The sequence below is a fragment of the Aquarana catesbeiana genome, linkage group LG02, assembly GCF_042186555.1.
Source record: "Aquarana catesbeiana isolate 2022-GZ linkage group LG02, ASM4218655v1, whole genome shotgun sequence".
NCBI classification, from domain to species: Eukaryota; Metazoa; Chordata; class Amphibia; order Anura; family Ranidae; genus Aquarana; species Aquarana catesbeiana.
The window spans coordinates 23424188-23676687 of record NC_133325.1 but is presented as its reverse complement, the minus strand read 5'-3'; the positions used below and the strand labels follow the sequence as shown (position 1 = coordinate 23676687).

The 252500-nt window shown below is 45.7% G+C and overlaps 1 long non-coding RNA gene and 1 pseudogene across 1 annotated transcript; one reads left to right on the top strand and one right to left on the bottom strand.

The window, feature by feature from the left end:
- Positions 1–113406: 113406 nt before the first annotated feature.
- Positions 113407–220482, top strand: LOC141126700 (uncharacterized). Its single transcript, XR_012241438.1, has 3 exons — positions 113407–113584; positions 147139–148322; positions 219163–220482. It is a non-coding gene; the product is annotated as an uncharacterized lncRNA (long non-coding RNA).
- A 188-nt stretch (positions 220483–220670) lies between these two features.
- LOC141126441 (large ribosomal subunit protein eL15-like) lies at positions 220671–221208 on the bottom strand (annotated as a pseudogene).
- Positions 221209–252500: the final 31292 nt, after the last annotated feature.

The window sequence follows — 252500 nt, the reverse complement described above, 5'->3', positions numbered from 1 at the left end:
TTGCTGTCATACAGAACAATGTTATGGTGGTTATATATGGACAATGAAGATTGTGTTCAGGAAACATTCTACTTTCTATGGATCTGATGCAGTGTGTGATGTAGAAGTGGAATCAAGAGGCCCCACCAATGTTCCAGAATAAAGAGACATTTGCAGATATTAACATTGTTGCATTTTGTGAGCCGGACCGCTGATATGGCAGTACAGCCGGCCCTCCTGTACCTGGCCCAGACCCCACCAGTTTAAATGGGGGACCCAGGCCCCTGCTGAGCAAGAGGACCAGCTGTACTGCCTTATTGCAGATATTGATTCTCTAGTTTCTCCCCCTGCAGTGCAGCCAGATGAGGGGAGGAGGGGAAGAGGATGATTGGAGAAGAGGACCAGTGTCTGCAATAAGGCAGTACAGCCAGCCCTCCTGCTTAGCAGGTACCCGGGTCCCCCTTTTGAATTGATGGCATATTTACTGGCCCCTTCTCCTGCTCTTCAACCTGAAACCTTCTTCTGTGTACCTGCAGCACACTAGGGGATATTTACCAGCCCTTTCCTTTCCTGAATGAACACAGTGAGTGATCAGAACTGATCGCCACCCACCCCTATATTCATATAATTTTTACTCTGTGAAAGAAGGTGCTCTGATCTGATCAATTTGTTCTGATCAAATTGAATTTTTTGGCCTAAAAGCCAACCGCTATGTGTGTCGGAAAACTAACACTGCACATCACCCTGAACACACCATCCCCACCGTGAAATATGGTGGTGGCGGATCATGTTATGGGGATGTTTTTCTTCAGAAGGGACAGGGAAGCTGGTCAGAGTTGATGGGAAGATGGATGAAGCCAAATACAACGGAATCTTAGAAGAAAACCTGAGGCTTGGGCAGAGGTTCACCTTCCAGCAGGACAATGATCCTAAACCAGGCATGTCCAAAGTCCAGCCCGCGGGCCAATTGCAGCCCGCGTTTCAGTTCTGAATGGCCCGCCTGGTTATTTGGACATATATCTTATGTGGCCCCCGACGATCTCCCAGTGCCGGGGCCACAAAAGATGTATATGCCTAGGAGGGGACAGGGAGGAGGCGGGATGAGCGCCGTACACACACACAGGAGAATTTCCTGTTTATGGGAGGCCTCTGTAATAGGAAGTCCCATCTCCGGCGCCGTCATTGGACAACTGTTCTGTCCATCAAAGGAGGCAGGACTTTCTATTAAAGAGGCCGCCGCATAAGCAGGAGATTCTCCAGTAGGTAATCTTTGGCGCTCGTGAGTGCATTCCTGGCAATTATACTGCATTCCTGGCAATGGTGCTGCATTCCTGGCAATGGTGCTGCATTCCTGGCAATAATGAGTGCATTCCTGGCAATGATGAGTGCATTCCTGGCAATGGTGAGTGCTTTCCTGGCAATGGTGCTGCATTCATGGCAATGGTGCTGCATTCCTGGCAATGGTGGGGCTGTCAGTCTTCCACGTACCTGACTGACGAGCCCGATACAGCAGGGGAAGGTCTCCCTTACATATCTGGTTCCTGGCCCCTGGTAGTATGAACAGGAGACACGGAAGCTCAGAATGGTATGAGAGCATGGCGGGTGACTTGCGGAAGTAAGGCCCAGGATCCTGGTGCAAGTGGACTGGAGATCCTTGGTAAGCTGGAGCACAGGCAGCAGGTGCAGAGCAGGAGCAGGGTAGGCAGGTCCAGTCACAGGCAGAGTTGGCAACAGGCGGGCAGCACAGTACAAGGGAGCAGGCAGGTTCAGAGTCCAGGTGACAGCAGGGTTGGCAACAGCCGGGCAGCGTAGTACAAAGGAGTAGGCAGATTCAAGGTCAAAGGCAGGCAGAGAGTAATCCAATAGACAAGCCGGGTATCAAGGAGATCAAACGTTCAGACAGGTAAACAGGAAGCACGGATACTGGGAGCTGCAGATCGGACAGCACCGAGCAAAGTGCACCAACAGTTTAAATAGGGCGATTGGCGCCAAACGCTGTGTGCCGACACGCACACCCGCGTGTGCCCATACAGTGGCGCGCACCGGCGCACCCCAGGGCACCTGATACTGAGTCTGTTGCGGGAGCTTCTCTGACAGTGCCCCCTCCTTAAGGGCAACCTCCGGATGCCCATCTGGGCCAGTCTATTGGCTTGCCAGGTTCTAGGATGAGTTCTCCTCGCTTCTTCCTGTCAAACATCCTCTTATTGTATTCCTGGGTTTTAGCCATGGTCTCCTGTAGTAACTTATTGTTGGTGATGAAGAAGTCCATTGTTTCGGAGACTGCGGGAATCACACACTCGGGTAAAGAACCGGGCAGGAAGGATGGATGGAAGCCATAGTTGGCAAAGAATGGCGTTTGCTTAATGGCAGAGTGCAAAGAGTTGTTGTAGGCAAACTCAGCAATAGGCAGTAGAGAGACCCAATCGTCCTGTGAGAAGGCAGAGAAGCAGCGGAGATATTGCTCCAAAGATTGATTGGTTGCCTCCGTCTGCCCCTTCGTCTGGGGATGGTAGGCGGCCGAGAATGCCAATTCAATTTCGAGAGACCCACAGAGAGCCTTCCAAAACCTGGAAGTGAACTGAACACCTTGATCAGATACTATACTTGATGGGACTCCATGCAGTCTCACTATTTCCTTAATGAAAACTTTTGCTGTTTCCAGTGCTGAAGGTGTGCCTTTCATGGGTAGAAAGTGAGCCATTTTAGACAATCTATCCACAATGACAAAGATGGTAGAAAAACCTTCTGCCTGAGGGAGCTCTACGATGAAATCCATCAAAATAATTTTCCAGGGTCTTTCTGGAACAGGTAAGGGTCTTAGTAGGCCCCAGGCTTTCGTTCGGCTATTCTTATTCCGAGCACAGGTGGTGCATGATTCCACGTAGCTCTTGCAGTCATTTGCCAGCTGAGGCCCCCAGAATGTGCGTTGTAGCAGCTCTGTCGTTTTCAGAACACCAAAATGTCCGGCCAACTTATGGTCGTGGCAGAGTTCCAGTACTGCCACCCTCAGATTCTCTGGGACCATAATTTTGTCCTTGTGCCAGAACAAACCATCTTGCATGCTTACATTATCTTCAGCAGATGGGGACCAACCCATAGAAGCTTGTCTTATTTGGGATAGGAGATCCCCTTGAAGTAACAAGAAATGTCCAGCAGGAAGGATGGTGTCTGGGGGTAAGGATTCCCTGAAATCATGGAACATGCGGGATAATGCCCCCGGCTTGATATGTTTAGAGCCAGGTCTGTACGTGATGTGGAACTGTAATCTGGAGAAAAACAGACCCCACCTTGCCTGCCGTGGTTTTAATCTCTTGGCCGTTTTCAAGTACTCCATGTTTTTGTGGTCGGTATAGACCAGAATGGGATGAGCAGCACCCTCCAGTAGGTAGCGCCACTCCTCCAGGGCGCCCTTGATGGCCAGAAGCTCCCGATCTCCTACATCATGATTTCTCTCCGCAGTGGAGAGCTTACGTGAGAAAAAGGCTACTGGATAGAGGAGGGCCTTGGCACCTTGCCGCTGAGAAAGGACAAATGGTAAGGCAGGATCTGGATGTTTCAGGTTGGAAGCAGAGGTAAATAGCTCCTTCAGTTTTTCAAAGGTGGATTGCGCCTTAGGGGACCAACAGAATCGATTCCCTTGCTTGGTCAATTCAGTGATGGGGGCAATTATTGCAGAAAACCCCCTTATGAACTTCCGGTAAAAATTGGCGAAGCCAATGAAGCGTTGAACTCCTTTCTTATCGGAGGGAGCGGGCCAGTCCAGGGTGGCTGCCACTTTTTGGGGATCCATCTTAATGCCGTTGACAGAAATGATTATGCTGAGGAACTGATGCACTGGAGTTCAAACTCGCATTTTTACAACTTGGCGTAAAGTCCACGCTGCCTGAGCCGGGTTAATACATTTCGAACATGTCTGCGATGCTCGCTGACTGAAGAGGAAAAGATTAGGATGTCATCTAAATACACTATAACATACAAGTCCAGAAGATCATGGAAAATATCATTAACAAAGTGTTGAAATGTCGCTGGTGCGTTGCACAGGCCAAAGGGTATAACAAGATACTCTAAGTGCCCGAACCGGGTACGGAAGGCTGTTTTCCATTCATCTCCTTCTCTAATGCAGATTAAGTTGTAGGCACCATGGAGATCTAGTTTGGTGAAGATTATTGCAGAACCCAGTCTTTGGAAAAGTTTGGGCACGAGAGGTAGAGGATAACGGTTCTTGATGGTTATTTTATTCAGTTCCCAGTAGTCGATACAAGGCCGTAGGGAGTGATCCTTCTTCTCGACGAAGAAGATGCCGGCCCCGGCCAGTGAGGTGGATGGAGGGATAAAACCTTTTTTTAGATTCTCACCAATATAGATCTTAAGGGTATCCAGCTCCTGCTGTTAGTGGAAAAATTCTTCCAAAAGGGACTTCAGTTCCTGGCAGAAGTTCTATCGGGCAATCATAAGGTCTGAAGGGAGGAAGAGTCTCTGCCCCCTTCTTGCTAAACACATCAAGAAAGTCCCGATAAGGAGTGGGAATTGCCTGGTGCGATTCAGTGTCAATGTCCAGACAGAGGAGTTGAGTGGGTTTTACAGAGGTACTGTGCAAACAGTGCTGTTGGCAATATCTGGAGAGGAACTTAATTTCCCCAGTGACCCAGTCAATGCTAGGATTGTGGGCCTGCAACCAAGGCATTCCCAGGATAATGGGAAAAAATGGTGAAGAGATGGCATCCAATCAAAGAAGTTCCCGATGGTGAGTGCCCATGATGGCCAGCAAAGGGATAGTCTCCTGGGTGACAGGACCGGAACTAAGGGTGGAGCCATCAGCAAGGTGTACAGCGAGTCCCTGAGTCTTCGATTGGAGAGGAATGCGGTGGTTAGCAGCAAAAGTTAGGTCAATGAAGCAGCTGCATGCTCCGGAGTCAATTATGACTGAGACTGGAAGATCCTGTCCTGGAAGCTGTAGAATAATGGAGAGAGCAAGGTGATTAGCAGGATTAGGCAAAGCAGGTGCATACTTAGGAGAGGTTGAAAGGGACTTACATGTCTTGTTAGGGCAAGATCTCACGTAGTGACCCGACTCTCCGCAATACATGCACAGATTGTTGACACGTCGGCGCTGCCGCTCTTCTGGAGTGAGAGACGGGCGGAGAAGACCGAGCTGCATAGGTTCGAGGGTATTGAGGACCAGGGTAGATGGTGCACGAGGACATTGGCCGAAAGAGCTGGTAGCACTAAGGACCTTGGGGAGGACCCAGGTAGGGCGGAATTGGTTGGTGGATCTCTCAGAGTGGCGCTCCCTTAGACGCCGGTCTATTTGAACGGACAGGTTGATAAGGTCATCCAAGGATTGGGGTATTCCAACCCATGCCAACTCATCTTTAAGTGAATCAGATAAGCCCATGCGAAATTGATAACGCAGGGCAGTGTCATTCCAGTCCGTATCAGAACTCCAACGCCTGAATTCCAGCACATAATGCTCTGCAGATCTACACCCTTGTTGTAGGGCGTACAAGGCAGATTCAGCGGTGGTTTTTAATTGAGGGTCCTCATATACCTGAGACATAGCTGCAAAGAAGGCATCCAGGCTATCAAGAGATGCTGACTTTTGCTCCAGAAGGCGGTGGGCCCAGGTCTGTGGTTCACTGGACAAAAGAGAAATCACAAAGCCCACCTTAGTCGCCTCCAAAGAAAAGGTGCGTGGTTGCAGAGCAAAATAAAGTTCGCAGGCGTTGCGGAAGGACCGGTATTTACTGCGCTCTCCAGCAAATCTTTTGGGTGTAGGGACCCTAGGCTCAAGGGGTAGCATTACCACTGAGGGTGCAGATGAGAGTCTGGCAGCAGAAGCAACTTGAGGGTTGGCAGGTGAAGACAAAACCTGGACTCGTTCTTCCAGTCTATTATAGCCTTCCTGAAGGCTCTTCACAGCTTGTGTGAGACCCGCCAGGCATCTACACAGTTCCTACATGGGAGAGGTTCCCTGCTCTGGCTCAGACATGGCTGTCCGATACTGTCAGACTTCCACGTACCTGACTGATGAGCCCGATACAGCAGGGGAAGGTCTCCCTTACGTATCTGGTTCCTGGCCCCTGGTAGTATGAACAGGAGGCACGGGAGCTCAGAATGGTATGAGAGCCTAGCGGGTGACTTGCGGAAGTAAGGCCCAGGATCCTGGTGCAAGTGGACTGGAGATCCTTGGTAAGCTGGAGCACAGGCAGCAGGTGCAGAGCAGGAGCAGGGTAGGCAGATCCAGTCACAGGCAGAGTTGGCAACAGGTGGGCAGCACAGTACAAGGGAGCAGGCAGGTTCAGAGTCCAGGTGACAGGCAGGGTTGGCAACAGACGGGCAGAGTAATACAAAGGAGCAGGCAGATTCAAGGTCAAAGGCAGGCCGGGGTCAGATGCAGGCAGACAGCAGAGAGTAATCCAATAGACAAGTCGGGTATCAAGGAGATCAAACGTTCAGACAGGTAAACAGGAAGCACGGATACTGGGAGCTGCAGATCGGACAGCACCGAGCAAAGTGCACCAACAGTTTAAATAGGGCAATTGGCGCCAAACACCGTGCGCCCGTACAGTGGTGCGCACTGGCACACCCCAGGGCGCCCGATACTGAGTCTGTTCCGGGAGCTTCTCTGACAGGGGCATTCCTGGCAATGGTGGGGCATTCCTGGCAATGGTGAGTGCATTCCTGGCAATGGTGGGTGCATTCCTGGCAATGGTGGTGCATTCCTGGCAATGGTGAGTGTGCATTCCTGGCAATGGTGTGCCACTTTGTGTTGGTCTATGTGACAGACCTAGCCAGGACAGAGGCTTTTGGAGAGGACTGAATGCTAGCCTCTTGATTATGGGCCCTGGATTTTAAGCGAACAATACAAGGTGTATGCCTGGGGACCTTGAAGTAATGTTACTTTGGAGTCAAGTCCAGGTCCCCCCAAAACACACAGACTCTGGGAACCCTGTATATGCCATATTATAAATAGTGACTGCTTCATATCGTTGGGACTCAAGAAGATGCTGATGTCAACTCCAGCCACCTGTCTGTTTGTTGTCTGTTATAACAGGATTTTTGAATACAGCTTACCTGTAAAATCCTTTTCTTGAGAGTACATCACGGGACACAAAGCCTTCATTACATAGTGGGTTAGATAGGCACCTTTGGTGATTGGACACCAATTAAGGAGAATTCATCCCCTATATAACCCCTCCCACACAGGGAGCACCTCAGTTTTGTAGCAAAGCAATAGGTAACCACGTAAAACCCATAGAAGGGCGGGAGCTGCGTGTCCCGTGATGTACTCTCAAGAATAAGGAAAATTATTATCCATACTTACCGTAATTTTCCTTTCCTGGATCATCCCCATGTCAGCCTACTATGGGTCAGCTCCGCCCCCTCTGACCCCTCCAGGACCACCTCTTTTCTAACCCATAAAAGGTCGGCTGTCTGCCCACACCAGTGTTAAAAAAAAACCCCGCCTCGCGACGGATAAACTGGGTGGGAATCCTCTGGCTGACATGGGGAGGATCCAGGAAAGGAAAATTACGGTAAGTATGGATAACAATTTTCCTTATTCCTGGACCTCCCCATGTCAGCCTACTATGGGATGTACCAAGCAATATTAAGAAGGGAGGGAAGACAAAAAATAAAAAAAATAAGCCAAACCCTCAATGCAATGCTACTCAAAATTTTTAAGGGGCAACAGCTGCCGTAATACTGTAAAGCTAAATGTTTCCTCAGGTGGACAAGCCATATTAAGCTTGTAATGCCTAATAAAAAGGTGTTGGGCATGCTCCAGCTTGCTTCTCTGCAAACTACCTCAGGGGCGACCTTCGCGTATGTCCAGGATGCTGCCATACCCCTCGTCGAATGTGCTTTGATCTCTGAAGGAGGATGAAGGCCCAGCGTTTTGTATGCAATATGCATGGTCTTGACAAACCAGGAAGACACAACTCTGGATGTTGCTGGCATACCCTTTTTAGGCCCCACTGGGAAAACCTACAGCTGATCTTGTTTGCCAAAGCTTTTAGTCCATTTCAGGTAGGTTGAAACCGCTGAGACCAGGTCTAACTTACTCCACTCATCAGCTGTATCCGCCGGAAAGGCTGAGAGAATGATCTCCCAGTTCATACGAAATTATGTGGCCCCCTTAGATAGAAAGCTCGGTATTGGCCTAAGGACTATCTTGTCTGGGAGCACCAAACAATATGGTTCTTTAGATGAGAAGGCGCACAACTCAAAGTCTCTTCTGGCCGAGGCCACGGCTAGTAAAAAACAAAACTGTTAAAAGAAATAATGAACAAGAGAAAGCTTGATCAAATGGAGGAACCAGCAATGTTTCCAAGACTAGTGTTATGTCCTCTTTTGGAAAAAACAATTTCAATGGAGGTCTGATTTCTATGGCTGCCCCTAAAAAAATCAGATCACCAACGGATGTAGAGCATATCTTGTACACAACATAGCCGACAAGGCAGGGATTTGACGCTTCAGGGAATTATTAGCTAACCATTGGAGACTACTCTGCAGAAACTCCAAAATGTTAGATACTGAAAGAGATCCAAGGTCCCAACCCCTTTCTGTAGTATTCCAGATCCGGTGATAGGTTACATTCGTTCCGACGATCCTATAATAATGTCATTAACTTAATCCTCCTGCGGTTCGGGTGTCAGGCCCCAATCTGCAGAAGGAGATTTTGCCAGGGAGGCAGAGGGATTGGTGAGCCCAACTTTATCCTCCAAGCCAGAGGGAACCACAGCTCCCTGAGCCAGTAAGGTAGGACTACTATTGCTGTGACCTTTTTCTCGCTGAATCTTCAGCAGGATTTTGAGAACCAATGGAAGCGGCGGGAATACAAACACCAAGGGGAAGTTCCAAGACCTGGACAGAGCACCCTGACCCAATGCCTGTGGATGCTAGGTCCGGGAGAAGAAGCAAGGCAGTTGACAATTCTCCAATGCCATAAGATCTATCAAAGGCGTCCCCCAGACCCTGAAGATCTTGCGTAGGTACTTGGGGTTGAGGCCCCATTTGTTGTGATCCCCTAAGCCTCGACTCAAGCGATCTGCTAAAACATTGCCAGGCCCAGGGAGTTAAGATGCTGTAAGAGAGCCGAGATTCTTCTCTGTGCAGAGGAAGATTGACATGCCACCCGAAGGAGAGGGTGACTTCTTGTGCTCCCTTGATGAGACACATAAGCCACCGTAGTTTTGTTGTCCAAAAGAATCTTGACAGCTCGACCTCGCAACATAGGTTGGAACACTAAGAGCGAGCCTGACAGCATCCAATCTCAGGAAATTTGAACTCTTCGCCCCACAAAGGTACCATTGGCCTTGAACCTGCTGTCCCAGGCAGTGTGCCCTGCAGCCTGCCAGACTGGCATTGGTCGACACCACTATTGGTTCTGAGGCCTTCAATGGAACTCCGTGGGAAAGATTGTGAGCTACTGACCACCAACCAGGGACCAGATTATCGGAATTGGCAGATGATCCCACGGAAGAAGAAAGTTGCATTGAAACCTCCTTCTGCGCCACCTGACCCATGGACCTACTGGAACTGTGGCTGATAAAACCCCCAGATACTGCATGGATTCCTTCAGCATCATAGAAGGCCTGGCCATCACTGCTTTGTCTGAGACTGGATCCCCTGGACCTTCCTCTGAGGAAGAGAAACATGACCCCGATCTGTGTTGAATTGTACTCCTAAATACTCCAACATTTTGGTCAGATGCATCTGGCTCTTTCGAAAGTTGATCAACCAACCAAAACGAGTTAGTGTTTTGCAAGTGAATTCACATGAACTAGAAGGAGCTCATTTGATGGACCCAGAAGTAGCATGTCATCTAGATAATGAAATATTTGCACTCCCTTGACCCTGAGAGTCGCAACGACAGCAGACAGTAGCTTTAAAAAACATTCTCGGAGTCATGCAGAGACTGAATGGGAGAGATTAAAAATGAAAATGAAAGTCTTCCACATAAGGCCTGAGAAAGCGATGGTGAGATGCGTCTATGAAGACATGAAGATACGCATCCGCCAGATCGATGGAAAACATCCAATCTCCTGACTCCACAACCAAAACGATCATTTCCAATGACTCCATTTTGAATGGTGGAACCTTCATGTAAGAATTCAGGACTTTGAGGTCAAAAACTGGTCCGAAACCCCCTGAAGCCTCTGGGACCAAAAACAGAGGGGAACATACTCTTTGCCTTGAAACCAGAAGGATGGCCCTTGCTGCCAACAGCTCCCCTATATATCCTTGCAAACATTGCCTCCTTTCCAAATCCTTAGGAAGTCCAGTTTCTATGAACAAGGTCTGAGGGGGCCTTGTTCTGAACTTGAGACAATAACGTGATCGAATGACGGCTACAATCCAGGCATCATGTAATTTGTCCGCCCAAACCCCCCCTGAATTGGGCTAGTCTTGCTCCTACTTGAGAGGGTTAAGCAGAGACAGCTTCAGAAGGACTTATTTGAAGCCTAATGCCGCGTACACACGGTCGGACTTTCCGGCATACTTGGTCCGGCGGACCAGAGTGTGCCGGACAATCCGCCCGTGTGTAGGCACCGGCGGACTTTTCCGGCGGACTTTTTCCCAAAAGCCCGCAGGACCTAGATTTGAAGAAAGTTCTAAATCTTTCCGCCGGACTCAGTTTCGGGCGGAAAGTCCGCTCGTGTGTGTGCTGGTCCGACGGAAAGCCCGCTCGTGTGTAGGCTGGTCCGACGGACCAGATACAACACGAAGGCAGGGTATTGCATCTCACGCTCGCTGCAATAGGAAAAACACATTTTCCTATTGCGGCGAGCGCGGGGCATACCAGGCCCTTAGGTCTGGTATGGATTATAAAGGGAAGCCCCTACGCCGAAAAAGACGGCGTGGGGTCCCCCCTAAAATCCATACCAGACCTAAGGGCCTGGTATGCCCCGCGACGGGGCTAGTAAGGTGTCAATCTCGCCGATAAAAGCGGCAAGATTGACATCCTTTTCTAGTCCCGTCGCACCTGAGTCACGTTCAAAATGAACGGACTTGTCCGTGTGTGGGCAAGTCCGTTCATTCTGAAAGTCCGCCGGAACTCCGGCGAAAGTCCGTCGGAAAGACGGGCGGACTTAGCCCGCCGGAAAGTCCCGGCGTGTGTGGGCAAGTCCGTCCGTTTTAAAGTTCGGCGCACCTGGCGGACAAAGTCCGTCGGAAAGTGTGCCGGACCAAGTAGGATAGAAAGTCCGCTCGTGTGTACGCGGCATTAGGCTCTGTCTATACTACTGCGAGTTGTTGTGTGACCTGACACATGCGAAGTCGCATGACAAGTCAAAACCCATGTATTTCATTGGTCCCCGTTCTAATTGGTGCAACTTAAGTTGCAGTGACTCTAAAAAAGGTTTTTGCACTACTTTGTTCCGACATCTGTGCGATTTGTTCTCAAACGGTTTTCACAGGTCAAATAACATCGCATCACAAATCGCACAGCAAAGTCGCAGTGTGAATTGCGCGACTCTGGGGACGCAGCAGTGGAAACAGCCCCAGGAGCTTTGTTGGCCCTGGGCTTGGAAGGTTTCTGGAAGGTTGAACCAGCTCCCCTCCACTGTCTGAAAAACTGTCTGTAAGACCTGGCCTCTCTGAATCCTTCTTTGGATCTCTTGTTAAACCAAAAGGGCTGCTGTGTCTTAAAGAGCCATCATCTTTGCTGTCATCTTGACCTGGTTGACAGCCACTTCAGCCACAACTCTACAGCAGTCTGCAAAGCAGAAGAACTGCCACTTCCCAGACTTTCATCCAAACATCCATCCACTAGCTCAGCTACCCACACTCTAAGGCTGGATTCACACCCATGCACTCCCAGCGCATTCCGCAGAACCGCACCACAGAACATGTTCCATAGGAGACCATGATAAACGGATGGTAGTACAAATCCGCAAAACGCAAAAAGCACCAAAAAACGCACAGGTGTGAACCCAGCCCAAGTGCTGCTGCCACCGGAGTGAGTGCTACCGCCGGTCTGCAGGCTGCTGTCCAAACTATACAACCTTTTTAGGTCTGCATTTATTTTGCACTCCATAGGATCCCTAAAAGAGACCGAATACTCCAGCGGAAGTGTAATGTGGCGGGCGAATATACGTAATGAAGCATCCACCTTAGGCATAGTGTCCCAAGGGGTACAGCTTCGATACTCCATTGTGCACATTGAGCTTCTTCTCAGGCCCCCCCCACTCATCGTCAACTACTTTTTTAATTTCAGAAATGAAATGGGAAGAAAGGTAACGATTTCTTTAAATACAGGTAGTATCTTTGCTGTTTCTTTGGAGGCGACGATCCTTTCCTTAACAGACTCCACCAAGAGGGGAACCAGTGCAAAAATCAAACTTATGCGATTCTGAGACCATCTTAGCCTCAGATGGATCCGAATTGCTATCGACTTCAGAGTTAAAACGCACTGAAAACACATGATCTGAATCTGCAGATGGTGAAGATACAGCAGAATGAGCAGGATTCCTTGAAACACTCTTTAACCCTTTCTTGACTGCGTGCTTAATGTAGGATTTAACCTGGTGTCCGTTCGCAGCATTGTCCATAGTTGCCAACATTGTAAAAAAAAATTTCGGGACACTTTTTGGCTGTAGGTGGAGTCAGCCTATAATTAGGGGGCGGGGCATGCGTCAGTAGGCGTGGCATAGAAAAAAAGGAAAAATGGGTGTGGCTAAAATGGGTTGTGGTTAGAGTCTGAGATGAATCAGGGATGCAGAGGGAAAGGGGGAAAGGGGGGTAGAGGGATGGAGGGACAGCAGACCCAGATCCTACACCACAATAGCAATGTGTATTCCAGAGTTTAACCATCAGCAGATAAAGATACTCCAAACACCTGGTGTTGGCGCTTCAATCATCCCAGCACCATGGTTGTTATGGTGTTGTCAGGATGATTGAAGAGCATTATTTCTATTATTACATTGTAATATAAAATGAAATCATTCAACTCACCATAATGCAGAATCAGTGGGACCACTGAGCGTGTCACCTGCTATGTCGCCTGCCACCAGATGCCATCGGGTTCCCCCAGCAGAGTCTGTCCTTACATCAGGTGCCCCCAGCAGAGTTCATCCTTACATCAGGTGCCCCCAGCAGAGTTCATCCTTACATCAGGTGCCCCCAGCAGAGTCTGTCCTTGCATCAGGTGCCCTGCGGAGTGCCTCCTTCCATCAGGCATTCCCAGTACAGTACCTCTTACGGAAGGTGTCTCCAGCGGAGTGTTGGCTGCAGATGGAGTGTTGGCTACAGTCTAGCTACATCTCCTCAAGAGTGGTGACAAGGGGAGAGAGGTGTGTGGGTGGAGGCATGGTGACTTGGGGTGTTACAGGCTGACTTGGGGAAGGGTGGAGACAGGGTGGTGATTTGGGGGTGCAGGCATGATGGTGACCTGGTGGGTGCAGGCATGGTGGTGACTAGGCTGGAGGGGGTGCAGGCATGGGGGGAGGGGGATGCAGGCATGGAGTTGTCATGGGGGGAGGCGGGTGCAGGCATGGTGGTGATATGGGGGGAGGGGTGCAGGTATAGTGGCGACATGGGGGGAACAGGTATGGTGATGACATGGGAGAGGGGGGCAGGTATGGTGGTGATATGGGGGAGGGGCCCAGGGCTGGACTGGGACAAAAATGTGGCCCTGGACTTCATCCAGACCGGCCCAGGGCACAACACATCAAGGTACGGTACATCAGGCCACATCAGGGCACAAGCCACATCAGGATACAAGGCACATCAGGACACAGCACATCAGGGCACAGGACATCAGGGCACAGGACATCAGGGCACAGCACATCAGGGCACAGGACATCAAGGCACAGGACATCAGGGCACACGACATTGAGGCACAGGACATCGGGGCACATCAGGGCACGGGGCACCGGGCCACAAGGCACATCAGGTCACGGGGCACATCAGGGCATAGGAGATCGGGGCACAGCACATCAGGGCATATAGCACATCAGGGCACGGGGCACATAGCACATCAGGGCACGGGGCACATCAGGGTACATAGCACATCAGGGCACATTATGGCACATCAGGGCACATGGCACATTATGGGGCACATCAGGGCACATAGCACATCAGGGCACATCAGGGCACATGGCACATTATGGGGCACATGGCACATGCACATAGCACATCAGGGCACGGGGCACATCAGGGCATATAGTGGAAAAATCAGGCCACATGGCACATTATGGGGCACATCAGGGCACATGGCACATCAGGGCATGGGGCACATCAGGGCACATGGCACATTATGGGGCACATCAGGGCACATAGCACATCAAGGCACGGGGCACATCAGGGCACATAGCACATCAGGGCACGGGGCACATCAGGGCACATGGCACATCAGGGCACGGGGCACATCAGGGCACATGGCACATCAGGGCATGAGGCACATCAGGGCACATGGCACATCAGGGCACGGGGCACATCAGGGCACATAATGGAAAAATCAGGGCACATGGCACATTATGGGGCACATCAGTGCACATGGCACATCAGGGCACGGGGCACATCAGGGCACATTATGGCACATCAGGGCACATGGCACATTATGGGGCACATCAGGGCACGTAGCACATCAGGGCACGGGGCACATTAGGGCACATCAGGGCACATGGCACATCAGGGCACGGGGCACATCAGGGCACATTATGGAAAAATCAGGGCACATGGCACATTATGGGGCACATCAGGGCACATGGCACATCAGGGCACGGGGCACATCAGAGCACATTATGGCACATCAGGGCACATTATGGCACATCAGGGGGCACATCAGGGCACATAGCACATCAGGGCACGGGGCACATTAGGGCACATCAGGGCACATCAGGGCACATGGCACATTATGGGGCACTTGGCACATCAGGGCACGGGGCACATCAGGGCACATGGCACATCAGGGCACGGGGCACATCAAGGCACATAGCACATCAGGGCATGGGGCACATCAGGGCACATAGTGGAAAAATCAGGCCACATGGCACATTATGGGGCACATCAGGGCACATGGCACATCAGGGCATGGGGCACATCAGGGCACATGGCACATTATGGGGCACATCAAGGCACATAGCACATCAGGGCACGGGGCACATCAGGGCACATAGCACATCAGGGCACGGGGCACATCAGGGCACATTAGGGCACGGGGCACATCAGGGCACATAGCACATCAGGGCACGGGGCACATCAGGGCACATTATGGAAAAATTAGGGCACATGGCACATTATGGGGCACATCAGGGCACATGGCACATCAAGGCACGGGGCACATCAGGGCACATTATGGCACATCAGGGCACATTATGGCACATCAGGGCACATGGCACATTATGGGGCACATCAGGGCACATGGCACGTCAGGGCACGTGGCACGTCAGGGCATGGGACACGATAGGGCACGGGGCACGTCAGGGTACATGGCACATTATGGGGCACATCAGGGCACATTATGGGGCACATCAGGGCACGGGGCACGTCAGGGCACATGGCACGTCAGGGCTCGGGGCACGCCAGGGTACATGGCACATTATGGGGCACATCAGGGCACATTATGGGGCACATAGCACATCAGGGCACATTATGGCACATTATGGGGCTCATCGGGGTATATAGCACATTGCACATGGCACAGGACACATAGCACATCAGGGCACAGGGCACATAGCACATCAGGGCACATGGCACATTAGGGCATCGGGCACCTCAGGGGGCACATTATAGGGCACATCACCAACTAGCCAGTATGCAGAGTAGCGCAGGAAGCGTGTCTGTAGTAAATTCTCTCTCTCTAGTCACACTCACGAGCGGCTGCTCCTCGGCGTCCCCCCTCTTCTCGTCTATCCCAGATGACGAGACACTGTCACACACGGGGCAGAGCGGAGGGAGGATTTCTTTGTGTTCAGTGGAGAGGGGGGAGGGGTCGCCAATCCCTGTAGCCAATAGGCTTCAGTGTACAATAGAATTTTCTATTTGTACACTGAAGAGAGAAGCCGATTGGCTGCCCCTCTCCCCTGCACTGAACACAAGGGGAAACAACTGATTGACTGACACGTGGAGGCAACGGCGGCCATTTTTGTGGAGCCTTTTTTTGAGAAAAACACTCACGATTTTCTCAGGACAAACCCAAAAATTCAGGAAAACACTCGGGACAAGATTAAATCGGGACGAGGGTCCCAAAATTGGGATTGTCCCGGGAAAATCAGGACTGTTGGCAACTATGCATTGTCCTGAGCCGTCTGATGTCTTGACCTCTATCCAGCTGCATGCGACTGTGCGATTTGTCATGTCTAGTCCCTTCTTTACTCTTTTAAGGCTGGAATGCTGATTTGGAACCTCTTTGCGGTGAGCATTCTGGTGTTTGTTAGACAACCCAAAGAGGAAGCTACCTCTGACCTCACCTGCACAACTCTGAGTTTCCTGAAAGGAGTACATGTGGAGGCGGTGAACTGCAAGACCCAGTGAGCCAAACCATGAACACACAAAAACATGGAAGGAGAGAGTGCCAGCACCTGCCTAACGAAGGTATATACAGTCATTTATACTGCCAGTGACCTTTGCCAGTAATACACAGTCATTTATACTGTACCATACAATCCCAGCACTACGGGAACCCACCTCCTCAGGAGATTTGCAGCCTATATGGGGGGGTCTTCTGAATCGGGAGAGGCTGAACCCAACAGGATGGATGGATGGAGAAGAGAAAAAATAGATAAATAAATAAAATAAATAAAAATAAACTTTAAAAGGCGTCCGGAGCGAGGGAAAAAAAAAAGAACACTGGTGTGGGCAGACAGCCTCCCTTTTATGGGCTAGAAAAGAGGTGGTCCTGGAGGGGTCAGAGGGGGAGGAGCTGACCCATAGTAGGCTGACATGGGGAGGTCCAGGAAAAGGATTTTAAAGGTAAGCTGTATTCAAAAATCCTGTTTTCTTGATCATACATCATGGGACACAGAGCCTTCATTACATAGTGGGATGTCCCAAAATTCTCATTTGAAGGGAGGGAGACACAGATCAGAAACATAGACCGCAAACAGACCAGAGGAACTAAACTGCAGCCTGCAGCACACTGCGCCCAAAGGCAGCATTCTCTTGCCCTCTTACATCCACCTGATAGAATCTGGTGAATGTATGGACTGAAGACCAAGTTGCAGCCTTACAGATCTGAGCCATGGAGGCCTGGTGATGCACTGCCCGAGAAGCACTAACAACCCTAATTGAGTGCGCTTTCACATGAAAAGGAGGAGTCTTCCTCTTTATACCATAAGCCTTAAAAATAACATCTAGAAAGAGTGGATTTCAAAGCTGCCGGGCCCTCTGGCAGGATGAACAAACAATCAGTTTTCCATATCTGAGCGGTTGCCTGCAGATAGATGTTGATTGCTCTTACCACATCAAGAGTGTGTAAAGATTCTTCTTCCGTGGACTGCGGATCTGGAAAAAAGGATGGTAGGATCACATCTTGATTAAAATGGAATCCGGAAACCACCTTGGGTAGGAAGGACTGATGAGGACGCATAACTACTCTGTCTTTGTGAATAATCAAATACGGCTGTTTGCAAGAAAGAGCTGCCAACTCTGATACTCTTCTAGCAGAGGATATGGCTATCAAGAAGACTAATTTTTTAGTCAAAAGTGCTAAAGGAGCATGGTGCAATGGTTCAAAGGATTGTCCCTGTATTGCAGACAACACCAAATTCAGATCCCATGGGCATACTGGAGGTTTGACTGGCAGATTCAATCGCAGTGCCCCCTAAACAAAGGTCCGGACAAGGGAATGTGAAGCTTCTGGCTTCTGAAAAAATACAGACAAAGCCGAAATTTGGACTTTGATAGTTCTCAAGGCCAATTTCATCTCTAGGCCTGACTGAAGAAAGGTCAAGATCCTGCTAATGACATACCTTCTAGGATGCCATCCCCTGGGTTCGCAGCAGGAAACATATGCCTTCCAGATTTTGTAGTAAATAAGCCTGGAGGCCGGCTTTCTGGCATTGACCAGGGTGGAAAGGACTGACTCCGAGAGCCCACGGTCTTTTAAAATATGGGTTTCAGCATCCAAACCGTCAAATTTAGATTTCGTAAAGCAGGGTGGTAAATCGGACCCTGTGAGAGTAGATCTGGCCAGAGTGGGAGGACCCAAGGCCTGCCCACTGCCATCTTTACGATCTCTGCATACCAAGGTCGTCTGGGCCAAGCCGGGGCTACTAAAAGGACCGACTTTGCTTCCCTTTTGACTCTCCCCAGGAACCGCGGAAGAAGCGGATTTGGAGGGAAGGCATGGGTTAGATTGTACTGATCCCATGGAATTGTCAGAGTATCTGAACCCTGAGCAAGTACATCCTTTGTTCTTGACACAAATTTGTCCAGTTTCTTGTTGAATCTGGACGCGAACAGATCTACATCTGGGGTACCCCACTTGTCACATATGATCTGAAATATGTCGGGGTGTAGAGATCATTCTTCTGGGCATAGTTGTTGGTGGCTTAAAAAATCCGCTTGCCAATTTTCCACCCTGGGATGAATACCGCAGACAGGCAGGGAACATGGCTTTCTGCCCATGCAAGAATGCGATTCACCTCATTTTGGGCATCCAGACTTCTGGTGCCACCTGGTGATTGATGTAAGCCACTGCCGTGCCATTGTCGGACTGTATCCAAATAGGATGACCTTGTAGCCTGTAAGACCAGTCCATGAGGGCCAAGTAAATTGCCTGAATTTCTAGAATATTGATGGGCAAGCGCCTTTCGGTCGTGGACCATCTTCCCTGCGTGCATGCTTCTTCCAGAACTGCTCCCCAGCCTGTCAGCCTGGCATCTGTGGTTACGATTTTCCATGGTAGTGGAAGACAGGCTTTGCCTTTTTAAAAGATCTCTGGTTCGTAACCACCAATTGAGGCTTTTGCGTATCCTTGGGGATTGGCACATAGGAAGATCCAAGGCATGAGGCTTCTTGTTCCAAGCTGCGTGGATGCTTCTCTGCAGAGGCCTTGAGTGAAAATGGGCAAATGGAACAGCCTCGAAAGAGGCGACCATCTTTCCTAACAGTCTCATACATAGCTGAATGGATGGACTCCTTTTGCTTAACACTAGGCGGACTAGAGCTTTTATGGCCTTGACCTTTGGCTCTGGTAGAAACACTCTGCCTTGAGCAGTGTCTATGATCATGCCCAGATATTCCAACCTTGTTGAAGGTTGCAAGGAAGACTTTTCTAGGTTGATTATCCAACCTAGGCTTTCCAAATGTGTTACTGTCTTGAAGACAGCGTGGTTCAGGTGCGCCACTGATTGCTCTATGAGTTGCAAATCATCTAGATAAGCTACCACGGTTATGCCCTGAGCTCTTAGATTTGCTAAGAGAGGGTCTAGAATCTTTGTAAAAACTCAAGGAGCTGTAGCGAGACTGAAAGGAAGGGCCATAAATTGAAAATGGCACTTGTTTACCGCGAACCTTACATATTTTTGGTGAGCGGGAAATATCGGCACATGAAGATATGCATCCCTGATATCTATTGATGCCATAAATTCTCCCCCTTGAAGGGTGGAGACCACCGAACAGATTGACTGCATTCGGAAGGAACGAATGTGCAGAAACGGATTCAGATCTTTTAGATCTAGGATGGGTCTGACATCCCCATTTGGTTTTGGAACGGTGAAGAGATTTGAATAGAACCCTGAACCCTGATCTTTTGGGTCCACTTCTACTATCACCCCCTGGGATAGTAAGCGATCTAAGGCCAGAAGTAGCGGTTTTCACTTTACTGGATCTTTGGAAACTCTTGACCTTAGTTAAACGAGCTGGTGGATGCTCCTGGAACTCTATCTTGTAGCCCAGAGATACTGAAGAGACTACCCACTTGTCTTGAACCTCTTCCCGCCAGGCTCCTGAAAACAGTAGGAGCCTTCCCCCCACTTGGCTGAGTGGGGGCACTCCTTCATAGGGATGCTTTGGTGCCCTGCTTGGCAGACTTTCGTCCCCAAGTCTTTTTCTGCCCTTGGGCATGACCTTGGGCCTTTCCTCTAAAAGTAGATTGGGAAGGCCGTCGCCACTGCTTAGAGCCTGATGCTCCGGGGAAGGAGAAAGAGAAAGCATGAATGATGGATGTTTACTCTTTTTGATTGGTAGGAGTGTAGATTTACCACCTGTAATTTTTTGAATGGATTTATCTAGGTCATCCCCAAATAGGCATTCCCCTTTGAATGGGAAGCCAGTTAAGTATTTTTTGCATGAAAGCTCCGCTGCCCAATTTTAAGCCAAAGGGACCTGCGCATGTGTACCAACAGGAGAGACAAACGAGATGCTCGCTGGGCAGAACCCAGAATGGCATCAATCATAAAACACAGCACCTGTGGAAGGTCTGCATAGTTCTCCACTTACTCACTGGGAAGGAGACTAAGCATCTGCTTAACCTATTCCTTGAGAAATTGACACAAACCCACAGTTGTGACTGTAGGTTGGACTACAGCGCCAGCCATGGAAAAACAGTTTATCGGGATGTCCCCAGTCCTCATACAACAATTTATCCATTAAGGATGAATTGGAAAGGAATAAGCAGTCTGTGGGATCTTTCTGACCCCCAAGGAAGAAACAGAGGATGTGGCGGCTTCAGCAGAGGGCATTCTGAATGTGGAACGCACCAACTCAGTGTAATACTGGACCTGCCTCTTGAGTGCCTGAGTGGAGGAAACTCCCTCCTCTTCCTCTGAATCCTCCGACTGCTCTTGATCCCTATCCCTGGATAGGGATCTCTCCTCATTGTCAGAAGAATCATCCGAAAGAGAAAGTGCAGCAGAGGGAGGGGATTTACCCCTTTTCCTGCTATCTTTTAAGGAAGCTGAAATAAAATTCATAATCCTTCCCTCAAAACCTGCCAATGTTGTTGGAATATCTAATATCTATATTCAGACTGGGAGGAAGTGGTATATGACGAAAGCACTCAAGCGGAGTGTGGGACGTTTTGTCACAGTCTATCACATAAAATCCAAATAAAATACATTTAAATTTTTGGTTGTAACCTCACAAAATGTGGAAAATTTCAAGGGGAATGAATACTTTTTCAAAGGCACTGTAAACAATCCACTGATTCACACTGTACAGGCCCCATGTGATTTATTAATTATACAGGATTTATATGGTGCCAACAGTTAGCACAGTGCTTTACAATATAAAGGGGGACAGTACAATTACAATACAATTCAATACAGAAGGAATAAGAGGGCCCTGCTCATGGAAATTACAATCTAAAGGGAGGGGGAGGTGGTACAAAAGGTAATAGCTGTGGATATGATCTGATAGAGGTGACTCGGGTTCAGTTCTTAGATAGAGGTGGGGTGGGCTTCCCTGAATAAGTGGGTTTTCAGGGATCTCCTAAAGAAGGACAGGGTAGGGGCTGATTGGACATACTGGAGCGGGGAGTTCCAGAGGATGGGAGAGGTTCTGGAGAAGTTCTGGAGGTGAGCATGGGAGGAGGTAACAAGGGAGCTAGAGAGTAGGAGGTCTTGGAAGGAGCGGAGAGAACGATTTGGGGGATATCTGCAGATGAGGTTGGTGATGGAGCTGGGGGCGATGTTGTGGATGGCCTTGAATGCTGTGGTTAGTATTTTGAATATTATACGGTGGGGTAGGGGAAGCCAGTGAAGAGAATGGCAGAGAGGGGCAGCAGTCACAGATTGGTTAGTAGGGTATGTTAGTTTAGCAGCAGCATTAGACTGAAGTAAAGGTTGGCCAGTTAGAAGGGAGTTGCAGTAGTAAAGTTGAGGATATAACCAAGGAGTGAATAAGTTGTTTTGTGGTGTCGTTAGACAGGAAGGGACGAATTCTGGAAATATTGCGGAGGTTAAGGCAGCAAGATTTATCCAGTGATTGGATGTGGGGGCTGAAGGAAAGGTCAGAGCCTAGGATTACACCCAGGACCCTGGCATGTGTGGAGGGATCAATGGTTGTGCTGTTGATTTCAATGGTAAAGTCATGGGGAGGAGCTTGGGGAGGAGGAAATATTACAAGCTCAGTTTTAGAAAGATTGAGTTTGAGAAAGTGGTGTGACATCCATACTGATATGTGTAGCCGGTGCCGCTCCGCCAACCACGGCTCCGAACCTCCTGCCGTCGAGATACACACAGACAGGCTCTCAGGGGGAGGGAGAGAGCCTGTCAAGCTGCTTTAGGGGTTTTCATCCCCTCCCTTTCCTCACTGACACTGCCACCCGCCTTGCTCCCTCCCCTGTTTTTCATTTGGTAGGAGGAAGGGAGACAATTACCTGGAAGACTGCAGGAGCAGCAAGGCATCCTGGGACATGTAGTCCCCATCACCATCAGCCCCATAGCAATCCCTAGAGATGGAAACTACCCACCCCAGCATGCAAGAGAGAGACCACAAAGGCAAAAAGGAAAGGGTGCTACCAGTTCTCCAGCAGAGTGACCATTCCTGGCTAACAGCTCATTGGTCAGAAGCAGACCCATCACCTCAGGGACTCAGGGTCATGTGGGTGGTTTGAACAGACATCGCTGTGCCTTCCTACTGCCGGTTTGCCAGTCTCAAAGAGCCTGTCCCGTGTGTCTACTCCTGGTTATGCTGGATTGGTGATTGGGCGATAGCCCATTCTGTGCAAATAATTTCTAAAGACACTGCATACAGACACCTGTACCCTGTCTTCTTGTCAGAGCCTTCCCCAAGAGACACCTTCCATCAGTTGTCCTTTATTCTTTAGCTTCTTTGCATAGAGATCTCTTTGGGCCTCGCTGAAGATACCCCCATGTGAGGACTGTCACGTTTCTTCTTTACTTAGCTAAGGACTCAGTGCAAAACATTTGTACTCGTTAATGAGGAACTCTGACTTTCAAAACACAAGTTGACAGGGTTTGAATATTGTATAACACATAAACTTTCAGGACCTGTGGGCTCAGGATTTTAAGGAGACAGATTGGCCGTTAACAAACTGTCTCTGTTCCCCCTTTATGCCTGAGCACATAGGTCACGTTAGTTTAAAACTGTGTTGGTTGTAATTTGCATCTGTTTCAGTGCTATTCTGTTATATATTATTACTAGGGTTGTCCAGATACCACTTCTTTAAGATCGAGTACAAGTACCAATACTTTTTTTAAGTACTCGCCGATACAGATTATCAATACTTTTTTTAATGGTACTATTAGTTTATTAGTGGTACTAGTATGCTGCACAGACAGTAGATTTTTTAATTATTTTTTTACAATTTATATATATATATATATATATATATATATATATATATATATATATATATATATATATATATATATATATATATACAATGCTTTCTTTTTGTTTGGGGGGGGTGGCCAGTCAGTGTCAGACTGTGTTTATTTTCTTTTATTTTTTATTATTTTTATTGTTACAATTTTACTTTAGAATATTTATTTATTACAATGGTTTTTTCCTTTTTTTTTATTCTTCTTAGGGTAGAGGGGCTTTGGTGAGATGTCAGGGGTCTAAACACTGAGGATAGATATTCCCCAGTCCCTTTCCCAGCAGCCTCAGCTCCACTGAAGATGAATGAAGAGGAGACAGAGGCTCCTCTCCATTCATAAACTGAAGTCTGAATCACTGACTCTGTTCATTCGGAAAAGGAAGGAGCCGGTAAGTGACAGAGGGGGAGCGGACCGAAGGAGGAGGGGGGACCAGAGAGCAGACGGAGGCAGAGCGGACTAGAGGAGGAGGGGGGGACTGAAGATTGCACAGAGGGCGTCGGACCAGAGGTGGGGGGGGCAGAGAGCACAGAAAAGGGGACCGGAGGAGGATGGGGGGGAACTGGAGGAGTGCACAGAGGAACACAGAGGGGAGCCAGAGAAGAATACAGGGGACACTCAGGAACAATCGGTGCGGTGGCGGGGGAAGTTATAATCACCAATCTCCCTGTGTGCTTTTCCTCCTTTCCCCACCGTGGCTTTTAGCTGCTTTATTGAAAGCCACACAGGGAGATCAATGATTGTAACCTCCCTTGCTGTTACACTGATTGTTCCTGAGTAGGGATGAGCCGAACACCCCCCTGTTCGGTTCGCACCAGAACATGCGAACAGGAAAAAAGTTTGTTCTAACACGCGAACACTGTTAAAGTCTATGGGACACGAACATGAATAAACAAAAGTGCTAATTTTAAAGGCTAATATGCAAGTTATTGTCATAAAAAGTGTTTGGGGACCCGGGTCCTGCCCCAGGGGACATGGATCAATGCAAAAAAAAGTTTTAAAAACGGCCGTTTTTTCAGGAGCAGTGATTTTAATAATGCTTAAAGTCAAACAATAAAAGTGTAATATCCCTTTAAATTTCGTACCTGGGGGGTGTCTATAGTATGCCTGTAAAGGGGCACATGTTTCCTGTGTTTAGAACAGTCTGACAGCAAAATGACATTTTGAAGGAAAAAACTCATTTAAAACTACTCGCGGCTATTGCATTGCCGACAATACACATAGAAGTTCATTGATAAAAACGGCATGGGAATTCCCCAAAGGGGAACCCCGAACCAAAATAAAAAAAAAAAAAATGACGTGGGAGTCCTCCTAAATTCCATACCAGGCCCTTCAGGTCTGGTATGGATATTAAGGGGAACCCCGGCCAAAATTAAAAAAAAAAAAATGACGTGGGGTTCCCCCTAAATTCCATACCAGACCCTTCAGGTCTGGTATGGATTTTAAGGGGAACCCCGCGCCAAAAAAAAAAAAAAAAACGGCGTGGGGTCCCCCCAAAAATCCATACCAGACCCTTATCCGAGCACGCAACCTGGCAGGCCGCAGGAAAAGAGGGGGGGACGAGAGTGCGGCCCCCCCTCCCTCCTGAACCGTACCAGGCCACATGCCACAGGGAAGTCCCGTCATGTCCCGTGCGTCAGAGGGGGGCGGGGTCACCGGGTGGCCCCGCCCCCCGTTATTTAAGAACTGTCAGACGAGGAGCGCCGTCACACAGCGGGAGCCTCCCTCCATGCCAGCATGGATTGCGGAGCGGCCCGGAGAAGAAAATGAAGAAGAGAAGAAGAGAAGAAAAGAAGAAGAGAAGAGCGGGAGCCTCCCCCCATGCCATGGGTGCGGAGCGGCCCGAGGAGAAGAAGATAGAAGACGCCGCGGAGGAGATGCTGGACGAGAACGCCAGAGGAAGAACCAGAAGAGCCAGAAGAACCAGAAGAACCAGAAGATGAAGGAAGATAGAAGAAAGAAGAAGCATTTAAATAAAGGAATTGTCAAAAACTGTCTCTTGTCATTTTTAAAATTTTTGACACTTTTTTCGTGAAATGGTAGGGGTACTTATGTACCCCCTTACCATTTCACACAGGGGGGGGGGCCGGGATCTGGGGGTCACCTTGTTAAAGGGGGCTTCCAGATTCCGATAAGCCCCCTGCCCGCAGACCCCCACAACCACCGGCCAGGGTTGTGGGGATGAGGCCCTTGTCCTCATCAACATGGGGACAAGGTGTTTTGGGGGGCTACCCCAAAGCCCCCTCCCAATGTTGAGGGCATGTGGCCTGGTACGGTTCAGGAGGGAGGGGGGGCCGCACTCTCGTCCCCCCTCTTTTCCTGCGGCCTGCCAGGTTGCGTGCTCGGATAAGGGTCTGGTATGGATTTTTGGGGGGACCCCACGCCGTTTTTTTTTTTTTTTTTGGCGCGGGGTTCCCCTTAAAATCCATACCAGACCTGAAGGGTCTGGTATGGAATTTAGGGGGAACCCCACGTCATTTTTTTATTTTAATTTTGGCCGGGGTTCCCCTTAATATCCATATCAGACCTGAAGGGCCTGGTATGGAATTTAGGGGGACTCCCACGTCATTTTTTTTTTTTAATTTTGGTTCGGGGTTCCCCTTTGGGGAATTCCCATGCCGTTTTTATCAATGAACTTCTAAGTGTATTGTCGGCAATGCAATAGCCGCGGGTAGTTTTAAATGAGTTTTTTCCTTCAAAATGTCATTTTGCTGTCAGACTGTTCTAAACACAGGAAACATGCGCCCCTTTACAGGCATACTATAGACACCCCCCAGGTACAAAATTTAAAGGGATATTACACTTTTATTGATTGACTTTAAGCATTATTAAAATCACTGCTCCTGAAAAAACGGCCGTTTTTAAAACTTTTTTTTGCATTGATCCATGTCCCCTGGGGCAGGACCTGGGTCCCCAAACACTTTTTATGACAATAACTTGCATATTAGCCTTTAAAATTAGCACTTTTGATTTCTCCCATAGACTTTTAAAGGGTGTTCCGCGGCATTCGAAATTGCCGCGAACACCCCAAATTGTTCGCTGTTCGGCGAACTTGCGAACAGCCAATGTTCGAGTCGAACATGAGTTCGACTCGAACTCTCAGCTCATCCCTATTCCTGAGTGCCCCCTGTATCCTTCTTAGGCATCGAGAGCATTTGCACAAGTACAAGTACTCCTGCAAATAATAATCGGTATCAGGACAACCCTAATTATTACTGTTCAGCTTTCTGGTTTACCACATTGTGTGCTTATTTGCTGTTGTGTCTGCAGTTACGCTGTTTGCCAGGCATGCCAGAGGGGCTGAAGCTGTTCTCGGGGTTGTGGGACAGAGTACAGAACCAAATTTACTCAAGCGGCTCCTTCGGGGTTGGCGCTACATATGTTGCTCAGTAAGTTTGTAATACGTGAGGAGATTGAGAGGGTGAGTTGAGGAGTCGAGAGTGAGAGCTGGGTGTCTTCAGCATAGAGGTGGTATTGGAAGTCATGGGAGGATATCAACTGGCCCAGGGAGGAGGTGTAGAGAGCGAATAGGAGGGGCCCAAGGACAGAGACTTGGGGTACCCCAATAGAAAGAGGAAGGGGAGTGGAAGAGATGTTGTTGTATCTGACACTGAACCTCAATATCTCATTCACACACAGAGCTTCAGCAGGAACTTTAACAGAAAATTCATAAGGAACTTCTCTAAGGTGATAGCTCCAATTACACAGCTGACAAAGAAAAGGACGCCCTTTGTTGTGGTCACCTGAGGTACAGAAGGTGTTTAATAAACCAAAGACTCTTTTCACTTCCAGACTTCTACTTGTACATTCTGATCCTGAACTACCTTTCATCATGGATGTTGATGCTTCAGATTCTGCTAAGGGTGCTTTACTTAATCAGAAAATTGGAGAAAAGATGCAGCTTCATCCTTTTGTTTGTTTCTCTCATTTAATGTATTCAGCTGAAAGGAATTATAACATTGGGAATAAGGAGCCGCTGACATTTAGGGAAGCTTTTTCTGAGCAGAGGAATCTGCTGGAATGGGCTAATCATCCTGTACCTGTTCTCACTGATCATACAAATTTAGAATGAATTAGTGTTATATTCTTTATATCTAAATTTTAATTCGGTCATATTAGTATAACTGAGGTTATGAGATCCCCTGTAATATTGTGTACATGTGAGGTCTTTTGAATTAATAACTTACAGATGTTGACATTTGAACTGTTTCCAGATCATGACAGACACAGAAAGGGTTAAAACTTTCTTCTCCTCTTGTACACATACAGAAAACCTAAATCAAGGCTTGTATTGTAACATTGTAGCAATAAGTGTTATGCCCCGTACACACGGTCGGACTTTGTTCGGACATTCCGACAACAAAATCCTAGGATTTTTTCCGACGGATGTTGGCTCAAACTTGTCTTGCATACACACGGTCACACAAAGTTGTCGGAAAATCCGATCGTTCTGAATGCGGTGACGTAAAACACGTACATCGGGACTATAAACGGGGCAGTGGCCAATAGCTTTCATCTCTTTATTTATTCTGAGCATGCGTGGCACTTTGTCCGTCGGATTTGTGCACACACGATCGGAATTTCCGACAACGGATTTTGTTGTCGGAAAATTTTATATCCTGCTCTCAAACTTTGTGTGTCAGAAAATCCGATGGAAAATGTGTGATAGAGCCTACACACGGTCGGAATTTCCGACAACAAGGTCCTATCACACATTTTCCGTCGGAAAATCCGACCGTGTGTACGGGGCATTAATGTGTTGAGAACAAATTTAACAAATATGCTTATGAAAAATATAAGTGCTTTTCCCTTACAATACAATATATCTCAGATAGATGTCTCAGATAGATGAATTTCCTTGGGAAGAATGGGCAAATGTAATTCAAAAGAATAAAGGTTTATTAATAGCTTTAGCTAAGGAACTTCAGAATGCAGACATATTGTTTAATCATTAAAAAAGGAAATTTGCAAGAAATAGCTAATCAATGGTCAGAGTTCTCCGGTAATAATTGGTGAAAAACATTCAGTAATAGTATATCAATTTGGGGAAAAACTTAAATTACTTCAGCAGCAGGAAATATTTTATCGCATCCTATAGTTATTATTTTTATTATTATTATGTTATTCATTATATTTCAGTTATGTTTAATGTTTAGAATTAAAACATTATATTAGCAAATTAGAAATGAAATCAGGAGAGGTGATGATTTGTTGCAAAATATGCTTAAAAGAAGAATGGTTTCTGGAGTTGCAAACTCAGTTACAAATGACAAAACATTTGGAATTATTAGATCAAAGACAGAGTATTTGTGATATGAATGAAGTGTGTTTGATTTTGTATAAGAAATATGATTATTATTCATATTTCAGAGGGGAATGTTATATTCTTTATATCTAAATTTCAATTTGGTCATATAAGTATACCTGAGGTTATGAGATTATGAGAGGTTATGTGTACATGTGAGTTATTTTGAATTAATAACTTACAGATGTTGACATTTGAACTGAGTTCTCAATTTCAAGAAGCTGTCAAATCATTTTTGATTGATGTTCTAAATTTATATTTTTATGAAGGAATTCATATGTTACAGATATTCTTGTTTGAGAAACTGGGTGTTTATATAAATACTCTGAGCCAAGCTTTTATTCAAACTCACTTTTTGCTCTGTCTTTAATTAGTCATGCTGTTCATATTACATTTCTACTCTTAGCCCCCACCCTTAGAAGGGAATGGATGGGAGGTGATAATGAAAGTAATATGGGAGTGGTTAGTTTGGAGCAAAACTGAACAAAGAAACATAGTTTATTTAAAAGGAAGTTATAGGGCTAGATGGTCACTACTTCTTCTGTTACACTCCTTCTTCAATTTCTCTTCACATCTAAAGAAATATGCATACAGACAACTGCTCTCAGAACAAAGGGAATAGCAGCCATCTTAATCACACATCTTGAACTTATATTTTGAGGCAAACAACTTTGTCTCATATTTTTGATCTACAATTTAGAAATTTGTCTCACGATCATCTGGGAAAGGCAGAAGAGCCTTTCACAGCTATAAAGATACACAATTTTACAATTAGTTCTGCCAAGAGATTGTCTACTAGACAAGCACGTTAGTCACTATTCTTTGCCAGATTACAGTTTTATCATCTCTTACTGACCTGGGTCATAGAATGGTAAGGTTGATGCCCTACTGTGGATGTTGTCTGGACTTCTCCAGGAAAGCAGCTTTGAATGTATCATCCCGTTTCAAAGGAATTTCCTAGGTACCACAAGTCTTTATTGAATATCAAAAAGGGGTATGGGAATGACAACCATCTTTCTAAGGATGTGAGTGGGGCTTAGGCACTCTTGTGGGGACAAGTGGAATTGCACTCGTTAATGTTTAAACTTCAGGCTGGGAGCTGTGGTTATGGGACAATCCATATTAAGGCAGGTCTCCTGGACTTAGAAGCAGGCTGCAATCACACCATTAGCTCCTTGCTCTCTGTGCTAACTCCATTACACTGATGACATTTTTGTACACTTTAGACACCCTTATGTATAGAGGACACCACTTATCAGGTGTGCAGCATTTTGAGGCAGGTACCACTAAACCTGTACCAGTCCCCACCAATCCAGCAAATAATGTCACCTCTCTCCCAGTGACCCACCCCATGGTTGCCATCGGATGCAGGAAATGCTCCCTCTCCTTTTCCAACCAAAGTACTTTTGTACTTGTAAAGTTGTGGGTGCAGTTCCAAAGAGTGGGGAACCAGACACAAGTAAAGGTTCCAAGCACTTAACCCCCTTCACTACCAGAGTAACCGTCACCTTTGCTAGTCACCCATCTCCTGGCTGATTGGCTGGTTGCATTTAACACAAAAACTGAAGTCCTTAGCAACAACACATTAACTACCACTTGTGTTAGACCCATGTATTGAATTTTCCTCCAGCTCAGTCCCCTTGTTGTGTTACAAGGCGTGTTCTTTTGATATGCTGTGCATGCACCCCTTTAAGAAACTTCAGACCTGGTAAAGCAAGTAAACAAACAAAATTGTTTACTGAGGTAGTTGCTGATAACAGTACAATTCTCAAAAAGCAATTTCAGTACAATTCCTGTATGGAGCCTTTCAAACAATCCATTGAGTGTGTCTACCTTATGCAGAAGGCAAGTTCATAAAGCAATCCCTTTTTAGGCAAGAGTCCGTTAAGATAATAATCCACAGGAGGCAATACAAGCCCTTTAGAGTCTATGATTGGCAGTAATCCACAAAGGTAATAAATCCATGATAAAAAGCTACAAAAGTCCAAAAGGTCCCCAGGCTTGAGACCCTCTCCAGAAATACCAATTAGGCTTCTATCACCCCCCAAAGGGACGATCACCCCAACAGAGTAACAGACTACATTTTGGCAGCTGAACAGGAGTCTCCACTCACAGGGGCTTGCAGACTGACCCTTTACCATTTACCCTTACAGCCTGGTTACTTCCAGCACACAGGTTAACCTGAGGACACAGAAAAATAACAAGATATTGTAACATTTGGCATCGGGCTGGTTCAACCATCATGAGGAAATAAGCACAGTAAGGAAAAACAATTGATTATAGGCAGACACATTAACTGGACATTAACCTGGATAATAGGAATGGCTTTTGGGCAAAAGCACATTGTCTCTATGTACCTGAATTGGTTCAGGTAGAAGCCCTTAGTTTGGTCTTTGACCCTATACTTACTGGGCATTTTTGGGTTTCTAAGACAGAAGAACTGTTATCACATTCCTTTTGGTGGCCTGTTTACAAGAAAGATGTGAAAAGCTATGTGGCCTTGTGCCTGACCTGTGCACATAATAAGACCTTCACCTATGAGGTTGCTCCAGTCACTATCTGTTGCATCAAGACCATGGGAGTCCATTTCTATGGACTTTGTGGCCGATCCACCTCCCTCTAAAGAAATTACGACAATTCTGGTAGTTGTCGACTCTCTCACTAAGATGGCTCATTTTGTACCACTTAAGGGGGGGTATGCTATTCTGAACAAACTGCAAAACTGATAGTTCGGGAAGTCTTTAAACTTCATGGAATTCCTGATGATGTGGTGTCTGACAGAGGAGTACAGTTTACTTCAAAATTTTGGAAAAGCATCTGTTCAGCTTTAAGTGTTACAGCCCTCTGTAACATCTAACAATCAAACTGTGGTACAGTTCCTTTCAATGTTTTGTTAGTTATCTTCAGGATGATTGGGCTGACTATCTTCCAGTGGCGTTATTGGCTTTAAACAATTCCAGCAGCTCCACTGCTCAAAATCCTTTTTTCTTAAACACCGGACATCATCCAGTTTTTATTTCTGATTTCCTTTTCTCAACTCCAATTTCTGTGGTTACCAACAGATTAAGTACATTGCAGGAGATTCAAGAGAAATTGATCGAAGCTTTGAGGGAGGCTCAGGAATGTTACAGAGGCTGCTGACAGACCTCACAGATCACTTCATACCTTTCATGTGGATTACAAAGTTTGGTTATCTACTAAAAATTTGAATGTAGATGTTTGATCTGCAAAGCCGGGTCAAAAGTCTGTGGGATGGTCCATTCCAGATTTCAACTCCGCTAATTACAAAGATTCACATCATGTTTCATGTATCCTTGCTCAAACCATTTCATGAAAACCCTTCCACTGAGAGAATTCTCCTGCCCCCTCCACCTGTTGGGGTGCAAGGTATAGAAGAATTTGTGATCACGAAAATTCTTGATTCCAGGATCTTTGGGAACAAATTATAATATCTGGTTCAATGGGAAAGATATGGGCCAGAAGAAAATTGTTGGGAATCTGAGGAGAAGATTCATGCCTTTACCAGTGGGTTTCTCATAAACCTGGCCCTAAGACATCCAGGGGACATCCTGGAAGGAGGGGAGTAGGAATAGGCCAAACAAGCCCCTGTTCGATTTGCATCAGAGCTTTCGAACATTGCAAAAGTTCAGAACCGAATAACGAACCCCATAGAAGTCAATGGGATCCAAACTGTAAAAATCAAACCTGCCCATTTTGAAGGCTTATATGCAAGTAATTGGGCATACAATGGTTATGGGGGTCTGGGTACTGCCCTGGGAGACATGTGTCTCCCAGGGCAAAAAGTTTGTAAAAAAACATAATTTTTAAATGAGCAGTGATTTATTGATGCTTAAAGTGAAAGCATAAAAATGAGAAAAAACAATAAAAATGAAAAATTCCTTTCAATATATTCCCTGGGGGGTCCCCTTAGTCGATCCATAAAGTGGCACATCTGTACTGTGTGTAGAAGCTGCTACAGCAATAATTGCATTTATAAAGCCAAAATAAATTTCCCTGCAAGCTTTCTTTATTATGTAAGCAACAGCTTGGGGAGCCAGATTGTATGATGAGGCCACAATGTAGTGCACTGGGAACAAGAGTAGAGATTTTTTGGATACATTCTGGTGTCTCTTCCACAGACTTTGGATAGAAGTAACAGGTGCGGAAAAATTGGTCTTTGAGTGTTGGTGGCACCTTCACACCATAACCCTATAGAGGTACTCTTGATGAAAGCAAGAATTGGCCTTGCTGCCAAAAATTGAATTGATATGCACCTGTCAAACAGTTACGGAAAAATTGGTCTTTGGGTGTTAATTGTGCCCATGAAACCTACACCAAAAAATTATTCCAGATGAAATCAACACCCACAATGCTAGGTAGCCTAGAAGTCCTGCAGAAATTCCACATCCCAAAAACACATAATCAGTGACATTGGCATCAGGGGCTTCATAGCTGCTGGTAATCCAGGACTGATACATTTTGATAAATGTCAGATGTTCCACGGAGTCTGTAGACAGACGCATTCTATTATCAGTAACAAAACCTCCAGCGGCACTGAATGCCCATTCGGAAAGCACACTGGATGCAGGGCAGCCCAGTAGCTTCATTTCACAATGCCAGTGGTCTATTCTCATGACCAGTAACCCAGTGAATCATCAACTGGAAAGCTCTCCAACTCTGTTTTCGCCCCTGGATAATCATCCACCATTTGATGCAGACACTCCAGATGGGATGTGGAAGCTGACACCCCTGGGTGGCGAGGACTAAAACAATTTGTTAAATGCATCACATAGGCAGCCACCTTCTCCTCCGCTCCTCTCTTGACCAACAAAAGCCTCAAAACTATGTTTTCTGCGACACTGTAACCTACCAGCAGGGCCATATTTAATACCATATTTATCGGCGTATAACACGCACTGGCTTATAACATGCACCCCAAGTTTAGGAGGGAATTTTAAGGAAAAAAACTTTTAGGAGGGAAGTTTAAGGAAAAAAAACTTGCATTAAAATGCCCATCAATGCAGCCTTATCGTGTCCATCTGCAGCCTTGTCAGTGTCATTGCAGCCTTTTCAGTGTCAGTACAGCCTTGCCCCAGTGTCCATTGCAGCCTTGTCAGTGCAGCCTTGTCAGTGCAGCTTTGCCCCAGTGAAGCCTTGTCAGTGCAGCTTTGCCCCAGTGCAGCCTTGCCCCAGTGGTCAGTGCAGCCTTGTCATTTCAGCCTTGCCCCCAGTATCCATTACAGATTTAAATATGGTGCCGCGGAGTTCGCAGGGACTCGGCGGAGCTGAACGAGTGCCGCCGAGATCACAGTGACTACGCGGAGCCGAGATACACATAGCCGAGTGTACTCGCCTCTTCTCGGCGCCGCTCACAGTCACGCCCAGTCCCGCCCTATGATGGACATAACACAGGTCCAATGGCGGGACTGGGCGTGACTATGAGCGGCGCCGAGAAGAGCCAAGTACACTCGTCTGTGTGTATCTCGGCTCAGCCCAGTCACTGTGATCTCGGCGGTGCTCGTTCAGCTCCGCAGAGGCCCTGCGAACTCCGAGGCGGCATTTTTAAATCTATACGCTATGTGCATGTCGGCAGCTATCGCGGCGATCGCCCTGATCGATCAAAATTAGTGGGGATCAACGTATAACACGCACCCACGATTTTCCCCTGATTTTAAGGGGAAAAAAGTGTGTGTTATACGCTGATAAATACGGTATTTATTGGACCCTGGGCAAACAGTTTCCTGCCCCACATACAATTTTGCTGAACACCCCAACATCCAGAAAGACAAACACGCACATAGACTTATGTCAAAAAAACATTAATACTGTAAACATAAATAACTGGTCCACACGCACTAATTGGTGGCTAGAGATCCAAGGACCATGGCTATGGAACGATCTACCCATGGACATCTGCTCGGTAGAAAACCATCTGGCCTTCAGGAAGAAGCTCAAGACCCATCTCTTCTGAAGACTCAGATGGACACTGGAGGCAAAGTGCCTTGAGGCGATTTAGTTCGCATATGTAGCGCTATACAAGTTATTCATTCATTCATTCATTACTGCATGTCCTTATTGCTCACAGATTGGTTGTTAGAGGTTACTGCACATCCTTACTGATCACTGACTGGTTGCTGAAAGTTACAGCCTTTTTATCCAATTTTATCCTTTTACCATCCATTTATTTACAACACATACCTGTTGAGAAATAATAAGTACCATACTTACCCACCAAAAACATGTCAGCAGACACAAAATAGGTACCAAATAGTGATGAGCTTTCTGTTCGGGTCGAACATGAGTTCAACTCAAACTGTGGCTGTTCGCCCGTTCGTCGTTCGTCGTTCGGGCCGTTCGCACCAAATTCGAGCGGCGCGTAATGGCCCATAATGCACTGCGGGAGCGCAGTGCATTGCTGTATGATGATTGCATGCGCCATGACTTGCATGACTTGCCAAAGACAGGGTGCATTTCACCAATCATGGCTCAGGGGGACTAAGTCCACGCCCCATACTATATAAGGCCGCATGCAGGCCGCATGCACGTCGGCCTCGTGTAGTGTGTTGTTGGCGTGAACAGAGAGAGAGTCTCATTGAGCAGGCAAGCAGGCAGATTATTCAGTTAGCTGCAGTGTATTTAATATATAACTGAATCACCTGCCTGCCAGAAGTATATTAGAAACAGTACACCAGGAACGGCCTGCAGTGAGATCTAGCTAAACTGGATACAGTGGATATATATATCTATATATATAGATAGATATATCTATAGATAGATAGATCTATCTATAGATATATCTATCTATCTATAGATATATCTATCTATATATATAGATAGATATATCTATATATATATATCCACTGTATCCAGTTTAGCTAGATCTCACTGCAGACCGTTCCTGGTGTACTTTCTAATATACTTCTGGCAGGCAGGTGATTCAGTTAGCTGCAGTGTATTTAATATATATACAACTCTCGTACCTCTAGTGCAGTTGCTACTACTTTCCTGGTGGTGTACACAATACATACTGTGCACCCATAGTTGTTATTAAACTTCTGTTGGTGTACACAGTACAGTGCACCCCAAGTGCAGTTGCTACTACTTTCCTGGTGGAGTACACAATACATACAGTGCACCGATAGTTGTTATTATTCTTATGTTGGTGTACACAGTACTGTGCACCCCTAGTGCAGATGCTACTACTTTCCTGGTTGTGTTCACAGTACACAATACAGTGTAGTGTTTTTTGCTAAACAAAATCCCCATCATGTCCGGAAGGCCACCAAGGAGAGGCAGACACTCACAGGCCCCTAAAAGAGGGCAAGCAGGCTCTGTGTCTACAGTCGACAGTGCTGGTCATGGACACAGTGCATCCTCAGCATGTGGCCGCGTTGCACGCTTGTCCTTTTTTCCTGCAGCTGGCCGTGTTATTGAGCCACAACAGCAGAAGAGTTGGTGGAATGGATAACAAAGCCATCTTCCTCATCCTCTGTCACCCAGGCTCAGAGTAATTTGCCTGCCAATGCAGCTGCCAAAGCGGCCTATTCCATTGGCTCCATGTCAACAGTCACTCCTTCCCTAGCCCCACCATCATGCATGGAGGAGTCCCCTGAACTATTCGACCACAGTGTTGGGTACATGCTGCAGGAGGATGCACAGTGATTTGAAGGTTCCGATGATGGTACCCAGGTTGATGAAGGGAGTAATGTGAGCCTAGAGAGAGGGGGTGCCCAAGAAGGTCAAGAAACTGGCAGTCATGTTCCCCCAACTGCAGCATACTGCCAAGTTTGGATGATGAGGATGATGAGGTCACTGACTCAACTTGGGTGCCTGATAGAAGAGAGGAGGAGGAGGAGGCACATCTCCAACAAGGTAGGATGCCCTCCAGGGGGCAGCTTAAGGGCAGCCACCCTATTGCATCACACCACAGAGCTAAGCAGGTGCAGAGCGCTGCTGACTCCCCACATATTTTGAAAAGTTCTTTGGTGTGGGCCTTTATTGATACGTGTGCAGCAGATCGCACCATTGCTGTTTGCAACTTATGTCTGAAGCGTATCAAGCGTGGCCAAAACAGCAGCCCCTTGGGCACCACATGCTTGACCAGACATATGACGACCTCCCATGCAGTCCGTTGGCAACAGCACTTAAAAGACCCACATCAAAGAACAAGGCGGACCTCTCCTTGCTCCTCATCCGCTGGGTTCTCCAACTCCACTATACCTTCATTCCTCTCAGAAACCTGCACTGAGAGGAATGAAAGTATAGCAATAGGTGTCCCAAGCACTTGCAGCCAATCTGCTATCAGTACACCTCCATCTGATTTTAGCAGGTAAATCTCCCTACCCCAGTTGCTAAACTGTCCAAAGAAATTCGGTCCCAGCCATCCACATGCTCAATGTCTGAACGCTAGCTTGGCGAAATTGCTAGCACTGCAACTGCTGCCTTTTCAGCTGATAGACTCTGCCCCTTTCGTGAATTTGTGGAATGTGCAGTACCTCAGTGGCAGGTTCCCAAACGCCATTTCTTTTCACGGAAGGCCATTCCGGCTCCCTACCAGCATGTGGAAGGCAATGTCTTGGCCTCGTTGGATGGGGCAGTTAGCAGTAAGGTGCATATTACTGCTGACTCATGGTCCAGCAGGCATGGACAGGGACGTTACCTTTCTTTCACGGTGCACTGGGTAACTCTGCTGGCAGCTGGGAAGGATGCAGGACAGGGTTAAGTATTGTTGGAGCTTGTTCCATCACCACGCCTCCAAAATTCTAGTGGTAATTCTGCCACAGCTCTCCTCCACCCCCTCCTCTTCTTCTTCCTCTATGGCCTCTTCCTCTGAACGTTTCTACTCTGAACCGGCGGTGCTCCATAGGCATTCAAGGGGCTACGCAAGCACTCAGGCAAAGAGATGCCATGCGGTGCTTGAGTTGGTCTGCTTAGGGGACAGGAGCCACACTGGGGCAGAGATTCTGTCAGCTCTGCAGGGGCAGGCTCCTGAATTTGGTGGTGCAGCGGTTCTTGAGCAGGTACCCGGGCTTACAGGATCTCCTGAGGCAGGCCAGGAAAGTCTGTGGTCATTTGAGCTTTTGGTCGGAAAATGCGACCGTGTGTATGATCCATCGGACTTTTGCTGGCAGAATTTCCACCAGAAAAAGAGAGCAGGTTCTCTATTTTTCCGATGGAAATTCCGAACGTCTGCAGCAATTCTGACGTGCAAAATTCCTACGCATGCTCGGAAACAATTGGATGCATGCTCGGAAGCATTGAACTTAATTTTCTCGGCTCGTCGTAGTGTTGTACGTCACCGTGTTCTTGACGGTTGAAGGTTCAGAGAACTTTTGTGTGATCGTGTGTATGCAAGCCAAGCTTGGGCAGAATTCCATCGGAAAAAACATCCAAGATTTTTCTGACGGAAATTCCGCTCTTGTGTACAGGGGCATGTAATTACATAAGAGTTAATATGGGAAAAAGGTGTCTCCACAGTGTCTCCACTGATGAATTATCACCACTCCTTGTTTCCCTAATAAACCCAAATTTTCAAAATCCAATTGTTATTGGGACAGAAAGTGAGGTGAAATCTTCTGAATAGGGGCACAGACAGCAAAAAAAATGTTACAGTGGTGATAACCTTGTCCTATATTATCCAAAAAGCTTAAAAATAGATTTTTGGGTTGGAGGTACACTTAAAAAATGTACCTGTTCCAAATTACAAACAGATTAAACTTAACAACAAACCTACAGTCCCTGTCTTGTAACCCGGGGACCGCCTGTATACTGTTGTTCAGATAATATAGGGCCTGGGGGCCCCACGCCTTTTTTTTAAATCTGGGTGCGGGGTTCCCCTTAATATCCATACCAGACTCAAAGGGCCTGGTAATGGGCTGGGGGGGGTTAACATTACATTACAGCCGCAAGCAGTTTTTCCTTTAGAAATGTCATTTTTTGCAGGGACTGTTTTAAACAAGGGAAAAATGCGCCACTTTACAGGCATACTATAGACACACCCCAGGTACGAAATTTAAAGGAATATTAAACTTTTATTGTTTCACTTTAAGCATTATTAAAATCACTGCTCCTGAAAAAAGGGCCGTTTTTTTAAAACTTTTTTTTGCATTGATCCATGTCCCCTGGGGCAGGACCCAGGTCCCCAAGCACTTTTTATGACAATAACTTGCATATTAGCCTTTGAAATTAGCACTTTTGATTTTTCACGTTCAAATCCCATAGACTTTAACTGGGTTTGCGTGTTTGTACAAATGTTTGATCTGTTCGCATGTTCTGCCGCGAACCGAACCAGGGGGTGTTCGGCTCATCCCTAGTACCAAACTTACACATCACAAAAAAACCTGCAAACACCAATTCAGTTATAGAGTCAGTGCCATACTGACACCAGGAACATGTCCGCAGACAAAGAGTCAGTACCATACTGACACCAGGAACAGGTCACAGATTACAGACTTAACAATAGCATGCAATGCCAAGCCACAGCTAACAAGGCCAGCAGACTACTCTCATGCAGTTAAAAGGGCATCCTTTCCAGAGGTAGATCAAGTATTCTACACTTTTACAAAACACTGGTTCATGTTCATCTGGATGATGTAGCTTAGTTTTGGTCACAAGTCCTCAGGAACGACGACTTGAACTAGAAAGAGTTTAGTGAAGGGCAACAAAATGAATAAGAGTGACGGAGGACCTCAGCTATGAGGATCGATTATATAGTTTACAATTGTTCACTCTGAAGAAGAGGCACTTCTTATATAATGTACAAATATATCAAAGATTTTATTTGTTTCGACTCGAACATTGGCTGTTCGCCCGTTCGCCGAATAGCGAACAATTTGGGGTGATCGCAGCCAATTCGAAAGCCGTGGAACACCCTTTAGAAGTCAAGGGGACCCCCAGATCCCGCCTCCCGTGTGAAATGGTAATGGGGTACAAATGTACCTCTACCATTTCACAAAAAAATGTCAAAAATGTTAAAAAAGACAAGAGATGGTTTTTGACAGATCCTTTATTAATGTCATCTTCTTCCATCTTCTTCTGGTCTTCCTTTGGTTTTCTTCTACCATCTTGTTCTTCCCCCGCTTCTTCCTCTTCTTCCTCTGATCCTCTGCTTCTTCCTTCGGTCTTCTCGTCCGCATCTTCCCCCGGCTTCTTCTTCCCTTCTTCGTTCTACGGACGATCCACATCCATGGAAGGTTCCCGCTGTGTGACGCTTCTGTTCTTCTGACAGTTCTTATATAACTGAGTGCGGGGCCACCCGGAGACCTTGCCCCCTCTGACGCACGGGGACTTCACGGGGACATTCCTATGGCTTTCCCCGTGGCGCCAGAGGGGGTCAGGGTCACCTGTTACGTAACCGGGTGGCCCCACCCCCCTCTGACATCACGGGGAAAGCCATAGGGAAGTCCCCATGCATCAGAGGGGGGTGGGGTCACCGGGTGGTTATATAAGAACTGTCAGAAGAACAGAAGCTACATCTTTGAAATTACTTTTTTTCCTTTAGAAATGTCATTTTTTGCAGGGACTGTTCTAAACACTGGAAACATGCGCTACTTTACAGGCATACTATAGAAACCCCCCATGTACAAAATTTTAAGGAATATTTTTTATTGTTTCATTAGACACCCCCCGGTACGAAATTTAAAGGAATTTTTCACTTTTATTGTTTAATTTTAAGCATTAATAAAATCACTGCTCCCGAAAAAATGGCCGTTTTGAAACTTTTTTTTGCATTGATCCATGTCCCCTGGGGCAGGACCCGGGTCCCCAAACACTTTTTATGACAATAACTTGCATATAAGCCTTTAAAATGAGCGCTTTTGATTTTTCATGTTTGAGTCCTATAGACTTTAATGGTGTTCTCGTGTTCAAACTAATTTTTTGCCTGTTCATATGTTCTGGATGTGAACCGAACCGGGGGTGTTCGGCTTATCCCTAGTCCACAGCAACCAGGTGCATCACGGTCCGGTCCTGACCTCATTCCTTTGGCCACGATAGGGGTGTTATCCCCATTATCTTTACACAGGACATTGTTTCTGGCCACATACCCGGAATAACTACGGACATTTTCCTCTATACTCAAGTAGCAACGTTTTTTCTGGTGCAACAATTTTGTTTTCCACCCATCATTTTTCCACCATCATCAGATTTTGACTCTATCGGGGTTCCCTTTAATCACAGTCAGTCCACTCTCGAGGCTCAGCACCTTTCCCCTTCCCTCCCTTCCCCTTTCCAATTTTCCCTTCCTTTCCCATTTATTTTGTGGGCTTGAGCCTTCCAGGGACCCCTATATGGATGCCCATGCCTTATCACTCACATAAATTGTGCTTAATTTTATACAACATTTGTCGTGGCATGTTGACCCATATATAGATCCTTGGCGTCTGGACGATTGTTTATTTGTATTTTATTTTATTTAACAACCAGAGACAACTTGATACTGGCATCTCTGGTTGTTTGTCAAGTTTTCAGTGTCCCCATTTATAATCTCCCATTGAGGAGTTTTATGACTATTTTTATCTATTATTAAACTTTTAATCATTTACTATTTTCCTATACGTTGTATGCTGTGTTGCTTATTTGGTCCTCTGATTCCTTTCAGTCTTGATAAGGACAACCCGTTTTTTTATATATATGTTTTACAACCTTGCTCTATACAACAGATTTTGTTTACTTATTTGATCTGTTATATGTGAAAAACATGAATAAAAAACAATTGATTTAAATCTTCTGCCCTTGTTGTTTTAGCTTTGAATAGTAAATCCCTTATACAGCCCACTTCTTGTTTCTTGTCTGGTCATTGGCCTAGTCTTATGACATCATGCACAGCTCTCTCTCTCATGAGAGTTTGCCAGGAAGAGAGGGGGGATGAGTCATAAGAGGTCCAATGAAAGCTACAGAGCTGGAGGTGTGCCTCTGTGTGTCTGTGTAAATCCAGGAAGTGAACAGGCAGCAGCTTCAGCTGCCCACAGTTAAAATTGATGCAGCCAGACTCAGTGGAGGGATATTTCTGCAGTATATTTGGCAAGTACAGAATCAGAGTATATATAAAATAATATGCAAAGTAGTTGGAGGGAAGCTTCAGAATGGCAAAGATGTTTTTATTACAAATTATGTGTGCAGACTGCAGTTCCTCTTTGATGTGTCTCCTAACATGGTGTATACAAAGCAATTAGTAAAAAAAATAAAAAAATGAATAAAAGACCAAAAATATCCCATCACATTTGCATTTTTCCTGATTGCCCAGACAGTGAGAGAGAGGAGAGAGATGGCTGATCATTCTGATAATTATTATATAATATAGGACAGGGTCAGAATAATATAAACATTTATTATCCAACTTACTCTGTGCTGGAATCCATCGTGTTTCTGTGTTTTCTTAAATTTTCTCATGTAGTATATGGTTTTTAGAGCTTCGGCCAGAACATTTACAGCCGTGTATGCATAGGAGGGTATTGGTGTACGAAGAGTAAATATGGATGACACATCTATTAAACCGGTGCAAAATCCTGGCAAAAAAGAATGCTCTAAATAAAAAAGCTCATTTTTCTTTTCGTTTGGGGAAAGACAATGAAAAAAATGAAGCCAAAGATCTTCCATTATCGGGTCAATTAAGCAGGCAGAGACGTTGACACCATAGGGATACATATTGATGTTTACGGGCATTTGTTGTGGCCAAAGAAATATGAAGCTGCAGTTGACTTCTATAGAGTTCATGTCATTCATACTAATTACTTTATACCATGAAGGTGGGAAAATCAATGTGATCTGATTTAAAATCAAGGATATATCAGTAAAAAAGTCCATTGTGGCAGTTCCACACACTATGACAACTTTAGCTGTTGATTTATCAAGAATATCATTAATGTTGATATTCAGAGAATCATCTTTTTTAAAATCTTCTTGGATTTGAAAGATATATTCTGTACAGATCCCGTGTTGGCTCATCATCTTACTCAGCTTTTGGGCCTCCTCATAACCGCTTCCGTCCCATGCTGCTAATATTCCAACCCAGTTCCACCCAAAATGCTGCAACAGTTTTATAAGGGCTGTATAATGGACCCGATCGTCTGGGGTCATACGGAACAAAGTTGGATACATTTTCCCATCACTCAGGCGAGGGTCGGTGACTCGATAACTGATCTGGATAAGATATTGAGAAAAATTTTAATGGTATGGCATTATACAGACCAGTGTTTCTCATTCGGGGTTCCGCAAGAAGCCTTCAGGGGTTCCGCCGCAAATCGATTTTATGGTGGATGTATACCGCCCAATATTTTCTCAGGTCTGTTCTTAATGCTCACTGACAGTCAGTATTGTCAGCTTGCATTAATACCCCATGGTTCCTCTGTAGTTCTGGCTCCTATACAGTCAGGGGGGCGGAGCAGGGAGGAGTGCGGAGAGTGGGAGCTCAAGGAGGTAATTTAGATGCTTATGGCAATGCTGACCACATGACTGGATTGGCGGGTGAGCTCTTACTGTACTACTCCCAATTCAGCTGCTCTCTGCCACCCCCCCTACACACACACACACACACACACACACACACACACACTGTGCATCATCACAACTATAGGTTGTTATAAGACTTCTATAGCTGTGGTAATTCAGAGTGCGGGTGGGGGCAGAGAGCCGCTGGAGCACATGGCTGGAGCAGGAGGTGAAAGCTGCCGGGGCACATGGCTGATATGGTTGGATCAGAGGGTGAAAGCTGTGGAGGGCAGAGAGCCACAAGGGCACAAGGCATGTGGCTGGATCAGGAGGTAAGAGCTGTGGAGGGCAGAGAGCCACCAGGGCTCATGGCACATGGCTGGATCAGGAGGTGAGAGCTACAGGGGGGGTGGGGAGGCAAAGAGCCACCAAGGCACATGGCTGGATTGGGAGGTGAGAGCTGCAGGGGGGGCAGAGAGCCCACATGGCTGGATCGGGAAGTGAGAGCTGTGAGGAGCAAAGAGCCACCAGGGCACATGGCTGGATCGTGGGGAGAGCTACAATGGGGTAGATAGTCGCCAGGGCACATGGCTGGACCAGGGGGTGAGAGCTGCGAGGGGCAGAGAGTCAACAGGGCACATGGCACATGGCTGGGTCAGGAGGTGAGAGCTGCGTGGGGCAAAGAACCACCATGGCACATCAGGGGTGAGAACTGCAAGGGGCAGAGAGCCCCAGGGCACATTGCTGGATCGGGGGGTGAGAGCTGCTTTGGGCAGTGAACCACCATGGCACATCAAGGGTAAGCGAGAAGCGGTATTGACGCCACTATTGTGAGCAAACTCCGCCCAAGGTAAGAGGTCTGACCAGTTGGTCAAAGATATAGCAGTGTGGAAACTGATCCAAGGCCTGGTTGGCTCGTTCTGTGGCCCCATTGGACTGCAGGTGATACACAGAGAAGGAAAGCTGAATTCCCAACTGTGCACAAAAGGCTCGCCAAAACCTGCAGACAAACTGGCTACCTCTGATGACCCCCAGATGATAACCTTGGGTAGCTCATGTAACTGAAAGATCTCCCGAGCAAAAATGGATGGCGGTTCTTTGAACGTGGGTAACTTCTTAAGTGGAACACAATGTGGCATTAACAAAAACCGGTCAACCGCAAGAAGAATCACTGTAACTCCACAATAAAATCCTAAGACAGGTGGGTCCAAGGCCTCTCTCTATTGGGTACGGGTTGTGGGAGGCCCACTGGAAGGTGTTGCGGTGTCTTACTCTGAGCACACACAGAACAAGCGGCTACGAAGACGGTTACATCAGTTTGGAGACTAGGCCACCAGAATTGTTGAGAAATAGTCCAAATGAGTTGATTCTTCCCTGGATGGCCAACTGCCTTGGGAGAATGGTAAATCTGGAGCAAAGCAGTGTGGAGTTTCTCAGGTTTCTCGGGAGTAGAATGGATCTGAGCGGCAAGAATTTTGTCACCCAAAGATGAAGTGAGACTAGTACGAACAGTAGCCAGAATATGATCGGGAGGTATCACAGGAACCCGACTCCATCTTGGAAGGAAAACTGTTGTGACAATGCGTCAGCCCTTACATTCTTTGTACCGGGTAAGAATGAGACTATGTAATTGAAGCTTGACAGAAAAAGAGCCCATTGTGCCCTTCTGCGAGATAAGCATTTTGCCTCAGACAAGAATGTGAGATTCTTATGGGTCAAGGCCACTGTAGAACTGCAGATAGTTTCTCTGGGTCCATCAAAAAACTGGCAGTCGAAATGACGTAACCCAGAAAACTAACCTGTTCGTGATGGAACTCTCCAATTCACAATACAGGTTATTATCTCTCAGTCTTGTAGCACATGGGAGACATCTGTGTGGTGGCTCTCTAGGCATTTAGAATATATGAGAATATCATCGAGATAAACCACCACACATTGCTGCAACATATCTTGGGGGAGATCGTTGATGATTTCCTGAAAAACTGCAGGAGCGTTGCAAAGACCAAACGGGATCCCCACAAAATTGTATCCCCCTCTCAGAGCTTTGTGAAAACCATTGTGATGAGGTGGACAGAATGGTAGACAGTAATGGTGGGGACAAAATGGCAGACAGTGATGAGGGGGACAGAATGGTGGACAGTGATGGTTGGGACAGAATGGCGGACAGTGATGAGGGGACAGAATGGCGGACAGCGATGAGGGGACAGAATGGAGGACAGTGATGAGGAGGACTGAAAAGGCAATGGTGTGACAGGAAGTAGGAGGGAATGCAGAGCTCTGCTCTGTGAGTGTACAGCCTGCCCTCCTCCTCACGTTGGTTGCTGGCTGGGATGCTGCCACTCATGTACATTTCTAAAGCTGGAGGAGCACTGATAGCGGGGAAAAGAGCAGAAATATGCTTTGAGGGGGCAAAGATTGTGGACTGTCCCTTTTATATCGGTTGACCTGTAGGGGGAATTAACCCATCTAGAAATGGTGAGAAAAACGTTACCCTTACAGCCTGGTTACTTCCAGCACACAAGTTATCCTGAGGACACAGAAAAATAACAAGACATTGTAACATTTGGCATTGGACTGGTTCAACCATCATGAGGAAATAAGCACAGCCAGGAAAAACAATTGATTATACAGGTAGACACATTAACCGGACATTAACCTGGATTATAGGAATGGCTTTTGGGCAAAAGCACATTGTCCCTATGTACCTGAATTGGTTCAGGTAGAAGCCCTTAGTTTGGTCTTTGACCCTATATTTACTGGGCATTTTGGGGTTTCTAAGACAGAAGAACTGTTATCACATTCCTTTTGGTGACCTGTTTACAAGAAAGATGTGAAAAGCTATGTAGCCTTGTGCCTGACCTGTGCACGTAATAAGACCTTCACCTATGGGGTTGCTCCAGCTACTCCCTGTTGCATCAAGACCATGGGGGTCCATTTCTATGGACTTTGTGGTCGATCCACCTCCCTCTAAAGAAATTACGACAATCCTAGAGGTTGTCGACTCTCTCACTAAGATGGCTCATTTTGTACCACTTAAGGGGGTATGCTATTCTGAACAAACTGCAAAACTGATAGTTCGGGAAGTCTTTAAACTTCATGGAATTACAGATGATGTGGTGTCTGACAGAGGAGTACAGTTTACTTCAAAATTCTGGAAAAGCATCTGCTCAGCTTTAAGTGTTACAGCCCTCTGTAACATCTAAAAATCAAACTGTGGTACAGTTTCTTCTATGTTTTGTTAGTTATCTTCAGGATGACTGGGCTGACTATCTTCCAGGGGCAGAATTGGCTTTAAACAATTCCAAACATAGCTCCACTGCTCAAAGTCCTTTTTTCTTAAACAACAGGCATCATCCAGTTTTTATACCTGATCTCCTTTTCTCAACTCCAATTCCTGTGGTTACCAACAGATTAAGTACATTGCAGGAGATTCAGGAGAAATTGATCGAAGCTTTGAGGGAGGCTCAGGAATGTTACAGAGGCTGCTGACAGACCTCACTGATCACTTCATACCTTTCATGTGGATTACAAAGTTTGGTTATCTACTAAAAATTTGAATGTAGATGTTTGATCTGCAAAGCCGGGTCAAAAGTCTGTGGGATGGTCCATTCCAGATTTCAACTCCGCTGATTACAAAGATTCACATCATGTTTCATGTATCCTTGCTCAAACCATTCATGAAAACCCTTCCACTGAGAGAATTCTCCTGCCCCCTCCACCTGTTGGGGTGCAAGGTATAGAAGAATTTGTGATCATGAAAATTCTTGATTCCAGGATCTTTAGGAACAAATTATAATATTTGGTTCAATGGGAAAGATATGGGCCAGAAGAAAATTGTTGGGAACCTGAGGAGAAGAATCATGCCTTTACCAGTGGTTTTCTCATAAACCTGGTCCTAAGACATCCAGGGGACATCCTGGATGTCTTAGGAGGGGAGTAGGAATAGGCCAAACAAGCCCCTGTGCGGTTCGCACCAGAGCTCTCAAATATTGCAAAAGTTCCAAACCGAATAACGAACCCCATAGAAGTCTATGGGATCCAAACTGTAAAAATAAAATGTGCCAATTTTGAAGACTTATATGCAAGTAATTGGGCATACAATGATTATGGGGTTCAGGGTACTGCCTGGGAGACATGTCTCAATGAAAAAAAAAGTTTGTAAAAAACGTCATTTTTAAATGAGCACTGATTTATTGATACTTAAAGTGAAAGTATAAAAATACAAAATAACAATAAAAATGAAAAATTCCTTTCAATATATTCCCTGGGGGGTCCCCTTAGTCAATCCGTAAAGTGGCACATCTGTACTGTGTGTAGAAGCTGCTACAGCAATAATTGCATTTATAAAGCCAAAAATAATTTCCCTGCAAGCTTTCTTTATTATGTAAGCAATGGCTTGGGGAACCAGTCTGTATGATGAGGCCACAATGAAGTGCACTGGGAACAACAGTAGATATTTTTTGGATAAATTCTGGTGTCTCTTTCATAGACTTTGGATAGAAGTAACAGATGCAGAAAAATTGTTTTTTGGGTGTTGGTGGCACCTTCACACCGTAACCCTATAGAGCATGGATATGCAATTAGCAGACCTCCAGCTGTTGCAAAACTACCGGTCCCATCACGCCTCTGCCTTTTGGTGTAATGCTTGTGGCTGTCAGAGTCTTGCTATGCCTCATGGGACTTGTAGATCTGCATCAGCTGGAGGTCCGCTAATTGCATATCCCTGCTATAGAGGTACTCTTGGTGAAAGCAAGAATTGGCCTTGCTGTCAAAAAGTGAAATGATATGCACCTGTCAAACAGGTGTGGAAAAATCGGTCTTTGGGTGTTGGGGGCGCCTTCACACCCTAACCCTATAGAGGTACTTTTGATGAAAGCAAGAATTGGCCTTGCTGTCACAAATTGAAATGATATGCACCTGTCAAACAGGTGTGGAAAAATCGGTCTTTGGTTGGTAATGGTGCCCATGAAACCTACACCAAAAAAATTCTTCCATATGAAATCAACACCCACAATACTAGACAGCCTAGAAGTCCTGCTGAGATTCCACATCCCAAAAACACTTATGCCCCATACACACGATCGGACATTGATCGGACATTCTGACAACAAAATCCATGGATTTTTTCCAACGGATGTTGGCTCAAACTTGTTTTGCCTACACACGGTCGCACAAAGTTGTCGGAATTTCCGATCGCCAAGAACGCGGTGACGTACACCACGTACGACGAGACTAGAAAAGGCCAGTTCAGAACCAAGCGCGGCACCCTTTGGGCTCCTTTTGCTAATCTCGTGTTAGTAAAAGTTTGGTGAGAGACGATTCGCGCTTTTTCAGACTCGTGGTTTTCAGATTGTTTTCTGCTGTTCAGTTTGTGCTTGTGGGTATGTATATGCTCTTCAGTGCATGCAGCGAGTACCATTGACTCTTGTCATTGTGTTCTTGTTCGTTCGTTACTGTTTTTCAGGTTGCTCTTCACAGGCCTTACTGTTCTTCAGTGCGTTCTGTTACTTCGTTCTGAGCAGCCGACTGTTTTCTAGCCATGTTGCGTATACGTACTCCCCATAGAGTTCGTGCTGTGCGGGGGCTTGGTGTTGGGGTCCTTACCTTGACACAAGTCCAGTCCATGAACAGGGTGGGTAGGAGTTCATGGACCAAGAATTGGCTGCTTCAGCGTGACCAGTTTTGTCATATGCCTTTGCTCCGTGAGAATAATCCTGATGATTTCAGGAACTTTCTCCGGATGACGGACCCCGTATTTCACCGTTTGTTGGCTTTGCTGACCCCCTATTTCAGCAGGCAGGATACCTGCATGAGGCAAGCCATCACTCCGGAGCAGAGGCTCGTCGCCACCCTGCGGTACTTGGCGACGGGGAGAAGTGTGCAGGACTTGAAGTTCTCAACAGGCATCTCACCCCAGGCTCTGGGGATCATTATCCCAGAGACCTGTTCTGCCATCATCCAGGTCCTGCCGAAGGAGTATATTAAGGTAAGATTTTTATCCTTTAATATCACATTTTATTGTATATAATGTTTGATAATATATTGTATTTCTTTCCTCATTCCCTAATTACCATGATTGTAATATGCTGTGAATGTCCCCTTTGTCCTCATGCATGCTGGATTTTTATGTCATTATTTTTGTTGTCCTTCATACATATTTGCCTTCACTTACCTCCCCAGCATGGTCTCCTGCCCCTATATTCACCTCATGTAGTCACTTAACAATGTATTTTATCAGCTCCATAGTAGTGCTTTACCCCAAACACCCCCTAAAATGTTTTGAAATGTGATTTGTGCTTTAAATTCAGGCAGAGTGCCAGAGGCTTTTTTTGGGGGGTCCCCAAATCATTTTTAACCCTCCCTCCCCCCAACTGCTAAGTCAGCTGATAACAATTCTCTATCTATCCTCAATAATCTATCTGCTGACTTTGCCAAACCCATACACACTATACCCATCTCTTTTGTGGTCAGATTTATGGATGAATTCCCCAAAGCATGTAGTGCAAGGGCCTGCCTGAATACTTTCAAATGGTACTGTTTAAAGTTTTTGTATCCTATTATTATCTTGACAGGTAATAGCAAAATGTCCAAATGTGCTAAAATGTGTACAGTGTGTATTTATATCTTTGTCTTATGACACTTCTTACCTGTCCAGTGGGCTGCCAATAGTGTAACTAAGGAGGGGCTGTTCAAAGTAATACCTATTATTTAGGCATTCATCTCTCAATGAAGTGGAGAGGGTTACCTGTCCAAGAGTCCCCCCCCCTATAATGTTAGAAATGGCCCATGAGAGGGGGGGGGATCTGATAGGTGTACCTTATACTTTGGTCTTTAAAAATTCCCTCAAATAAATGTTATCTTGATGTTGGCCAAGATGGTTTGTGTCTAATCTGCTTTCCCTGTTTATGTGCAAAATGACTAATTTTTTTTTGTTTGACTCCACAGTTTCCTTCCACGCCAAAGGAATGGCAGACTGTGGCCTCCCACTTTGCCCAGCGGTGGGACTTTCCTAACTGCGGAGGGGCAATCGATGGGAAACACATCCACATCATCCCACCACCCAATTCGGGGTCGTACTATTATAATTATAAGGGGTTCAATAGTATTGTGATGTTGGCGGTGGTGTCGGCTAATTATGAGTTCCTGTATGTGGACGTGGGGAAGAATGGCCAGATGTCTGATGGTGAAGTCATTGCCCAGACGGAGTTTTACAGGCATCTCCAGAATGGCAGCTTGGACTTGCCACCTCCAGAAGAGAATGTGGAAGGACTTCCATTCGTCTTCGTTGCGGATGAAGCATTTGCGCTGGGGGACCATCTTATGCGGCCATTCCCGATGAGGACCCTCACCCCGGAACAGAGGGTTTTTAATTACCGGCTGGCCAGAGCCAGAAGAGTGATGGAGAACATGTTTGGAATCATGGCCAGCCGGTTCCGCCTATTTCTTACACCTATACATATGGCAGAGTATAAACTGAATCATATAATCCTGGCGTGCTGTGTTCTACACAACTTTTTACGGCAACATTCTGCCAACTATGCTGGCTCAGTTGGGCCTGAGGCTGGAATTCAAAATGAAACAACCCTGACGGCGCTTGAAAGTGGCCGTCCTGGCTTGCCCTCCCTGAGTTCCTGTGATGTCCGGCTAAGATACCTTGAATACTTTGAGGGTAGGGGGGCCATCAATATGCCAGACAATGTCTGAAACCTTTTTATAATAAAAAAAACAAATAATTACTCAAATCTTTGGTGACATTTACTGCTTGTGTTTGTTTTAGCTGACCCTGACAGAAATGTGGTGAGTCCTGAAAATGGCGTGATTGTGTAACCTTACAAAGCACTGTTGGGTGTTATTTACTAAAGGCAACGACACTTTGCACTACAAGTGCACTTGAAACTGCACTTGTAGTGCAAAGTGGATTTGCCATTAGGAAATAACACCCATTGTCACAGAAAACACCAATTAGAGCAGCACAAAAGTGTTGTAGCGTTGAGACAATAATCCACACATTCTTGATTAACAATCTTTTTAATACCTGCACAATCACATGTGCATTTAGAAAAGGTTTTTAAAACAAAGCAACATGTTTGTTGTATAACAATTTTTGGGGTCACATTAGAAAAAATTTCCATTTAAGATAAAACAGGCATGTTTAAAACCAACAAGAAAGACACAAATCTTGAACTTACAAAGTTCACTTTTGGTAGAACTTGAAGGCAATATCAGACATGAGTATTTACAAACTGTGTTTGATATTGCGTTCAGATGTGGTGAAGTCACCCCAGGAAAAGCCAAATTTTGAAGATGTACACAAATTTACGAATGTCAACATGTGCTACCTGCCATCACGGGGGATCAAGGGACGTGTTTTGGGGGTGCAACCCCTTCCTCACAGCTACTTTATTATTGAGGAAGGGGTTGCACCACCAAAATGCGTCCATTGATCTCCCGTGATGGCAGATAGCACATGTTGACACACTGTGTGCATCTTCAAAATTTGGCTTTTCTCAAATTTGTCAAAAAATGTCAAAAAGTTTTAGCACACAAAAAACCAAAGGAATTTGGAGAGGTTTTAAACTCTCCCTAAAACATCAATGATGTTCTTCATTTTTTGAAGATCATCATTGATGTTTTTCTTGATGTTTTCCAAGTCCATATTACACCCCATGATCTCCCCGATCAGGCTCTGTGCACTTTCCGAGGTGAAAGGATTTGGATCCACAACATCACGATTACCTAAAAAGATAGAAACCAAAAAAAAACATGTATTTTTAATATGTCGGCATCCATCTCTTACCTGAGCCTGTGGTCGCAGACACTCACCTGTTGTGGTGCCAATTTACACCACGTCTTCCTCCTCCTGCTCTGCTTGTCTTGGGTGGATTTCCCCTTCTTCCAGAGGTGGGGGGTCTCTGGTCTCCTCGGATGAGGGGTGTCCTCCAAATCTTTTCTCCCCTATGTAAAAAAAAATAGGTATACTTAGCACACAGATATTTGATGGTAGAACTATAAATATGAAACATTGCTTGGAAGTGGGGTACAATTGTCTGTTTTGGCAGAGTTCCAAGATGTTGCATTTTTCTTGTCCTTTGTCAAGCTTCAATACTTTACCTGTTTTGTACAAGCTTCACAGATGGAGACACCCCTATAGTATACACTGGAGCACCTGTGTGGCCCGCTAATAAAAAGGGTGTTCTTGTGTCCCACACTAGTGCTCCAGCGTCCAGATGTGTAAACAGCTGCTGAGTGTCCTCTCCTTACACAGAATCTAGTTTGCATTTCATTCTAGTAACAAACCCATCTACACAATCAAATTATTTTCAGACAAGTAGACCCTAAAAAATGTGGGCAAATGCAGATGGCCAAAACAATGGTGTTTTCTAGGCCGAAAGAAAAATGTTTGATATGAACAAATAATGTGCCCATGAACATGAAAGTTGACATTTTAAACTGGATAACAGTTAAGAAAAGCACATGGAGCAGCACGAACGTAATAAAAATAAAAAGAATAGGAACACACAACTATTTACTTTTTTGCAGCACTCTCCGGATCTTTCTGTACTGCTCGTGCTCTCTTAATTTGAGGTCCGACCACCGTTTCCTGAGCTTATCTTTCGATCGACGTACCCTGAAATTCCGGTGCAGACTTTTGACCACTTTCGCCATGATCTTGGCCTTTCTGACATTGGGGTTGGGGTAAGGTCCATACTTCCCGTCATAGTCGGCCTTCTTCAGGATGTCGACCATCTCCAACATCTCCCCAAAGGACATATTTGATGCCTTAAATCATCTCCTTCTGGATCGGGACGTTTCTGGCTCCGGGCTTTCCTCCTCCTCGTTGGTGTAATTATCTGACACCTGCTGTGTCTCCGCCATATGCTCTTCCCCACTGCGACGAATGAGAAGGGGTGGGGAATAGACTGGAAAGAACGTCAGGGGCGGGCAGAGTTTCACGCATGCGCAGTGTCTATAAAGCGTAACACGTGTGCGTAGTATGTACGATCTGTGAGCGGAGGAAGGAGTAACGGAGGTGCCGATCGTGATTGCGAAGGTAAGATTTAACATTGGGCCTATACTGCTTCTAGATTGAGGCCTGTATTTGCACAAGTTTAGAAGACTTTAGGCTGACATTAGGGTTTGTCTTGTGTTGTGTCTTGCAGTGAAAATGGATATCTTGAAAGATAAGGACTTTTTGCCAATTTTCATTGATATGTTCAGGGAGCTGCCCTGTCTATGGGAGATAAACCACCCTAAATATAAGAACTAAACAAAGAGGAAGGCAGCGCTGGATAATTTGTTGGAATTTGTGAAGACGGTGATCCCCACGGCAGACATCACCTATTTGAAGATCCTAATTGGTGGCCTGAGGAGTACATATCTAAGGGAGCACAAGAAGATCCAGGATTCCCAGAGATCAGGAGCTGCAGATGACATTTATGTCCCCAGGTTGTTGTACTATGACAGACTGCATTTTCTGGCCGGTCAGACTGAACCCAGGCCAGCACTCTCCACTCTTCCTTCCACGCTTCCTTCCCCCCCCAGCTGAGGCGACTGACGCCCAACCTGGGCCTTCCAGGGAGCAACATGTGGAGGAGCCCAGCTTGAGCCATGTATAGCATTCCTCTAAATATTTCTGGTTGTCCAATCAATGATGTTAACTAGATGTTAGTTTGGAGTACTAATTTAAGATTGTGATTGATGAAGCAAAAACTAAAACCATGTCCCTTTTTCATACACAGGGAAGTCTCAGCCAGGAGGTGGCCGGGCCAAGCAGGCTGCCTGATACCCAGTTCCCTCCCCTCCGCCTTCAAAGACAAAGTGGCAGGAAGAGGAGTAATCTGGAGGAGGCTGCCATAGGCCCCTTTTGGAAGGCTACAGAGGCTCTCAGAACACCCCACAGTGTGGAGGAGGACTTTGCTGGCATAACTGCCTGCAAAATGATGCAGATGGAGGAGGGCCAACGACTCCTGTGTGAGTCCTTAATTTTGGAAGCTCTCAATAAGGGGTTGAGGGGCCAAATAACATGTTCTACCCAAATTTGTGACCTCACACATAGTCCTCCTCCTCCTCCTCCAGGTCCTACTCCTCCTCCTCCTCCTCCTCCTCCTCCAGGTCCTACTCATCCTCCTGCCACATCTCCAACACCAGAGCCACATGGAAAGAAGACCAGAGAATGATGGCCCTGGGCTCAGTCTGGTCTGGCAAAAGATGCAGGCTCTTGTAGTACCACAGCCTGGGGACACAGATGTCATCTGCTGCTTTCATGATCTCTGGGACTTCAGGACCAGACTGCACTCCCTTAGATATGGACTCCTCAGGCCACCAATTTTGCAGTAAAATAATTGATGTGTGCCCTGGGGGTCCAAGGCTTCGCCAATTTCTGCTGTTTCTCCAGCGTTGCCTCCCTCTTTGTTTGGTTCTGAGCCCTTAATAAAGGAATTTTTGTTTCAATGATACTCGCCTATGTGTGTTTTCCTTCAAAAAGGACAGTTTGTTTGTGAGGATTCAGGTACACTTCAAAAATACAATGTGAAATTAACAAGGGACACCAACACCAAGCAATCTCCTTGAGATTAAATGATACAAGATATCAATGGTGTTGTGGTAACTTGACACACAAAACATACACAAAAATATTATGGCGTAAACCCCCCCAAATAAAAAAAAAAAAAAAAAACATCAGCCTTGAAAAAAAATACAAACCCCAAAAAAAAAAAATAAGCCTTGAAAAGAAAAACAAACAAAAATAAAACAACAAAAAAGAAATTTGGTCAGATGTGACAAATCGAAATATATTGAGGGAATCACGATAAATAATAATGAAAGAAGTTTGTGTGAAGTCTGTGTGAATATGAGCAGAAAAACTACTTCATTCTTCTCACATTATAAAGAAGAAGAGAGTGCGCTGTATTAAACTATTTTTTACATTGCAGCGTGACGAAAGTGCTCTATCCATTCCGAGCGCTAATTTTACCAGACCGAGCTGTTCCGTCTCGGAATTTCTTCTGAGCATGCGTGGCACTTTGTGCATCTGAATTGTCCACACACGGTCGGAATTGACGCGATCGGATTTTGTTGTCGGAAATTTTATAGCCTGCTCTCAAACTTTGTGTGTCGGAAAATCCGATGGAAAATGTCCTATGGAGCCCACACACGGTCGGAATTTCCGACAACAAGCTCCGATCGCACATTTTCCATCGGAAAATCCGACCGTGTGTACGGGGTATTAGACCCCTATAATACTGAGGCGCTTTGCAGGCGCTATAGCATTAAAAATAGCCTCTGCAAAGTGCCCTGAAACAGCGGCTACATTCACACTGGTGCGGTACGCTGGCAGGGCGTCAGAAAAAGTCCTGCCAGCAGCTTCTTTGGTGCGCATTAGGAGCGGTGAACTCACTGCTCCTAAAGCGCCCCTGCCATTGAAAACAATGGGGCAGCTCTGCTATACTGCCGGCAAAGCGCCGCTGCGGCGGCGTTTTACGGGCGGATTTAACCCCTTTTTGGCCACTAGCGGGGGTTAAAACTGCCCCACTAGTGGCCGAATAGCACCGCTAAAACTATGGTTAAGCAGCGCTAAAAATAGCGTGTGAAAGGGGTCTTAATCAGTGACATTGGCATCAGGGGCTTCATAGCTGCTGGTAATCCAGGACTGATTCATTTTGATAAATGTCAGATGGTCCACGGAGTCTGTGGACAGACTCATTCTATTATCAGTATCAAAACCTCCAGCAGCATTAAATGCCCATTTGGAAAGCACGCTGGATGCAGGGCAGCCCAGTAGCCTAATTTCACACTGGGCAAGTTCTGGCCAGTGGTCTATTCTCATGACCAGTAACCCAGTGAATTTTCAACTGGGTAGCCCTCCATCTCTGTTTTCATACCTGGATAATCATCCACCATTTGATGCAGATGCTGCTGATGGGATGTGGAAGCTGACACCCCTGGGTGGTGAGGAATAAAAATAATTGTGAAATGCATCACTGACCACCTTCTCCACCGCTCCTCTCTTGACCAACAAAAACCTCAAAACTATGTTTTCTACAACACTGTAACCTACCAGCAGGGCCGTCTTTAATATTGATTGGACCCTGGGCAAACAATTTCCTGCCCCCCATACAATTTTGCTGTCCACCCCAACATTCCAAAAGACAAACATGCACATAGACTGATGTCAATAAACGTTAATACTGTAAACATAGAGAACTGGTCCACACTCACTAATTGGTTGCTAGAGGTTACTGCATGTCCTTACTGCTCACCGATTGGTTGTTAGAGGTTACTGCACATCCTTACTGCTCACTGTTTAGTTGCTGAAAGCTACAGCCTTTTGATCCATTTTATCCTTTTATCATCCATTTATTTACAACACATACCTGTTGAGAAATAATAAGTACCATACTTACCCACCAAAAACATGTCAGCAGACACAAAATAGGTACCAAACTTACAGATCACAAAAAAACCTGCAAACACCAATTCAGTTATAGAGTCAGTGCCTACTAACACCAGGAACATGTCCACAGACAAAGAGTCAGTATCATTCCGACACCAGGAACATGTCCACAGACAAAGAGTCCGTACCATACTGACACCAGGAACATGTCCACAGACAAAGAGTCAGTACCATACTGACACCAGGAACAGGTCACAGATTACAGACTTAACAATAACATGCAATGCCAAGCCGCAGCTAACAAGGCCAGCAGACTACTCTCATGCAGTTAAAATGGCATCCTTTCCAGAGGTAGATCAAGTATTCTACACTTTTACAAAACACTGGTTCATGATCATCTGGATGATGCAGCTTAGTTTTGGTCACAAATCATCAGGAACGACGACTTGAACTAGAAAGAGTTTAGTGAAGGGCAACAAAATGAATAAGAGTGATGGAGGACCTCAGCTATGAGGATCGATTATATAGTTTACAATTGTTCACTATGAAGAAGAGGCACTTCTTATATAATATACATATATATATATATATATAAAACACTCACTGGCCACTTTATTAGGTACAGCTGTTCAATGGCTTGGTAGCACAAATTTCTAATCAGCCAATCACACGGATTTAGGCATCTAGATGTGGTGAAGAAGACTTGTCAAAGTTCAAACCGAGCATCAGAATGGTTGTCTTCTGATTTCCGTACTATGGTTCTCTATGATGTTCACCAATTTGCACAATTGAACTGAATGACTTAACCACTAGCCGACCAGCCGCCGCCATTATACAGCGACAGGTCGGCTCTCTCCTGCAAATCGCTGCAGCTGTACGTCGGCCCTTTAAACAGCTATAGTGGAGGGGGACCAAAAGCACGTGGCCGGCGGGCACAATGTCTGCCGGCCATGTGCGATCGTGGGAACGAGAGCCAGAATGGGGATGTGTGTGTGTAAACATAGACATCCCATTCTGTCAGGAGAGGAGAGACAGATCGTCTCCCTCACTAGCTAGGAGCAGCGATCTGGCTCCTCCTCTAGTCAGTCACATCTCCATATAGGTTAGAAACACCTCCCAGGAAACACATTTAACCCCTTGATTGCCCCCTAGTGTTAACCCCTTCCCTGCCAGTGACATTTACACAGTAATCAGTGCATTTTTATAGCACTGATCGCTGTATAAATGTCAATGGTCCCAAAAATGTCTCAAAAGTGTCCAATCTGTCCACCGCAATATCGCAGTCCCACTAAAAAAAAAAATATATATATATATATATATATATATATATATATATATATATATATATATATATATATATAATAAAAATGCCATATATATATATTCCCTATTTTGTAGACGCTATAAATTTTGTGCAAACCAATCAATATGCGCTTATTGCGATTTTTTTTACCAAAAATATGTAGAAGAATATATATCGGCCTAAACTGAGGAAGAAATACATTTTTTTGGGGGGGTATTTATTATTATAGCAAAAAGTTAAAAATTTTGCTTTTTTTTTTTTCAAAATTGTCGCTCTTTTTTTGTTTATAGCACAAACAATAAAAACTGCAGAGGTGATCAAATGCCACCAAAAGAAAGCTCTATTTGTTGCAAAAAAAAGACATCAATTTTCTTTGGGTACAGCGTCGCACGACCGCACAATTGTCAGTTAACGTGATGCAGTGCATGTTGTTGTTTTACAACCCTGGAATATACGACAGATTTTGTTTACTTATTTCATCTGTTATATGTGAAAAACATTAATAAAAAACGATTGATTTAAATCTTCTGCCCTTGTTGTTTTAACTTTGGATAGTAAATGCCTTATACAGCCCACTTCCTGCTCTTGTCTGGTCCTAGGCTTATGACATCATGCACAGCTCTCACTCTGTGAGAGTTTGCCAGGAAGGGACAGGGGATGAGTCATAAGAGGTCCAATGAAAGCTGCAGAGCTGGAGGTGTGCCTCTGCGTGTCTGTGTAAATCCAGGAAGTGAACAGGCAGCAGCTTCATCTGCCCACAGTTAAAATGGATGCAGAATCAGAGTATATATAAAATAATATGCAAAGTGGTTAGAGGGAAGCTTCAGAATGGCAAAGTTTTTATTACAAATTATGTGTGCAGACTTTTTTTTTTTAAATTGTATTTTTATTGAAAAAAAATTCAAAAGAACACATTATACAGTGTTATGAAATATCAATTAGGAAAGCAAGCATTTGAAATAAAATAATATATAATCAATGATATTACACAAATTGTAAGCGAGAATGATAGAAAATGATATCAAAACAATCATTTAAGAACCAGTATATGTTGATCAACGCACTGGAAGCGCTACTATACAATGAGAGACTATGTCCATCATCAGAAAGATGCGAGATGCAAATGCGACACGAGGCGGGATCGACGTGATCAAGTAAATTAAAAGCAGATGTAGGATGTCAGAAGTGATGTTAATGAGAGGTACCGTGTATAGAACCGTCCCAAGGATCCCATATCTTGTTGAATTTCTCAACAGAATCCTCTACCATGGCTGACATGTGCTCCATTCTGCGGATATCATTAATAGCTTGTATAAGCTGGGCCTGAGTTGGAGGGGAGGTGGATAGCCAGCATGCAGGAATAGCTCTTTTTGTTGCTAATAAGACATATGAGGCCAGCTTATTCGAAGCTTTTTCCAATCCAGGGATTGGAAGGCCTAGAAGAAGATGTACCGGATCTAACGGGATGGGGGAATCAAAAATCTTCTGGAGCACGGACACAACCATGGACCAGAAGGGAGCTATCAATTCCCATTGCCAAAAAATATGATAGTGATCACCTTTGTGTTTTCCACATCTCCAACAGAGAGGAGAGAGGGAAGAGTCATAGCGGTGTAAAACCTCAGGGGTCCTATACCAAAAATATAACAGCTTGTATGCTGTCTCTCTTTGCGCCACATATCAGGATATTTTGGAAGTTGAGGCAGGGGCGGATCCAGGGGGGGGCAACGAGGCAATTGCCCCCTCTGAGAAGTGCGGGTGAGTCAGAGAGCCAGCGAGAGAGCCGCCGGGCGGCTCCACAGGAGAGAGACAGCGGGCTGGCCCGGCGGCTCAGGTGGTGAAATGTGCCAGCGCCGCTCGATGTGTGAGCGGGCTGCTGGCCAATCAGGGAGCCGGTGGGCGGGGGAGCAGAGAGATGACATCATCTCTCACCGCCCGGCGCCCGCCCTGCATCCCTGCAGTTCCCTCCTCACCATGCAGGCAGCTGCGGCAGCAGAGAGATTACATCATCTCTCTTCTGCCTGTCTCTGGAACACAAGAGACCACCTTAGCAGGTGGCAAGTGACAATCTTCATCTGGTGACAGGCGACCTGGCAAGTGACAATGCGCAACATGTGGCAGGCGACGTGGCAAGTGACAATCTTCATCTGGTGACAGGCGACCTGGCAAGTGACAATCTGCAACATGTGGCAGGTGACGTGGCAAGTGACAATCTGCATCTGGTGACAGGCGACATGGCAAGTGACAATCCGCAACATGCGGCAGGCAACGTGGCAAGTGACAATCTGCATCTGGTGACAGGTGATGTGGCAAGTGACAATCTTCATCTGGTGACAGGCGACCTGGCAAGTGACAATCCATAACATGTGGCAGGCGACGTGGCAAGTGACAATCTGCATCTGGTGACAGGTGACGTGGCAAGTGACAATCTGCATCTGGTGACAGGTGACGTGGCAAATGACAATCTGCATCTGGTGACAGGTGACGTGGCAAGTGACAATCTGCATCTGGTGACAGGTGACGTGGCAAATGACAATCTGCATCTGGTGACAGGTGACGTGGCAAGTGACACACTCGGGGCTCCCACTGATTCTGCATTATGGTGAGTTAAACTATTTAATTTGTATGTAATAATAGTAATAATGCGCTTCAATCATCCTGACACCATAACAACCATGGTGCCGTGATGATTGAAGCGCCAACACCAGCCATTTCCCCGATAGATGTACCCCAAAAAAATATATTTTCTGGCAGTTCCCCTACCGAGACTAGACTCCGGATCCGCCCCTGAGTTGAGGTCCATATTTTAGCCCACTGAGGGGGGGGGAGATTTGTTGTTGTGTAAGTTGTGACCATTTACTCATATATGAGTGGGGTTTCAAAGAGAGTGGGAGATTCTCTTGCAGGAGTCGGTATATGTCAGATATCAGTCGTGTTTGGTAGGGACCCTGAGAGCATATAACTTCAAAGTGTGTAGGTTTGGTTAAAGTAAGTGAGGGTAAAAGGGATGCTAAATAATAGGATTTTTAAACACAGCTTACCTGTAAAATCCTTTTCTTGAGAATACATCACGGGACACAGAGTGTCGGTGATTGGACACTGGTTAACCCCAATTAAGGAGAATTCCTCCCCTATATAACCCCTCCCATATGGGGAGGACCTCAGTTTTGTAGCAAAGCAATAGGTAACCATGTAAAACCCATAGAAGGGCGGGAGCTCTGTGTCCCGTGATGTACTCTCAAGAAAAGGATTTTACAGGTAAGGTGTATTTAAAAATCCTATTTTCTTGATCATACATCACGGGACACAGAGTATTCATTACATAGTGGGATGTCCCAAAGCAATGCTCATTTGAGGGGAGGGAGACACAGATCAGAAAATATAGGCCGCAAACGAACCAGAGGAACTAAACTGCAGCCTGCAGTACACTGCGCCCGAAGGCGGTATCCTAATGCCTTCTTACATCCACCTGATAGAATCTGGTGAATGTATGGACTGAAGACCAAGTCGCAGCCTTACAGATCTGAGCCATGGAGGCCTGGTGTTGCACCGCCCAAGAAGCACTAACAGCCCTAGTTGAGTTCGCTTTCACATGAAAAGGAGGAGTCTTCCTCTTTATATCATAAGCCTGAAAAATAACCTGTCTACTCCATCTAGAAAAAGTGGATTTCGACGCTGCTTGGCCTTTCTTATGGCCATCTGGCAGAATAAACAAACAATCAGTTTTCCGTATCTGAGCGGTTGCCTGCAGATAGACACTGACTGCTCTAACCACATCAAGAGTGTGCAAAGATTCTTCCTCCGCGGACTGCAGATCTGGAAAAAAGGATGGTAGGATTACATCTTGATTCAAATGGAATCCCGAAACCACCTTAGGAGGAACGATTAGGAAGCATAACAATCCTGTCCTTGTGAATAATTAAATATGGCTCTTTACAAGAAAAAGCTGCCAATTCTGATACTCTCCTAGCAGAGGATATGGCTATCAAGAAGACTAATTTTTTAGTCAAAAGCGCTAAAGGAGCCAGGTGCAGTGACTCAAAGGATTGTCCCTGTAAAGCCGACAACACCAAATTCAAATCCCATGGGCATACTGGAGGTTTGACTGGCGGATTTAACCGCAGTGCTCCCTGAATAAAGGCCCGGACCAGGGAATGTGAAGCAATTGGCTTCTGAAAAAATACAGACAAAGCTGAAATTTGGACTTTGATAGTGCTCAAAGCCAATCTCATTTCTAGGCCTGACTGAAGAAAGGTCAATATTCTGATAATCATATACCTTCTAGGATGCCATCCCCTGGGTTCACACCAGGAAACATATGCCTTCCAGATTTTGTAGTAAATAAGACTGGAGACCAGCTTTCTGGCATTGAGCAGAGTGGAAAGGTTTGACTCTGAGAGCCCACGGTCTTTTAAAATGTGGGTTTCAGCAGCCAAGCCCTCAAATTTAGACTTCGTAAAGAAGGGTGGCAAATTGGACCCCGTGTGAGCAGATCTGGCCGGAATGGGAGGACCCAAGGCCTGCCCACTGCCATCTTTATGATCTCTGCATACCAAGGTCGTCTGGGCCTCCCTTTTGACCCTTCCCAGGAACCGCGGAAGAAGTGGGTTCGGAGGGAAGGCATACATTAGATTGTACTGATCCCATGGGATTGTCAGAGCATCTGACCCCTGAGCAAGTACATCCCTTGTTCTGGACACAAATTTCCCCAGCTTCCTGTTGAATCTGGATGCAAATAGATCCACATCTGGTGTTCCCCACCTTTGACATATGGTTTGGAATATGTCGGGGTGTAGGGACCATTCTCCTGGGCATAATTGCCAGCGGCTTAAGAAATCCACTTGCCAATTTTCCACTCCTGGGATGAATACCGCAGACAGACAGGGAACATGGCTTTCTGCCCATGCAAGAATGCGATTCACCTCCCTTTGGGCATCCAGACTTCTGGTGCCTCCTTGGTGATTGATGTAAGCCACAGCCGTGGCATTGTCGGATTGTATCCGAATAGGATGACCCTGTAGCCTGTAAGACCAGTCCATGAGGGCCAAGTAAATTGCCCAAATTTCTAGAATATTGATGGGCAAGCATCTCTCGGTTGCAGACCATCTTCCCTGCATGCATATTTCTTCCAGAACTGCTGCTCAGCCTGTCAGACTGGCATCTGTGGTTACGATCTTCCATTGTAGTGGAAGAAAGGCTTTGCCTTTCAAAACATTTTTGGTTCGTAATCACCAATTGAGGCTTTTGCGTATCCTTGGGGATAGGCACATTGGAAGATCCAAGGCATGAGTCTTTTTGTTCCAAGCTGCGAGAATGCTTCTCTGCAGGGGCCTTGAGTGAAACTGGGCAAATGGAACAGCCTCAAAAGTGGCAACCATCTTTCCTAACAGTCTCATACATAACCAAATGGATGGACTCTTTTTGCTTAATACTAAGCGGACTAGAGCTCTTACGGCCTTGACCTTTAGCTCTGGTAGAAACACCCTGCCTTGAGTGGTGTCTATGATCATGCCTAGATACTCCAACCTTGTTGAAGGTTGCAAAGAAGACTTTTCTAGGTTGATTATCCAGCCTAGTCTTTCCAAATGTCTTACTGTCTTAAAGATAGCGTGGTTCAGGTGTGCCACCGATTGCTCTATGAGTAGCAAATCGTCTAGATAAGCTACCACAGTTATGCCCTGAGCTCTTAGATTTGCTAAGAGAGAGTCTAGAATTTTGGTAAAAATTTGAGGAGCTGTAGCAAGACTGAAAGGAAGGGCTACAAACTGGAAATGGCGCTGGTCTACCGCGAACCTTAGATATCTTTGGTGAGCGTGAAAAATCGGCACATGAAAATATGCATCCTTGATATCTATTGATGCCATAAATTCTCCCCCCTGCAGGGTGGAAACCACCGAACGAATTGACTGCATTCGGAAAGATCGAATATGTAGAAACTGATTCAGATCCTTTAGATCTAGGATGTGTCTGACATCTCTATTTGGCTTTGGAACAGTGAAGAGATTCGAGTAGAACCCTGAACCCTGATCTTTTGGGTTCATTTCTACTATCACTCCCTGGGATAGTAAGCGATCTAAGGCCAGTAGTAGCGGTTCTCACTTTACTGGATCTTTGGGAACTCTTGACCTTAGGAAACGAGCTGGTGGAAGCTCTAGAAACTCTATTTTGTAACCTAGAGATACTGAAGAGACCACCCACTTGTCTTGAACCTCTTCCCGCCAGGCTCCTGAAAACTGTAGGAGCCTTTCCCCCACTTGGCCGAGTGGGGGCGCCCCTTCGCAGGGATGTTTTGGGGCTCTGCTTGGCAGGCTTTCGTCCCCAAGCCTTTTTCTGCCCTTGGGTGTGACCCTGGGCCCTTCCTCTGAAAGTAGATTGGGAAGGCCGTCGCCACTGCTTAGAGCCTGATGTTCCAGGGGAAGGAGAAAGAGACCATTTGAATGGTGGACGTTTACTCCTCTTAACTGGTAGGAGTGTAGATTTACCACCTGTAATTTTTTTGATACAATTATCTAGGTCATCCCCAAATAGGCGTTCCCCTTTGAATGGGAAGCCAGCTAAATATCTTTTGCATGAAAGCTCTGCTGCCCAACTTTTAAGCCAAAGGGACCTGCGCATGTGTACCAACAGGAGAGACAAACAGGATGCCTGCTGGGCAGAATCCAGAATGGCATCAATCATAAAACACAGCACCTGTGGAAGGTCTGCATAGTTCTCCACTTCCTCACTGGGAAGGAGGCCAAGCATCTGCTTAACCTGTTCCTTGAGGAATTAATACAAACCCACAGTTGCGACTGTAGGTTGGACTACAGCACCAGCCATGGAGAAGGAGGCTTTTAATAAAGTTTCCAGCTTTTTATCAGTTGGATCTTTAAACACATGAGCATTGTCCAAGGGACAGGTCAGGTTTTTATTCACACAAGAGACAGCCGCATCCACGGATGGGACCTCCCACTTCTTGGTAAAGCTTTCCTCCAGAGGATAAAGCATAGAAAACCTTTTAGGAGGAGTAAACAGTTTATCGGGATGTCCCCAGTCCTCATACAACAATGTATCCATTAAAGGATGAATAGGAAAGGAAAAGGCAGTTTGTGGGATCCTTCTGACCCCCAGGGAAGAAACAGAGGATGTAGCGGCCTCAGCAGAGGGCATTTTAAATGTGGAACGCACTAGTTCAGTATAATACTGGACCTGCGGGGGCGTGGCCTGACCTGGCATGGAGATGGAAGCCTAATCCCCGAGCTCCTGCCGCCACAGGAATAACCTGACTAACTTTGGAGGAATTCCGACCCCATTCTACTCACAAATTATGGGCACTGCCTCCCGGAAATCTTCGGCTTCTAGATCCCGCTCCCCCTGGGAACTAAACGGGGGGTTAAACCACAATATTCCGGAGATGTTCCGCTCCCATAGAGGGAATATGGCGTCTTCCCGCCATGGATCGTCCCACACACAGCCGCTGCCTTCACCGCCGGCGGAACCAACGCTGTCTCCACAGTCTTACTCCCGAACACACAGAGCCGGTATTGAGCTTTCCCCACAACCTCCCATCTGTATGCAGGACCTACGGGCGATTGCGGACGACATAAAGGACACTCTTTCCGCCGCAATCTCGGAACTCAGATTAGACATACACGCTCTGAATGACCGTGTCCACATCGTTGAAAAAACTGCGGATCGCCACGAATCAATATTATGCAAAGCAGCCACCCGGATTGACTTGCACACACTGCAGATGAGGGACATGCAGCGCCATTTAGAAGACCTCGATAACAGAGGTCGGAGACACAATCTCCGGATACGGGGCCTGCCGGAAACGTTCGAGGGAGACAATATGCCAGCCGCAGTGATCAGCCTCTTTAACAATCTACTCAGCAGACCGCCACAGACACCAATAGCTATGGAGAGAATCCATCGGGCCCTGAGACCCAAGGGCAGAGAAACAGACCCGCCATGAGACATCGTTTGCTGCATCGTTGATTATGCCATCAAAGAAGATATACTCCGACAAGCACGGGGCAGAACACAGATCATTCATGCGGGACATACCATACAGATATACCAAGACCTGTCCGGAATCACCTTGCAACACCGTCAGGACCTGAAACCTCTCCTGGACATCCTCCGCTTGAAAGGCATCCCATATAAATGGAAATATCCCTTCTGTCTATCTGCCTCATGGGCCGTACGGCCCTTTTGAAAGTGCCAGAAGATCTGCCGCAATTCTGCGGTGCCCTGGGAATACCACTTATAGAGGTACCAAACTGGTACGCTGCATTCCGCCGCACTGTAGCCAGGAAGGCCGCCCCTGTGAAAGAACCAATGGAGGCACAAGAAACAAGGTACCGTAGGAGAAGATCTCCATCGGCCCTTAGGCATCCTGTCGGCCCTCGCCCTGGGCACCCGGGTGTCAGTCCCACTGAATCACCCCATTCTCGGAGGGCTCGTAGGGACCGTTAATCAGCCTCAGATTCTTTCAAAACAGGTTATATCAGTTCCAGTTTACCTTTTCTGACATTTCTTTATTTGGTACCTGACAGTTACTGAATTTTGTTTTTATTCGTTCTTATTACACTGGCCAAGCCTCCTTTATGGCTCATGCTCCTGAACCTCAATTCTCCTCACACACAACCCAAGGGTTGTCTTTGTCATGGATCAAATACCTTGGTTATGGCAGCATATCTTCCCGCCCACTCTCCACTCTGCCCGGCAACATCTCTCCGCGGTGGTTACTACAAGACCCACAACACACCACGGCACGGAGACCGCCCTCTTCAGGACTCACTGCAAGCTCCACCCTGCCGCCTCCCACACAACGGATACAAGCCAGCGCAATGTGCAGACTGCGGACTTCCGGATATCTTACCCTGCCAGTGCAACAGACTTCCGCCCGCAGAACGCTTCCATCGCCTTTAGCAACGGACCATTAGAGGCTCTTTATTTACAGCTTATCTCTTTCAGTCAGACCCGGAACCAATCTCTCGCTCTTCACCGGTCCCCCACCCGCCTGACATTGATCCTTGGGCTGACTCCAACACCTATCCTCTCTATAAGCCGAAGACCACCTCTCACTGTATCCTCCTACTGAAAACAAGTGGAGAAAAGTCCTGGGCCCTATACCCATACGAACATCACCTTAAAAGCCCGCAAGTATACATATACTGCTATTCTAACTTTAGGAGACTGAATCTTATAGCACAACCATGTCGTCACCTCTAGGGTGCTTGTGGGTGGTGTGTTTTTTTTTTTTTTACCTTTTTAACCTGGCTCCTCCATTCTACTCAGCCGCCGATGCCCAGCTGAAGCTTTCCCTGCATTGAAGGGATTGGTTCTGCTGGCTGTCATCATACCGGCTCGGCTACGAGACAGAGTGTGGGCGCCAGCCCACTACCTAAATGTGCCCACATAAGGGAATCTTTACACCTATGACTTGTCTGATTATAGTACCTATATAGGAATCCGTTTTTACATTGACTGTTTAATGTTTTGGTAGACTCACTCGCTGTAATAGATGTTTGTTTATTCCTCCTTTACGATACTATAGCACCCTGTGGCGGAGGACCATTATGTTTCTATAGTCCTCCTCCACTGCATAGGTTCTAAGCCAACCCCCACACGGTTGTTTTACTTAGTGTGGTTTCCGTCTGACGGGTACCCTCCTTGTATACCTACCGTATACTTTACCGATCTAGTATACATACAGAGGCAGGTGGATATTTTCCTCCGTACCTCATCGGTAGTCCCCGGTGTCCCTCTTGCCCTTTTCTAGCATACCTCAAAAGTATCAAGTTAGCTCACCCTTCCCTGACTGCTTCCTTCCTTATCCTCTCCCACCACATGGCCAGCCCTACAGACTCCCACTTGACTCCGTGCCCCAAGAGCCCTCCCTTACTGACACTTACACTTCACTCGATCAACATTCAAGGCCTTAATACCCCCGAGAAAAGATCAAAACTCCTATACGCCTTACAACGTTCAAAAACACACATAGCCCTTATACAGGAAACACATTTTAGATCGGATACAATCCCTAAACTACAGAAAGCTCACTTTCCCACAGTATATCATGCCACCAATGCGGAGGCAAAATCCAAAGGTGTCTCTATCCTGATCTCCAAACACTGCCCACTCCAGGTTACCGAGGTTTGTAAAGACCCACAGGGCAGATTTCTGTTCCTAAAAGGCACTATTCACCAAAGACCCATCACCATAGCTAATATCTATGCCCCCAATTCACACCAAGTAACCTTTTTTCGATCCACCCTTCAACAATTTATAAGCTTCCAATCAGGAACTTTGATTGTTGGCGGAGACTTCAACGTGGCTTTGAATCCCTCAATGGACACCTCTACTGGTGCCTCCTCTCTCACATATATGGCTCTTCGAGCGATCAAATTACAACTTACAAAGTTATTGCTACATGATACTTGGCGTACGCTCCATCCCACGGTGAAGGACTTCACCTTCTTCTCTGCCCCACACAGCAAATATTCCAGGATCGATCACTTCTTCCTTTCACAAAACGATCTCTCCTACCTCACAAAAGCCTCAATCGATCCCATGGTGTTGTCGGACCACAACCCCATCTCCATGACAATAACCTTACCAACGACCCAATCCAGATCCCATATCTGGAGGCTTGACAACTCCCTCTTGACTGACCCTACCAATACACAACAGATAGCCACCAGCCTTTCACATTTCTTTGCAGACAACACGTCCATGGAGGTTTCCACAACCACCACCTGGGCTGCACACAAATGTGTCATCAGAGGAAAACTCATTTCCTTAGCCGCTAGCCGCTCTAAAGCGGCACAAGCCCGTATCAATGATCTTACCACTCGCATAAGCATACTGGAACGTGCCCATAAGGCTTCGTTAGCCGCTTCCACTTTAGCCGACCTCACACAGACTAGAGAAGAACTCCTTCTGGAAATTAATAATAAACTAAAACGCAAATTTGCTCTTTCCCAAAAAATGTTTTATGAATTTAGCAACAAAGCGGGTAAATTTCTAGCGAGGGCATTACAAGCCAAGAGAGCTTCCCACGTTATTCATAAACTCAAAAACACCTCCGGTGAAACTAGCAACTACTGAGGCTATTTCTGATCAATTTCTCCGATACTTCTCCAATTTGTACAATCTCCCTCCAACACACCCCCATAAATCTACCCCTCAGCGATTGTCCCTCATCTCAGACTTCTTAGCTAAACACAGCCTACCTCCAATTACCCCGACTGAATCTGCGGACCTAGACTGCCCAATCACGACAGACGAGATTCTAACAGCCCTAACACAAATGAAACCAGGCAAAAGCCCGGGCCCAGACGGCCTAATGGTTAGTTACTACAAATCTTTTCCTGACATCCTTCTTCCCAACCTCACCCAAGCTTTCAACGATCTTTCGGCCTCTACCACAGCAGGTAGAGACATTCTCGAAGCCCATATTACACTAATCCCCAAACAAGACAAGGACCCAACACTAGTCTCCAACTATCGTCCGATATCTCTCCTCAACGTAGATGTAAAGCTATACGCAAAGGCTCTAGCTAACCGTATCCTACCCCTACTGCCCAAACTAATATCTTTGGACCAGGTTGGTTTTTGTCCCTGGCAGGGAGGCTAGGGATAACACCGTTAAGGCTCTAAATATTCACCACTGGCTTGCCAAAACGTCTACTCAAGGCTTTTTTCTCTCTTTGGATGCTGAGAAGGCGTTCGACAGGGTGGCATGGGACTACATGGAAGCTACACTAAGCTTCCCACCCCACATGCTACGGATGATCATGACCCTGTACTCCTCCCTGATGGCTAGGATCAGGGTTAACGGCTGCCTGTCGAGCGCCTTCTCGATATCTAATGTCACCCCTCAGGGTTGCCCCCTCTCGCCTTTAATTTTCATTCTGACCCTGGAACCCATGCTCCGCAAGTTACGTGACAACCCGGATATCAAGGGCATTACAATCCGCGATAAACATCTTAAACTTGCCGCTCACGCGGATGACATCCTACTCTTTCTAAAGGACCCTATCCTCACTATCCCTAACCTCCTAGCAGATTTCTCATTGTTCAAACGCCTATCTAACTTACAGATCAACTTCACAAAATCGATATAACACTCCCAAACAAACTCGTCGCGCAATGCAAACTCAACTTCCCCTTCGCTTGGGAAACCCATGCGATAACGTACCTAGGCATCAAAATTCCAACCAATTTAAAGGACTTATACGCTCAGAATTTTCAACCCGCCTTACAGAATATTCAAAAGGACCTCCAGAAATGGCATCTGGGTTCCTTCTCGTGGATAGGCAGAACCGCCATTTTGAAAATGAACGTCCTGCCTAGACTCCTCTACCTATTTCAAGCGATACCAATTAGATTACCTATGTCCTTTTTCACTGCCTACAAACGAATGTGCAGAGTCTTCATTTGGACAACAAAATCCCCCAGGTTGAGCTGGGATAGATTAGTCCTCCCCAAGCTGTCAGGGGGTTTAGGTCTTCCTGACCTCCAAAAGTATCACTGGGCATGCCACCTAACCAGAATTGTGGATTGGCACTTACATCGCTCTGATAAAGACTGGATCTCATTGGAGGACTTTTTTGCTGGTATACCATTATCCAACTTACCGTGGATTAATCCTAAATCCATCCCTAAAAGTTACATAGACCATCCACTTATCGGAGCAACCTTACGACTTTTTAGGGTAGCAAGGAAATCCCTAGCATTCACACCCTTCCCGGGACCTATGACCCCTCTTGATCATAACCCTGACTTCCCTCCAGGCCTAACATTGACAGATAAGACCAACCGTTTCCACAACACACGCGCCCGGGCACAATGCTTTTTTCACCAAGGCAAACTATTATCCCACATGACTATAATCAATGAACTTCCGGATTACAACATTCCCTTCTACACCTATCTACAAATCTGGCATTTTCTCATGACTCACAATCCCATCGCAGGTTGGCATAGAGACTTTACACCCTTTGAATTGATTTGCGGCGGCGGAGAACCACAGCGTCACCTGATTTCTATCTTATACGCTCTTTTGTTCTCCAATCACAATCTTAAAGACGATGTGATCATTAGACGCTGGGAGTCTGAGCTGTCCATAGATCTCACCACGGCTGAATGGGAACGAATACTGGGTCATACCCACAAAGGCTCCATTAACGTATCTATCCAAGAGAATAGATTTAAAATATTTTCTAGATGGTACAGAACACCTGACAAGGTCCATAAATTCCACCCATCAGTCCCCACATGCTGGAGATGCCACTCATCCGAAGGCACCCTCATACGCATATGGTGGGAATGCCCCCTCATCCAACCTTTCTGGTCGGAAATACACAGTAGGATCACCCAAATCACCACCTACACCCCATCGTTCACCCCTGCGCAATACATGCTCCATCATACCCCAGTGCCCCCCTCAGCCTACAAAAAAATCCCTTACCATACACCTCATTAATGCCGCAAACCTCTGCGTGCCTGCACTATGGAGAAACTCAACCCCCCCCAGATGGAAGACTGGTTCCGCAGAGTGGACAAGATAGCAGAAATGGAAAAACTCATTTGCCAAGCGAAAGAGAACCCACTCAAATTTACTGACACATGGGCCTGTTGGCTCCACTTTAGGGAATCGTTTACACAGCCCAAGCAACCTAATGGCTCAACACTGATCCTAGACGCTCGATCAATGAAACCTAATACTCCCACAAGCCCCCCCCCTGATTCCCCCTTACACCCCCCACTCCTGCACACCCATTGCTAGAATGCACCTCCCATAAAGTCTGTAGTCTTCCCCCCTTACCACCCCCCCTATTCTACACTCCCCCCTTTTCTGAACCGAATAGAGGTACATTCTGATATATTGATGGACACCCCTCTCTCCTTCCCCCAAAATAAAGACCTTAACCCCATTGGGGCGTATCTTCTGGTTCTGATATACCGAACCTGCCTAACCTTCTCATACCCACCTCTGTCCCCCACCCATTCACAGCACGGTCCCTATAGGGGTGAATGGGTCTTGGGTAGATCATATCGGTATATGCTTTCTTTTTAGCAGGTACGCCCTCACACACTGCTTTATACCTTTACACAGCGGACCTGCTGAGTTCTCATACCCTACCCTCACAACTTACTGCTATCTTCACAACCCAGTTCTTGGAAATTCCTTTATGTCTAGCATCACTTAATCGATCACACCAACCCCACAATGAAGCTACAGGTGCTTATGGAGGGTTTTTTTCGGTTGGCTTTACCTATTGTTTCCTTGCTAACTAATTTACATTATAGAAGTTGTAACATTCTTCCTTCTTATATACTGTATTGTTAATGTTATTCTGACAAAAATCAATAAAACTATTTGAAAAAAAAAAAAAAATACTGGACCTGCTTCTTGAGTGCTTGAGAGGAAGAAGCTCTCTCCGCTTCCTCTGAATCCTCAGACTGCTCTTGATCCCTATCTCTGGATAGGGATCTCTCCTCATTGTCAGAAGAATCATCTGAAAGAGAAAGTGCAGCAGAGGGAGGGGATCTACCCCTTTTTCTGCTATCTTTTAAGGAAGCTGAAATAAAATTCATAATTCTTCTCTCAAAACCCTCCAATGTAGCCCTAAGGTTATCCTCTGTGACATACGCTGGGGCTGTAACATTAGGAGAGGCTGCAAAACCTGACAGGGGCACTGACTCATCTTGTGAGACTGGCTCCAGTCTTGCAGGGAGGGATGGTAATCTGCAGGCATCTTTAGGACCCCTAGACACAGGCGGTGACTTTCTTGTGCCTTTGTTACCTCCCCCCGAGACCCTCTTACGAGGAGACATAGTCCCAAGCTACAAAGCAGAGGTACTAGTACATATGCAATCACTGTTGTGCTAAAAGTCTCACAATATACATATATGCTTAATACTGCACAACCTGATGCTGAGTAGGTGTCTTAGGTTTAGCCTGAATCCGACCACTTTAGGATGCTCACTGCCCACACTCTGTGTCCATCTGTTTACAGGGCTCTGAACGCTCTGGGCTTTTAAATTAGCCATCTGGCGTCTGCACACCTGCAGTGGAGGAAGTGAGCGGATTGGACACCAGCTTCACAGAGTGTGTATCTGAAAGGCACGTAAGTTTGCTCCTTACTCCCTCTAGTGGTGGAAATCAGGTAAGACATGCAACTACTCATTGAAGAAAATCCATTTGTAATATAAATACTGTATATATATATGGGATTAACTTCTCTTACCTGTCCCCGCCGCAGGAACTGCTGAGAACAGACAGTTTCCAGCCTTCACCCATCACGGCGGGTAGCGTTGTGCCAACCTTCAGGTTTTTTTGGGTTCCTACTCAGAGAAACCTCTTACCTGGACCTGTAAAAGACTCTGCCAGAAACTTTTGTGCCACTGTTTTAATAGTACACCAAGCCTGGTTTTCTCAGAGCCCAGTCCTCCAAAGAGAGACTTACAGGCAAAACCTTGCTTCTTCAGATGACGAGGCCCGGGTACCATACCATCTTGGGAGTCAAAATATCGGCATGAGATATGGATACGGTCAGCATAGCCCTTTAAGCCCCCGCAGGGACCTGATTAGAGCTTCCTTCACAGCACATGTTTTACGTGACCAACCACCTTAGACACTGGTGAAAAAACTGAGGTCCTCCCCGTATGGGAGGGGTTATATAGGGGAGGAATTCTCCTTAATTGGGGTTAACCAGTGTCCAATCACTGATGGTGCCTATCTAACCCACTATGTATGATTGAATACTCTGTGTCCCGTGATGTATGATCAAGAAAGTGGGTTATGTGGAGATATGAGAATAGCAACTGGTTTGGGATTTGGCTTGTAGCTTGAAGGACCTGAAAGGAGCGAAGTTTGCGGGTAACAGGATGCACAAAATGACGGAGTTGAAACAGACCTGCCTTAGCCCAGGGAAACATCCGGGGGTGGGAGAGACTATCAGGGAGCAAAGGATTAAATAGTACATTTGAAAGTGGGGGGCATGTGGATGCCAGAGAAAATTTGGCGTGACAGGAACGCCAAATCCTAAGTGAAAACCTCATTGGGCCCAAGCAGAGGTCATGGAGTCTGGGGTCTGTAACTAATGCAGGAGACCAAACCAGGAAGCAGGGATGAGTCGGGAACAATGAACCCATCTCTATCTCCATCCGTCGATTCGGGGGTCACATACTAGACCAGGATACCACCGTATGAAGGTGGGATGCCAGGTAGTACTTGTGAATGTCTGGAGCTCCCATACCTCCCTGGCCTCTGGGGGAGAAGATGACCGAGCTGGCCACTCTATCTGCAGTTCCTCTTTGATGTGTCTCTTAACATGGTGTATACAAAGCAATTAGTTAAAAAAATGAATAAAAGACCAATAATATCCCATCACATTTGCATTTTTCCTGATTGCCCAGGCAGCGAGAGAGAGGAGAGAGATGGCTGATCATTCTGATAATTATTATATAATATAGGACAGGTTCAGAGTAATATAAACACTTATTATCCAACTTACTCTGTGCTGGAATCCATTGTGTTTCTGTGTTTTCTGTATTTTTTTCATGTAGTACATGTCATGTAGAGCATATGCCAGAACATATACAGCAGTGTATGCATAGGAAGGTATTGGTGTTTGATCAGCAAATATGGATGACACATCTATTAAACCGATACAAAATTCTGGCAAAAAAAGATACACTAATGAAAAAATATTATTTTTCTTTTCGTTTGGGGAAAAACAATGAAACAAATAAAGCCAAAGATCTTCCATTATCGGGTCATTTAAGCAGGTGGAGACGTTGAAACCATGGGGATAAATATTGACGTTTATGGGCATTTGTTCTGGCCAAACAAATATGAAGCTGCAGTTGACTTCTACAGAGTTCTTGACATTCTTACTAATTAGTTTATTCCATGAAGGTGGGAAAATCAATGTGATCCGATTTAAAATCGAGGATATATAAGTAAAAAAGTACATTGTGGAAGTTCCACACACTATGACAACTTTAGCTGTTGATTTATCAAGAATATCATTCAGAGAATCATCTTTATTTAAATCTTCTTGGATTTTTAAGATATATTCTGTACAGATCCCGTGTTGGCTCATCATCTTACTCAGCTCTTGGGCCTCCTCATCACCACTGCTGTCCCATGCTGCTAATATTCCAACCCAGTTCCACCCCATATGCTGCAAAAATTTTATAAGGGCTGTATAATGGACCCGATCGTCTGGGGTCATACGGAATAAAGTTGGATACATTTTCCCATCACTCAGGCGAGGGTCGGTGACTCGATAACTGATCTGGATAAGATATTGAGAACAATTTTAATGGGATGACATTATACAGGCCAGTGTTTCTCATCCGGAGTTCCGTGAGAAGCCTTCAGAGGTTCCAGCACAAATCAATTTTATGGTGGATGTATACCACCTAATATTTTCCCAGATCTGTTCTTAATGCCCGCTGACAGTCAGTATTGTCAGCTTGCATTAATACCCCATTGTTCCTCTGTAATTCTGGCTCCTATACAGTCAGGGGCGGAGCAGGGAGGAGTGCGGAGAGTGGGAGCTGAATGAGGTAATTTAGATGCTTATGGCAATGCTGACCATGTGGCTGGATTGGCGGGTGAGCTCTTACTGTACTACTTCCAATTCAGCTGATCTCTGACACCCCCCCCCCCCCACACACACACACACACACTGTGCATCATCCCAACTATAAGTTGTTATACGACTTCTATAGCTGTGGTCATGCAGAGTGCGGGGGGGGGGGGGGCAGAGAGCTGCTGGAACACATGGCTGGATTAGGAGGTGAAAGCCACCGGGGCACATGGCTGATATGGTTGGATCGGCGGGAGGTGAAAGATGTGAAGGGCAGAAAGCCACCATGGCACATTGCTGGATCGGGAGGTAAGAGCTGTGGAGGGCAGAGAGCCACCAGGGCTCATGGCACATGGCTGGATCAGGGGGTGAGAGCTGCATGGGGCAAAGAACCACCATGGCACATCAGGGATGAGAACTACAAGGGGCAGAGAGCCCCCAGAGCACATGGCTGGATCGGGGGGTGAGAGCTGCGTGGGGCAGAGAACCACCATGGCACATCAAGGGTAAGCAAGAAGCGGTATTGATGGCACTATTGTGAGCAAACTCCACCCAAGGTAAGAGATCTGACCAGTTGTTACGGTGGTCAGAGATATAGCAGCATAGAAACTGCTCCAAGGCCTTATTGATCAGTTCTGGGGCCCCATTGGACTGCAGGTGATACACAGAGAAGGAAAGCTTCCCAACTGTGCACAAAAGGCTCGCCAAAACCTAGAGACAAACTGGCTACCCCTGATGACCCCCTGATGATAACCATGAGTAGCTTATGTAACCGAAAGATCTCCGGAGCAAAAATGAATGGCAGTTCTTTGGATGTGGGTAACTTCTTAAGCAGAATACAATGTGACATTTTCAAGAACCGGTCAGCCGCCAGAAGAATCACTGTGTTGCCCTGCGAGTTGGGGAACTCCACAATAAAATCCATAGACAGGTGGGTCCAAGGCCTCTCTCTATTGGGTACGGGTTGTGGGAGGCCCACTGGAAGGTGTTGTGGTGTCTTACTCTGGGCACACACTATAGCATGACATGACACATGTGTGGAGTCTGAGAGACTGCGCACCCCTAAATGGTATATCTTAAAAAAGTAGAAAGTTCCCCGAGAGAGTATAAATACAAAATAGTTGACTTGTGATGGTGGAATTATAGTCTTGCACAGTGTAAACCAGAGCTCATGTTTTAACTTTTGTATAGTATTGTCTAATTGTCCTTTGATAATAAAAATACTCAATTTTTTTTTACAATATACTCTTTGTGACTCTCAATTGCTGCTTTAAAACCCCATGGGGAACTTTCTTCTTTTTTAAGATTTACTCTGGGCACACACAGAACAAGCGGCTATGAAGGCAGTTACATCAGTGTGGAGACTAGGCCACCAGAATTGTTGAGAAATAGTCCAAATTAGTTGATTCTTCCCTGGGTGGCCAGTTGTCTTGGGAGAATGGTAAGTCTGGAGCAAAGCAGTGTGGAGATTCTCAGGTTTCTCGGGAGTAGGAATGGATGAACAGTTCGGCCCGAGCATAAGTTTGGGCTGAACTTTGGTTGTTCAGGTGTTCTGCAGAACACCAAACAATATGCGTTGTTCGGGGCAAATTCGAAAGCCAAACAAATAAATAAAGTTGCGTTAGAAAAAATAATCGTGGAAGAAAACATAGAATGTACATATACATAAATAATTGAATGTACTACGTAAACTTTGAAGCATAATGTGAAAAGCAATTGCAAAGTGCAGTAAATAAAAAAATATAAAATAATGTCCACAATGTATAACGTGAAAGGATAAGTACACACAACTGATGTGTAATAAGTTCCAAAGAGGGAAATAATACGGTGAGATATTACAAAACTCCCAGGGGCTTGTATGGTGGACGAATAAATCACAATAGCAGAGCGGCAATCTGTATGTGCAGATCCTTACCAGAAAAGGTGGACCCCCTCCAGTGCAGGGTCATGTGAGCACACAGATTACCCTTTGTAAGGAGCTGTAGATATGTTGATATCTGGTGTCTTGGATGTCCGGTTCACTCAGGTTGATAGAGATGTCAGACGGGGGGCGGAGAAAAACCCTATAAGGCAGCTTCTCTGGCTCTAAAAAGAGACCCACTGGGGCTCCGAGCCCTGTTCTGCTGCCTGCTCCAGTGAATGCTTCTCCCAGGGAGAGAAGCATTCACATACAGATTGCCGCAAACACATTATCTAGAGCGGTATATTTTTCCTTTATTTGTGTCAAATTCAAAAGCCGCCGGAACACCATTAAAGTCTATGGGACATTAATATGAATACATAAAAAGTGTTCATTTTAAAAGGCTTATATACAAGTTATTGTCATAAAAAGTGTTTGGGGACCTGGGTCCTGCCCCAGGGGATATGGATCAATGCAAAAAAAAGTTTTAAAAACTGACATTTTTTCGGGAGCAGTGATTTTAATAATGCTTAAAGTGAAACAATAAAACTGTAATATTCCTTTAAATTTCGTACCTGGGGGGTGTCTATAGTATGCCTGTAAAGGAGCACATGTTTCCTGTGTTTAGAACAGTCTGACAGCAAAATGACATTACTAAAGGAACAATAGTCATGTAAAACTAGTATCGCTACTATCACTACTACCTGGGGGTGTCTATAGTATGCATGTAAAAGTACGCATGTTTCTCGTTTTTAGAACAGTCTGACAGCAAAATGACATTTCTAAAGGAAAAAATGTCATGTAAAACTATTATCGCAACTATAAATACTAACTACTGTAAAACTACTATCGCTAGCGCCGGCTATAATGAATTGTCGGTCTGGCAATACACATAAAAGTTCACTGATAAAAATGGCATGGGATTCCCCCACAGGGCAACCCCGAACCAAAATTTAAAAAAAAAATGCGTGGGGGTCCCCCTAAATTCCATACCAGGCCCTTCAGGTCTGGTATGGATATTAAGGGGAACCCTGCACCAAAATTAATAAAAAAATGGCGTGGGGGTTCACCCCCAAAATCCATACCTGACCCTTCAGGTCGGGAATGGATTATAAGGGGAACCCCATGCCAAAATTTAAAAAAATGGCGTGGGCTCCCCCCAAAAATCCATACTAGACCCTTATCCGAGAACGCAACCTGGTAGGCTGCAGGAAAAGAGGGGGGATGAGAGAGCACCCCCCCTCCTGAACCGTCCCAGGCCACATGCCCTCAACATTGGGAGGGTGCTTTGGGGTAGCCCCCAAAGCACCTTGTCCCCATGTTGATGGGGAGAACAGCCTCATCCCCACAACCCTTGCCCAGTGGTTGGGGGGTCTGCGGGCGGGGGGCTTATCGGAATCTGGAAGCCCCCTTTAACATCTGTTTTTTCGGGAGCAGTGATAATAAGTTGAATAGTAGTTTAATAATGCTTAAATGAAACAATAAAAGTGAAATATTCCTTTAAGTTTCATACCTGGGGGTGTCTATAGTATGCCTGTAAAGTGGTGCATTTTCCTGTGTTTAGAACAGTCCCTGCACAAAATGAAATTTCTAAAGGAAAAAAAGTCATTTAAAACTGCTCGCGGCTATAATGAAATGTCAGTCCCGTCAATACAGATAAAAGTCATTAAAAAAAGCGGCATGTGATTCCCCCAGTCCATTACCATGCCCTTTGGGTCTGGTATGAATATTAAGGGGAACCCCGAACCAAAATGTAAAAAAAAAAATTGCGTGGGGTCCCACCAAATTCCATACCAGGCCCTTCAGGTCTGGTATGAATTTTAAGGGGAACCCCGCACCAAATTTTAAAAAAATGGCGTGGGGGTCCCCCTCAAAATCCATACCAGACCCTTATCTGAGCACGCAACCTGGCAGGCCACATGCCCTCAACATGGGGAGGGTGCTTTGGGGTAGCCAAGCGCTGATGACAGTTCTTTTATAACTGAGGGCGGGGCCACACAGTGATGTTCCCAGGTGACCCTGCCCCCCCTGATGCACAGGGACTTTCCCAGGGCATCAGAGGGGGCGGGGCCACCCGGTTACATAAATGGGTTGCCCCTCCCCCTCTGACGCCTCAAGAAAGCCATGGGGAAGTCCTTGTGCGTCAGGGGGGGCAGGGTCACCCGGGAATGTCACTGTGTGGCCCTGCCCTCAGTTATAAAAGAACTGTCATCAGTGCTGAAGCATCATACGGCGGGTGCCTTTCATGGGTCGGTCGCTGCTTTGTTTTTTTGGGTTTTTTTGGTCTGTCGGCGGAGCGAGAGAAGATGAATGGACTTCGTAGGATATTTTATTTTTTTATTTTTTAATAAAGGACTTGTCCCAAGTTGTGTCTTGTCATTTGTACCATTTTGACACTTTTTTTGTGAAATGGTAGGGTACAATTGTACCCCGTTACCATTTCACACGGGGGGAGGCCGGGATCTGGGGTCCCCTTTGTTAAAGGGGGCTTCCAGATTCCGATAAGCCCTCCGCCCGCAGACCCCCACAACTACTGGGCAAGTGTTGTGGGGATGAGGCCCTTGTCCCCATCAACATGGGGACAAGGTGCTTTGGGTGGCTACCCCAATGGACCCTCCCCATGTTGAGGGCATGTGGCCTGGTACGGTTCAGGAGGGGGGGTGCTCTCTCATTCCTCCTCTTTTCCTGTGGCCTGCCAAGTTGCGTGCTCGGATAAGGGTCTGGTATGGATTTTGAGGGGGACCCCCACACCATTTAAAAAAACATTTTGGCGCAGGGTTCCCCTTAATATCCCTACTAGATCTGAAGGGTCTATGTTATTTTGACTGCCAGTTTTTCGATGGACCCAGAGAAACTATCTACAGTTCTACAGTAGCCTTGACCCATAAGAATCTCACATTCTTGTCTGAGGCAAAATGCTTATCTCCCAGAAGGGCGCAATGGGCTCTTTTTCTCTCAATCTTCAATTACATAGTCTCATTCTTACCTGGTACTAAGAATGCAAGGGCTGACACATTGTCACAACAGTTTTCCTTCCAAGATGGAGTCGGTTTCTGTGATACATCCCGATCATATTCTGGCTACTGTTCATAATAGTCTCACTTCACCTTTGGGTGACAGAATTCTTGCCGCTCAAACCCATTCTTCTCTCGAGTAGGAATGGGCCGAACACCCCCCCGTTCGGTTCGTACCAGAACATACCGAACAGGCAAAAAATTTGGCAGAACACACGAACACCGTTAAAGTCTATGGGACATTATCATAAATAATCAAAAGTGCTAATTTTAAAGGCTTATATGCAAGTTATTGTCATAAAAAGTGTTTGGGGACCTGGGTCCTGCCCCAGGGGACAAGGATCAATGCAAAAAGAAGTTTTAAAAACTGACAGGAGCAGTGATTTTAATAATGCTTAAAGTGAAACAATAAAAGTGTAATATTCCTTTAAATTTCATACCTGGGGGGTGTCTATAGCATGCCTGTAAAGGGGTGCATGTTTCCCGTGTTTAGAACAGTCTGACAGCAAAATGACATTTCTAAAGGAAAAAAAGTCATGTAAAACTATTATCGCTACTATAAATACTAACTACTGTAAAACTACTATCGCTAGCGCCGGCTATAATGAATTGTCGGTCTGGCAATACACATAAAAGATCATAATAAAAATGGCATGGGATTCCCCCACAGGGCATCCCCTGAACCAAAATTTGAAAAAAAAATGCGTGGGAGTCCCCCTAAATTCCATACCAGGCCCTTCAGGTCTGGTATGGATATTAAAGGGATCCCTGTGCCAAAATGTAAAAAAAAACGGCGTGGGGTTCCCCCCAAAATCCATACCCGACCCTTCAGGTCGGGTATGGATTTTAAGGGGAACCCCATGCCAAAATTTAAAAAAATGGCGTGGAGTCCCTACAAAAATCCATACCTGACCCTTATCCAAGCATGCAACCTGGCAGGCTGCAGGAAAAGTGGGGGGATGAGAGAGCACCCCCCTCCTGAACCGTACTAGGCCACATGCCCTCAACATTGGGAGGGTGCTTTGGGGTAGCCCCCCAAAGCACCTTGTCCCCATGTTGATGGGGAGAACGGCCTCATCCCCACAACCCTTGCCCGGTGGTTGTGGGGGTCTGCGGGCGGGGGACTTATTGGAATCTGGAAGCCCCCTTTAACATCCGTTTTTTCAGGAGCAGTGATAATAAGTTGAATAGTAGTTTAATAATACTTAAAGTGAAACAATAAAAGTGAAATATTCCTTTAAATTTCGTACCTGGGGGGTGTCTATAGTATGCCTGTAAAGTGGTGCATTTTCCCATGTTTAGAACAGTTCCTGCACAAAATGAAATTTCTAAAGGAAAAAATGTCATTTAAAACTACTTGCGGCTATAATGAAATGTCAGTCCCGGCATTACAGATAAAAGTCATTTAAAAAAACGGCATGTGATTCCCCCAGTCCATTACCAGGCCCTTTGGGTCTGGTATAAATATTAAGGGGAACCCCGAACCAAAATGTAAAAAAAAAATTGCGTGGGGTCCCACCAAATTCCATACCAGGCCCTTCAGGTCTGGTATGGATATTAAGGGGAACACCGCATCAAAATGTAAAAAAAAAAAATGGCATGGGGGGGTCCCCCTCAAAATCTATACCACACCCTTCAGGTCTGGTATGAATTTTAAGGGGAACCCCACGCCAAAATTTTTTAAAAAATGGCGTGGGGGGTCCCCCTCAAAATCCATACCAGACCCTTATCTGAGCACGCAACCTGGCAGGCCGCAGGAAAAGAGGGGGGCGAGAGAGCGCCCCCCTCTTGAACTGTACCAGGCCACATGCCCCCAACATGGGGAGGGTGCTTTGGGGTAGCCAAGCACTGATGACAGTTCTTTTATAACTGAGGGCGGGTCCACACAGTGATGTTCCCAGGTGACCCTGCCCCCCTGATGCACAGGGACTTTCCCATGGCTTTCCCAGGGCGTCAGAGGTTGTGGGGCCACCCGGTTACATAAATGGATGGCCCCTCCCCCTCTGACGCCTCGAGAAAGCCATGGGGAAGTCCTTGTGCGTCAGAGGGGGGCAGGGTTACCTGGGAATGTTACCGTGTGGCCCTGCCCTCAGTTATAAAAGAACTGTCATCAGCGCTGAAGCATCATACGGCGGGTGCCTCCCATGGGTCGGTCGCGGCTTTGTTTTTTGTTTTTTATTTGGTCTGTCGGCGGAGCGAGATTAGATGAATGGACTTTGTGGGACATTTTATTTTTTTAATTTTTTAATAAAGGTCTTGTCCCAAGTTGTGTCTTGTCATTTGTACCATTTTGACACTTTTTTTGTGAAATGGTAGGGTACAATTGTACCCCGTTACCATTTCACGCGGGGGAGGCGGGGATCTGGGTGTCCCCTTGTTAAAGCCCCTGGCCCGCAGACCCCCACAATCACTGGGCAAGGGTTGTGGGGACGAGGCCCTTGTCCCCATCCCCATCAACATGGGGACAAGGTGCTTTGGGGGGCTACCCCAAAGGACCCTCCCCATATTGAGGGCATGTGGCCTGGTACAGTTCAGGAGGGGGGGCGCTCTCTCATTCCTCCTCTTTTCCTGCGTCCTGCCAGGTTGCGTGCTCGGATAAGGGTCTGGTATGGATTTTGAGGGGGACCCCCACACCATTTAGAAAAAACATTTTGGCGCAGGGTTCCCCTTAATATCCATACCAGACCTGAAGGGTCTATGTCATTTTGACTTCCGGTTTTTCAGTGGACCCAGAGAAACTATCTACAGTTCTACAGTGGCCTTGACCCATAAGAATCTCACATTCTTGTCTGAGGCAAAATGCTTATCTCCCAGAAGGGCGCAATGTGCTCTTTTTCTGTCAAGCTTCAATTACATAGTCTCATTCTTACCTGGTACTAAGAATGCAAGGGCTGACACATTGTCACAACAGTTTTCCTTCCAAGATGGAGTCGGTTTCTGTGATACCTCCCGATCATATTCTGGCTACTGTTCATACTAGTCTCACTTCACCTTTGGGTGACAGAATTCTTGCCGCTCAAACCCATTCTTCTCCCGAGTAGGGATGGGCCGAACACCCCTCCGTTCGGTTCACACCAGAACATACCGAACAGGCAAAAAATTTGGCAGAACACACGAACACCGTTAAAGTCTATGGGACATTAACATGAATAATCAAAAGTGCTCATTTTAAAGGCTTATATGCAAGTTATTGTCATAAAAAGTGTTTGGGGACCTGGGTCCTGCCCCAGGGGACATGTATCAATGCAAAAAGAAGTTTTAAAAACTGACGTTTTTTCAGGAGCAGTGATTTTAATAAGGCTTAAAGTGAAACGATAAAAGTGTAATATCCCTTTAAATTTCGTACCTGGGGGATGTCTATAGTATGCCTGTAAAGGGGTGCATGTTTCCCATGTTTAGAACAGTCTGACAGCAAAATGACATTTCTAAAGGAAAAATAGTCATGTAAAACTACTATTGCTACTATCACTACTACCTGGGGGGTGTCTATAGTATGCCTGTAAAGGGGCACATGTTTCCCGTGTTCAGAACAGTCTGACAGCAAAATGAAATTTCTAAAGGAAAAAAAGTCATGTAAAAAATAAAAATGGCATGGGGGTTCCCCCAAAAATCCATACCAGACCCTTCAGGTCTGGTATGGATTTTAAGTGGAACCCCATGCCAAAATTAAAAAAAAATGGCGTGGGGTCTCCCCAAAAATCCATACCAGACCCTTATCTGAGCACGCAACCTGGCAGGCTGCAGGAAAAGAGGGGGGGATGAGAGAACACCCCCCCTCCTGAACCGTACTAGGCCACATAAATGGAAAAATTAAAAAATTGCGCCAGACTCCTAGAAGGATAGCGTGAAGCAGCCAACACAACAACCTGACTGTTGTAAATATATGAAAAATGAGAAAAGTGTGGCGCTAAAGAAATAAGTGACAGTGGTTGTTAAGGGTGAAAGTACATAACCCTAAGGTGCCTATCTAAATAATGATAATATTATGCAATGTGTGGAAGGACGATCAAGTCACTTTATGTAACGCTATAAAAACACAAAATATGAGAAAATAAATATACCTTGAGTGAACAGGTGTATAAACACATATAAATAGTGAAAAAAAGTGTATAAATAAATATATCAGTTTTTGGGGCAGAGTGACCCAACCCAAAACAGCGATTCAAAAATTGGATCACAATAAATAATTAGAAAATAACAACAATACTGAACTAAAAAATGGCCTGCTCCTTTAAACAAGGCCTACATGCAAAAAAGAGGTGAAAAGAAATGAGTCCATAAAAATTAGATCCAAACAGTGTGAAAATTAGATGACCATCATTGTGCAATGGGGTGATTAAATATCCATCATTATACATTAGGGTGGTCCCTGGTGGTTCCCCGACAGCTTGGGTAAACACAATCCACATACACACTCGATGGAGACCATTAGGAGAGTTTTTGCATAAAAACAAATTCCTATCTTGATATGGAAACTTTCACCAGAAGAATGTGAGTATAAAATGACCTTACCGGACGAGGTGGACTCACAGGCCCTTAGCGGTGAGTCAGACAAGCGTGTACCGTCAAGCGGTGAGGTATGGTAGACCGTATGTGGATCCAAAACAGAATCTCCTCGGAAGTCACCGGATGGCGTATCTCTGGAAGCAGATATCTTCAGGGTTTGGCCCCAATCATCAGTTTGGAGGGATAGTTTCCTCAGCGACCACCCATATAGATGGGCGAAGGTAAAAAAGAAAGAAAAAACTTCCACATGGTGTAAATCCTTATTAAAAATGTAGTAGCGTTTATTGGTAACAAAGAAAATGTAAACCAAACGAGTGTACAGATATGGGCAGTAAAAACTCGGCTCACACAGGTACACAAAGTGAAGAAAATTGTAAAAAATTAGCGCAGTAGGTGATGGGGGTAAAAAACACCGAGACCCGACGCGTTTCGTCCTCAAGGACTTCTGCTGGGGTATGAATTTGCCCCCCATCCACTGCGCTATATATACTGTAAATGGCAATCATGTTTAATTCGAGTGCTGCGCTGTGTGGAACGACTTCCGGGTCTGACGGCGTCAGTGCTGACCAGAACAGTCATGTGATGTACTCGAGGCCAATCCCGATCCCCCATGGCTGGTCGGGAGCCAAGCCTCACTTCCGTCCTCCAATCAACAGTGACAGCATCACTCCCACTGGCACAATGATCACGTGATGGACGCGTGATACCTCATGTGCGGAATAACGCATAGCCGCTCACAGCCTGCGTATCACAGGAGGGAGGAAGTAGAAGCGTCTATATCAACAGTCTGGAACGCAAGCATTGCGGTGGTTACGGGGGGGGAGAGAATCGTTTGGAAACCAAATCTATATAGCCCGGTCAGAGTAACAGAAGTCAGATCACCAACATCAGTATATTGTTTTTTTAAAATATGTAACAGAGACAATCCCCAATCAGTGTGCCCATGAGGATGGTATATGTAAATAAATTTCAAAATATCTCTTTATGTGCAGCACCTTAAAATCATGAATAATAAATAAAAGGAAATAAAATCAAAACGAGAACAAAGTTATATTAAAAATAACAATAAACGGCTCATATATCAGACCAGACTTGGCAGCATCACCAATCTTGGCTAAACATATATGAATTCAGAGTCAATCATTGGGAGGTTTGTGTACCCAAACATTGAAAAAGTCAGCGTACCGAACCATAATTGACAGCATAGATAAAAACATGTTTCCTGCTCATACACAGATCTAAAGCCCTTTACACATATATGAGGGGATTGCATGTATGTGCTACTCAGTGTTCATAAGTAAATGCCACTTGACATAGCCATAACTGAAAGAAATGGATTAAATTAAAATGGAAAAAAAAGAAATATAAATCAAATAAATGGGAAAAGAAAAAATTTGCCATGTCAGTGGCTAATGTCTGTATAGAAATGTCATTATGACATCCTTATGAGGAAGGTTTGTTTCACAAATGGTTAAGGTTGGAAAAAATGGAAGGAATGGAAAATGAAAAATAAGAAAGGACAAACGCTCAAAACTAAAAATAGTATGTATGTATACAATACAAAATAGTATGGAGTCACCAAATGGCCTCACCAGAGGTTTACCACAGGGCCTTCACATTGTAGTTGTGCTAGAACCTCACCAGGGGTTACCTGTAAGGCCTCTAGGGTACAACACAGCACTTATGGATGAAAATAAAGAATTGGGAAAAAATTAGGAAAAAATTAGCAACTCGGAAATAGCAACCAGAGCCAACACTAAGAGAGGCATTGATCCGATCGTGATGGGATCTCGGACCAACGCCGAGGGAGGCATCAACACCTATGAACGATTAATAAAGGCATTGATGTCCCACTCGACGTTGAGTCCGTATTGTACATAGCATTTAATGAGATGTATCCAAAACGTTTCTAGTTTAGAAATGCCTCTCACATTTGGCTCCCCCCTCCAGTGTGGTACAAATTTATCTATGATTTGAAATTTTGTTCCTGATGGGTTCTGATTGTGATAATGCAAAAAATGTTTCGGTACACTATGATTTGTTTGCCCTTTTCTAATGGGTGTGATGTGTTCATTCACTCGTATGGCAAAATTACGTTTTGTGCGTCCAATATATTGTTTCCCACAGGGACAAGTGATAAGGTATACGATGAATTTTGTGGTGCATGTAGCAAAATGTTTCATACTGTATTCCTTTCCAGTTGTAGATGATGTAAATGTTTCAATCTTCCGTGCTTTGCAGGTATTGAGTCTGCATACTGGACATTTACGGCAGGGATAAAAACCCTTCAGATTGTGGAAAAAAGAAGGAGTTTTCGGAGGGTCTATTACACCTGGTGCAATCTGTCCCCCTATTGCTGGTGCTCCTTTGTAAATTACCCTAGCTCGTTCTGGAAGTAGTGGGCCCAATATACGATCGTTTTTCAATACTTTCCAATGTCTGGAGATAATATCTTTTATCTGTCTGTGTTGGATGGAGTAGTTGGTAAGGAAAGCCCATCTGTGTTTGTTATCTGGAAGTCTCCTGGGTTGTTCATCTAGCAGCGAGGGTCGATCAATAAGAGCCACTTTCTGGATTTCCTGGTCGATTAAGCCTCCATCGTATCCCTTCTCTTGGAACCTAGATTTGATGGTTTCAGCTTGCACATAGTAGTCTGATAGAAGGGTGCAATTGCGTCTAATTCTCATCAGCTGGCTCCGAGGAACCGATTTAAGCCAGGCTGTATGATGGCAGCTGTCAATCGGAATATATCCGTTCCGGTCGGTAACCTTAAAGAAGGTTTTAGTTTCCAATTGTCCATTGACACCTGAGATCTCTAGGTCCAGGAAATGTATCATAGAAGTGCTGGCTTCATATGATAAGTGAATTCCAACCTCATTTTCATTGAGGCGCAACATGAAGCTATTTAGCGACTCCATGGTACCTCTCCACAGGAGGAGGATGTCGTCAATATACCTGGCCCATAGGACCAGTTGTGGGGGGTCCAGGGCTCTGACGACATCCTCCTCCCATTTGGCCATGAAAATGTTAGCTAGGCTGGGGGCATACTTGTTGTTATTTTCTAATTATTTATTGTGATCCAATTTTTGAATCGCTGTTTTGGGTTGGGTCACTCTGCCCCAAAAACTGATATATTTATTTATACACATTTTTTCACTATTTATATGTGTTTATACACGTGTTCACTCAAGGTATATTTATTTTCTCATATTTTGTGGTTTTATAGCGTTACATGAAGTGACTTGATCGTCCTTCCACACATTGCATAATATCATCATTATTTAGATACGCACCTTAGGGTTATGTACTTTCACCCTTAACAACCACTGTCACTTATTCCTTTAGCGCCACACTTTTCTCATTTTTCGTACTAGGCCACATGCCCTCAACATTGGGAGGGTGCTTTGGGGTAGCCCCCCAAAGCACCTTGTCCCCATGTTGATGGGGAGAATGGCCTCATCCCCACAACCCTTGCCCGGTGGTTGTGCGGGTCTGCGGGCGGGGGGCTTATCGGAATCTGAAAGCCCCCTTTAACAAGGGGACCCCCAGATCCCGGCCCCCCGTGTGAATTGGTAATGGGGTACAAATGTACCCCTACCATTTCACAGAAAAGTGTCAAAAAGGTAAAAAACACAAGAGATGGTTTTTGACATGTCCTTTATTAATTTCTTCTTCTTTCCGCTTCTTCTTCCATCTTCTTTCTTCTGGTCTTCCTTCAGTGTTCTTCTTCCTCCATCTTCTTCTTTCCCTGCTTCTTCTTCTCCATCTTCTTCTTCCTCCACTTTTCTCGTCTCGTATCTTCCTCCGGCTTCTTCTCCGCTCCGTTCGCATGATCCGCCTCAGTGGGAGTCTTCCACGTGTGACGCTTCGGTTCCTCTGACACTTCTTATATAATGGAATGCGGGGCCGCACGGGGACTTCACGGGGAGTTCCCTATGGAAACAGGTGACCCCGCCCCCTCTGACAACACGGGAAAAGCCATAGGGAAGTCCCTGTGAAGTCCCTGTGCGTCCGTGGAGGGCGGGGTCACCAGGTGGCCCCGCCCTCCATTTTATAAGAAGTGTCAGAAGAACCGAATCGTCACACGGCGGAAGACTCCCACTGACGCGGATCGTGCGGACGGAGCTGAGAAGAAGGTGGAGGAAGATGCGGGATGAGAAGAGCAGAGGAAGAAGAAGATGGAGGAAGAAGAAGACACCAAAGAAAGACCAGAAGAAAGAAAATGGAAGAAGAAGCGGAAAGAAGAAGAGATTAATAAAGAACTTGTCAAAAACCGTCTCTTGTGTTTTTTAACCTTTTTGACACTTTTTTGTGAAATGGCTGGGTACCCCATTACCAATTCACATAAGGGGGCCAGGATCTGGGGGTCCCCTTGTTAAAACCCCCCACCTGCAGACCCCTACAACCACAGGGCAAGGGTTGTGGGGATGAGGCCCTTCTCCCCATCAACATGGGTACAAGGTGCTTTGGGGGGCTACCCCAAAGCACCCTCCCAATGTTGAGGGCATGTGGCCTGGTATGGTTCAGAAGGGGGGGTGCTCTCTCATCCCCCCTCTTTTCCTGCGGCCTGCCAGGTTGCGTGCTGGGATAAGAGTCTGGTATGGATTTTTGGGGGGACCCCATGCCATTTTGTTTAAATTTTGGCGCAGGGTTCCCCTTAAAATCTTTTGGGGGGACCCCCACGCCATTTTTCTTTAAATTTTGGTGCGGGGTTCCCCTTAATATCCATACCAGACCTGAAGGGCCTGGTATGGAATTTAGGGGGACCCCCACGCATTTTTTTTTTAAATTTTGGTTCTAGGTTCCCCTGTGGGGGAATCCAATGCCATTTTTATCAGTGAACTTTTATGTGTATTGCCGGACCGACAATTCATTATAGCCGGCGCTAGCGATAGTAGTTTTACAGTAGTTAGTAGTTATAGTAGCGATAATAGTTTTACATGACATTTTTTCCTTTAGAAATGTCATTTTGCTGTCAGACTGTTCTAAACACGGGAAACATGCGCCCCTTTACAGGCATACTATAGACACCCCCCAGGTAGTAGTGATAGTAGCGATAGTAGTTTTACATGAATAATTCTAAAGAAAAAATTTGCGCTAGGTGAACAAATGTTAAGTGATAAATAAATGAAACAACCTGTGAAAAGGTATCCTGCAGCTGGACACTATAACCCTGATAGGGGGCACCAATAAATATATGTAAAAAGAAGTGCAGCGCTGGATAAATATCTCATAAACAAACTTAATTTTGAATATTACCAAAAATACAAATGAATAATACAATAAAAATAAATAATAAACCTGTGGTCAAAAATTGAATAAATAAAAATATATAAAAATATATGTATATATTTCAAAAAACTTTGTGTCCATAAATTATAAAACAATAAAGGATGATGAGAGTGACTTTGCTGCAGAATATGTATGTGACTTTCACCGCAACAAACACCCGTCACCTTGAAAAGATTAAAGGCTTACCAGACAGCCTTTTTTAAAAAGGCATGATGATACCAATAAGGATGAGCTCCGGCGTGTTCGCATGCTGCACGTGCCGAGCCCGCCAGGAAGTCGGCACGGCGCATCGCTAATCACAAGCAGTGAGACATTTCCCGATCTCTACAGCCGCACATCTGCAGCACGACTTCCTGGTGGGCTCGGCACGTGCAGCATGCGAACACGCCAGAGCTCATCCTTAGACACCACCACCGAAATCCTGGGTGCTTCCTCTCAGCAGGTGAACTTCATCTATCATGAAAAAAGAAATTCCTCACAGATATCCGGGTAACACTCCAAACTGCTCACCTCCAGATTAATGGGTACGTGTTGACAGAGTGTTTCATGTGAACCATATGCATTCACTAACGATCCAGTCAGGAGAGCGCTACCAGCAGTGGTGGATATCCAATAAAACAAAAAGGAAGGGCTCCAATAGTGCAGAGTGATAAAACTTTCCTTTATTTAAAATTGCCATAGGCATCCATAAGAACAAAAATCAAATCCTTGCAAGGATATTCAAAAAGGCTCCACTTTGTATCAGAATGGTTCACACATGCGCAGTGCGTGTGTACGTGTTTACCCAAAGCATGCGTAGTGCATGTGTATGTGTTTACCCAAGTAGTTTTACATGACTTTTTTTCCTTTAGAAATGTCATTTTGCTGTCAGACTGTTCTAAACACGGGAAACATGCGCCCCTTTACAGGCATACTATAGACACCCCAGGTACGAAATTTAAAGGAATATTACACTTTTATTGTTTCACTTTAAGCATTATTAAAATCACTGCTCCCTAAAAAACGGCCATTTTTAAAACTTTTTTTTGCATTGATCCATGTCCCCTGGGGCAGGACCCGGGTCCCCAAACACTTTTTATGACAATAACTTGCATATAAGCCTTTAAAATGAGCACTTTTGATTATTCATGTTCGTGTCCCATAGACTTTAACGGTGTTCACATGTTTGAACAAATATTTTGCCTGTTCGTATGTTCTGGATGCAAACCGAACCGGGGGGGTGTTCGGCTCATCCCTAGTGGACAGTGATGAGGGGGCAGAATGGCGGACAGTGATGGTGGGGACATAATGGTCTACAGTGATGAGGGGGACAGAATGGTGGACAGTGATGAGGGGGACAGAATGGCGGAGAGTGATGATGGGGGCAAAATGGTGGACAATAGAGATGGGCCGAACACCCTCTGGTTCTGTTCACACCAGATTATCTCGAACAGGCAAAAAGTTCTACCAAAAATGCAAACTCTATTAAAGTCTACGGGACTCCTGTCTGATCACTCCCCATTCTGGGTACAGCTGGATGCTATCGCTTCCTCAGGGTGACCACTGTGGCCAGTGAACCCCTTTTGGCTGACACTATTCCCGCCTTCGGACGGCATCCCGGTGCATTGAGGGAGTTCCTTACATTTAGTAGACACTCTGTCAGTGCAGCGATGATATGGGGCTCACTCAAGGCATTCCTGAGGGGCTGCCTTATTCGGGAGATTACAGGCATTAAGAACTGCTCCAAGGAATGGGAGGATAGAGTACAGAATGAAATGCCGAGCAGGGAACAGGTGCTGATCACTGACCCTTCCCAGTCCAATCATGAGGCTTGGACTGAGGCTCAATCTTTGTATAACTCCATTATAATGTCCGCAGCAGAGAATAGGAGATACTTTCTCCAACAAAGTTATTTTGAGGAGGGGGAAAACACCGGGCATCTCCTGGCACTGGTGGCCAGGGAACAACGGGACCCCTCTATTATTAAAGCTATAAGGTCTACAACAGGGGAAATACACACTCTTAACTCTGACATATTGAATGATTTCCACCAGTTTTACAATGATCTCTATGCCTCTAAACCTAGGTATGCTCCATCTGATCTAACATTGTTCTTACAGGCTTGTCCCTTTCCCCAGCTATCTGATGCTGAGAGGGACACACTGAACTCTCCAATTACCCTGGCAGAACTAACGGAAGCATTAGAGGAGGCCTCACACCATAAATCTCCGGGTTTGGATGGCCTGCTAGCTGAGGTTTACTCACGCTATGGTGAGGTCCTTCTTCCACCTCTGCTGCAGAGTGAGGTTGAGACAGGTTACTTACCTGACAGTATGCAGGAGGCCATTAAAGTGGTGCTTCCCAAGCCAGGTAATGATAGACTTTTGCCAGATTCATACTGTCCGATTTCTTTGTTTCTTTGACGTTAAGCTACTGGCGTGAGTTCTGGCCACCAGACTCTCTAAGGTGATAGGTAGACTAATTCATAGAGAGCAGTCTGGGTTCATTCCCACCCGCTCCATTGCCGATAACATACGGCGACTGTCCATGAATCTGCAGATGCCAGTGGATGATCCTGGAGGGAGGGCCATTCTAACACTGGACACCGCAAAGGCTTTTGACAGCTTGGAGTGGCCCTACCTTCTGGAGATCCTGGCAAAGTTTGGTCTGGGGAGTCATTTTATAGAGTGGGCGAAGGTTCTATATTCAAAACCCAGAGCTAGACTCTGTATTAATAATAATCTTTCCCCATCTTTCACTCTGCATAGGGGCACCCCTTAGGGATGCCCATTGTCCCCATTGTTCGCTCTGGTGGTAGAGCCTCTAGCCATTTTGATCGGCAACATGCCTAAGGTTGTGGGGTTTCGTAGAGGCTTGCTGAAAGACAAGATATCCCTTTATGCGGATGATGCACTTATTTACCTGGGAGACATGACTGCCTCATTGCGACCAGTGATGGGGATTATAACTGACTTTGGTGAGTTCTCTGGCTTTACCATAAACTGGTCCAAGTCAATATTAATGCCCGTAGACCCCCTGACAGCACCCTTGCCCATGGGAGCGAACCAAATTATCATAGCAAACAGCTTCAAATACTTAAGGGTGGTGGTTACCCCAGATCCGGCCGATTACTTGCGGCTAAACCTGGACCCACTACTAGACAGACAGAAAGTCAAATGTATTAGCTAGTGTAATGGAAATTTGTAAGTTCTGTATATAATTGTATTTTATTTTGTATGTATTGCACATTGCCCTCACTGTGCAACAGCACTAATAATGTTTTCAGTAAATGTTTACATTCTTTCGAGTCCTGATTAGAATAAGCCTGCCTATGTAACGCCCCTTGTTACCATAAACCTACAATTGTAATATTAATGTGATACCTACGTAATCATGTGCATAAAAACCTTCAATTGCGTCATAATAAAGCAGAACAGTTATTTGGAAAGATGCTGAGCGTATCTTTTGTGTCTGTTCCCTACTGCAGTAGTTATTATTAATTTGGAACCACTAATCAATATGAGGATAGGAGTTGCCTATCATCAATTTAACCGAGTCAGCATGGTGAGCCAGCCAGGAGGGGATTCCAGGTGACCCTGAGTATCCGAAACGAGGAGCTTGAGACGATACGGGAATTTCTGATAATCAGCCGGCTGAGGTAAGCCTTTTGCTTACATTTGAGTTATCAGACTTCTTTGATTGGTAAGGCATTTTCGGGACAAAGGGTACCTATTTTACTCCCCTTAATCGAACTGTATTGATTGGTGGTTATATGTTATGTTGTCCCTGTCTATTGTCCATTGGAGTGTTATAGATAAGAAAGGGAAGAATAGTGCTGTTCACAGGTATATGTAGTACATCTGCTAGATAAAGTAGTTTAGAGGCAAGAGGGTATAGGCACACGTAGAGAAGAGAGAGAAGACTGGCCAGTCATTATGGGCATTGAATTAAGTAAGGGAATGAAGGGTAAGAGACCCTCAAAAATGCCCAGCGCAAGAGGAGCGCTATATATGAACCAAAGGTGCGGTTCCGCCTATACTGAGCCCCTAGATTAATGGTTAGAGTGGACAGGGATCCACAATGGGTAACTGGGTTACCAAGGTCCACAGGGACTAAGAATCGTGCAGAGTAAACAGCTAGAGAAACAGCTATCTATGTGAGCAGGATGGATCAAGGGTGACATTAACACTAGACAGAAAGGGACATTTTCATGTTAAGTTGTGGGATGAATTTGGAGTCAGGCACTACAACTAGTAAAAGTCAGAAACAGAGAAATGAGAGGTAAAACAGAATACTTTATATGTTGTCAGAGAGGGAAGATGGGAAGAGCTCTCTGGCTGCCTGTCTGATCATAGAAGCTAGATATAAAAGATATCTGAACAAAATAAGGAAAACAGAATTTATGCAGGGAAATATTAATGAGAGTTAAAAGAAAGTGAGAGAATGATATGCATGTGTTGTGTACAAATGGGAAAAATGTAAGTGATTTTAGAGAGATATTGGTGTATGTGTGTGTGTGAATGCTGGGACCTTTAGTTCTATTGCTTGTGTGTGTCATGTACACAGATGTGACCCCCTCCTTTGTGCTCTCCTGAAAGAATGTCCCTGAGAGGTCAGTGATAAGCTGGAAGGACACCATGCCAATTCCAGTTTTTTAGACAAAACATGTGCCGGGTTAATGAATCTAATGGTAAACAATGTTATCACAATTATTTTTTGAATCTATTTTCCAAACATGGTAAAATGAAGGTTACATTTAACCGTGTATTACACAAATTGAATATCCTTTGATAGTGGAAACAGTGCATTTAAAAAAGGGAAATTAAGTAAAATTAAGTAATAATGAGTATTAATTTCTAATATGAGTTTAACAATTTTATTAATAATATAGATATATTGAAACTGGTTTAGACAACCTTTGGTTGGAAATGAAGTCCAGGTTAATGGGGAAATTTGTAATGAATGAGATTAGTTTATATTAGGATAACAATTTTGTAATTTTACATTTATACAATAAGCCCTTATTGAGAGAAAAAAAAGATTAAGATAAGGTTGTTATTTTGAATAAAGCTGCCATAATATTTAACAAAGCCAAGATGGATGGGATACATAAGAAGTTCTTCTACAAAAATGAAATTTTAAGGTTTTTGATAATAACTTGATGTGCGGTCCATGATGTAAGAGTAATAATAAATAGAATTTAAATATAACAGACCCATCACATCAAGTCCACACACCCTGTTAGTTTTTGATGCTTTCTGGTCCATCATACAGATTCTTGGTCCTTTTGTTTTTATTTATTTTTATTTTTGAAATCCAAAGCAGAATGTGTGGATTGTGAAATGATGTGCCCCTTTTTCTTGTAAGTACAGTGGTATAAGCAAAAGAATATTTTGGATTTATGGACATCTCTCCATGACCGCAGGGTATTGTTATCATTTGTTATAATATTGCCAGGAAAAAGTTGTCTTTTGAAACATGAAACTGGAGTTCTTACACAAACAGCATGAGAGAAAACAAGCCATTGTAATATATTTATGGAAGCTGGACCCAGTAATGAAGGGTTCACCCCGATATAGCAGAGCTGCAGCTTTTATGCAAAGGTGTTATTAGACAAAGTTAGATATTGTTTTGGTCAATGGTCCGACATTCTGTGCAGCAAATATACAGCTAACTAAATGTTTGTCTAATGAAAGGTTTAAAATATGAGTTTGTTTATGTACAAATCTAACAATGAAAAATGCGTACATTTATTCAAAAGAAAGGAAAAGACACATGTGTTAAATTGATGGTGTAGGAATCAGCTGCTGTGAGCCCAGTGCAGGACACACTCCCTGAAGACCCAGATATTACATTTTTTGTAGATTTGAGTATGCAGTTTATCACTCAGAAGGATACTCTGTATTCAAAGTCATTGGATCCTTTTTCCCCAGCTCAAGAAACAGAGCTCCATGTTTTAGCAAAGCCTGTGAACTGTAAAAAGAGTGTATATTTATATAGATAGTCGAGATATAGAGAGCTTTTGGTTCCATTTAAAGGGCCAGAAGTTTGTTTTTACTTCGGCAGGTAAACCAATAAAGCATGCTAAGTTAATTTGATCGGCTGTTTTCAGCCTTCCAGGTTCTTGCTGAGGTAGCCATATTAACTTTCACACATGGAAGCAGACCAGGTGACTAAGGATGCTGCATTTACAGCCCCGGACACTTGATGGGTCTGTGCAACTCACAGATTCCACCCTAGTTCTGGCCCAGTATAGCTGGGATTAATAATTCAACTTTAAGGACCCCAGAACGAGAAGAACAAGTGGTCCACAGGGGGCAACTTCTTATGAAATAGGACTTTGGAAAAGGTGATCATTTATGTCTGCCAGCCACTCTTTTCTCTCCAGCTTGACACATGGACCATCAGTCACAAGAAGTTATGGCTGCCTTAGTAAATGAGCGTGGGATAGAGCCAGGGTTCTCCACAGTTGTTTTTATAACATACCACTTCTTGTTTTACCTGTTACCAAAGGTGTTACCAAAAGCTGAACATCCCTCCCAGAGATTACAAAAAAGATATATCCAGATGCCCAAGTCAGGATCTTACGAGTATGCATTTTGTCTGTATGGACATGTTTTTTGGATGTCCAGTGGCAAATGCTACTGCAAAGGCCACAGGAAAAAGTGTTATCAGAAGTAGTTTGTAAGTACAGAGTGCAGACAGAGAGTAACAGAGGAAATCATTTTTTATAGGAGAGTCCTTACTAGGATTTTTGAGGTTTTATTTTTACACCCCTTACTGTCTACAATGTAGCGGACAAAGTAGAGTAAGAAACTAGAAAACTTTTGCCTGAATGTTTTCTTATATTTTATGAAGCCCCTAAGGGGGATGTTGGACTCTCTCCCTATGGGATTTGGTTTGGGAGTGCGTTACTCACTTGCTTATATTTTGTCTCTGCAGCTGAAGTCCTTCATTCGGATCTCACAGAGAATGTTGCTGATCTTTTAAGGTTTTTTGACAAACTCATTTATGTGTTTTCTCCCCAATTCCAGATCCTAAAAGTTTGGAAGGATCTAAAACTAAAGCCAGGTGACTTGTGGATTGTTAAGAGACATTTATATATAAGGAAATGTTTGGAGACTCAATACAGCATCTATTTCATGTACAGTTTCTTCAAAACATGAAGAAAAAGTCACCTGGATCCACACCAGACACTGCAAAAATGACTAAATTAAAGAAATCTCTGTGTTTGATTTGTTTCCCTCTTGTGATTACAGTCTAGGGTACTTTTTGATTAAATTACTTTAATTGTAAGGGATATATATATTTGAAAAATAGTTTAGCCATGTTGAAGTCATATTTGTCTTTTGTACGTCTTCCATTTTATGTAGAATTGTCTGTGTTTACATATGCTGATAAGTCAGCATGCTCACAATTAAGCTAGAAGGCCATTCTGGCCACAGGAGTGTACAGCCAGTACTCTGTAAATATGTCTTATCAATCATTTGTTTTTCACAATGAAAAGTCATTTTTTTAATGAAAAAGTTGCTCAGCTATTATTTTCTCCACAATGGAGTTTTTTGCCTCTTTGGCCAGGACTACCTCTACCTAAGCATGTGGAGGTTCCAGGTTAAAGGCGATAGCAGGTATGGTTAGTGATCAAAATATTGATCAAAAGAGGGGAGACTGTTATGGAAAATTGTAAGTTCTGTATATAATTGTATTGTATTTTGTATGTATTGCACGCTGCCCTCACTGTGCACACAGCACTAATAATGTTTTCAGTAAATGTTTACATTCTTTCGAGTCCTGATTAGAATAAGCCTGCCTATGTAACGCCCCTTGTTACGATAAACCTACAATTGTAATATTAATGTGATACCTACGTAATCATGTGCATAAAAACCTTCAATTGCGTCATAATAAAGCAGAACAGTAATTTGGAAAGATGCTGAGCGTATCTTTTGTGTCTGTTCCCTACTGCAGTAGTTATTATTAATTTGGAACCACTAATCAATATGAGGATAGGAGTTGCCTATCATCAATTTAACCGAGTCACTAGTGTAAGCTTCCCCTGTCGGTGGAAGGCAGCATGAACCTAATTAAAATGGTATGGGCACCATAACTACTATATATTTTTCACAACTCCCCTATGTGGATTTCAAATAAATGCTTCAAACGCATTAATTCTTTAATGCGAGACCTAATATGTAATATGGAAGAAAAAGAAGGCTAGAATTAGTTTGACCACCTTACAATACAGGATGGACCGGGGAGGACTGGCAGTACCGCACCCCAAAATGTACTTTTTAGCTGCACAAATTCAACATCTAGCGGAGTGGGGGCAGGATGCAGGTGAGGACCCTGTAGCTAAATTGGAGACTTTGTCTTACCCTGCACTAAAGGCCACCTCCCATATGGAGATGAATCTACCAAGTGTCCCATCTCTGGCCCCAACCGGTGACCTCCTTAGGAAGGTATGGAAGGAATTTCTAAAAGCCTTGAGTATTAAGGGCCCATTGCCCTTTACACCTCTGTGGAACAATCCCAGGTATCCGGAACTCCTTGAATTGCAAAGGTTCTCCCCCTGGAGACAGAAAGTGAATTTTGTTCTTCCCTCAAATTTATGAGCGTACAGTCCTGAAAACATAGTTTAACACAGAATTCCAGCTCACCTCAAGGGGCTTTTATAAACATCTTCAACTTAGACATGCTCTGCGGGCACAGCAACAAACACACTCCTTAGTTGTATCATCCTCTTATTTGCTGATGGAAGTCCTCCGGGCGGACACCCGGAAGGGACTGATATCTAAAATATATGCAGAGTTGTTGTCCTCTGTCCAGGATCACGCCTCTTTTAAATGCAGAACCAGGTGGGTGGAAGATATTGGAGATATAGATGGGGATCAATGGGACTTGGCTTTGGAATCAATACCTGCAGCCTCTGTCTCAGCCTCTCACAAAATCTCACAGCTGTATATTTTATATAGAGCCTATAGAACACCCATACAACTCCATGGTTGGGGCAGGAGAGACTCTCCTCTATGTCCAAAATGTAAAGTGCACCAGGGGGACTTTATACACCTACTTTGGAGATGCCCCAAACTACATCGATATTGGGCGGAAATATCCCAATGTATCCCTAGAGTGACCCAGATAGCGGTACCCCTAAACCCCCTGGTATACCTATTAGGGGCAATTGATGAGGAGATGTACCCAACAGGAATGTATTACATGATAACCAGACTGCCGCACCTGGCTAGGAAACTTATAGCTATATATTGGATGGCATCTACAGTCCCCACAGGGAAACAATGGATCGCTTATGTTAATTCACTTCTTCTTAGGGAGCGACTAGCTTATAGCCGCAGGAAAGCTGTGAGAAAATTCAAGCTCATTTGGCAACCATGGCAGGATGATCCCAATCTTGCCCCACCACAACTGGTAACGGACAGACTCCTGCATTAGAGACCCGCCATTGATGTCAGGGGAGGATGAGAGAGAGAGAGGAAAGGAGGCAGGAGAAACAGGTTAGGCCATGTTCAAAGGTAAAGCACTAGAATCCGCATGATCCGTTGGTTGAAAAAATGTCTAATACTGTTCTAATAAATTGGACTGAAAGTGCTAGTTGGTGTTTTAGTTGAAAAATCACAACATCTGTATTGACTTCTGTCATTGCTCATTAGGGATGAGCCGAACACCCCCCTGTTCTGTTCACACCAGAACATGCGAACAGGCAAAAAATTCGTTTGAACAGGCGAACACCGTTAAAGTCTATGGGACATGAACATGAATAATCAAAAGTGCTAATTTTAAAGGCTTATATGCAAGTTATTGTCATAAAAAGTGTTTGGGGACCTGGGTCCTGCCCCAGGGGACATGCATCAATGCAAAAAAAAGTTTTAAAAATGGACGTTTTTTCGGGAGCAGTGATTTTAATAATGCTTAAAGTGAAACAAGTGTAATATCCCTTTAAATTTCGTACCTGGGGGGTGCATGGGGCGCATGTTTCCCGTGTTTAGAACAGTCTGACAGCAAAATGACATTTCAAAGGAAAAAAGTCATTTAAAACTACTCGCGGCTATTAATGCATTTCCGGTCCGACAATACACATAGAAGTTCATTGATAAAAACGGCATGGGAATTCCCCACAGGGGAATCCCAAACCAAAATTTAAAAAAAAATGACGTGGGGGGTCCCCCTAAATTCCATACCAGGCCCTTCAAGTCTAGTATGGATATTAAGGGGAACCCCGGCCAAAATTTTAAAAAAATGGCGTAAGGGTCCCCCTCAAAATTTATACCAGACCCTTCAGGTCTGGTATGGATTTTAAGGTGAACCCCGCACCAAAATTAAAAAAAAAAAACAGCGTGGGGTCCCCCCAAAAATCCATACCAGTCCCTTATCCAAGCACGCAATCTGGCAGGCCGCAGGAAAAGAGGGGGGGACGAGAGAGCGCCCTCCCCCTCCTGAACCGTACCAGGCCACATGCCCTTAACATTGGTAGGGTGCTTTGGGGTAGCCCCCAAAACACCTTGTTCCCATGTCGGTGGTTGTGGGGGTCTGCGGGCAGGGGGCTTATCAGAATCTGGAAGCCCCCTTTAACAAGGGGACTCCCAGATCCCGGCCCTCCCCCCTGTGTGAAATGGTAAGGGGGTACAAAAGTACCCCTAACTAAAAAAAACTGTCAAAAATGTTGAGGGCATGTGGCCTGGTACGGTTCAGGAGGGGGGGCGCTCTCTTGTCCCCCCCTCTTTTCCTGCGGCCTGGCAGGTTGCGTGCTCGGATAAGGGTCTGGTATGGATTTTTGGGGGGCCCCACAACATTTTTTTTTTTAATTTTGGCACAGGGGTTCCCCTTAAAATCCATACCCAGGTCTGGTATAGATTTTGAGGGGGACCCCATGCCATTTTTTTTTTTAATTTTGGCCGGGGTTCCCCTTAATATCCATACCAGACCTGAAGGGCCTGGTATGGAATTTAGGGGGACCCCCACGTCATTTTTTTAAAAAGTTTGGCCGGGGTTCCCCTTTATATCCATACCAGACCTGAAGGGCCTGGTATGGAATTTAGGGGGACCCCCACGTCTTTTTTTTTTTTAATTTTGGTTCAGGGTTCCCCTGTGGGGAATTCCCATGCTGTTTTTATCAATGAACTTCTATGTGTATTGTCGGACTGGCAATTTATTAATAGCCGCGAATAGTTTTAAATTACTTTTTTTCCTTTGAAATGTCATTTTTCTGTCAGACTGTTCTAAACACAGGAAACATGCGCCCCTTTACAGGCATACTATAGACACCCCCCAGGTACGAAATTTAAAGGGATATTACACTTTTATTGTTTCACTTTAAGCATTATTAAAATCACTGCTCCTGAAAAAACGGCCGTTTTTAAAACTTCTTTTTGCATTGATCCATCTCCCCTGCGGCAGGACCCAGGTCCCCAAACACTTTTTATGACAATAACTTGCATATAAGCCTTTAAAATTAGCACTTTTGATTTCTCCCATAGACTTTTAAAGGGTGTTCCGCAGCATTCAAATTTGCTGCGAACACCCCAAATTGTTCGCGGTTCGGCGAACTTGCGAACAGCCGATGTTCGAGTCGAACACGAGTTCGACTCGAACTCGAAGCTCATCCCTATTGTACTATGGATATCCAATACAATCTGTATAATATGTATACTCTTTTACTTACCGGTTGCAATTACTGTATGCATTGAAAGAGCAATTTATCAATAAAAAAAGTTTTGATAAAAAAAAAGTCTATGGGACACATGAAAAATCAAAAGTGCTCATTTTAAAGGTTTATATGCAAGTTATGGCCATAAAATGTGTATGGGAACCGGATACTGCCCTGGGGGACATGTATCAATGCAAAAAAAAACTTTTTAAAACAATAGTTTTTAAAGGAGCAGTGATTTTAATAATGTTTAAAGTGAAACAATGAAAGTGAAATATTCCTTTAAATATCGTGCCTAGGGGGTCCCCTTAGTCTGCCTGTAAAGTGGCGCATCTGTTCAATGTATAAAACATGCCGCAGCAATAATGAAATTTCTAAAGGAAAAAATGTAATTTAAACTTGCTCGCGGCTGCAATGTATTGCCGACTCCCGGCAATACAGATGAAAAAATGGCGTAGGGTCCCCCCAGTCAATACCAGGCCTTTCGGGTCTAATTAGAATTTTAAGGGGAACCCCACACCAAAAATTTAAAAATAAATTGGCATAGGATCCCCCCAAAATCCATAACAGACCCTTATCCGAGCATGCAGCCCGGTAGGTCAGGATTGGGAGGACGAGCGAGAGCCCCCCCTGAACCATACCAGGCCACATGCCCAAAGCACCTTGTCCCCATGCTGATTTTGATCAGGGCCTCTTCCCAACAACATTGGGCTGTGGTTGTCGGGGTCTGCGAGTGGGGGCTTATCAGAATCTGGAAGCCCCCTTTAAAAAGGGGGCCCTCAGACCCCACCCCACCATGTGAATTGGTATTGGGTACATACCCCTACCCATTCACCAAAAAGTATCAAAAAGTAAAAACCACAAGAGAGTTTTTGACAAATCCTTTATTAGAAATAAGTAAAAAAGTGTCCCACAATGTAAATCCACCGTCAATCACACTGCCTGATGGACCCGAAAAATAGCAAAATTGGAAAACGCTCCACCCCTGTAGGAGGCTATCCGCCGTATGCGCTTTCTTCACTTTGGCAGCTCTTATATAGGCAAGGGCGAGGCCACCCGGTTACGTCACCGGGTGGTTCCGCCCTTGCCAATATAAGAGCTGTTGTGAGGTACCTGGTGGTAGAGTCTGGTATGCAGAAAAAAGGAAATGGTCCCTCAAACGGGAAGGAGTTTTCTAGGCAGCAAGGCGATGGAAGAATGGTATCACGGAATATGGAATTAATAAACTATATTGAGACATAATTTCAAGAATGACAGTAAAGTAAAAATATGAGCTGTGGTACAGGAGGTGTGTAAACAGCATAATCACACATGGGAAACTAAACACATTGTACAAAATATTAGAGGGCTTGGATAGTCACATGCCTGACGAAGAGGTCCTGCGTGACTCCGAAACGTTGCACTCTCCTTGTGTTGTGATCATGCAATAAATTACACGTTTGGACGCTATCTACGCCGTTCCATGGTGTGCTGGCAAATATTTTCATTTTGACTTGGATAGAAACTGACGCGTTTCGACCCCATGGGGTCTTCTTCAGAGGATATGTATGTGCTGTAGGAAAAGTTGCATGCATGAAAAATACATCAATATAACTACACATAAATGCGATTAATAGATATAAAGGTAAAAAACACTTTATGGCATAGTTACTAATCACATGTGTATCACATGTGAATTGCCGTTGCTCCTGAACCCGATGTTCTCCAAGACTCCCCCCACCCGATCCCGGCAAGGGTCCTCCCAGCCAGCCAACACCCCAATGGGGAAAGCCGAGCACAACTGAGTGACTTGCGGTGAGTTACACTTGTGGAATTCCCTGTGGTTAGCGAGAGGCGTGAGGGCAAGCAAACAGCACCTGCAATCTGAACATCGAGCAACAGCACTATTAGTGCTTGTAAAAGGATACAAATAGAAATAGGATTGAAAATATGTGCATAACTGGGTGGTAGATAAGGGGGTTAATAATTGTAATTTTAATTAATGTTATGCTATTGTATCTAATTATTGCGACCAGCGACATAGAGATATGTACTTCATAATGAAAGTGAGTAAAGATAATAATGCTAATAAGGATAATAATTATTAGCAACGGCTATACACATGTGATTGGTAACTATGCCATAAAGTGTTTTTTACCTTTATATCTATTAATCACATTTATGTGTAGTTATATTGATGTATTTTTCATGCATGAAACTATTCCTACAGTGCATACATATCCTCTGAAGACCCAATGGGGTCGAAACGCGTCAGACTCTATCCAAGCGCTCTAATATTTTGTACAATGTGTTTAGTTTTCCATGTGTGGTTATGCTGTTTACACACCTCCTGTACCACACCTCATATTTTTACTTTACTGTCATTCTTTAAATTATGTCTCAATAAAGTTTATTAATTCCATATTCTGTGATACCATTCTTCCATCGCCTTGCTGCCTAGAAAACCCCTTCCCGTTTGGGGGACCATTTCCTTTTTTCTGATTACACTTGGGGTGTGCAGCATTCCCTTTTTTTCTCAAGTGTTTCCCTGTTTCGTGTCTGGTATGCAGAGGGAGGCCTCTCTTACACCTCTGACTCGAGCCCCCTGATAGAGAAAACAGGAGGTGCAGGAGTACAGAGTCGCACAAGTGCCTGGCAAGGTTGCTGGTAGAAGAGCTGGACCGGAACTAAAGTAGGAACTGGAACGGACCCAGGAACAGCTGTCACACTGGAAACTGGAGCTCAGGCAGGTGCAGGCAGATGTACTGGAAACATTGGCACACAAGTCCAGAGCAGATGGACACTGGAGCAGGGTCAGATGCAGGCAGGTTTGGCAACAGGCTGACAGCAAGGTAGCAGATGGAGCAGGCAGGAACGTGGTCTCAGGTACAGGCAGGTTCGGCAACAGGCTGGCAGCAAGGTATCAGAAGGAATAGGCAGGAACGTAGTTAATACAGGCCGAGGTCAGATGCAGGCAGATAAGCGTGTGCATACAGTCAGGTCCATAAATATTGGGACAATGACACAATTCAAATCTTTTTGGCTCTATACACCACCACAATGGATTTGAAATGAAACAAACAAGATGTGCTTTAACTGCAGACTTTCAGATTTAATTCGAGGGTATTTACATCCAAATCAGGTGAACTTTGTAGGAATTACAACAGTTTGTAAATGTGCCTCCCACTTTTTAAGGGACCAAAAGTAATGGGACAGATTAACAATCATCCATCAAACTTTCACTTTTTAATACTTGGTTGCAAATCTTTTGCAGTCAATTACAGCCTGAAGTCTGGAACGCATAGACATCACCAGACGCTGGGTTTCATCCCTGGGGATGCTCTGCCAGGCCTCTACTGCAACTGTCTTCAGTTCCTGCTTGTTATCGGGGCATTTTCCCTTCAGTTTTGTCTTCAGCAAGTGGAATGCATGCTCAATCGGATTCAGGTCAGGTGATTAACTTGGCCATTGCATAACATTCCACTTCTTTCCCTGAAAAAACTCTTTGGTTACTTTCGCAGTATGCTTCAGGTCATTGTCCATCTGCACTGTGAAGCGCCGTCCAATGAGTGCTGAAGCATTTTGCTGAATATGAGCAGATAATATTGCCCGAAACACTTCAGAATTCATCCTGCTGCTTTTGTGAGCAGTCACATCATCAATAAATACAAGAGAACCAGTTCCACTGGCAGCCATACATGCCCACGCCATGACACTACCACCACCATGCTTCACTGATGAGGTGGTATGCTTTGGATCATGAGCAGTTCCTTTCCTTCTCCATACTCTTCTCTCCCCATCACTCTGGTACAAGTTGATCTTGGTCTCATCTGTCCATAGGATGTTGTTCCAGAACTGTGAAGGCTTTTTTAGATGTTGTTTGGCAAACTCTAATCTGGCCTTCCTGTTTTTGAGGCTCACCAATGGTTTACATCTTGTGGTCAACCCTCTGTATTCACTCTGGTGAAGTCTTCTCTTTATTGTTGACTTTGCCACACATACACCTACCTCCTGGAGAGTGTTCTTGATCTGGCCAACTGTTGTGAAGGGTGTTTTCTTCACCAGGGAAAGAATTATTCGATCATCCACCACAGTTGTTTTCCGTGGTCTTCCGGGTCTTTTGGTGTTGCTGAGCTCACCGGTGCGTTCTCTTTTTTTAAGAATGTTCCAAACAGTTGATTTGGCCACACCTAATGTTTTTGCTATCTCTCTGATGGGTTTGTTTTGTTTTTTCAGCCTAATGATGGCTTGCTTCACTGATAGTGATAGCTCTTTGGATCTCATATTGAGAGTTGACAGCAACAGATTCCAAATGCAAATAGCACACTTGAAATGATCTCTGGACCTTTTATCTGCTCCTTGTAAATGGGATAATGAGGGCATAACACACACCTGGCCATGGAACAGCTGAGCAGCCACTTGTCTTATTACTTTTGGTCCCTTAAAAAGTGGGAGGCACATATACAAACTGTTGTAATTCCTACACCGTTTACCTGATTTGGATGTAAATATCCTGAAAGTATGCAGTTAAAGCACATCTTGTTCATTTCATTTCAAATCCATTGTGGTGGTGTATAGAGCCAAAAATATTAGAATTGTGTCGATGTCCCAATATTTATGGACCTGACTGTAGGTGCACGCAAACGTGCCCGCGCAGCCATTCTCAGTGGGTCATGCAGAACAGTGGGACATCTGTGGTCGCCATCTTGATTGCTGGCATGCCCTTCCTGACATTGCCCCCTCCCAATGGGCAGCCTCCGGATGCCCAATCGGGCCAACTTCAAAGGATGGGATCTCTTGAATGCCTGAACAAGTCTTTCAGCGTGAACATTATCCTTGGGATCCCATGAATTTTCCTCCGGACCATACTCTTTCCATTTAACGAGATACTGGATTTGATTTCTTCTTTTCCTAGAGTCCAGAATTGCCTCGACTTCAAAGTCTTCTGTCCCATCGACTAATATTAGTTCGGGTGGACCCGTATCCCATCCAGGGAATGGATCAGGGGTCACGGGTTTTAATAAAGCCACGTGAAAGACAGGATGTATCTTAAAGGAATCTGGTAGTTCTAGCTCATAGGCCACATCATTGATCCTCCTCCTTACCGAGAAGGGTCCCATGAATTTAGGACCTAACTTTTTAGAAGGGCATGCTAGTTTTAGGTTTGCTGTGGACAGCCAAACCCCATCACCAAGTTCCAGCATTAGCTCTCCCCGCCTCTTCTTATCAAGGATCTTTTTGTTATGTTTTTGTATTTTAGCCATAGTTGTTTGTAACAGTTTGTTATTGGTATCAAAGAAATTTACGATTTCAAGGACGACAGGTACTGAACATTCCGGAACAGTACTGGTCAGAAATGATGGGTTAAATCCAAAATTAGCAAAAAATGGGGACTGTTTTGTGGCAGAGTGGATGGAGTTGTTATAAGTGAATTCCGCAAAAGGGAGTAATGCGGCCCAGTCATCTTGTAAATATGAGGAAAAACAATGTAAATATTGCTCGAGAGTCTGGATAGTTCTCTCCATTTGCCTGTTTGTTTGGAGATGGTATGCGGAAGAGAACGACATCTCAATTTCCAAGGTTTCACATAGTGACCTCCAGAACCTTGAGGTAAATTGTACCCCCTGGTCCAACACAATGTTAGCTGGGACTCCGCGGAGCTTAACACGAAATAAAAAAGCCAAAAATAGTTGTGGTTTTATTTTTCTTCTCTCTCTCTATTGTTCGCTCTCTATTGTCCGCTCTATTGTTCGCTCACTATTGTTCTATATCTATTGTTCTCTCTCTGTTGTTACTAGGGATGAGCTTCGAGTTCGAGTCGAACTCATGTTCGACTCGAACATCGGCTGTTCGCAAGTTCGCCGAACAGCGAACAATTTGGGGTGTTCGCGGCAAATTCGAATGCCGTGGAACACCCTTTAAAAGTCTATGGGAGAAATCAAAAGTGTTAATTTTAAAGGCTTATATGCAAGTTATTGTCATAAAAAGTGGAAACAAATGGGGGATAAGTACAGCGCTGCTACAGAGATGTTGAAAAAAATGATATTTGCACAATAAGCAGCTAACACACCTCAAAGACAAAGAAGTAAAGAATCAACAAGTATATATATAGTGTAGCGCTATGTGTATGGGTAGATCAGGGTGAAATATTAGAATCGAGCCATCTTGCAATGGCCAAAAAGCAAACAGAAAATTAGAAAAAATGACTTAATGAAAAAAATATGAATTAAAAAATTGATTGCACAAATACAAAATCATATATAGAGCATAATGAAATACACCAGTGAAAAAGTGGAAACAGGGTCAAAGTATAAATCAACCATAAATAAGGTCCATGTAATTAAGATGTGTCCTTGATGGAAATCAAAAAGGCCACCACCAACAGTCTCTGAGATTTAGCTGATGAGGACAACAGCAGGGTGTTACTGGTGAGTGAAACGGAGAAACACCAAATCCAATGTGACGTCTATGTGTGTGTCAAAACCACCACCATAACATCTGAGGAGGCTTACCGGACGTAAAGGACTTGGAAAGACATACGTCTTGCAAGTCACAAAAAGCTTGTTTAGCCACCAGGGCTAGCAGGGTAAAAACATCGGGTATCCAAAACTTCAATAAGAGGGGAGGGAGGATCTGTCAACAGCTTCAACCGTCCAGACGTGTCAGCAGACCATCAGAATGTGTGATCGGAACCATGAGAGAAGGAAGACTCACATGGCGTGATATCGTTTAAAAAGGCATGCATTTATTTAAAACATTAAAAGAGAAACACTCACATGGTATACGATCATAAACAGCTTAAATAATGTCGAACACGGTGATCATAGGAGGTCCACCCAACATGTTTCGGCTAATCAGCCTTCATCTGGGGTGTGGAAACACACCCCAGATGAAGGCTGATTAGCCGAAACATGTTGGGTGGACCTCCTATGATCACCGCGTTCGACATTATTTAAGCTGTTTATGATCGTATACCATGTGAGTGTTTCTCTTTTAATGTTTTAAATAAATGCATGCCTTTTTAAACGATATCACGCCATGTGAGTCTTCCTTCTCTCATGGTTCCGATCACACATTCTGATGGTCTGCTGACACGTCTGGACGGTTGAAGCTGTTGACAGATCCTCCCTCCCCTCTTATTGAAGTTTTGGATACCCGATGTTTTTACCCTGCTAGCCCTGGTGGCTAAACAAGCTTTTTGTGACTTGCAAGACGTATGTCTTTCCAAGTCCTTTACGTCCGGTAAGCCTCCTCAGATGTTATGGTGGTGGTTTTGACACACACATAGACGTCACATTGGATTTGGTGTTTCTCCGTTTCACTCACCAGTAACACCCTGCTGTTGTCCTCATCAGCTAAATCTCAGAGACTGTTGGTGGTGGCCTTTTTGATTTCCATCAAGGACACATCTTAATTACATGGACCTTATTTATGGTTGATTTATACTTTGACCCTGTTTCCACTTTTTCACTGGTGTACTTCATTATGCTCTATATATGATTTTGTATTTGTGCAATCAATTTTTTAATTCATATTTTTTTCATTAAGTCATTTTTTCTAATTTTCTGTTTGCTTTTTGGCCATTGCAAGATGGCTCGATTCTAATATTTCACCCTGATCTACCCATACACATTGTCATAAAAAGTGTTTGAGGACCTGGGTCCTGCCCCAGGGGACATGGATTAATGCAAAAAAAAGTTTTAAAAACGGCCGTTTTTTCAGGAGCAGTGATTTTAATAATGCTTAAAGTCAAACAATAAAAGTGTATTATCCCTTTAAATTTCGTAGCTGGGGGGTGTCTATAGTATGCCTGTAAAGGGGCGCATGTTTCCCGTGTTTAGAACAGTCTGACAGCAAAATGACATTTCAAAGGAAAAAAAGTTATTTAAAACTACTTGCGGCTATTGCATTGCCGGTCCGACAATACACATAAAAGTTCATTGATAAAAACGGCATGGGAATTCCCCACAGGGGAACCCCGGCCACAATTAAAAAAAAAAATGGCGTGGGGTCCCCCCAAAAATCCATACCAGACTCTTATCCGAGCACGCAACCTGGCAGGCCGCAGGAAAAGAGGGAGGACGAGAGAGCGCCCCCCTCCTGAACCGTACCAGGCCACATGCCCTCAACATTGGGAGGGTGCTTTGGGGTAGCCCTCCAAAACACCTTGTCCCCATGTTGATGAGGACAAGGGCCTCATCTCCACAACCCTGGCCGGTGGTTGTGGGGGTCTGCGGGCGGGGGGCTTATCAGAATCTGGAAGCCCCCTTTAACAAGGGGACCCCCAGATCCCGGCCCCCCCCTGTGTGAAATGGTAAGGGGGAACAAAACTACCCCTACCATTCCACTAAAAAACTGTCAAAAATGTTAAAAATGACAAGAGACAGTTTTTGACAATTCCTTTATTTAAATGCTTCTTCTTTCTTCTATCTTCCTTCATCTTCTTCTTCTTCTTCTTCTGGTTCTTCTGGCTCTTCTGGCTCTTCTGGTTCTTCCTCCGGTGTTCTCGTCCAGCATCTCCTCCGCGGTGTCTTCTATCTTCTTCTCCTCGGGCCGCTCCGCACCCATGGCATGGGGGGAGGCTCCCGCTCTTCTCTTCATCTTCTTCTCTTCTTCATCTTCTTCTCTTCATCTTCTTCTCCGGGCCGCTCCGCATCCATACTGGCATGGTGGGAGGCTCCCGCTGTGTGACGCGTCTCCTCTTCTGACGGTTCTTAAATAACAGGGGGCGGGGCCACCCGGTGACCCCGCCCCCTCTAATGCACGGGACATGACGGGACTTCCCTGTGGCATTCCCCGTGATGTCAAGTCACGGGGAAGTCCCGTCAAGTTACCGTGCGTCAGAGGGGGGCGGGGTCACCGGGTGCCCCCCCCCGTTATTTAAGAACCGTCAGAAGAGGAGACACGTCACACAGCGGGAGCCTCCCACCATGCCAGCATGGATGCGGAGCGGCCCGGAGAAGAAGATGAAGAAGAGAAGAAGATGAAGAAGAGAAGAAGATGAAGAGAAGAGCGGGAGCCTCCCCCCATGCCATGGGTGCGGAGCGGCCCGAGGAGTAGAAGATAGAAGACGCCGTGGAGGAGATGCTGGACGAGAACACCGGAGGAAGAACCAGAAGAACCAGAAGAAGAAGATGAAGGAAGATAGAAGAAAGAAGAAGAAGAAGCATTTAAATAAAGGAATTGTCAAAAACTGTCTCTTGTCATTTTTAACACTTTTGACAGTTTTTTAGTGAAATGGTAGAGGTACTTTTGTACCCCCTTACCATTTCACACAGGGGGGGCCGGGATCTGGGGGTCCCCTTGTTAAAGGGGGCTTCCAGATTCCGATAAGCCCCCCACCCGCAGACCCCCACAACCACCGGCCAGGGTTGTGGGGATGAGGCCCTTGTCCTCATCAACATGGGGACAAGGTGTTTTGGGGGGCTGCCCCAAAGCACCCTCCCAATGTTGAGGGCATGAGGCCTGGTACCGTTCAGGAGGGGGGGACGCTCTCTCACCCCCCCCTCTGTACCTGTGGCCTGCCTGGTTGCGTGCTCGGATAAGGGTCTTTTTTCCCCTTAAAATCCATACTAGACCTGAAGGGTATGGTATGGAATTTAGGGGGACCCCCACGTCATTTTTTTTTTTAAATTTTGGCCGGGGTTCCCCTTAATATCCATACCAGACCTGAAGGGCCTGGTATGGAATTTAGGGGGACCCCCACGTAATTTTTTTTTTTTAATTTTGGTTCAGGGTTCCCCTGTGGGGAATTCCCATGCCGTGTTTATCAATGAACTTCTATGTGTATTGTCGGACTGGCAATGCAATAGCCGCGAGTAGTTTTAAATGACTTTTTTTATTTGAAATGTCATTTTGCTGTCAGACTGTTCTAAACAGGGGAAACATGCGCCTATATAAATGACTCCGCAGCTCGCACACAGCATTCCAGCTGGAGAGAGCGTCGTGTCAACATCAGAAGCAGAGAAGAAGTTAAGAAGCAGAGACAGCGGCGACAAGACAGTGGCGACAAGACAGGGGCGACAAGACAGCAGCAGCAGACCGGGCCCCCGCTGGCAAAAGAGCTGGAAGAAGATAGCGGAGGGGCCTGGGAGAAGAGGTGGAACACCGGGAGAAGTCGGAAGAAGACCCCCCCTGAAGTCGGGAGAAGACCCCGGAGCTGCCTAATAAATTACTCTTAAAACCTGTGTACTGTGGTTTTTTTTTATTGACACTTTTTTCCCTAGGTGAATGGGTAGGGGTACCATGTACCCCATACTCATTCACATAGGGTGGGGGGCCAGGATCTGGGGGCCCTCTTATTAAAGGGGGCTCCCAGATTCCGATAAGCCCTGCGCCCGCAGACCCCGACAACCAAAGGCCAGGGTTGTCGGGAAGAGGCCCTTGTCCTCATCAACATGGGGACAAGGTGCTTTGGGGTGGGAGGGCCCTTCACCAAGGCACCCACCCCCCCATGTTGAGGGCATGCGTCCTGGCACGGCTCAGGAGGGGGGGACGCTCGCTCGTCCCCACCCCCTTTCCTGACCGGCTGGGCTGCGTGCTCGGATAAGGGTCTGGTATGGATTTTGGGGGGACCCCTACGCCGATTTTTTGGCGTAGGGGGGTTCCCCTTACAATCCATACCAGACCTAAGGGCCTGGTATGCCCCTGGGGGGGAACCCACGCTGTTTTTTTCATTTAAAATTTGGCGCGGCGTTCCCCCTCAGGATTCATACCAGACAGCTGTCAGCACTGCCTGCCGCTCATCGCAAAAGGAAAAAAAGTTTTCGTTTCCCGACGAGTGAGCAATCTCGGCGCTGGCTCCCTCGACGGGGATCGCAGGTGTCAAATCTCGCCGAGAAATGCGACGAGATTGACACAATATCGCGGTCACCTACTGTATGTGTATATTCGATGCTACTTAAAGTGGGGTTCCACCCAAAAAACAAAAATACCTGGAAAAATTCTAAAAAAAAAAAACAAAAAAAATTTGGATATTTTTTTTTTCACTTACCTCTCAATGCCTGTTGCTAGGTGGTCCCTCGTAGTCTGCCTGTTCCTTTGCCTGGGCTGGTGACATCACTTCCCCCTCGGCACAGGAAGGGCTCCGCTCTTCTCCCTCCCTCCTGTCAATCATCTGGGACCCATTACAGGTCCCAGGTGATTGAGCGGCCAATCACGGCGCGCGGCGCCGCTCGCGCATGCGCAGTGGGTGCCAGGCTGTGAAGCCACAGCCCGGCGCCCACAGTTGAAATGCCGGCGCCGACGAGCGGAGGGGGGGACGAGCGGGGCTTCGATCCCCCGCATCGCTGGACCCCGGGACAGGTAAGTGTCCAATTAAAAGTCAGCAGCTGCAGTATTTGTAGCTGCTGACTTTTAATTTTTTTTTTTTTTGACGGCCCCCCTGGGTGGAACTCGTCTTTAAGCACAAGATATAACCCTAGTGATGTGTTGCACTTCTTGATTTTTATAAAGTTAATCCCAAAATAGCATGTGGCTGTGCACATAAGTGTATGCATGCATTAGCCTTGTATGCATAACGATCACATATCGACATGTCTATGCTTTTTTTTTTTTTTTTTTTACACTGTGAAATCTAAATAATATGAGTATGGGGGTGCCTTCCCCCCCCCTTTTTTTCCCCCTCTGACGGTTCTCTAATCACTGAGGCTCTATTATGTTAGCAGCCCTCCCAATACTATTTTTAAAATGACTATGGAGAGATAACCCTCGTGGCACTTCTGTCTGCTTTTGTTCTCTATCTTTTGCTCCAACAATATGGCGGCCACTGTTTATCTTATTATAACTATTATAGACGCCAATCCTCTGCGACAATGGACCCACGGGAAGTGACGTCAGGAACGCACTTCCGTCCTGTGGACCGCAACCTGGAAGAGACAGTGTGGCGTGCGTTCCACTCGCCGCTACAGGACTTCTAGACATGCGATCGGACGGGTAGATGGTGGCTGTAGAGGCTAAGGGCAATAACTGTGCACTTTTAGAACAACTGTGGTCCCCACAGATGGCCCCTTGACATGGAGGTGAGAGATATTGTTGTCCTATACTGTTGTCCCATATATGACACTTGCGATACCCCATCTGCAATCGGTGATGCCCTGTTTTGTGATATATATGTGGATCTAGGTCAGTCTATTGTCGGGTACACGCATCACTAGTGTGTACACACATGTGTAATATAAAAAGATAAGAAAAGCTAAGAGAGACAAACTATCACTATAATTATAGACTTGAATATATAAATATAATCATAACCATTTAGCTAAAGGCCCATCCTTTGTAAGACCACCCACTTTTTGGGGGAGGGGCTTCAGAGTAGATCTGGGATGTGGCTCCCAGATGAACACATGCACAAATAGCTGCAAGAGAATAACACAGTTAAGGCTCTGAAGAAGAAGGGACACCTTCGAAACGCGTCAGCCAGCAGCGGTTCGTACATCCTCTCCCTAGGACCTGGAAACTGCTACCAGTGGACTAACTGCCATAAGATTGCTATAAGCGCGATTTTCTTTCTACCCTTGTGAGTAGATTTTTATCATGTTTTTAAATAAATATACTCAAGGATAATGCACTAGGCTGGTGCGCCCTCTTTCTTCCTTTTCGTTTATCCCCCCTGCACTCTGACCCCTCTACATCCCAGATATCCCCCCCTGCACTCTAACCCCTCTACACCCCAGATATCCCCCCAGCACTCTGATCCCTCTACACCCCAGATATACCCCAAGGAATGTGACTCTCTCTACATTCCAGATATCCCCCCAGCACTCTGACCCCTCTACACCCCAGATATCCCCCCAGCACTCTGACCCCTCTACACCCCAGATATACCCCAAGGAATGTGACTCTCTCTACATCCCAGATATCCCCCCAGCACTCTGACCCCTCTACACCCCAGATATACCCTAAGGAATGTGACTCTCTCTACATCCCAGATATCCCCCCAGCACTCTGACCCCTCTACACCCCAGATATACCCCCAGCACTGTGACTCTCTCTACACCCCAGATATCCCCCCTGCACTCTGACCCCTCTACATCCCAGATATCCCCCCAGCACTCTGACCCCTCTACATCCCAGATATCCCCCCAGCACTCTGACCCCTCTACATCCCAGATATCCCCCCTGCACTCTGACCCCTCTACACCCCAGATATCCCCCCAGCACTCTGACCCCTCTACACCCCAGATATCCCCCCAGCTCTCTGACCCCTCTACATCACAGATATCCCCCCAGCACTCTGACCCCTCTACACCCCAGATATCCCCCAGCACTCTGACCCCTCTACACCCCAGATATCCCCCCAGCACTCTGACCCCTCTACACCCCAGATATCCCCCCAGCACTCTGACCCCTCTACACCCCAGATATCCCCCCAGCACTCTGACCCCTCTACACCCCAGATATCTCCCCAGCACTCTGACCCCTCTACACCCTAGATATCCCCCCAGCACTCTGACCCCTCTACACCCCAGATATCCCCCCAGCACTCTGACCCCTCTACATCACAGATATCCCCCCAGCACTCTGACCCCTCTACATCCAAGATATCCCCCCAGCACTCTGACCCCTCTACACCCCAGATATCCCCCCAGCACTATGACCCCCCTACATCCAAGATATCCCCCCAGCACTCTGACCCCTCTACATCCCAGATATCCCCCCTGCACTCTGACCCCTCTACACCCCAGATATCCCCCCAGCACTCTGACCCCTCTACACCCCAGATATCCCCCCAGCTCTCTGACCCCTCTACATCACAGATATCCCCCCAGCACTCTGACCCCTCTACACCCCAGATATCCCCTAGCACTCTGACCCCTCTACACCCCAGATATCCCCCCAGCACTCTGACCCCTCTACACCCCAGATATCCCCCCAGCACTCTGACCCCTCTACACCCCAGATATCCCCCCAGCACTCTGACCCCTCTACACCCCAGATATCCCCCCAGCACTCTGACCCCTCTACACCCTAGATATCCCCCAGCACTCTGACCCCTCTACACCCCAGATATCCCCCCAGCACTCTGACCCCTCTACATCACAGATATCCCCCGAGCACTCTGACCCCTCTACACCCCAGATATCCCCCCAGCACTATGACCCCCCTACATCCAAGATATCCCCCCAGCACTCTGACCCCTCTACACCCTAGATATCCCCCCAGCACTCTGATCCCTCTACACCCTAGATATCCCCCCAGCACTCTGACCCCTCTACACCCTAGATATCCCCCCAGCACTCTGACCCCTCTACATCACAGATATCCCCCCAGCACTCTGACCCCTCTACATCCAAGATATCCCCCCAGCACTCTGACCCCTCTACATCACAGATATCCCCCCAGCACTCTGACCCCTCTACGTCACAGATATCCCCCCAGCACTCTGACCCCTTTACAACACAGATATCCCCCAGCACTCTGACCCCTCTACACCTCAGATATCCCCCCAGCACTCTGACCCCTTTACAACACAGATATCCCCCAGCACTCTGACCCCTCTACACCCCAGATATCCCCCAGCACTCTGACCCCTCTACACCCCAGATATCCCCCCAGCTCTCTGATCCCTCTACACCCCAGATATACCCCCAGCACTCTGACCCCTCTACACCCCAGATATACCCCCAACACTCTGACCCCTCTACACCCCAGATATCCCCCCAGCACTCTGACCCCTCTACACCTCAGATACCCCCCAGCACGCTGACCCCTCTACACCCCAGATATCCCCCCAGCACGCTGAACCCTCTACACCCCAGATATCCCCCCAGCACTCTGACCCCTCTACACACTAGATATACCCCAAACACTCTGACTCCTCTATACCCCAGATGTCCCCCAGCACTTTGACCCCTCTACACCCCAGATATCACCCAGCACTCTGACCCCTCTACATCCCAGATATCCCCCCAGCACTGTTACCATATACCTTGAGATACCACTTGTATTGTGACCCCACTACATCCCTGATACCCCCTACACTGTGTCCTCTCTACATCCCTGATACTTATAGCACTATAGCCACCAAAGCTACCCCAAGCATTGCTACCCCCGTTACACCCCAGATACCCCCTCAGCATTGTTTTCCCCATACACCCTTGACTTGATATCCCCCAGCACCATTATTCCATCCATGTAGTACCCCCTTTTCCGGTGGAGATACAGTGCATGTAAACTTTTGGCTATGTGCCCACCTCCAGCACTGGACTCACCTATACCAAACAAGCAGGCAGAAGGAGGGGCGGAGGAGGGAGCATCCATCCAGGCATTCCAAGCCTTTCAGTGCAAACAGTGCTGGACAGCTGGGCTCACCATGACACCATCCACAATGCTACTTCTGCAGGTGGGCTCTCAGTGCTGCCAACTCAGCAGCTCCCACTCCAGCTCCTACCCTGCGGCCTCCGGGTCCCGAGCATTCAATCTGCGTGGAGCAGGATCACTGGCGCTCCGGTCCTGCCCCTCCCTGCTGGCTGTGAAATAACAGGTATCATTCTGCACAGCACGGCACACCACTGCCAGCCTGCCTCCCCTGTGTATCCATCACTCAGTGCCATCATGGGGCCCCCAATTTTGGGTCGGCATGGGGTCAAGAAATAAACTGCTTTGAGGAAAGTACAGGGGCCCCTCATGCAGCTAGGGCCCCTGGGCAATGCCCAGGTGTGCCCACTCATTAAGACAGCCCTGATGATGAGGGGGACAGAATGGCGGACAGTGATGAGGAGGATAGATACGCAGACAGTGATGGTTGGGCAGAATGGTGGACAGTAATGGTTGGACAGAATGGAGAACATTGATGGTGAGGATAGAATGGCGGACAGTGATGAGGGGAACAGAATGACGGACAGTGATGGTGGGGACAGTATGGCAGACAGTGATGGTGGGGACAGAATGGCAGAGAAGGGATGAGTGGGACAAAATGGTGGACAGTGATGAGGGGGACAGAATGGCAGACAGTGATGGTGGGGACAGAATGGTGGACAGTGATGGTGGGGACAGAATGGCAGACAGTGATGGTGGGGACAGAATGGCAGAGAAGGGATAAAAGGGACAGAAATGAGGGGGACAGAATGAAAGGCAATGATGGTGGGGACAGAATGGCAGACAGTGATGGTGGGGACAGAATGGCAGACAGTGATGGTGGGGACAGAATGGCAGACAGTGATGGTGGGGACAGAATGGCGGAGAGTGATGGTGGGGACAGAATGGCGGACAGTGATGGTGGGGACAGAATGGCGGACAGTGATGGTGGGGACAGAATGGCGGACAGTGATGGTGGGGACAGAATGGCGGACAGTGATGAGGGGGATAGAATGATGGACAGTGATTAAGAGGATAGAATGGCAGAGAGTAATGTTTGGACAGAATGGTGGACAGTGATGGTTGGACAGGATGGTGGACAGTGATGAAGGGGACAGAATGGCGGACAGGTATGAGGAGGACAGAGTGATGGACGGTGATGAGGGGGATAGAATGGCAGACAGTGATGGTTGGACAGAATGGCGGACAGTGATGGTTGGACTGAATGGCAGAGAGTGATGAAAGGGACGGAATGGCGGACAGTGATAGTGGGGACAGAATGAAAGACAGTTATGGTGGTGGAAAGTGATGGTGGGGACAGAATAGTGGACAGTGATGGTGGTGGACAGAATGATGGAGAAGTGATAAGAGGGACAGAATGGCGGACAGTGATGTTTGGAAAGAATGGTGGACAGTGATGAGCGAAACAGAATGGCGGACAGTGAAGGTTGGACAGTGATGGTTGGACAGAATGGCGGAAAGTGATGAGGGGGACAGAATGGCGGACAGTGATGGTGGTGGACAGAATGATGGACAGAATGGCTGACAGTGATAAGTGGGACACAATGGTGCACAATAATGAGGGGTACAGAATGTCAGACAGTGATGTTGGTGACAGAATGGTGGACAGTGATGGTGGGAACAGAATAGTGGAAAGTGATGGTGGGGACAGAATGGCGGAAAGCGATGGTACTGACAGAATGGCGGAAAGCGATAGTAGGGACAGAATGACGGACAGTGATGAAGGGGACACAATGGTGCACAATAATGAGGGGTACAGAATGGTGGACAGTGATGGTGGTGGACAGTGATGGTGGTGGACAGAATGGCGGACAGTGATGGTGGGAACAGAATAGTGGAAAGTGATGGTGGGGACAGAATGGCGGAAAGCGATGGTATTGACAGAATGGCGGAAAGCGATGGTAGGGACAGAATGACGGACAGTGATGAAGGGGAGAGTATGGTGGACAGCGATGGTTGGCACACAATGACGGAATGTGATGGTGGGACAGAATGGCAGACAGTGATGAAGGGGACAGAATGACGGACAGTGATGAGGGGGATAGAATGGCAGACAGTGATGAGGGGGACAGAATGGCAGACATTGATGGTGGGGACAGAATGGCGGACAGTAATGAAGGGTACAGAATGGCAGACAGTGATGAGGGGGACAGAATGCCAGACAGTGATGGTTGAGAAAGAATGACGGACAGTTTTGGTGGTGGACAGAATGGTGGACAGTGATGGTAGGGACAGAATAGTGGACAGTGATGGTGGTGGACAAAATGAAGAACAGTGAGGGTGGTGGACAGAATAGCAGACAGTGATGGTGGGGACAGAATAGTGGACAGTGATGGTGGGAACAGAATTGCGAGCAGCGATGGTAGGGACAGAATCATGGACATTGATGGTGGGGACAACATGGCGGACAGTGATGGTTGGACAGAATGGCAGACAGTGATGAAGGGGAGAGTATGGCGGATAGCGATGGTTGGCAGACACTGACGGACAGTGATGGTGGGGACTGAATGACGGACAGTGATGAAGGGGACAGAATGATGGACAGTGATGAGGCAGACAGAATGGCAGACAGTGATGATTGGGACAGAATGCCGGACAGTGATGAGGGGGATAGAATGGCAGACAGTGATGAAGGGGATAGAATGGCGGACAGTGATGACGGTGACAGAATGCCAGACAGTGATGGTTGGGACAGAATGATTGACAGTTATGGTGGTGGACAGAATGGTGGACAGTGATGGTAGGGACAGAATAGTGGACAGTGATGGTGGTGGACAAAATGAAGAACAGTGATGGTGGGGACAGAATGGTGGAGAAGTGATGAGGGGTACAGAATGGTGGACAGTGATGGTGGAGACAGAATGGCGGAAAGTGATTGGGGGGGAGAGAATGGTAGACAGTGATGTGGGGACAGAATGGTAGACAGTGATGGTGGTTGACAGAATGATGGACAGTGATGGTGGTGGACAGATGACGGACAATGATGGTTAGGACAGAATGACAGACATTGATGGTTATACAGAATGGCGCACAGTAATGAGGGGGACAGAATGGCGGACAGTGATGGTGGTGGACAGAATGGCCAGTGCTGGTTGGACAGAATACAGGACAGTGATGAGGGGGACACAATGGCGCATAGTAATGAGGGGTACAGAATGGCAGACTGTGATGGTGGGGACAGAATGGCAGACAGTTATTGTGTGGGTAGAATGGAAGACAGTGATGAGTGGGACAGAATGGCGGCCAGTGATGAGGGGGGACAGAATGATGGACAGTGATTGTGGTGGACTGAATGATGGACAGTGATGGTGGTGGACACAATGACGGACAGTGATGGTGGTGGACAGAATGGCAGACAGTGATGGTGGTGGACAGAATGGCGGACAGTGATGGTGGTGGACAGAATGGCGGACAGTGATGGTTGTGGACAGAATGGCGGACAGTGATGAGGGGGACAGAATGGCGGACAGTGATGAGGGGGGACAGAATGGCGGACAGTGATCATTGGGACAGAATGGTAGACAGTGATGAGGGGGATAGAATGGCGGACAGTGATGATAGGGACAGAATGATGGACAGTGATGAGGGGGACACAATGGCACACAATAATGAGGGGTACAGAATGGCAGACAGTGATGGTGGGGACAGAATGGCAAACAATGATGGTGTGGATAGAATGGAAGACAGTGATGAGGGGACAGAATGGTGGACAGTGATGGTTGGGACAGAATGGCGGACAGTGATGGTGGTGTACAGAATTGCCGACAGTGATGGTTGGGGCACAATGACGGACAGTGATGGTGGTGGACAGAATGGCGGACAGTGATGGTTGTGGACAGAATGGTGGACAGTCATGGTTGTGGACAGAGTGGCGGACAGTGATGAGGAGGACAGAGTGGCGGACAGTGATGAGGGGGATAGAATGGCAGACAGTGATGAGGGGGATAGAATGGCAGACAGTGATGAGGGGGATAGAATGGCAGACAGTGATGAGGGGATAGAATGGTGGACAGTGATGGTTGGACAGAATGGACAATGATGGTTGGGACAGAATGACAGACAGTTATGGTGAGGACAGAATAGTAGACAGTGATGGTGGTGGACAGAATGAAGGACAGTGATGGTGGGGACAGAATAATGGACAGTGATGGTGAAATACAGAATGGCGGACAGTGATGGTGGGGACAGAATGCATAGAGTGATGAGGGGAACAGAATGGCGGACAGTGATGGTTGGACAGAATGGCGGAAAGTGATGAGGGGGACAGAATGACGGATGGTGATGGTGGGGACAGAATGGTAGACAGTGATTGTGGTGGACTGAATGATGGACAGTGATGGTGGTGGACAGAATGACTGACAGTGATGGTGGGGACAGAATAGTGGACAGTGATGGTAAAGGACAGAATGGCGGACAGTGATGGTATTGTACAGAATGGCGGATAGTGATGGTGGGGACAGAATGGTGGAGAAGTGATGAGAGGGACAGAATGGCAGACAGTGATGGTTGGACAGAATGGCAGACAGTGATGGTTGGACAGAATGGCAGTCATTGATGAGGGAACAGAATGATGGGCAGTTATAGTTGGACAGAATGGCGGAAAGTGATGGTGGGGACAGAATGGCGGACAGTGATGGTGGGGACAGAATGGCGGACAGTAATGGTGGGGACAGAATGGTAGACAGTGATGGTGGGGACAGAATGGTAGACAGTGATGGTGGTGGACAGAATGTGTCATTGTATTCCACTAAAGTTGCCCTCTTCTAAGGAACTGGCTTCCATTTTTGCTCGGGAGAACTTTCGCTTACATGGGCCACCCAAGGTGATTGTCTCGGACAGGGGTAGTCAGTTCGTGTCCCGTTTTCTGGCAAGCCTTTTGTTCACAGTTGGGAGTTCAGCTTGCTTTGTCCTCTGCATATCACCCGCAGTCGAATGGGGCCGCAGAATGAGCCAATCAGTCCTTGGAGCATCTCCTACGTTGATATTTTTCTGACCATCATAACAACTAGGGATGAGTTCGACTCGAACATCAGCTGTTCGCCAGTTCGCCGAACAGCGAACAATTTGGGGTGTTTGCGGCAAAGCCGCAAAACACCCTTTGAAAGTCTATGGGAGATATCAAAAGTGCTAATTTTAAAGGCTTATATGCAAGTTATTGTCATAAAAAGGGTTTGGGGACCTGGGTCCTGCCCCAGGGGACATGGAAAAAATGCAAAAAAAAGTTTTTAATGGCCGTTTTTTCAGGTAATTTTTTTTTTAATAATGCTTAAAGTGAAACAATAAAAGTGTATTATTCCTTTAAATTTCGTACCTGGGGGGTGTCTATAGTATACCTGTAAAGGGGCACATGTTTCCTATGTTTAGAACAGTCTGACAGCAAAATGACATTTCAAAGGAAAAAAAGTAATTTAAAACTACTCGCGGCTATTAATGAAACATAAAAGTTCATTGATAAAAACGGCATGGGAATTCCCCACAGGGGAACCCTGAACCAAAATAAAAAAAAAAGACGTACAAGGCCCTTCAGGTCTGGTATGGATATTAAGGGGAACCCCGGCCAAATTTTTTTTTAAAAATGGCGTGGGGTTCCCCCAAAAATCCATACCAGACACTTTTCCGAGCACGCAACCTGGCAGGCCGCAGGAAAAGAGAGGGGGATGAGAGAGCACCCCCCCTCCTGAACCGTACCAGGCCACATGCCCTCAACATGGGAAGGGTGCTTTGGGGTCCCCCCCAAAACACCTTGTCCCCATGTTGATGGGGACAAGGGCCTCATCCCCACAACCCTTGCCCAGTGGTTGTGGGGGTCTGCGGGCGGGGGGTTTATCGGAATCTGGAAGCCCCTTTAACAAGGGGACCCCCAGATCCTGGCCCCCCTGTGTGAAATGGTAAGGGGGTAAGAGTACCCCTACCATTTCACAAAAAAGTGTCAAAAATATTAAAAATGACAAGAGACATTTTTTGACAATTCCTTTATTTAAATGCTTCTTCTTTCTTCTATCTTCTTTCTTCTATCTTCTATCTCCCTTCGGTTTCTTCCTCCATCTTCTTCCTCCGGTTCTTCTGGTTCTTCCTCCGGTGTTCTCGTCCAGCATCTTTCTCCATGGTACCGGCGTCTTCTTCCCTTCGTCTTCTCGGGCCGCTCCGCATCCACCATGATGGGAGACTCCTGCTGTGTGACGCTTCTGACGGTTCTTAACTAATGGAGGGCGGGGCCACCCGGTGACCCCGCCCCCTCTGATGAACGGGGACTTGAATGGGACTTCCCTGTGGCATTCCCCATGACGTCAGAGGGGGCGGACAGGGAAGTCACCGTGCGTCAGAGGGGGGCGGAGCGGCCCGAGAAGATGAAGGGAAGAAGATGCCGGCGCCACAGTCTAATGGGGCCTCAGAAAGAGCCAACCAGTCCTTAGAGCAATTCCTACGTTGCTATATTTCTGACAATAATAACAACTGGTCAAACCTATTACTGTGGGCAGGGTTTGCTCACAACAGTGATTTGAATTCTGCTTCCCGATTGTCCCCGTTTATGGCAAATTATGGTTTTCAACCTTCCATGTTGCCTGACTTGTTTGTTCCGCAGAGTATTCCTGCATTGGAGGAGCATCTCCGTGGTCTTCGTTCCACTTGGCCCTAGTCCAGGAGGCTTTGCGACTTGCTAATGATAGGTACAGACTTCATGCTGACCGCAGACGCCTACCAGGTTGGGGACAGGGTCTGGCTGTTATCTCGCAGCCTCCGACTTCGTGTTCCCTCACTGAAGTTCGCACCTTGGTTTATTGGGCCTTTCCGTATTCTTCGCAGAATTAACCTGCTGACGCTTTAGACCTTCCTTCTAATCTGCATATTTCGAATGTATTTCATGTCTCCTTATTAAAACCTTTGGTCTGCAACCACTTTACCACCTCGGTGCCACGTCCTCACCCTGTACAGGTTGAGAAACATGAGGAGTATTAAGTATAGTCCATTGTTGACTCCCGTAGGTTCCATGGCCGCATACAGTACCTGTTGCATTGGAAAGGGTACGGTCCGGAGGAACGCCCTTGGGTCTCATCCTCGAACATACATGCCCCTGTCCTCTGTGATTTCCATAGAGGTTTTCTCCTCAAGCCTGGAGGTCCACCGAGGGGGAGGGGTCGTTGAGGAGGGGGTACTGTCAGGGCTGGGCTCAGCCCTTCCTTCTCTGAGCTGGCTGCTCAGCTTTCGGCTAATTTCCAGCTCCTATCTCTCCACAGTTACTCAGCTGTTAATATCCTGCTCATCAGTCCTGCCTACTTAAGCTGTTCAGCCCATACGATCTCTGCCTTTGCCTTAGTCAACATCACAGAGACATTCTCCTGCGTTCCTGCTTGGCTGTCATCCCTTCTGGCTTCAGATCCTGCTTGCTGTTTTACTACGCACATCTCCGGCTTCCTGACGTTTGGCTTGTCTGACTATCCCTTCTTGTTACTGAACTCTGGCTATGTTTAGACTATGTTTGTTCTATTTACTATTATTATTAAACAAGTGTGATTTAACTGTACTTCTGTCTCGGTCTGATTTCATGGTTTCTGACACAAAATTAAAAACAAAAATGGCGTGGGGGTCCCCCAAAATCCATGCCAGACCCTTTCCGAGCACGCAACCTGCCAGGCCGCAGGAAAAGGGGGAATAAGCAAGTGCCCCCCCTCCTGAACCGTACCAGGCCACATGCCCTCAACATGGGGAGGGTGCTTTGGGGTCTGCCCCAAAACACCTTCTCCCCATGTTGATGGGGACAAGGGCCTCTTCCCCACAACCTTTGCCCGGTGGTTGTGGGGGTCTGCAGGTGGGGGGCTTATTGGAATCTGGAGGCCCCCTTTAACAAGGGGCCACCCCAGAACTCGCCCCCCTATGTGAATGGGTATATTGTACCCCTACTCATTCACCAAAAAAAGTGTCATAAAAGTAAAAATGACAGGAGACAGTTTTTGACAATTCCTTTATTTAAAAAAAACAATCTACCCGATACCCATTCACACGGGGGGGCGGAATCTGGGGCCCCTTGTTAAAGGGGGCTTCCAGATTCCGATAAGCCCCCCGCCCGCAGACCCCCACAACCACTGGGCAAGGGTTGTGGGGATGAGGCCCTTGTCCCCATCAACATGGGGACAAGATGTTTTGGGGGGACCCCAAAGCACCCTCCCCATGTTCAGGGTATGTAACCTGATAAGGTTCAGGAGTGGGGGGGGCTCTCTCATCCCCCCTTTTCCTGCGGCCTGCCAGGTTGCGTGCTTGGATAAGGGTCTGCTATGGATTTTGGGGGGACCCCCACGTCATTTTTTTTTTCATTTTGGTGTGGGGTTCCCCTTAAAATCCATACCAGACACAAAGGGCCTGATATTGGACTGGGGAAGGGAACCCACACCATTTTTTTTAATGATTTTTTAATGTATTGATGTATTGCCAGGATCCGACAATACATTACAGCCGCGAGCAGTTTTAAATGACATTTTTTCCTTTGAAAAAGTAATTTTGCTGCTCTCATTCATTACACTATGTACAGCCATTATTTAAGCAGCCTTATATAGTGTGGGGTGTGGACTTAGCCCCTTGAGCCATGATTGGACAAAAGCACCCTGCCTTTGGCCAATCATGGCTCAGGGTGGCTAAGCCCATTAGATACAATGTTCTGTACCTGAAATATTCAAATGTCTGTTAATTCTGATCTGCATTCATTAAAGAAAGGTAATGCTAAAAATATTCCACCAAGACTGTACTAAGACATCTATTGAACACACGTGTTAGACTCATACTATATTGAAGTGATCACTTACCTGTGTATACCGATACATACTAAGTAACTGGGCCATGGCATAATTTGTATGGAAAGTGCTGTCACCAATAAAACCAGCTAATTCTCCATGTCCCTTACAGTAATAATTAGGAGCGTCCTTTTCTCCAGACAATATCCTTATGATATATGCCACAGATTTCATTGGATCATTACAAGTACTAAATATATGATAGCCCAGGGTCACATTGCGCAGAAGATTGGGGTTATTGTTAATCTCCCAGACAGCTCCAATTATCGCCAAGATGCTTTTGTATTCTTCAATGTCAACCCTGCAGGATATTGAGAGGTTTTCAAATGACACAAAAATGGTTACTTCTGAGATCTCAGTTTGGCCACATCCCACAAAAATGACACTTTTAATGAAAACAATAAGGCAATTGTAGACAAAATCAATTATAAACCGTAAACTGCTAATGGCATCCAGTAATCATGGTAACTTTGCGAAATTTAGAAAGTTTTATTGCACAGTGCCCTGGAGGTGCAAACGATGAACAGTGCTGGAAGAGGGGTGCAGAGGGGGAAGGGGTGGGCAGTGTTGGTAGAGGGGTGCACTGATGAACATTGTGGGAAGAGCTTTGCAATTAGTGCAGATGGGAGCAGTGTTGGACAAGGGTCCCCATAAGCATAGTTGCCAACAGTCCCAATTTTCCCGGGACAATCCCGATTTTGGGACCCTCGTCCCGATCGGAGGCTGTCCCGAATGGGGATTTGCCCAGGGAAATCGGGAATGTTTTCATTTTACCTTTTTTTTGCAGCTGGCTTTAGCAAAATGGCCACAGGAGCCACCGCCGCCACCGCTAGATCGCTCCCCCTTGTGTTCAGTGGAGAGAGGAAGGGGGCTCGATCCGTGCAGCCAATGAATCGGCTTCTCCTCTCGCACGGATCGGCCCCTCCCCTCTCCACTGAACACACGGCGCCAGCGGCCGCTCATCATCATGCTGTAATGCCCAAGCTGCATTCAGACGGGGTAGGGAGTGGACCTCCATTTAGACCTTGCCCGCCTATTGACCACTGTCATGCTGCCACAGCCATGCTTTGCTAAAGATTGGGAGGTGGTGGGACTCCCTTGTGAAAAGAACGAGGGGGGGGCTGAGGACTCTGATGTGAAAGGAAGGGGGGGACTGAAGGTTCTGATGTGAAGGAGGAGGGGGAACTGACATCTCTGATATGAGAGGGGGCAGGGGGGACCTGAGGACTCTGATGTGAAAGGAGGGGACTGAGGACTTTGATGGGAAAGGGGAAACTGAGAGCTGTGATGTGAAATGATTCCAGGGGACATTAGAATGATGTGAAGCGGGGGGAGGGGACTGAGGACTCTGGAAAGGGGGGAACTGAGGACTCTGATGGGAAAGGGAAGGACAGAGGACTCTGATTGGAAAGAGGGGACTGAGGACTCTGGTGTGAAGGGGGGGCTGAGGACTCTTATTGGAAAGGGGGAAACTATGGACTCTGATGGGAACAGGGGGACAGAGGACTCGGATGTCAAAGGGAGGAACTGAGGACTCTAGTTGGAAAGGGGGGAACTGAGGACTCTGATTGGAAAGAGGGGGGACTGAGGACTCTGATTAAAAGGGGGGGAACTGAGGACCCTGATTGGAAAGGGGGAATTGAGAACTCTAATGTGAAAGGGTGCCAGGTGACTGCAGACTTTGATGTGATGAAGGAAGGGGGGGAAGCTGGGGACTCTGATGGGAAAGGAGGAAACTGAGAACTCTAATGTATAAAGGTGCCAGAAGACTGCAGACTCTGATGTGAAGAAGGATTGGAAAGGGGGAGACTATGGACTCTGATGGGAAAAGGGGGACTGAGGAATCTGATGTGATGCAAGGAGGGACTCTGCTGGGGCACCTGATGCAAGGACAGACTCTGCTGGGGACAGGCGACGTGGCAGGTGACACGCTCAGGGCTTCCACTGATTCTGCATTATGGTGAGTTGAATAATTTAATTTTATATTACAATGTAATAATAGAAATAATGCGCTTCAATCATCCTGACGCCATAACAATCATGGTGCCGGGATGATTGAAGCGCTAACACCAGGTGTTTGGAGTATCTTTATCTACTGATTGTTAAACCTTCTAGAATACATATATTTCTATTGTTGTGTAGGATCTGGGGCTGCTGTCCCTTCATTCCTCTCTCCCCCTTTCCCTCTCCATCCCTTATTCATCTCAGACTCTAACCACACACCCTTTGAGCCAAGCCCATTTAAGCCACGTCCACTATTTCACATAAACCACGCCCATCTTTCACCGTGGCGCGCCGCGGTGTGCATGCTTTTGCCAATCACAGCATGCTCTGCTGTGAGAGGCTTGAATGGCAGGGTGCCTTTGGCCAATCATGGCTCAGAGGGCTAAGTCCATGCTACACACTATGTAAGGCTGCTTACATAATGGCCGTACATAGTATAATGAATGAGAGCAGCAAAATTACATTTCTAAATGAAAAAAAATGTAATTCAAAACTGCTCGCGGCTGTAATGTTATGTTGGATCCCTGGAATATACATAAAAATCATTGAAAAAATGGTGTGAGTCCCCCCCCAGTCCATTACCAGGCCCTTTGGGTCTGGTATAGATATTATGGGGAACTCCCACGCTAAAATAAAAAAATGGCGTGTGGGTCCCCCCAAAATCCACACCAGATCCTTATCCAAGCACGCAACCTGGCAGGCCGCAGGAAAAGAGGGGACGAGAGAACGCCCCCCCTCCTGAACCGTACCAGACCACATGCCCTCAACATGGGAAGGGGGCTTTTTGGGTCCCCCCAAAACACCTTGTCCCCATGTTGATGGGGACAAGGGCCTCTTCCCCACAACCCTTGCCCAGTGGTTGTGGGGATCTGCGGGCGGGGGGCTTATCAGAATCTGGAATCCCCCATTAACAAGAGGGGGCCCAGATCCCGCCCCCCCTATGTAAATGGGTATCGGGTACATTGTACCCCTGCCTATTCACCAAAAAAGTGTCAAAAAAGTAAAAATGACAGGAGACAGTTTTGGACAATTCCTTTATTAAAATAGAAAAAAAAAGAAAGTTTCCTGCGATGTAAATCCATTTTCGATCACAGCGCCTTCATGGGAGTCACCCCGCCAACTGTGACCAGTCTAAACTATGTGGCATGTTCACTAGGGATGGGCCGAACACCCCCGTGGTCGGTTTGCACCAGAACATGCGAACAGGCAAAAAATTTGTCCAAACACGCAAACACCAATAAAGTCTATGGGACACAAACATGAATAATCAAAAGTGCTAATTTTAAAGGCTTATATGCAAGTTATTGTCATAAAAAGTGTTTGGGGACCTGGGTCCTGCCCCAGGGGACATGGATCAATGCAAAAAAAAGTTTTAAAAATGGCCGTTTTTTCGGGAGCAGTGATTTTAATAATGCTTAAAGTGAAACAATAAAAGTGTAATATCCCTTTAAATTTCGTACCTGGGGGGTGTCTATAGTATGCCTGTAAAGAGGCGCACGTTTCCCGTGTTTAGAACAGTCTGACAGCAAAATGACATTTCAAAGGAAAAAAAGTCATTTAAAAGTACTAGCGCTAGCGACGGCTATAATGAATTGTCAGGTCTCTGCAATACACATAAAAGTCATTGAAAAAGACGGCCTGGGATTCCCCCACAGTGCATTACCAGGCCCTTTGGGTCTGGTATGTATATTAAGGGGAACCCCAAACCAAAATTAAAAAAAAAAAATGCTTGGGGGTCCACCTAAATTCCCTACCAGGCCCTTTAGGTCTGGTATGGATATTAAGGGGAACAAAATTTTTTTTTTTAAATGGCGTGGGGTCCCCCCTAAAAATCCATACCAGACCCTTATTCGAGCACGCAACCTGGCAGGTTGCAGGAAAAGAGGGGGGGATGAGAGAGTGCCCCCCTCCTGAACCGTACCAGGCCACATGCCCTAAACATGGGGAGGATGTCGCCATGTTGATGGGGACAAGAGCCTCATCCCCATAACCCTTGCCCGGTGGTTGTGGGGGTCTGCGAGTGGGGGGAGCTCATCGGAATCTGGAAGCCCTCTCTATCAAGGGGGGCCCCAGATCCCGGCCCCCGCTGTGTGAAATGGTAATGGGGTACAAATGTACCCCTACCATTTCACAAAAAAACTGTCAAAAATGTTAGACAGTAGCCGGTTTTTGACAATTCCTTTATTAATGTCTTCTTCTTTCCCCTCTTCTTCTTCCATCTTCTTCTGGTCTTCATTCGGTTTTCTTCCTCCATCTTGTTCTTCCCCCACTTCTTCCTCTGCTTCTTCCTCTGATCCTCTGCTTCTTCCTTCGGCCTTCTCGTCCGCATCTTCCTCCATGGCTTCTTCTTCCCCCGCTTCGATCTCCAGACGATCCTCATTCATGGGAGGTTCCCGCTGTGTGACGCTTCTGTTATTCTGACAGTTCTTTTAATATTGAGGGCAGGGCTACCCAGTGACCCCGCCCCCTCTGATGCACGGGCAAAGCCATAAGGAAGTCCCCGTGCGTTAGAGGGGGCGGGGTCACCGGGTGTCTCCTCCCTCAGTAATAAAGTGAATGTGAGAGATGACATCACTAAGGGAGCTAGGGAGGAGGTGGAATCAGGGATGGACTGGCCATCGGGACTACCGGGAGTTTTCCGGTGGACCGATGGCTCAGTGGGCCGGTTTCAGTGGCCTCCTATTGCCTCGGAGGTCCGGGGCAATCTACCCATCAATCGCCGACAGCTGGCGCCTGACGGGTAGATCGAGATTTAGCCAGCATGCAGAGTAGCGCAGGAAGCGTCTGTCTGTAGTAAGTTCTCTCTCTCATGTCATGCAGCACTGCTTGCTCCCCAGCGGCCCCTCCTCTCTTCTCGTCTATCCCATATGATGTCACAAGCCAATGGGGATAGACGAGAAGAGAGGAGGGGCCGCCGAGGAGCGAGCAGCGCTGCATGACATGAGAGAGAACTACAGACAGACGCTTCCTGCATGCTGGCCAGGCTAGTAAACGATCCCATAATGTGCCCCATAATGTGCCCTGATGTACCATGTGCTATGTGCCCTGATGTGCCCCATGCCCTGATGTGCTATGTGCCCTGATGTGTCCCTATGTGCCCTGATGTGCCCTGATGTGCCCCGATGTGCTATGTACCCTAATGTGCTATGTGCCCTGATGTGCCATGTGCCCCATGCCCTGATGTGCCCTATGCCTTGATGTGCCCAGTGCCCCGATGTGCTATGTGCCCTGTGCCCTGATGTGCTATGTGCCCTGATGTGCCGCGTGCCCTGATGTGCTATGTGCCCTAATGTGCCCGTGTGCTGATGTGCTATGTGCCCTGATGTGTCCCGTTCCCTGATGTGCTATGTGCCCTGATGTGCCCCGTGCCCTGATGTGCCCCATGCACTGATGTGCTATGTGCCCCATGCCCTGATGTGCTATGTGCCCTGATGTACTATGTGCCCTGATGTGTCCCGTTCCCTGATGTGCTATGTGCCCTGATGTGCCCTGTGCCCTGATTTGCTATGTGCCCCGTGCCCTGATGTGCCCCATGTGCTGATGTGCTATGTGCCCTGTGCCCTGATGTGCCCTGCGCCCTGATGTGCCCCGTTCCTTGATGTGCTATGTGCCCTGATGTGTCCCGTTCCCTGATGTGCCCTGATGTACTATGTGCCCTGATATGCCCCGTGCCCTGATGTGCCCCGATGTTCTATGTGCCCTGATGCGCTATGTGCCCTAATCTGCTATGTGCCCTGATGTGCCCCGATGTGCTATGTGCCCTGATGTGCTATGTGCCCCGATGTTCCATGTCCTGATGTGCCCCGTGCCCTGATGTGCTATGTGCCCTGATGTGCTATGTGCCCTGATGTGCCCCGTGCGCTGATGTGCTATGTGCCCTGATGTGCCCCGTTCCCTGATGTGCTACGTGCCCTGATGTGCTATGTGCCCTGATGTGCTATGTGCCCTGATGTGTCCCGTTCCCTGATGTGCTATGTGCCCTGATGTGCCCTGTACCCTGATGTGCTATGTGCCCCGTGCCATGATGTGCCCCATGCACTGATGTGCCATGTACCCTGATGTGCCCTGCGCCCTGATGTGCCCCGTTCCTTGATGTGCTATGTGCCCTGATGTGTTCCGTTCCCTGATGTGCCCCGATGTGCTATGTGCCCTGATGTGCTATGTGCCCTAATGTGCCCCGATGTTCTATGTGCCCTGATGTGCTATGTGCCCTAATCTGCTATGTGCCCTGATGTGCCCTGATGCGCCCCGATGTGCCCCGATGTGCCATGTGCCCTGATGTGCCCCATGTCCTGATGTGCCCCATGCCCTGATGTGCTATGTGCCCTGATGTGCCCCGATGTGCCCCTTGCCCTGATGTGCTGTGACCCGATGTCCTATGCTCTGATGTGTCCCATGCTCTGATGTGCCTTGTGCCCTGATGTCCTGTGCCCTGATGTGCCCCGTGCCCTGATGTGCTGTGCCCCGATGTCCTGTGCCCTCATGTCCTGTGCCCCGGTGTGCTGTGCCTCAATGTCTTGTGCCCTGATGTGCTGTGCCCTGATGTCCTGTGCCCTCATGTCCTGTGCCCCGGTGTGCTGTGCCTCAATGTCTCAATGTCTCCACTCTAATTCATAATCCCCCCTCCACCAAATGATTTTGACCAGTGCACAAAGCAAGGTCCATAAAGACATGAATGAGCGAGTTTGGGGTGGAAGAACTTGACTGGCCTGCAAAGAGAACTGACCTCAACCTGATAGAACACCTTTGGGACGAATTAGAGTGGAGACTGTGAGCCAGACCTTCTCGTCCAACATCAGTGCCTGACCTCACAAGTAGGGATGAGCCGAACACCCCCCTGTTCGGTTCGCACCAGAACATGCGAACAGGAAAAAAGTTCGTTCGAACATGCGAACACCGTTAAAGTCTATGGGACACAAACATGAATAATCAAAAGTGCTAATTTTCAAGGCTTATATGCAAGTTATTGTCATAAAAAGTGTTTGGGGACCTGGGTCCTGCCCCAGGGGACATGGATCAATGCAAAAAAAAGTTTTAAAAACGGCCGTTTTTTCAGGAGCAGTGATTTTAATAATGCTTAAAGTCAAACAATAAAAGTGTAATATCCCTTTAAATTTCGTACCTGGGGGGTGTCTATAGTATGCCTGTAAAGGGGCGCATGTTTCCTGTGTTTAGAACAGTCTGACAGCAAAATGACATTTTGAAGGAAAAAACTCATTTAAAACTACCCGCGGCTATTGCATTGCCGACAATACACATAGAAGTTCATTGATAAAAACGGCATGGGAATTCCCCAAAGGGGAACCCCGAACCAAAATTAAAAAAAAAAAATGACGTGGGGGTCCCCCTAAATTCCATACCAGGCCCTTCAGGTCTGGTATGGATATTAAGGGGAACCCCGACCAAAATTTAAAAAAAAAATGACGTGGGGTTCCCCCTAAATTCCATACCAGACCTTTCAGGTCTGGTATGGATTTTAAGGGGAACCCCGCGCCAAAAAAAAAAAAACGGCGTGGGGTCCCCCCAAAAATCCATACCAGACCCTTATCCGAGCACGCAACCTGGCAGGCCGCAGGAAAAGAGGGGGGGACAAGAGTGCGGCCCCCCCTCCCTCCTGAACCGTACCAGGCCACATGCCCTCAACATTGGGAGGGTGCTTTGGGGTAGTCCCCCAAAACACCTTGTCCCCGTGTTGATGAGGACAAGGGCCTCATCCCCACAACCCTGGCCGGTGGTTGTGGGGGTCTGCGGGCGGGGGGCTTATCGGAATCTGGAAGCCCCCTTTAACAAGGTGACCCCCAGATCCCGGCCCCCCCCCTGTGTGAAATGGTAAGGGCACCATTTCACGAAAAAAGTGTCAAAAATGTTAAAAATGACAAGAGACAGTTTTTGACAATTCCTTTATTTAAATGCTTCTTCTTTCTTCTATCTTCCTTCATCTTCTGGTTCTTCTGGCTCTTCTGGTTCTTCTGGTTCTTCCTCCGGCATTCTCGTCCAGCATCTCCTCCGCGGCGTCTTCTGTCTTCTTCTCCTCGGGCCGCTCCGCACCCATGGCATGGGGGGGAGGCTCCCGCTCTTCTCTTCTTCTCTTCTTCTTTTCTTCTTTTCTTCTTTTCTTCTTTTCTTCTCTTCTTCTCTTCTTCTTCATTTTCTTCTCCGGGCCGCTCCGCAATCCATGCTGGCATGGAGGGAGGCTCCCGCTGTGTGACGGCGCTCCTCGTCTGACAGTTCTTAAATAACGGGGGGGCGGGGCCACCCGGTGACCCCGCCCCCCTCTGACGCACGGTGACTTGACGGGACTTCCCTGTGACGTCACGGGGAATGCCACAGGGAAGTCCTGTCAAGTCACCGTGCGTCAGAGGGGGGCGGGGTCACCGGGTGGCCCCGCCCCCCCGTTATTTAAGAACTGTCAGACGAGGAGCGCCGTCACACAGCGGGAGCCTCCCTCCATGCCAGCATGGATTGCGGAGCGGCCCGGAGAAGAAAATGAAGAAGAAGAGAAGAAGAGAAGAAAAGAAGAAAAGAAGAAAAGAAGAAGAGAAGAAGAGAAGAGCGGGAGCCTCCCCCCCATGCCATGGGTGCGGAGCGGCCCGAGGAGAAGAAGACAGAAGACGCCGCGGAGGAGATGCTGGACGAGAACGCCGGAGGAAGAACCAGAAGAACCAGAAGAGCCAGAAGAACCAGAAGATGAAGGAAGATAGAAGAAAGAAGAAGCATTTAAATAAAGGAATTGTCAAAAACTGTCTCTTGTCATTTTTAACATTTTTGACACTTTTTTCGTGAAATGGTAGGGGTACTTATGTACCCCCTTACCATTTCACACAGGGGGGGGGCCGGGATCTGGGGGTCACCTTGTTAAAGGGGGCTTCCAGATTCCGATAAGCCCCCCGCCCGCAGACCCCCACAACCACCGGCCAGGGTTGTGGGGATGAGGCCCTTGTCCTCATCAACATGGGGACAAGGTGTTTTGGGGGGCTACCCCAAAGCACCCTCCCAATGTTGAGGGCATGTGGCCTGGTACGGTTCAGGAGGGAGGGGGGGCCGCACTCTTGTCCCCCCCTCTTTTCCTGCGGCCTGCCAGGTTGCGTGCTCGGATAAGGGTCTGGTATGGATTTTTGGGGGGACCCCACGCCGTTTTTTTTTTTTTTTTTGGCGCGGGGTTCCCCTTAAAATCCATACCAGACCTGAAGGGTCTGGTATGGAATTTAGGGGGAACCCCACGTCATTTTTTTTTTTAAATTTTGGTCGGGGTTCCCCTTAATATCCATACCAGACCTGAAGGGCCTGGTATGGAATTTAGGGGGACCCCCACGTAATTTTTTTTTTTTAATTTTAGTTCGGGGTTCCCCTTTGGGGAATTCCCATGCCGTTTTTATCAATGAACTTCTATGTGTATTGTCGGCAATGCAATAGCCGCGGGTAGTTTTAAATGAGTTTTTTCCTTCAAAATGTCATTTTGCTGTCAGACTGTTCTAAACACAAGAAACATGCGCCCCTTTACAGGCACACTATAGACACCCCCCAGGTACGAAATTTAAAGGGATATTACACTTTTATTGATTGACTTTAAGTATTATTAAAATCACTGCTCCTGAAAAAACGGCCGTTTTTAAAACTTTTTTTTGCATTGATCCATGTCCCCTGGGGCAGGACCCAGGTCCCCAAACACTTTTTATGACAATAACTTGCATATTAGCCTTTAAAATTAGCACTTTTGATTTCTCCCATAGACTTTTAAAGGGTGTTCCGCGGCATTCGAATTTGCCGCGAACACCCCAAATTGTTCGCTGTTCGGTGAACTTGCGAACAGCCAATGTTCGAGTCGAACATGAGTTCGACTCGAACTCGAAGCTCATCCCTACTCACAAGTGCACTTTTGGAAGAAGGGGCGGCACAGTGGTTAGCATGCTCACCTATCAGTAAGAAGGGTCACTGGTTCGAATCCCAACCACGACACTACCTGCCTGCAGTTTGCATGTTCTCCCTGTGACTGTGTGGGTTTCCTCCCACACTCCAAAGACATGCTGGTAGGTTAATTGGATCCTGTCTAAATTGTCCCTAGTATATGAATGTGAGTTAGGGACCTTAGATTGTAAGCTCCTTGAGGGTAGGGACTGATGTGAATGTACAATGAATATGTAAAGCGCTGCATAAATTGACGGCGCTATATAAGTAATGGAAATAAAATAAATAAAACATTCCCATAGACACCCTCCTAAACCTTGTAGACGGCCTTCCCAGAAGAGTTGAAGCTGTAAAGAGCGGAGCCAACTCCGTATTGAACCCTACGGACTAAGACGCCATTAGGCTTAATGTACACGGATGTTTTTACAACCTCTCTTGAAAGATAGTAACCCACATTTAAAATGTCTGTTTTGTCGCATTTACAAGTCCGTTTACCAGCAGCAGTGTACATGAGGCTTTAACCACTTGACGACCGCCTCACGCAGATATATGTCTGCAGAATGGCACGGGCAGGCAAAATCACGTACCTAGTACGTGATTGCCTTCCCGCGGGCGGGGGGTCCGATCGGACCCCCCCCCCCGTGCCCGAGGTGGTCGCCATTCGTTCCCGGGCGATGAGAGGTGGGGGGGAGGCCATCCATTGTTGGCCACCCCCTCCCGATCGCTCCCGGCGAATGAGAATGCTTCCTCTCCCTCTGTAATGTAAACAGAGGGAGAGGAAGTGATATCATCCCTCCTCGAGCCGGTCTTTTTCGTTCCGGCGCTGAGGAGAGAAGATATCAAGTAAGTCTGTACAACACTACACTTTCAGTAGAACACGCCAGGCACACTTGTCACCCCCCTTCACCCCCCGATCACCCCCCTGTACCCCCCCGTACCCCCTGTCACACTGACACCAATAGCAGTTTTGGTTTTTTTTTGCATTGGTGTCAGTTTGTGACAGTTATAAGTGTTAGGGCAGTTAGGTTAGCCCCCTTTAGGTCTGGGGTACCCCCTTTAGGTCTAGGGTACCCCCCTAACCCCCCCTAATAAAGGTTAACCCCTTGATCACCCCCCGACACCAGTGTCACTAAGCGATCGTTTTTCTGATCGCTGTATTTGTGACACAGGTGCCGCTAGTTAGGGAGGTAAGTATATAGGTTCGCTGTCAGTGTTTTATAGCGACAGGGACCCCCATTTACTACCGAATAAAGGTTTTAACCCCCTGATTGCCCCCTAGTTAACCCTTTCACCAGCGATCACCGTATAAGTGTTACGGGTGACGCTGGTTAGTTAGTTTGTTTTTTGTAGTTTATTATAGTTTATTATAGTTTTAGGGTACCCGCCGTTTATTACCTTATAAAGGTTTAACCCCCTGATCGCCTGGCGGTGATATAAGTTACGTTTTTAGGATCAGATAAGGTCTGCGTCGCCCCAGGCAGCGTCAGATTAGCGACAGTACCGCTAACACCCACGCACGCAGCATACACCTCCCTTAGTGCTATAGTATCTGAACAGATCAATATCTGATCCGATCAGATCTATACTAGCATCCCCAGCAGTTTAGGGTTCCCAAAAACACAGTGTTAGCGGGATCAGCCCAGATACCTGCTAGCACCTGCGTTTTGCCCCCTCGGCCCAGCCCAGCCCAGCCCACCAAGTGCAGTATCGATCGATAACTGTCACTTACAAAACACTAAGCACACAACTGCAGCGTTCGCAGAGTCAGGCCTGATCCCTGCGATCGCTAACAGTTTTTTGGTAGTGTTTTGATACAGTCGCTGACAGTCAGGAGCTTTTTTGCCTGTGAGTCTCACTAGTGTACCCCTAAATTTAGAGCCCAAAATGGCAAATCGAAGGTACACTAGTGAAGAGGCCTACACGTTTCTAAGCATGACAGATAGTGAAGAGGAAGTCACTCATCTGTCAGATTCAGGCTCAGAATACGATCCTGTAGAGGACAGCGGCTCCATGACAGATAGCTCTGACGACAGAGTTGTGGTCCCTGCTAAGGTCAGGCGTACCAGACCCCGAACTTCTTCTTCTGTCCTTGAAGTGCAAGAACCGCAGGTCCCTCGTATGGAGCAGAGAAGTACTAGTGCCGCTACTCCTTCTGGTGAACTGGCAAGCACCAGCGGCCTAGTACACCCTGGTCGTACATCCAGCACTGCAGTATCACGTGGTGACGTGGCGAGTCCCATAAGTGCAGTTCAAACTGGTGAGGTGGCAAGCACAAGTAGTGTCCCGCTGCCACCAAGAAGACGAACACAGGCCCGTCGTGCCCATAGTGCCCTTCCTGCTGCATTCGCCAATTCGAATTGGGAACCCACCACTTCTGCAGCACCCGTACCTCCCCCATTCACTGGCCAACCCGGAATTCAGGTGGAAACAGTTGATTTTACGCCACTGGATTTTTATTCACTGTTTTTCATCGAAGATCTCTATAGATCTATTGTGGACCAAAACAATTTATACGCTGGTCAACACATCGCCGCTAATCCCCAGTCCTCCCTTGCCAGAGATTGGAGACCAAATACGGTCTCTGAATTTAAGACCTTTCTGGGCCTTTCCCTCAACATGTGCTTGAATAAAAAGAGTGAGTTGCGGTCATATTGGTCCACTGACCCAATTCACCATATGCCCGTGTTCTCTGTCTCCATGACCAGGGCACGATACGAGCAGATTTTGCAGTTCATGCACTTCAACGACAATGAACTCTGTCGTCCTCGTGGAGACCCTGGATACGATCTGCTCTACAAAATTCGGCCCCTCGTAAACCACTTCAACCAACGTTTTGCAGACTTGTTTACTCCCCATCAAGTTGTCTGCGTTGATGAGTCCCTGATTAAATTTTCTGTCCGCTTGTCATTCAAACAGTACCTTCCCAGCAAGCGTGCCAGATACGGGGTCAAGATGTATAAGCTCTGTGACAGGGCCACAGGCTATACATGTAGTTTTATGGTTTACGAGGGCAAAGATAGTCACGTAGAGCCGACAAACTGCCCTGACTACATAGGAAGCGCTGGCAAGATGTGGGAGTGTGGGATTTGGTGTCACCCTTATTCGGAAAGGGGTACCACTTGTACGTGGACAATTATTACACGAGCGTGCCACTTTTTAGCCACCTTTTTGATCATCAGATTGGAGCATGTGGCACCGTGCGACTTAATCGCCGAGGATTTCCTCAGCGGCTTGTAGATTCCCGTCTTAGGCTGGGGGAGAGAGCCTGCTTGCAGTGTAATAACTTGCTCGCTATGAAGTGGAGGGACAATAAGAATGTTTTCGTTCTTACCTCCCTTCATGCAGACACGACGGTCCAAATTCCTACGGCGACTGGTGTTGTGGAGAAACCCCTCTGTGTCCACGAATAAAACCAAAATATGGGAGGGGTGGACCTCAACGACCAGTTGTTGGCGCCGTACCTAGTTGCCCGTAAGGCCAGACGCTGGTACAAAAAAGTGTCTGTTTATTTATTTCAATTGTCTTTGCTGAATGCTTATGTGCTATACAGAGCTTCAGGACGGACTGGATCCTTCCTTAAATACCAGGAAGAGATCGTCGGAGCCCTTCTGTATCCAGACGGTGCTCCACCTCACCTTCCCCAAGCAAATGCAGTAAGCCGGCTGCATGAGAGGCATTTTCAATATGTCCTCCAGAGTACCCCTACCCAACGAGCCCCCCAAAAAAGATGTCATGTCTGCAGCAAGCGCGGATTTAGGCGTGACACCCGGTATTATTGTCCCTCCTGTCCTGACAATCCTGGTCTTTGCATGGGTGAATGTTTTGAACGCTACCATATAATTAGTGGAGTATTAGCGTAGGGTACAGCACTGCACAGACTAGGACACACTTTCACAGGGTCTCCCAAGATGCCATCGCATTTTGAGAGACCCAAACCTGGTACCAGTTAAAAAAGTTAAAGTTACAAAAAAAAGTGTAAAAAAACAAAACAAAAAAAAGTAAAAAAAAAAAAAAACACAAAAAAAAATATAAAATAAAAAAACCAAAAATAGTTGTTGTTTTATTGTTCTCTCTCTATTCTCTCTCTATTGTTCTGCTCTTTTTTATTGTATTCTATACTGCAATGTTTTATTGTTATGTTTTTACCATGTTTGCTTTATAGGTATGCAATTTTTTTATACTTTGTTTTTTTATTGTTAACCACTTTTTTGTTTTCAGGTACGCCATTCAGTTGCAGCGCGGATTTATTTATCTTGACAGCAACAGCGTTTGCTCCCACTATACATAAAGCCGTGACTCCAGCGCTGTCGGAGGTGATTTCACCACCACAGTTACATACTTCAGCATATATGCCGAAGCGTGGGGGCAGCAGTGGGTGGAGGAGCGATTTGCTCCTGCCTTTTGCGGGAGGATGCCCCCATGCTTCGGCATATATAAACGGTGCCTGTATGCCCATCATTAGAAGTGGGTGGATGAAGGGAGGTATTCTAATGGTGGCCATACCCACCGATCAATATCTTTTTTTCGTTCAGCCCACAGGCTGCATGAAAAAAAAGTTTACAATGTATGCCCAACAAGGACCAGCAACGTACTGGTATGTTGCTGGACTTTGAGTGGTTATACCAGAATGATGCCTGCAAGTTTAGGTATCATCTTGGTATCATTCTTTTCAGCCAGCGGTCGGCTTTCATGTAAAAGTAATCCTAGCGTCTAATTAGCCTCTAGACTGCTTTTACAAGCAGTGGGATGGAATGCCCCCCCTCCCCACCGTCTTCCATGTTTTTCTCTGGCTCTCCTGTCCCAACAGGGAACCTGAAAATGTAGCCGGTGATTCAGCCAGCTAACCATAGAGCTGATCAGAGACCAGAATGGCTCCAAACATCTCTATGGCCTAAGAAACCGGAAGCTACGAGCATTTCATGACTTAGATTTTGCCGGATGTAAACAGCGCCATTGGGAAATTGGGAAAGCATTTTATCACACTGATCTTGGTGTGGTCAGATGCTTTGAGGGCAGAGGAGAGATCTAGGGTCTTATAGACCCCAATTTTTTAAAAAAAGAGTACCTGTCCCTACCTATTGCTATCATAGGGGATATTTACATTCCCTGAGATAACAATAAAAATGATTAAAAAACATAAAAATGAAAGGAACAGTTTAAAAATAAGATTAAAAAAAATAAAAAAATAATAAAGAAAAAAAAAATCACCCCTGTCCCCCCCTGCTCTCGCGCAAAGGTGAACGCAAGCGTCGGTCTGGCGTCAAATGTAAACAGCAATTGCACCATGCATGTGAGGTATCACCGCGAAGGTCAGATCGAGGGCAGTAATTTTAGCAGTAGACCTCCTCTGTAAATCTAAAGTGGTAACCTGTAAAGGCTTTTAAAGGCTTTTAAAAATGTATTTAGTTTGTCGCCATTGCAAGTTTGTGCGCAATTTTAAAGCATGTCATGTTTGGTATCCATGTACTCGGCCTAAGATCATCTTTTTTATTACATCAAACATTTGGGCAATATAGTGTGTTTTAGTGCATTAAAATTTTAAAAAGTGTGTTTTTTCCCCAAAAAATGCGTTTGAAAAATCGCTGCGCAATTACTGTGTGAAAAAAAAATGAAACACCCACCATTTTAATCTGTAGGGCATTTGCTTTAAAAAAATATATAATGTTTGGGGGTTCAAAGTAATTTTCTTGCAAAAAAAAAAAAAATTTTTTCATGTAAACAAAAAGTGTCAGAAAGGGCTTTGTCTTCAAGTGGTTAGAAGAGTGGGTGATGTGTGACATAAGCTTCTAAATATTGTGCATAAAATGCCAGGACAGTTCAAACCCCCCCCCAAATGACCCCATTTTGAAAAGTAGACACCCCAAGCTATTTGCTGAGAGGCATGTCGAGTCTATGGAATATTTTATATTGTGACACAAGTTGCGGGAAAAAGACAATTTTTTTTTTTTATGCACAAAGTTGTCAGTAAATGATATATTGCTCAAACATGCCATGGGAATATGTGAAATTACACCCCAAAATAAATTCTGTTGCTTCTCCTGAGTACGGGGATACCACATGTGTGAGACTTTTTGGGAGCCTAGCCGCGTACGGGACCCCGAAAACCAAGCACCGCCTTCAGGCTTTCTAAGGGCGTAAATTTTTGAATTCACTATTCACTGCCTATCACAGTTTCGGAGGCCATGGAATGCCCAGATGGCACAACTCCCCCCCCCCAAATGACCCCATTTTGGAAAGTAGACACCCCAAGCTATTTGCTGGGAGGTATAGTGAATATTTTGCAGACCTCACTTTTTGTCACAAACTTTTGAAAATTGAAAAAAGAAAAAAAAAAAAAATTTTCTTGTCTTTCTTCATTTTCAAAAACAAATGAGAGCTGCAAAATACTCACCATGCCTCTCAGCAAATAGCTTGGGGTGTCTACTTTCCAAAATGGGGTCATTTTGGGGGGTTTTGTGCTATCTTGGCATTTTATGGCCTTCGAAACTGTGATAGGTAGTGAGGAGTGAAATCAAAAATTTACGCCCTTAGAAATCCTGAAGGCGGTGATTGGATTTCGGGGCCCCGTATGAAGCTAGACTCCCAAAAAGTCCCACACATGTGGTATCCCCATACTCAGGAGAAGCAGCTAAATGTATTTTGGGGTGTAATTCCACATATGCCCATGCCATGTTTGAGCAATATATCATTAAGTGACAACTTTGTGCAAAAAAAAAAAAAAATTGTCACTTTCCCGCAAATTGTGTCAAAATATAAAATATTCCATGGACTCAACATGCCTCTCAGCAAATAGCTTGGGGTGTCTACTTTCCAAAATGGGGTCATTTGGGGGGGGGGTTTGTGCAGTCTGGGCATTTTATGGCCTTCAAAACTGTGATAGGTAGTGAGGAGTGAAATCAAAAATTTATGCCCTTAGAAATCCTGAAGGCAGTGATTGGTTTTCGGGGCCCCGTATGTGGCTAGGCTCCCAAAAAGTCCCCGTACTCAGGAGAAGCAGCTGAAAATTACGATCAAAAGTAAGCTCTATTTGTGGGAAGAAAAGGACGCAAATTTTGTTTGGGTACAGCATTGCATGACCGCGCAATTAGCAGTTAAAGCGACGCAGTGCCAAATTGGAAAAAGTCCTCTGGTCCTTAGGCAGCATAATGGTCCGGTCCTTAAGTGGTTAAGGTTTATGTGCGTGTAAAGACAGGTGTCCCAATACTTTTGACAATATAGTGTATTTTTAAAACACCAAAATCTATGAAGGTTCATACACTGATGAGAACAAAGTGTTATAAGTGCAAAAAAGGGAAACTCATCCATATATACATGTAAAGGTGTAAACATGTGCATTCATCAATAATAATATTCAATAAAGTGCCAGGTGAGGTATACAGATTGAGTATTTTTAATAAAAGTGCCAGTTATTCTGTGCAAAGCATAAAAACCTCAAATAATGTTCATTCAGAATGTCAAATCTTCAAATGTAGCATAAAATTGGTAAATCATATAGACAGAGGAATCCCAATTCCAAAAGTGCTCCAAGTAATCCCTTAACCGTGCTCCACCATAGATAATGATGAATGGACGCTTACCAGATGAGGAGACCCCAAACGAGGTCTAGCCACACATTAGTGGACAACACCCCCCACTGTGGGTATGTAGGAAACACTCCCTTCACAGGACCTGTATTATAGATGTGTCATCCAAAGATAATAATAATAAATAATAATAAATAATAATAATAATAATAATAAAGATAATGCAGCCTCTTAGTTGTAGTCATTCACAAATAAAATGAATACATCATACATTCAGAAATGATCACCCAGCTTCCCGGCGGGCGCGCTGGCGTCACCGCTATGTCCTCCAACCCAGGGTTGTGAAGGAAGGGTTACCTGCATACCTACAGTGGGGGGGGGGGGGTTGTTGCCCACTAATGTGTGGACCTCGTTCGGGGTCTCCTCATCTGGTAAGCGTCCATTCATTATTATATATGGTGGAGAACAGACAAGGGATCACTTGGAGAACTTTTGGACTGTAATTAAGCCGTGTGGAGCACCTGTGTCACCCCCGGTATTTGGAGTTGGGATTCCTCTGTCTATGGACATTATTTGAGGTTTTTTATGCTTTGCACAGATTAGTTGGCACTTTAACCACTTCACACAAAATCATGTACCTGGACGTCATTGTGTTGAAGTGGTTGTACCGGGATGATATGCAGCTGCAGGCTTCACCCCGAGACCATTTTTTAGAGCGGGCGGTCGGCTATCTATTGATAACAAACGTTCAGCCGTTATCGCAAGGCGCAGGAAGGGATAGGCCTCCCGCCTCCTTCTGCCGCTCTGCCCGGGTCTCCCATCCCACCAGCAGGCCCGAGCGACCAACCGGCACATCCGCTGGCTGATTGGAGACCTGAATGAAGCCGGATTCGGCTCTGATCGGGTCTCTAATGCAAAAACCCGGAGGGGACATCACAATGCCACTTCTGTTTTACTTGGTTGCAAATGGAGCAGATTTAAAAAAAAATGACAGTATTAGGAAACGCAGGTGTTTTGAATACTTTTAAGTGCAAAGGAGGGATTTTAGACCCCCCAATGCCCCCATAAAGAGGACCTGTCACCACTTATTTCTGTCACATGGGATGTTTACATTCCTTGTGACAGTAATAAAATTGATCAGTATTTTTTTAAAGGGACAGTATTAAATAAAAAAATAAATAAGAAAAAAACATATGTAAGCGCCCCGTCCCCGCATTCTCGGGCACCAAAAAAAAATGCATACCTAAGTCACGCCCGCAAATGTAAACGGTGTTCAAATCACACATGTGAGGTATCTCTGCGATCGTTAGAGTAATAATTCTCATAAAAGACCTCCTCTGTAAGAGCCGGTTCACACTGGGGCGACTTGTCGGGTGACTTAGCCGCCTGACAAGTCGTGCCCCGTTCTGTACAATGGAACCGTTCTAATCGGAGCGACGCAAGTCGTTCCGACTTAGAAAAAGGTTCCTGTACGACTTTGGGGGCGAATTCAGGCGACTTGCATAGACTTCTATATAGAAGTCGTTTTGCAAGTCGTCGCTGCAGTCGTGTTCAAGTCGCCAGAGGCAGTCGCGCTGCAAGTCTTGCTGCCTCAGTGTGAACCGACTCTAACTCTAAACTGGTAACCGATTTTTAAACTACACCTATAGAGATTTTTAAGTACCGTAGTTCCACGAGCGGGCGCAATGTAAAAGCGTAACATGTTGGGTATCTATTTACTCTGCGTAACATCATCTTTCACAATATGCAAAAAAATTGGGCTAACGTTACTGTTTTCTTATTTTTTAATTCAGTGAAGTGTATTTTTTCCAAAAAAATGGGTTTGAAAGACACAAATACCAAGTGACAAAAAATATTGCAACAACCGCCATGTTATTCACAAGGGTCTTTGCTAAAAAAATGATATATAATGTTTGAGGCCCAGTTCACACCTATGCGAATTGGATGTGGCTTACACAGCATCCAATTTGCATTACATTTTAAAATACGTTCATTTGAATTAATGAATGAATGAAAGATTTGTTGGTTCACATATGTGCGTTGTAATCGCACTCTGCATTGCCGAAAAACGCGTGCGTTTTTTGGGCATTTAGGGGCGAATTGCAAGCACATTATTGTCTATGGGAACGCATCTGATTCGCAGATGCATTCTGTTGTGAACAGGATAAAATCCTGACCCGATCCTGATGTAATCCTAACCTGATCCTGATGTAATCCTAACCTGATCCTGATGTAATCCTAACCTGATCCTGATGTAATCCTGACCTGATCCTGATGTAATCCTAACCTGATCCTGATGTAATCCTGACCTGATCCTGATGTAATCCTAACCTGATCCTGATGTAATCCTGACCTGATCCTGATGTAATCCTAACCTGATCCTGATGTAATCCTAACCTGATCCTGATATAATCCTAACCTGATCCTGATGTAATCCTAACCTGATCCTGATGTAATCCTGCCCCGATCCTGATCAAAAACTGACGTGAAATACTTTGTCAATTAGCTGTGAAAAAGGAGCTTCAATTCACAATGTGTGAACCCAGCCTGAGGGTTTGAAGTAATTTTCTAGCAAAAAAAAATACTGATTATAACTTGTAAACAACAAGAGTCAGATATAGGCTTGGTCCAGAAGTGGTTAATTGAAAATATTCAATCTGTATACCTCACCTGGCACTTTATTGATTATTATTATTGATGAATGCACATGTTTACACCTTTACATGTATATATGGATGAGTTTCCTTTTTTGAACTTATAACACTTTTTTCTCATCAGTGTATGAGCTCTATATGATTCTGATTATTTGAATACAGATACTCGTCATTTAACGACCATTCGGACTTACGACCAGCTCTCCCCCCTCTAACGTCACCTATATACATCATTGTATTGTACAGTACAGAATTTTCCTGTTTGTTCTGTACTTATGCAAATTAAAACAACGTCATTGAGCTGCAGTTTTATGTTTAGACCTTTTTTTTTCACAATACAATATAATACAGTACAGTACAGTAGTTAAGAATGCTGTAAATATTGATTACTTGTGATTCCTCGTTTAACAACCAATTAGTTTAATGACCTGGTCGTTGGAACGGAACCTGGTCGTTAAGTGAGGGGTACCTGTATATGCTTGTTTGAGTATATTCACAGAGCAACACCATTTTCTTTTGATGGTTATGTTTTAGTATTTGGATGTACAATACAATGAGTGCAGCTGTTTATTAATCATTCATCACTGATTTTAGATCACAACACAAAGCACAGATTATTTTCTTTGTTTAGTAGTATTTGTATATTGGTGGTATAAAGACTTGAGTCTAATAATGAGAAAATATAAAACAACAGTAGAAACATTTGCAAACTTTCATAAAATATTACAGTAAAAATGAAGATAAACTGTTATATTTTCTCTTTTTTGGGTTATACAGAGAGAGCAAAGATGATAAAACAAAACTTACTGATCACAAAAAGAATAGGCTTTAGGTGAGCCAGATTCATCAAAATAGGGTTTGTTCAAATCTTCCTGATTCTTGCTCCTCAAGTGAGCAGAAATTAATCCTCCGATAATGAAATCTCCCTCCTGGTAATATTTATACTCAAATATTGGTTTTACCATATTCATTATACAACCAGGCGCTGAGCTCCGGGTCAGTACTACTCCATAGTAGGTGATGGGAAGGAGGAGTATCAGCAGGTAACAGGCACAGAACTCCAGAGAACAATTCATGTCACACATCATATCTTCTCAGTCACCGGCAGCTCTGCTCAGGAGGAGACGCAATCACCGCAACTTTATACACATCGACTGCGACCGATTTACACTACAGAACAAAGAAGGGAATAATAGTTACTTCAGTCTGAAAATATAAAATATATATTATAAAGTGTAACTGAGCTAATAAAGTTGGTTTATTCTTTTATTTCATATTCAGCACACTTTTAGTCATGATTTAGTCAGAATTATATTTCTTCATTTCCAAGATATACTTCCTAAAAATATATATATTTTTCTGATAAAATTATATTTTTATATTGCAGGACAGAAAGTGTAAATCCAATAGGAATGAATGAGTCAGGGCGTGGCCTGACCGAAGACCCAAATGGCCACTTAGACCTGAGCTCCGGCCGACAGAGGAATTCTCTTCTACTCCTTTCGAGACCCAAGCAGGTATACATATGTGGAACTCATCCTGCAGCAGCTGGGTGGACCAGGGCATGCAGCTTAGCCACCAAAATCCAGAGATCTTCCCCACCCAGCCCTCTAACATGGCGGCATCCTCGGAAACTTCCACATACGCGGCCCGTACACAGAGCCAGAATACAGCTGTGCCAGCTAAAGGCTCACCTCCTCAATCGTTCCCTGCCTCCAAGCACTCTCCTAGCCTGAGCAACCTGCACAGCGTGGCAGCTGACATAAAGGACACCCTATCTCAGCAGCTATTATGGACCTCCACCATGACATACAAGCCATAGCAGATAGAGTACATGAAGTTTTTATGATGACCACACACCAGGAAGCTCACATACATAAGCTCTTTACTGTCCAGGATGCTCATACCCTGCAACTGCGGGATCTACATAGACATCTAGAAGACCTGGATAACCGCGGGCATTGCAACAATCTGTGAGTCCTTGTCCTCCCAGAAACGGTGGAACAAAATCAACTGCGGCAAGCTGTCATGGCCATCTTCAGTAATCTTTTAGACAGACTGTGCTGCTTGCCCAGCTTTTGCTTTAAAGAAGATATCCTCAGGAAACCATGTAATCAGATCCAACTCTCATGAAAATGCTGACATCAAGATCTACCAGGATTTGTCCCCCATGACTCTGCAACACCGAAAAGACCTCCAACTCCTGCTGGATATTCTACAGGCTTGAGGAATCCATTACACATGGAAATTCCACTTTGGCCTTGTAGCAGGCTGCACGGTCCTCTTGAGAGTCCTGGAGGACCTTTCCCATTTCTGCAAATGCCAGGACATTCCTCTAAACCAGGTTCCATAAAGGTACTGTGAATACCACTCGGTCCCATTCACAAGATCTCTTTACGTCTTGATGACCAGGAGGATGTGCAATTCCCCAAACAACAATGCTGTAGATCTTCTCACCACCCCCAGATCAACACAGAGTATACCAGGGTCACTACTGCTTCTCCAGTCCACCGGTGACCAAGAAAGGACTCTTAAGACTCCCAAATACAGGAGGAATATGAGAACAGATAGGTTTGTCTAACCCTGGGCCACAAGTTTTCTGCTGTATTGCTAACCGTTCTTTTATTTGTTGATGATTTTAATGAATTATTTGATGAAGTCAAGTTTCTTATACTCCCTCAGCCTCTAATTCCCTTACTGTTGAATCTCATAGATGTAATCTGTTGCAGGAGGGCTTTTTACTAGGGGTTCAATCTCCTTACTGTTGCTATAACTTTATCTTTTTGCCTACCTGACAGATTCCTAGATTACCACTTGCCTACTGGGCACTTTTACCCCCTTCCTACCCTTAGCTTTAAGTGCTCTCACACTTTGAATGACAGTTATTCTTTTTACACATACATAGAGCTTTCTTTTGGTGGCATTTAATCTCCACTGGGTTTTTTGCGCTATAAATGGTAAATTTAGAAAAAAAACACCTTTTTCTTGCCGCGTGGATGTCTGACGAACAGCAAGCAGAGTTGGGCCCTCCGGGGCCGGGCTGGAGTCACTCGATCACCACGTGGTTGGCCGCAGCCCTCTCTCTCAGCAGCAGAGAAGTGCTCACACCATCAGACCCAGGGAGGAGAGAGCGCGGGCAGATCTGCCAGGTCTTTTGAAGTCCCTCCCAGAGGTCCGTTCATGTTGCAGAAGGATCTATGGGATGTGTAGTCCAAGGGTACTATCACAATATGCGAATAGCTAATCCAAAAGACTACTAGTCCCCCAATCCTTCCCGTGTGGCTCACTGATATCATGACAATTATTAGGGGAACACTGGAATAGACGAAGAATACAGGGGGTTGTCTGCATATTAAAGTAACAGTAATCCACAGTGGCTACATCCTCCCCCAACTTGAAAGTCTTTGGTCCCCGAAGACAGAACACAACCTGTGAAATCACTTTATTGTACCACAAGAAAAGTAAACAGTTAGTTATTTTACAAACCAAAAGCTGCAACAGTCAACAATTGACCTAGAAAAGGGTTTTCTAACAATAAACTATATACATTATCAGGCAGGGTCATATCATCTTGGTGGCAGGCCAGTAGTAAATTAGTGGCTCACCCAGTAGTGTCAGGAGACAGATCAAGGTCATTCTCTATCAAAGGTTCGATAAAGGATGCAAGTGCTTGACTAGAATGTTGAGCGGTAGTAATAAATTCTCAGAATTTTCCCCAAAGGTATCATAAGTCAGTTTTTTAGGAGGGCAGATCTTCTGTCTCAACCTAGAATATATACTTTCCAATGGCTCATGATTTGTTCCCCAAAAACTACATCTGGATTTTGTCTCAGGTTCTGGCTCCTCCAGGGTTTCAGGAACATTCCCACTATTTCATTATTAGGAGGTGCAGGATTTTCTACAGCATCAAATGCCTCTAAGCGGTCATTTGACTCCATCTTAACTTCCTCGTTCTCTCTTGCAGGGATGAGCACAGGCACTTCATCTTCAGACAGCGAAAGTCTGGTCTTCCTCCAGGGGGATGTTTCATTACTGTTTTCTCCAGGTAGGGTCGTCCTCAGATGAGGGAACCCATAGCCAGTCAAGGGTTAGTTCTTCCTCATCACTCTCCTCCTCTTGAGGTATGGGTTCACGACCCCAATGAATCCTCAATCTTAGCGTAGGAGACTGATTGTTGGTTTCTGGTTTCTGAGCAAGGAGGTGGGAGCACTCAGATAGCTTTAGATATAGGCAGCAAATAGTTTTGAAGCCAAGTTTTTAGGGGTCCAATCTTTCCTTCAGGGCAGATCTGATACACGGGAAGCCCAGGTAAGCGTTTGCAAATAATATAGGGCTGTAGGCACCATCGGTCAGCCAGCTTTTGCTTTCCCGCCACCCCTAGGTTGCGCAACAGTACACGATCTCCAGGTTGCAGATCTTGAACCCTTTTACTTTATGATCAAAGTTTTTCTTGTTTCTCTGTTTCCTGGCAGTAGATGCTTCCTTAGCTTTCTCATAAGCAGTCTTTTAGTTTTTTTAAAGTCTGTCGACGTACCCTCAGTAAGAGATGTGTGATCTAATGACTTTCCAAAAGCCAGATCCACTGGCAAGCGAGATTTCCTTCCAAACATCAACCAGTAAGGGGAGTGCCCAGTACAGTAGAGTCATTTGCTGTGCTATTGTGAGCATGAACCACTGCAGTGATGTTGTTCCCCCCAATGTTGTTTCTTCTCCAAAAGGAAGGGTTCCTAGCATGTTCAACAGAGTATGGTTAAAACGCTCAGGTTGTGGGTCCCCTTGGGGATGGTAAGGAGTGGTTCTTGTTTTTTGAAAATTCAAACGTTCACACAATCTTTGGATTAGCTTGCTCTCAAAGTCCCGACCTTGATCCGAATGTAGAAGCTGAGGCAGCCCATAACAGATGAAGAACTTCTCCACTAGGGTCTTTGCTACAGTACTAGCTTGCTGGTCCCTGGTTGGGAAAGCCTGAGCATAACGATTAAAATGATCTGTCACAACCAAGACATTACTCCGCCCACTCAGGTCAGGTTCCAAACACAAGAAATCAATGCTCATCAATTCTATTGGTCCCTGACTCTGTAGATGGCCCATTGGGGCTGCCCTGCCTGGCAAAGTCTTTCTTTGAATGCCCCGGATGCAAGAGTGACAGTAGTTTTCTACTTCAGCCCTCATGTACGGCCAATAAAATCGGTCCCTAACAAGCTATAGGGTTCTATCTGGACCTAAATGGCCATGGTCATCATGGAGAGCAGCCAACACTACTAGTCGGTATTTCTCAGGGAAGAATAGTTGGCGATCACCCTATGGTTCCTCAGATGGGCCTTTTCGGTATATTACTCCGTCTTCCAACTGCATTTGTTATCATTCTTTATGTACTAATTTAGCACTCCAGTGTGAGTGACCCCAACAGCTTCGGCTCCTGTTGCCCCCTTATGCCTATCCTCTACTCCTTGGCATACGGCAAGTACTCCCTCTAGAGGCAAATGGATCCAGCCAGTATCAGTGGCGTAAGGTCTTCGGGAAAGGCCATCAGCCTCTCGGTTTCCCACCCCTGGCTGGTATTTTTTAAACTGAATCAAAACTCAGACAAGGCGGCCAACCACCAAAGTCCAGTGGCAATGGCAGTTTGACAGTAGACTGCAATTAAGTCAGAGGATTATTATCCATTTTAACCATGAATGTGGCCCCATATAGGTAGTCTCTTAGCTTGTGTACCACAGCCCACTTGTCATGGTTATGCAGTAATTTTTCTCTGTCAGCTTACCTGCTCCTCATGTTTTCAGACTAAGAGGCCAGCCACTCACACCTGGCAGGTTTTATAACCTCTCCTCTAAACATGGCCCCACCCCAGGCCCTATCAGGGAACCCTATATTAACCTGTGCACTGCAAGCTAGCAGTGCTGATCAACCATTGTTTATCCTTTGTGTGTTTGGCTTCCTGTTCCTGCTTGCCGTGTGCTCTACGTTTATTTCTGTTACCGACCTTGGCATGTTCTCAACTATTCCTGTCTGCTCGTGACCTTGACCGCATGTCCCCGACAATCCCTGTTTGCCTGTGACCCTGAACCGTTGGCGTGAACTCTGTTCTCCTTGTCTGCTTGTGGCCCCGACCTTGGCTTATTCCCTTACTATCCTTATCCTCCTGTTGCCTACTGTGGGCAAGAGCTGGGCGACCCTGGGGGTCGTGACCTGGAGCCAGTTGCAGCCCAGTCCATCCTCACCACTAGAGGCTCTGGTGAACACCTGCTGGCTCTTAGACTCCACGCCCTAGGGAATCTTACGCTCTAAACCCGGTGGGATACGTCTTGGTGTTCCAGTGGACCTGCCTTCCTTACCACCTTGACTCTCATCCGCAGCAGTCAGCCGTAGGGTCCACTACCTTGCGGTGCACTCCTGATCCCAACAGTGTGCATCTGTCACCTAGCCTCAAGGTGACCTGACACCACTTAAGAGCCAGGAACTCCAACTTGTGCACCGGATAATTCTTCTCAGGGGAGTGAGGCTGTGACTCACATAGGCCACTGGGTGAAGCTTTCCTTCTGATTCCTGATATAACATTCCCCCTAGCCCATCTCTGCTAGCATCCACATGTAGTTCATAAGATTTGGAGGGATCAGCATTGGCCAACATGGGCGCTTCAATAAGGCTCCCCTTCAAACATTCAACATGTCAGGGCTGTGCTCAGCCCTTCCTTCTCTGAGCTGGCTGCTCAGCTTTCGGCTAATTGCCAGCTCCTATCTCTCCGCAGTTACGCAGCTGTTGATGATATCCTGCTCATCAGTCCTGCCTACTTAAGCCGTCCAGTCCAGAAGAGCTCTGCCTTCGCCTTGGTCAACATCACATGAAACTGAGACGCTCTCCTGCAATCCTGTTCAAGACTTGCTTTGCTAACATCCCTTCTGGATCCAGATCCTGCTTGCTGTTCCACTACATTGATCCCTGATTTCTGGCTTGGCTGACTATCTGTTCCAGTTACTGAACTTTGGCTATGTTTTGACTATGTTTGTTCTTTTTACTTTTATTATTAACAAGTGCGATTTAACTGTACTTCTGTCTCGGCCTGATTTCATGGTTTCTGATAGTAGACGAAGGCCATGAATTCAGAAGATGCAGTCAATCCACTTGGTAATATTTTTTCCAGATTGGATGAACTGGATCACCGCATGGATCAGTTTGCCATGGCGTTACAAATGCTACGGTTCACCTGGAATCTCCCACTGTGGCCTCCCCGGTACAACCTATGCTGCAGGCCCACCCTGCTGCTGCTTCAGTCTCTGTGCAGGCACCCGCCTTGAGTATTACCTCTATAAGAGGTATGTCTGGTTCCGCTCCGCTTCCCCAGCGATTTGGGGGCGATCCAGTCCAATTCAGAGGGTTTCTCAACCAGCCTGAGATACACTTTGAGATGCTGCCCCAGGCATTTCCCACGGACAGAAGCAAAGTAGGTTTTGTGAAATATTTGCTTTCTGAGAGAGCCTTGGCCTGGGCAAACCCTCTATGGGAGACGCAAAAACCTGTTGTCTTGAGCTACCCTGAGTATGTGGCTTTGTTTAAAAGGGTATTTGACGTTCCCGCACGCTCAGCTTCTGCTGCCAAGTGCTTCATGTCCATCAAACAGAGTACGAGAACTGTTGCTGACTACGCCATTGAATTCCATACTCTGGCAGCAGAGGTTGCTTGGAACAATGGGGCCCTCGTGGCTGCTTTTTCCCATGGTCTCTCGGATACCATCAAGGATGACATAGCAGCCTGAGATATACCCACTAAGCTGGAGAAGTTGATCACATTTGCTATCCTCATTGACTCCAGACTCAGAGAAAGACTCTCTTTTAAGGAGCGCTTGCGGAAGACTCCTGTACTTTTGTCTCCGAGCTTTGCAGTCCCACCTGTGCCTCCCTCACCTCCCATGCCTCCTGGTACCGAGTCGGTCAGTGAAGGTGAAGCCATGCACTTGGGCTTCATGCGTCTCTCTGCGGATGAGGGAACCTTTAGGAGGAGGGAGAAATTGTGCCTTTATTGTGGCCAGGCAAGTAACGTTTTAAAGTCTTGTCCTACCCGTCCAGGGAATGCCCGAACCTTGAGGTCCTGTCATGGACAAACCTTAGGTGGCATTGTTTTGTCCCCAGTTATCCAGGAGGATAAGCCCCTGGTCCCGGTTACCCTTTCTTGGGCTGAGTCGTCCGTCGAGGTACAGGCTCTAATCGACTCTGGGGCTGCAGGCCTGTTCATTGATGCTGCATTTGTATTGAAGCACTCAATTCCGTTGCAGCTGCGTGACACTCCACTTGCCATTGAGGCTCTTGATGGGAGACCTCTACAGCCTTCCCATGTGACTCATGAGATGGTTCCTTTGTCCATGGCCGTAGGGGCTCTTCATTGTGAGATAATCCAATTCCAAGTTATTTCCTCACCTAAGTTTCCGCTGGTTATTGGTTATCCTTGGTTACAGAGGCACAACCCCTCTTTTGATTGGCTCCATGCTGAGGTTCTCTCCTGGTCACCACAATGCAGTGAGACATGCTTCCAGAACGTAGCCAAGGTCCTGTGCACCTCTTCACTCTCCTCCCTGACAGAGGAGTACCGCCATTTTAGCGATGTCTTTGACAAAGGTAAAGCCGGTAGTTTGCCTCCATACCAGCCGCATAATTGCGCAATTGACCTTCAACCTGGTGCCATACCCCCTCGTGGCCGGGTTTACCCTTTGTCGGTCCTGGAGGATAAGGCCATGGAGGAGTATGTTGCAGATGCACTTTTTCAAGGTTTCATCCGCAAATCCTGGTCTCCTGCTGATGCTGGTTTCTTCTTTGTGAAGAAGAAGAGTGGTGAACTGAGATCTTGTATTGATTATAGGGGTCTCAATCGTTTCACGATTAAGAATGCCTATCCGATTCCGTTGATAACGGAATTATTTGACCGCCTCAAAGGAGCAACGGTTTTCACGAAGCTTGATTTGAGAGGGGCATACAATTTTGTGAGGATTAAGGAGGGCGACAAGTGGAATACTGTGTTTAATACCAGAACAGGCCATTATGAGTACCTCGTAATGCCTTTTTTCCTTTGTAAAGCCCCGGCAGTTTTTATTAACGATGTCCTCCAAGATTTGTTGCAGTTGTGTGTGGTGGTTTATCTTGATGATATCCTCATATTTTCCAAGTCCCTGGAGAGCCACCACACAGATGTCTGTCGTGTGCCTTAGAAACTAAGAGAGAACAATCTCTATTGTAAACTGGAGAAGTGCGAGTTCCATTGTGAACAGGTTAAATTCCTGGGTTCTGTCATTTCCACTGCTGGTTTTTCCATGGACCCAGAGAAACTTTCGGCAGTTCTACAGTGGCCCCGACCTGTGGGTTTATGTCCTCTGCAGCATTTCCTGGGCCTTGCCAACTATTATCGTAAGTTTATTCGTAACTTCTCATCTCTGGTCAAGTCCCTGACTGATATGACCAGAAAGGACGGTAACCCACAGAGTTGGTCTCCGGAGTCCATTAAGGCCTTTGAAAGTCTCAAGGCTGCCTTTGTTTCTGCTCCTGTGTTGGCACATCCTGATCCTACGTTACCTTTTATCCTTGAGGTTGATGCTGCTGAGACTGGTGTTGGCGCCCTTCTGTCTTAACGTCCTACCTCTGAGAGCGCTATGCATCCTTGTGGCTACTTTTCCAAGGAATTGTCACCTGCAGATTGCAATTACGAGATTGGTGACAGAGAGCTGTTGGCGATCATTTTAGCCATGAAAGAATGGAGACATCTCCTCGAAAGTACCACTGTTCCGGTTCTCATTCTTACTGACCATAAGAATCTCACATTCTTGTCTGAGGCTAAATGCCTCTGTGACAGGAGTCACTGTTGGGCGCAGGGTGACCAAGAAAAGAATGAACCCCGAGAATATGATTGGATTACTTAAAATGGGACAGTAATATTTATCCACACTATCTCCCAGGATATATTCTTGGTCTGTTTGATTCTGAACTCAACATGTTAGTTGGGAGAGTTGATCACATTGGCCTCTAGAACTGGGTAGGAGTCAGACAGTCTACTCCTACTATAGTTTGTTGCCTACTAGGCTGAGGAGGGGGGGATAATGTTTGTATTGTTAATTGTAATTAGCCCCTGCTATTGTGAGAAGGTGTCCTGTGTTTATACTAATATGTAAAGCTCGGTGACCACAAGTCTGTCCTAAATTCATGTTTCTAAGTCACCTAATCTGGGTAAATGATCTAGTAAACTGGCTCATGTTAATTAGGTTTCTGGTTACAGTTGTATTGTTAGAGTAATATGAGCAGGAGGGGGGAAACCTCCTCTTTAACTCTATATAAAGACTTGTAATTTTGGTCCTAACAAAGAGTCTGATTCCTGTTTGACCCTCCGTACAGAGCCTCATCTTGTACTTGGGGGGGAAGAATTATTCGTATGGGTTTCTTGTTCAGCTGATTGGAGTGTTCGGCAGCTGCCTTTGTGTTCGGAAATGGAATGTCCTAAACGTCTTTAACCCCATTCATATTCGGGGTGTCGTTACAATTGGTGGCAAGCAGCGGGATGATTCCCACAGCCCAGAAGGACAGCTACAAGAGGACACAGGCCAATGGAAGCACAGTATGAACGGCTAAAGCACTCTACCCTCAAGGACTTACTGGAGAACCGGGGCCGACCGGCCAACAACTGTAAGAAGAGGGACATTTTTTCAGAACTAGTCGAAATGGATAGAGCCGAAAGACCCAACATAACCAAAAGGCCCAGCGTAACAGACAGGACACCCGATGAGGCAAGTTTTGATCGTGCTGTTAACATAAGACTGGCACATTATTGCCCTAAACCTACAGCAGAGATCATAGACCGAGTTATAGTGGCTGTGGAGACAAATTGGCTACAGCAAAAAGGTGCTGCAGCAGCAGGAGTCACAGCAGCACCAACTGAAAGGAGAAAGGTACATTTTGCTGCTTTTAAAAATTTCATCTAAACAGAAGGGGAGATTGATGAGTACCTTGCCGATTTTTAACGGCAATGTGCCCTACATCAGGTGCCCACAGAGGAATGGGTTACCATTTTGCCTGGGAAATTTTCCGGCCGGGCCAGTGAAGTGTTCAGGACCATCCCAGACAAGGAGATTATGAACTATGGGCTGGTAAAAGAAGCACTTTTGGCCAGGTATGCCGTCACACCGGAGGCGGTTCCGAGAGACGAGCAAACAGACTGGAGACTCATATACCGAGTGGGCATGCCACCTACACCGCACGGCATCCCACTGGGTCGCTGGATGCCAAGCAGTATCCAGGGAAGAGGTGCTGCAGCTGTTCCTGCTGGAGCATTTCTTTGACAAGCTGTCCCCAGAAGTCAGAGAGTGGGTCCGGGACTGAAAACCTTTCACCTTGCCTGAAGCAGCTCGCCTGGCGGACGAATACACAGATGCTCACAAACTGGATAACCCTGTGGTCAAGACAACAGCTCGGGTGGATTATCGATCAGCGGCATCCCCTCCAGCTGGCGCTTACCAACCACAGTCATACTGCCCTACAGCACCACCTCCAGCGGCCACTTATTCTCAGCAGCCCAGGTTCAACTCCCAGGACTACTCACAACCCATCAGGCGTTTCGGGTGTAAACAGCTAGGGCTAGACTGTCCATTGAATTCAGCCAGGCAGTCCCAGTCATAGAGAAAGCCAGCAGGGGGAAATCCCGCACATCAATGCCTGAGGCTCACTGCATTGAGGAGGAAGAACATTGGGGTGTCCTGCACGAGGCTACATATATACATAGCTACATAGTAGGTGAGGTTGAAAAAAGACACAAGTCCATCAAGTCCAACCTATGTGTGTGATTATGTGTCAGTATTACATTACATATCCCTGTATGTTACGGTCATTCAGGTGATTATCTATTAGTTTCTTGAAGCTATCAATGCTCCCCGCTGAGACCACCGCGTGTGGAAGGAATTCCACATCCTTGCCGCTCTTACAGTAAAGAACCCTCTACGTAGTTTAAGGTTAAACCTCTTTTCTTCTAATTGTAATGAGTGGCCACGAGTCTTATTAAACTCTCTTCTGCGAAAAAGTTTTATCCCTATTGTGGGGTCACCAGTACAGTATTTGTCTGATACAGTACAAGCAGCTAACCAGGACAACATGCAGCAACTCGGGCAGACTGTCCGGGTTAAAGGAAAGGTAGCCAATGGCCTACGTGATACTGGCGCCACCATGACCCCACTACAGAAGAACCTCATCCCAGAGAGTCAACACACCGGAGACACTGTAGCCGTAAGGTTAGCAGGAGGCACCATCTTCCCGCTACCCGTTGCCTGTGTTCACCTGGATTGGGGGTTGTTTCGGGACACATGAATGTGGGGGTGATGAAGGATTTGCCAGTGGATGTACTACTGGGGAATGATTTGACACCCCTTGTTTCTGCTTACGCCCCGATGGGCCACGCTGAAGCCAACCCAGTGACTACCCGTGCCCAGACCCATGCTGTTGGAACCGGCCCGCTTGCTGCTGAGACCCAGGTAAGACTATCTTCCCCGACATGTACCTTAGATCAGGCTCCCCTAGGCTGGGATACCCCAGAGGCATTCGGGATGGAAACCCGGGAGGACCCGGCCTTACACAAGTATAGGGGTAAGGCAGATACTCAGGAAAAGGGAATAGATTGGCAGCTTTATCAATGGGTGGGGGGTAGACTGTATAGGATCCCTAAGCCATCCCCTAGAAGTAAGAAGTAAAGCCCCTTCGCAGAAACCACAGCTGGTGGTACCTAAGAAAGCTGGAGATTCTGCGACTCGGGCATGATGTACCACTAGCAGGACATCTAAGGTCTCATCACACAGCCCATAGAATTATTCAGAATTTCTTCTGGCCCAATTTTAACCAGGATGTGTGACAGTACTGCAAAACGTGTGACAGATGTAAACGGGTGGGTAAGCGGGGGACCACCCTAAGGCCAGACTTATGTCCATGTCTATTATTGGGGAGCCCTTTTACTGCATAGCTGTTGGACTGCATGTTTTGGACTGCATGGAACAACTGTCTCTGATGGTAAGGGAGAATCTCCTTGCAGCCCAGGGGAGACAAAAGAGATGGTATAATCGGGGGGCCCGACAGCGTATCTTCCAGGTTGGGCAGAAGGTCTTAGTGCTCAAGCCTGTGAAGACCGTCAAGATGCAGGCATCTTGGCAGGGCTCGTATAAAGTAGTAGCCCTGGTATGTGATACTACCTATGTTATTGCCAGCTGTGCAGATGAAAGAATCCAGCGAACCTTTCATGTGAACATGCTGAAGGAGTATCAGGAACGGCAGGAGGATGTTGCTGCAGTATGTGCCCCTGCTGCGGACGACTCTGAAAGTTTACCCCTCCCTGACTTACTTACTAGAAAGAGACCCCCAGACTGACCTCATTAGCATCGTACAGCTAGGGGACTGGTTAAGCCCCACAAAGAAGGAACAGGCTAAGCGGCTTCTGTGGGAGAAACAGGTGACTTTCTCCCAAAAACCGGGCTACACGACCCTGGCTGTGCGTAAGGTAGAGACCCCTGGACAAGCACCCCTTCTACAGCCCCCCTACCGTATCCTGAAGCAATCCGAGAAGGAATGCGGAAGGAGATACAGGAGATGATTCTGTTAGGAGTCATTGAGCCCCCTGACAGCCCTTAGGCCTCGCCTGTAGTCCTGGTGCCTAAGAAAGACAGAACTACTTCTGCGTGGACTACAGGTGATGCAATAAGAATACCACCACTGACGCCTACCCGATGCCCAGGGTAGACGTACTGCTAGATTGTATAGCCATGGGATGTTATTTAACTACAATAGACCTGTGTAAGGGCTATTGGCAGATTCCCCTGGCCGAGGATGCTATCCCCAATTCGGCATTTGTTACCCCGTTTGGCCTGTACCAGTCATAGGTCATGCCATTCGGGATGAAAAATGCCCAGGCTACCTTCCAACATATGGTGGATAGGCTCCTCGATGGCTTTCAGGATTTTGCATGTGCATACCTGGATGACATTGCGATCTACAGTGGGTTGTGAGAGGAGCACCTGGTTCACGTAGGGGTGGTTCTGGACAAGATTCGGGCCACAGGCCTGACCTTGAAACCAGACAAGTGCCATCTAGGTATGGCGGAGGTGCAGTACCTGGGACACCGAGTAGGGTGTGGGAACCACAGACCAGAGCCAGCCAAGGTAGAGGCAGTAGCTAACTGGCCCACACCACGTACTAAGACCCAGGTATTAGCCTTCTTGGGGACTGCAGGGTACTACCGACGTTTTGTCTCTGATCACAGTGCTATGGCCAAGCCCCTGACTGACCTGACGAAAAAGAATTTACCTAGACAGGTCCTGTGGTCTCCAGCTTGTAAAGCCGTGTTTCTAGCCCTCAAGCAAGCACTTTTAAATGCCCCTGTCTTGGCTGCCCCAGTACCTAACAAGCGTTTCCTTGTCCACACAGATGCTTCTATGTTTGGACTGGGGGGCTGTGCTGAGCCAAATCAGGGAGGATGGAGGAGAACACCCTGTCGCATACCTGAGCATAAATATTTTACCCTGGGAAGTGAGCTATGCGGTAGTGGAGAAGGAGTGCTTGGCCCTGGTCTGGGCCCTTAAAAAGTTGAACCCTTATTTGTACGGACAGGAATTTTCATTAGTCACCTACCACAACCCATTGGTCTGGCTTAACCGGGTCTCACGAGACAATGGCAGGTTTCTGCGGTGGAGCTTAGCCCTGCAACCTTACAATTTCACCACCAGCTACTGACCCAGGAAAGCTAAATGGTAATGCTGATGGGTTGTCCCGGCAAACAGACGTCGATCCGGCCTCCTAGTTCCAGATATACCCAAGTTGACCCGAGAAAGATCAAGCCGGGTCTGCCGGAGTGTCCCACAAGGAGGGAGCCATGTGACGGGGATCACTGTTGGGCGCAGGGTGACCAAGAAAAGAATGAACCCTGAGAATATGATTGGATTACTTAAAATGGGACAGTAATATTTATCCACAATATCTCCCAGGATATATGTAAAGACTATTCTTGGTTTGTTTGATTCTGAACTCAACATGTTGGGAGAGTTGATCACATTGGCCTCTAGAACTGGGTAGGAGCCAGACAGTCTACTCCTACTATAGTTTGTTGCCTACTAGACTGAGGAGGGGGGAGATCACTGTTTTTATTGTTAATTGTAATTAGCTCCTGCTATTGAGAGAAGGTGTCCTGTGTTTATACTAATGTGTGAAGCTCGGTGACCACAAGTCTGTCCTAACGGTCACGTCTCTGAGTCACCTAGTCTGGGTAAATGATTTAGCAAACTAGCTGTTAATTAGGTTTCTGGTTACAGTTGTATTATTAGAGTAATATGAGCAGGAGGGGGGAACCTCCTGTTTAACTCTATATAAAGACTTGTAATTTTGGTTTTAATAAAGAGTCTGATTCCTGTTTGACCCTCCGTACAGAGCCTCGTCTCGTACTTGGGGGGAAGAATTATTCGTATGGGTTTCTTGTTCGGCTGATTGGAGTGTTCGGTAGCTGCCTTTGTGTTCGGAAATGGAAAGTCCTAAACGGCTTTAACCCCTTTTATATTCAGGGTGTCGTTACAGCCTCTTTCCCAGAAGGGCACGATGGGCTCTTTTCTTGTCAAGTTTCAATTACATTGTCTCATTCTTACCCGGTACTAAGAATGTAAGGGCTGACACCTTGTCACAACAATTTTCCTCCACTTCCAAGTTGAAGTCGGTACCAGTTCCTGTGATTCCTCCGGATTGTATTCTGGCTATGGTTCGCACCAGTCCCACTTTTCCTTTGGGTGACAAAATTCTTGCTGCTCAGGTCCATGCTCCGCCTGAGAAACCATATGACCGCTGCTTTGTCCCAGAGAGTCTCTGTACTGCCGTGCTCCAGACTTACCATTCTCCCAAGGCTGCTGGCCACCCTGGGAAGAATCAACTCTTTTGGGCCATTTCCCAACAATTCTGGTGGCCTAGTCTACATGCTGATGTAACTGCCTTCGTAGCTGCCTGTTCCGTGTGTGCTCAGCGTAAGACTCCACGACACCTTCCAGTGGGCCTCCTACAATCCATACCCAATGGAGAGAGACCTGGACCCACCTGCCTATGGATTTCATTGTGGAGTTACCCAACTCCCAGGGCAACACAGTTATCCTTATGGTGGTTGACCGGTTCTCAAGGATGTGTCATTGTATTCCACTTAAGAAGTTGCCCACTTCTAAGGAACTGGTTTCCCATTTAGCTCGGGAGATCTTTCACTTACATGGGCTACCCAAGGTAATTGTCTCAGACAGGGGTAGTCAGTTTATGTCCTGGTTCTGGCGAGCCTTTTGTGCACAGTTAGAAATTCAGTATGCTTTCTCCCCTGCATATCACCCACAGCCTAATGGGGCCGCAGAACGAGCCAATCAGTCCTTGGAGCAATTCCTACGTTGCTATTTTTCTGACAATGATAACAACTGGTCAAACCTATTACTGTGAGCAGAGTTTGCTCACAACAGTGACTTGAATTCTGCTTCCCGATTGTCCCTGTTTATGGTGAATTTAGGTTTCCAACCTTCCATGTTGCCTGACTCGTTTGTTCCGCAGAGTATTCCTGCGTCAGAGGAGCATCTCCGTGGTCCTCGTTCCACTTGGGCACAAGTCCAGGTGGCTTTGCGACATGCTAATGATAGGTACAGACTCCATGCTGACCGCAGACGCCTGCCTTCGCCTTCCTACCCGGTTGGGGACAGGGTCTGGCTGTCATCTCGCAACCTCCGACTTCGTGTTCCCTCACTGAAGTTTGCACCTCAGTTTATTGGGCCTTTCTGTATTCTTCGCAGGATTAACCCAGTGACTTACGCATTAGACCTTCCTTCTAATATGTGTATTTCAAATGTATTTCATGTCTCCTTATTAAAACCTTTGGTCTGCAACCGCTTTACCACCTCGGTGCCACGTCCTCACCCTTTACAGGTTGAGAACCATGAGGAGTATGAAGTACAGTCCATTGATGACTCCTGTAGGTTCTGTGGGCGCATACAGTACCTGTTGCATTGAAAAGGGTACGGTCCGGAGGAACGCTCTTGGGTCTCATCCTCGGACGTACATGCCACTGTCCTCCTCCGTAATTTCAATAGACATATTCCCCTCAAGCCTGGTGGTCCTCTGAGGGGGAGGGGTCGTTAAGGAGGGTGTACTGTTAGGGCTGGGCTCAGGCCTTCCTTCTCTGAGCTGGCTGCTAATCTGTCAGCTAATTGCCGGCTCCTATCTCTCCGCAGTTACTCAGCTGTTGATGATATTCTGCTCATCAGTCCTACCTACCTAAGCCGTCCGGTCCAGAGGAGCTCTGCTTTGGCCTGGGTCAACATCACAGAAACTGAGACGCTCTCCTGTGATCCTTTTCAAGACTTGCTTTGCTGACATCCCTTCTGGCTCCAGATCCTGCTTGCTGGTCCACTACATTGATCCCTGACTTCTGGCTTGGCTGACTATCCATTCCGGTTACTGAACTTTGGCTATGTCTTGATTAAGTTTTTGTTCTTTTTACTTTTATTATAAACAAGTGTGATTTAACTGTACTTCTGTTTCGGCCTGATTTCATGGTTTCTGACACAAAAGCCTTTTCACACTTCATTGTCCATTGCTCTTGAATAGACTCACGAGGCTTCCCTGAACCCCTGGCATTGGTCTTCTGAAAGTCCTCATCTGTCTGCTTTTGCAATAACTCATTTAGAGGTTTTGCAATATGTGCAAAATTATTTACAAACCTTCTATAGTAGGAGCAGAACCCCAAAAACTACCTCGATTCAGTGACAGTGCTTGTTCGAGGCCAGGAGGTAGCAGCTTCCAACATCTGAGGGTCCGTGGCTACTTCCTCAGCTGAGACTACATGTCCGAGATAGGTGACTGAAGTCTGATAGAATTGACACTTCTCTAACGACAACTTCAGTGTGTAATCGTTGAAAGACTTTCTCTAATCGAGCTTCATGCTCCTCCAACGTCTTGCCAAAAACGATGACGTCATCCAAGTATACAAGCACCTCTATCAAATTCATGTCACCCACTGTGTTCTCCATCAATCTCTGAAAGGTGGTGGGGGCCCCTGTTAACCCCTGTGGCATGTGGTCGAATTCAAAGAATCCTAAAGGGCTGATATAGGCTGTCTTCTCTCTGTCATCTGGATGCATTGGTATCTGATAGTATCCACCCTTCAGATCTAGAACACTGAACCATTTACTGTAGCTCCTGTCCTGATAGGCATTGCAGGGCCCCTTCTGTATGAGGAGTTATATACTGATCTGGGATAGTCCTCCGATTCAAAGTTCTGTAGTCAATACACATCCAGAGGAATCCATTTTTCTTTTGCACTACTACAATAGGGAATACATAAGGGCTCCTGGATTCTCAAATAACCCCGACTTCTTCAATTCAGCCAACTGTTCCCGAAGGTCTTCCAGGTCACACAGAGGGATTCATCTATCTCTTTCTCTGAAAGGCTTGTCTTCACTCAGCCAACTTCTGTGTTGGGCACTCTTGGCGCAACCCACATCAAAGTCATCTTTGGAGAACATCTTCTTCCATCGAGCTAGCTGAGCTTTGATCCTCTCTTCCCATCTGGGAGACATATTAGGGCACTGGACAGTGGTCTCTCTCCCATTTTCCCTCCGGATTAAGTCGTCCCCCGTCACTGGGGTGGTGGCACTCAATTGCCACAGTCTCCCTACAGCCTTGATGGGGGCCTTCTTTTCCTGCAACACATGCTGAAAAGCCTGTCTCAACAGAGGATGGATCTTCCCTACCAGAGCGCCCTCCAGTGCTAATGGCCTGAGTAATCTCCTCACAAGATTGGTGTTGGTGCCTATCAGCAAAAAATTGTGGCTTGCCCCAGGTGGTCGAGGACAGACAATGGCCAAAGTGTTGAAAGACTCTGGCTTTCCAGCCAAGGAAGGATCAAATGTTATCTTGATAGGGATATATCCATCATATGGGCACTTCCGGTTACCTATACCCCAGATCTCCAACTCTTCAAGCTTACACAGAGGGATGTGCCTTAAGTGCTTGTTATAGAAGTCCAGATACAACAAGGTCATCTGAGCTCCTGTGTCCAGGAAAGCTTGAGTATAAATACCTTCTACTTGTAACAAAACTATTGGAGAAGGCCCTACCAAGTTCCTTGGCAGATTTCCAGCTGGTGACTCTATACTCTGGGCCCTGATCAGCTTCCTTGGTGGCGGTGGAGTCTAACAACTCGATCAGAAAGGTGTGTATTGATTTCCTGTGTCCGTCTTCCCTTCCCTGGGGGCCCATTTTTCTTTTTAACAGGCAAGGGAGGGGAAGGGGTAGCAGATGACTTATTTTTTCCCCTTCTCTTTGATTCCTTCCTAGCTCTGGAGCGCAGTTTTCCTCCGGGATGTTCAACTAGCTCCTTCAGTGAGGTCCCCTGAAGCAGAGTTGGGCTGGGCTAAAGTCGCTCAATCACCGCGTGGTAGGCTGCAGCCCTCTCTCTTAGCAGCAGAGAGGTGCTCACACCATCAGACCCAGTGAAGAGAGAGCGCGGGGTGGATCTGCCAGGCCTTTGGTAGTCCCTCCCAGTGGTCTGTTCGTGTTGCAGTAGGATCTCTGGGATGTGTAGTCCAAGGGTAGTATCACAACACGCGAATAGCTAATCCAAAAGACTACTAGTCCTACAATCATTCCCGTTTGGCTCACTGATATGATGACAATTACTAGAGCCCAGTACTAAAGGAACACTGGAATATACGGAGAATACAGGGGATTGTCTGCATAGTAAAGTAACGGTAATCCACTGTTGCAACAGTACATTGTCATAACAGGTCATTTCTCTCACACGGCACAGGCATAAATGCAAATACTCATTACCCAAAACAAAAAAAAATTGTTTTCTCTATCCAGAAAAAACTATTCTGGAGTCCCTCACATATGTAAGACCCATATGTTATCATGAACCCAAAACTACAGTAGCAGAGCAAAAGATCAGTCCAAGTGGCAGGCAAAAAACATGATTGATTAACAGGCCGAAGTCAGTTCACATGAAAGGCAGAAATGTGGTGGATAAACAATCGGGAGGATGATTGAAGCACTAGGAACTCTGTAGCTAGAGCAGGAGGACCTCTAGCAGGGCATACAAAAGTGGGCAAATTAAAAGCCATGAACCAAAAGGTGAGGGACAGGGGCAAGTCCTTACAGGATGGAGTGGTCCATTAGTCCTGGGTAATACCAACAGGGAGGACAAACCCCTCGTCGCACACTTAGGCAGTCCACTGGGGATTAGAAGAGACTCTGTATATGTGGAGAGAGGAGCAGTGCCAATCTAAGTGTAGCAATGATACAATTGGCTTTTATTGAAGGTAATACACTCACTGGATGGTGGATAAGTATAGGGACATCAGTGGGAAACAGCCATATTGGGTGCAGAGATCTGTGACTGCAGCTGGGAAGCGTGGTGCCATCACTCCTGGTGGTGACGTGGTTTCCAGAGTCTTGTGATAGATGGAGGAGGCACAGAAGGAAGCTGTCATGATGTCATCTGTCAGTGCGACACAGCCTTTTAGGCCGTGTTAGGAGGGACACTGGGGATACTTTGTCTTTTGGGTGCTTCTGTAGGTGGAATGGCACTCAAGAAGTCTGTTAACAGCATCACAGTGAAGGTTTTCTTGGGGGTATCTTTGCTGGAAGATGAGGGATATGACGATTTCTTCTATGAATTTGGGTAAGGCAGGGGGTCTTTCTGTGGATTTGGTATAGGTGACGTTATAAATGCCTAAATGAATAAGATAAATTGTAATTTTTTATACCAGCCATATAGGGCTGTAGCATTTGATCATTGAAATCCACACCTCCCCCTCCTCCTATGTAAAGATTATAATCTTGGATGCATACAGGCTTTTGAATCGGACCGTGTCTTCCGGGTGTCATTGTGGATGTGGACAGGACATAGACATAGTTATGTAGTTACATAGTTACATTATTAAAAAAAGACACAAGTCCATCAAGTCCAACTTATGTGTGTGATTATATGTCAGTATTACATTGTATATCCCTGTATGTTGCGGTCGTTCAGGTGCTTATCCAATAGTTTTTTGAAACTATCGATGCTCCCCACTGAGAACACAGCCTGTTTAAGGGAATTCCACATCCTTGCCGCTCTTACAGTAAAGAACTCTCTCTACGTAGTTTAAGGTTAAACCTCTTTTCTTCTAATTTTAATGAGTGGCCACGCGTCTTGTTAAACTCCCTTCCGCAAAAAAGTTTTATCCCTATTGTGGGGTCACCAGTACGGTATTTATAAATTGAAATCATATCCCCTCTCAAACGTCTCTTCTCCAGAGAGAATAAGTTCAGTTCTCACAACCTTTCCTCATAACTAATATCCTCCAGACCCTTTATTAGCTTTGTTGCCCTTCTTTGTACTCGCTCCATTTCCAGTACATCCTTCCTGAGGACTGGTGCCCAGAACTGGACAGCATACTCTAGGTGCGGCCAGACCAGAGTCTTGTAGAGCGGGAGAAATATCGTTTTATCTCTGGAGTTGATCCCCTTTTTAATGCCAATATTCAGTTTGCTTTGTTAGCAGCAGCCTGGCATTGCATGCCATTGCTGAGCCTATCATCTACTAGGACCCCCAGGTCCTTTTCCATCCTAGATTCCCCCAGAGGTTCTCCCCCCAGTGTATAGATTGCATTCATTTTTTTGCCACCTATATGCATTTTTTTACATTTTTCTACATTAAACCTCATTTGCCATGTAGTTGCCCCTCCCCCATTCATTTGTTCAGATCTTTTTTCAAGGCTTCCACATCCTGCGGAGAAGTTATTGCCCTGCTTAGCTTAGTATCATCTGCAAATACAGAGATTGAACTGTTTATCCCATCCTCCAGGTTGTTTATGAACAAAATAAATAGGATTGGTCCCAGCACAGAACCCTGGGGGACCCCACTACCCACCCCTGACCATTCTGAGTACTCCCCATTTATCACTACCCTCTGAACTTGCCTTTGTAGCCAGTTTTTAATCCATGTACTCACCCTATGGTCCATGCCAACGGACCTTATTTTGTACAGTAAACATTGATGGGGAACTGTGTCAAATGCTTTTGCAAAATCCAGATACACCACGTCTACGGGCCTTCCTTTATCTAGACGGCAACTCACCTCCTCATAGAAGGTTAAAGGAGAAGTCCAACCTAAGCTTTTTAGGCTGGGCTTCTCTTAAGGGCCACAAGAGTGCAATTCGTTTTGCACTCATGTGACCTGTTTTCAGCGGAGAGTGGTCAGAAGTCTGCTCTCCGCTGACGTCACTGCCATCAGTCGAGGCAGCGCGTCATCCCAACTTCCCAAATTTGGATCCGCCGGCTGCCTTGATTGATGGCAGTCTCAGTGAGCTGCTGAGATGGCCTCTCCCCACCCCTCCACAGCTCATCGCTCCAATGAGCGCAGAGAAGCAGACCAGGAGCAATGCTGACTGACAGTCAGCATCGCTCTGCTCGGGGAGGTGTGAGAACCGAGCCATTGTGGTGTACGATGGCTCGGTTCTCAGTGCAGCGACGCCAGGGGACAGCTGCAGCATCGGTCTGATGCTCCATCCACTGAGGTAAGTATGATTAGCAAAAAAGAAAAAAACATACTTCTCTTTTAATAGATTGGTTTGACAAGAACGATTATTCATTAATCCATTCTGATTACTGCTAATGATACCGTTCTGGTCTGTAATTCCCAGGGATGTATTTTGGGCCCTTTTTAAATATTGGTGCTACATTAGCTTTTCTCCAATCAGCTGGTACCATTCCAGTCTGTAGACTGTCAGTAAAAATTAGGAACAATGGTCTGGCAATCACTTGACTGAGTTCCCTAAGTACCTTCGGATGCAAGCCATCTGGTCCCGGTGATTTGTTAATGTTAAGTTTCCCAAGTCTAATTTTAATTCTGACCTCTGTTAACCATGAGGGTGCTTCCTGTGATGTGTCATGAGGATAAACTGCAGTTTTGGTTACTGAAGCCCCCCAATTCCTTTGTGAAGACTGAGGAGTAGAATAAATTCAATACCTTCGCCATCTCCCCATCCTTTGTAACCAGATGTCCTTCTTCATTCTTTATGGGGCCAATATGGTCTGCCCTCCCTTTTTTATTGTTTACATACTTAAAGAATTTTTTGGGATTTTTTTTGCTCTCCTTTGCTATGTGTCTTTCATGTTCTATCTTAGCCACCCTAATTGCACCCTTACATTTCTTGTTGCATTCTTTATACAGTCTGAATGCTGATGATAATCCATCAACCTTGTATTTTTTCAAGTTCTCCTTTGCTTTTATATGCATTTTTACATTGGAGTTAAGCCATCCAGGACATCTCTCCTATCCTTCCACTTGATTGTTTCTCACACTTACTGCTTCCCCCTATGTAGCCTTGTGTTCACTAAAGTTTGTTTGTCAGGACCTGGACTTGAACCTGGGACCTCTGCTGTATCTGGCAATGACCTGCTTGCTGAGACACCTGGAACACTGGACAGCTCCCTGGACAATTCCTTGAATGATCCTGCCGTGAATCCTATTTGTCTTGAACCTTGAACTCTTTGCTCCTCAAATGAACTTCCTAATTTAAGCCATGTCTCTGCACTTCCTAGTTCCCAGAATATTGTGCCTTCTCCAGCAAATATCCTGCTTTTTTTTTTTTTTTTCTTTTTTTCTTTTTAGGAAAGGGCATATGATTCTAATGGGGGATTTTAACTTCTGTATGGACCCGAGTTTGGACAGAACGGCCAGGACACAGGGGAAGAATAGTATACAATTAAGAAGGATTAAACAAAAACTCCTCAGCCTTCAGTTGGTGGATATATGGAGGGTGCAACATCCACAAAAAAGGGACTATACGTTTTATTCCCCTGTGCACGGGTCATACTCCCGGATCGACTATGGGCTGATGGACCATAGGGATATTGACAAGGTGGTTGATTCCTGGATAGGAAATATAACCTACTCGGATCATGCACCAATGTCCATAAAAATTACAATAGGTGAAGAGAAGGGACATTTTGGGCAGTGACGCCTAAATGAAGAACTGATAAGAGGGGAGGAGGGGTTTAAAAGAATCAGTAAAGAACTAGAGGATTACTTTGCGGTAAATGATTCCGGAGATGTATCTGGGTCGTCCTTGTGGGAGGCCCACAAAGCCTATATAAGAGGAGTCTTAATCGAGCTAGGGACAAGGACGAAAAAAGAGAGACGTGAGAAAATTCAAAAACTAACAGAGGAGTTAGGGAGTTTAGAACAGAAACACAAGAGGCAAACAGGCCACCTTCCATCAGAGACATATAAACAAACAGTCATCAAAAGAGCCGAGTTGAAAACATCATTGGAACAAGAAGTAAGAGCAATAGATAGTAAGATAGTAGGAGGTAGATACTGCTGGGCAAATAAACCAAGTAAACATTTAGCAAAAATAATACAAAAGGGTAAAGCCAGGAATTTCATAGAAAAAATCCAGACCAAGGAGGGAAATCTAGTGCACTCTTCGAGACAGGTAGCTGAGGCTTTTATAAATTATTGTCAGGAGCTTTACTCTATCTCCAAACAGGGTATTCAGACTTCCAATAAGAGAGAAAGAAACTATAAGTACCTAAAAAAGGCAGTATTGCCTAAGCTCACAGATAATGAAAGAGAAGGTATGGAAACACCAATCTCCGAAGACGAGGTTAGAAATGCAATAGCTGAAATGGCCTCAGGGAAAAGTCCAGGCCCGGACGGATTCACCCTTACTTACTATAAAATATTCAAGGAAATATTGATCTCGAGGTTGTGTCGGTATTTTAATGGGTTGGGAGTGGGTTACGATATAAGCAGAGAGGCCTTAAAAGCTTCCATTATGATCATTTTGAAAGACGGAAAAGAGAAAACATTGTGCTCAAGTTATCGTCCCATCTCCCTCCTCAATACTGACACAAAACTCTACGCAAAAATACTTGCAAAGAGGTTAAAGGGGTCAATGAATGCCCTGGTCAATCCAGACCAGGTGGGGTTTGTTCCCAAAAGGGAGGGGAAGGACAACGGGGTCAGAACATTGCTTCTGTTGCAAAGGGTGAGGGATGAGGGACCCCCCAGGGCTACTACTGTCGATCGACGCCGAAAAGGCTTTCGACAGGGTAGACTGGGGGTTCATGTTCCAGACTTTGGAAATTATGGGGCTTGGCCCCAGAATGATTCAGAGAATTAAAACCCTGTACCATCATCCAATGGCAACGGTGGGAGTGAATGGAGTAATGTCCCTGCCTTTTGAAATGGAGAATGGTACACGACAGGGATGCCCGCTGTCCCCATTGCTCTTTGTCCTCACTATGGAACCGTTCCTGGCAACAATACGTGCAGACCCAGATATAAGCGGCATAAAGTTCGGAGGAGACGAACATAAGGTTGCAGCTTATGCCGACAACGTACTACTATATATATCGGACCCAGTGACCACTATGCCCAATTTAATAAAAGTCATAAGGGAGTACGGGGAGGTATCCAATTTTCAAATAAATATGGCAAAATCAGAAATATTAAATATAAAGCTAAATAAAACTGAAAGGGAAATATTGAAGAGAGAGTATAGTTTTAGATAGACTACAGAACTAAAATACCTAGGAATCAAGTTGGCTAATGCTACCGAAAAGATATTTAAAATAAACTACCTACCCCTTTTGGATACAGTTAGACTCGACTGTAAAAATTATGCTGGTAAGGCCCTTTCTTGGATAGGCCGTATAAACGTCACCAAAATGGTTCTACTCCCAAAGATCACTTATTTATTTCAGATGATACCACTCCCACTTCCACTATATTATTTAAAAAAATTAAATAAGATAATAATGAGTTTCATATGGAAAAACAAAAAAACAAGGGTCTCCTTTAGGACCTTAAAACAGAAGAAAACAAATGGGGGTGAATGAAAAAAGCTGGGTTAGAATAGAGGGGGATTTAAGTAAAGCACCATTAGGAAGAATGATTTGGAACCCTCCACATACTAGAAATTTAGACAAAAATACACATGTAATAACACGTAACTTATTTAAAGTATGGGATGGGATATATAAGAAAGTTAACGGGGAATACAACTCACCTTTGCTGGCACTAACGGATAGTAATTTTTTCATACCAGGACTAGAAATTATAAGCGGAAAAGAAACACTATGGGGTAAGACACAATTAAGACACATAATTAAGGAGGGTAAAATTATGACACTACAAGAACTTAGATTGGGAAAGGGGACACGAGGTTTAGACGAATGGCGGTATCTCCAGCTGTGCCATTTTGTGAGCAAATTACCAAATCCTATAAGAACAGGAGATAAATTGATGGACTTTGAGAAGCTCTGTGACACGGAGGATCCAAGAAACATAGTCTCAAAGATCTACAAAATTCCTATGAGGATGGACCAGCTGGAGACGCCCCCATTTATAAAAAAATGGTAGATTGAATTGGGCACTAAGAAAGATGAAATCACAATTAGGAGAGTCTTGAAAATGATTGGCAACTCTGCAATTGATGCTCGTATGGCTGAAATGAGTTATAAATGCATAAGTAGAAGCTATTTAACCCCTGAGATAACAAGCAAATTCCAAAAGGATTCGGCATACTGTTGGCGTGGCTGCCAGGAAATTGGTACTATGGCGCACCTATGGTGGTTATGCCCTAAAATAAAAATTTTCTGGAGAAAGATACTAGCCTTAGTCAAGAAAATAACAGGGAAAGAAGTACCAGAAGACCCTTGGGAGGTTTTGTTTCATGGGGGAGGTGGAGATATAAATATATACAAGCGGTCACTGGTCCCCCACCTCTTGAACGCCGCGAAACATATAATACCGAAGAGCTGGCGGAAGAGGGAGAGCCCAGAGACATGGGAGTGGATAGATGCAGTGGAGGAAACTTACAATATGGTGACCAAGGCAAGCTTGGTGATAGATATAGGAAGTGTGAACTTAGCAGAATGGGAAAGTTGGAAGAAATTCAAAAAAACATGGTGCTATGCCAAAGAATTGAAAGCCTTAGACTAGAAGAGGAGAATGTGGTTATCTAGACTTTGGAGAGATGGGGCGGGGGTGGATAGGGGTGGGTATGTGGGGAAGGGGATAAGGGGGGGTTGCATAGAAAAGAATTGGAATAATATTAACTGGCGTATAAGACTCCCCGCTAGGAAATGTAATTTAATTGGGGTGGCCGGGTGTGGCAGCTTATCCCGCCCCCTCCTTTTTGTTTTTTATTTTCTTCTCTTTTCCCTCCTTCCTTTTGATATGGCAAAGTGTCACGATGATGAGACAAAGGAGAGAGGGACGGAAGTTGAATGAACTGCAAAGTTGATTTTTGCCTCTCAAAGTGTCACCTGATGTGAAAAAAGAAAAAAAAAAAAAAAAATATCCTGCTTTTGTCTCTCCTCATGCCGTTCGTACCTTGGCTACTATTCGTTACCGACATTTGGCTTGCTATTTGACTACACTTCTGCTTATTTCCAACCTGCAACTATTCGTTACCGATCTTTGTCTTGTTCCTTGACTATGCTTCTGCTTGATCTCTATCTGCTATATCTGCTACTGGACCCAGGCTTGCTCACTTTTTGGTGGGGTGATCCTGAGGACCACGACCTAGTGCAAAATCCATCTCCACCATCAGGAGCTCTGGTGAACACCAGTTAGTACTTAGAGTCCACACCTCAGGTGAGCCTGTGTCATCTGCCAGGGTGAACTGCCTGTGCTTCTATCCTGCTGGTTCCTGTGTGAACTTCCACTGCTGTAGCAACTGGTCTTCGAGCCTGACTCCTTGATCGTGACACCCTTCCTGTTTTTTCTGGAGGTAATACAGGCCAATGCAGACTGGTATAGGAGTTATCCAGGTAAACCTTTTTGGAAAAGTGGGTATGCCCACGGGTCCCAAACAATTTTTCCACTTGTGCCAATCTTTTCCTACATACACGCAAAACGCATACATATCCCATTCATTTTGGAAAGAATTACACAATACTATAACTAAAATAACCAGTTATACGCTTGATTTCGCCCCAGCACAATACTTGTTGCACAATTCCTCACTTACAAAATCTGTATATCATAGGTCCTTAGCCATGCAGCTTGTAAATGCAGGCAGACACTGTAATCTAAGTGTGGCTTTACAACACCGCCAATGCTATTCAAATGGTTTGATTGCATTTGAAAAATGTCTGACATGGAGGAGCTGATCAACATAGCTCGTGACACTCCCACAAAATGTACTCACACATGGGTCTGCGGGCTCCACTTCCAAGAGATGGAAAACTCCTCGGCACCTTAATCCATACCCACCAATGAAGGTAGAATCTCCATCCCCTACCTTTTGCTAACTGACCCTTACCCTCCCCCTCTCCCTTTTTCCCCCTCTCACCCCCTCTATCCACCTTATGTCCCCTATTAACCCTGAACACTTGCACTTCTATTGACCATATGCCAACTTGTATGTCGGGGATTTACCCTATCCAAGGGACCCCACGTGTTTCTTTATTGTTCATACTCATAATGGGGTGCAAGGTGACAGTTACGGTTACTATAGTATTACTCGTTATATGGTTTATGCTAATGATGTTCCCTCCGTGGATTATTAGAGCAGCAAACATTGAGGCTTCCTCAACAAATCTGGATAGATATACACATAACCCAATTATTTCTGATACAGCCATATGGAGGTTATCTTCTTTTTCTACATGTAGATGTCGCTGTATCTCTTATAGTCTAAATAAGACATATGTGACTTGATCTATTCTAAGTTACATACTTTATTGTTTGTTCAATAATGTACAGTGCCTTGAAAAAGTATTCATACCCCTTGACATTTTTCACATTTTGTCATGTTACAACCAAAAACGTAAATGTATTTTATTGGGATTTTATGTGATAGACCAACACAAAGTGACACATAATTGTGAAATGGCAGGAAAATGATAAATTGTTTTGTAGTTTATTTTAAAATACATATATGAAAAGTGTGGCATGCATTTGTAGTCAGCCCCCCCTAGACAGTACTTTGTAGAATCAACTTTCTCTGCAATTACAGCTGCAAGTCTTTTTGGGGATGTCTCTACCAGCTTTGCACATCTAGAGAGGGACATTTTTGCCCAAGCTCTGTCAGATTGGATGGAGAGCGTCTGTGAACAGCAAATTTCAAGTCTTGCCACAGATTCTTAAAGCGGGAGTCCGGCAACCAATCTTTTTTTTTTTTTTTTTTTTAGGTCATTGAGACACTTTGCTAATCCCAAAATAATACTCACAGTTTGGGTGTAATATTTCCGCCTCTGTCTGTTTTTGTACTGAAGAATAACTTAAAAAATGTGATGTTGGCTGTTTCCATCTTGCTTGTGGGCATGTGAAGCACACAAGCATTGATTTCCTGGATGCGGTGAATGCTGTTCATTCACAGCTTGTGGAAGCCTGACACTAAGCTCCCAGGAGACAGTGCGGCGCTGGGGAAAGGCAATAAACACGCCTACTCCCATGGGAGGAGAGACAGGAAGTGCCACAATGAAGTACAATATAAAGGTAATAACAGCGATAAAAAATTTTTTCGTGTGGCATTTGAACATCTATGCAATTAACTGGAGGGGTTAAGATTAAGTTAAAAATTTGAGTGGAACCCCACTTTAATATGATTTAGGTCTGGACTTTGACATGGGCCATTCTAACACATGAATATGCTTTGATCTAAACCATTCCATTGTAGCTCTGACTGTATGTTTAGGGTCGTTGTCCTGCTGGAAGGTGAACCTCCGCCCTAGTCTCAAGTCTTTTGCAGACTCTAACAGGTTTTCTTCTAAAATTGTCCTGTATTTGGCTCCATGCATGTTCCTATCAACTCTGACCAGCTTCCCTGTCCCTGATGAAGAAAAGCATCCCCACCACATGATGCTGCCACCAGCATGTTTCACGGTGGGGATGGTGTATTTAGGGTGATGTGCAGTGTTAGTTTTCTGCCACACATAGCGTTTGCTTTTAGGCCAAAAAGTCACATTTTGGTCTCATCTGACCAGAGCACCTTCTTCCACATGTTTGCTGTGTCCCCCACATGGCTTCTTGCAAACTGCCAACGGGACTTCTATGGCTTTCTTTTAACATTGGCTTTCTTCTTCCCACTCTTCCATAAAGGGCAGATTTGTGGAGAACACGACTAATAGTTGTACTGTGGACAGATTCTCCCACCTGAGCTGTGGATCTCTGCAGCTTCTCCAGAGTTACCATTGTCCTCTTGGCTGCTTCTCTGATGAATGCTCTCCTTGCCCGGCCGGTCAGTTTAGGTGGATGGCCATGTCTTGGTAGGTTTGCAGTTGTGCCATATTCTTTCCATTTTTGGATGATGGATTGAACAGTGCTCCGTGAGATGTTCAAAGCTTGGGAGATTTTTTTATAACCTAACCCTGCTTTATACTTCTCCACAACTTTATCCCTGACCTGTCTGGTGTGTTCCTTGGCCTTCATGATGCTGTTTGTTCACTAAGGTTCTCTAACAAACCTCTGAGGGCTTCACAGAGCAGCTGTTTTTATACTGAGATTAAATTATACACAGGCAGAATCTATTTACTATTTAGGTGACTTCTGAAGGCAATTGGTTCCACTAGATTTTAGTTAGGGGTATTGTTGTGGAAATTTTATTATGTGTGTTTTATAGATTGTCACCTGTCTCCCTGTGTCTGATTTAACCAAGGAGCGCTCTAGCACAGCGCACTTGGGTTGAATCGGGACCAGCGGTAAAACCGTCGGTATGAAAACCTTCTCATGGGCTTGGAAACGTGTTCTCTGTGTGTGTGGACATTTGGTGGTTTGTAAGTATCAAGCACAATGCGCTGGGCTTCTTGCCTTCAAATGTCTATGCACATTAGAGAAGCGAAGTCCGCATAACAAGAGAAACATATTATATCTCTGTTGTGGCTATGCTATCCCTTTTGGATACATATCTGCTTTAATAAGAGGAAATTGATATCTGCCTTGTTAATACACTCGTATCATATACTGACAACAGCAGTAGCAATGTCCCCACAGATCTTCTCAAGCCTGTAAGAACAAGTAGAATGATCTTACTAGATACTGGTTATTCTGAGCAGTATTGAGTGGGCTCCATGCTGACCAAGATGGTGGATGCCCTCCTCTTTAGTGTGGTCATTTCCTGTGTAGTCATTTCCTGTGATGTCATTTTGCATGGAAGAAGCGATTGGCTGTTGGGGCCATGACTTCCTGTTTGTCTTTTTTTCCTTTTGTTGTCCGTGAATAAAAGCCAAGTGGCTGTGCTCAGAAGAGGCAGTCGAGTGATGGAGCTAAGACGGTGACTATGTCAGTTTAATTGTGGGAGACACGGGTTTAATGAGATGCATGATACCAGAAGGCTGAAAGGGCGCTTAGTAGCGCAGGAGACATGCTTTGCGCATAGTGTAAAGCGAAATCTCCACGTCAGTATCAGACTAAAGGGTGCTGAATACAAATCCATGCCACACTTTTTAGATATTTAGTTGTAAAAAATTTGGAAGACCGTTTATCATTTTTCTTCCACTTCACAATCATGTGCCACTTTGTGTTGGTCTATAACATAAAATCCCAACAAAACACATTTTATGTTCTTGGTTGTTACATGACAAAATGTGGAAAATTTCAAGAGGTATGAATACTTTTTCAAGGCACTGTATCCCACTCCTTTGTATACCACTGTTACTTTGTAAATTTGTTGTAAAAAACGTAATAAAAATTATCGCAATGATTCATTCAAAATTCACTCTGATTTGATGGATTTGTTGACCCTCAAACTCTCTCTGCTAGGCAAAATTCGCAACCAAAAATTGGTAAATGATGAAAAGAGTTACTATGATGTTTGGGGGGGGGCATGCTGATTAAGCATCTGTATTTGTACAGAATTACTGAACCTAGTAGAAGTCAATTGTACAGGGTTGGCAGATCATTTCTGCAGTCTTTCTATCTGTTTAAAAAATGCCACCATCAATTTACTTACTATATACTCAATATTTTTTTATTCCTTATTTTTATTATTCCTAATTTATAAGCAATGCCTATTGGAAATCTCCATTCTACAGGTATCTCCCCCAGCTAAGACCCCATGTCAACAGGTACAACTGACACTCCCCCTATTCAAATCTGCTACAACAGACGAAGTTGCTAAACTCCTTTCTATCGCCCACCTAACCACCTGTCCCCTGGACCCTATTCCCTCTCAAATGCTACGGTCGCCCTCTGACCCCATCCTACACTCTCTAACCCACATGTTCAATCTCTCCCTCACCTCTGGCGTCTTCCCCGATGCTCTAAAACATGCACTGGTCACCCCCATACTTAAAAAGCCGTCCTTGGACCCTACCAATCTTAACAACCTACACCCTATCTCCTTGCTCCCCTTTTCCTCTAAACTACTTGAGCGCCTGGTTTATAACCAACTGAGTGACCACCTCATTAAAAACAACCTTCTTGATCCCCTTCAATCTGGATTTCGCCCTCAACACTCCACAGAAACTGCTCTTTTAAAACTCACAAATGACCTACTAACTGCAAAAACCAATGGACACTATTCTGTACTCCTACTTCTGGATCTTTCAGCTGCCTTTGACACAGTTGACCACCCCCTCCTCCTCAAAAAACTTTACTTCCTCGGTCTCCGTGACTGTGCTCTTCAGTGGCTCTCATCCTACCTATCCCAACGCACCTTCAGTGTCACTTACAATTCTACTTCCTCCACTCCTCTTCCCTTCTCTGTCGGGGTCCCCCAAGGTTCTGTTCTTGGACCTCTTTTATTTTCAATCTACACCTCTTCCCTGGGTCAGCTGATAGCCTCTCACGACTTTCAATATCATTTCTATGCTGACGACACACAAATCTATCTCTCCACCCCTCAACTCACTCCATCAGTCTCCTCACGCATCACTAACTTACTAACCGACATATCTGTATGGATGTCACACCACTTCCTCAAACTCAACTTGTCCAAAACCGAGCTTATAATATTTCTTCCCCCACGTGCCTCTTCCCCTGACTTCTCTGTCAAGAGCAATGGCAAAACCATCCACCCGTCCCCACATGTCAGGGTGCTAGGTGTTATCCTGGACTCTGAACTCTCCTTTCGGCCCCACATCCAATCACTTTCCAAAGCTTGCCGCCTCAACCTCCGTAACATCTCTAAACTACGTCCCTTTCTAACCAATGAAACCACAAAGCTCCTGATTCACTCCCTGGTTATCTCTCGCCTTGACTACTGCAACTCACTCCTCATTGGCTTATCTTCAAATAGACTCCTCCCCCCTTCAGTCCATTATGAATGCTGCTGCCAGACTCATCCACCTTACAAACCGCTCAGCATTTCTACCCCTCTCTGCCAATTCCTCCATTGGCTGCCACTCGCCCAACAAATTAAATTCAAAATGCTAACAATAAGTTACAAAGCCATCCACAACTCTGCCCCCAGCTACATCACTAGCCTAGTCTCAAAATACCTAATCGCCATCTCCGTTCCTCCCAAGACCTCCTGCTCTCTAGCTCCCTCATCACCTCCTCCCATATCCGCCTCCAGGACTTCTCCCGGGCCTCTCCCATCCTCTGGAATTCCCTACCCCAATCTGTCAGACTGTCTCCAAATTTATCCACTTTTAGACGATCCCTGAAAACTTTCCTCTTCAGAGAAGCCTATCCTGCCTCCATCTAACAACTGCACTATTTTCTCCATTAGCTCATCCCCCACAGCTATTACCCTTTTGTATAACTGGACCCTCCCTCCTAGATTGTAAGCTCTAACAAGCAGGGCTCTCTGATTCCTCCTGTATTGAATTGTATTGTACTTGTACTGTCTGCCCTAATGTTGTAAAGCTCTGCGTAAACTGTCTGCGCTATATAAATCCTGTATAATAATAATAATGATAACAGGGACAAAGCACTAAAATATTTGACTATGGTCTATACCAGGGGCTCTCAAATAGAGTTCCTCCAGAGGTTGCTAGGGGTTCCTTTAGCGATGAGCAATTTCTGCCTCTCAGATAAGTTTCCACTGATGCAATTGATCATTTTGGCTATCTGTAAGGGGCTAATGCCCACGGGTGTAAGGATCATTCTTACCAATGGCCATCACACTAATTAGACACGTTCAATTCGTTTTGGTTCAAATACAAATTCGGACACATTTTTGGTTATTCGGAGATTCAGATGTATCCAAATCTCCGAATGATAGTAACGAATTTCATTGAAATTCATTAAAGTTTGTTTTGTTTATTCATTTGCTAACACATTCCAAATTTATGGAACAATTAAAATTCTGTGTGAAGAACTGCTGGTTGTTAAGCAGCAGTAAACTCAATTGAAGTCTATGGGAGCCAAACTGGAAAAATCAAAAGTGCCCATTTGGAAGGCTTATATGCAAGTAATTAGCCATTAAAAGGGGTATGGGGGGGGTCGGGTACTGCCCTGTGGGACATGTATCAATGCAAACATTAAAAAAAACAATAATTTTTAAAGGAGCAGTGATTTTAATGATGCAAAGTGAAACCATAAAAATGAAAAATATAGTGCCTGGGGGGTCCCCTTAGTCTGTCTGTAAAGTGGCGTACCTGTACCATGTATAGAACCTGCTGCAGCAATAATGACGTTTCTAAAGAAAAAAAAATGAGTGAAAATTGATGAAAATTTATGAAGAAAAATGACTAATATTATGACAGAAACAAAGAGAAAGGCATTTTTTTTTCACAAAATTTACAGTCTTTTTTTATTTATAGCACAAAAAATAAAAACCCACTAGTGATTAATAGGGATGGTCCCGATGTTCGAGTCAAACATAAGTTCGACTTGAACATCGGGTATTTGTCTGTTCGCCGAATAGCGAACAATTTGGGGTGTTTGCGGCAAATTCCAAAGCTAAGGAACACCTGTTAAAAGTTCATTAATTCATTCAATTCATTAATAGCCGCAAGTAGTTTTAAATTACTTTTTTTCCTTTGAAATGTAATTTTGCTGTCAGACTGTTCTAAACACGGGAAACATGTGCCCCTTTACAGGCATACTATAGACACCCCCCAGGTACGAAATTTAAAGGAATATTTCACTTTTATTGTTTCACTTTAAGCATTATTAAAATCACTGCTCCCGAAAAAACGGCCGTTTTTAAAACTTTTTTTGCATTAATCCATGTCCCCTGGGGCAGGACCCAGGTCTCCAAACACTTTTTAAGACAATACCATGAATATAAGCCTTTAAAATTAGCACTTTTGATTTTTCATGTTTGTGTCCCATAATGTTTAATGGCGTTCAAACAAATCTTTTGCCTGTTCGCATGTTCTGGTGCGAACCAAACCGGGGGGGTGTTCAGCCCATCCCTAGTGATTAAATAGCACCAAAAGAAAGCTCTATTTATGTGAAAAAAAAGGACGCAAATTTCATATGGGTACAGTGTTGCATGACCGAGTAATTGTTACTCAAAGTGTGAGAGCGCTGAAAGCTGATAATTGCTCTGGGCAGGAATGGGGTATAGGTGCCCTTTATTGAAGTGGTTAATACTATGTTAGCGCGTGCTTCATCATTTCTTTCTGTAATAATTTCCCTGTAACTAAATATATTTCTGTTTAGTTAGATTTAGTCATTTTACTATTTATTAATACATTTTTGTTGTTGTGCTGATACTTTCACTCATGCCTACAAACTCTCGTTACCAAATCATATCAATAAAGATATTCGATTATTTTTATACAGGATTATATAAAAATGGTAGGAGCTAACTGGAGATACTAGGGTAAGGACTTCCAGTGGATGGGAGAGGTTCTGGAGAAGTCCTGAAGTTGATCATGGGAGGAGGTAACAAGGGAGCTAGAGAGCAAGATGTCCTAAGAGGAGTGATTTGAGCGATATCTCGAGATGAGGTTGGAGATGTAGCTGGGGGCGATGTTGTGGATGGCCTTGTATGTTGTGATTAGTATTTTGAATTTTATATGATGGGGTAGGGGAAGCCAGTGAAGGGATTGGCAGAGAGGGGCAGCAGTCACTCATTGGTTAGTGAGGTGTATTAGTTTGGTAGTAGCATTCATAATAGACTGAAGGGGGGGATGTAAAGGTCCTCCAGTGAGGAGACAGTTGCAGTAGACAAGGTGGGATATAACCAAAGAGTAAATACATTGTTTTGTGGTGTCGTTATTTAGGAAGGGGCAAATTCTGGAAATGTCACGGAGGTTAAAGTGGATGTAAACCCTCCATATACCCAGTGAGGTGAACAGCCTCAGATGATACACAGAGATGAAACAAATCTCCCTACATAAGTTTTACTTGTATATCTGCTGTCTTCAGCTTTATATATTCTTTAAAAAGTTCAGATCATGTTAGAGATTTTCTCTTTCTGTTCTGCGCTGAGTGTGAAGTCTGGGCATACAGCCAAGACAGCTGATTGGAGGAAAGGCACACCCCCACTCCACATAGGCAGAGACTTGCAGAGCTGTGCTGTGACACAGCAAGCTCTCTGCTAATCTATTTATAGCAACCTCCCCGACACTAATTTCAGGCTGGTTTTATCTCAGTTGATGGAGAACTTGTCAGAAGTTTTCATGCTGATAACAGAAGAATGGAGCAGGAGAAAGCCACGGGACTTAGTGCTTTGAAGAGAGATAAGAAAACACTGCAGATATATGTGCCCAGCTCAAATTTCATGAATCAGGTTTACATCCACTTTAAGGTGGCAAGATTTAGCCAGTGATTGGATGTGGGGCCCAAAAGAGAAGGTAGAGTCTAGGATTACACCCAGCACCCTGGCATGTGTGGAGGGACCAATGGTTGTGCTGTTGATCCTAATGGTAAAGTCATGAGGGGAGGATCGGGGAGGAGAAAATATTACAAGATCAGTTTTAGCATGACATCTGTACTGATATGTCGCTCAGTAAATTTGTGATACGTGAGGAGATCAAGGTGGTGAGCTGGGGAGTATAGAAATAGATCTGGTTTTGTTGGTGTAGAGGTGGAATTGGAAGCTGTGGGAGACTTCAGGGAAGAGGATTAGATGTAGAATAGGAGGCCCATCAACTGGTGCAGGGAAGAGGATTAGATGTAGAATAGGAGGGGCCCATTGACAGAGCCTTGTGGTACCCCAACAGAAAGAGGAAGAGGAGTGGAGGAGATAGAGTTGTAGATGACCATGAAGGTACGCTGGGATAGGTAGAAGGGGAACCAGGAAAGAGCAGAGTCGTGGAGGCTAAGTGAGTAGAGTTTATTGAGTGGGTGGTGGACTGTGTCAAAGGCAGCAGAACGGTCTAAGAGTATGAGTATGGAGTAACATCCATTGGTTTTAGCTGTTAGTAGGTATTTCATGAGTTTTAGTAGAGCAGTTTCAGTGGAATGTTGTGGGTGGAAGCCAGACTGTAGGGTATCGAGAAGGTTGTTGTCATTGAGGCAGCAACTTTTATGGTTGTGGACAAGGCATTCGAGAAGCTTGGAGGCACCAGGAGCAGAGAGGTGGGTCTTAAGTTATTCAAACAGGTGGGATCCAGTGAGGGTTTTCCAAAGTATGGGGGTTACCAGTGCACATTTGAGCGAGGTAAGAAAGGTGGAGAGATTGAAGATGTGAGTTACAAAAAGTAGGATAGAACAAGAAAGGGGCTGTCGTAGTTGTGAGGGGAGAGAGTCCAGGAGACAGGTAGAGAGGTGAGCCTCAGAAAGGAGTTTGGCAACTTCCTCAGGGTAAGAGGATTGAAGGAGGAAAGTATTGGCAGAGCCCCCCAGTGTGGCACCCTATGGCAGAGCCCCTGTGTGGCACCCTATGGCAGAGCCCCCCAGTGTGGCACCCTATGGCAGATCCCCCCCAGTGTGCCACCCTATGGCAGAACCCCCCAGTGTGCCACCCTACGGCAGAACCCCCCAGTGTGCCACCCTATGGCAGAGCCCCCCAGTGTGCCACCCTACTGCAAAGCCCCCTCAGTGTGCCACCCTATGGCAGAGCCCCCCCAGTGTGCCACCCTATGACAGAGCCCCCAGAGTGTCACCTTCCATCAGTGTCCCCTTACACAGATCTTTGCACCTTAGTGCTTGGTGTGGCAGGCAGCTGGCGGGAAAAGGCTTTTAATTAGAAAAAAACCCCACTTGTTGCAGCCTCTGGACTGTGCAAGTGAGTCGTAGAGCCAGCTGAATAGTGAACTGCTGTGATTGGCCTCAGATTTGGTAGTGGGGCATGTGGGTAAAAGCCCTGCTTGATGTGTGCCATGATGTCACTGCACAGGTGTGTACCCAGACCTGCCCCACTACCTGATCTCAGGCCAAGCTCAGCAGTGCACCAATCAGCTGCTTCCAAATGGCAACAAGTGGATTTTTCATGGGATTGTTTGATCGACTTCTGTTGAGAGGCAGTGGGCACACATGGCTCATACAGTATACACACACACACAGTACACACACATGCACAGTATACATACACACAGTCACACATACACACAGTATACACACACACACAGTATATATACTGTATACACACACACACACTATACATATAGTATACACACACAGTATACATACAGTATATATATACTGTATATATATATACTGTATATATATATATATATATATATATATATATATACACACACACAGTATACATACAGTATATACACACACACAGTATACATACAGTATATACACACACACACTCATTATATATACAGTATATACACACACACAAACTCAGTACACATACAGTACACACACAGTATACATACAGTATACACACACACAGTATACACATGCACAGTATACATTCAGTATATACACACGCACAGTATATATACAGTATATATACACACACACACACACATGATACTAACAGTATAGACACAGCACACACACACATACACACAGAGTATCGTGAAGACTGAGGAGAAGAATAAATTCAATACCTTTGACATCTCTACAAAGAATGGGGAGATGGCAAAGGTATTGAATTTATTCTTCTCCTCAGTCTTCACGAGTGAATCGGGGGGCTTCAGTAACCAAAACTGCAGTGTTTATCCTCATGACACAACACAGGAAGCACCTCCATGGTTAACAGAGGACGGAATTAAAATTAGACTTGAGAAACTTAACATTAATAAATCACCGGGACCAGATGGCTTGCATCCGAGGGTACTTAGGGAACTCAGTCAAGTGATTGCCAGACCGTTGTTCCTAATTTTTACAGACAGTCTATTGACTGGAATGGTACCAGCTGATTGGAGAAAAGCCAATGTAGCACCAATATTTAAAAAGGGCCCAAAATACATCCCTGGGAATTACAGTCCAGTTAGCCTAACATCAATAGTATGTAAACTCTTGGAGGGGATGATAAGGGACTATATACAAGATTTTAGAAATAAGAACAATATCATTAGCAGTAATCAGCATGGATTCATGAAGAATCCTTCTTGCCAAACCAATCTATTAACCTTCTATGAGGAGGTGAGTTGCCATCTAGATAAAGGAAGGTCCGTAGACGTGGTGTATCTGGATTTTGCAAAAGCATTTGACACAGTTCCCCATAAACGTTTACTGTACAAAATAAGGTCCGTTGGCATGGACCATAGGGTGAGTACATGGATTGAAAACTGGCTACAAGGGCGAGTTCAGAGGGTGGTGATAAATGGGGAGTACTCGGAATGGTCAGGGGTGGGTAGTGGGGTTCCCCAGGGTTCTGTGCTGGGACCAATCCTATTTAATTTGTTCATAAACGACCTGGAGGATGGGATAAACAGTTCAATCTCTGTATTTGCAGACGATACTAAGCTAAGCAGGGCAATAACTTCTCCGCAGGATGTGGAAACCTTGCAAAAAGACCTGAACAAATTAATGGGGTGGGCGACTACATGGCAAATGAGGTTCAATGTAGAAAAATGTAAAATAATGCATTTGGGTGGCAAAAATATGAATGCAATCTATAGAATGGGGGGAGAACCTCTGGGGGAATCTAGGATGGAAAAGGACCTGGGGGTCCTAGTAGATGATAGGCTCAGCAATGGCATGCAATGCCAAGCTGCTGCTAATAAAGCAAACAGAATATTGGCATTAAAAGGGGGATCAACTCCAGAGATAAAACGATAATTCTCCCGCTCTACAAGGCTCTGGTCCGGGCGCACCTGGAGTATGCTGTCCAGTTCTGGGCACCAGTCCTCAGGAAGGATGTACTGGAAATGGAGCGAGTACAAAGAAGGGCAACAAAGCTAATAAAGAGTCTGGAGGATATTAGTTATGAGGAAAGGTTGCGAGCACTGAACTTATTCTCTCTGGAGAAGAGACGCTTGAGAGGGGATATGATTTCAATTTACAAATACTGTACTGGTGACCCCACAATAGGGATAAAACTTTTTCGCAGAAGAGAGTTTAATAAGACTTGTGGCCACTCATTACAATTAGAAGAAAAGAGGTTTAACCTTAAACTACGTAGAGGGTTCTTTACTGTAAGAGCGGCAAGGTTGTGGAATTCCCTTCCACAGGCGGTGGTCTCAGTGGGGAGCATTGATAGCTTCAAGAAACTATTAGATATTCACCTGAATGACCGCAACATACAGGGATATACAATGCAATACTGACACATAATCACACACATAGGTTGGACTTGATGGACTTGTGGCTTTTTTCAACCTCACCTACTATGTAACTATGTAATATACATACAGTATATACACACACACACACAGTATACATACAGTATACACACACACACACAGAGTATACAAACAGTATATATACATACACACACACAGTATATATACACACACACACAAACTCAGTGCACATACAGTACACACACACACACAGACTATACATACAGTATATATATATATATATATATACAGTATATATATATATATACACACACACAGTATACATAAAGTATACACACACACACAGTATACATTCAGTATACACAGTATACATATAGTATATACACACACACAGTATACACACACAGTACACATAAAGTACACACACACACACACTATACATACAGTATACACACACACAAACTCAGTACACATACAGTACACATGCACAGTATACATTCAGTATACACACACACAGTACACATAGAGTACACACACACACAGTATACATACAGTATATATACACACACACAGTATACATACAGTATATATACACACACACACACACAGTATATACACACAAACTCAGTACACATACAGTACACACACACACAGTATACATACAGTATATACACACACACACACACACACACTATTAGAGATGAGCTTCGTGTTCGAGTCAAACCCATGTTCGACTCGAACATCGTGTGTTCGGTCGTTCACCGAATTACGAACGATATGGGCCGTTCGCACCAAATTCGAGTGGCGCGTCACGGCCCATAATTCACTGCGGCATCGCAGTGCATTGCTGGCTGATGATTGGCCAAGCATGCACTATTACCCTCATGCTTGGCCAATCACAGCGCCATCTCTAAAGAGAGCCGTAACTGGCCAAAGCCAGGGTGGCTCAGGGGGTTTAGTACACGCCCCACACTATTTAAGGCCGCCTGCACGGCGGCCCTGTGTAGTGTGTTCCGGCTTTGAGAGAGAGATAGACAGAGAGACAGTGTTATTTGATTAAAGTTAGATAGAGTAGGCAGGCGAGTCAGTTAGCTGCACTTACAGTGTATTGTGTATATATATATATATACATCCTAGGTGTTGTGTATATATATATATATATATACATATATATACACACTGTATTCAGTTTAGCTAGATCTGTTCCTGTTATTCTCTTCCTACTACTGACAGGCAGGTGTTTTTACAGTATTTAGTGCATCCTCTGCACAGTGTGCACCTAAAGCTACCTGAAGAAACTTTCTGGTGTTCTTCTGGTGCTATTAGTCCTATTAGCTACAGAATTTACAAGTTAGTGTAGTGCATCCTCTGCACAGTGTGCACCTAAAGCTACCTGAAGAAAATTAGTGGTGTTCTTCTGATCCTATTAGTACAGTACCGCAGGCAGCTGTAGTATTTACAAGTTAGTGTAGTGCATCCTCTGCACAGTGTGCACCTAAAGCTTCCTGAAGAAAAATAGTGGTGTTCTTCTAAACCTATTAGTACAGTACCGCAGGCAGCTGCAGTATTTACAAGTTAGTGTAGTGCGTCCTCTGCACAGTGTGCACCTAAAGCTACCTGAAGAAAATTGGTGGTGTTCTACTGATCCTATTAGTACCACAGGCAGGCAGCTGCAGTATTTACAAGTTAGTGTAGTGCGTCCTCTACACAGTGTGCACCTAAAGCTACCTGAAGAAAATTGGTGGTGTTTTTCTGATTCTATTAGTATCGCAGGAAGCTGTAGTATTTACAAGCTAGTGTAGTGCATCCTCTGCACAGTGTGCACCTAAAGCTACCTGAAGAAAAATAGTGGTGTTCTTCTGATCCTATTAGCACAGTACTGTAGGCAGCTGTAGTATTTACAAGTCAGTGTAGTGCGTTCTCTGCACAGTGTGCACCTAAAGCTACCTGAAGAAAATTAGTGGTGTTCTTCTGATCCTATTAGTACAGTGTGATGGGAGGGCCCGTGGAACTCAGAATACATCTTATGTCTAAGTCACCCTGTGCCATCCTGGCACAGGGTGAGTGAGAAAATATATCTTGGACTACTTAAAATGGGACAGTAATATTTGTCCACAATATCTCCCAGGATGTATGCAGAGACTATTATTGGTTTTGTTGATTCTGAACTCAACCTGTTAATTGAATGAGCTGATCACATTGTCCTCTATACAATGTAGGAGACGGGACTACTCCTATTGGAGCTGCTGCTATTTGTCCTGTGATAATTAACTCAGTCTGGGCAATAGGTCATGTCTCAGTCACCTAGGCTGTATACAGGATTAGTTAATTAGCTCATGTCAATTATGTTAATTAGGTTACAGTTGTATTGTTAGAGGAGGTTCCAACAGCATATAAAGTCTTGTAATTTTGATTCTAAATAAAACAGTTCTTGGTAGCAACAAGCAAGTGTCGCCTTGTTTTGTGCTCAGAGAGGTTGGGATATCTGTATACAGACTGGGAGGAAGTGGTATATGACGGAAGCACTCAAGCGGAGTGTGGGACCTTCCGTGACATACAGTACCGCAGGCAGCTGCAGTATTTAGAAGTTAGTGTAGTGCATCCTCTGCACAGTGTGCACCTAAAGCTACCTGAAGAAAATTAGTGGTGTTCTTCTGATCCTATTAGTACAGTACCGCAGGCAGCTGCAGTATTTGCAAGTTAGTGTAGTGAGTCCTCTGCAAAGTGTGCACCTAAATCTGCCTGAAGAAAATTAGTGGTGTTCTTCTGATCCTATTAGTACAGTACCGCAGGCAGCTGCAGTATTTACAAGTTAGTGTAGTGCGTCCTCTGCAAAGTGTGCACCTAAAGCTACCTGAAGAAAATTAGTGGTGTTCTTCTGATCCTATTAGTACAGTACCGCAGGCAGCTGCAGTATTTACAAGTTAGTGTAGTGCATCCTCTGCACAGTGTGCACCTAAAGCTTCCTGAAGAAAAATAGAGGTGTTCTTCTAAACCTATTAGTACAGTACCGCAGGCAGCTGCAGTATTTACAAGTTAGTGTACTGTGTCCTCTTCACAGTGTGCACCTAAAGCTACCTGAAGAAAATTAGTGGTGTTCTTCTGATCCTATTAGTACAGTACCGCAGGCAGCTGCAGTATTTACAAGTTAGTGTAGTGCATCCTCTGCACAGTGTGCACCTAAAGCTACATGAAGAAAATTAGTGGTGTTCTTCTGATCCTATTTGTACATTACTGCAGGCAACTGCAGTATTTACAAGTTAGTGTAGTGTGTACTCTGTACAGTGTGCACCTAAAGCTACCTGAAGAAAATTAGTGGTGTTCTTCTGATCCTATTTGTACATTACTGCAGGCAACTGCAGTATTTACAAGTTAGTGTAGTGTGTACTCTGTATAGTGTGCACCTAAAGCTACCTGAAGAAAATTAGTGGTGTTCTTCTGATCCTATTAGTACAGTACTGCAGGCAGCTGCAGTATTTACAAGTTAGTGTAGTGCGTTCTCTGCACAGTGTTCACCTAAAGCTACCTGAAGAAAATTAGTGGTGTTCTTCTGATCCTATTAGTACAGTACTGCAGGCAGCTGTAGTATTTACAAGTCAGTGTAGTGCATTCTCTGCACAGTGTGCACCTAAAGCTACCTGAAGAAAATTAGTGGTGTTCTTCTGATCCTATTAGTACCACAGGCAGGCAGCTGCAGTATTTACAAGTTAGTGTAGTGCATCCTCTACACAGTGTGCACCTAAAGCTATCTGAAGAAAATTAGTGGTGTTCTTCTGATCCTATTAGTACAGTACTGCAGGCAGCTGCAGTATTTACAAGTTAGTGTGGTGCGTCCTCTGCACAGTGTGCACCTAAAGCTACCTGAAGAAAATTAGTGGTGTTCTTCTGATCCTATTAGTACAGTACTGCAGGCAGCTGCAGTATTTACAAGTTAGTGTAGTGCGTTCTCTGCACAGTGTTCACCTAAAGCTACCTGAAGAAAATTAGTGGTGTTCTTCTGATCCTATTAGTACAGTACTGCAGGCAGCTGTAGTATTTACAAGTCAGTGTAGTGCATTCTCTGCACAGTGTGCACCTAAAGCTACCTGAAGAAAATTAGTGGTGTTCTTCTGATCCTATTAGTACCACAGGCAGGCAGCTGCAGTATTTACAAGTTAGTGTAGTGCATCCTCTACACAGTGTGCACCTAAAGCTATCTGAAGAAAATTAGTGGTGTTCTTCTGATCCTATTAGTACAGTACTGCAGGCAGCTGCAGTATTTACAAGTTAGTGTGGTGCGTCCTCTGCACAGTGTGCACCTAAAGCTACCTGAAGAAAAATAGTGGTGTTCTTCTGATCCTATTAGTACAGTACCGCAGGCAGCTGCAGTATTTAGAAGTTAGTGTAGTACATCCTCTGCACAGTGTGCACCTAAAGCTACCTGAAGAAAATTAGTGGTGTTCTTCTGATACTATTAGTACAGTACCGCAGGCAGCTGCAGTATTTACAAGTTAGTGTAGTGCGTCCTCTGCAAAGTGTGCACCTAAAGCTACCTGAAGAAAATTAGTGGTGTTCTTCTGATCCTATTAGTACAGTACCGCAGGCAGCTGCAGTATTTACAAGTTAGTGTAGTGCGTCCTCTGCACAGTGTGCACCTAAAGCTACCTGAAGAAAATGAGTGGTGTTCTTCTGATCCTATTAGTACAGTACCGCAGGCAGCTGCAGTATTTACAAGTTAGTGTAGTGCGTCCTCTGCACAGTGTGCACCTAAAGCTACCTGAAGAAAATTGGTGATGTTCTTCTGATCCTATTAGTATCGCAGGCAGCTGTAGTATTTACAAGTTAGTGTAGTACATCCTCTGCACAGTGTGCACCTAAAGCTACCTGAAGAAAAATAGTGGTGTTCTTCTGATTCTATTAGTACAGTATGGCAGGCAGCTGCAGTATTTACAAGTTAATATACCAAATAATTCTGCGCTGCCCTGGGGGAAGAAGGTAAGCAGCTAACATGGCCAGTGAGGTATATGCATATAGAAAGAAAACAAAATTAAGTGTAGCGCTAACATTAACAACCATAAATGTCAAACATGAAGATAATATAGTCCAAGGGCTAGTAAACTTCTAGGCACAAATTAGACAGAAGTCCAAAAGGCTAGTTGGCCTCTAGGCACAGATTAGACAGAAGTCCTCCATATTTGGGTGGCTCCTAATAAATGATAGTCCGTAGAAATTTGTAACTTCATATGTGGAACATATCAATGAGTGCATAACATCTGAAGTGAAGAAATTACCACCACCAACAATAAAGAGGCTTACCGGATCAATTGGACCCAAAGAGACATACGCCTAGTTGGGTCAAAACAGGCTTAGGTGGTAGGCAGCTGTAGGAGATCCGGAGAAGTTGGAGGGATGGAGGTCCTAAGATTAACTGTGGACCAGTGTGTCTCTCAAGATGATGTCAGAAGGCAAGTGGCAGTAACAATAGATGGAAAGGAAAAAAGGAAAGGCCACATAGCGTAAATCCATAAAAAAGGTAACAAATTTATTAAAAACCAGGAAATACACTCACATGTAAATCTTTAAAATCAGCGCTGTAAACATATGGCGGCAGTGGGGTCCTACCCGACGCGTTTCGTCCTCTTAGACGTCGTCTGGGGGTCCCCCCACTACAGCCAACAAAGTATATATAGAGAATGACAACAATAATGAGAGTCCACTCCACATTGCGTACAACCAGTGTTAATTATTACTTCCGGTATTCGGCTGAAATGGCCGCTGGGCGTGCGTTCCACGCCTCGCTCTAAGGCCCTCTTTGAGTGCCGGAAGTATATCCAACGGGGTCAGTGGTGTGTTGATTTAATTATCAATCAAATATCCCATCGTTTAGATATAATACAATCCTCTTGAGTGCAAAGCAAAGTGCATAAGTGAAAATATGAAATTTAAAAATAAAAAAGTATTTTTTGGGGACGTGCACGCGCATTACTGTTCCTCAGAACGTACATGCTTCACAAGCAATTCCGGAGACGCTGCACATCCCCAAAAAATCCTTTTTTATTTTTAAATTTCATATTTTCACTTATGCACTTTGCTTTGCACTTAAGAGGATTGTATTATATCTAAACGATTGGATATTTGATTGATAATTAAATCAACACACCACTGACCCCGTTGGATATACTTCTGGCGCTCAAAGAGGGCCTTAGAGCGAGGCGTGGAACACACTCCCAGCGGCCATTTTGGCCGAATACCGGAAGTAATAATTAACACCGGTTGTACGCAATGTGGAGTGGACTCTCATTATTGTTGTCATATTCTCTATATATACTTTGTTGGCTGCAGTGGGGGGGACCCCCCAGACGACATCTAAGAGGATGAAACGCGTTGAGTTGGACCCCACTGCCGCCATATGTTTACAGCGCTGATTTTAAAGATTTACATGTGAGTGTATTTCCTGGTTTTTAATAAATGTGTTACCTTTTTTATGTATTTACACTATGTGGCCTTTCCTTTTTTCCTTTCCATCTATTGTTACTGCCACTTGTCTTCTGACATCATCTTGAGAGACACACTGGTCCACAGTTCATCTTAGGACCTCCATCCCTCCAACTTCTCCGGATCTCCTACAGCTGCCTACCACATAAGCCTGTTTTGACCAAACTGGGCGTATGTCTCTTTGGGTCCAATTGATCCGGTAAGCCTCTTTATTGTCAGTGGTGGTGTTTTCTTCACTTCAGATGTTATGCACCCATTGATATGTTCCACATATGAAGTCACAAATTTCTACGGACTATCATTTATTAGGAGCCACCTAAATATGGAGGACTTCTGTCTAATTTGTGCCTAGAGGCCAACTAGCCTTTTGGACTTCTGTCTAATTTGTGCCTAGAGGTTTACTAGCCCTTGGGCTATATTATCTTCATGTTTGACATTTATGGTTGTTTATGTTAGTGCTACACTTAATTTAGTATTTACAAGTTAGTTTAGTGCGTACTCTGCACAGTGTGCACCTAAAGCTACCTGAAGAAAATTTGTGGTGTTCTTCTGATCCTATTAGTACAGTACCGCAGGCAGCTGCAGTATTTACAAGTTAGTGTAGTGTGTCCTCTGCACAGTGTGCACCCAAAGCTACCTGAAGAAAATACCACAGGCAGGCAGCTACAGTATTTATAGTTAGTGTAGTGCATCCTCTGCACTATATAGGATGGCAGGCAGGCAGCTACAGTATTTACAGTTCGTGTACTGTGTCCTCTGCACAGACTGCACCTAAAGCTACCTGAATAAAATTGGTGGTGTTCTTCTGATCCTATATTAATACCACAGGCAGGCAGCTACAGTATTTACAGTTAGTGTACTGCATCCTCTGCACAGTGTGCACCTAAAGCTACCTGAATAAAATTGGTGGTGTTCTTCTGAGCCTATATTATTTATATTATTACCACAGGCAGGCAGCTACAGTATTTACAGTTAGTGTACGGTTTCCTCTGCACAGTGTGCACCTAAAGCTACATTAATAAAATTGGTGGTGTTCTTCTGATCCTATATTAATACCACAGGCAGGCAGCTATAGTATTTACAATTAGTGTAGTGCGTCCTCTGCACAGTGTGCACCTAAAGCTACCTGGAGACAATTGCTGTTGTTCTGCTCCTATTAATACCACAGACAGGCAGCTACAGTATTTACAGTTAGTGTACTGTGTCCTCTGCACAGTGTGCACCTAAAGCTACCTGAAGAAAATTAGTGGTGTTCTTCTGATCCTATTAATGCCACAGGAAGGCAGCTACAGTATTTACAGTTAGTGTACTGCATCCTCTGCACAGTGTGCACCTAAAGCTACCTGGAGACAATTGCTGTTGTTCTGCTCCTATTAATACCACAGGCAGGCAGCTACAGTATTTACAGTTAGTGTAGTGCATCCTCTGCACAGTGTGCACCTAAAGCTACCTGGAGACAATTGCTGTTGTTCTGCTCCTATTAATACCACAGGCAGGCAGCTACAGTATTTACAGTTAGTGTACTGTGTCCTTTGCACAGTGTGCACCTAAAACTACCTGAAGAAAATTGCTGTTGTTCTGCTCCTATTATTACCACAGGCAGGCAGCTACAGTATTTACAGTTAGTGTACTGTGTCCTCTGCACAGTGTGCACCTAAAGCTACCTGTGAACACAATTGCTGGTATTCTCATACTAATAATACTATAGGCAGGCAGTTGATTCTGCTAGCTGCAGTATCAGTATATGTATATATACATCCCAGCTTTGTGCAGCTACATCTCACTGCAGGCCATTAGTATGTCTGGGAGGCCAACAAGGAGAGGCAGATAGTCACAAGCCAATAAAAGAGGGCAAGCAGGCTCTGTGTCTAGAGGCAACAGTGCTGGTCGTGGAGACGGTGCATCCTCATCAGCACGTGGCCGTGGGACATGCTTGTCCTTTTTTTCGGCAGCTGGCCATGTTGAGCCGCAACATGCGGAAGACTTGGTAGAGTGGATGACCAAGCCGTCCTCATCCTCCTCATCCTCTCTCACCCAGGCTCAGGGTACTTTGTCTGGAAAAGCAGCTGCCAACGCGGCCTCTTCCCTCGGCTCAATGGCATCAGTCACTCCTTCTCTAGCCCCACCATGTCCTCCTGAGGAGTCCCCCAAACTGTTTGACCACAGTGTTGGGTACATGCTCCAGGAGGATGCCCAGCGTTTTGAAGGCTCCAATGATGGTACCCAGCTAGAGGAAGGCAGTAACGTGAGCCCAGAGAGAGGGGGTGCCCAAGAAGGACAGCAATCTGGCAGTCATGTTCCCCCAGCTGCAGCATACTGCCAGCTTTGCTCCAGTGATGAGAAGGGAGGGGATGATGAGGTCACTGACTCCACGTGGGTGCCTTATGGGAGGGGGGAGGAAGAGGAGGCACATCACCAACGAGGCAGGATGCCCTCCAGGGGACAGCTTAAGGGCAGCACACCGACTGCATCACACCGCAGAGCTCCGCATGTGCAGGGCGCTGCTGTCTCTGCACGTTATTCCAAAAGTTCTTTGGTGTGGGCCTTTTTTGAGACGAGTGCATCAGAATCCACCGCTGCTATTTGCAACATACAGTCAGGTCAATAAATATTGGGACATCAAAACAATTCTAATCTTTTTGGCTCTATACACCACCACAATGGATTTGAAATTAAACAAACAATATATGCTTTAATTGCAGACTTTCAGCTTTAATTTGAGGGTATTTACATCCAAATCAGGTGAACGGTGTAGGAACTACAACAGTTTGTATATGTTCCTCCCACTTTTTAAGGGACCAAAAGTAATGGAACAATTGGCTGCTCAGCTGTTCCATGGCCAGGTGTGTTTTATTCCCTCATTATCCCATTTACAAGGAGCAGATAAAAAGGTCCAGAGTTCATTTCAAGTGTGCTATTTGCATTTGGAATCTGTTGCTGTCAACTCTCAATATGGGATCCAAAGAGCTGTCACTATCAGTGAAGCAAGCCATCATTAGGCTGAAAAAAACAAAACTAACCCTTCAGAGAGATAGCAAAAACATTAGGTGTGGCCAAATCAACTGTTTGGAACATCCTAAAAATAAAGAACACACCGTTAGCTCAGCAACACCAAAAGACCTGGAGGACCACGGAAAACAACTGTGGTGGATGACCGAAGAATTCTTTCCCTGTTGAAGAAAACACCCTGCACAACAGTTGGCCAGATCAAGAACACTCTCTAGGAGGTAGGTGTATGTGTGTCAAAGTCAACAATCAAGAGAAGACTTCACCAGAGTGAATACAGAGGGTTCACCACAAGATGTAAACCATTGGGGTGAGCCTCAAAAACAGGAAGGCCAGATTAGAGTTTGCCAAACAACATCTAAAAAAGCCTTCACAGTTCTGTTACAACATCCTATGGACAGATGAGACCAAGATCAACTTGTACCAGAGTGATGGGAAAAGAAGAGTATGGAAAAGAAAAGGAACTGCTCATGATCCAAAGCATACCACCTCATCAGGGAAGCATGGTGGTAGTAGTGCCATGGCGTGGGCATGTATGGCTGCCAATGGAACTGGTTCTCTTGTATGTATTGATGATGTGACTGCTCACAAAAGCAGCAGGATGAATTCTGAAGTGTTTCAGGCAATATTATCTGGTCATATTCAGCAAAATGCTTCAGAACTCATTGGACGGCGCTTCACAGTGCATATGGACAAAGACCCGAAGCACACTACGAAAGCAACCAAAGAGTTTTTTAAGGGAAAGAAGTGGAATGTTATGCAATGGCCAAGTCAATCACCTGACCTGAATCTGAATGAGCATGCATTTCACTTGCTGAAGACAAAACTGAAGGGAAAATGCCCCAAGAACAAGCAGGAACTGAAGACAGTTGCAGTAGAGGCCTAGCAGAGCATCACCAGGGATGAAACCCAGCGTCTGGTGATGTCTATGCGTTCCAGACTTCAGGCTGTAATTGACTCCAAAGGATTTGCAACCGAGTATTAAAAAGTGAAAGTTTGATAGATGATTGTTAATCTTTCCTATTACTTTTGGTCCCTTAAAAAGTGGGAGGCATATATACAAACTGTTGTAATTCCTACACCGTTCACCTGATTTTGATGTAAATACCCTCAAATTAAAGCTGAAAGTCTGCAATTAAAGCACGTCTTGTTCATTTCATTTCAAATTCATTGTGGTGGTGTAAAGAGCCAAAAAGATTAGAATTGTGTTGATGTCCCAATATTTATGGGCCTGTCTGTATGTCTCAAGCGTACCTTGCGTGGCCAAAACATCTCCTGCTTGGGCACCACATGCTTGACCAGACATATGTTGACCTGCCATGCAGTTCATTGGCAAGCATACCTAAAAGACCCACACCAAAGAACAAAGAGGACCTCTCCTTGCTCCTCATCAGCTGGGATCTCCCACCCCACTATACCTACAGTCCTCTCTGAGACCTGCACTGAGAGGAATGAAGGTGTAGAATTAGGTGTGTCACAGGCAAGTACTTGGGAGCAATCTGCTATCGTACACCGATGTCAGACTGTACCAGACAAATTTCCCTGGCCCAACTGCTGTACTGCCGAAAGAAGTTCGCTCCCAGCCATCCACATGCCCAGCGGTTGAATGCTAGCTTGGCTAAATTGCTAGCACTTCAACTGATGCCTTTTCAGTTGGTAGACTCTGCCCCCTTCCGTGAGTTTGTGGAATGTGGGGTTCCTCAGTGGCAGGTTCCCAGACGCCACTTTTTCTCACGGAAGGCGATTCCAGCTCTCTACCTGCATGTGGAAGGCAATGTCTTGGCCTCGCTGGACAGGGCGATCAGTGGTAAGGTGCATATTACCGCTGACTCATGGTCCAGCAGGCATGGACAGGGACGTTACCTATCTTTCACCGTGCACTGGGTGACTCTTCTGGCAGCTGGGAAGGATGCAGGACAGGGTGCAGTAGTGTTGGAGGTTGTTCCGCCACCACGCCTCCAAAATACTACTAGTGGTGATTCTGCCACACCTCTATCTTCCACCCCCTCCTCTTCTTCTACCTCCATGGTCTCTTCCTGTGCTGATTTGTCTTCGGAACCAGCGGTGCTCCGTAGGCATTCAAGGGGCTACACAAGCACGCAGGCCAAAAGATGCCATGCGGTGCTTGAGCTGGTGTGCTTGGGGGACAGGAGCCACACTGGGGCAGAGATTCTGTCAGCTCTGCAGGGGCAGGTTCAGAAGTGGTTGACGCCATGCCAGCTTAAGGCAGGTATGGTGGTTTGTGACAATGTGACAATGTTTGCGACAATGTGCCTTTTCAGTTGGTAGACTCTGCCCCCTTCCGTGAGTTTGTGGAATGTGCGGTTCCTCAGTGGCAGGTTCCCAAACGCCACTTTTTCTCACGGAAGGCGATTCCGGCTCTCTACCGGCATGTGGAAGGCAATGTCTTGGCCTCGCTGGACATGGCAGTCAGCGGTAAGGTGCATATTACCGCTGACTCATGGTCCAGCAGGCATGGACAGGGACATTACCTATCTTTCACCGCGCACTGGGTGACTCTTCTGGCAGCTGGGAAGGATGCAGGACAGGGTGCAGTAGTGTTGGAGGTTATTCTGCCACCACGCCTCCAAAATACTACTAGTGGTGATTCTGCCACACCCCTCTCCTCCATCCCCTCCTCTTCTTCTTCCTCCATGGTCTCTTCCTGTGCTGATTTGTCTTTGGAACCAGCGGTGCTCCGTAGGCATTCAAGGGGCTACGCAAGCACGAAGGCCAAAAGATGCCATGCAGTGCTTGAGCTGGTGTGCTTGGGGGACAGAAGCCACACTGGGGCAGATATTCTGTCAGCTCTGCAGGGGCAGGTTCAGAAGTGGTTGACGCCATGCCAGCTTAAGGCAGGTATGGTGGTTTGCGACAATGGCACCAACCTCCTCTTCGCCCTCCGACAGGGACAACTGACCCATGTGCCCAGTTTGGCTCACGTCCTTAACTTTGTGGTGCAGCGGTTCTTGGACAGGTACCTGGGCTTACAGGATGTCCTGAGGCAGGCCAGGAAAGTCTGTGTGCATTTCCGCAGGTCATATAATGCCAGTGCTCGGCTGTCTGACCTCCAAAAGGAATTTAACCTGCCCAAGAACCGCCTAATCTGTGACATGCCCACCAGGTGGAACTCAACATTGGCCATGCTGCAGCGGCTGCACATGCAGCAGAGGGCCATCAATGAGTACCTGTGTGACTATGGCACCAGGACAAGGTCAGGGGAGCTTGCTTTTTTTTCCCCACGCCAGTGGGCCATGATCTGGGATGCATGCACTGTCCTGTCACCATTTGAGGAGGCCACAAGGATGGTGAGCAGTGACAGTGCATGCATCAGTGACACTGTCCCCCTTGTCCACCTGTTGGAGCACACGCTGCGTGGAATAATGGACAGGGCACTTGAGGCAGAACAGAGGCAGGAAGAGGAGGACTTCCTTAGCTCTCAAGGCCCCCTTTCTCCAGACAGTGTTTCTGCGTGCCCGCCGATCACACAGGAAGAGGACGAGGAGGAGGAGGAGGAAGATTGTGTCAGTATGGAGGTGGAGCCTGGCACTCAGCATCAGCAGCAGTCTTTAAGGGATCATTTACAGTTCCAAGAAACCCATGGACTTGAACGTGGCTGGGAGGAGGTGACGTCCTTAGTGACCCAGAGGACTCCGGAACGAATGCCTCAGCAAACCTACGCTGCATGGCCTCCCTGATCCTGCAAAGCCTGCAGAAGGATCCTTGTATTCGTGGTATCAAGGAGAGGGATCAATACTGGCTGGGAACCCTCCTTGATCCACGTTACAAGGATAACGTTGCAGATCTTATCTTGCCATAGCAGAGGGAGCAGAGGATGAAAAATCTTCGGGAGACCTTGCAGAAAGGTCTGTGCAACGGGTTCCCAAAGACTGGGAGGTTACAAACTCCTGTTCCTGGACAACGTGTTGCTGAGGCTTCGGTCAGTCAAAGAAGGAGCGGTGGAGAAGGTGGCCGTCTGACCGATGCGTTCAGACAATTTTTTAGTCCGCAGCCCCAAGGTATGATCGGTTCCAGCAACCATCACCAGCGTCTGTTTTACATGGTGCAGGAATACCTAGGGGCAAGATCTGACTTGAACACCTTTCCCACTGAAAATCCTCTGGGTTACTGGGTCTTGAGGATGGATCACTGGCCAGAGCTTGCACAGTATGCAATTGAGCTACTGGCCTGTCCTGCATCCAGCGTTCTTTCGGAACGCACATTCAGTGCTGCTGGAGGCTTTGTAACCGATCACAGGGTGCGCCTGTCCACCGACTCAGTCGATCGACTGACCTTCATAAAAATGAATCAGTCTTGGATCCCCACCAGCTACCAAGCACCTGATGCTGATGTAACCAAATTATTTTTTTGGAAATGTCAGATCCCTTTAAGACTGCCTATGCTGATGCTGAGTGACTATCCTGTTATGCTGAGTGACTATCCTCTTCCTCCTCAATGATCATGCTGATAGCTTGTAAGAATATTTTTGGTTATTGGCGCTGCCACCAGTGGCTAAGGCCCAATTTTTCAGCCCCTGTTTAACAGGGGCATGCAATTACAATTTTTGATGCAATATTTTGCAAGGAGGGTTCGTTGCTGCGCTCAACTAGAGTATCTGTAAGGGGTTGCAGTGTTGTGGCAACAGCACCAGTGCCTAAGGCCCAATTTTTCTGCCCCTGTTTAACAGGGACATGTAATTACAATTCTTGATCTAATATTTCACAGCAGGGCCCGTTTCTGCGCCCACCAAGAGTAACTGTGAGAACTTACAGTGTTGTGGCAACACCAACTAATTTGGTGGTTGTGGCAACACCTATCTAAGGCCGCAATTTCTGCAGAGTATATAGGGCAGGCCCCTACTTTCAAACATCCAACTTACAAACGACTCTTATTTGCAAACGGAAGGAGACAACAGGAAGTGGGATGAAATCTACCCCTAGGAAGGGAAATTCTCTCCTATAAGAGTTAATATGGGAAAAACATTTCTCCTTTCCACTGATGCTTTATCACCAATCCTTGTTTCACTAAAAACCCCAAATTGTCAAAAAACATTTGTCATTGGGACAGAAAGTGAGGTGAAATCTTCTGAAGAGGAGCACAGACAGCAAAATAAATGTCACAGGGGTGATAACCCTTCCCTATGTTTTCCAAAAAGCTTAAAAACAGATTTTTTGGCTGGAGCTACACGTTAAAAATGTACCAGTTCAAAATTACAAACAGATTCTACTTAACAACAAACCTACAGTCCCTGTCTTGTTTGCACCGCCTGCATACTGTTATTCAGAGTATATAGGGCCTGGGGGCCCCACGCCTTTCCTTTTTTTAATTTGGGTGCGGGGTTCCCCTTAATATCCATACAAAACCCAAAGGGCCTGGTAATGGACTGGGGGGTACCCATGCCGTTTGTCTCACTGATTTTCATTCATATTGCCATGACCCGACATTACATTACAGCCGCAAGCACTTTTAAATGACTTTTATTCCTTTAAAAATGTCATTTTGTGCAGGGACTGTTCTAAGCACGCCACTTTACAGGCATACTATAGACACCCCTCAGGTACGATATTTAACCACTTGCTTACTGGGCACTTAAACCCCCCTCCTGTCCAGACCAATTTTCAGCTTTCAGCGCTGTCGCACTTTGAATGACAATTGCGCGGTCATACAACACGGTACCCAAATGAAATTTTTATCATTTTTTCCCACAAATAGAGCTTTCTTTTGATGGTATTTGATCACCTCTACGGTTTTTATTTTTTGTTAAAAAAAATTGAAAAAGACAGAATTTTTAAAAAAAAATTATATATTTTTTTATATTTTGTTATCAATTTTTGCAAACAGTTAATTTTTTTCTTTCTTTGATGTACGCTGATGAGGCGGCACTGATGGGCACCGATAGGTGGCAGTGATGGGCACTGATGGGTGGCGGTTATGGGCACTGATGGGTGGCAGTGTTGGGCACTGATTGGGCACTGATTGATGGCAGCACTGCTAGGTGGCACTAATAGGTGGCACTTGTGGGCATTGATAGGTGGCACTTGTGGGCATTGATAGGTGGCACTTGTGGGCTTTAATAGGTGGCACTTGTGGGCACTGTTGGCACTAGCAGATGGCACTTGGAGGCACAGATGAGGCATCTGTGCCTCCTTCCTCTTCGGGACCAATGTCCCTTTGACATAAGCCGGTGATCGGCTTTTTTTTTCCTCCTCACGCTGTCAGCATGAGGAGAAAACGAAAACCGATCCCCGAGCTTTTGTTTACATCATGTGACCAGCTGTCATTGGCTGACAGCTGATCACATGGTAAGGGGCCGGGACCGGCCCCTTACTCGGATCTGTGATCATCCGAGTCTCCGTGACTCAGTGATCACAGCGTGCACACCGCGCGCCCTGCAGGGTATGTGTGCATAGGGGAGGACGTCATATGACGTCCTCCCGGAGATTGAGGTCCACGCTGTAGCCGTCATTCGGCTATGGCCCGGACCTCAAGTGGTTAAAGGAATATTCCACTTTTTTTTTCACTTTAAGCATCATTAAAATCACTGCTCCCGAAAAAATGGCCGTTTTTAAAAGTTTTTTTTGCATTGATACATGTCCCCTGGGGCAGTACCCGGGTCCCCAAACCCTTTTTAGGACAATAAAATGCAAATTAGCCTTTAAAATGAGCACTTTTGATTCCGAACGTTCGAGTCCCATAGACTTCAATGGGGTTCTAAAGTTTGCGCAAATTTTCAGTCCGTTCGCAGGTTCTGCTGCGAACCAAACGGGGGGGTGTTTGGCTCATCCCTACACACTATACATGCAGTATACACAGTATACACACAGTATATACACACACACGGTATACACACATAGTACACATAAAGTACACACACACAGTATACATACAGTATATATACACACACACACAGTATACATACAGTATATACTGTACACACACTCACAATATACATACAGTATATACACACACAATATACATACAGTATATACACACATACACAAACTCAGTACACATACAGTACACACACACAGTATACATTCAGTATATATATACACACACACACACAGTATACATACAGTACACACACACACACAGTATACTTTCATTATATACACATACACACACACACAGTATACATACAGTATATATACAGTATACACACACACAGTACACATACAGTACACACACACAGTATACATACAGTATACATACACACACACACACACACTGTATACATACACACAGTCACACATACACCCAGCAATGTTTTTTTTTAAATTCAGCTGTCAGCAGGGAAGGACACACTTCCCGGCCCCACTCCTTAACCTCCCTGGCGGTATGATTATTTCAGATTTTTGCATCTCAAAGCGGCACAATTATTTTGCATAGAAATTTGGCGTTTTATATTGTAGGCCTGTAATTCTTAGCAATAACACACTTATATCTGTTCACCAAGAGTCTAGTAGACATCCCAGGTATGATGAAGTTTGAAACTCAAAATTATAAATTATAATATAATAAATAAATATAAATAATAAAAAAATATATAATAATAATAATAAAATAAATTTCCACATGATTCACTGTCGCTCAATTCTGCAAGTGTTCTAATTTACTATCGCTGTTTTCTAGCTGGTCTAAAGCCACTTTTGACGTAAAGGGACACTTTTTGGTTGCTATGGACAATCTCCAGTTTCCAGCCAGAAAGAACAGTATATATAACATAAAACTGCATGCAGGGCACTGGGGCCAAAGCACTGGGGACAAAAGGGAGGTGAAATGATTTCATACAATACTGTAATCTGTAAGATTACAGAACTCTATGTGTTATGATTTTGACATTTTTTTTAATTTGCCGCCAGGCTCCGCCCCCATGCGTCGCGATGCTGGCAGGGAACGGAGCCCGGCACGGAGAGGATTTGGGCAGAGGACGGAGCCCGCAGACACCGCGGGGGGACATCGCAGGATCCCGAGGACAAGGTAAGTACACCGCACCAGGATCCTGAGATGTAATCCCGAGTGTCGCTCGGGGTTACCGCTAATGGTGCTGAAATTTAACCACGAGACACACTCAGGAATACCGCCAGGGAGGCTACCAACCAGCTATTCACTGCACCCTGATTGGGCAAAGCTTTGCCCAATCAGGGTGCAGAATACACTGTGAAATGCAATGCATTACAGGGCATTCAGCGGGGGGGGGGGGTTGAACGCCCGACGAGCACCCAGCAAATTCGGGTGTTCTCTGAACAGAGCAAACAGCCAATGGGGTTGATTTACTAAAGACAAACTGACTATGCACTTTGCAAAGTTGCAGTTGCACTCTAAGGGAGTAGTTGCTCCAGAGCTTAGTAAATGAGCAGGAGCTCTGCTGACTTCCGTCCTCCAATCACATGCAAGCAAACATGCTGTTTTTTTATTTTCCTTTGCATGTGATTGGGTGTTCTTTGCAAAGTGAAGCTTTACCTCATTTACAAAGCTCTGGAGCAATTGAACCTGCAGAGTTTGCAAAGTGCACAGTCTAGTTGCCTTTAGTAAATCAACCCCAGTGTCCGGCCCAAACTCTCAGGCCGAACCATTCACCCAACACTCATGCTTTTTTTTCTACAACAGCATAGTGTACAGGATTTTCACTATTTACTACACAGAAAGCCAGTCACATTCTTTTATTTCTTTATTTTTTTTAAGTAAAATGTTGATTTGCATTATATTCTGCATTTTGTAGGGGAAAAATGTCCAAAAGCATCAATTATTTGAAGTTCAAACCTAATAGCAAACTAGAGCCGCAATGTACACATCACTGTACAATTTATCAATTAAATTAATAAAAAAAATAATGAAAATAATACTAATATTGTTGTTCATTTTTTCCAATTTAATGTATTATTTATTTAATATTATCATTGTATTTTTTTAATTTGTATTTTATTATTATTCACATAAACTAGATGGGTCAATGAGTAGGTAAAGTGAAGGAGACATAGTAAGACTTGTATGATGACAGTTTGTATTGGAAAGCAGATGGTGATCAGTAAATTCAGCGTCTGTTTCCTGGGGGAATCCAGCAGAAACTTTCAGGTTTGTTGTTCTTTGGTGACTTAGTTTTTCTTTTGTTGTATTGTGAATGGAGCGGTCCCACCACTGTAATCATGTGCCGGTCTTGTGGGGTCTCTAGGGGGCGCTCAGCTCAGGTGTCGGTAGTCCTGGGAGAACGGCACACAGAAGGTTTACAATCACTCTAATAATGGAGAACGATGTCTCCGGATTTACTATTCTCTGCAATGTTAGAAATCTCACCAGCATATGGTAACCAGCCTCCGGAATATCACCTATCAGGGGAATCCAACACAACACGGAGAATAAAGATATTCCTGTATAAGACACAAGAAATACAAACTTCTAAATGTGTCTCTAAACTGACTTCAGTGATCAGATGAAGAATAATAAATTCAGATTCCATCTCCTGAGAGATTGTACAGAAACTTTCATCCAATAGAACAAACTCCGACTCTTCCCTGAAGAAGATGTCTAATAATCATTTACTAAAGAACCGCTTTCCAGTATCAGCAATGCCGAGAGAAAAAAAAGTTATAAAGTTTAGTCGTTACTTTTACTGGAAATTATTAGTATACAAAATAATGAAATGTGTTATTAGCATGTAAAATATTAAGTAAATGTAATTTATAATTAAAGATAAAATGTATTGTTTAATAAAATATTAATAATAATAATTATAATAAATACTTAAACCCCCTCCCTGCCCAGACCAATTTTCAGCTTTCGGTGCTCTCACACTTTGAATGACAATTACTCAGTCATGCAACACTGTACCCAAATGAAATTTGCGTCCTTTTTTCACACAAATAGAGCTTTCTTTTGGTGGTATTTAATCACTAATGGGTTTTTTATTTTTTGTGCTATAAATAAAAAAAGACTGTATATTTTGTGAAAAATTGCCTTTTATCTTTTCTTTTTGTCATAAAATTTAGCAAATTATTAATTTTTCTTCATAAATTTTGGCCAAAATTTATACTGCTATATATCTTTGGTAAAAATAACCCAAATTAGTATATATTATTTGGTCTTTGTGAAAGTTATAGAGTCTACAAACTATGGTACTAATCACTGAAAATTGAAAACATCTGATCAGGCCTTCAGTACATCAGGTGAATCTCATTTCTTGAGGTACTAACACGTCAGAAAAGTAAAAATACCCCCCAAATGACCCCTTTTTAGAAAGTAGACATTCCAAGGTATTAAAGTGGAAGGCCACCCTAAAATAAAAAATTGCATGAAAAATCTTAAAATAATTTCAATTTTTTTTTTTTTAAACTTACCTGAACCCTTGTTGCTAGGCAGTCTTCCTAATCTGCCTCTTCCTATTCCGCGGCATCTTCTGCTCCTCGGTGAGCGGCCCCGTTGCCTTCTGGGAACTGTGTGTGTTCCCAGAAAACCACGGGGCCATTCACAGAGCGCCGCGCCGCTCGCGCTCGCGCAGTAAGAAACTGGCAGTGAAGCCGCAAGGCTCCATTGCCTGTTTCCCTTACTTAGGATGGCGGTGCGGGGACCCGAGGGACGGGTCGGCCTCGGGCGGCCGACATCGCAGGTACCCAGGACAGGTAAGTCTACTTATTTAAAGTCAGCAGCTACAGTGTTTGTAGCTGCTGAATTAAAAAAAAAATTATCCTGGCCGGAATCCCGCTTTAAGTAAGTAGCATGGTGAGTTTTTGAAATTGTAATTTTTTCCCACAATTCTTTGCAAAATGAAGATTTTTTTTTACAAAATTGTCATATTAACTGGTTATTTCTCCCACAGAGCATATGCATACCACAAACATACACCCCAAAATACATTCTGCTACTCCTCCTGAGTATGGGGATACCACATGTGTGGGACTTTTACACAGCCTAGCCACATACAAAGGCCCAACATCCAAGTAGCACCATCAGGCGATCTACGAGCATAAATTGCACATCTCATTTCTCAACCACCTATTACACTTTTGAAGGCCCTGGAGCACCAGTACAATGGAATTGCCCACAAAATGACCCCATTTTGGAAAGCAAACACCCCAACAAATAATCTGTGAGGCATAATGAGTCTTTTGAATGGTTATTTTTTTTCCAGCAGTTTTTGGAAAATGTTGAAAAAAAATGAAAACGCTTTTTTTACACAAAGTTGTCCATTTATAAGATATTTCCAACACATAGCAAATAAATAGCAAAAATGACACCCCAAAATACATTGTGCTACTCCTCCTGAGTATGGCGATACCACATGTGTGGGACTTTTACAGAGCCTGGCCACATACAGAGGCCCAACATTGAACAGCGCTGAAAGCTGAAAATTGGCCTGGGCAGGAAGGGGGGTAAAGTGCCCTGTATTGAGGTGGTTAATTCCAGAACTCTTATAACTGTAGATTGGTAATGTGTGTACTTCTGGCTTCCATTAACAGCTGCACAAATATGTGAGAAACGTTCATCACACCGACCAAGACGATGGCGAGATCTACTTTAATGAGAGGCAAGAAATTCCAACTGAACTTTCTTTACAAAGCTGGATGGAATTGAACAACTCAAGTTTTCTCACTATGACAATTTCCTGTATTAAAGGCCAAGACTTTGTGCCCGGAATATTAATGAATATCACTGATCCCATCTTCTGCAAAAGAGGCAAAGTAATGCCCCGTACACACGGTCGGACATTGATCGGACATTCCGACAACAAAATCCTAGGATTTTTTCCGACAGATGTTGGCTCAAACTTGTTTTGCGTACACACGGTCGCACAAAGTTGTCGGAATTTCCGATCGCCAACCACGCGGTCACGTACACCATGTACAACGAGACTAGAAAAGGCCAGTTCAGAACCAAGCGTGGCACCCTTTGGGCTCCTTTTGCTAATCTCGTGTTAGTAAAAGTTTGGTGAGAGACGATTCGCGCTTTTTCAGACTCGTGGTTTTCAGATCTTTTTCTGCCGTTCAGTTTGTGCTTGTGGGTTTGTATCTGCTCTTCAGTGCGTGCAAGCAAGTTCCACGTGACTTAGTCATTGTGTTCTTGTTCGTTCGTTACTGTTTTTCAGGTCGCTCTTCACAGGCCTTGCTGTTCTTCAGTGCGTTCTGTTACTTCGGTCTGAGCAGCTGACCGTTTTCTAGCCATGTTGCGTATGCGTACTCCTCGTAGAGTCCGTGCTGTGCGGGGGCTTGGTGTTGGGGTCCTGACCTTGACACAAGTCCAGTCCATGAACAGGGTGGGGAGGAGTTCATGGACCAAGAATTGGTTGCTTTAGCGTGACCAGTTCTCTCATATGCCTTTGCTCCGTGAGATCCGTGAGAATAATCCTGATGATTTCAGGAACTTTCTCAGGATGACGGACCCCGTATTTCACCGTTTGCTGGCTTCGCTGACCCCCTATATTAGCAGGCAGGATACCTGCATGAGGCAAGCCATCACTCCGGAGCAGAGGCTGGTCGCTACCCTGCGGTACTTGGCGACAGGGAGAAGCTTGCAGGACCTCAAGTTCTCGACAGGCATCTCCCCCCAGGCCCTGGGGGTCATTATCCCGGAGACCTGTTCTGCCATCATCCAGGTCCTGCAGAAGGAGTATATGAAGGTAAGATTTTTATCCTTTAATATCACATTTTATTGTATTTAATGTTTGCTAATATATTGTATTGCTTTCCTCATTCCCTAATTACCATGATTATAATATGCTGTGACTGTCCCCTTTGTTCTCATGCATGCTGGATTTTTATGTAATTATTTTTTTAGTCCTTCATACATATTTGCCTTCACTTACCTCCCCAGCATGCTCTCCTGCCCCTATATTCACCTCATGTTGTCACTTAACAATGTATTTCATCAGCTCCATAGTAGTGCTTTACCCCAAACACCCCCTAAAATGTTTAGAAATGTGATTTGTGCTTTAAATTTAGGCAAAGTGCCAGAGGCATTTTTTTGTAGTGTCCCCAAATCATTTTTATTAACCCTCCCTCCCCCAACTGCTAAGTCAGCTGATACCAATTATCTATCTATCCTCAATCCTCTATATGCTGACTTGGCCAAACCCATACACACTATACCCACCTCTTTTGTGGTGAGATTTATGGATGAATTCCCCAAAGCATGTAGTGCAAGGGCCTGCCTGTATACTTGCAAATGTTACTGTTTAAAGTTTTTGTATACTATTATTATCTTGATAGGTAATAGCAGAATGTCCAAATGTGCTCAAATGTGTACAGTGTGTATTTATATCTTTGTATTATGACACTTCTTACCTGTCCAGTGGGCTGCCAATAGTGTAACTAAGAAGGGGCTGTTCAAAGTAATACCCATTATTTAGGCATTCATCTCTCAATGAAGTGAAGAGGGTTACCTGTCCAAATCCCCCCCCCCATAATGTTAGAAATGGCCCATGAGAGGGGGGGAGGGGAAATATGATAGGTGTACCTTATACTTTGGTGTTGTAAAATTCCCCTTAATAAATGTTTTATCTGGATGTTGGCCAAGAATGCTTGTGTCTAATCTGCTTTCCATGTTTATGTGCCAAAATACTAATTTTTTTTGGTTTTCCTCAACAGTTTCCTTCCACGCCACAGAATGGCAGACTGTGGCCTCCCACTTTGCCCAGCGGTGGGACTTTCCTAACTGCGGAGGTGCAATTGATGGGAAACACGTCCACATCATCCCACCACCCAACTCAGGGTCGTACTATTATAATTACAAAGGGTTCAATAGTATTATGATGTTGGCGGTGGTGTCGGCTAATTACGACTTCTTGTATGTGGACGGGGGGAAGAATGGCCGGATGTCCGATGGTGGAGTCATTGCCCAGACGGAGTTTTACAGGCGTCTCCAGAATGGCAGCTTGGACTTGTCACCTCCAGAAGAGAATGTGGAAGGACTCCCATTTGTCTTCATTGTGGATGAAGCCTTTGCGCTGGGGGACCATCTTATGCGGCCATTCCCAATGAGGACTCTCACCCCGGAACAGAGGGTTTTTAATTACCGGCTGGCCAGAGCCAGAAGAGAGTTGGAGAACACGTTTGGAATCATGGCCAGCCGGTTCCGCCTATTTCTGACACCCATCCATATGGCGGAGTATAAACTTAATCATATAATCCTGGCGTGCTGTGTTCTACATAACTTTTTATGCCAACATTCTGCCAACTATGCTGGGTCAGTTGGGCCTGAGGCTGGAATTATACATGAAACAACCCTGACGGCGCTTGAAAGTGGCCGTCCTGGCTTGCCCTCCCTGAGTGCCCGTGATGTCCGGTTACGATACCTTGAGTTCTTTGCGGGTAGGAGGGCCATCAATATGCCAGACTATTTGTGAAGCCTTGATCAAATAAAATCCAAAAAAAACAAAATCTTTGGTGACATTTACTGCTTGTGTTTGTTTTAGCTGACCCTGACAGAAATGTGGAGAGTCCAGCAAATGGCGTGATTGTGTAACCTTATACAAAGCACTGTTGGGTGTTATTTACTAAAGGCAAAGACACTTTGCACTACAAGTGCACTTGAAACTGCACATAACCCCCATTTTCCCTGAAAGCTGCAATTACATCACCACAAAAGTGTTGTAGCGTTGAGACAATAATCCACACATTCTTGATTAACAATCATTTTAATACAAGCACAATCACATGTGCATTTAGAAAAGGTTTTTAAAACAAACCAACATGTTTGTTGTATAACAATCTTTTGGGTGGCATTTTCAAAAATAGAAATGTCAATTTAAGATAAAACAGGCGTGTGTAAAACCAACAAGAAAGACACAAATCTTGAACTTACAAAGTTCACATTAGGTAGAACTTGAAGGCAATATCAGACATGAGTATTTAGGAACTGTGTTTGATATTGCGTTCAGATGGGGTGAAGTCACCCCAGGAAAAGCCAAATTTGGAAGATGCACACAAATTTACGAATGTCAACATGTGCTAGCTGCCATCACGGCGGATCAAGGGACGTGTTTTGTGGGAGAAACCCCTTCCTCTCAGCTACTTTATTATTGAGGAAGGGGTTGCACCCCCAAAACGCGTCCATTGAACTCCCGTGATGGCAGATAGCACATGTTGACACACTGTGTGCATCCTCCAAATTTAGCTTTTAGAAAAATCGCTAAAACGTTTAGAACATTGTAGCACACAAAAAAACAAAGGGATTTGGAGGGGTTTTAAACTCTCCCCAAAACATCAATGATGTTTTTATTTTTTTGAATAACATCATTGATGTTTTTCTTGAGGTTTTCCAATTCTAAATTACACCCCATGATCTCCCCGATCAGGATCTGGGCACTTTCTGATGTGAAAGGATCAGGATCCACAACATCATGATCACCTAAAAAGAGAGAAAACAAACAAAAACAGGTATAAAAAATATGCCGGCATCCATCTCGTACCTGAGCCTGTGGTCGCAGACACTCACCTGTTGTGGTGAAAATTTCCACCACGTCTTCCTCCTCCTGCTCTTCTTGGGTTGGGGGGATCTCCCCTTCTTCCAGAGGTGGGGGGGCTCTGGTCTCCTCGGATGAGGGGTGTCCTCCGAGTCTTTTCTCCCCTTAGTAAAACAAAAATGCTATACTTAGCACACAGATATTTGATGGCATAACTATAAATATGAAACATTGCTTGGAAGTGGGGTACAATTGTCTATTTTGGTAGAGTTCCAAAATGTAGCATTTTCAGTGTCCTTTGTCAAGCTGCAATACTTTACCTGTATGGTACAAGCTTCAAAGATGGAGACCCCCCTATAGTATACACTGGAGCACCTGTGTGGCCCCCTAATAAAAATGGTGTTCTTGTGTCCCACACTAGTGCTCCAGTGTCCAGATGTGAAAACCGCTGCTCAGTGTCCTCTCCTTACACAGAATCCAGTTTGCATTTCATTCTAGTAACAAACCCATTTACACAACCCAATTAGTTTCATACAAGTAGGGCGTAAAAAATGTGGCCAAATGCATATGGCCAAAACAGTTTTTTAGGCCGAAAGAAAAACGTTTGCTACGAACGGATAATGTGCCCATGAACATGAAAGTTGTCATTTTAAAACAAGCACATGGAGCAGCACGAACGTAATAAACATAAAGAATAGGAACAAAGCACAACTACTTACTTTTTTGCAGCACTCTCCGGATCTTTCTGTACTGCTCATGTTCTCATAATTTGAGGTCCTACCACCGCTTCCTGAGCTGATCTTTCGATCGTCGTACCCCGAAATTCCGGTGCAGACTTTTGACCACTTTCGCCATGATCTTGGCCTTTCTGACATTGGGGTTGGGGTAAGGTCCATACTTCCTGTCATAGTCGGCCTTCTTCAGGATGTCCACCATCTCCAACATCTCCCCAAAGGACATATTTGAGGCCTTAAATCTCCTTCTGGATCGGGACGTGTCCGGATCCGGGCTTTCCTCCTCCTCCTCCTCGTTCCTGTAATTAGCACGCACCTGCTGTCTATCTGCCATGTGCTCTTCCCCCACTGTGCAGAATGAAAAGGGGCGGGGAATAGACTAGAAAGAACGTCAGGGGCGGGCGGAGTTACACGCATGCGCAGTGTGTATAAAGCATAACACGCGTGCGTATTACGTATGATCTGTGAGCGGAGGAAAGAGCATTGGAGGCGCTGATCGTAATAACGAAGGTAAGAGACAAACTTGAGCCTATACTGCTTCTAGATTGAGGCCTATATTGTAACAAGATTAGGAGAGTTTTGGCTGACATTAGGGTTTGTCTTGTGTTGTGTCTTGCACTTAAAATGGATATCTTGAACGATACTGACTTCATGGCAATATTCATTGACATGTTCAGGGAGCTGCCTTGTCTGTGGGAGATCAACCACCCACATTATAGGAACCAAACAAAGAGGAAGGCAGCGCTGGATCGATTGTTGGAAATTGTGAAGCAGGTGATCCCCACGGCAGACATCACATATTTGAAGATCCTAATTGGTGGCCTGAGGAGCACATATGTAAGGGAACGCCAGAAATTCCAGGATTCTCAGAGATCCGGAGCTGCAGATGAGCTATGAGTAAGCACTTGACATAGTGCGAAACACGCAAGCTGTCTGTCTGTACACTCTGCCTTTGATGTACTGTATGACATGTTCCTGATTTTAAAATAAAGAAGTTTGGATTATAATTTCCTGGAGTGCAGCTGTCCGGATTGTCCCAATTGCACACAGCCTTTACTAGCATTAACCAGCACCTGGGGCTCTTTGTTCCTGGAGACCAACATTCAGTTCATACCTGGACAGATTCACTCTAGTGCGGGGACAACATTCGCATTGCTGCAGATGACATCTATGTCCCCAGGATGTGGTACTATGACAGGCTGCATTTTCTGGCAGGTCAGACTGAACCCAGGCTAGCACTCTCCACTCTTCCTTCCACGCTTCCTTCCCCCCAGCTGAGGCTTCTGACGCCAAACCTGGGCCTTCTAGGCAACAACATGTGGAGGAGCCCAGATTGAGCCAGGTATAGCATTCCTCTAAATATTTCAGGTTGTCCAATCAATGATGTTAACTAGATGTTAGTTTGGAGTACTAATTTATGATTTTGATTGATGATGCAAAACATTACAAACATGTCCCTTTTTCATACACAGAGAAGTCTCAGCCAGGAGGTGGCCGGGCCGAGCAGGCTGCCTGATATGCAGGTCCCTCCCCTACACCTGCAAAGAGAAAGTGACAGGAGGAGGAGTGCCCTAGAGGAGGCTGCCATAGGCTTCTTTTGTAAGGCTACAGAGGCCCTGGGAGCACCACACACCGTGGAGGAGGACTTTGCTGGCATAATTGCCCGTAAAATGCAGTGGATGGAGGAGGGCCAACAACTCATGTGTGAGTCCTTAATTTTGGAGGCTCTCAATAAGGGGTTGAGGGCCCAAATAACATCTGATACCCACCTTTGTGACCTCACACATGGTCCTCCTCCTCCTCCAGGTCCTCCTTCTCCTCCTCCTTCTCCTCCAGTTCCTACTAGTCCTCCTCCTGCCACATCTCCAACAGCAGAGCCACAGCCAGGAAAGAAGCGTGGAAGGAAGACCAGAAAGTGATGGCCCTGGGTTCAGTCTGGTTGGCCAAAAGATGCAGCCTGTTGTAGTACCACAGCCTGGGGACACAGATGTCATCTGCTGCTTTCCCAATCTCTGGGACTTCTGGACCAGACTGCACTCCCTTACATATGGACTCCTCAGGCCACCAATTTTGATGTTAAATAATTGATGTCTGCCCTGGGGGTCCAAGGCTTCGCCAATTTCTGCTGTTTCTCCAGCGTTGCCTCCCTCTGTGTTTGGTTCTGATCCCTTAATAAAGGAATTTTTGTTTCAATTATACTCTCCTATGTGTGTTTTCCTTCAAAAAGGACAGTTTGTTGGTGAGGATTCAGGTACATTTCAAAAATACAATGTGAAATTAACAAGGGACACCAACACCAAACAATCTCCTTGAGATTAAATAATACAAGATAATAATGGTGTTGTGGTAACTTGACACACAAAACACACACAAAAATATTCTGGAGTAAAACTAAAAATAAAATAAAACAAAACAAAGATCAGCCTTTGAAAAAATACAAACCTAAAATAAAAAATAAATCTGCCTTTAAAAAAAAAAACAACACAAAAATATTTTTGTCAGATGTGACAAATCAAAATATATTAAGAGAATCCCGATAAATAGTAAAGAAATAAGTTTGTGAGAAGTGTGTGTGAATATGAGCAGCAAAACTACTTCATTCTTCTCACATTATAAAGAAGAAGAGAGTGCGGTGTATTAAACCATTTTTTACATTGCACTGTGACGAAAGTGCTGTATCCATTGCGAACGCTAAGTTTACCAGACCGAGCTGTTCCGTCTCGGAATTTCTTCTGAGCATTCTGAGCACTTTGTGCGTCGGAACAGGCCACACACGGTCGGAATTGACGCGATCGGATTTTGTTGTCGGAAAATTTTATAGCCTGCTCTCAAACTTTGTGTGTCAGAAAATCCGATGGAAAATGTCTGATGGAGCCTACACATGGTCGGAATTTCCGACAACACGCTCCAATCGGACATTTTCCATCGGAAAATCCGACCGTGTGTACGGGGCAAAAGAGATTATTTGATTGTTTTCTGTTTCTATCATATGATGAGGAGGTTCATAATTAGGATTTATAGGGATTTTTATCCTTACTGTAAGATATACCAGCTAATGTACCTGTTCATGAATGGGGTCATTCTTGGAGTCGGTGAAGGTTGTTAATTGCTGTAAATTTCTGCACGTGGAATGTTTCTTATAGGATATTCATTTTTGATTTTGGGTATATATGTCTTATTGAATAAAGTTGTCATAGAAGGTAAAGGAGGCTGTAAATCTCTGACATATGTGACATGGGATATAATTATAAAGGGAAACAACAGCACTGAAAATGGACCTGATCTAACTTACATATAAACTCAACTTAAGAGCAAACATACAGAACCTCCTTGTTTGTAACCCGGGGACTGTCTGTACATCCAATGGGACGAGGGTTGAGCCAAACCTAAACACTTTAGCAGCGCACGCCAACATTTCTTTTTTTTTTTTGTAGTACATTAAATTCATTACCTCTGTACAAAGCAATACACCGCAATTTCTTATGTAGTATACACTATACATACAGTGGGGATGGAAAGTATTCAGACCCCCTTAAATTTTTCACTCTTTGTTATATTGCAGCCATTTGCTAAAATCATTTAAGTTCATTTTTTTCCTCATTAATGTACACACAGCACCCCATATTGACAGAAAAACACAGAATTGTTGACATTTTTGCAGATTTATTAAAAAAGAAAAACTTAAATATCACATGGTGCTAAGTATTCAGACCCTTTGCTCAGTATTTAGTAGAAGCCCCTTTTGATGAGTCTTTTTGGGAAAGATGTAACAAGTTTTTCACACCTGGATTTGGGGATCCTCTGCCATTCCTCCTTGCAGATCCTCTCCAGTTCTGTCAGTTTGGATGGTAAAGGTTGGTGGACGGCCATTTTTAGGTCTCTCCAGAGATGCTCAATTGGGTTTAGGTCAGGGCTCTGGGTGGGCGATTCAAGAACAGTCACGGAGTTGTTGTGAAGCCACTCCTTCGTTATTTTAGCTGTGTGCTTAGGGTCATTGTCTTGTTGGAAGATAAACCTTCGGCCCAGTCTGAGGTCCTGAACTCTCTGGAGAAGGTTTTCATCCAGGATATCCCTGTACTTGGCCGCATTCATCTTTCCCTCGATTGCAACCAGTCGTCCTGTCCCTGCAGCTTAAAAACACCCCACAGCATGATGCTGCCACCACCATGCTTCACTGTTGGGACTGTATTGGACAGGTGATGAGCAGTGCCTGGTTTTCTCCACACATACAGCTTAGAATTAAAGCTGAAAAGTTCTATCTTGGTCTCATCAGACCAGAGAATCTTATTTCTCACCATCTTGGAGTCCTTCAGGTATTTTTTAGCAAACTTCATGCGGGCTTTCATGTGTCTTGCACTGAGGAGAGGCTTCCATCGGGCCACTCTGCCATAAAGCCCCGACTGGTGGAGGGCTGCAGTGATGGTTGACTTTCTAAAATTTTCTCCCATCTCCCAAATGCATCTCTGGAGCTCAGCCACAGTGATCTTTGGGTTCTTCTTTACCTCTCTCACCAAGGCTCTTCTCCCCCGATAGTTCAGTTTGGCCGGACGGCCAGCTCTAGGAAGGGTTCTGGTCATCCCAAACGTTTTCCTTTTAAGGATTGTGGAGGCCACTGTGATCTTAGGAACCTTAAGTGCAGCAGAAATTTTTTGTAATCTTGGCCAGATCTGTGCCTTGCCACAATTCTGTCTCTGAGCTCTTCAGGCAGTTCCTTTGACCTCATGATTCTCATTTGCTCTGACATGCACTGTGAGCTGTAAGGTCTTATATAGACAGGTGTGTGGCTTTCTTAATGAAGTCCAATCAGTATAATCAAACACAGCTGGACTCAAATAAGGGTGTAGAACCATCTCAAGGATGATCAGAAGAAATGGACAGCACCTGTTAATTATATGAGTGTCACAGCAAAGCGTGCTCGGATAAAGGTCTGGTATGGATTTTGGGGGGGACACCATGACGATTTTTCAGCGTAGGGGGTTCCCCTTAAAATCCATACCAGACCTAAGGGCCTGGTATGCCCCTGGGGGGGAACCCACGCCGTTTTTTTTATTTAAAATTTGTTGCGGCGTTCCCCCTCATGATTCATACCAGACAGCTGTCAGCACTGCCTGTCGCTCATCGCGAAAGGAAAAAAACAGTTTTCCTTTCCCAATGAGCGAGCCAGTTCGGCGCTGGCTCCCGCAACGGGGCTCGCAGGTGTCAAATCTCGCCGATAACAGCGGTGAGATTGACACAATATCGCGGTCACCTACTGTACTGTAAGATCCCAAGCAATCCTCCGATTCATCCTCCTCCAAAGTAGGGATATCAGCATGCCATCTGAAATATAATCAACTCTTTGGCTGCATAAGCCAAAGACAAGCGTAGTTAGAGAGCGGAAAGAGATTTATCCATCACACTAGAGGTCAACATCCTTTCTATAGTGTCACACTCTAGAGTCATGCATAAGCTGCAGGTACCTAAAAGAACATCCAGTTAGGTAAGTGGTAAGCTTAAGTTCAGGGAATGTCCTCAGATGACCCTACTATACTATATGTTGAACACCCACTACACCCCTAGAGGTCCATACATTAGGATCCGGAATTTTGCGCATGTGCGGGAGGGATGGGTTACCCCACAGAGGGATAAGAGGGATGAATGTCTCTGGGCTATGATATGTGGCCCATGCTCTATGCCAGACCTTCACAGTGGTGCACATTAAGCATTAAGATCGTAATCTTGGGATGGGCCTTAGGACCCCTAAAGACCAGATTACTAAGTGTTGCATATGATCTCCAAAGTCACAGCAGGGTTGTCCTTAGGTTGGGAGAACAATACCCTGTCACCGAGAACCAGCGCGATGGGATCGCGCTGGAAACCCATTCTCGTGGTCAGGTACTGTATATCACCACTATGTTCTTAGCCAGAGATAGATTTATCCAACTCAAGCTCCTGCATAGGGTTTATTATACCCCTAGCGCCTAGCAACCATTTATCCATCTGTTTCGTCAGCTTGCCCACAGTTTCAGGCCTCGGAAGCCTCGTTTCTTCCTATGGTATGGTCTCGTGCATCCTTACAGTTGTTCGGGACGCAGGTGGTGTCTGATGTTAACTCGGTGTGTGGTTTGACTCTCGGATTGGACCCTAAAGTTTTCTTGTTAAATGTTTTTGACGACTCTCATATGAGTAGATATCTGAAACTTTTTGTTTGCTATACTTCATTTTATGCATGCAGGGAGATACTCCTATGCTGGAAGTCTTCTCAGCCTTCCACGGCCACTTCCTGGTGCTCTACTGTGAATCAGTAGAAGCTTACCTTCCTTAACTGAAAGTGCCCTAGGAAGTTTGATCAAATTTGGTCTGCCTGGATAGATTTGTGGGGTACAGGGGTGGACTAATGGCTCTAGCCTGTTCAAGCTGCTAATGTTAAACACTTGTTCCCGAAATTGGGTATTTGATAATTGTTGTGTTGGTTCCCCTCTTTGGTTCCCTCCCCTTACCTCCCCCCTTCTGTTCCTTTCTTACTACCTCTCCCTTTCCTAAGCCCTTCCTCTCTTTCCTCCCATCCTTACCCCTTTCTCCTTACTCTCCCCTTCTTCTGCCCTTCCTCCCCCTTTTTCCTCATAGATGTCACTCAATTCTAGCAACTATGTTTGGGATTTTCATCCCTATGTCAGTATACAACTTATGTCTGTTGCCTTAAACGCTTGTACTACGTACCTATGGTTTTCTCTTTTCTGTTGATTCTGTTGGTACTTCAATAAAAATAATTTCTGTTTAAAAAAAACTACTCAAACCATCCTCCTATCTTGTTCTCCACAACACAGAGACCAATCACTCTGTGGATGCAAATAAGAGAAGTTAATTTTTAGGGTTTTTCAGGGTTTTCAGAAATTGAAAATGAAACTCCCCATTATCATCATTTTTCTGCCCTAAACACATTGGGGTTTTTTTTTACTAAAGCTGGAGAGTGCAAAATGTGGTGCAGCTCTGCATAGAAACCAATCAGCTTCCAGGTTTTATTGTCAACGCTGAAGTTAGAAGTTGATTGGCTACCATGTACAGCTGTACCAGATTCTGAGTGCACCAGTTTTAGTAAATACACCCCATTGCATGCATTCCACTTGCCGAAAGGCAGTCTCTACCTATAGGAATTCAATAGATAGATAGATAGATAGATAGATAGATAGATAGATAGATAGATAGATAGATAGATAGATAGATAGATAGATAGATATTTTGTTTATCTCTCCCACAATGCTCTGATGGAAATCCCATTGCTATCTGTGCTCATTGTGTTTGTATTGTTCTTCTTGCAGACAGTGAAAACTGCATGAAATGTCCTAATGAAGAATGGCCAAATGAGAAGAAGGATCGGTGTGTTCCAAAATTGGTTGATTTCCTCTCCTACACTGATACCATTGTTGTAGTATTTTCGGCTGTCTCCATCCTCTGTTGTCTTCTGACTGGTTTAATATTGGTGATATTTATACATTACCAGGACACCCCCATTGTTAAAGCTAATAACCGGAACCTGAGCTATCTTCTCCTGGTCTCCATCATGCTGAGCTTCCTCTGTGTCTTCTTGTTCCTCGGCCATCCAGTAGATGTGACCTGCATACTCCGTGTCACCTCTTTTGGTGTCATCTTCTCAGTTGCCGTCTCTTCTCTTCTTGCCAAAAGTATCATGGTGTGTATTGCTTTTAAAGCCACCAAACCTGGGAGCCCCTGGTGGAAATGGATGGGAGCCAAACTACCCACTTTTATCATTTGTGTCTTTTCACTGGTGCAAGTCTTAATCTGTGTCACTTGGTTGTCTATTTCTCCTCCCTTCCAGGATCAGGACATTCACACTTATCAGGGGAAGGTCATCATTCAGTGTAATGAGGGTTCAGTTCTCGGCTTCTACTCTGTCCTGGGATATATGGGCCTTCTGGCAGCTGTGAGTTTCGTTATCGCTTTCTTAGCCAGGACATTACCGGACAGTTTTAACGAGGCCAAGTACATCGCCTTCAGCATGCTGTTGTTCTGCAGTGTCTGGATTGCCATGATCCCGGCCTATCTGAGTACCAGAGGGAAATACATGGTGGCTGTGGAGGTTTTTGCTTTAATAGCCTCAAGTTCTGGACTTCTTGGCTGTATATTTTTCCCAAAATGTTACATAATTTTGTTCAGACCTGACCTGAATACAAAAACATTTATCCACTAATATGTATGGAACAACACTGGGTTACAAGTGGTTAGAGAATTATCTCTATTTTTGTTAATCTTAGTATTTTGCTAATTTATTGAGAATGAACACTGTTATATATAAATATTTAATACTTACCTCTCCGGAGGATGGTGAGTTTAATTTTTGCTCTGGACACCGCTGGTATCAGACACTTTGGGTTTGTTGGAAACCTTGTTCCTTGCTGGGTGTAGTGGTTCTGTCCACCAGCCATTCCACCACTACAGAACAATGTAGTCACTTAGTGAGGAGAAACCACAGTGACCAGAGGGGGACAAAGTATCCAAAACATCTTAAAGTGTCAGATACCCGAGATACCCATCACCCATCACAGATTTCACTCACCACCTTCCCAGAAGATAAATATTAAACATGTTCTTTAATAGGCTGATTGTAATATCATTATTTTAGTGTTGGGGTCACTTTAATTATATTGTATGTAGATGTGTCCCGCTATATTAATAAATACATTTTGCTGGTGCCTTAAAAATAGTTTTTAATATTAAAGTTGATGGAAGCATGTATTTAGTAAGTTCACTTTTAGTTTTGTCCAAAAACAACTTTATTTTAATGTCAAATTTACAAGCATGATCCCAGTTAGTGGTAACAGTGGAGCTGAAGAGTGATGCGTCTTCTCCAGGCAGCACAACAAAGCCACCAATAGTAAGATGGAACTTGTGACTTTTGCCAAGGGTGCCTGGATTGCATCTGATGGCCTTGTGGAAAGTGTCAATTAGGATGATCTCAAAGAACTTATAAGTTGAGTCTTCACCAACTCAGTAGGATTTAAGGACTCTCAGTCCTTCAGAGTGACGGCCAGCACCTTCCTCAGCAACAGACTACAGGCTGCGAGCAAACTTGATCTGGTTAACACCATGGTGCACAGGTCTACCATAGGTTAGATCCTTGGGCACGGTGTACTTACATCCACCACAGCAAACTCTGACATGGTAGATGACATACACTTGCTTGGCCTTGTAGCCTAGTCTACGAGCTTTGTCTGGGAGAGTAGGACGTGGTGCGCGATGGAGAGAAGACAGTTGGCGATACTGCAGCAGCGGACACGCAGAAGAAATTGCATCACAGCTGATTGCTTCTTCCTCGATAGCACTTACATGTACTTGTAGGCACCCATGCTGGCTTATGCTGATAGCTCGTCAGCCAGAAAGGAAGGAGCACATTACCCAGAATGCCTTATGATGAGCAGGGGGCACAGGGCACTTCCAAGTTCACATTTTAAGTGATAAGTTGACTTCATTTTAACCTCCCTGGCGGTATGATTATTTCGGATTTTAGGTGCTGAAAGCAGTACAATTATTTTGCATGGAAATTTGGCGTTTTATATTGTAGGTCTGTAATTCTTAACAATAACACACTTAAATCTGTCCAAACAAGAGTCTAGTAGATATTGTCAGGAAAAGCCCTCTTGCAGTTATCCCAGCAGATTGAGGGTTAAACGAATGCCTGTGCATAGAAGCGCCATCCGGCGCTCGCGCACGCGCAATAGCGCCAATAGCGCTAACGGGCGTACGCGCATGCGCGATAGCGCCACTTGGCGCCAAAGATAGGCTATTTAAAGAAGACTGTTCCAATGCTGCCTTGCTGTCCGGTCTACAGCGTTTCCTGAGACCCCTGCTACCTTGTTACCAGTTTTCCTGTATCCAGTACTTACTTGGCTTGTTCCTGACTTACCTGCTTGCTGCCCGCCCCGATCTTGGCTTGAACTCTGACTATTCTCTTGGTTTGCCCTTCTGTACCTGATCTGCCCGCCAGTACCTTGACCCGGCTTGTCTGCACCTCCCTGCTGTCTGCAACCTGCTACAGGACTACAGTGCACCTCCCTGCTATCTGCATCCTGCTAGAGTACTACAGTGCACCTCCCTGCTGTCTGCAACCTGCTACAGGACTACAGTGCACCTCCCTGCTATCCACATCCTGCTACAGTACTACAGTGCACCTCCCTGCTGTCTGCAACCGGCTACAGGACTACAGTGCACCTCCCTGCTATCCGCATCCTGCTACAGGACTACAGTGCACCTCCCTGCTGTCTGCAACCTGCTACAGGACTACAGTGCACCTCCCTGCTGTCTTCATCCGGCTACGGGACTACAGTGCACCTCCCTGTTACCTGCACCCTGCTACAGTACTACAGTGCACCACCCTGCTTTCTGTAACCTGCTACAGGACTACGGTGCACCTCCCTGCTGACTACAGGATCCTGCCTTCTACTTCAGTGTTCCAGTCAGGCACTTGTGCCCCTCTGTACTTTCGAGTCCCTGTTCACACCTTCAGGGGTTCTTAAGTCGGAGGCATACGAGAGGCTGTTCTCTGCATTCCGGGCTCCACCTACCAGGTACGTGACAGATATCCAGGGTATGATAAAGTTTGAAACACAAAAACATAAATTATAATATAATAAATAAAAATAAATAATTAAAAAAAATAAAAATAAATTGTAATAAAATATATTTCCCCACGATTCACTATCGATCAATTCTGCAAGTGTTCTAATTTACTATCGCTGTTTTCTAGCTGGTCTAAAGCCACTTTTGACGTAAAGGGACACTTTTTGGTTGCTATGGACAATCTCCAGTTTTCAGGCAGAAAGAACAGTATATATCACATAAAACTGCATGCAGGGCATGGGCCAAAGCACTGGGGACAAAAGGGATGTGAAATAATTTCATACAGTACTGTAATCTGTAAGATTACAGTACTGTATGTGTTATGATTTTTACTTTTTTTTTAATTTGCCGCCAGGCTCCGCCCCCGTGTGTCGCGACGCTCTCAGGGAACGGAGCCTGGCACGGAGAGGCTTCGGAGGAGGACGGAGCCCACGGACACTGCGGGGGACATCGCAGGATCCCGGGGACAAGGTAAGTAAAGGCACACCAGGATCCTGCGATGTAATCCCGAGTGTGGCTCGGGGTTACCGCTAATGGTCCTGAATTTTAACCCCGAGCCACACTCAGGAAAACCGCCAGGGAGGCTACAGCATATTTTCTTCATAGAACCTAATAAAAAAAATCTTTCTCCTTTTATAAATTTCTTTGTAAACTGCTACCACAAGGGAGTATTCTGCTTTCCCATACAAAGTCAAAGTCAAACTTCTTTTGACAAAGAAGTTGGTTTTTCTGGTAGCCATATCCTCGGCTAGAAGGGTATTGGAGTTAGCAGCTCTTTCTTGTAAAGAGCCATATTTGATTATTCAAAGACAGGGTGGTGTTGCGTCCTCACCCGACTTTTCTGCCTAAAGTGGTTTCGGGATTGTATCTGAATCAAGATGTGGTCTTACCGTCCTTTTTTCCAGATCCGCAGTCCGCGGAGAAGTTGTTACACTCTTCATGCCGCTTACACACGGTCGGATTTTCCGACGGAAAAAGTTCGATGGGAGCTCTGTGTCGGAAATTCTGACCGTGTAGGGGGCTCCATTTTTCATTGGAATTTCCGACACACAAAATTTGAGATCTGGCTCTCAAATTTTCCGAAAACAAAATCCGTTCTCGTAAATTCCGATTGTGTGTACACAATTCCGACGCACAAAGTTCCATGCATGCTCAGAATCAAGTACGAGATGGAAGCGCTCGGTCTGGTAAACCTACCGTTCGTAATGGAGACATTCGTCACGCTGGAATTTTTTAAATCTTTTAATACAGCGCACTCTCTTCTTCTTTAGAATGCTAGAATAATGAAGTTGTTTTGCTGCTCATATTCACACAAAGTTCTGACAAACTGATTTCTTTATTATTTCTAGTGATCTCCTAAATATTAGATTTTTTGGTTTTCGTCAGATCTCCATAATAATGTATTTAATTTTGGTTTATAGTTTGTTTTTGTTTTTTTATCGAGATCTCCTTGTTTTTTTTTTCTAATCCTCTCCCATAATATTGTTTTTATTTTTGTGTGTCACGTTACCACAACACCATTATTATCTTGTATTTTTTCACCTTAAGGAGGTTGGTGTTGTGTGGGTCACTTGTTAATTTGACCTAGTCTTTTTGAAATGTACCTTTCTACTCACAAAAAAACTGTCCTTTTTGAAGTAAAACACATAGGCAAGCATTTGTGAAAAAAAAATTGAGCCATCTATTATGGGTCATAATAAAATAAAGAGGAAGGCAACGCTGGAAAAATTGGTGAAATTGGCAAAGCCTTTGTACCCCAGGGCACACATCAACTATTTCACAGCCAAAATTGGTAGTCTGAGGAGTCCATATAATAGTGAGCACAATCCGGTCCAGGACTCCAAGAGATCATAAACGGCAGCAGATGACATATATGTCCCCAGGCTGTGGTCATACAACAGCCTGCGTCTTTTGCCAGACCAGATTGAACCCAGGCCATCACTTTCTTACCTTACTTCCAACTCTTCCTTACACGCTTCCTTCCAGGCTGTGGCTGTGGTGTTGGAGGTGTGGCAGGAGGTGGAGAAGGAGGATGGTCCAACTCACACAGGTGTGTTTTGGTTTTGAGTTGGCCCCTCAACCCCTTATTTAGGGACAGATACATTATTTCCTCACACAAGAAGCATTGGCCCTCCTCCATTTCCTGCATTTTGCTGGTAGTCATGCAGCCAAAGGCCTCTTGAGGAGTGGGGGTGGCTCTGAGGGCTGCCTTAGCCTCCTGAATTAGCCTGCTTAGTGCTGCCTCCTGCACATTACTCCCCTTCCTGGGCCTTTTTGTTGGAAGGTGGAGGGGAGGGACCTGGGATTCAGTCAGGCTACTGGGCACAGCCACCATCTGGCTGCCACTTATCCCCACCACCTCCTGGCTACCACATTCCACAGCCTCCTCCTAGCTGAAACTTTCCTGTGTATGAAAAAGGGACATAGTTTTAGTTTTTTGTTCATCAATCACACACCATTTTCAGCTCATGGCTGTTGCAAATTGAATGTTAACAAATAGAAAAAAAACATCATTCTGACCCCACCATTTTTCATTCTCATCCCAAACATTTTTGGCCACTACTGTCTATTGATATGTAAAACACTTTATTAAATCAGCAATTAGTGATCAATATTAACATCTAGTTAAGATTATTAATTTTACGACCAGAAATATGTAGAACAATGCTTCACCTGGCTCAAGCTGGGCTCCTCCACTTCTTCCTGGCTGGAAGGCCCAGGTTGGACGTTGGAAGCCTCAGCTGGGGTGGAAGGAAGTGTGGAAGGAAGAGTAGAAGGAAGGGTTGAGAGTGATTGCCTGACTTCAGTCTGGTCTGATAGAAAACGCAGTCTGTCATAGTACCACAGCCTGGGGACATAAATGTCATCTGCTGCTGCTCCTGATCTCTGGGAATCCTGGACGTTATTGCACTCCCTATTATATGTGCTCCTCAAGCCACCAATTTTGGCTTTTAAATAGGGGATTGTTGCCGTGGGGACCACCGGCTTCACCAACTCCAGCAGTTTCTCCAGCGCTGCCTGCCTCTTTTGTTTATGATTATAATGCAGTAGTTTCACCTGCCACAGACAGGGCAGCTCCCTGTACTTGTCTATGAACAGGGGGAGGAAGTTGTGATCATTAAAGGCATCCATTTTCTCTGCAAGACACAACACAAGACAAACCCTAATGTCATGCGAAACTCTCCTAATCTTGTCCCAATATATGCCTCAATCTATAAGCGGTACAGACCACTGATGCCACAAGTTAAAACTGTACCTTCGTTCTAATGATTGGCGCTTCCAATACTCCTTACTTCGCTCACAGATCATACGTACGGCGCACACGTGTTACGCTTTATATACACTGCGCATGCGTGAAACTCCGCCCGCCCCAGATGTTCTTTCTAGTCTATTCCCCGCCCCTTGTCTTTCAGCCCAGTGGGAGGGCACATGGCGGAAAAGAGCAAGTGCATGCAGAGGAGAGCAGCAATGATGAAAGCCTGGAGCCACGAACGTCCTGATCCCAGAGGAAATTTAAGGCCTCAAATATGTCCTTTATAGAGATGGTGGAGATGGTGGACATCTTGAAGAGGGCCGACTATGATGGGAAGTATGGACCATACCTAAACCCTAATGTGAGAAAGGCCTAGATCATGACTAAAGTTGTGGAGAGTCTGCTCCGGAATTTTGGTGTACGGCGATCCAAGGAACAACTGAGGAAACACTGGTCAGACCTGAAATTGAGGGAGCAGGATCAGTACAGAAGGATCAAGAGAGGTTCTTCAAAAAAGTAGTTGTGTGTTCCTATTATTCTTATTACTTGCATGCTGCTACATGTATTTTTCTTTACTGTTGTACAGTTTAAAATGGCAACTTTCAGGTTCGTGGGCACAGTAATCGTTCGTAGTAAACATCGTTTGTTCGCCCACTAATACGATGTTTGGGGCAGATCCAGGTTAACTACATTTGGTCATGCCTATTTGTATTAAAAGAAGTTTAGTACATTGTTGTTTCGATGGGTTTGTAACTAGAATCAAATGCGAACTTGATTCAGTGTAAGGAGAGGACACTCAGCAGCTGTTTACACATCTGGACGCAGGAGCACTAGTTTTGTACACCAGAACAAACTTTTTAGGGTGTCCCACACAGGTGCTCCAGTGGATACTAGGGGTGTCTCCATGTGTGAAAATTGTACAAAAAAGGTAAGTATTCCAGCTTTGGAAAGGGAAAAAAATTCTTCACCTTGGAACTCTACCAAAAAAGACAATTGTACAACACTTCCAAGCAATGTTTCAGATTCCTATTTCTTCCCTCAAATATCTGTGTGCTAAGTATACCTTTTTTTTATTCACATAGGGGAGAAAAGACTTTTGACATCAGAGGACACCAGGGACCCCCAACCTCCTAAAGAAAAGGAAATCCCCACACCACAACCAGAAGATGTGGAGAAAAAAGAGGTTTATGAAGTGGGCGAAATAGTGACTACAACAGGTGAGTGTCTGAGACAACAGCTTCAGGTAATAGATGTATGCCTGCATATTTATAATACATGGTGTGTTTTTTTTATTTTAGATGTTGTGGAAGAAGAAACTCATTTCACAAGTGCAAGTGCACAATTCCTGATAAGGGGGATCATGGTGTGCAATTGTAATTTACAGAAGATCAAGGAAGACATCAATGATGTGGAAAAAAGACTCAAAAACATCATTGATGTTTTAGGCAGAATCTAAAACACACCCAAATTTTTAAATTTGTTGATATTTTCAAGTTTTAACAAACTTTTTTGAAGTATATAGTAAACCAAATTTTGAAGATGCACACAGTTTTTTTTAACATGTGCTATCTGCCATCACGGGATATCAATGTACGCGTTTTGTGGGTGCAACTCCTTCCTCGCAACTAAAGTAGATGAGAGGAAGGGGTTGCACCCCCAAAACATGTCCATTGATCCCCCATGATGGGAGCTAGCACATGTTGACATTAGGCATGGGATCAGGAGGGAAATCCCCATTTTGACTCTCAATTTGTGCGCGTTTTCAAAATTTGGCTTTCACAGGGTGACATCACCTCATCTGATGAAGGCAAGATCAACCCAGTTTGGACATACTAATGTCTGATATTGACTTCAATTTATCAAAGTTGAACTTTGTAAGTTCCTGAGTTGTGTATTGTTTTATGGTTTTAAACATGCCTGTTTGCTACAAAAAAGGCTATTTTGTACTGTCAAACGCAAAAATGTTATTCCAAAAATATGTTGGTTTGTTCAAAAACCCTTTTCTAAAGCACATGTGAATGTGCACAGAGTAAAAGTAGAAAATCAACAATGTGTGGCTTCTTCTTTCAATGCTCAATAGCAGTTTTGGTACTAAGTTGGTGTTTACAGTGACAATGAGGGTTATTTACTAAAGGCAAATACACTTTGCACTACAAGTGCACTTTCAGTGCAGTTTCAAGTGCACTTTTGCAGTGCAGTTGGAGTGCAAAGTGGATTTTCCTTTAGTAAATAACTCCCACGGTGCTTTTTAATTTGACACAATCATGCCATTTTCGTGACTCCCAAAAATTAATTCAAGGTGCTGAAAATGATGAATATTTTTATCATGAATGCATTACATACATTATCAACAAAAACAAGGTGTCTGTGTGTAGCAGACCCACAACATAATAGTTTGCTGAAGAATAGATTGTCACCTCATGTATCAAGTAAATTACATTTGCACTGTTGAAGAAAATAGCCAAAAAAAAATCCCATTGGAGAACCTAGGAGACAGCTAAAAGAAGCACAAGCAGTAAATCAAAGGAAATATTACTTCAGTTTATCCAAAAAAAAAATATTTTTAAAATGTTTATAGATTCTGTGGCATATCAATGGCCCCCCTACCCACAAAGTACTCTAGATACTTTTGGCGAACTTTGCGGGCGCTTTGGGGGGGCAAGCCAGGATGGCCAGCTTCAAGAGCCGTCAGGGTTGTTGTATCCGGTAGTAAGCCGGCCTCAGTCCCAACCAAGGGTCCTCATAGGGAATGGCTGCATAAGATGGTCCCCCAGCGCAAATGCTTCATCCACGACGAAGACGAATGGGAGTCCTTCCACATTGTCTTCCGGAGGTGGCAAGCCCAAGCTGCCATTCTGGAGCCATCTGTAGAACTCCGTGTGGGCGATGACTCCACCATCTGACCATTTTTCCCCACATCCACATACAGGAACTCGTAAGTCACCGACACCACTGCCAACAACACTATACTATTAAACCCCTTGTAATAATAATAGTATGACCCCGAGTTGGGGGGTGGGATGATGTGGACGTGTTTCCCATCTATTGCCCCTCCGCTGTTGGGAAAGTCCCACCGCTGGGCAAAGTGGGAAGCCACAGTCTGCCATTCCTGTGGCGTTGAAGAAAACTGGAGTCAAACAAGAATAAAAAAATGAGTACTTTTGCACATAACTTTGCAAGCAAATTAGACACAAACATTCTTGGCCAACATTAGTATAACATTTATTTTAAGGAGTATTTAAAGACAAAAATATAAGGTCCACTTATCAGATTCCTCACCCCCTCTGATATCCCATTGTAAAAAATTTAGGGGGAGAGATGTTTTGGACAGGAAACCCTCTCCACTTCATTGAGAGCATACATAATGTGTGTTACTTTGGCCAGCCCCTCCTTACTTACACTATTGGCAGCCCACTGGACAGGTAAGAAGTGTCATAATGCAAAAATATAAATACACACTGTACATATTGAAGCACTTTTTTACATTCTGCAATTACCTATCAAGATAATAGGAGAACAAAACTTTAAACAGTAACATTTGAAAGTATTCAGTCCGGCCCTTTCACTACATGCTTTGGTGAATTCATCCATAAATATGACCACAAAAGAGGTAGGTATAGTGTGTATGGGTTTGGCAAAAAGATTCTGTAGTAGATGAGCCTGGAAGCCGGCTTTCTAGCATTAACTAGAGTGGACAGGACTGGCCCCGAGAGGCCACGACCCTTCAGAATGTGGGTCTCAACCACCAAACCGTCAAATTTAGACTTCGTAAGGCAGGATGGAATATTGGACCCTGTGAGAGTAGATCTGGGCGCAGAGGAAGAACCCAAGGTCTTCCTTCTGCCATCTTTATGATCTCTGCATATGAAGGTAGCCTGGGCCAAGCCGGAGCCACCAGAATTAGCTTTCCTTCCCTTTTGACTCTCCGAAGGAATTGCGGGAGAAGCAGAACTGGAGGGAACGCATAGATCAGAGAGTATAAGGCCCATAAGGCATCTGACCCTTGTGCTAATGGTTCCTTTGTTCTTGACACAAAGTTTTCCAGTTTCTTGTTGAACCTGGAAGCCAACAGGTCTATATCCGGGGTACCCAATTTTTAACATATGGCCTGAAATATGTTGGGGTGTAGAGACTGTTCTCCTGGGCACAGCTGCTGGCGACTTAGGGAATCCACCTGCTAATTTTCTACCCCTGGAATGAAGACCGCAGACAGGCAAGGAACATGCCTCTCTGCCCACAAAAAAATGTGATTCACCCCTTTTTGGGCATCCAGACTCCTGGTGCCCCCTTGGTGATTGATATAGACCACTGCCATAGCATTGTCGGACTGTATCCGGACAGGATAACCCTGCAAGTCCAGACCCTGAGAGCTAAGACGAATTGCCTGAATCTCCAGAATGTTGATGGGCAAGAGCCTTTCGGCTCTGGACCCTCTTCCCTGGGTGGAAGCTTCTTCCAGAACCACTCCCCAGCCTATTAGGCTGGCATCTGTGGTTACCACTTTCCAAGTAACTGGAACAAAGGATTTTCTTTTTAGTAGATTCTTGGTTAGCAACCACCAATTGAGGGTCTGGCGTACCCATGGTGATAGTCACATTGGAAGATCCAAGGCTTGTACTCTTTTGCTCCAGGTAGAGAGGATGCTGCTCTGCAAAGGCCTTGAGTGAAACTGGGCATAAGGAACAGCTTCAAAAGAGGCCACCATTTTCCCCAACAGTCTCATATGTAGTCGAACTGAGGGATTTTTCTTTGCTATGACTACCCAAACCAAATCCTTTATGGCTTTGGCTTTTGACCCGGGTAAAAATACTTTGCTTTGGACTGTGTCTATGACCATGCCTAAATACCTCAGCCTTTTTTAGGGGCTGTAAGGAAGACTTTTCTAGATTCAGGACCCAGCCTAGGTACTCTAAGTACTCTACTGTGCTGAGCACACTGCGGTCTAAGCATGCTACGGACTGTTCTTCAAGTAGCAAATCATCCAGATAAGCTGTCACTGTTATGCCCTGAGCCCTTAGATTTGCCAAGGGCTAGAATTTTCGTTAAAACTTGAGGTGCTGTAGCAAGACCTAAAGGTAGGGCCACGAATTGGAAGTGGCGCTGATCCACCGCAAACCTTAGAAATCTTTGGTGAGCGGGAAATATTGGCACTTGTAAATATGCATCCTTGATGTCTATTGATGCCAATAATTCTCCCCCCTGAAGGGTGGAAACTACTGAGCGGATTGACTCCATGTGGAAAGAAGGAATGTCTAAATACTGATTTAGGTCTTTTGGATCTAGAATAGGTCTGACATCCCCGTTCGGGTTTGGAACCGTAAAGAGGTTTGAGTAGAACCCTGAGCCTTGCTCTTCTGGGATCACTTCTATAATTACCCTTTGGGATAGTAGACGTTCTAAGGCCAGAAACAAGGGTCTTCTTTTTTCTGGATCTTTAGAGGCTCTTGACCTTAGGAAACGAGATGGCGGAAACTCCTGGAAGTCCAGCCCAGAGACACCGTGGAGGTTACCCATTTGTCCTGAATCTCTTCCCGCCAAGAGCATACAAAGTGCAGAAGCCATCCCCCCACTCGGCTGAGTGGGGGCGCCCCTTCATAGGAAGGTTTTGGGGTTCTGTTTAATAGATCTTGGACCCCAAGACTTCTTTTGCCCTTGGGCTTGGCTTGGGACCCCTCCCCTAGTATTGGACTGGTGAGGCCATCGCCATTGCTTGGAGGTCGAGGCTCCAGGGGCTGGGGACAGAGAACGTCTAAATGAGGGATGTTTATTCTTTTTTAACCGGTAACAACGTGGTCTTACCCCCGGTAATCTTCTAATAAGGAGGGAAAGGCGGGATGCTTGCTGAACAGAATCCATAATGGCATCAACTGCAAAAGACAAGGCTTTAGGAAGGTCTGCATGAACTTCGCCCTCCTCAGTGGAGAGGAGGTTAAGCGCCTGCTTCATTTGTTCCTTGAGGAACTGGCACATGCCAATTGAGGCAACCGCAGGCTAGACCACAGCGCCAGCCATAGAAAAGGAGGCTTTAAATAAAGTTTCCAGCTTCTTATCAGTTGGATCTTTGAACCCCTGGGCATTGTCCACAGGACAGGTCAGGCTTTTATTCACACAAGAAATAGCCACATCTATTGCTGACATCCCCACATTTTTTGGTGAACTTTTTCACCACCGCATAAAGCATGGAAAACCTCTTAGGAGGAGAAAGTAGTTTATCTGGGTGACCCCAGTCATTATACAACATCCCAGCAAGGGATGAATTGGGATGGTATACACAGCCTGTGGGGATTTCCAAGATCCCAAGGAGGAAACAGAGGATATGGCTGCCTCAGCAGAGGGCAATCTATATGTGGTACGCAACTCGGTATAATATTGCACCTGTATTTTGAGGGCCTGGGAGGCAGAAGAGAACTTCTTCTCTTCCCCTGAATCGTCCGACTGCTCCCGATCCCCATCTCCAGGGATATTTCATCATTATCAGAATGCTCATCTGACAGGGAACCCAGAGCAGAGGGAGGGGATCTACCCCTTTTTCTGCTACTCCTTAAGGAAGCTGTGATAAAAGTAGTAATCCTTCCTTCTAAACCATCCAATGCAGCCTTCATAGTGTCTTCAGTGACATATACAGGGACTGTAACATTGGGAGAGGCTGCAAAGCCTGACGGGGGCACAGACTCATCCTGTGAGGCTGCCTCCAGTCTTGCAGGGGGGGTGGAATCCTGCAGGCATGCCCAGAACCCCTAGATGTAGGGGTATATATGTATATATGTCAGCGCCCCCCCACATATCTCTATATATGTCAGCCACCCTTCCACACACGTATATATGTCAGCTGCCCCCCCACACACACACCTGTAAATATGTCAGCGCCCCCCCCCCACACCTGTATATATGTCAGCGCCCCCCACACATACCTGTATATATGTCAGCGCCCCCCACACACACCTGTATATATGTCAGCACCCCCCACACACAGCTGTATATATGTCAGCACCCCCCCCACACACACACACACACCTGTATATAATGGTTCTATATTTAGGATGTATCTGGTCTATAAACCAGATGCTCTGGATGGACAGTTGGATAAATGGTTCTATATTTAGGATGTTTCTGGTCTATAAACCAAAAGCTCTGAATGGACAGTTGGATGAATGAGTCTATATTTAGGATGCATCTGGTCTATAAACCAGAGGCTCTGGATGGACAGTTGGATAAATGGTTCTATATTTAGGATGTATTTGGTCTATAAACCAGAGGCTCTGGATGGACAGTTGGATAAATGGTTCTCTATTTAGGATGTATTTGGTCTATAAACCAGAGGCTCTGGATGGAAAGTTGGATAAATGGTTCTATATTTAGGATGTATTTAGTCTATAAACCAGAGGCTCTGGATGGGCAGTTGTATAAATGGCTCTATATTTAGGATGGCTAAACAGCCATCCGACAGCTGTCGGCTAATTGCCAGCTCCTATCTCTCCACACCTACTCACCTGTTGATGATATCCTGCTCATCAGTCCTGCCTACTTAAGCCATCCAGCCCAGAGGATCTCTACCTCCCCCTTCAACATCACACCTGCATTCCATAGTTACATAGTTACATAGTAGATGAGGTTGAAAAAAGACACAAGTCCATCAAGTCCAACCTATGTGTGTGATTATGTGTCAGTATTACATTACATATCCCTGTATGTTGCGGTCATTCAGGTGCTTATCTAATAGTTTCTTGAAACTATCGATGCCCCCCGCTGAGACCACCGCCTGTGGAAGGGAATTCCACGATCTTGCTGCTCTTACAGTATAGAGCCCTCTACGTAGTTTTAGGCTTTTCTTCTAATTTTAATTAGTGGCCACGAGTCTTGTTAAACTCTCTTCTGCGAAAAAGTTTTCTCCCTATTGTGGGGTCACCAGTATGGTATTTGTATATTGAAATCATATCCCCTCTCAAGCGTCTCTTCTCCAGAGAGAACTGGACAGCATACTCCAGGTGCGGCCGGACCAGAGTCTTGTAGAGTGGGAGAATTATCGTTTTATCTCTGGAATTCATCCCTTTTTAATGCATGCCAATATTCTGTTTGCTTTGTTAGCAGCAGCTTGGTATTGCATGCCATTGCTGAGCCTATCATCTACTAGGACCCCCAGGTCCTTTTCCATCCTAGATTCCCCCAGAGGTTCTCCCCCCAGTGTATAGATTGCATTCATATTTTTGCCACCCAAATGCATTATTTTACATTTTTCTACACTGAACCTCATTTGCCATGCAGTTGCCCCCCCCCCATTAATTTGTTCAGATCTTTTTGCAAGGTTTCCACATCCTGCGGAGAAGTTATTGCCCTGCTTAGGTTAGTGTCATCTGCAAATACAGAGATTGAACTGTTTATCCCATCCTCCAGGTTGTTTATGAACAAATTAAATAGGATTGGTCCCAGCACAGAACCCTGGTAGACCCCACTACCCACCCCTGACCATTCCAAGTACTTCCCATTTATCACCACCCTCTGAACTCGCCCTTGTAGCCAGTTTTCAATCCATGTACTTACCCTATGGACCATGCCATAGGGTGAGTACATGGATTGTTTAAAGACTTGCTTGGCTGACATCCCTCCTGGCTCCAGATCCCGCTTGCTGTTCCACTACACTGATCCTTGACCTTCTGGCTTGGCTGACTATCCGTTCCAGTTACCAACCTGTGTTGCAAACTGTCTGTCAGAAGGTGGAGTACTTACCGAGGCCGAGGTGCAGGGAGCGGTTCACTCTTACGACTGAGCGCACTCCACCCCCTGGAGATGGTACAGAGGGTGAATGGTGCAAAGAGGCACGAGCTACCAGCAGGCTGGGCAGGACTTGCATGAAGATCAGCGTGGGACTTGGTAGCTGTGCGGGAACAGGTAACTGGAGCTGGAGAGAGGTGAAGTCAGAACAGGCCGAGGGTCAAACACCAGGAGACAGTCCGTAAGTAGGCTGGAAGCCAAGGTAAATTTGGGATCACAGGCAGAGGGTCAAGGCACAGGAGACTGAAGGCAATCCGGGTCACAAGCAGAGGGTCAAGGCACAGGAGACTGAAGGTAATCCGGGTCACAGGCTGAAGGTCAAACACCAGAGAAGTAAGCAAAGTCCGTTAAACAAGCCAGAGGTCAGGTCCAGGAGAAGATCAAGGCAGGTCGAGGTCAATCCGGGTCACAACAGGTAATCAGCAAAACAGGAAGCAGGAAAAGGTACACAGGAAGCTGAAGACAAACCAGCGATTTGCCTGAGGGAGGAGGCAGCTTTTATAGGCAGCAAGGAGGTCACATTATGCGTGTACTAGTGCGCATGTGCATGCGCCGTTCATTGGGGCAACAAACGTGTGTGCGCTGAAACGATATTTCGCCCGGAATGCGCGTGTGACGAAGCTTCGTTTCATCACGCCAACGTGCAGGGAAACAAAGGGACTGACAGGATGGGTTCTGAATCCTTCTCTGACACTGTCCCTGCTGCTGCTCCAGTCTGTAGCCGCCTTTGTAGCTGCCTGTTCCATGTGTGTTCAGATTAAGACTTCAAAACACCTGCCAGTGGGCCTCCTACAACACATACCCAATGGAGGGAGGCCCTGGACCGACCTGTCTATGGATTTCATTGTGGAGGTATCCAACTCCCAGGGCAACACAGTTATCCTTATGCCGAGACACACAATCGGAATTTCCGACAACAAATGTTTGATGTGAGCTTGTTGTCGGAAATTCCCACCGTGTGTAGGCTCTATCGGACATTTTTTGTCGGAATTTCGACCAACAAAATTTGAGAACCGGTTCTCAAATTTTCTGACAACAACATTTTTTCGCATGTTGTACGTGACCGTGTTCTTGATGTTCGGAATTTCCGACAACATTTGTGTGACCGTGTGTATGCAAGATAAGTTTGAGCAAATTTTTTTGAGCCAAATTTTTCTCGGCATGTTGTACATGACTGTGTTCTTGATGTTTGGAATTTCCGACAACATTTGTGTGACCGTGTGTATGCAAGACAAGTTTGAGCCAACATCCGTCTGAAAAAAAACATGGATTTTGTTGTCGGAATGTGCGATCATGTGTACGCGCATCATGGTGGTTGACCGGTTCTCAAAAATGTCTCATTGTATTCCACTTAAGAATTTGCCCACTTCTAAGGAACTGGCTTCCATTTTTGCCCGGGAGATCTTTCATTTACATGGGCTGCCCAAGGTGTCTTGGACTAGGGTAGTCAGTTTGTGTCCCGGTTCTGGTGAGCCTTTTGTGCACAGTTGGGAATTCCGCTTGTTTTCTCCTCTGCGTATCATCCGCAGTCTAATGGGGCTGCAGAACGAGCCAATCAGTCCATGGAGTAATTGCTATGTTGCTATATTTATGACCATCATAACAACTGGTCAGACCTCTTACCGTGGGCAGAGTTTGCTCAAAATAGTGCCTTGAATTCTGCTTCCCGATTGTCCTGGTTTATGGTGAACTATGGTTTCCAACCTTCCATGTTGCCTGACTCGTTTGTTCCGCAGAGTATTCCTGCGTTAGAGGAGCATCTCCGTGGTCTTTGTTCCACTTGGGCACAAGTCCAGGAGGCTTTGCGACATGCTAATGATAGGTACAGACTCCATGCTGACCACAGACGCCTGCCTGCGCCTTCCTACCAGGTTAGGGACAGGGTTTGGCTGCCATCTCGCAACCTCTGACTTCGTGTTCCCTCTCTGAAGTTCACACCTCGGATTATTGGGCCTTTCCGTATTCTTCGCAGGATTAACCCAGTGGCTTACGTATTAGACCTTCCTTCTAATATGCGTATCTCTAATATATTTCATGTCTCCTTATTAAAACCTTTGGTCTGCAACCGCTTTACCACCTCAGTGCCACATCCCTACCCTGTACAGGTTGAGAACCATAAGGAGTATGAAGTACAGTCCATTGTTGACTCCCATAGGTTCCGTGGGTGCATACAGTACCTGGTGCATTGGAAGGGGTACGGTCTGGAGGAACGCTCTTGAGTCTCATCCTCGGACGTACATGTCCCTGTCCTCCTCCGTGATTTCCATAGGCGTTTTCCCCTTAAGGGGGAAAGGGGGGGTATTGTCAGGGCTGGGCTCAGCCCTTCCTTCTCTGAGCTTGCCGCTCAGCTGTTTGCAGTTTGCCAGCTCCTATCTCTCCACAGCTACTCACCTGTTGATGATATCCTGCTCATCAGTCCTGCCTACTTAAGCCATCTAGCCCAGAGGATCTCTGCCTTCGCCTTGGTCAACATCACAGAGACTATCTCCTGTGATCCCGTTTAAAGACTTCCTTGGCTGACATCTCTTCTGGCTCCAGATCCTGCTTGCTGTTCCACTACACTGATCCCTGACCTTCTGGCTTGCCTGACTATCCGTTCCGATTACCGAACTTAGCCTATGTTTTGACTACGTTTGTTCTATTTTACTTTTATTATTAAACAAGTGTGATTTAACTGTACTTCTGTCTTGGTCTAATCACATGGTTTATGACAATGGGGCACGAGTTTGTCCTGCCCCAGGCGACATGTATCAATGCAAAAAAAGTTTTTAAAATGGCCATTTTTTCAGTTGCAGTGAATTTAATAATGCTTAAAGTGAAACAATAAAAATAAAAAATATTCCTTTAAATATTGTGCCTGGGGGTCCCCTTAGTCTGCCTGTAAAGTAGCGCATCTTTCCCATGTTTATAACAGTACCGCAGTGAAACTGGATTTCTAAAGGAAAAAATGTCATTTAAAATTGCTTGCGGCTGTAATGTATTGTCGGATTCCAGCAATATACATAACAGAGCATTGAAAAAAATGGCGTGGGTCCCCCCCCAGTCCATTACCAGACCCTTAGGGTCTGGTATGGATATTAACCACTTCAGCCCCGGAAGATTTTACCTCCTTCCTGACCAGAGGACTTTTTACAATTTGGCACTGTGTCGCTTTAACTGACAATTGCGCGGTCGTTCGACGCTGTACCCAAAACAAAATTTTGCGCTATAATCAAAAAGACGTGGGGGTCTGCGGGCAGGGGGCTTATAGAAATCTGAAAGCCCCCCCCAGATCCCGCCCCCCCATGTGAATGGGCATGGTGTACATTTTACCCCTTCCCATTCACCAAAAAGAGTGTCAAGAATGCAAAAACAAAGCAGACAGTTTTTGACAATTACTTTATTAAAAAAGTGTCCCGCGATGTAAATCCATCGTCAATCACCGCGCCGACGGTCCCGGCCTGCCAGGTTGCATGCTCGGATAAGGGTCTGGTATGGATTTTGGGGGGGACCCCACGCCATTTTTTTAAACAATTTTGGTGCAGGGTTCCCCTTAACCACTTCAATACACTGTGTTATATAAACTACACTGCCTGCATTGACCAAATATAGAGGCTACACTGAATGCAGAGTGTATATATATATATATACACACTCTATATATATATATACTAGACTGTGTGTGTGTATGTGTGTGTATGTGTGTGTGTGTGTGTGTGTGTGTATATATATATATATATATATATATATATATATATAAATACACTGTTTGTACTGACTTCAATATATATATATATATATATATATATATATATATATATATATATATATATATATATTTATATATGTAGCGCTGGAATTTTTGCCCTATAATGCCATGCAACGTTAAACAATGAACACTATTGTGAATTTGTATTTGGCTCCCTCTAGCGCTATAATTGTGAAAGAGACTTTGCTTATTTTCACACAAGGAGATTGACAGAGCCTGACAGGAAGTGACTTAATGTTTACCTTGTGAAAGGTTTCACTTCCTCACAATGCTCACTGACCTACCCATGAACACTGAGTAACTGAACTGCATGCTGGGTAGTTTATAAAAGCCTCAGTGCGCCCATTTTCTTTCTTTTCTGGACGCGTGGCCTGCCTGTGAGGATCTGTGAGGAGGTGGTCCAGAGAGCCGCTACCTACATCTTGCGGAGCGGAACAACCAGCGACTCTGCCTTACACCTATGTGCTGGAGAAACAGTGTGACCGGATCGGGATCCAGAGACACCTGACGGAGCCATTTGAAGGTCCCGGTCATCTTGCGGAGCGGTGCAGCGTGACAGAGCTGACTGATGGCAGGACTAAGACCAGCAGAACAGAGGCATCCATTCATCCAGGCCTAGTGTGGTGTGAGGGAAGACGCCCACAGTTCTTTAATGCACTTTACACTTTTATGCCCCGTACACACGATCGGACATTGATCGAACATTCCGACAACAAAACCCTAGGATTTTTTCCGACGGATGTTGGCTCAAACTTGTCTTGCATACACACGGTCACACAAAGTTGTCGGAAAAGCCGATCAGTCTGAACGCGGTGACGTAAAACACGTACGTCAGGACTATAAACGGGGCAGTGGCCAATAGCTTTCATCTCTTTATTTATTCTGAGCATGCCTGGCAGTTTGTGCGTCGGATTTGTGTACACACGATCGGAATTTCCAACAACGGATTTTGTTGTCGGAAAATTTTATATCCCGCTCTCAAACTTTGTGTGTCGGAAAACCCGATGGAAAATGTGTGATGGAGCCTACACACAGTAGGAATTTCCGACAACAAGGTCCTATCACACATTTTCCGTTGGAAAACCGGACCGCGTGTACGGGGCGTTAGACTCATACTACAGTGTTTGCTGAGACCTGTAGTTCCGCATAAGGGTCTCATTCAAGCAGACCGAGTTCAAGCAGGCCTCAAGCCTATACTTCACTGAGAGCTGATACTGTGTGGTTCAGAGACAACTGTACTGGAGGCAGTTTCAATTATTATTCTACACTATTGCTTTGCTTGTTAAACCCTTGGATTACAATCATTGCAGTATAATAGCTAGCAGAAGACAGAAGATCAAAGACTACATCTTTCATTGTAAGGCCTTGTTGTGTTCAGTCACAGTAACAAAGGACTGCATCATAAAGCAGGAGGAGCTCATTAGTAATTGTATTGTGCTGTGTTGATAATTTTGCATTACTGTGTTTAGTACAGTGTGCTGGAAGTGGGAAGGTGCCCAGTGTCGAGGCATTGTCACTCTGAGCATTGGTCCCACTTGGAGACACGTACACATACCTCAGTTATTCAGTGTGTGTTTTTGAGAGCCTTTTACAATATCCTTTATTGCTGCTTATTTACTTTGTACAGCTTGATTCAGAGGTGTTCCTCTAAGTTATTTAAAGCAGGATTCCAGCCTAAAAAAAAAAAAAAAATTAAAAGTCAGCAGCTACAAACACTGTAGCTGCTGACTTTAAATAAGTACTTACCTGTCCTGGGTGCCCGCAATGTCGGCCGCCCGAGGCCGACCCGTCCCTCGGCTCTCGGGTCCCGGCACCGCCATCTTAAGTAAGGGAAACAGGCAGTGGAGCCTTGCGGCTTCACTGCCAGTTTCCTACTGCGCACGCGCGAGCGCTCCGCTCTGTGAATGGCCCCGTGGTGTTCTGGGAACACACACAGTTCCCAGAAGACAACAGGGCTGCTCACCGAGGAGCAGGAAAAGGAAGAGGCAGATTAGGAAGACTGCCTAGCAACAAGGGTTTAGGTAAGTTTAAATTTTTTTTTTTTTTTTTTTAAATTTTTTTTTTTTTTTTTTTTAGTATTTTTGGTGTAATTTTTTTTTTCAGGGTGGCCCTCCACTTTAATTTAATCTTTATTCAGTAAAAATTAATTCTTGATTTAACTACAAAACTGTGTGTGCCCCTTTTACTGATAGAATGGAACCTGAGGTGTCAGAGGGTGGGGTAGATCTGAGTGATCGGGATGGCCAGTGGCAAACTGAACAACACTGCAGATATATATAGATATACATTTCTAAATATCGGCATCGGCCAGAGAAAAACCCATATCGGATCGACCTCTAATAATATATATAGATATATATATATATATATATATATATATATATATATATATACATATATATATATATATATATCTATATATATTATTAGAGGTCGATCCGATTAGAGGTCGATCCGATATGGGTTTTTCTCTGGCCGATGCCGATATTTAGAAATTGCAGTGGCCGATATATGATTCCAATTGTTTTTTTTTTGGGCCGATATGTTAAGCCGATTTTTTTTTTTCCCCCCTTCATCTCATAAAATCTAACAATTAGACCCCTTTCACACTGGGGCGTTTTTCAGGCGCTTTTGGGCTAAAAATAGCGCCTGTAAAGTGCCTGTAAAACGGCTCCCCTGCAGTCTCAGTGTGATATCCCGAGTGCTGTCACACTGAGGCGATGCGCTGGCAGGATGTTAAAGCGGAAGGTTTGCTGAAAAAAAAATATTAAAAGCCAGCAGCTACAAATCCTGCAGCTGCTGACCTTTAATATAAGGACACTTACCTGTCCAGGGAGCCCGCGATGTCGGCAGCCGAAGCCGATCCGTCCTTCGGCTCTCGGCTGCTGCCATCCTCGGTAAGGTAATAAAGAAGTGAAGCCGTGCGGCTTCACTTCCTGGCTCCCTACTGTGCATGCGCGAGTCGCGCTGCGCGTCCTCTCAGGTCCCTGCTGTGTTCTGTGTCTCACAGAATACAGCGGGGGAGGACGGGGTAGGCGGCGGAAGTGGTGTAGGTCACTGCAATCACCACGGTGATCTATGCCAGGAAGTGGGAGCAAATACCTGTATTAGACAGGTATCTGCTCCCTCCTCCTCCCTGAAAGGTGCCAAATGTGACACCGGAGGGGGGAGGGGATTCCAAAAAGTGGAAGTTCCATTTTTGGGTGGAACTCCACTTTAACCACTTCCCTACCCAGCCATAGACATATGACGTCCACAGATGGGATCTCCCATCCTGGGTGGACGTCATATGACGTCCTGGGATTCCCGGCCTTCTAGGGGGCGCGCGCGCGCCCGCCGCGCCGCTCGGGACCCGGTGTGTGTGCCCGGCGGCCGCGATGTCCGCCGGGCACCCGCGATTGCCCGTTAACCGGCCCGGACCGTGGATCTGTGTGTGTAAATACAGAGATCCACAGCCTGTCAGGTGAGAGGAGAGCGATCTGTGTTCCCAGAACGGAGGAACAGCGATCGGTCTCCTCCCCTTGTGCGTCCCCTCCCCCTACAGTTAGAATCACTCCCTAGGAAACATATTAACCCCTCCCCGCCCCCTAGTGGTTAACCCCTTCACTGCCTGTCACATTTACACAGTAATCAATGCAATTTTATAGCATTGATCGCTGTATAAATGTGAATGGTCCCAAAAATGTGTCAAAAGTGTCCGATGTGTCCGCCATAATGTCGCAGTCACGAAAAAAAATTGCGATCGCCGCTAAAAAAATAAATAAATATATATTTTTTTAAAAAATGCCATAAATCTATCCCGTATTTTGTAGACACTATAACTTTTGCGCAAACCAATCAATATACGCTCATTGCGATTTTTTTTTACTAAAAATATGTAGAAGAATACGTATCGGCCAAAACTGAGGAAAAAAATTTGTTTTTTTTTTTTTTAAAAATTGGGATATTTATTATAGCAAAAAGTAAAAAATACTGTGTTTTTTTCAAAATTGTCTCTCTTCTTTTGTTTATAGCGCAAAAAAAATAAAAACCGCAGAGGCGATCAAATACCACCAAAAGAAAGCTCTATTTGTGGGGAAAAAAGGACGTCAATTTTTTTTTGGGTACAACGTTGCACGACCGCGCAATTGTCGCTTAAAGTGCGACAGTGCTGAAAACTAAAAATTGGCCTGGGAAGGAAGGGGGTGAAAATGCCCGGTATTGAACCGGTTAAAGTCCAGCAAGCAGCATCTTTGATGCGGTGTATACTGCTCCTCCACCATTCCTGCCCATTGAAATGAATGCGCACCGCTGCCGAAGCACCTGCAAAGCGATTTGGCAGCGGCGCTTCACGGGCGCATTCAACGCCTTCCTCTGGCGCTAGCTGGGTTATAGGCGCCCCGCTAGCAGCCGAATAGCACCGCTAAAATGACGGTAAAGCGCCGCTACAACTAGCAGCGTTTTACCGTCAACGCCTGCCCGCTGTGAAGGCAACCTTAAGTACATACATAGTTACATAGTTAGTAGGTTGAATAAAGACACCAGTCCATCCAGAGTGAGTGTCTACAATTGGCCCTATCCCTGTACATTGTGTCTCATTAAGATGCTCATCAATTATATCATTATATATTTAGGGTACCCATATAGCACTGTTAATTTCTGTAGCACTCCACACATACATCTGTTCCTACCCTCAAGGAGCCCACAATCCCCAACTCACATTCATATACTAGAGCCAATTTTGGACAGAAGCCAGGTAACCTACTAGCATGTCTTTGGAGTGTGGGAGGAAACCGGAGTACCCGGAGGAAACCCACGCAGGCACAGGAAGAACATGGAAACTCCAGCCAGGTAGTGTCGTGGTTGGGATACGAACCAGCGACCCTTTTTACTGCTAGACGAGAGTGCTACCCACTACACCACTGTGCTACCCACTACACCATTGTGCTACCCACTACACCACTGTGCTACCCACTACACCACTGTGCTACCTATTACACCACTGTGCTACCCACTACACCACTGTGCTACCTACTACACCACTGTGCTACCCACCACACCACTGTGCTACCCACTACACCACTGTGCTACCTACTACACCACTGTCCTACCCACTACACCACTGTGCTACCCACTACACCACTGTGCTACCTACTACACCACTGTGCTACCCACTACACCACTGTGCTACCCACTACACCACTGTGCTACCCATTACACCACTGTGCTACCCACTACACCACTGTGCTACCTATTACACCACTGTGCTACCCACTACACCACTGTGCTACCTACTACACCACTGTCCTACCTACTACACCACTGTCCTACCTACTACACCACTGTGCTACCTACTACACCACTGTCCTACCTACTACACCACTGTGCTACCCACTACACCACTGTGCTACCCACTACACCACTGTGCTACCCACTACACCACTGTGCTACCCACTACACCACTGTGCTGTCCAGTAATAAGTGATACAGAACATTTCTTATATATAAACAGGTAATCAAAACTTTAGGATGAAAAAAAAAATGGGCTAACTTTACTGCTTAGTTTTTTTTTTAAATTCATTAGTGTATTCTTTCCAAAAAAACTGCGTTTGAAAGACCGCTGCGCAAATACCGTGTGACATAAAATATTGCAGCAACCGCTATTTTATTCCCTAGGGTCTCTGCTAAAAAAAAAAATATGTATATAATTTTTGGGGGTTCCAAGTGAATTTCTAGCAGAAAATACAGGATTTTTACCTGTAAGCAACAAGTGTCAGAAAAGATTTAGTCTTTAAATGGTTAAACTGAGAGCTTCTACACACGGAGTTCAGTTCATTGACAAGTGGAAACATTGTATCTTTTTAGGTTCTTTTCTCAGACTTGGCTGCCCAGAGAGGAGAGAAGTCGCTCCACAGAAGACTTCAGGCAACTTGCATTGACGTCTATTACAGAAATCATTTGCAAGTCGCGCTGAAGTTATAATCGGCCTTTTTTATCAGCACAATCAGCCTATGCCAATTAATAAAAAAAACGCCAAATATTGGTCGACCTCTAATATTTATATATATATATGTATATATGTGTATATATATGTATGTTCAATTCAAACATCAAACTCATGTAGAATTGCCACCTCATCCCTTTAAACCCGAACACCTTTGAATTCCACAGGTTCTGAGGATAATGAAATGCAGATAAGGCACCAAGTGAGTTTAATTACCACCTTAATCAGCCACAGAACCTGTGTAATTAATTAATATGTGTTCTGGTTTAAAGGGATGAGATGGCAATTCTAGGGGCACTACAATCCATTTCATGTGTTACTGGAAATATCGGGGTGATAAACAGTTCTACAAATACAGAGAGACATCATAAATCACACCGCCATGGCTTTATTGTCCCATAATAGATCATATTTGGGGGGAGGCCATGTTTATGGGAAATAAATCAGGAATAGGAGAGTTCAAGCACTGAAAGGGTAAAGCTGAGTTAGGAGAGGAAGTGGGCGGATACAATGGGCGGGGCCATTGTAACCCTCATGTAGAGTCGCCATCTCATCCCTTTAAACCCGAACACATATTAATTACACGGGTTCTGTGGATGATTAAGGTGGTAATTAAACTTACTTAGTGCCTTATCTGCATTCAATTAGCCACAGAACCTGTGTAATTAATATGTGTTGGGGTTTAAAGGGATGAGGTGGCAATCCTACCCCCATGGATACATTGTATATAAAGGAGGAAGATCTTCATCAATGGACACATTCCTTGTAAACAATGACATTGTGTCATTACAGGAAGATTAAATCCCTGAGCTACAAGAAAATGGAGGACACCCCTCCCCCTCTCTGAGCTACAAGAAAATGGAGGACACCCCTCCCCCTCTCTGAGCTACAAGAAAATGGAGGACACCCCCTCCCCCTCTCTGAGCTACAAGAAAATGGAGGACACCCCTCCCCCTCTCTGAGCTACAAGAAAATGGAGGACACCCCTCCCCCTCTCTGAGCTACAAGAAAATGGAGGACACCCCTCCCCTCTCTGAGCTACAATAAAATGGAGGACACCCCCTCCCCCTCTCTGAGCTACAAGAAAATGGAGGACACCCCTCCCCTCTCTGAGCTACAATAAAATGGAGGATGCCCCCCTGAGCTACAAGAAAATGGAGGACACCCCTCCCCCTCTCTGAGCTACAAGAAAATGGAGGACACCCCTCCCCCTCTCTGAGCTATAAGAAAATGGAGGACACCCCTCCTCCATGGATACATTGTATATACAGCAGGAAGATGTTCATCAATGGACATATTTCTTCTAAACAATGAGAAGTCATCGTGTTATTACAGGAAGATTGAATCCCTGAGCTACAAGAAAATGGAGGACTCCCCTCCCCCTCTCTGAGCTACAAGAAAATGGAGGACACCCCTCCCTCTCTCTGAGCTACAAGAAAATGGAGGACACCCCTCCCCCTCTCTGAGCTACAATAACATGGAGGACACCCCTCACTCTCTGAGCTACAAGAAAATGGAGGACACCCCTCCCCCTCTCTGAGCTACAAGAAAATGGAGGACACCCCTCCCCCTCTCTGAGCTACAAGAAAATGGAGGACACCCCTCCCCCTCTCTGAGCTACAAGAAAATGGAGGACACCCCTCCCCCTCTCTGAGCTACAATAACATGGAGGACACCCCTCACTCTCTGAGCTACAAGAAAATGAAGGACACCCCTCCCCCTCTCTGAGCTACAAGAAAATGGAGGACACCCCTCCCCCTCTCTGAGCTACAATAACATGGAGGACACCCCTCCCCCATGGATACATTGTATATAAAGCAGGAAGATCTTCATCAATTGACACATTTCTTCTAAACAATGAGAAGTCATCGTGTTATTACAGGAAGATTGAATCCCTGAGCTACAAGAAAATGGAGGACACCCCTCCCCCTCTCTGAGCTACAAGAAAATGGAGGACACCCCTCCCCCTCTCTGAGCTACAATAACATGGAGGACACCCCTCACTCTCTGAGCTACAAGAAAATGAAGGACACCCCTCCCCCTCTCTGAGCTACAAGAAAATGGAGGACACCCCTCCCCCTCTCTGAGCTACAATAACATGGAGGACACCCCTCCCCCATGGATACATTGTATATAAAGCAGGAAGATCTTCATCAATTGACACATTTCTTCTAAACAATGAGAAGTCATCGTGTTATTACAGGAAGATTGAATCCCTGAGCTACAAGAAAATGGAGGACACCCCTCCCCCTCTCTGAGCTACAAGAAAATGGAGGACACCCCTCACTCTCTGAGCTACAAGAAAATGGAGGACACCCCTCCCCCTCTCTGAGCTACAAGAAAATGGAGGACACCCCTCCCCCTCTCTGAGCTACAAGAACATGGAGGACACCCCTCCCCCTCTCTGAGCTATAAGAAAATGGAGGACACCCCTCCCCCTCTCTGAGCTACAAGAAAATGGAGGACACCCCTCCCCCTCTCTGAGCTACAAGAACATGGAGGACACCCCTCCCCCATGGAGAAAGTCAGGTTGATTTACAAATCCACTGTGCACTACAAGTAATTGCAGTTGCTGTAGATCTGAGGGGGACATGCCAGGAAAATAAATTGCATTTTTGCTTGCACATGATTGGATGATAGAAATCAGCAGAGATTCCCCTCATTTCAGATCTTCTCCTCAGATCTAAAGTGACTTGTAGTGCACAGTGAATTTAATAAACCAACCCCAATGTATATAAAGGAGGAAGATCTTCATCAATGGACACATTTCTTCTAAACAATGAGAAGTCATCGTGTTATTACAGGAAGATTGAATCCCTGAGCTACAAGAAAATGGAGGACACCCCTCCCCCTCTCTGAGCTACAAGAAAATGGAGGACACCCCTCCCCCTCTCTGAGCTACAAGAAAATGGAGGACACCCCTCCCCCTCTCTGAGCTACAAGAAAATGGAGGACACCCCTCCCCCTCTCTGAGCTACAAGAAAATGGAGGACACCCCTCCCCCTCTCTGAGCTACAATAACATGGAGGACACCCCTCCCCCATGAATACATTGTATATAAAGCAGGAAGATCTTCATCAATTGACACATTTCTTCTAAACAATGAGAAGTCATCGTGTTATTACAGGAAGATTGAATCCCTGAGCTACAAGAAAATGGAGGACACCCCTCCCCCTCTCTGAGCTACAAGAAAATGGAGGATGTCCCCCTGAGCTACAAGAAAATGGAGGACACCCCTCCCCCTCTCTGAGCTACAAGATAATGGAGGACACCCCTCCCCCTCTCTGAGCTACAAGATAATGGAGGACACCCCTCCCCCTCCTCTCACATGGTGCTGCAGTCAGACACAGACAAGAAGTTGAAGGATAAACTTGCAGAGAGATCAGGTGATATGGAGGACCATGGAGGGGAGTACAGGGGGGCGCAATGTGGGGTCTCTATGGGGGGAGGGGCAGTGCAGGAAAGACTGAAAACAATCAGATGATGGAGAACTTTTCATACAGAATGTCCTGAGAGAGAAACAGTATACTCCATCCTATCACCCCTCCCCCCTGTACTTTGTATTATCCCCCCCTCCCCCCGTACATTGTATTATCCCCCCTCCCCCCGTACATTGTATTATCCCCCCCTCCCCCCGTACATTGTATTATCCCCCCTCCCCCCCGTACATTGTATTATCCCCCCTCCCCCCCGTACATTGTATTATCCCCCCTCCCCCCGTACATTGTATTATCCCCCCTCCCCCCCGTACATTGTATTATCCCCCCTCCCCCGTACATTGTATTATCCCCCCTCCCCCGTACATTGTATTATCCCCCCCTCCCCCGTACATTGTATTATCCCCCCTCCCCCCCGTACATTGTATTATCCCCCCTCCCCCCGTACATTGTATTATCCCCCCTCCCCCCGTACATTGTATTATCCCCCCTCCCCCCGTACATTGTATTATCCCCCCTCCCCCCCGTACATTGTATTATCCCCCCTCCCCCCGTACATTGTATTATCCCCCCCGTACATTGTATTATCCCCCCCTCCCCCCCGTACATTGTATTATCCCCCCTCCCCCCCGTACATTGTATTATCATCCCTCCCCCCGTACATTGTATTTTCCCCCCCCTCCCCCCGTACATTGTATTATCATCCCTCCCCCCGTACATTGTATTATCCCCCCTCCCCCCGTACATTGTATTATCCCCCCTCCCCCGTACATTGTATTATCCCCCTCCGTACATTGTATTATCCCCCCTCCCCCCCGTACATTGTATTATCCCCCCTCCCCCCGTACATTGTATTATCCCCCCTCCCCCTCGTACATTGTATTATCCCCCCCTCCCCCCGTACATTGTATTATCCCCCCTCCCCCCGTACATTGTATTATCCCCTCCCCCCGTACATTGTATTATCCCCCCTCCCCCCGTACATTGTATTATCCCCCTCCCCCGTACATTGTATTATCCCCCTCCGTACATTGTATTATCCCCCCTCCCCCCGTACATTGTATTATCCCCCCTCCCCCTCGTACATTGTATTATCCCCCCCTCCCCCGTACATTGTATTATCCCCCCTCCCCCCGTACATTGTATTATCCCCCCTCCCCCTCGTACATTGTATTATCCCCCCTCCCCCCGTACATTGTATTATCCCCCCTCCCCCCCGTACATTGTATTATCCCCCCTCCCCCCGTACATTGTATTATCATCCCTCCCCCCGTACATTGTATTATCCCCCCTCCCCCCGTACATTGTATTATCATCCCTCCCCCCGTACATTGTATTATCCCCCCTCCCCCCGTACATTGTATTATCCCCCCTCCCCCCCGTACATTGTATTATCCCCCCCTCCCCCCGTACATTGTATTATCCCCCCTCCCCCCCGTACATTGTATTATCCCCCCTCCCCCCCGTACATTGTATTATCCCCCCTCCCCCCGTACATTGTATTATCCCCCCTCCCCCCGTACATTGTATTATCCCCCCTCCCCCCCGTACATTGTATTATCCCCCCTCCCCCCCGTACATTGTATTATCCCCCCTCCCCCCCGTACATTGTATTATCCCCCCTCCCCCCCGTACATTGTATTATCCCCCCTCCCCCCGTACATTGTATTATCCCCCCCGTACATTGTATTATCCCCCCTCCCCCCCGTACATTGTATTATCCCCCCTCCCCCGTACATTGTATTATCCCCCCTCCCCCGTACATTGTATTATCCCCCCTCCCCCGTACATTGTATTATCCCCCCTCCCCCCGTACATTGTATTATCCCCCCTCCCCCCCGTACATTGTATTATCACCCCTCCCCCCGTACATTGTATTATCCCCCCTCCCCCCGTACATTGTATTATCCCCCCTCCCCCCGTACATTGTATTATCCCCCCTCCCCCCGTACATTGTATTATCCCCCCTCCCCCCCGTACATTGTATTATCACCCCTCCCCCCGTACATTGTATTATCCCCCCTCCCCCCTACATTGTATTATCCCCCCTCCCCCCCGTACATTGTATTATCCCCCCTCCCCCCTACATTGTATTATCCCCCCTCCCCCCCGTACATTGTATTATCCCCCCTCCCCCCGTACATTGTATTATCCCCCCTCCCCCCGTACATTGTATTATCCCCCCTCCCCCCGTACATTGTATTATCCCCCCTCCCCCCCGTACATTGTATTATCCTCCCCCCCGTACATTGTATTATCCCCCCTCCCCCCATACATTGTATTATCCCCCCCCGTACATTGTATTATCCCCCCTCCCCCCGTACATTGTATTATCCCCCTCCCCCGTACATTGTATTATCCCCCCTCCCCCCCGTACATTGTATTATCCCCCTCCCCCCGTACATTGTATTATCCCCCCCCGTACATTGTATTATCCCCCCTCCCCCGTACATTGTATTATCCCCCCTCCCCCCGTACATTGTATTATCCCCCCTCCCCCCGTACATTGTATTATCCCCCCTCCCCTGTACATTGTATTATCCCCCCTCCCCCCGTACATTGTATTATCCCCCCTCCCCCCGTACATTGTATTATCCCCCTCCCCCCGTACATTGTATTATCCCCCCTCCCCCCGTACATTGTATTATCCCCCCTCCCCCCGTACATTGTATTATCCCCCCCCGTACATTGTATTATCCCCCCTCCCCCCGTACATTGTATTATCCCCCCTCCCCCCGTACATTGTATTATCCCCCCTCCCCCCGTACATTGTATTATCCCCCCTCCCCCCGTACATTGTATTATCCCCCCTCCCCCGTACATTGTATTATCCCCCCCCTCCCCCCGTACATTGTATTATCCCCCCTCCCCCCGTACATTGTATTATCCCCCCTCCCCCCGTACATTGTATTATCCCCCCCCGTACATTGTATTATCCCCCCTCCCCCCGTACATTGTATTATCCCCCCGTACATTGTATTATCCCCCCCCGTACATTGTATTATCCCCCCTCCCCCCGTACATTGTATTATCCCCCCCGTACATTGTATTATCCCCCCCCTCCCCCCGTACATTGTATTATCCCCCCCCTCCCCCCGTACATTGTATTATCCCCCTCCCCCCGTACATTGTATTATCCCCCCCCGTACATTGTATTATCCCCCCTCCCCCCGTATATTGTATTATCCCCCCCCGTACATTGTATTATCCCCCCCCGTACATTGTATTATCCCCCCCGTACATTGTATTATCCCCCCCGTACATTGTATTATCCCCCCTCCCCCCGTACATTGTATTATCCCCCCTCCCCCCGTACATTGTATTATCCCCCCTCCCCCGTACATTGTATTATCCCCCCTCCCCCCGTACATTGTATTATCCCCCCCGTACATTGTATTATCCCCCCCGTACATTGTATTATCCCCCCCGTACATTGTATTATCCCCCCCGTACATTGTATTATCCCCCCGTACATTGTATTATCCCCCCTCCCCCCCGTACATTGTATTATCCCCCCTCCCCCCCCGTACATTGTATTATAGTACATTGTATTATCCCCCCCCTCCCCCCGTACATTGTATTATCCCCCTCCCCCCGTACATTGTATTATCCCCCCTCCCCCCGTACATTGTATTATCCCCCCTCCCCCCGTACATTGTATTATCCCCCCTCCCCCCGTACATTGTATTATCCCCCCTCCCCCCGTACATTGTATTATCCCCCCTCCCCCCGTACATTGTATTATCCCCCCTCCCCCCGTACATTGTATTATCCCCCCTCCCCCCGTACATTGTATTATCCCCCCTCCCCCCGTACATTGTATTATCCCCCCCCCCGTACATTGTATTATCCCCCCTCCCCCCCGTACATTGTATTATCCCCCCCTCCCCCCGTACATTGTATTATCCCCCCTCCCCCCCGTACATTGTATTATCCCCCCTCCCCCCGTACATTGTATTATCCCCCCTCCCCCCCGTACATTGTATTATCCCCCCTCCCCCCGTACATTGTATTATCCCCCCTCCCCCCGTACATTGTATTACCCCCCTCCCCCCGTACATTGTATTATCCCCCCTCCCCCCCGTACATTGTATTATCCCCCCTCCCCCCTACATTGTATTATCCCCCCTCCCCCCCGTACATTGTATTATCCCCCCTCCCCCCGTACATTGTATTATCCCCCCCTCCCCCCGTACATTGTATTATCCCCCCCTCCCCCCGTACATTGTATTATCCCCCCTCCCCCCGTACATTGTATTATCCCCCCTCCCCCCCGTACATTGTATTATCCCCCCTCCCCCCCGTACATTGTATTATCCCCCCTCCCCCCGTACATTGTATTATCCCCCCTCCCCCCGTACATTGTATTATCCCCCCTCCCCCGTACATTGTATTATCCCCCCTCCCCCCGTACATTGTATTATCCCCCCCGTACATTGTATTATCCCCCCCGTACATTGTATTATCCCCCTCCCCCCGTACATTGTATTATCCCCCCTCCCCCCCGTACATTGTGTTATCCCCCCTCCCCCCCGTACATTGTATTATCCCCCCTCCCCCCCGTACATTGTATTATCCCCCCTCCCCCCCGTACATTGTATTATCCCCCCTCCCCCGTACATTGTATTATCCCCCCTCCCCCGTACATTGTATTATCCCCCCTCCCCCCGTACATTGTATTATCCCCCCTCCCCCCGTACATTGTATTATCCCCCCTCCCCCGTACATTGTATTATCCCCCTCCCCCCGTACATTGTATATTCCCCCTCCCCCCGTACATTGTATTATCCCCCCTCCCCCCGTACATTGTATTATCCCCCCCCGTACATTGT